Source organism: Serinus canaria, chromosome Z (assembly GCF_022539315.1).
Source record: "Serinus canaria isolate serCan28SL12 chromosome Z, serCan2020, whole genome shotgun sequence".
NCBI lineage: Eukaryota > Metazoa > Chordata > Aves > Passeriformes > Fringillidae > Serinus > Serinus canaria.
In genome coordinates, this window is record NC_066343.1 from 9432333 (window position 1) to 9669656 (window position 237324).

Genomic DNA, 237324 nt, shown 5'->3' on the forward strand with positions numbered 1-237324 from the left:
GTGCCCAGCAGATCCCACCTTCCCTTTAAGGTGCTGGTGTGACAGATGTAATTCATATTTCATATTTAGACACATTTCTCCCAGGACGTGGTGTATTTGTTGTATTTGGTAGTGATCTCCTTTAGGCAGAAGCACAGTGAGAATATCTGGATTTTGTTTATTTTCTGTGAGCTATTATAATAATACCTGTAATATATAAAATATGCAATATATAGAATACAAGATATAATAGATAATAGATAACATCAAATATAAAAATAAAAATATAAATATATGCCAATATATAATAGATAATAGATAGTAGATAATCGATATTCTATATTCTATATATATATAATATATGTTATATATGATATACTATGTTATATTACATATTATATATTATATATTATATATTAGATATTAGATATTATATTAGATCTTATATTAGATATTATATTCGTATTAGATTAGATATTATATACTATATTATATTTTAGATATTAAATATTAGCTATTATATCTAGATATTAGATATTCGAGATTAGCTATTGTATTTTATATTTTCTATATTATGTAATATATATTATCTTTTGTATGTTATATTTTATATATCATATATAATATCTAATTTAACTATATATATTAGATATTAGATTATTATACATTATATATTATACATTATATCTAATATCAAATCATCTACTATATATATCATCTATATATTCTATATTCTATATTCTATATTCTATATTTTAATAAGATATATTCTAGATTCTATATCTATACTATATATTATATATCATATATTATATATTCTATTATATAATGTATATTATATGTTATATATTATGTATTATATATTATATATTACATATGACATGTTATCGATTATATATTATATATTATATTATATATGCTATCATTATATATTATATATTATTATTATCATATTATATCATCTATTATATTCATCTATTCTGATTATCTATTAATATTATATATTATATATTCTATATATTATCTATATATCATGAGTTTCACAGAAGGTGTAAAACCCAGTCTGCCTCTTGTGTAGTGTTCAGATGTTAGTTTTTGCTTGCATTATAAAATAATGAAAGTGCATACATGATATAGAGGTCCTGAATGTCTGGGAAATCATCATGTCCCTTCAAAGTCTCCAGATTTGGGGTTTTTCACAGGTATAAACCAGACTCAGCTGCCTGCAGAAACGTTGTACCCTCTTGCTGGGGAAAAACAAGAGTGAGAGATCAGAAAACGTGGCCACAGTCAGGGTCAGGCTGCAGGAAAGAAAAAATGGGTTTCTATTTCATGTTCCCATGCTTTACTTCCAGCTAGGATATGACAAATTGGGATTTAAGTTAATATTTGTGTTAAAATGCATAGGAAACCTGGCTGTATTTCCCACCTGTGGCTGTTTGGGGTGTTTTACTCCCTGTAGTGTGCATGTGTTTCTGCCAGGAGAAGTGATTTAGAGAAAATGGCAAAGGGTTCTGAGGGTTATTTTGGGCTCTGCTGAAAGACAATATGCAATATTGTGACAAATTCTGCAAACAATGTCTTTCATCAAAGTTCTGGTTAATGTTCTCTTGGGTACTCGTGCTCATGACTTGAATGGGAGTCACAGATTACATAAAGAACTGTGGAATTTTCTCTGAGTCACTGAAAGAGAGTTTAAAAAAAAAAAAAAAGGGTTTAAAAGATAATATTTTTACAATTAGGCTTTTAAAAGTTCTCTGTGAGTTTGTTTGAACTGTGGTCCGTTGCACCCCTGAAATTGAAATGCTGAACTCAACAGAGGCAGGGAGGCAGCTTGCAATCTGGGAAAATATTCCACAGTGAATCAGGGTGAAAAGTCAACTTAAAAGCTTTACCAGGATTCCTCCCCAAAGATGATTTCACATGAAGATTGCTTTTAAGTGATTTTTTTTTCCAAAGGTAGGAGGAAGGATGGTTGTAGTTGATTACACTAACCCAAGGAATTTGATGCTGAAATCAAGACTGGCTGAGCCAGGGTGACCCAACAGGATACTCTGCTGTGATGTGATTGCAGTTAATTTCTTAGAATACATTTAAAATAAGTTTTTAATCTGGTTGTAGTGGAATGAAACCCCAGGATTTAGCTGGTGGGAGGTGCCCCTTGCAGTTTTGAATTAGCTGTTCTTATTGAACCAGTGATTTTAAATGCCAAGAAGTTCTTTTTGCTACTTGATTCCATGTGCTTTGATCCCTCTCCAGGGCTGCAGTAATTTGGATAAATCTGAGTTTGGAGAGAGAGAGGTTTCTGAGCATCCAGCACATGCCAGAGTCTCCCTCATGAAGGGACTCACAATGGTAGAAACAGCAAAGGAAAAAGCTTCATTCTGGTAATTTTATTTCAGAATGCAAAGCAAATAGAGAGAAATCTGTGTAGAAGAGTGCCAGCTTCATAAATTCTTGCAATTGTGCTCTGCAAAGCTGGAAATGGAAACAAAATTGTGGGGTTTGTTCTTTACCGTGTTTCAGTGTTGTTTATAAATTTTATAGCTGAATTTGCAAGTGAACGGGGAGGGGAAAATAAGGTGAAAAATTCCTGTTTGGGCATCTTGGAAAGTCAGCTTGATTCCTGAGCTTCAAGCTGCTTTGGTCAACCCTCATTTGTTACTTCTGAAGTGTCAGGGAAGTTCAATAAGCAAAACAATCCTGCAGTTTAACATAAATTCAAAAGAGTGTTTCTAATTTCAGTGGCTTTGTGCATTGGTAGTCAATAGAGACCAGATTTCCAATTGATACAGAAGTGCTCATAATTTTAGCTGGCTGAGAAAAAAGGATCCTGACTCCTAAATTGTCTGCAATTGCCACATTGCCTGGAGGGAGACAGAGCTTTCCTTCCTGGAGATTTATGGCGTTCAAAAACTCAAGACATCCAAGTCCATGGGAGTTTTGCACGTTTAATAATAATATTGCTTCCAATCAGAGTGAATTGAGATGCATCAGAACAGTGCCCTGCGTTTTCCATGCTACAAAGAAATCTGTTTCTGTTCAGAGAGCTGCTCTGAGGGGTTCTCACTGAGACTCCACAGAATCAGCAACCCAGAAATATGTTCTGTTTGGGAAACTGATTGAAGTAAGTTTTGCATGGGAGACTTCTTGAAATTATTGCAAATAATCGCATTTGTCCAGCAAATAAACTTATTTTTCCAGAGTACTCTGGACAGCCTTAGAAATTCACAGAGCCAGAAGCTGGTTTTGAGGTAGAGATGGTTTCTCTTTTATTCCTAAGGTGTGGCTTTTACTTTGTATTATTGTCTGGCCTTGATTTCTTGTGCTTGCTCTGTTTCCTACATCACCAAAGGAGACTGGAGTTGCCTGTGAACTCCTGTTTGGTCTTTTCTGGGCATCAGGCTGTTGTATTATACACAGTAAATTACTTATAATCTCAGGGGGAAGCTGTTATTTGAATTTTGATTTTGGCCCAAAACTGAGATTTCTTCTTTCACATGGATTTGGAACATTTGTTCACATTTGGAGTTAGCAGGAAAGTGATTTCCCTCTTTGGGACCAAAGCCTTGTCCCAGACAGGGAAGTTTCTAATCTAAGTTTTTGATCTAACAGGGGAAGGTTTTGATCTGAGAGGCTGTACATTCTTAGATCAAATCCTTATAAAGTCAGGGGGCTGGATGCTGAAAAAGAAAGGGGGGAAAAAAAAAAAAAGGTGAGAATGGCTGAATTTATTTTTTTCTTTTTTCACTTCTCATGATTCTTTGCTGCAGAGGCACTTGTGAGGAGTGGTACATTTAGGAACAGGAAAACAGGAGTGCAGCAGCAGGAGCCTTTAGCTAGGCAAGCCTTTCTCACAGCAAAGAGCCACGGAGTGTTGGGCTTGCCAAGAGGCAAATGGGATGGCAGGGGTTTCAGGCTGAGCTTCCAAACCCTGCTGAGGCAAAGGACATGTTACAACATCTCTGCCCTGACAGCTCTTTCTGAGCTCCCTGGTATCAATAGAGACCTCATGCCATAATCCCACCCTGCTCCTCCACTGCTGTGGGGCATCCTCTTGCTTTGCTGTCAGAGGTAAGAGGGGACAGGGCTCTGGATGTGGGGATGTTTTCCCTTTTTTTTTTTTTTTTTTGGAGGTTTTTGGTTTTTTGAGGTTTTTGTTTTTCTTTTTTAATCCCTGTACTGTTTTTACAAAAAGATGGTGCTCCCTTTGTTTGATTTTTGTATGAGCACGACAGGACCTCAGTAAATTAAGCCTAAAAACAACTTGGCCTCGAGAGCTCACCAAAAACTTGCACTCAGCTGATCAAGGGAGGATGCAGGATTGCAGACACAGAGCTCCCCAGCCCTAGATGCTCTCTGAGTAAAACACTGTTTTCAGACAAAGCAAAATGAAACCCGAGCTGCAGCTCACTCAGGAGAGAGCAGATGATATTGCTGAGTTTTTACAGCAGACACAGTTCTTGGTAACTCCTGTGTTTTATTTGCAGCACCCAGAACCTTGACCTGAAAGCATAAAGCAAAATACACAATTAACATTGAAGGAGAGACTGGCTGCAGCACAGTTTAAGGCTTTATTTCCACTTCTTGCAGTTCCCTGCTGCTTTAAACTCTGCTCAGAATTCATCATTTCAGCTTCTGCTTTCCAGGTGAGATGTGTGCCTCGGGCTGACTGTAATGAAGAGGAAAATACCTGCTTGGCTTTTCTTTTTTTCCAAAACCAAGAATGAATAAAACCACACTATTTTGCTCTTGCTGGAAGGAATCCTGGCAGATATTTCTCTGAGAAGTTGCAGCAATCTGAGCACTGGCAGCAAAGTCTCCTTTCATGATGCACGTTTTTTGAAAAGCCTTTATTAATTGTAAGCATTGTGAAGAGATTATTAGTATGACTCTGGAAGTGATGGAGATGCTTTTCCATGCAGGACTTCCATTGGAATTTCGCCTGTAATCTCCTGTACAGCTGGATTTTGGTTAAGCACAAGATAAAATGAGGGGGGGACTCTCCCCTGTGCTTCCTTGGTGTGCTCCAGCACCATGGCAGGGACTGCTGGATGTGGATGTTGATGTCCAAGTGCCAAGAAAAATGTTGATAAGGAGCCCGGGAAGGAGAGGATGGAGGTGGGAAAGGGAAATAGTGAAAGGGAAGTAGGATCTGGAAGTCAGTGGGTAAGAAGGGATTAAGAAAGGAGTGGGAAAAGTGACTCAGCTCCAGGCTGGGCAACAAAAGGCTGGACCTGCCGTGGTGTGGAAGAGGAGAAATGTGGAGGAGAGGGTTAGAGGTAGATGGAAAAAAACTGAATAAATAAAAAATCAGAGCACGGAGATGTGAGAGAAGAGGGGAAATGAGAGGCACCTGTGCTGAGGGCAGGTCAGGAAGAGAAGAGGGAAAGGGGATTGTGCTGAGCCCAGAGCTGACAGCCCAAATGGGAGCAGGGAGCAGCTGCATGTGGAAAGGGAGTCTGGGCACTGGGCAGAGAAGGGAAAAGCTGTGATGCCAAAGAGGGAGGGTGAGCTGCAGGGCAAGGCAGGCAGCTCAGGGGCTCAGAAGGCCCCAGCACAGTGACTCACTGACACAGAGATGGGATGTCATGTTTCCAATTCCCCCCCAGGTCTGAGCCTTATCAGAAGTTCTCCTTGCAGAGTGGGGATAGACTGCTGTTATTAATTATGCTACTGCCTTTAATCAGAGGCTCAGACTGCTTTAATAAACCCTTCTTTTGCCCATCTTTGAGCACACCACCTGGCTGATGTTATTTTACAGCAGGTTTGTGCAAGGCACAGGTGATTTGATACTGCCCAGGCTCTGGTTGTGCAATACCCCTTTAGAAATTCAGTGTAATAAAACCAGAATGCCTTTTCAATCATTTCACGAAGGAAAACACTGGAAAGTCTCTTGTATCTCGAGAGGGAGGGTGTGGAACTGCTGGTTTCAGTGAGGTCCTAACAGGAGCTGGCATTGTGGCAGCACGTAGTCACACACTGGTTATGGATGAAATGTAATCCACTTAAACTGGAATGTAAAATAAATAACTGCAGAGAAGAGAGGAAAGGGATAACGGCAGAGAGGGGCTTGTATAAACAACTTTCTTTATAACCAATTTGTATTATTACATTTCAGCTGAACAACAGATACACGCCAGGTTTTTGTTGGGTTTTTTTTTTTTATTTTCCAGGGTACAGAAACCAGACGTTTTCTAAAGTAAAGCATTAATCGTGCTTATTTACCCCTATGGTGACAGTGCACGTTCAAACAATGCATCTTTGTTTTCCTTTTCCAGAGATTTATTGAGGCAGACAACTGCTAGTGACTCTCAGGAGCCACTCAGGGAGTCAGATTCAGAGCACAGGCTTGATGAGGAAACCAGTGGTCTGTTCTGGTGGTCCCTGGAAAAAGGGGAACAGTTCCAGAGGCCATGGGAGGCATAAGAAAGTGAAATTGTGGCATTTGGTTTTTTTTTCCCCACAAATTAAATTTGCTTCTTTTGTTTCTGGTCCACCATGAGGTGAATTTGTTTTGATTTCAAGCTGTTTTGGTGAGGTTTGGAGGGTTTTTTTTTGTTGTTTTTCCATTTATTTGTGAGAAGTTTGTTACACTCCTCCTCTCCCATCGAGAACATTTTACAGTTTGATGTAATCCCTAATGTCCAGACTGGTAATCCTGTCACCTGACTGCCTATCCCAAATTTTAGCCTGTGTTTGGAGTGCTGAGCACTGGCAGCAGCTGGGGAGGACTGAGAGGAATGGGAGCAAGGCAGGAGGAAGCACAAACAAATTGGGATATTTCAGATAAAGTATCCCAAAATATTGCCCATTTTTTCCTGGGTTTCATCTCTGGGGATAGGAATCTTTTCTGCCCTCTCTCTCCCTTCCTTTCCCTAATAGGTGCACACCCTAATGGGTGTGGGGCTTCCTTTAATATCTTTTATTCTCCTGAGCAGCAGACCAAGGACACAGGTAACAGTGATTTTTCAGGCCAGATTTTCAGATATGGATGGCTTTGGTGACATGGGTGATGAAAAATTCCCAGAGAAACAGATATCTGTCACCAGCATAAGAAACATGCAGGGGGAGGAGTAGGTGAAATGACCAGGTGAGACCCATCTCCATGGCAATGGAGTGGTATTTTCTGCTTCTGCACATGCAGTTTTATCAGTATTTATTTTATTTTATTTTATTTTATTTTATTTTATTTTATTTTATTTTATTTTATTTGTTTGTGTTTGTTTTGTTTTGTTTTGTTTTGTTTTGTGTTATTTATTTTATTTTATTTTATTTTGTTTATTTTATTTTATTTGGTTTTGTTTTGTGTTATTTTATTTTATTTATTGTATTTTGTTTTGTTTTATTATATTTTATATTATTACTTATATTATATGTATATTATATTATATTATATTATCATTATATTATATATATTATATTATCTTATATTATATATATTATCTATCTTATATTATGATTATATTCTATTATATTATTTCTATTCTGTACATTATATTACATTATATTATATTATATTATCTTATGATATATTTTTTTGTATTTCATTTTGTCTTTCATTTTATTGTATTTTATTTATATTTTATTATTGCATTGTATTGTATTGTATTTTATTTTATTTTTAACATTTAATTTAATTTAATTTAATTTTACTTTATTTTATTTTTATTTAATTTAATTTATTTAAATTTAATTTATTGTATCAGTATTATTTATTTAATTTTTATCTGAGTAGCCTGCAGAGGCAACCTCTTCCTGTTGAAGCAGAAAAAAGATAAAACCACAGCAAGAATGAAGCTGGGTGAGCTCGGGTGCGGATCCAGCGCGGAGCCAGCTCGGGGGGGTGGCGGAGATGAGCAGGGGAGGCTCTGCCAGGTGAGTCCCAGGTGAGACCTCTCAGGGAACAGCAAACCCCCCTCTCCCGGCAGGAGCTGCCATGGAGCTGGTCCAGGACACGGCAGGAAATGGCTCGGGGTCAGGGATGAGCTGCGCCTCCCCAGAGCCAGCAGGAAAGTTCCCTCTGCTGACATCACCAGAAAATCCATAGCCCGCAGGACATCCCAAAGCAGATTTTCCATCCTTCCAAGCAGGATATTACTGCTAATACAATAATTGCCTCTGGCTAGCTCCCTTTGAATTCCTTTGTATTTTTTTTTTTTTTTTTTTCAGTCAGACAAGTTAATTATTTCAGCATTTAAATCGTGGAGTGGTAACAAGCTCTCCATGACATGTAAGCCCTTAACTGTAACACACTAATGCATAAATGTGAGCAATGTTTTGTTCTTCTTTCCTGATAAAACCAGGCCTCTCTCTTTGCTACAGTTTTCCATCAGATTAATGGCTTGCTTGGAAATCTCACAGCTCTGATTATCTGCAGCAAGGTTGTGGTTTCACATATTCCTTAACCAGAAAACCAACTTAGGTTGAGTTTTGGAGGCTCTACAGTAATGTACAAAATGCTAGGAGTAACACCAGTGTCTTTAAAGCAACTTCCCACCATCAAAAACCTATTATTTATTCAATAGAATTATTATTATTATTATATTATTATTATTATTATTATTATTATTATTATTATTATTATTATTATTATTATTATTATTATTACTAATAATAATAATATTATAATTTTATTATTAATTTTATTATTATATTTTATTAATTTATTATTTTATTTTTATTTTTATTTTTATTTTTATTTTTTTACTTATTTATTTATTTATTATTATTCCATCGGTTATAAAAGAATATATACCTTACAATATAATGTAATATTATACATAATAATATTAAACACATAATAATAATATTACATACACATAATAATATTATACACATTCATAATATTATACATAAAATTCTTGTATCCTATAATAACAACAGCATAATATGATATCCTATACTATAATATCTTCATCGTATATTTTATCCTGTAAATATTGTTTATGCACAATAATAAATCCAAACAATACATCATAAAAGAGGCCTTTTTCTGGGTGTCTTTGGTATTCAGCATTGGTCTTAATGTGCATTACCTGAAAAGCAACAGGAGAAAAAATTTTGTCCTTCAGGCAACTTTCTGTAGGAAAAACATTGCTAGCAAAGTATGAATAAGTCAATCAAAATATTTAAAATACTTTAATTTCGAATTTTCTCTTTACGAAAAAAATATGTAAATAAACCAATAACTTTTATTTGCTACATTATTCTGTAAAACTGGTGCTGCCTACGGAGAGAATTTGAAATGAATTCCCTTTTCACACAGAACAGCACTCAAAGCCTCGTGTTAACAATGAATTTCATAAGTTTTAAATTCTCCTCAGCTGTGGTGAAATGAGTGACAGACCCTACTGGTGTAACTGCAACCCTGGAAATATTTTATTTTATTTCCTTGTGAATCACATGCAGAGAGGAGTTACCTTCACTCTCTCCCACGTTAGTCCCAATAAACTTTAAGAGTTTCCTGTTCTGATACTGTCTGGGCTTAGTCCTGGGTAATCTTTACCTCTTTTAGAGCTTTTTCTGAAGGCTCCTAAATGCCACATCTGAGGTCCTATTGCATGTATTTAATTTGAAGGTGCTCCCTGGCCCTCAGGAGCCTGACAGGGAAATGTTTAGTCACTCTGAGAGTAATGAGGAATTGTATAATCATTTTAAATTGCTAATGTTTGTGGTCCCTCTTTGTCCATGCCTCTTCCATCTCAGCTCAGGGGCACCCAACAGCTCCCCAGCTTTAATTTGGTTTGGTAGCTTGGCACCAGTGAATTCAAACCAAAATTGAGTTAATTTAGTTTGGTAGCTTGGCATCAGTGAATTCAAACGAAAATTGAATTATTTAGGTTTGGTAGCTTGGCATCAGTGAATTCAAACGAAAATTGAATTATTTAGGTTTGGTAGCTTGGCTAAAAGTGAATTCAAACCAAAATTGAATTAATTTGGTTTGGTAGCTTGGCTGAAAGTGAATTCAAACCAAAATTGAATTAATTTGGTTTGGTAGCCTGCCACCAGTGAATTCAAATGAAAATTGAATTATTTAGGTTTGGTAGCTTGGCTGAAAGTGAATTCAAACCAAAATTGAATTAATTTGGTTTGGTAGCTTGGCTGAAAGTGAATTCAAACCAAAATTGAATTAATTTGGTTTGGTAGCTTGGCTAAAAGTGAATTCAAACCAAAATTGAATTATTTAGATTTGGTAGCTTGGCTGAAAGTGAATTCAAACCAAAATTGAATTAATTTGGTTTGGTAGCTAAGCTGGAAGTGAAAAGGTCCCGAGAAAGTTTCCAAGCATGTTATGTGCGAACAGAATTTGATGTTTAACCTGGAAAGGGAGAGGGCTGGCCCTCCTCTAAGGAATTATGCCTTCTGCTCTGCTGTATTTGGGTTTAAAAGGCACAGTTCTGTGACATTAATGCTGTTTGCATAATTCTGATTTGAGGTATTTTTCATCTGGTGATGAAGGTAAAGACTGATGAAGAGGCAGTGTGCAAGATTTCTGTTTTCACCCTGAGCTGGCCCAGCCCTTGTCAAATGCAGGAATTTCATCCCAGACCAGTGCTAACTTGGGAGAAATTCTCAGCTGGAAGCAGCATGGAAACCTGGGTTTTCCTTTGGGAAAAGCTGATTTATTGTGGAGGTGGGTGAGCCCAAGGAACTCCCAGTCCGGGGGGGCTCAGTGGGGCTGGACAGAGGAGAATTCCTGAGCCCTGGAAAGCTTGGGGTGCTCCTGCTGCAGACTTTGGGTGGTTGGGAGAAAAAAAAGGAAGTAAGTAAAGTAATAAATTAGGTAACTAAAGTATTGTAAGTAAAGTAATGAAAGGAGGTAACAAATAGGAAGAAACAAAAAGGAATGATTGTCTGTGGGGCTGGAGGATCCATGGGATTGGCATGGAATCTGAGGATGCAGTTTGGATCCAGAAGTTCTCCTAAAAAAGCCATTTTGTAGGTCCAGCCATAAATATTTTCACAGGGTTGTAGGTGCTCAGTATAAATTCACTCTCTCTACCTGATTCTTCTGGAGATCTTACAGCTGTTTGTGGGATTTAATCTTCATTGTTTTGTAACCTCTGACAGCAATTTTTACACCTAATTGTTCTGTGGTTATTGTTATAACCAGGGTGCAGGGGGAGGGAAAGCACTCTCAAACCCACATCCAATTCTCCCCCTTGATCTGTGTCTGAATGTTTTCCTGAAGTCCTTAGGACTGAACCTGGTGCCTCTCACGACACCAATTTTGCAAAAGGAATTTGCACTTGTCATTTTAGAGACACACATTTAAGAGGAAGGGTTTTTTTATACATTTACATATATTTTTAATATATGAACGCACTTTGGTTTTTGATAGTCATGATTATTCCCTGCCTCAATCAATAATGAACATACACAGTAAATCAGTGATTTATTTAATGGTTTTATAAACCCTTTAATTAGCTCAGCACAGCACGTGCATGCTTGTGGTGGCTGGAATGGCATAAGGGATAAATTTCACAGTAAAACTAATTTTGTTTTTTTGTCCTAAAGGTAGAATAATCATCAAAATTCTTGGTGCCAAACTGTTTCCTTTGCATAAAGAACTTGAGGATAGTTATTTGCAGATGGACAAAACCCAGTGATGGGTGAAGGAACCTATTTATTCCATAAATATCAGTAAAATTACCCAGTGTCTCATGGGACTGCACCATTTTGGTCACTCTGACTTGCAGGATTCCTGTCCACTGGGCTTAAACTTATTTTAGGTTTGCCAAGGGGAATACATCACAGATGAGGCTGGGGTGTTAAGGGCCAAGCCATCTCCCTCCTGCAAAACATTTTCATTTAAAAATCTGTGGAAAGGACAGAATGTGTACTCACATATTTAAAAAAAACTATTGGGAAAATGGTGAGGGTTTTCTTGGTTTGTTTAATTTGCTTGAGTTTGGCTGCTTTTTTTTTTTTTTTTTTTTGATGGTTGTTGTTTTGTTGTTGCAGTTTGGAGGGTTTTTTCCCCAAACTCTACACTAGAGTGCAATTACTGTAGGAAATGGTTCTAAAGCTCATCCAAAATTATTCTGGAGGGGTTTGGTGCAGGCAGAGCACACTGGCTCACCTGGAACCATCTCACAGGGCAGCAGAGGAGGAACTTTTCCCAAGCAGGGACAGTTCTCACCTGGACACTGATGTTGGAAAGGTTGGGGAGGAGGAGGAGGTGGGTTAGGGCTCCCCGTGCTGCCTCTGCTGTGTGTGGGTGTCAGCTGGGACACCAGGGACAGGCCTGATCTCTGCCAAAAATAAAAAGAAAAAAAAGCAGTTTACTAAGTGTGAGGATAGGAAGGTGCTGGTGGCACTTTACAGACACATCTTTGGGAACCTGCTGGGTCAGGATGAAAGATTTAGCTGGGGGTGTGTGTTTTATTTGTATTTTATTTTTTATTTGTCATCTGTCAGAGCTGGGGCAGTTCTCATCTGTTCATGGGGCAGTTTGTCCTTTATCCCTCCCACAGCCCATCCTCCCTCCAGGAGATCTCTGCTGTCCATGGCCCATCCATCATTAATCACCTTCTGTCCATGGCCACTGAGTGTCCCTGCAGGGCTGATCAAATCCCACCATCCCATGGGAGATGCTCCACCCAGGGCAGGAGCCAAGCATTCCTCCCTGGATCCAATCTGAGCTTTGGGACACCCCAGCAGCCTTTGCCCACTGCATTCCCAGAGGAGCAGCTTTCTGCTGCCCTGCATTCCCAGAGGGAGAGCAGGCCCATCTCCAGCAGCCCTGGAGCTGCAGAGGAAAACTCCCCCCTTGGGCAGGATCCCTGCTCCAGCAGAGCCACAGCTGGCACTGCAGGAGGGCTGAGCCCCCCTGGGATGGGACTGTGCCACCACCCTGAGCCCCCCTGGGATGGGACTGTGCCACCACCCTGAGCCCCCCTGGGATGGGACTGTGCCACCACCCTGAGCCCCCTGGGATGGGACTGTGCCCCCACCCTGAGCCCCCTGGGATGGGACTGTGCCACCACCCTGACCCACAGGGGCTCAGGGCCTGCTCTCACTCTGGCAGGGTTTGTTTTGTGTTACTGCATGTTTTCTTGAATTTATTTCTATTTTTTCCTGGTAAAGAACTGTTATTCCTGCTCCCATCTCTTTGCCTGAGAGCCCCTTCATTTCAAAATTACAATAATTCAGAGGGAGGGGTTTGCATTTTCCATTTCAGGGGAGGCTCCTGCCTTCCTTAGCAGACACCTGGCTTTTCACACCTGCTCAGCTGAGAGCAGCTTAGGACCCAGCCCTGGGTCCCTGCTCTGCTGGAGCTGCCCATAGGTCACCCCATTCCCATTCCCACATCAGGGAATATCTCTGTGGAAAGGCTGCTGCAGACAAGGCACAGATTTGCAGCGTAAATGTTATTTTGAGCAGATACCCTAATTACTTCTGACGGGCTTAGCCCCACCAATCCCTCTAATCCCTCCCAAAACTGCTCCTGCTCTTGGTCTCTGTGACATCCTGTGGCAGGCAGCACCACAAATATAACACCCTGTGACAAAACCAGGACAGACAAAAATCTTGTCATTGTGTTTGTTTTTCTGGGGTTTTTTTTAGCTCTTCTGAGAAGTTTTACATTTTCTTCCCTGACAGATTCCCTAGGTGACCTCTCTAGCAACTTACATTTGTGACATGTCCCTCAGCAAACACTTCTTTCCCGGGGATTTTAAAGCTAAAAAATTACAGCAAATCATTAGATGCTCATCCTTAAATGTCACAGTTTGCTGGTGAGCACGGCAGTGCTGGGTTCACAGTGGTGGACTCAAAGACCTTAGAGGTATTTTCCCACCTTAATAGTTATATCCCTGCTATATTATTATTAAATAATATATTAAGTAATAATTTATGATTATTTAATACATTATTATTAATTATATATATTTAATACATTAACACAAGTCATATTATAATAAACTAAAATTTTATATTTTATATATAAAAATATTACGAAATTAGCATTAATTGTAAGATTAGTAGCAAAATTAGTATTAATTGCTAGATATGCAGCTCATATAGATGATTCTTGGTTTTAATAAAGCTTTTTGCATGATAATTGTTTCTGCAAGGAGCCCTCCATGTCATTGTCGGTTTAAGTAACATTTTGAGGACTTAACACACTTTGGAAGAATCAGTTTGAGCTATCCCTGAATTCATTCTGTAGCTTATACACATTTAATCTTGCTTTCCAGCTCTTCCTGCTCTTGGGAGTTTATTAAAAACAATGAGACATGCCAAGCTTTCCCATTACAAATCAGTAATAAATGTTGTATGACCATCGTTGTCACTCCCAAATAATTCAGTAAAATGGGAAAGAAAATCCCTTTTTTTTGGTGAATTTCACTTTGCAACACTTTGGAGACACTGCTTTTCTAAAAAGAAATGAAACTGGACTAATGACTATAACTGGACTAATAACTATAACCCAAACAAAAAAGAATCAAAACATGAGGAGATGCAATGAAAACTCAAAATTCCAGCCAGGTTTTCCTGTCTGTGATGGTTTTTAGCTCCACAGATCCCTTCCGGTCCAACAGCCTGAGCTTAGGTAAAGCAAATCATCATGATTTGGGCAGAGAAAATGGGAATTTTTTTTGTAAAGCAAAAAAGAAAATGAAAAATTTCTGTCTGTGATGACATCTCATGTTCAAACTTATGGGCACTTTTGCCACAGGAGAGAGGCCTGAAAAACAACTGCAATTCATATTTAGCAAGAGATGGTACCTGGAAATATTCCAGTTCTTTGCTTGCTATCTACTCACTACAGGAGGAGAGTAGAGATTTCCATTTTTCCCCACGTACTAGCAAAAGAAATGTAAAATATACCAGTATTTCCCCTGTGATCTTAAAAACAAATAAATAAATCTGCATGCAAACTTCAAGAAACCCATGCTGGGCTTGTCTTTTGTAAAAAGTGCTCAGATAAAGCCATTTTAGAGTTTTAAGTGATACTCAGTGAATAGACATTTCTAGGTAAAGGTTGGTTTTTGCAATAACAGAAGGGGAAGTTTTCTTTAATGAGGAGAATGAGGAATGCCATCATTTGGTGTTAAAACTTCCAGCATTTCCCTGGAGATTATTTCTTTTCTGTCATTCCCTTTGACAATTTTTCCTTGGGCTGATGTTGCATAACTGTATCACTGGGGGCAAAAACAGCCTCGCAAGCTTTTTAACTTTTGTTTGTTTGTATGTCTTCATTTTTGTTTTGTTGTTGTTGTTGTTTTGGGTTTTTTGTTTCTTTGTTTTTTGGTTTTTTTCTTTTTTTTTTTTTGTTTTTTTAATAGCTGAAATATACTTTAGGGTCGAAAATACACTCTGCTTTTTAGAAAAAGAGGCAAAAAGTACAACAGACAGAAGAATCCATATGTTATTATCTTCCTGATACGTGGGTTTTTAACACTTATTGTAGTGCTGTTTTGGAGACTAAAAATTTAAGTTTTCTGCCATAAGCAGTAAATTGGGAGCTGGGGAAACCTGCCCTCTGATTGCCCTGATTTTGGTTCCATTTTGGGTAAAGATGCTCCCTTTCCTGCTGTGCATAAAAATGTTCCCCTCCAAGAGCTCAGGACCTCTCCTGTGAAGATTTGAGAGCAGCCCCAGAGTGGCTGCATTGTTCATTACCTGAGCCTTGCATTTCAGTGGGAGCTTCAAAGGACACTGATTTTTTTCATGTAGGTTTTAATGTTGGGTTTGGATTTTCCTTTTTGGAGCATCTCTGGGCAGGACTCGGACTGGGAGGCCTGGCTGTGCAAAATCCCACCTGGAAAGGTGATGGGTGAATTAATGCCAAAGACATAAGCAAAGAGTGACAGGAAACATGAGCAAGGTTTCATGTGTGGACCTCGCCAGTACCCCCAAGAAATGAGCTCAAGCTGTGGGTTTGATATGGATTCATATTTCAGCCCTGCAACAGTCCAAAGGTCTTCAGCTCCAGGGATTCCATTTGTGCTGTTTCAAAGGCAGAAGTCAACTGAAAAAAAACCACGTTAGATCTGGGCTAAAGTTTAAATCTAAACAGTCACAGAGTTGAATGGGGCTGGAGTTGGGAGTTGTGGTTGGAGGCAGCGTTCACCTCTAAATGCAAATTCACTTTCAGTACAACACACACACACACACACACACACACACACACAAAGTGAGACACAGCTGAGAAAGAAGCTGCAGCTGAATGAGAAACAGATTTGCAGCTAGCACAAATGAAATTAAGGGGATATGGGTGCAAGCCAGCCAGAGTGTTCTGTTGTGAGACAAAATGTTTAATTTCCCATTTGTGATAACACCGAGGAGCTGAACAGGGCTCTGCCATGAATGTTCCTTCACACAGCACTGATTTCCAGGAGCTGGCAGTGCATGAAGCCTTCCCACTGCGGGCTGCTTCCCCAAAAACCTCCTACCCCTCTGCCCTGACATTGCAACAGCCCTCTTGAAAACTGTCAGGTACGCCTCGAAAAAAGGAGAAAATACTGGGATTTTTGCATTTCTGTGTATTTGGGATGCCAGTCACAACATGTGGGCAATTTGCAGTAAGAGTTCTGCATCCCTTTCAGCAGTGGGTGCCTTGAAGTATCACATCATGAAGGGCAGAAGTAGAAATATTTGTTCTAAATATAAACATAGTTGGACTTTTAAACTGGTAATTTTTAAGTGGTAGAGATTTACCTGCCCCTCATGAAGGAGATAATTAGCTGTATTGCTCTCAAGCCATGACTAAGAACAGAGGCTGATACCTACTTCATTTTCTTACTCCTGTTTTCTACCACTCCCTCCATCTCACTCCAACTATTTTTTTTTCATTTACTTTTTTTAAACCAGTGACTAGGCCAACTGGATTTGATGTTTAAACCACACAGGGTTAAAAGTATAGCTTCCCTTATATTTCTGAACTTTCTTCCATAAAAATCTTGAGGAAGATGATCTCTAATTTCACTTCCTCAGCATGAAAAGCAAAACATCTGGTTGTCTTAGTTTCCCACCCCAGCAGCTGACTTTCAGGACAGCAAGTAAGCAATGACATGCTTGAGATTAAAATACAGAAATCTGCTGTGTTCATGCTGGCATGGGAGAGCAGCAGTGCAGCAGGGGAACAGCACCAAGTTTCTATCACACTCATAATTACAGAGCACAGATAACAGCCTGCAGTTAGCACTTTAATATTCCCTGGCCCCTGCTCTGTTTTTTCTGGCCATTGCCAAGGGGAAGGGGATGGAAGCAGCTGGCTAGGGATTCCCCTGCAGTCAGCAGAGCCCAGCTGCTGCTCAGGGGTTTTTGTGTCCCCCTCCTTCGGACACACACAGACCCCAGACAACTGCCCATGGCAGGGGTGGTCAGGAGGGAGCCACCAGGAGGGGACTTCAGCAGGAATTTGGCCAGAACACTCTGCAAATGAACATTTCCGTGTCCACAGAGCCCCAAAAAACAGGGAGCTTGGGATGAAGCTCCATGTCTTCCATGCCTTCCATGTCTTAGCCAATTCTGGGCCCAGCAGAGGATGTGACTCTAAATTTTCCCCCTTCATTTTCGGTTGCAATTTGTACCTGATGGTCTTGGACGTCTCAATAAATCTATCATTCTTTTCTATTACCTGCTCCACTCACTTGTGCAGTGAAATTTAGCATTTTTCCCATTTTTTATTAATTTTCCACATTCTCTTCAATGGCCAATATTATTATGATGATAGCTATAAGGGGATAATCTTCCTATTTCAAGTTATTTATTTGTAATGCAGTTCAGCCAGGACAGCCCATACTCCACCTGTGTTCAAAACCTTCCAGACAGAAATTAGGGATGGAGGAATGGTACAGCTGTTCCATTTCTTTTGTGCAGTGGCTGTTAATTTTTGAAAAAGTCGAGCTGGGATCCTCTCAGTGATGTCTTCTGATCTATTCCTCACTGACTAAGATCTTGAAATATACTTAAGGTGAGATTTTGCTACACAGAATTTCTGTGCTCCTCCACAGAAAACCTGGCTGCTGCAGGACCTTTGCCTCTGTGGAGAAGCCAATCCTCTGGAGAGGGCTGGACAACTCAGAGAATCATAATTTGCAGGTAAGGGGTGAGCTCTGAGCCAGCCCTGAGGCTCTAACAGCTTTTCCCAGGATTTTGGCAGACAGGTTCCAAGGCTGGAGGTAGCATGGATGCTCCAGAGGGCCCATTCCAGTGTGGGGCTGCATCTGCAGGGAAGGGACTTCTCCTTCTCTCAGCCCCTAGGGGAGGATCAGGAGCCCCAGCAGGGGCTGAGGGAGCTGGGAAGGGGCTCAGCCTGGAGGAAAGGAGGCTCAGGGGGCCCTTGTGGCTCTGCACAGCTCCTGCCAGGAGGGGACAGCCGGGGGTGTCACCGTGATGTTTTCTGAATAATCCCCTCACCAGGATCTCTTCTCCTGGGAAGCTTCAGCCTCTCCTTGTTTTGCTTCTCTGGATGTGATTTGGAGAATTGTTTGCCCAGCAGGTGAATTGTTTTTCATTAATGGCCAATCTCAGCCAGCTGGGTCCGACTCTCTGAGTCAGTCACGGGTTTTCATTATTCATTCTTTTCTGGCTTTCTGATGTCTCCTTTCTCTTTCTTTAGTACAGTTTCAGTATATCATTTTCTTTCAATACAATATCACAATATAATAAATCAGCCTTCTGAGCCCTCGGAGTCCATTCTCCCCTCTCCCCTGGTCCTGGGGACCCTCCCAGCCCCACAGCCGGGGGGTCGGGCTGTGCTCCAGGGAACAGGGACAGGAGCAGAGGGAACGGCTCAGGCTGGGCCAGGGCAGGCTCAGGGTGGGCACAGCAGGAATTTCCCCATGGAAAGGGGGCTCAGGAACTGCCCTGGCACTGCCCAGGGGGGTTTGGAGTGCCCAGCCCTGCAGGTGTCCCCTGGAGGTGGCACTGAGAGCTCTGGGCTGGGGACAAGGTGGGGACAGGGCACAGCTGGGACTCCATGGCTTTGGAAGTCTTTTCCACCCTCAATAATTCTGATCTTGTTGCTTCCCAGAAAGTTCTTCTGTTCTCTTTTGGAGTGGAGACTATTTCTACACTCATGGAGGCCTCTCTCAGTTTCCAAGAGCTCTCAAACACGGCAGAGAGCAGCCTTAGGAGGGCATTGACAAGGATGAATGTGCTGTCACCCATCCCTTCTCCAGCTCCCCCCTTCACCAGTGAAGGGATAACACAGGAATTAATACAGGGAGGGGTTGGTCTCCATTTTCCACAATACAGCCAAAGAGCCTGCACTTATCCATCATAAAACTTTGTGTTTCAAGAGCATCGGATGGCACCAGGAATAAATTTGCCAACCCTGCTCTGGTTTATTTCCTTATCTTGCTTATATGTGTGATAATCCAGCCACTCTGGAATTCTACAGGCTCAAGAAAGTAATTTATTCATTGTTTTGCACTTCCTCCTTCCCCACGTGAATGGCTTCCTAGTCACACAAATGAGACTTGAAGGCTTGTCTGATTTTGCACTGATTTCTTACCCCCACAGCTGATGGTATTAGCAGTGATAATAAGATTTTTACTAATGATTTTGGCAGCTTTAACATTGTGCATACTCCTGGATTTGCCAGTACACACCAGTAGGCTTTGTACTCCATAACTGACCTAGAACGTAGGAAAAATCTATTTTAAACTCAGAGATTTTCTTCTTTATTTGTGTTATTTCCTCTAATGTGATCAAAACCAGAAGCCACCACTGCAATTACCTATGCTAATTTGTAGCTGAATTGGAAAGTTTGGGTTTTTTTCCTTATCATTCCACCATTTTCAATATGCAGGGTGAGTTTGGTGACATAAATATTGTTCCTCTTCAGTCAAATACAAATTCTTGATTTATGCAGCCATGAGGTGGGTTTAACATAATGATGGAATTGTAATAAATCCACAGAATAAATTCTTTGTCATTGCTGTCACATTACCTCTAGCCTTCTTATCCAGAATAAAAATAGACTAATCATGTAAAAAAAGTTGAATTTGATTTTTTTTTTCAGAAATTAAAAGCTGTGGATTTACTATATGCTCACAGGCTTAAACCCTCTGAATTCATGAGTGTTTTGGCTGGGTTTGCCTAGGCAACAAAACTTTCAGTCCTGACCTAAGCCAGCCTTTCCCTCCCATTGTGATTTGCCATCCCTAATGATAATGTGAGTAGACAATCTAGGACAAAACAGGTTTAAATCCTCTTAAGCTGTAAAAAAGAAAGAGAACCCAGGGATGTCTGGGCTGGTTTCTTCATCAGACACAGAAGGTACACACCCATCACACAGCAAAACATCTGGACAGCATCAAACTATCTGGGTGGAGGGGGCAAAAGTCTCTGCCGAAGTCTTTCATGAAAGATTAAATCTCTGCCTGTTTTTTTCAAATACAGTTGTTCAAAGGTGCCTTAATTTCATGTTTCCAATTAGTCTGAAAACTTAAGTTACCCATTTTTAGACATGGCTATAAAACACAGATTTGGTTTGGCAGCAACATAAAGAAGAGGTTTCAATATTTCATTTTCACTTTGAGGAGGAATGAATTCTAATCTTGAATATCATGTTGTAGAAAAGCAGGTCTGCAAAAAACTCATGTCCCCATTGTGATGGCTTCACAGATGGCAAAAACAGAGGTAGAAAGAAATTGAGCAATTTGATTTCTGTCAATGACGAGGGTTTGACCATTATCCTGCTGTCCTCAGATTTACACTTTCTCACATTTCAGCTCCGTGATGGTCTGTATGGGATGTTACAGGTGTGGTTTCCCCTGGGGTGGTTTTATTTGGAGTGATTTGGGCTAGCAAGTGGCTGTGCAGGAGAAGGGGAAGGCTGTGGGGTGAGGGTGACACCCAAGGCACATCCTGGGCTGCCTCCTTCCTTTCCAAGGACATTCCAAGGACTCATCCCAGCCATCCTAACACGCTCTGGCTTTTCCACTGATGGTGAACACCACTGGCAATGTGAGCAATGAGGCAAAATAAACCATCTGTCCAGGTTTAGTGTGCTGAGACCTTGTGATTTTGGCTTTTGACCCAAAGGTGTTTCTGTGCGCCGTAGGGTGCCCTCCACGAATGCCCCAATTTTCCTCAAATAATTGCAGTGTTCCTGCTTCCTGCTGTGTGGGTGTAAGCCCTGACTATCAAAGCTTTTCCCAGCTGTGAGGAGGCTTTGCAGCTCCTCCAGGAGGACCTGGACACAGGAGAAGAAGAGGCCATCCTGGCCGTGCTTCCCGTGTGACCTTGGGTTGGGATGTTTAATCTCAGAGAGTTTCCTCTCTCCGCCATGGCCCTGAAAAAGGGGGATAATAATAGCTGCCCATATCATCAGGGGGTGTGAGGATTAATGAGTTAATGCCTTTAGGGCTCTCTGCTGACAAGGAGCTGCCTGAGTGCCGTGACAGAGCGCAGGACCTCGCAGGGCAGGAGTTGTTCACTCCACAGTGTTGATTAGGGGGGCAAAAAAACATCCAGGGCAGAGCAGACAACAGCCATAAAAGCTGAAGGAGCTGCAGAGGCTGGGCTTCAGGGCCCAGCAAGGCTAGCAAACAGCTTGCTGGCTTTTCTGGCCCACTGGATGAAGAGGTTTGTGTGAAATATTTCATCCTACACTCAAGGGGGAGGTTTCCACAAGCATGTGGCATCCTGCACGGCACAGGAGCAATTCAAGGCAGATCATCCAGGGAAAAGGGTGCAAAAGGGTGGGAGGAAGGGGGATGGAGTAGCAGAAGACAAGGAAAACAGAGCCACCTTCTTCCCCAAGGCTTGTGCCTGTGTGTGCCCAGCCCCTCACAAGGGAATTTGGATGCTGAGAAGGTACCAGGGTCACTTTAGGTCCTGGATTAGGGGCTGTGATTCCTACAGGCAGGACCACGTATCTTTTATTGCCCTACTGTGATTCCCTTTATTTCTTTTGACAATTTACCTGCTTTTTTTTGCTTGAAGTTTTTTTTCCTTCCTGCCTCCTCCCCAGTAATTGATCCTGAAGGGAAAACAAGAACTAAATCCATTAATGATCAGCAGCACGGAATAACAGCTTAAACTTTATGAGAAATTATTTATAGGAAGAATCTCATCTGCCAGAGCATTTGGTGTGAACTTCAGCTTTTGCAGAAGGTTTCTGTTGCTGGATTCTCGCAGTTACTGACACATTATTGTGTCTGTGTGAGCACGGTCAGGACTGGAGGTGAAGTTCTGAGTGGTCTAAAGGGGAAGCTCTCAAATGTCAGCCTAATGAGGGGACAGACTTAGAGATAGACAGAATGGTCTTTCAGCAAATCTTTATGCTGAAAGAAACCTTTCAGAATAAGCTGGCAGTGTGTGCTGGGACCCCAAAGCCTGTGCTGGGCCTGGAGCCCAGAGTCCCGTGCTGGGCCGGGCCCGGAGACCGGAGCCCTGAGCTGGGCCCAGAGCCCTGGGCTGGGCTGAGTTCAGAGCCCAAACCCTGGGCTGGGCTGGGACCCCAAACCCTGGGCTGGGCTGGGACCCCAAACCCTGGGCTGGGCTGGGACCCCAAACCCTGAGCTGGGCTGGGACCCCAAACCCTGGGCTGGGCTGGGACCCCAAACCCTGAGCTGGGCTGGGACCCCAAACCCTGAGCTGGGCCGGGCCCAGAGCCCAGAGCCCCGTGCTGGGCCGTGCCCAGCGTGGGCAGCAGGGCCGGGGGGATTCTGCCCCTCTGCCCCTCGGTCAGAGCCACCTGCAGAGCTGCCCCAGCCCTGGGCCAGCCCAGGAAGGAGCTGGAGCTGCTGCAGCCAGGCCAGAGGAGGCTCCAGGATGGGCAGAGGGATGGATGGAGCAGCTCTGCTGGCAGCCAAGGCTGGCACAGCTGGCACTGCTCCCCCGGGCAGGAGAAGCTTTGGGCTGAGCTCAGGGTGGCCTCGCAGGGCCTGAAGGGGCTGCAGCAAAGAGGGACAGAGACAATTGCCAAGGGCTGCAGGGACAGCCCCAGGGAATGGCTCCCAGGGCCAGAGGGCAGGGCTGGCTGGGACCTTGGCACTGAGCAATTGTTCCCTGGCAGGGTGGGCAGGCCCTGGATCCCTGGCAGTGCCCAAGGCCAGGCTGGACATTGGGACAGTGGGAGGTGTCCCTGCCATTGTAGGAGGGTTTGACAGAGCTGAGCTTTAAGGCCCCTTCCAGCCCCAACCCTTCCATGATTCTTCACTTCCTTTAGATTGCCATTGTTAGCTCCTCCGGGTGTTATTTTCCTGCTCCTTGACAATGTTTTCTGTAACTGCTCTGTAGGATGGTGTCCTACTGCTTTTACTATGCTTAATAAAATCCAGCCTGACCCAGGTGGGACTCACAGGTTTTTACAAAAAACCAAACCAAACAAAAAAACCCCCCAAAAACAAAAAAACTAAAAACCCAAAGAAACAACCAAACAAAAAAAAAAAAGAAAAAAAAAAAGAAAAAAAAAACCACCCAAAAAATGACAACTCCCCCCACCAAACCCCCTCAAAATCCCCCAAAACCAAACCCAAGCAAACCTACCAACCAAATGCAATAACAACCAAAACCAACAAAACAAAAACAGAAAACAACCAAAAAACCCACAAAAAAAAATCCTTGATGAAAACCAAAACAAAGAGAGACAAGTTTTAGCATTTAGCTTTAATGACAAATGAGAATTAGACAATTAGTACACTTCCTCTCTTTCTAGAACCTATCAATTTTTTATTTTAAGGAAAATAAAACACATTTTAAGGAAACTGTCCATGCTTTCCCTGTGTTCTTGGTTTTGAACAGCAACATCACTGTAGAAATGTCTCTGCCTCAAGGCAGGAATTGGCTACATCCATCCTGTTGCAATAAAAAACCCTTGTGACTGCAAGTGGGGCAATACCTCTACTTCACCCAGAAATTCTCATGAGCAAACCAGCTCATTTTATTCTGGAAACAAGGCAGAGCAAGCATTATTTCTTGTAGAACTGCTAAACCTCAGGTGATTCCCCCACTTTTCATGCCTGAGACTTTATGTCACAGCCAGGACCTTTGAAAATGAAATATGTTTGTGCAGAGGATACACATCTTCATGGCAAGTACCACCACCAAGTGTAATTGCCCACTTTTGCAACTTTCTTCATCTGCTTTACAGCCCTGAAATTCATATCTCTGGGGATATGTATACATTGCTTCTATCTCTTAAAAAAAAGGCCATATGCATTTCAGCATTGCTATCTTTTTATTCTGGAGACTTCATAATGCAAATAACTCATCAACAGTTGGGTTCCTTCCTGTGTAAAATGTGATAAGAAATGATTAATTTTTATGCCAGAGTCCTCCTTTACTCACATCACTATTTTACATAAGTTTTGAAACTCATTTCTTTAGCTGAATCAGTACAGGAACTTAAATATAACATATAGACTAAAGATCAGCATTCTACCTTCACAGAGTTAGGGTTGGAAAAGACATTTAAGGTCTCCAAACCAAACCATACACCCCAGTAGTTGCAGGGGGAAATGTCACAAAGCTACAACTTGTTTGGTGGGAATTACTGTCCTTAGAGAGGAAAATATGCTGAGGAGGATCCATCCTAATTCACAATGCACCCCACAGGTGTGTGGGAAACAAAAGCAACAGAAGTTATCTTATCTGCACCCTTCTCAGGGGGCTTGACATGACCATCCCATTGCCCAAAGGTTTTGTGGCAAAAACCTGTGGATTTGTGGATTTTTCCTTTTTGGAGGAAAAATCCCTCACTCTCATTTCTGTGGAGGGGGTTGGGGGTGTCACTTTTGGGGCAGTAGAGCCCCAAATGCAGAGTGGGTGCTGGAAGATGGATCAGCAAAGCTGGGAATAAAATAAAGGAGAAGAGTTGTGACAGGGGAGGAGAGTGGCACCCCTGGTGTGACACAGGACACACTGACCCAGCCAGGAACAAGGTCTGGTGACCTTCTGGCCAGCCTGGAGTTCTCCTGGGTGAAGCCTTTTTTGGGCTCACTTAAAAACAGGGACCACGCAGAATTAAGGGATTAAAAATGGATATATTTAATGAGGGACCTTCAGGTACACTAAGGGCAGACAAAGCCTCCACAAAGTTACACTCAAAAATGGAAAATGGTCACGAGTTTTTCACACAATTATAAATTTGGTCCATTCACATTTTAGGGTTTAATCCTCCAATTCCAGCTTCAGGTAATGAAGTCATTTACCCGCAGGTTGCTTCCCACCAATTCACTTTTTTTTATACTTTCAGGGTCTCAGGCTATAGAGTATCTTTGGACCACAGGCCCAGAGGGATTCTTTTGTCTGTGGAGACAGGAACTAACAGTCTGTATGGAGTTCAGACTTACACCCTAAAGCAGCACAGGATTTGAAAAATATAAGAGCTAAAATCCTAAGGCATCAAGGGGCTGTTGGCAGGCTGGGGGCACCTGTTGGACACAGCAGGGAAAGGAGCCATGGTGGCAACTGCCAGGGGCTGATCCCCAGCACAGAGCATCCCTTGTAACCCTCACACTCTCTGCCCCGTGGAGCATCCAGCCCCTCCAAATTAGCAGGGCTTGGCCACAGGCACGAGTGTCCCAAAACCTGATCCGTGTGAGAGTGGCCGGCCGCTGGCTGGAGGGGTGCCAGCCCTTCCTGGGATGCTGACCCTGGGTCAGGCCGGGTTTGCAGCCACCACCCCAGCCCTCCCATAAATCCCCCCCGGGCCAGCAGAGCCTCCCTGGCAGGGTGACAGCCCTGAAATCCCTCTGCCCATCCCCTAACAGCCGTGGTGAGGTGCTGAAACACGGGAGCCGAAATCCCGGCGTTATTGTTCTCCAGCCTTGAGAGGGAACACGCCTTGGGAACATCTGGTGCTGGGCTGGGAATTAGGAGCAGATAGGGGTTTACAATGACCAGATTATTGCACATGACACCGCTGCCTGCAACAGGGAAATCCTTGTTTTAGCTCCTCCAAAAAACAAAACAAAAAGCACGTTAATTTATTTCTTTATTTTCTTGGCAAATGTGTGCCTTTGTCCGTGTCCCATTCTGGATAAACTGGGGAAAGAATCAATTTTCTGTGATAAGCCTGGAATAAAAATAAATTAGGATTTCCTATATCCTGCAGAAATTACATGGCTATGAATGTCAGTGTAGCAGTTAACATTGGCAGTTCTCCCTCCTTCCAGGGCTGGGTCTCTTTACCACCAACAGCTGGGAATGGGAAAGATGACACACACAGAGCTTTCCTCTATTCTGCTTAATGAGTGAGTCTCTAATGAGAACAATTACTCTAACGAGTTTCAATGCTCCCTCTCAAATAAATAGGGTAACTAGAGAATCTACGTAATACTGATGCGCTCTTCCTAAATGGATTTGCATTTTTAATTTTTTTTTTTTTTTAAGGCAGGAAGATTTCTGAGTATTGGGGAATTTTCTTTTGTGGGGATGAATTTTTAATTTTTTTTTGTTTTTTTGCAGACATCATCAGCCTAGCTCTGCATAAAGACTGAATCTCTAAACTGTTCAGAATTGATGTCCTTTAGGTTCTTGGAGCTTCCCCCTGCCAAGATCTTATCTGATGTTGGGAAAGACTGTCTGACTCTGAACAAGAAATTTTCTTTGGAACAAAGGACCTGATATTTATCCTGGAATATTTTCTGCCTCTGCCTGGTGATTAGCTCATCTACCTCAAAGTTTTTTCCACCTTCTTTCTTGACAGCCTCCCTTGCCCAGCCAGCCTTTCCTGCTCCCAACTCTTCCCAGAACCCCAGGGCTCTGGGAGGGATGGTGTTGGGAAACAGGAGTGAGTTGCCAAGGTAACTTCTTGTCACATTACACGTGTTAGATGTTCCCAGAACTGGGAAATGCATTGGTGCTGAGGAGCTCAGGAGCTGCACTGAGACCCGAAATGAGGTGTCTCCCCTTCAATGACCATCTGGACCTGTGAGAAATTAAGAATTCTCCCCGAATTAAATTAGCTGGGATTTGTCTAGAAGCCTGTGGGGGACACCAGTGTGTGTCTGATACCTGTGGAGGTAATGCCTGTCAAGCCATGAAGGTTTAATGGCAGCAGTGAAATGCTCTGTGGCCAAGCTGAGCCTATATATATGAATAAATATGAATAAAATTATATGATATGTACAATATCAAAACCTCAACCCTTAGAAGAGAAGGGTCAGATGAAAGCTGACTCATTTTTGCTCACTTTTAGTTGCTTTGTTCCAATCATGCTACTATCCCATTTATCCTTGCTTTGCCCAGTCCAAAATTCACGGACAGAGGATTACTGGAAAATAAAATTCCCACTCTCACTGTCAGTAAAACCTGTGCCACCAAGCTTTTCATGCTGACTGAATCAGAACAAAATTCCTTGTGTGTGAACTCAGTGATCACAATTGTCTCACAGCAGGCCCATCTTCCACCAGGGACAGTGAGCTGATGGGAATCCCAGTGGGCAGCTGGAAGGGAGGAAGGAATGCCATAAAAAATTCCAGATACTTCTGAAAAGTATCACACATTTTGGGTGAAACCCTGGTTCTGTCCATGGAAATGCCTCTCCTTCTCCCAGTCTGGGATTTTACACTTCAGGAATAAAAGTGACTTAATTTTTAAATGTTCAAATCAATTTCTGCTCAGGATCAGGTAAAATGGTGAAGAAAAGGGGTGTTGGGGAGGACTACTGTGCATGAGAAAGAAATTTAATTTGTTTATCTTGACTTATGGTGACCATCTACCAGTAAGGGCTTCACCCACTGGGAGTGGCACAGAGCAGAATTTGGATTTTGGATTGTGGCACTGGAAAGAATCTCCACAATCCATGAGTACAATTCCAAAATCAAGGGGGTTTTACAAAAAGCAATTAAATTTCAGAAAAGCTGGGATCAAAGCTGATCTGCTGCACATCATACCTCCTAATTTTTCTGCTGCATTTCAGTGACAAGAAATTGTACAGTACAATTTGATGAGGAGGCAGGGGTTTTCCAAGCACACAATGTCTGTGTGACTGGCACTACTTCCCATAAAATTTCTGTGGGAGTCTTCCAATTCCATCACGATCCTTTATTTTTAACTTTCTGAAACCTGATTTGAAGACACTTTGTAGTGCTCCGCTCTCTTCCAGTACAATACAAAATGGAGATAAAGAAGTTATAATGCAATTTTAGTTTTCTCTCTAGATTTCTTGTCAAGCATTATTATGCTAAGGAAGTAAAAGAAAGCAAAGAAAGAATAAAAAAAAACCCTCAAGAAACTGCCTTTATATGTAATACAACACCTTGATAAAAGATGAAATGAAGTTTCTGTTCAGGGAATAATTTTTAGAAATTACTACTGGGGTATTACATATTGAACAAAATATTGAGAAGCTCACAGGTGAAATATTTCTTGCATGTTTTGGCCCATGTGGAAGAACTTCCTTGAGCAAAGTTGGCTAAAATGGGCAATATGGTCATCTTCTTTGGATTAGGGCAAGTTTAAACTGCCAGAGGGCAGGGCTGGCTGGGAGACTGGGAATGAGGAATTGTTCCCTGGCAGGGTGGGCAGGCCCTGGATCCCTGGCAGTGCCCAAGGCCAGGCTGGACACTGGGGCAGGGGAAGGTGTCCCTGCCATGGCTGGGTGGCTCTGGGGAGGATTTAGGGTCCCTTCCCACCCAAACCAGTCTGGTATTCTGTGATTATTTCATGGCCATAAACTGCTTGAGTTCCCAAAGTGGACTTGTGGGACTTGTTTTGGGGAAAGGAATTTCCTAAATGCAGGAGGCTTGACCTCAGCTGCAAAGTGTGGCTGATCCTGAAGAGAAGGTGATAGTTTTAAGCTTATATTTCTTTTGGCTACGTTGAGATAAAATAGAAGAAGATGCATTAAAATTTTTTCACTGCCTTTTCTGAGATGTACCTATAAATGAAATCTTGAAGACACAGCAGCTTTTGTAACCCTGAATTAAATGCACATAGTGTTTAGATGAAAAACAGGCGTGCTGCAAGCTTCCCGTTTAATTTGTGTAGAGCCTTCACTCCACCAGCTGGGTTTCTTTTCCTGAACATTATAATACTCACTAATGGGAAGGCTGGAGCCAAGAACAGGAAAAATAACTGGCCCAAACAAGCAAGTTATTTAGGCTGAGAAAATGAAGATATAAATACCTTTTACTGCTGGGTGAGAATCAAGTCAGAGCTGCCTGGGATTGTCCAAGTGTACCACGAACTGACTGCCAAAATTTAATTTCTTTTACCACGTGCTTGCTAAAGTTCACCTGTAGGGTTTGGTACCTTTTAGGAGCTCAGGAATGAGGGAAGGACTGGTGATGTGGATGTGTTTCCTGTGGCAAAGGAAGCTCTGGAGGGGCTCAGCCTCCTTTATCTCTGACCTTTCTGGTGAGATCTGCGAGCAGCTCAGGTCATGCCTCCCAGCACACCTTTTACTGCTCGTGCACTTGGTCCTCCTGAACTCTTCTGCAGGCACACCAGTGGCTTTAACTGAGGTAGAGCTGAGGTAAATCAGTGTATTTTATCTCCTGCCTGACTCTGGTAGCACCAGGAGAACTGACCCTGTCAGTCTTTATCGCTGGCGCCTGCGGATGCTCGCGCGTCTCCATCCCTGACCCATGGCCCTGCTGTGCCCTTCCCCTTGTGCCCACGGGGGTCTTATCTGCAGCCTCTTATGAGGGGTCCTGTGAAAGAGCTTCTGACAGTCCAAAAAAAAAAAAAAATCCCAGCTAAAACTTCATTAGGACTTTTCCTGTACACGAGAAAATGAGTTTTGCCTTTAAAGGCGACGATTTTTTCCTTGCTGTTATGTTTGGAATATTGGCATGTTTTAAGGGCTGTTTCAACTTGCTTGCAGCAATAAGGTAAATTCTGTCACAGCATTACCTTATTTCAGACATTTTATTTAAAATCTATGGCTGAGTCATGTTTTTTTAAGCGAGGGAATCCATGCAAGTGCCTGTGCTAGTGTGGCATTGTGGGTGTCGGAGTTAAGAGAACAAATCGTCATAAGATTTTATTTTCCCCTTAAGAGTTTGATTTAAGGGAATGTATTAGGTCTTGCCTAGAAAAAATGTTAGATCTGTATTTAGATTAGACTGACTTAGGGCTGGCATGGTCTTTTCTCAAACCCTCTGATGAGAGCAGGCCCAGGTGATACAATGGCCACAACAATAATGCAAATTGCTGAGACACCCTTCTCTGATCAGGTGCTAAAAATATATATATATCTATTGCTTGGAAAACACTCAGTGAGGAGTTTGGAGCTAATTGTTTCCACTAACACCTTGTCATTAATCAATAAATGCTCAATGCATGACTGAGAATGCTGTGTCACTGCTGAGAAAGCCAAGAATTTTCTCATGAGCCAAAGCCTTAACTCATGCCATAAAACATTTGACTGTAGACCGTAGTAATTTAGGCCAGAAAATTTAAATATATTCTATACATGAAATTCTCCAAAGTATTTTTTCCCATCTCATACTAGCTAAAAATATATTAAAAATCAGTTTATTAACTGATTCAGAGAATCACTGTGCACATGCTAAGGGGTTAAATTGAAAGCAGGCTGCAGAATTGTGATTAAACTCCCTGTCCCTGCTCCCAAATTGCCTTTTAGATGGAGGGGTTATCTGTTTTCTTCACCAGGAAGTATGCTTCATAACAGACAGCCCAAGAACATCATAAAGCAGGTTCAGGCTGCAGATACCTGTGTTTACACCTGATTCTTTGCTTTGTACATTTCTGCCACTTTATTTTTTGAGGCAAACGCTTTAATAAGGCAGATAGAGGCAGCAAGAAAGTAGAGATGGGTTGTAGTTTTAATGAGGGCCTGGAATAAGAACAAAAAAGAACAAAAAGCCATCTTTTGTGGTTTTAAGGGGGATGATGAACTTGACAAGAGTAAAAAAGGTACACGTGGTTTTCCTGATAGTTAGGAGCAACTACGTAGTGAAGTTGAGTGTGTGAATAAAGGTTCATCTACACTGTAAATGGATTTTCAGTGCTGGGATATGAGACTGACACCTCTGTCATCTGATATTACCAATGGCATGAACTTACATTATTTTGGGAAACCTAAAAAAAAAAAAGAAAAGACAAAGAAAAATATATTTTTGGACACATAAACTTCTGGTAATGTGTCCTAATGGTGGCTTCACACAATTCTTCACTTTAACTCATCAGAAAACATCTCCTTAGGCTTTTCCCCAACCAGCAGTTCCGTGGTGGGTTCAATCTAAAGGTCTGTATCCTGAAGCTTGCTATAGTGATTTACACTCCAGAATGCTTTTCCCTGCCTATTGTTTGGAATGGGAGTTACTGTAGGAAAATAATTGAGAAAACAACCCACTGCTATAAAAATGGCCATGAAAATGCTGGCAATAGAACAATCTTAAATTCTACAGTTTGGGATTATCTGAAGGTTTGTTACACAAGGGGGTTTTTTCCAGTCTTGCTGTGTGGATGTCCATAAATCTTTACAACAGGCATCTTATCATGGGAAGTCTGGCTTTAACCAAAAAAAAAAAAAAAAAAAAAGGAAAGGAAAAGAAAGAAAAAAAAGGATGAAGTATTCTGGAATTTTCTTTTTTCTTCCAAGTGCAGTGTGAACCCAATCCTACCTTATTTCCCTGCATGAGAAATGCCTCTGCTGGACACAACAGAATTGAAATTGGAATCAAAGCTGTGGCTTCACACCACAATTATTGGTGTGTTTAGATTTAATATGTCAGCAACTCAGGGCTGAACTTTGGCTGTCCTGTGCCACAATCCCACCATAGTAAAAAACCAAAAACCTGGAAATTTTTTAGTGCAGGTATGGCTCTGATGCTCAATTTCAGTGCTGCTACCTTGCTCAAGCTGGTTCTGCATGGCAGCTTTCATTCCAGGAGCTCAGCTCCCTGGATATCTGGGATTTCCTGCCAGCTCCATGCTGCAGGGAGGAAAGGGGCTGTTAGGCCCTCTTAGGTGGGGAGTCTTTTATGTCAGCAGCATAAATCAGAGCAGCTTTGTTTGTGCTCCTGTATGGATTTGCTGTCCCAAGAAAACCTGGAATTTTACCTGTCACTTTCATTCCTGTTGTTTTCCTTCCCCAGGCACAGGTCTGTGTTTTGCAGCTGGGGCAAAAAGACTGACTTTGATTTTCCTGCAGTCACACAGACTCTCAAATGTGTGAAAGGTGTCTGAGAGTGCCTCATAAATTTTCTGGAAGTTCTTTTAGGCTTCATTATGCACCAAGATAAAGCACAGGTGTGCCTTCCTGCTGTTCCTCTCCTTCTCCGTGGACCTTGTTCCTCACCACATTCCTCATCAAGACACTCTGCCTTGGGTAATCAAGGTGAAACTAAGGTTCAATTTCAGTAGGATTATTTTTCCTGACTGCTACCTCACCAAAACAGAAGTGGCTTTTCCACTAAAATTCTGTTTTCCCAGTGAAACATTGACTCTGGGAGACCCAAAACTGCCAGGTCTTAGGCTTTGTCTGTCTCTTCAGCAACTCAGATTTTTTTTTTTTCAGATTATTCCAATAAACTAACAATTCTATTATAAAAAGGTATCTTTACACTTTTATTATTACTATATTTTCCCAAACTATTTTCTACCTCAGAACAACATATACTTTAGAACACAACTTTTTCCACAGGAAAAGGAAGAAATGTGGTTCTTGTCACCTTAACCATAAATAGTGCATAAATTTATCAGCACCTGCCCTAGTTTGAGACACCTTGTGTGGCTTGTGTTACCCAAATTCCATGTCTTGCCCCAGGTTTATTAAGTGGCAGAGGGATTAACTGCTCCCCTTCCATGGAAACCTCTTCTGCTGAAGATTTTATATCTTTTGCAGTTTATATTGATCTGTGTTTTCTAGCTGGTCTAACTAGCATTTTCTAAAAAATTTTTAACATTTCCACTATCCCATGTTGTTCCGACCCAGCCTTGGGCACTTCCAGGGATGGGAATGTTTCTCTGTGGAATCCAGCATTAGCAATTCTGCTGGAAATGCTTCAGGTTTAAAATATTTCCTAGATACAAAATTTATGCAGGGTTTATGCCAGTTTTGCAGGGTGAGAAACCCTAAAGAAGGGCAGAGTCCAGCTTTTGCTGAGGTCTGTGGTAGTTTGATGAAAACTCCGGGTTTTGTGATTCACAGTTTGCAAAGACATTAATCCAAAGTTTGGGTATAATTGTACCCAGTGAAGACCTAGTGGTTTAAGAACTGTGTACTTTGGAAATCTGCATGAACTCTTATCTCTGAAGATAAGAGATCTTATCTCTCTCATGCTTGTCTTCATGCCCAGACATCCAGAAAAATGCCCATTGTAAGTAAATAGGATATCAATCATAGAACCCAATGGTTTGGGTTGAAAGGACCTTGGAGATCATCCAGTGCCACCCCTGCCATGGGCAGGGACACCTTCCACTGCCCCAGGGTGCTCCAAGCCCTGTCCAACCTGGACTGGAAAATGTCAAGGAATGTTTTAACTCAAAAATGTGAGGATTGAGGCATCTCCAAAAAAGACAATTCGTGTCTTTCCCTGAGGAACAGCTGGGGACTTGCCTTCTGAGCTCTCCATGGGAACAGGTGAGGCTACACCACCATTTGCATGTCCCTCCTTATTCCAGGGGCGGGTGATGGAAGCTTCTGGCACCAAAAGGACAAGGTGGCTTTTGCATGGGTAGCAAATCTAAGATTTCTGTCCTGGTTGTGCACAGTGTGGCAGCCAATTTTCTCTTTGAAAAGAGCCTGGGGCTAGAGAACCAGGGCGAGCCACATTCCCTCTCTCTAAGTGGTGTTAGAGAGCAGCAGAAATGAGGTATTTTTCCTGGGAAAAATATCCTGGCTGTGCCTCTTAACTTTTGCTGTCTTCACTGACAAAAAACTGATTTTTTTTTTTGTCCTGTGCATGGGCAAGGGAGATGTGCAGAGGTGGCACTTGGGGACACAGTTTAGTTCTGGACTTGGCCGTGCTGTGCTCATCCTTGAGCTTGATGACCCTGGGGGTCTTTTCCAGCCCTGATGATTCCATGGCTCTGTGGATCACAGAAGCCCCAGTGAAGGAGGAGCTGCTCTCTCCAGCCAGATGAGTGTGGCCCTGTCAGACCCTGATTAGAGACAAACAGCCTGGTGTTTCTTCCCCTGCGTGATTGAATTTTGACCATCAGCCATAACATTTGTGCAGGTTGGCAGCAGCTTTTCCTGCTTTGATTCATTCCCTACCACTTCCATAATCATAATCAACCAGAGTTTTGTTTTGTGTTTTTTTTTTAAGTGGAGAACTCCTCTTTCATCTCCATTTTCATGCTTGCCTAGAAAAACATACTCTTTTTCAACCAGATGTGGTAGAAAAGAGAAATATCCTCCTGTTTCTAGTCTCTTCACTTTTCTTGCCGTTACGAAACAGACCTACTAAACTTCTGCAGAACTGACTGGTGCTAGATTTAATTAATCCGAGCATTTCAGTCACCCAAGCCTTTAGAAATGTAAACAGCCTGAGGAAGGGAAGAGTTTCATTTACTGCTTTGTGTCACATGCAATGATGCCATTTCATTTCCCTGCTGGCCCCACAGATTCCCTGGAGTCTCCCTCTCCCAGGCTGCTTGTGGAAAGGAGCCACCAAGCAGGAGCCAGAAGAATAAGAGAAAACAGTCAGGAAAAACGAATCCTTGAGAAAACAGAACCAGTGTTTCTTTCCCCAGAGAACCAAAGAGGTTGAGCATCTATCTATTTTGCACATTTCCACAACTGACTGGGGTTTTTTTCTCAGAAAGGGAGGAAAATACTGGGCAAATCACCTGGCAGGTGTGACAAATCCAGGTGAGGTGCTATTTCTGTTGGACTTAGCAGAAATAGTGTCAGGTGAGCTATCCTGCAGGAGCAAATGGGTGAAAAAAAAATCCAAATCCAGTGTCTGAGGAAAAGGGAATTGTCAATGAAACAGAAATTGTGAGGGAAGAGAGGCTTCTAAGCATAAGCACAATGGAAAATTGCTATCACAAAATAGCAGAAATGGGGCTAAATGGGTTCTGGAGGCATCTTTTCCTCACATGAATGATGTTGGGACAATTTTGGATCAGTTGAAATCAACAAAGATATGAGTTAAAACCATTTTTGCCCTGTTTGGATCTTGGTATTATCCACATTTTTTAGATCAGTTCTCAGTGCCAGTACGTCTAATTTATGCACTCACCAATGGATACAGAGAATCACGGAGGAAAACCCAGAATGTTTTAATTCTGTCTGTGTGTTTTACATTGACAGGATCCTTCTCCCCTTCAGCAAACACATCCTCTCCCTCCAGAGTAGGATATTTCTCCCTCTCCCTGGTGCACAGGCTCTTGCTTGCCAGAAAATGTTGCTAAACTGCTTCCATTAGTGATGCTGTAAATCACAAGGACAGCTGAGATTACTCTGCACTTTTGGAACAGGGATAATATCCAGTTGGACACACATCTATTGTCATTCCCTATGAGTATCATCTGGTAGCATCATACACATTAGTGAATAGTAAATTTTGTAGACATTTTGAGGCATTATTCTTTACTTTTACATAGAAATCTTTATTTTCCCTCCAAAACAAGAACATTTTATGTTGAAATGGGGGCTAATAATGTCTTTTCTGAGATAGAAAGTTTTGATAAGGGTCTTATTCCTAAGAATAAAGCTTTCAAGAGAATGAAACAGCAGTCTGCTGGAACAGGGGTTTTTGGAAGTGAAGCTTATGTAGTCATCCCAAGTAACTTTGTTCCAGGTGGGCATGCAATAGAGAAATAAGAGTTTGGAAGGTGGAAATGGCCAAAATCTCTATCAGCAGCACAGCAGACTTGCACAGGCCTGAGAATTTCAGTTATAATTTGTGATAAATTGATGAGACACCTCAGAGATGTTGGAGTTACAGTTATTTATATGACTGAGATCTGGATTACAGTTTAATTCACTTGACTGATTTAAAGTCCGAGTAGGTCCCACTCTTTCTGCCTCTACACACAATTTAGGGAACAGCCTTCACTTTGTTTAGGGATAAGTAATAGTTCATCAATTGTCTTGTTTCTCTCAGAACACAAACTAGGTAAGGTTTTCTTTTCCTGCTCTGAGCTCTTTTTCGTGTGCTGAGTGCTGCTCCTCAAAAAGCTGCTGGGTGTTCTGGAATGGTGGAAGGAGAAAAGGTCAGTGTCCTCATCTAGGACACGTCCACAGCTCCAGTAATGAGCAGCTGAACTGCCCAAATACCTGCAGGCACCAGGGCACAGGTGAGGGGATGCTCTGGCTGGAAGCACAGCAGGTTCCCAGGAAACAGACATGGTCTGGTTGAACTCTGCATGAATTCAGGGCCGCAAAAGAACTCAGGCAACCTCCTAAAATGAGGTAAGATCACACATAACTCGGTGCAGGTTTTTCTCTGATTCCTAAAAGCTTCAAGTAAAGATGCCTCAGGATTCCTAGGGGGGCTGTGGGATTGCTCAACAGCAAACCCATCTGTGGAAAACTCCACTTGCTTTGATGAGGTCTCTAATTGTCTCTCTGTCCATTTCCCCATCCACAGTATGGCATGCTCTAACCAGGAGTGTTTTTAAACTGAATAAATCTGTCTTCAAAATGCTCTGTGTTTCTGTATATCCATTGGTGAGTGCATAAATTAGACTTACTGGCACTGAGAACTAATCTAAAAGAGGGATGTGACAGACTTAGCAGAACTTATCATTATATTTTGACTAAGTCTATTTTTTCCTGGTATTTGTTCCTCATGTTTGAAAGAAATGGTTTGACTATGAATGAACAAAAAAAATTTGGTAAATAGTATGCATAAAATATTTACAGTTCTGTTTTGTATTTTTTAGGTAAATTAGAAAATATCTTCCTTTTTGAGAAGTAAAACCCTGCAATCTGTTTAAACATGTGAGGGACTGCAATAGAAATTGCTCGGACACTTCCAAGGATCAGATGCTCTAATGCAGCTTCTGGAGCTGGATTTGGAGGGATAAAAGGAAAGTCCAGGTATGACTGCTGCTAAGCTCTGGAGCTTGCTGCTGTGTGTCTGTGCTGGTTGAGTGGGTTTCATTCTCCCTGTGGCCAGGGCAGCCTCTCCAGTCCTGGCAGGTGATGCCCTGTGCTGCTGCCTGGCACAGGCACGGTGCTGGAACAGGAATTTCCTCATGTGTCCTGTGCCTCATCCAGTATTAGGGGTGAAACTGTCCCAGGGGAGAATTTGGGTGGAATAGGGATGGCAGCCTGCTGCTTTCCCTGAGGAGACTGGGAGGTATGTAATTAATATGTTACTTCCAGGGCCTGAAGGGAGCCCACAAGCAGGATGGACAGAGACAATTGCCAAGGGCTGCAGGGACAGCCCCAGGGAATGACTCCCAGGGCCAGAGGGCAGGGCTGGCTGGGACCTTGGCACTGAGGAATTGTTCCCTGGCAGGGTGGGCAGGCCCTGGATCCCTGGCAGTGCCCAAGGCCAGCCTGGACACTGGGACAGTGGGAGGTGTCCCTGCCATGGCACTCAATGGGCTCTAAGGTCCCTTCCCACCCAAACCAGTCTGTGATCATAGGAATGTGTAGGTCGTCCATCCAACCAACCCAGCTATGACCTGAAAGCAGCTGGATTTCAAAGGATTTGCTCTTCCTTGTAAGAAGAAGAGGAGGAAACAGTTTTTATTACTTCCAGAAGCCACGGTGAACTCAGAGATGAAAATCTTTTCCATGCCTCCGGTCTGTGCAGGAGGGGTATCATTAAGTGATCAGACTGATGCCAGAATGTGTCCCTGGGCAGGCAGAAGCATGTTTTCTGCAGGGCAGAGGTAGGGGGAGAACTCACTGAGTCTTTGAGTGTGCTCAGAACCACTCTGGAGCAGGGAGCTCCAGCCCCAGGCAGGTCTCCAGTGATGATGATAATTTCAAGTGCCATCTTTGGTATCAGGGTTTTATGTCCTTAGTAAATGACAAACAATTCAAATGTCAAGAATGCCTTATCACTGGGAAGGTTGTTTTTTTTTCTGTCTCCTGGAGTTTTACCAATCCAATGATCCAAGCTGTCTGAATCAATCGTGAGAATTTGGAGGTAATTTGTTCCAAAGAGACAAGGATCAGTGCGTTCCCTTGGCCCTTTATTAGCTGGAAAGGGTGGGGGAAAGAAAATGAGCATGCAGCTTAATAGGAAATCAAAACTGGTCTGTGAATGTGTGTCTGGACTGGCTTATTCATGACTGTGATACACTTGTAAAATATGCTGGTGGTGCTACACAGTCAAAAACACAGCTTGCCAATGCTGTCAAATTACTATTTATTTCCTCTTAATTCCACTGGGTGTGACATTTATACATCCAAATGTCCAAATACATCTATCATTTGGTTGGAGTTTTTGTTAGCTCTACTACAGCTCTGAAAGGTTATTTAAGTTTTTGCATGTGGGAATGACCAGCTGTGGAGGTTTTAGAATTGAAAGGGGTATTTCTATATTTTGACCTGATTTGACTTTTTCTCTTTAAAACAAGCCTTTTGTGTTTTAAAACAAACCCCCACCTTTTTTTTCCCCTGGAATAAATGAAGCCAGATATATAATTTTACCCTTTTAAAACCTCCCAGTCTTCCTTTGGGGGAAAATACAGTATTTTAACCATTAAGTTTGTCAAAGGTAAGTGTTGGTATGTGGAGTGAGTGATGTGACAGGCTCCTCTATGTAAATGGGTGATACAGAGGGTGTCAGTGCAGTGTGTTTAGATGTTGTGTTTGTGTTAATTTTGAAAAAGAAGAGGTTAATTGGGCCTCAGCTGAACCATTCTGCACCAACATGGCCATTTACTGAAATGTTGGGGCAGCTGGGGATGGGCACTGCCTGCTTCCCACTCAGAGCTGGGCTGGAGGGAAAACCTCTTTTCCCGTGGCACAGCTTCCAAAGAACCCCTTTCAAACAACATAAATGATGATGAGATGCTCTCACAGAAAGTTCTGAATGTGACAGAGCAGCAAGGAACTTCCTCAACCCTTAATTAAGTAATTATCTCCCCTACTGATGTCCCAGGAGCTGGCAGCAGCAGCTGTTTCCCTGGAAATGTTTATACCCAGGTCCTTGAGGAAATGTTGGCACTCCCTTCCACATCAGTGGGGATTACACGAGTTAGTGACACTCCTCTCAAGGTCTTTTTCATTCAGATTCAGGAAACCTTGGACAGCCTTCCTGCAGCTACTGATGAAGCAGGAAGAGACAAGGCAGCTGCAGTGCCGAAGGTGGTTTTATTGCTGAGGTCTCAGGCTTGAGCTGGGCTGATGCTCCATCAGAGGAGCCTGGGCTCTGTCTGTCACACAGCCAAAGGGAAGGGTAGGTACCCTGTGAGGAGACACATCATGCTTGAGTCCGTGTGCTACATGAGACAGGGAACAGCTCCTGGAATTTAGGCAAAACCTCTGGACATGGATGGTATCCTGACCGACTGAAAACCACAGTTTTTTCAGTGCCTTTGCCACACGAGCCCTTCAGGTTTGAAATGGAGCCAAAAACTCTACCACAGAGTACAGGTTAGCTGGTCATGTGGGACACTGGTCATGTTTCACCTGGGGAGCATTTTCCCCAGCTATCAGATCCCGCCAAATGACTATTCCTCCACACCTTTTGCCTTATGGCCTACAGGTGCCATGAAAAGAGGTGCTATTTATAAAACAGCCAGGTAAACAATTCAGGCCTCATGCTCCAAGCCTGTTTTTCAGTGTAGACCTCCCATGCCTGGCATGCTGATTACACTGCAGTACAGGAGCTAAGGGAAAACTGCTTCTCCAGACAGCCAAGTGCCATCAAACACATGTGAAGCCTTGTGATGGATGCTGGGAGCACTCCCCAAACGTGTCTGGAATGAGTAATAACACTCAGGTAAAACAAAAGAAAAGGGAGAGAAAAGAAACCTGGCTGGAAAACTTTTCTTTGCTGGGAATGTTTGACCTAGATAATGTAAAGTTGCTGCTTGAGTAGGAGAAGCAGGTTTACATCACACTTTCCTGGCTTCTGGTGGTTCCACCACGTTCAGCATTTTAAATCATTAGGAAGGTGCTGAGTTTTCTTTTCTCTAGAAGATGATTATCAAAGCAAGAAGGGGGGAGGAATCAATCATGGTGAGCCTTCCTAGGCATTACAGAGTGGGCTCTGCCCCAGATACCAGTGGGACAGAACTGGAGACAAACTGAAATAATCAAAGCCTCAAGCACTAACAGAGCATTTATTCCCTCCATCACAGTGCAGCTTCACCTCTGGGTGACACTGTATTTCCACTGCTCACTGCTGTGGTTACGGAGGTAGAAAGGGCATTCACAGAACAGGGACATTGTTCCAAGAACAGGAAATCTTCCTGTCATCCTTGGACTCCACTTTGTCTTTCCTCCTCCACCAGCCACGTCTGCCCAGCTGCTTATCAGTCCCTCCAGAACATCAGACCTTCACTGTGATCCCATCTCTTACTCATGCTTTACTCATTTCCCAACATGGCAATTACTGTTGCTCCATTCAGCCTTCCTAAATCCCTGCTTTGAATTTGAGGCCGTTTAAAGTGCAGATGTGGATGGAAATTAATACAATATTAATCCATACAAAGAACATGCAAGGGTATAAAATACTCTGTGTGTTCCAAGAGCAGCACGTTGTGTTTCAGATGTTTGGGCATCAACAACACCCGTGATACTGTTTAGGAAAAAAGGATGAAGTCCCAATGTGGAAATATCTTCCACAGTAGCAGGCACAACTACAGCTTCAGTCACATTTAATCACTGCTCCTTTTGCACAAGGAAAGGTGTACAGACCTGCCGTGGGTGCAAACTCTTTTGCATGAAGAAAAGAAAGCCAAGAAAGCAAAACAGTTTTAAGATTCTAACCTGGGAAAACAATATTTACTCCATAATTTACTAAAAGACACCAGGTAACAATCTCTTCAAAAAACTTGAAAACCAAAGAACTAGTCCAGAGGCAAACACCTGCCTGAAGCAGCAATTTCAGCACAACTGCAGTTTGCCAGGTTAAAGATCTTGTTTCCAGAGTTTTGTTGAGCAGCCATGCAGCTAGCACCTAATGAACAGCCTGAAAATGTCATTTAGGGGGAAAATTAAAAGAAAATTCCAACCAAGAAGTATCCATCCCCTGCATTTAGGCCAAAAGGATGAGCTGCCATACCACAAATAAAGTTTGAACAACAAGTAACAGCCAGGAAGAGGCCTGTCAGAGCTTCCTGGATGATAAAACCTTCACAGAGAAGGTTTCTGCAGCACAGTTCCTCCAAGTAATTAATTTTCAAACACTCAAAACAAAAAATTTCATGGAGTTCTTTCACTGGTATTCCTACCTGCAGCTAAACCCCAGGGATTATTAAGAATTCATCTGGTAATTAGAACATCTTGGATGACTAGGAAATGTGTGAATATCATGAAAATGCCATTATGTATTAAAAGAAGTAATAACTGGAATACAAATGCTCAACATAAAAAGTTACCAGATGATTCTCTGCATATTTTGAACAGTCAAAACCCAAGACTTTTTAGGAATCTCCCTTGCGCCTGCTGAGGAACAGCTCCTTTGAAATCCAAACCTGAGTTGCTTTGATGCCCTGTTTGGAGCAGCATCCACATTTAAAGTTACAGAGCAGATTCTGCACAACCCACATCCCCTACCCTGTGCCAGGCTTCTGTGTGTGCACAGCATGGCTACAGTCCTACAGCTGTGCACTGCCAGGGGTATTTATTTGGCCCAAATTGGAGAAATCTATTTTTCCTGAGACCAGAATAGAAAAGTTTTGGATGGCTACTTCTGATGGTGATTTAGATTTGCAGGTACACGTGAGACAGCACAAAGGTCATAACTCAAAATCACTTTTTTTTCCTAGTTGCAGGGTAATTTGGATTGATGGAAATAAGGTTTTCAAACAAGAATGACGACAGTTAACATACCTTTAAGAGTGTTTTACTTTTTAGCTTTGTTCATTCTGATCACAAACCTTTCCAGAACAAGAGATACTGGAAACAGACAGCTCTCCCAAATTCAACCAGTATGAAGTCACACAGGTGTCTGATATAACACATCTGTCAGGCATTATTCAAGAAGTCACTACATTACTGAAAGTGTGCAAAATTAAGAAGTAAGTACTAATGGGTGGTATCATTAAAAGTAATCTAATCTTTACTACTGGTGGGCATAATTTAGCTGCTTCAACCTTTGTATTATGACATGCAACTTCCTTATCTGCAGCTAACTGTTCATTCTGATAATTGAGAAATCTTTCCATGCATGCAACAGCAGCAGCAGAGCCTTTTCAATCCTTTTCTCAACATTCTGGAACCTCTAAAAATGAGTAGATGTGGTTTTTTACAGAGAACAATCCAGATGTCTCAGATCCCCCATCTCTGCCTTCTCAGCAGCTAATCAGACATCACGACAATTATGGTCCCTGCCTTTATTTCACATCTTAACAACAAAAATATTGAGAGTTTATTTGAGAAATTACAAGTTTAGAGACAAATAGCTGAGTGTAACTTAGGTCAGAGGTAATATTTTTAGGATGGGAGTGGTGCCATCACTTACAAATCAAGAGAAATTGTTTAGGCAGCAAGAACTAAAAATACTTTGATAAACATCCCCTAGAGTCAAAACACTCTTTATTCTTCAAAGGGTGGTCTTATTGCTGTGGCTAATTTACCATTTCAACGTTTCATTCAACAGGTCTACTGGACAAGAAATTTTAAAGAATAAGAAACAGCAAGCCTTTTCAACTGCATGATGTTTAAAAAAAAACCCAAAAAGAGCTCCCCTGAAGCTCAGACACACACCAGACACCCTTCCAGGAGTTACAGCAGGAGTGTCAGTGCTGACCTGGTTTAACAAGCACATCTCATCTGGGTTACGATCACTAATGCTGGTCCATCTGCAGGGGTGTCCACCAGGAGAGAGCTTCGTGTGAGAGGAGACTTGCTGAGGCTTCCCATCCTTTCTTGACACAGGATCTGCTGTTGGGAACCTGGGGACACTCTCCAGCTGCTACTGCATGAACAGGATGCTGAAGGCCATCACCACACAGCACACGGCCACGTAGGGGCTCTTCCGCTCACCTGGCAGGAGGGGAGAGAACCCAGAACAAACAAAAATTCAGCCATGGCTAAACAGTTAAACAGACCCCCCTGCTCCTAGTCTAGTGTAATTCTGCCACAGCACGTGCAACTTGGATTCACCATTTCTAGCTGGAGAAAGGCAGGCAGAAGTACAGCTGTGTATTCACAAAGAACATGCATGGGCAGTGGGGAAATTGAGATGTAGGACAGGTTATCTGGCTACATAAAAACAGAGCTGGGCTCTTTGCTTTAAGAGAGGAACTTGTAAACATGGCATGGAGTGATGGGACTGTGGGGAATGGCCTCAGGCTGAAGGAGGGCAGGGCTGGCTGGGATCTTGGCAATAAGGAATTGTTCCCTGGCAGGGTGGGCAGGCCCTGGCACAGGGTGCCCAGAGCAGCTGGGGCTGCCCCTGGATCCCTGGCAGTGCCCAAGGCCAGGCTGGACACTGGGGCTGGGAGCAGCCTGGGACAGTGGGAGGTGTCCCTGCCATGGCAGAAGTGGCACTGGCTGATTCTGGGTCTCTGTGACAGGCCCATGTAAGGGCTTCCATCTCACTACAAACCATCTTTTCTGAGGTGCAGTTTTATGTCCTAGTGCCAAAGTCAGGGGGCAGGCAGTGGAAAGTTGCCCAGGACACCCCATTTTTGCTGTTTCTGCCCCTCTGTGGCTGCTCAGGAGCTGTTCTGTGTCAGCTGAGGTGCAGCTGGTGCTGTCTGGTCCCGGTACCTGCCACCTGCAGTGTGAATCCTCTGTGCAGGGTGTCATGCAGCAGCCAGAGCTGTGAGCTCACAGCTGCCCAGACAGAGCCAGATGCCTTTCTTAGCTTTTTTAAGAAGACATAACATTGTTAGCATGTGGAGAGGGTCTGGTCTACAGATTTCCATGATAAAAATGGCCAGCAGATCACAGAAGCTGCACAGACACCTCTATTTTCTGACTCTTTCAAATTGGTGTCACAGTTTCCCAGGGCAAACTGTGGAAGAACGTTAAGTTTACTCCATTAATAGACTTTTATCTGGTGGCAAAAGCAATCGTGAAAGATCTATTCCCACCTATTTGGTCCAGGACAGAACGTTATACAGGTCTGTTTTTCACCAAGAAAAAAAAGATTCTCAGGTGTAAAATTGTAACACAAGCAGGGGAACATCAGTAATGTTAATCTGACCAGTACCAACTTACAAGAGCACTTTCTCCCATTAATTAGCAAGATGTTCTTACACTTAAACTTTATTCTTCGTGATTCCACTGAATTGGAGAGACCTCCAGCCTACAGAGCTGGCAGGGACTGTTAATACTGAAATGTGTCTTTTAAGTGAGAAGATCCCTGTTTTTACACACCCAGGAGTATAAAGACAGAGCTGGAGCTGTTTGCTTTAAGCAAAGTTCAATTTCCCTTTGCTGTGTGAGGTCTTTTGTCTTTACAAACCACCTTATCAGAGAGACAGTTTTCAGAGAAACATTAGAGGAAAAAACCACTAAGGCTCCCAAGTCTAGCATGGTGCAATTTTTAGGAAAAAAAGTATTTTCTTTTACAGCAGGACCTTTAAACACACAGGGAACAAACTTTCCACAGTAAAAGAAAAATAAAATACTTGCAGTGACACCTCCCATACACAGGATTGACTGCCCAGTGACATTACAAGATTCTGTCATGATCTGGCATATATTTAATTAAACTTCAAATAACTGAACGAATTAATGTCTGCAGTTTCACATCTGTTTAAAATAAATTTTGAGGAAGTCCAACTCCTACGGTTCAGGGTATTACAATTTTCATATGGGTTATGTTTTTCTGCTCTTAATTTTCTTAAAAGAGAAATCACCATGTGGCAGGATTAAACATTATTTTGCACAACTTTGTAAATATGTAACCACTTGCCAGTGATTAAGATCTTATGTACATGTGAAAAGGTTGTTTAAACATACCAGGGATGTGAAATGTAAAGGAAGCCAGCAGACATTTTCATTTTTAAAACCTACACTTTCTACTTGCGTTTGTGACTAACACACATAAAATGATAGCAATCATCTCCAAAGCCCATTTCCACTTCTTAGCCTAAAAGAAAGTCAAAGTGGTCCACTCTAGATGCAAGTTGCAAAAGAAACATAGCTAATAGAAAAAAAATATCCTTGCACTTAATTAACTGCAAAGAAGATGGCAAGGTAAGGTGAGGTGCTCTCCTCAGCTTTGAACAAACCCTAATGCAGCTGAATTTTTACATTTGTTTTCCCTGGTACAGCTCAAGATTCATTTCTGACAGCTGCCACCTTCCCAATATCTTTCAATTACAGCCCTAAAACTGGTTCTGCAATGTCTATTATCTAAATAGGACAATATCTGCAATCATTTTAACAACCGCTCTTCACCAAAACCCTGTTTTTTGTGTCAATGCTTTTCTGACATCCTGTAAAATGCTCTGCCTGGGAATGCAGAAAGGGAATCATAAAAGCTTTCTTTAGGTTCAGTGACAAGTAGGAAGCTCTAGAATTACGAGTTCAAAGTTTCTGTTCTGAATTAACAATGCAATTTCAACACTGATGACGGGTTAGTAGTTTTTTTTTTCCTAAATCGTGGATATACCTTAATGTTAAGACTAAACTTCTGTTGCATATTCCAATTTCCTTCTCAAAATAAATTCAGGATAAGGATTAAAATAAATATAAAACCAATGTTATGGGAAAATGTCAAGAATCAGATAGAGCTGATCAGCCTGTGTGCAGATGTCACTTGACATGAACAGCTTTGTGTAATTCAAAAGTGCACAGAAGCTGAACAAAGAAGGGAAAGAGAAAAAACCACATTTATGCTTAAACAGAACTTTAATGCATTATGAACTCCATGTTGTTTTATTACTATAGGGTAAATATCTGGGTTTTTTTAAACAGTCCATTGCAATTTCAAGCAGACTGCAGTTTACAAGAAATAATTGATTTCTTTGCATGTTAGAAATGCACCCTTGGTTGTTTCACCTGGCAAGAAGTGCAAAAGACTTTTGAAAATGTAACACTAGATACATGAACTGACATGAAAGATGCAGGATTTCCAAGATGCTAATCTAAGAAAGCAATATCCTGCCCCCTTATTTCATGGAGGTTAAAACCTGCATTTTTAAGGACAAAGGATGTGTATGGTTTTCATTGCTACATGGCAACATTATCCTAATAAATTATGGTAGAAATAGGAGTGATCTTAAGGATTTTGAAGAAAAGAAATAAAAAAATCCAATTACCAATCCTGGCGCATTTCCAGAATATCCCCAACAGTCTGTAAAGATAAAATAAATTCATTAGGGTCTTGGTTTAATACATCCAAGTCAACTGATTTTCTTTATGTTAAAATAATCTGCACTGACAGTAATTTGTCAACTTGATTCCCTCTGAACACCAGAAAACAGCAGATACCTGCACATAAGGGTACAGAATATGAATAACAGAAGTGGCCAAGTTCTAATTCTAGCAGGGGTCTTTTTGCAAGCAAAAATGCATTTAACTAATTCTGTGTTCCAGATCTAAAGCTTCCATCAGAACCCCGTGTTTATCTACATAAAGGATCCCAGATAGAAAGTTCTGTGAAGAAAAAAAACCTTCCCAATTTTTCTGGTTCTTTCTTACTCTTTTACCAACATTTACCTTGCTCATACCTCTCCTGTGCTGCTTGCCCAGGGCTTTACCTCTCACAAGTGAAACAGCAATGGAGAAAAGCAGAATTCAACACAGGGAACACCCAAAAGGATGTCACAAGCCTACAATTTCTCTGTGTAACTAAAATAATCTCATACTGACAACTCCAGAGGAGCACGGACTGCTTCAGGATCTGAGGAAGACAAGGGGAACAACACTGAGGTATCCTGTGTAAGCAGAGAGATTTCAGCCCTTCAAAGCTTGTCTGCAGGAAGGTTTCCTTCACAGTATGGCACAGAACACTGTGGGGAAGCACTTGCAGAGCTGCCATCAAGCAGGTAGTAAATACAGCCTCACAAATAAGGTTCTGAACTCACACCTACAAAGGTTTGATTGTCTTTGCCCTTTTTTGGGCTCTGAGAGCTGCTTAATTCTAACACATTTAAAAGCAGACAGCTAGGCTTGGGCCACTTGCTCCTGCATGCTCAAGCATCAACATATCTTTTATTTCTCTGCTACTTCTATTTTATGTCCCCTTTTATGGTCTTGGTTTACTTCAGCATCTCTCTGTCCATTTAGCAGCCTCCTCTATTTCTGAGACAAAGGTTCAGTGCTGGGCAGGTGAAGATCAAAGGTGGCAGCAAGTGACTGAGGTGTTCAAACTCAAAGTGAAATGCTTTTTGATTTATGTACCCTTTGCTGACCAGTTCATCATGAACAGTGTTCCATTTCCATTTTCAGAAGACAGGCACTTTCATCTGTGCTTTAGATATATATTTTACCTCAAGCAAAATATATACACACACACATATTTGGGGTTGACTGTATTTCTGTATAGCCAAAGCTCTTTTTGTCCTGCTTTTTTGTAGCTCCACAAGCAGAAGTAATGATCCCTGCATATAGACCACCACTCTTTTCCAGGCCAAGAGGTCATACAATAAAGTAACCTGAAGACATTTAAGCACTTTTTGAAGATGTGTGCAGGTAGGAAGGCATTCATGAGTAAATCTGAAGTGCTCCACTGATAGCACCTCAGGTTCTCGAAATGGTTGTTCACTCTCTGTAAAATTACAATTTACAGATTGCATGCTGCAAAACCAACAGGAAAACTTCCACAGCCCTGCTTCTCATATTGCCCTCTCTCAAAAGCTTGCCCAGGAGCTCAAAGAAATAAAACACTACTATTTTGTTCATATACTTTTGAAGAATCTTGCATGGGAAAAAGAATATTAACCCCTTCAGGCAGCCTAGAAGTCTGCTGAATTTGCCTCACAATCTCAACAAGGGTATTTCTCCATCTTCTTAGGGATTTCTTGACTAATGTGAAGCCACTACTGCACATTTCCCTACAAAGCCCCCTTGGTGAAAACATAAATTTTCCTACCTGATATGCCAGGTACAAAACAGAGAATGGGTTTCACCAGCTGCCCTGAACAACTGCAATTAACAATTTATGAACCTGAAGCATGATGACACCAGAACATCTTAAGAGGCTTTTGTGCTACTGGAACAGCTCATTACCTCTGTTTGTCCACACAACCTGTTGCTCAGCAGCAGACTGAATTCTGGACCTTCTGATAATGTACCCTCTGGAAGAACTGGGGAGCTCCCACTGCAGGAAAAGCCAGCCAGACCTACTGCTCCCCTGGTTTTTCCATTAATGCTCATCCCAGGTCCACAAGAAGAACCTCTTCAAATCAAAACCTGCTTGCTTATTACAGAAGTGATGCTGCCTTGAATAACTCTGCTCCAAAACAATTCCTCCTGCAGCAACTCCATGGTGTAACTGCACTACTCCTTCTCCACCCTTCGTGTTCTGCTTGATCCTTGTTTGGATGCAGGTGAAGGCATGGGTCTGGCTGGGGTCCCTGCTCTTTCTGGCAGCCACAGCCCAAAAGTGCATGTCCTGCTGCAGATTCCTGGCTCTCAGTGCTAAATGCTAAAAGCACTCATGGTGAAAAGCGGATCTGATTACCCGGAGGACAAAAAAACCCAAATAAATGGAACCTCTTAAGCTGGGGAGGAGTTGGTGAAGCCTTAGACAATGACTGCTAAGGCTGGGTGTGCTGCAAAGTGCCATGTGTTCACCAGGAGAAGCCCACTGACACTGTAGGAGGGAGTGTGAGACATCCCCACTGCAATGCTGATGGAAAATCAAAGGGGATCTCTGCTGCACATGAGCTAACACATCTTTCTGGTTAACAGAGAGGAGAGAATTACATTGTGGTCTACATTATCCTCTAGTTAGCATGAAACAGTAAATCTCCACTTGCTTTCCCAGCCTTTAACGCTGTTGCTCAAGACTGAGCACATGGGAACATTCAGGGAAAATGAAGGTTTAAGGTTCTGTCTGGCTTGGTAGGAAAGGACTCCCTCTGGCAGAAATGAGGGGGAGGAAATACAGGGTTATGAGGGTGGGTGACATCACTGTGCAACAGCATCCCTCAACCAACAGAAATATGTTTCTTCACTTATCATCAACAGACCTAAATCCTCAGCAAAGTTACCACTCACTTAGAAATACAGTGAATAACTATCAGCATTCCTCCTCTCCGTCACTTTAGTATCTTATTGCTACTTTTTTATGCCTTTTATTTGGAGCAGGAATGATGAGGTAAGAGCATCTCTGTGGTGAACTGAAATATCACTAGAATTTGTTTCATCCCACATGTCCAGACATTTCCACTGGAGCATGGAGTATGTTAGAAGAGAGGGAAAGGGGTTTAGCACCACATGAGCTCCATGTAAACATCAACCATACAGGAAACAACTTTCATTGCTTCCAGGTCAAGGTTTTATTCTCCAGTAAAAAGTAGTCTACAAATATATATATATTAAAAAAACCAAAATGGCATGTCCTACATCTCCATAAATACAAACCTACACATCAAACGCCCAACTCCTCCACAGTGTCAGCACCCCTTGGAAATGTTTTATGAAGAGAGTTCTATTGTACTCCAGACAGATTTGCCTCAAGAATAAACAGAGTAGCTCCAGATTAAAGGAAATACTCCTTGCCAAGAACAGCACTAAAATTTTAATCAGTAAAATAAACATTCTTACTTCTTACTGTGTATACCTCATTGACTATTGTGTTATCTTCCACCAGCAGACACCCACACTCCCCTTGTCCCCCAACTCCCTGTCCTTCATAAAGTCATCCTTTCTTCCATCTTTACTTCCATCCAAAGAAACCTCTCATGTCTGTGAAAATTTCATGGCCTCATATAAAAGGACACAAGTGTTTTCATGTTGGAACTCCAAATTAAGGGAAAAAAAAAAAGCTGGCGTAATTTGGGTATCTTACACTGCTAAAATTATAAAAACCTGGATAATAAAACAGCAACCCCAGAGGTTAATTACAGCGAAGGTTTTCAGAAGACAAACACTCAGATGTTTGGTGTTCTTGGTCACAACACTATTTACAACTGGACACTTCTGAATTTAAATGCCAAAGTGATGGAAGACACTTAGGGAAGAAGAACATTTTATTTAACAGGAAATGACCTAATGGCAAAAGTGGAGAAGTCAAACACTCACCATCCCAAAGCCTGTCTGTTTTTCCACCTAGAATTACCTCCTGCTTCTACAAATATCATCTCCTTTGCACTAACCTGAGGTGACAGCAGTACTGAAGTTCTGTGGACAGCCCCAGACATTTCTGTGTCACAACTGCCCAATGGTTACTTGAAACCCACCACACCTAAATCGCAGTTCTGCTGATCACAGCTAGCATCCATATGATTAAAAAACATAAAGTTAGGTTTGTAGAAGTTTTCAAAAACTCTTCTAGAAATTCTCTCGCCTTAGAGAATACAAAACCATGATTTGAACAGACCACACAAGAGGACTTTGTTGCTTATTTTGAAAAATATTTTTAGTTTTCTTTTAGTTACATTGCTAAAGCTGTGTTTCAAACTTCTATCTGCAAACACCTATCTTGAAAACAAGCTAAAAGCCAGTTTCTGCTAGTTTCTTACCCACCCTAAGAATCAAAAATAAATCATTGCAACAATAGCCACATGTAGGACAATGTTTTATTTCTGTCTCTCATTTCTATATCTCTAATAAGCATCTAACAATGAAGCTACAAATCTAGGAGATTATTAATGCAGTATTAGCAAGGTTAGCAAGCTAATAAATTCTTGCAATAAAATTGCAACTAAGTGCTTGCCAATACCTTATTGCACTCTATTGTGAGGTACAAAATTAGGATTTTTATCTTTAGAGAGAATATTTTCAAAGCAGGATCTGCATTATCACAGACTTCATCAGGAGATGCTGAAAGGCTGCAGTTGAACCCACACAGCTTGTGGATGTTTGAAATGATCAGGCCACGTACCCGGATTTATTTTTGTCCAGTAAGCTGGGAGCCAAGGATCTGATGTAGGCACAGGTACATATGAGCAGCAGGATCACAGTCAGCAGACTCTGGAAGTTGAAGATGGCAGACTGTGGAAGAGAATCAGGGAAAAAAAAGAATTACATCTTTGCAGTGCAGAACTCCTCTTGAAGTTCTGGAAAAAACAGGTGACCCCTTAGCCGAAAAATGAAACCTACAATGAGCCAGAAAACCTTTCCATCAATGGAATACGGTGGTGGTAGTGAAAGTAGAGGTGAGGACTGACTGGCAAGGAAACCAGTAGTAGCCAAGACAAAAATAACATAAAATGTACAGTAGGTTTGTTAATATACCTACAAGGCTACAGACCAAATTTAACAGATTTGTAGAAAGTTAACCTCACTTAAACTATGATAACTGATTACTTTTATTTTCAAATAATGTTCTGATTGTAAACTGAAAACATCTTTATTATAAATACACTTTCAGAACTGCTAGTTATAAGATAAATCCTGAAGAAATTGATGAAATTGCCTTCGGATTGAGAAGTAAAGTTCTGCTGTTGACAGCAAACCTGGATCAGCCTAGTGGCAGCAACAAAAGGCATTTCTTGAGAAACTGCTGCAATATCTGGCAATTTAATGAAGCATGAAATAACAGTAACAGGCAGAAAGTGCAACCCATAAACCTTTTTTTTAACCTTTTTATTTTTTTTTTTTTACAGTTCTGGGGTTTCTCTTAAGTGTCTCAACTGACATTCTGGTCAGTGTAAGAGCACCAGGAGGTGTAAGAGACAACTGCTTATTTCAAAAAGCTTTATTTTACCTTCACTCTGCTACGCTCGTTTGCAAATCTGATTTAATGTGAGCGCCAAAAAAAACCCTAAAACATAAAATGTCAAGGCAAATGCAATAAATTCACTCTTTGTTCTGGAATTCTGATGAACTTCTGTCTCCTGTGTTCATACTGCTCAACCCAGCTGGCCAAGTAGTGGTATTTAATTAAAGGTAAATATTTAGCACTTAGGAAGGGATAATACATTGGCATTTCCTTTTCCAAGCATATTTTAGGGCACATCAGAGCCTTCATTTCCACACAGCCTGAGGCACATCTCTGTTGATGTGCACATGCTTTCTTCCTATGTCACGAAATTATAATGTTTTGAATCTCTGATGATCAAATCTATCTAGCTAATGAGAATTATAAAAGAAAACCACACTATTCTAGTTCAGTATGGCAGTAACAGGAAATTAGGAGAAAAAAATTACAAGTTCTAGTAGAAGAAAAGTCACTGGAACACACAGAAGTGTTCCAAAACTGAGATCAAAAACCTGGTGACCAAAACCCACCAAAATCAACAGCAAAACACAACAAAATACTTTAGCTTACTTAGAAGTCTCCATGGATCACATGAACCCCAGAACATGCACAGAGCTGCCAGTCTGAATACAGGCTTTAGGCAGGGTTAGCTACCTAAAGTAGTTTCAGTATTTAACTTACTGGGGTCCAGCAGGCCACTCTGTTGAGCAGCATCATCAGAGATGCTCTTACTCTGCACTCTGTATAGGAGAGATTTCAGCATCCCTAAAACCCACCCTTTCTGTGATGAGGGAACAAAGATCCCACATCCAAAGACAGCCCTCCTGTCCCAGCCACAAGGCTGCTTGGCTTCCTCTTGCACCACAGCCTTTCCTAAATCACATGTAATTCAGCATTTTAGCCCAACCAGCAACCCCTTCTGCCCCATCATGTCATAAATAATGGACAGACTCTTCACAAAGGACAGCACGCTGCCATCCACAGCCTCTGGAGCCTCTGTGCTCAGCAGAAGTTTCTGTCAGCTCCAGAAACCAGGGAAGTCTCAATTCCCCTTGGCTCCTGCAGGTCTAGGAACGCGGCGGGGCCGGATCCAGGAGCGGCTGCTCTCAGCACAGCCAGATACTGCCTATCAACTGATTAACTCGATCAGTCCTGCGGGACAGACAGACAGCTGCTCTGACAGCTCACAGCCCTGTGTTCCCATGAATTCCTGCAGCTGCTTCCCGAGGCAGCACCGGGCACTCCGGCACTGCAAAATGGCAGAAGGGCACACTTGCTTCCTCTTAAGCAGGGGCTGTAAATGTATACTCATGAAATGTGCTATCAGTCAGCCAACTGGGGCAGTATATAATTGTATATAATTGTTCTTTGTTGGGGTCTTCACGTGTTTCCCCAGATATGTGTGGCTGTAATCCCATCTGCCCTTCCATGGAACCATGCTCTGAATGACACGTTTATCTGCACAGCCGCTTTGAAAGGGCAGATGTGAGTGTTCCAAAATTTGCCTACAATTTCTGGAAATGAGAATTTAGTCTTGAATTAGATGGCTTTACTCTTCACATCTGAAGTAATTCTCATGGCCCAGCTGAATTCACAGACAGCAGCAACCTACATCTGGCTGCTCCAACTGATGTAATTAAAAGCTGCTGCAAGAGTTATACATTGCTCAGAATCCTTTTAAAAAACTGCATTCACATACCAAGCTACTTGGACAACGTAGATGTGTTGCTGTTCATTTTTTTTGACTTGGTTGCTCTGATGAAAATGTATTAATTTCAATTTTTGACTTGTGTTGACTGGCTTATGGTAGATCCCGTGAGCCTCACTCCCGCCACAAAGAGATCTCAGCACATGGAGAAACTGCTGCTGTCTCTTAGACCGTGTCCCCATGAGGGTGAAATGACAACTAACTTCCTGAGACTTATGCTGCAACGCCAGAAAGAGCCAGCACCGGCATTTTACTCTGGTTTTAGACAGCGCCAATTTAATTCCACAGGCTGAAATTTTCTACATCTGCATTTGGTTCATTTCTGACATAGTGGGAACACCTCAGTTGCTCCATTCTGTCTCATTCCCCCCATGTCCCCTCCTGTGTGGAGCATCACCACATCACCTGCAGCAACAATGAGGTATTGTAGTCCCCTGAACTTGCACAAGACAAGTTTTTACCAATGTCTTTGAAAATTTAAGACTATGGACTTCAGCTTTGAGAGCTACATGACCAAAGGCTGTTTTAAATCCTTCCCAAAACCAGGCCTTTTAAAAAAGCCTCAATACCATTTCCTGATTATAACATATCTCAGTAAAAACTCCACATAATAAACCATTAGTACTCCTGAAAGTTTTATTGTGTTGGGATTAACAGCAGTGGCTTGTATTAAAATAAATACTCATGGGAATATACAGTAGTAGGAAATCAAGTGGAACAGCTAGAGTTGTCTGAATGTACTCTCATCTGAGTATAAACTGAAGTTTAACGTACTTTATTAAGTGTTGATTGAAATGTAAAAGTTACCTATGTGGCTGTGGCAGGGAATCCTGAGAACAATTGCACAGCTCCGGCAAACCTCATCATAGACAATGCTGTCCCTCAGCACTGAATTTACTAAACTTGGGCAGAAGAAGAAAAAAAGCAGCAGCTCAGAGCAGTGGTTTCCAACAGTTCTTGCATTTCACAGGAGTATTTAAGTCAATATGCAGAAATAACCATTAGGAATGCACTAATTCTTAGCACTTTCCTGCACTGACAACACCCGTAGACAAGACACTGTAATTTATCCATCTCTGCAGTTTGCACTCACTCCATTTTACCCCAATATTCTCTGCTTCAGACATATTGTTGCTCCCTGTCCTTGCAGACAGCACCACACTCACAAGCCACCTCCTGATGCAAGCCCTGGGCAGCACAGTAATAAATCACACCCTAGGTTTTGATGAAACTGTCAGTGTCACGAAGGACCTGCTGATTTATCCCTTATCTCACAGACTTTTGTTTGAAATAAACCACCCAGTATCGTGGTTCCAGGGAAAATGAAACATGCAGGAGGAGAACACAAACCCTGTGCTGTTGTCCTTTTGGGTTGGTAGAAAGCCTAACACAAAAGCTCTCTGAGTTTATCTCAGCAGACTTAGCACTGAAACCAAAGCTTAACCTTCCCTAGACTTAAAGTATTTAGAAAATGATTATTTTATCTCTGATTGCAGCGTGACCATGATGATTTCATCCATCTGTGCTATAAAAGCAGAGGCCATTGTAGTGCCAGCAAGTTGCAAAACTTTGCCCTGTGGTTACTATTATAACAACCAATTTATGTGGGCCAACACAGATAAATAACTGGAATATGTTAAAGAAAGTATAATCTCTTGTGTAATACGCTTCAGAATATGCAGTCTTTCTCAAATGGTTTTATTTTTTTTCCTCCCCAGTATAATAAAATTGATGAATAATTATGTTTTCTGTAGTCTAATACGAACACCCATTCATTCAGCTACCTTTCTCACACCGGAATATGACCAAGAGCATACATACTGCAGTTAAACTTAAGTTAAGCATGAGCTGATAAAAATTTAAACACAGATGAGTTAAATCAAGCTATGAATTTTTAACGAAGAGATCCTTACAAAGCAGAAAGAGAAAATGCTTATTATCTACAGTTTCCAACAGGCCCTGCAATTCTTATTTCGTCAGTAAAATCAAATTTTTTGGAATATAATACTGAGGAAAAAAAACAGGATATAAATCATATAGTACTGCTCCCAACCTGAAAGCCAAAGCAACTGCTAAAAAGTAATTAAAACATGCATCTAACTTATTATTTTCCCATCTATTAAAAAAAAATTACTTTTCCCACCGCTGCCAAATGCAATCTGATCCAAACAAATGGAAAACAAGCATTTGCAAAAGAGGCATGCCAATTAGCATCATAAAAAAATTACAAAAAGTGCAAATTAGTGAAGTTTGAAGCAATTACCGCCAAAAGTACACAACAAAACTAAGCAAGGCGTGTTAGTAAATATCCAAACACCAGCCAGATGCAGTTGTTCCAGCATAAATATGGCTTTTTACTCTGGATTTACAGCATGTTCTCCTCAATATTTCATTTCCAAAGAATTTAAGTACTATATTTAATGTTCATTCAGATTTCTGTCTGAAAGATGTATTTTTGCACTCATGGAATGTAAGCTAAGGCTTGATTAGAGAAATAGAGAATTTTTTTCCCAGTCATCTTCTGGAAAAGCACACTGTCAAGTTTAAATGGCAAGTACAACTAACATGTATACTTGCCAGTCAACTGAAGACTAAAACATCTATTTAAACCTATCTCCTCAAACAATTAAACACTTAATTAAACATATGGACACAGATGCCCTCCTGTATAAAAAGCTCATTTGACTTTAGCAGGTTTAGGATTTTTACTGTAATTCAAACCAACAGACCAGCAGTGAAAAGACACCTTCAGGCAATGATGCTGAAATTTTACACTTGCTTGAATTCCTCCCTCTTTGCCCCAATATCTAGTTTGAAAACTGAACTTTTACTGCAAGCAGCTAGCTGATGCAGCATTTCACCAAAATACCTTGCTATGAAAAACAAAGTGACTGTTAAAGTCTTTTACTGGTGTCACTGTAGCACAAAGGTGTGCATGGTAACATATTTACCAAACAATCAAAGAACTACGGTGGATATGTCAGCAAAATCTTGAAAGTATCTCTACCCACAGGTCTTCTCTGTACATTATACAGTTTTAAATTTTACAGAGATATTTTTCCTCTTCTGTCTTCCCCATTAGATAAAAGCAATATTTTAAGTACCCCCTTTTTTTTAAAGTAACTCTATTTTCTGAAGTTGCACATCACACTGTTTAGTTCACCACAAATTTAGTACCTAGAAACTACAAAACAGAACTACAAATATTCTACGTATACTATTTACCAAATTTCTTATTTACTCATTCATAGTCAAACCATCTCTTTCAAACATGAAGAACAAATACCAGGAAAAAAAATGTACTTAGTTAAGAAACAATGACAAGTTCTGCTAAGTCTGTCACATCCCTTGGCCCTGGGGAGGTCCACAGCACCTCTGCAAGTCTCTTGTTTGGCAGAGGTTCAGGTGCATGGTTTGAATATTTAGCATCTGGAAGACAGGTAATATTTTTCACAGCTGTTCCCACCTTGTTTCCACTGTCACCAGGTTGAAAATCAAAAACTTTTGTTGAGTTTGAATGCCTGGCTCTGTGCATTAGCAGAAAAACATATTCAGGGCTGCAGTTGTTACAATGAATGTGTGTGGTGTCTAGCACCGCAGGCAACCAAAAAATTAAATTGTGACATTCACTTTTTTATGGCATTCAGCAAAGAAATGGTTTCTCACAACCTGTGTCATTCTGGGTAAATCTGTTAAAGCAGACTCGCTGCATCCTACTCTTCCAAAAAGAGATCATCTTACCTTGACAGAGTAATTTCCTCAGTTCAATAATCAATAATCAGAAATAAAACACAATGTATTTTCACTTCATCCTCCAAGATGAGAGAACTATCTACACAGAACACTTCAGGTGAAATAAATTCACAATACAAAGACACTTTAAGACTGTTATATGACCTAGAAGATGTTTTTAAAGCTATGTACTGTTAGGTCATGATAAAAACAAAGCTGCTAGCAAATCTGAATGAGGATTGATTAATTCTTGTAATTTTGAATAAGACAAACACAAAAATCTGTACTTGAAGACTCCTGAAAGCTCCTTTTTCAGAGCAGTGTCTTGGGTTCTGGTGTGTTTATATCCGACAGCTTGGTTTGAAATAATATTTACTAATGAATGTTTTTACAATTGGCTCTATGAGCAACTCCCCTTCCTTCTATAAACACCACACTAAGAGAGCAACAAAGACTCTGGCAGAAATGTTTGTCCTCGTGCAAAGTTCCCAAATCAATTTTTGTGCAGTAATGTGGGGCCAGGATCAGCCCAAACCAGAGGGTGACAGGGAAGAAGCCATTTTTGCCAAGTTTTCTGCACTTCTTTTAAATTATCTCCGTCACCAAATTCTGTCTGAGTGTAACCTTACATTTCTGCTACGAAGGAAAGTGAAGACCACCCCTCAGGAGGTGAGAAGCTCTTCATTTTAATGTTACCTTTGGCTTCTTTCCTCCTTCCATCCATGCATGTGGCAAACTTTTCAAGCCCACCAGAAAAACTTCCGTTGAGTTTTCAGATGTAAAATCCCCAAAGCTGGCAGGAAAAGCTGATTTGTGGAAGCCAGCAAACAATACACATCCTGCTCCTAAATAAATGATGGAACTGTGCATCTCTGGTGCATCCCTTCCATTCCCAGCAGGTTTGGAATCTACTCATAAGCTCCTACTGGCTTCCATAGCTGCTTAAAGTTAAAATAGTGAGGGTTTTGCTCTAAGTCAAAATGGTGAGTTTTTTCCCTATCCAATGGCAGTGAAGAGGAAAAAAAAAATTCCCACAATTTCTGCTTTCACATAAAAAAAAAAAATCACAGGTAAAAGTCACCTTACATATACATACATACATATATATATACATATATATACATACATATACATATATATGTGTGTATATATATATATAAAGAAAATAAATAAAATATTAATTTTTTTCCTGTTTGGCAGCAGCTGGCCCTTCACCCAGCACAAGTTCTTATATGCTTAGCAAAGAAGGATGTGGTAAGGAAGCCTGGAAAACAAAGGGATGAAAAGTTTCCAAGGGATAAACTCCTTTGGAAATCACGCTCCAGAATATTACAGAATACAGAACATTCAGAGTGCTGCTAGCTTGCCAGAACTGCAGCTCCTTCTCTATGGACAAGGAGAATAAATTGGAGATGTTGCTCTAATCTCTTCCATTTCATGACACACAGGCAGCAGCTGTTTCCTCTCACAGTCAAATGTGAGCTCAAAAATTATCCATTTTTCCTCCCAAAATGCCTTGACACCAGAGGTGGCATCATGGAGGACCGAAAGTCCTGGAGGGCTGCTGCTGCTCTCTTGAAGAAATTCAAACATCACAGTAAGGTTGTAATAAACTTATTTTCACCTTATTTTCAACATTAAATCATAAGCAACCATCCTAACAGGAGTTTCGTGCTTCAGGGTCCTTGAGGCACATGGAGTAAGGAACAGGGGCAAGTGGAGAAGATAATCCTAAAAGAATCTCATTCACTTGCCATAATCTTCTTAGATTTAAACACTACCTTTGCTTTTAGGTTACTGTTACATATTTCTTACATATCACTACGAAAATATATTAAATATAAATGACATAGGGATATAATATTGAATAATTAGTTGAATTTAATCATGATACTGAGCAACAACAATGCCCCACCAAGGTCTCTTGCTTTTTCCTATCACCTCAAATTCTTTTAAATACAATAAAAAAGAGTGAGGTGCTGCTGTAATTCTCTATATTCACCTTTCCATGGCACTGATTAGAGGTCTCTTGCTTTCTGCACGTGTGTTTTAGATCTCCTCAGATAATCTATGCCTCTCATCACAAGAAATCTCCTTTGTTCTCTGCTTGGAGCCCCAGACTGGATCAGGTTCCTCTGAAAGATCTGCCAAGGAATCCTCAGGTGAGCAACTCCCAGCAATTTCCTGCTGGTGACAAGATCTGAAGCCTGGAAACCCTTTTTTGAACTGAGCCATAAGGAACTTCAAGTGGTATTGATCCTTTCTGTAAATGCACAGGAAATACAGCAATATTCCATTAAACTGCACAGCAACCCTGCAATGATGGATTATCTGTCCATGCTCATGGGAAAGGGGGAACCAGGTGATCTTTAAAAGTCCCTTTCAACCCAAACCACCTTCTTATTATCAGAAAAATGCCAAAAATTCCCATCCTAAAAAAACTTTGTGCTGAAGATATGGACAAACATGTTTCTGAACATGAAAAAACTTATATTAATTCAGTTATTCCTTTGGTTTTCCTTTTAAATTCAAATTCATGTCTGCTCTGCTCATATAAACATTGTTGACATATACACATTTAATGTACAAACCTTGACTAAGAAAAAGTATTTCACTGCTCAGCTTTAACTGTGACAAAAATGCAAACACTTATTTTGTGTTACCTGCACAGAGCCTGGAAAAATGGGGAGGAAACAAAAAAAAACCCCAAAAAAACCAATTTGCCTCTAGACTAACTCTACATAAAGAATGTATGTATTTACACAAATATATTATATCTATATATATGTATATCTATACATATATCTCTAACCACACTCTTGGTTTATAGAAAAAGGTATATTGATAATCTATTATACACAATTATTAAATTATTCAATTATATATTTGCATACACCTATAAATATATATAAGTACCTTTATATCCACATATATTAAGACACATAATAAACTCATATATAGGCATAGATATTCTATTCCAGATGTACTTACCTGTCTTTTATGCATTTACAAAATTAAAAAAAAAAAACTTAAAACTACGTATTCATATGGTAAGTTATACTACATATACTTCTATATTCTTAAAGATTACACGTGAACGTACGAACTTTTAAAAATACAAGAAAAAGGTAATATATATGTATGCATAAATATAATTTTTATATATATACACATATATATAATTATATATATACAAACATCTCTCTCTCCATATATATATATATATATATATACATGTAGAAGTATGTCGTTTTAGATATGATCCAAAGTTTTCATGAGTAAAAGGACCTGGGCGTCTGTGTCTGATGACACTTCTGAAAAACAGCCAACGACACGGCTCAGCCCACTGCTCTGAGCATGACGTCACCTAACACCACCATGACGTCACCCCCCACATAAATGCCGTCAGGAACCCGTAAGAGACATGCACAGCACCTAACTGACCTCGCACCGGCTGCTGATGCCCCGTACAGCCACAAAACGGGTTTTTTTCCCCTGTCACCAAACCCCTGATGTAAACCTGCCCTGCCCCGCGCTACTCCCACCAAAGCCTTGAGGAGGCTCTGCTCCCACGGCCGGCGGCTTATGGCGCAAGCGACCTCTGTGGGCGCCGCCTGAGCCGGGAGACGCCACTGGGGACCGAGCCGGGTCGCGGAGAGGCAGGGGAGCGGGGAGGGCCCGGTCCCGGAGCGGCAGGGCCGGGCAGGCCCTGCGCTTACCATCGCGCCGCGCTCCGCCACATCACCTTCCGGCCGCTGCCACGGGCGGAAGCGCGCACCGCGCGCCCTCAGCGCGCCGGGGCGCGGGCACGGCCGCCATTGGCCGCCGGCGCCGCGGGGCGTCGCGATTGGTCGGCGCTGCCGGCGCGGGGCGGGACGGACGGGCGGACGCGGCGCTGATTGGCTGGCGCGACGCAGGCGGAAGTGGCAGCGCGGGAGGTAGGTCGGGCGGCCCGCCCCGCGCGCGCCGGCACGGGCGGGATTGAGGGGAGCGCGGGGGGGCAGGGGAGGGGCCGTGTCCCGGTGTGGGGATAACCGGGATCGCTGGGATTACCGGGATAGCGGGGATCAGCCGTGCGCTGACCCCCCGTCCCCTACCGGCACTGAGGGGAGCGGGGCAGGGGCCGTGTTCCGGTGATCACCGGGAGAGCCGGGATCAACCCTGCACTGACTCCGCTCCGGCACTGAGGGGACTGCGGGGAGCACCGATCGTGTCTCGGTGTGGGGAGAGCCGGGGTCACCGGGGTCAGTCCTTGACTGCCCGTCAGCGGCTCTGAGGGGAGCGAGGGGAACCCCTTCGATCGTGTGGGGAGAGCCGGGATCGCCGGGATCGATCCTTGAGTGGCCCCGCCCCAGCACTGAGGGGACCTGGGGGACTCGTTCGTGTCCCGGTGTGGGCACAGCCGGGAAAACCAGGATCACCGGGGTCAGCCCTTCACTGACCCTGTACCGGGCCATGGGGGCCGCGTGTCTTTGGTGAGACACAAAAAAGAAAAAAACAACCCCACAAAATACCAAACCAGAACCAAAAAGCAAAACAACAAAAAAACCGGAAAAAAACAAAAAACGAGAAAAGTCCCCACAAACAAACAAAAACATACAAAGCCCTCCACAAGAATTGGTCCTTTTGGTGTGTTTTTTGGTTGATTTTTTTCAGTTCTTTGTTATTCGGCTCCCAGCGCTGCTGCCTCGTCCCTGAAGTGTGGGCCACTGGGTACTGAACGCTTAATAATACAAAAACCGCTTTAATAACATAATGAATGCCTTAATGAGGCCATTTCTTAATTAGGGCTCTCTTACTGTTATTTCTGTTGTTGTATAGGGAGAACCAGATTGTCTTCCCCTGGTCTATTGTATTTTGGCTCCTGTGCTACGTTGTGTCTCTTGGAGATTTTCATCATCTTTTCTGTAGCTGCACCTGCCCAAGAATTTCCAACTTTTTTTTTTCCTCCAGGAGGTTTTTTTTGTTGTTGTTGTTTATTTTGTTTTGGGGTTTTTTGTGTGTTTGTTTTTTACAGAATAACCTTTGATGCTGTGAGAGCTCAGTAAAATGAAGACAGTCATCACTGTAGAACTTCACAGTGATGACTTTGTGTTTAGGTGCCCGAGTGTTGCTGTCAGAATAAACACCTGAATGTTAGGAGAAATCTCTTCCTCAAAAATGTGGTTTTAAAGGCATCACCCCTTCACAAGGTGATGGCTTGGTTTTGGGGCCTGTGTCATTCTGTGTGTTTCAGCACCCAATTCGTGCCCTCTGCTGAGTGTGCAGACTTCCTTTGGTGAGGGTAAACAGATTTTTTTCTCTCCAAAATGACATTTTCAGGTAACATTTGACAGGCCTTGTGCAGCTGCTGTGGGATGCCGGGGGTTGATGTACATGTATGAAATGCATTTATCCCATGGAATTAAATTTACTGAAGCAGAGGACTTTAAGCTGAGTGAGACCTATACAGCCCACTTAAACTGGTGTTTATGTCTTCTACAGAGCAGCTTCCTTAGCAGTGGTAGATTTGGTCACTGCAAATTGACAGAACTCTGTGAAATCGTGGTTTCAGATTCATAATCACCAAAATTTACCAAAATTTACTGGGATGTTACCAGCATGAGCAGGTTTAGAGTTTGAGATGGGTTCTCTTGTGTGACTTTTTTCTGTCCTGTGGACTTCAGGCACTGTGTTGATTCTGGATTTGCTCTGATTCTTTTCTAGATTGTTAGTGGCTATAAAGGTTCTTTCAATCGCAGATTTATCCATCTGTCTAGCAGGTAGTCAGCATCTTGCTGTGTGCTTATTTTCTCACATGTTTTCTCACATCTTACTCCTGCTACTGAATTAAATTCACGGGATTGGTTTCTTTCCATCATGTGTCAAGGTTTTGGATTTAAAAAAAAAAAATTATTAAGTGCTTAAAGACAATTCTAAACATAGCCTTATTACCTGGGATTGCTTCACTTTGAAATGTTTGAATGATGTTACATTGAAGTATGATTGTAAAGAGAAATAAGTAGTTAGTATAATCACTGACTGGTTCAGCCTCGGATGGTCAACGTGACTGAAGACTTTAAAGGCAGTAATACTTTTGAACTTTTTTTTTAAGCATGACAGATATAGAAAGCAAAAACTGGGTTGTTTTGCCTGCTTGGACTCACTTTTGGATGCTCAATGCGAATTAGAAACTCAAATTGAAAATATTCTGTAAGGTCCAGGCAGACTCCAGCTGTCAGTCCTTGTTCACACCATAGCCAAGCCTGCTTTCAGGTGGTCATCTAGCTTCCTGTAGTGTACTTTTGTATGCAAACATGCCCTTTCATGATAGAGATTTATTAAAATTTTTCTGCTTTGATGGTTTATTGTGAGCTGCCACCTGAAACCCATTGCAGATTTTTGCAAAAAATGCTCTTTTTTTACCCCACGCATTTAATTTCCAAGTGAGGTTTCCAACAGTCTCAGCTATTCAAAAGGGAATTTTTACTGACCATGTATTAAAATGATTTCAGGTGAACAATTTGCTGTGGTGGGAAAAATGCCATTTAAAGATTTTGTGGGACCCTTGGTGGCATAATTGAAAATATTGGTGCACCTAGCCTGGAAGTGTCTTCTGGGATACTGTGTGATAGGCATGGGATATTGACTGGATTATCAGCTTTCAAATGGTTTTGTTCCAGTTTCCCTTGTCCTTTTTTCCCCTCCCAATTAATACCTTGTCATGGAAAAGGAGCTCCAAGGAGCTGGGACAGCTTGGTTGGTGTTGTCTACTGGAATGGGCTGGGTAGCACACTTGTCTGGTGAAAATCAAAAAAATAAATCACAAGTTTAAACAACTACATTGACCTACATAGCAATATTCAGATATTTACAAAAAAGTTTAACATGAATACCGTTGTTTTTGTTGCTGTTAGGTCCCTTAAGAGCAGTGTTCATGGTTGTGGCTGTGTTTCCTGGTGTTGAGAAATATTTTAGGGGTGAAAGGTTTTCCTACTGCTCAGTGGAGTAAAGCACACCAAGGAATTTGTGTCTACAATGAAAGGTAAAAAACGTTTAACCCCCAGGCTGTTCCCAGATGCAGGAAGAATTACCACAAAACAATGACAATTGCACATGGAAGCCTTGGTTTTTATCTTCTGTTTTACCTTTTATGAGGAGAAGGATTGGAGGAAATGGTTTTGAAAATATCACAGGTGGGTGACTGACATGACAGGTACATCCATATAAATAAGTTTTTGTGCTTAACACATCCATGCGTGTATATGAGGTGGAAAAAACATTTGAAAATAAGCTATAAATGCAGTCAGTTGGGGTTTTTTTGGAGAAATGCTGGGTTGAGTGGCTGGCAAAAACTGATAGTGCTTTGCTTTTCTTTGGCTTCTACGTGGTGCCCACATCTGTTATTCCCAGGATCTTCAAACACAGGCATGAATGCTTATAAACTTATTTGCATTTTTGCTACTGCTATAAATTTGCTCTGCTCTCAGTCTGGAGTGGAGGTGGAACACGAGGGGTGTGCATTTTGCAGGCAAACCTGTTGTGGGTAGGTGGTGTTCTGTGTGCTGGCAGTGGTATTTTGTTTGCTAACACCATTTTGAAGGGAAAAAAAAACCAGAAAACAAACCCAACAACAACCAAAAAACAAACCCCCCATCTACATTTGGGTTTGGCTCCTCTTTCTCTTCACTTCTCTGCCTCTCCCCCGCCAGAAGTGCCCATGGTATTTGTTCAGTGTGGTAGGATGGATCACAATAGCTGTGAAATGCTTGGAGTTTGCAATTGTTCTGAGCAGGAATGAACCTCAGTCGTCATGTCAAGTGTGGTATTTTAACTATACATTTAACAGAAAGTTACTCCACAGGGTGATGTGTGGTGGGGAGTGCTCCTACTGGTGTGGGAATTCCTGCACCTTAAAATTTCTGCTTCTTGTGGCAGATTTCGTGCATATACAACTGATGGTCTGATGCAAAGGGTACACCATCACTTAGCAAGGGACTCCAGATTGTAAAAACACTCGAGGTGAGGTGGCCTTGCTGCAGAAATAGTGATGCTGTGCCTGACACAGGTGACCTCACTGCCTTTCTGACAGAGACAATCCCTGCTGTTGGTGTGCAGCAACAGAGGATGGCTTGCAGTGCTCTGTTTTGACCAAAACCCACCCATTTCTGTGCAGATGAGATAATTTAGGTGGTTTTCTATGCTGCATGTTGGCTCCATTAAAGCAGTATAGCAAATATTTGTGCTCTGTGCTTGTGGGTGTGCTGTGGGCCTTGCCAGGGTCACTTGCTGTTTTGTCTCAATGCCTGTTTCTGATGTGCTCGTTATCTTCCAGTGCCACTTGAGGATGAGAAATTTTAATCCCTAACTCTTGTCACCTAGGGCTTAGCAGGAGGTGGAGAATGTTTTTCAGGGGTTATGTTAGAGCTCAGGAGCCCCAGATGAAAAAAAAGCACACGTCCTTGAGTGAGTGGAACCACCCAGAGCTGAGGGTCACGTTTTCAAGGACTCAAAAACCATTAGCTGATTCTTCAGGGTTAGTAGGATGCAGCTGTGATTTCTTCACTGCTACATTTGGCAGAAATGAAATGTAGTGCTTGCTGATGTTGTGGGGAATGCATGAAATCGTGCATAAATTCTGAACCCACATCACTAAATTACCAAGACTCCAATTTAGACAGCTGTTGTAAAATAGCATTAAATGGTTCTTGAAGTCACTTATTTTTCACTCATACCAAAATGAGTATTTTCTCTAGTTGCATCCCTGACTTGAGCTGTGTCCCTTTCCCGGGTTAGGAAACAATGGCCTTCATCTCCTGCTCTTTGTAATCAATGTCTTGTGGATCTCAGTGTTCCCCACATCCTTCCCCTCTGTTTATGAGATGGAAAAAAGGGAAAGGTGGCAAAAACTTCCTATGAATTTGAATATTTTTCACAGAACATAGTAACAGATAGAGTAAATGGTAAGGACTGCTGTCCAAGATATGTCAGGGTACAAAAGACTCACTGAATTATGTATGGTGTCTTGTTGACACAAACTAAAGTGAAATTTAGGAGATAATTACTAAACAAATTACTGTTGTTTGCTAATCTAACACAGTCAAATCTGATCAACACAAAAGAACATGTCTTACAGGAAAAGTTCCAATTGGAAAATAATAATTCATTAAGTGTGTGCCTTAAGCAAGGGCCTCTGCTGCTACTGCTTTCTAAGGTGTACTGGTGATTGCACAAAACATTTTTAAATTAAATTGTCCAAATTTACAAAGTTTGGAAAAGCCTTGGAATATTTCTGCATATGCTCTGCAGACTGTTGGGTGGCTTTTCCGGGAAGGGATGTCCTCCAGCAGAGCAGGCAGCTAGAGCACAGATTGTAAAATAAACAGAGAAAAAGGGAGACTGATCAGATGTGACTTTCAAGAGTGCAGAGACTGAGAACTTTTGTGCCCTTGATCTAGACATCAGCCAAATTGCTTGCTATCTTGGGACAGAAAAATTAATGGAACTAGAGGAAGACTGAGGCTATATATCCTATCACAGGCTGCATTTGTTGTTTCTTTTGTGTGTGTGTGTGTGTGGATTTTTTTTTTTTTTAATAAATGATTCAAATAATTATGAAAGGGATTATTTGTTTACAGGTCTACAAAGGGGTCTTAGAGGCCATCCTTTTCAGTACAAAAGCTGGACAGGATAGAGAGAGCCTGGGGCTTTCCAAACGCTGTCAGCTGTGTCAGGCTTGGGGTGAAACCTCACAAAATCCTGGGGTGAGATTTGTGCTGGCTGAGCCAAGCAGGGAAGCATCAGACTCTGGTGTGGAGGCTTATATTAAATTATTCCAGCTGAGAAAATTAACCTAATTTTCAGAGTCCAGCACAAAGCAGGCACAGACTGGGAGATGGGGCAGAAATGTTAATTTCTCTGAAAGCTGACATGGAGGATAATTGTTATAGGAAGCAAGAGTCAGGGAACTAGCATTCTTGTGTGTCTTGGAAATGCAGTACTTGAGTAATGATTTGTGATCTCTGAAGGCAATATTAGAGGAAGGTTTTTTTTCCCTCTGCCTTGATCAGAGAAGTCTATAGATTGAAAATGTGCCTTATACGTTACAATTTTTTACTCTTGTCTGTTGCAGGGATTTGTTTTATTAGCCTTGACTGTGCTAAAACCAGATTTTTTTTCCTTTTCTTGAAGTAAAGAGGTAGAGGAGTAATTTTTTTAGTATGTTGTCTTCATTTGAGGTTAATGTTTTGAGTTTGATACTTTTGAGGGTGCAGAATAAATAAGGGCATTTGTAGCATTGAAAGAGAGGGAGATGCAGTGGCAGGTTCTTTATCTAAAACTGAACTTGAACGGGTTGTTGGAGCTGTGGAGAGGTGGCTCCTGTGTTCAAAGGCTGGGTTTTTTTATGCTCATGTACCTGCATTATTTCAGGGCCATTGTGTTTGCTCACTGTTGTGTTTCAGGTACTGATGTGCAGCTGCAGTTGGGAGCCAGAAACACAAAGGTGAAGTGCCCCCCAACAGAAACTGAGACCTGTTTTTAAAATATTTATCCCTTCTGTGCTGTTTCTGTGCCCCACTCCCTATGTTTTATGTTGTCATTAACTTACCTGGGAAAGCAACAATTTACCCTGAAACCTCTGTGGTGCTTCACGTCTCTGCTTTGTTGTAATTTGAGTGTTAAGATCTCCAGCTTGTGTCTGACTGGTTCGGTGCCAAAGCAGTTTTGTGCTGTATTTTACTAATGAGTTCTTAATGGCCCTCTCAGCTCAGTCCCAGTGGCATTTTTGCACTGGTGTGCCCCTGCTGTGCCCTCATCTCAGCCTGCAGGTTTCTTTTCACGCCTGTGCAAGCATTCTTTAGGAGCTGTAAGGGAACACTACTACTGAAAAGCTGCTTTCCTAGAGTAGACCCCCTGCTTGGCATCAAGTGTCTTGGGTAAGGGTTAAATTTTCCAGTTGGGTTTTGTTCTGGGTTTTTTTTTCCAGTCCACAGCAAGAGCGAAAACCAAAACAAACCAAAAAAAAAAAAAAAAAAACCCAAAAAACCAACCAACCAAACAAACAAAAAACAAAAACAAACAAAAAAAAAACAACCAAAAAAAAAAAAAAAGAAAAAACCCATCAAAAAAAAAAACCCAGAAAACCACACATGAAAAGAGTCATGAAAATTGCTTAGAAAAGCATTGAGCTGACGAGTCTTGAGAGGTTTTATTTTTTTTTTAATGTCGAAAACTTGTGATGCTGAAAGTAAAAGCAACTCCTGTGAAGCTCTTTGTGCCCTTTTCCCTTTCCAAATGTGGTTTGTAGCACAAACCAATAGATTTGTAAGTGCTGGCTGAGGGTCTGTAGTGAGAGGCTGCTGAATTTTGGGTAGAACTGTGTCCTTATGTATTTTATCTGGTTTTTTTTTTTTCTTTTTTTTAAACAAATCTACTTGTTTGCTCAGAGCTTGGTGAGGTTGTGAGATTTGTGTCCCATGTCCCCTCCTTGTTAAAATCTTGGCACATACCATGATAGGGAATGGTGCTTCTGCCCTGCTTTGATTTGTCAGATGTGGATTATCACAAAGCCTGAGCTAAACCCATGCTGAACCTCTGCCCATGTGTGGAAACAGCTGAAATTGGTGCTCAATGTATGTCTTTTTGCCTTATCTTCAAACTCAGCCTAAGCCATCAGCAGAGTAATTAATGTTCAATGCCAAGTAATAAACATAGCTGGATAAAGAGCTGCAAAATTGAAATTTAGCTGCATTGAATGTCTCAGTTCCTTGTGAATTGTTCTTGTCTTGTGAATTATTTTTCTGTGAGGGTCAGGCGAAGCAAAATTAATTGCAATTTTTCAAGTAGTAAATTTAAGCCTTGTGAGCTCTTTGTTTTCAGAGAGTTCAGTGTTGCATTTTGTAATAGATAAATAGCAGATGGAAAGAAAAAACATAATAAAGCTTCGGTTAAGTGAAGACTGGGTAATGCAGGAATTTTCTTCAAAGAAAATGCCTGAGGAAACTGTTTAGTAAGATAAAGCAATTTGGAGCCTGGGCCTATTTTTTATTATTAATTTGACAGGGACGGGAAATTAAAATAATCCATCTCTTTGAAAAATCTTGGGTGTAGAGGTGGGAGGAGAGAAAGATACGTATGCCTTCATATTTATACCTGCCCTTGTCCCAGTGAAGTGGCAACATTTGGTGAAACTTGTTTTTCCAGGTTACTGGGCTCAATTTTTCAAAACTCCTCAGAAAATCCTACCTACAGAATTACATCCATCCGTATCTACCTGACACTGATTTCTTTGTTTCATTTACCTTTGTGTCAGACTGGGTGCTCTTGCCTGGGGATCTCTTGTGGATTTGACAGTACTGGATTTATTTGACTTTAAAAAGAAGAAAAAAGGAGAAAAAGAGCAAAAAAAAAAAATTAGTGGAATCTGTTGCTCAGTGATCTTAAGTCCGATGTTTAGAGAAACACATCAGACTGAGTGGAATTGTATAGGTCTGCGTGGGGACTGAAAAATAGAAAACAAAGGAAATCTGTGCGACAGATTTGTATTGAATATCCTGATAATATTTAATCCTGAAGAAGGCAGTGTTTTGGAAAACAGATGATACCTCAGCTAGACTACGTTGTTATCCAAATATACATCAAAAACACATATGTATTGGGGTAGTTTTGGATGGACAAAGGGTAATTAAAACATGCTGCTTTTTTTGATTTTTCCTCCCCCAAAAAATTTTCTCAACGTTACTATCCTCAAATGGATGATACTGAGGTACTGAAAACTGCAGAGATGCTTTTAAAAATATGACTAAGAGACTTGGAATTCCCAAATCTTTGTTCTTACTGACTGTATACATTGGGCTCAAAGGTTGTGTCTGGCACAACTTCCTTTTTCTGTTTTTTATCTGCAAAACATACAGCAATTTTACTGCTGCCTTTTCAGAGAAATTATGTGGAAAAGGATATATATTTGGAATGTGTGCCCTTTTTTAAAAAAATTTTTTTGAGGAGGAAGCGAATTATTTTTCTTAATAAGTATCTTGTGGTTTTCAAGTGAAGGCACTGTGCCACCACTGGCTTTGGTAGGACCTTGGAAAGCCAGGGTGTCCTGCTGCCAAGTTAGAATTATAAAGTATCCGTTGGGACTTGCATCTTCCAGAAGCAGCAGAGAAAGGGAGTCTGGGTCTCTGAGACACGCCTTGCTGACTTTTCATCCCAGTTCTATCCTCTGCAGGCTGAGCTGGTTGTTGCCTTTGATCTTTGCTGCCTTCCACATGCACTTTTTAGTAAAACTTCACTACTAAAATTCACATTTTCAACAGGAAACATGACAATATTTTTATTTTTATTTTATTTTTTTGCAGGTTTGTAACGTTCAGTTAGTGTAAGCTGGCTTATCTGTGCATCTTGGAAAGGGAGGATTTGCTGTTACTTTTGGGAAGAATTATTACAAAAAGGGTGAGAAAAAAAGGGACTGCCCCTTTTATAAATCTGTCTGCATACTCTCTTACTTGCTAGTATATACTAGTATAATTGCCCACTTTGGTGTTTATTTTAATACACTGAAGGCCTTTTTTTTTTTTAAACCTTATTTTAACTTAATGTAGATGGTTGTAAGTGAGCTTGGCAAGGCTGGATGCCTGCAGTGGGTAGTGGGTTAGGCCTGAGACTTCAAGGGGATGAAAGACACCAGGGTGGGCTTTGCCTCCAGGCTACAATTAAGATCAAGGCTTGTTAGTAAGATTCCTACTATAAAGGTTGTTGACTGTCTGCTTCCTTCTGTTTCTCCTCATTTTTCAGCTGGTGACTGTAGTAAATAAGCCTGACAAGGGTTGTTCCTTATCGTGGATTCCAGATCTTCTGTGGCAAATCTTCCATATCCTATTGTCCCCATGGAGTCTGACAAGCTCAGAACTAATTTGTTTTTGGTTTTTTGGTTTGGGGTTTCTCCTTTTTCTGGGGGGGACACACAATTGCACAAAAAGCATGTGCATGTTTCCAATCGTTCCGTGGCTGCCATGAAGCAGTGGGAAGGCAGCAGTGCAAATGTGAGCCATGTGAGCCTCGACTCTGCAGTTGGGCCCATGATCTCCTGATCAAATATTGTCATGGAGCACTGAATTTCTTAAATGGCCCACTTACCCCTCTGCACAAAGTTAGAAAATCACTGAGTCTCTTCCTCCTATCCAAGTGCTGATTTTTGGTTCATTTATCTCCAAGACAAAGTTGCATTATTGGCGAAATTTTAACCCGTGTGCTTTTAATACAGAGTAAAGTTAAACAAAAGAGCAACTAAATATTACTTAGGGTGCATGTAATACAAAAATGTCTTAGCCCCCTAAATTGCATTAGGGAACAAAGCTCTTTCTAATTTTTTTTCTTCTTTGGCTTTCAGATTTTCTTTAAGTTTTACATAAAGGTTATTATTGAATCATTCCTCAATGTCAAACAAGTATTGTGGCCAGAGGAGTGGGAGGATTATTGTGAGATGGGACAGGAAAGATGCTGTGTTATTTGTCTTCATGTTTGTTGGCCAAATTGTGTACCTCCAAAAAGAAATGAGAAAAGAGGAAGTCTCTCTTGGATCAGTAGTAGTTCTGTGTGATTAATGGAGTGAGAGTTGAGGTTTTTGTCGGGTATTTTAATGTTCTTACTCCTGAAGTATTGGAGTTAATGGAATTTTAAATTAACACGAGAGAATATCAATTTGTATGAAATATATCACTGGAAATATGCATAAATATAGGCATTATCTTATTTCCTTCTGTTAGAAAATGTGGTAATAGCAAGTTTTAATCTTTAAAAGCAATCTTGAGCTTTTCTTGACTGGTTTAAATCTCTAATTATCTACTTATGAGTACATGTAGCATCTCTTGAATAGTACCTCTTCTCTGATTATGAATTTGCTGTTAACTTTCTTCTGATTATTAGATTATGATCTGTATTTTGGGCAGTGTCAGATGGAGCCAAACTGCAGACTTTAATAGCAGTGTGTGGTCTTCTATTCTGAACTCCCTGTGGATAGCTCCCATTTTTCCTCAGCGAGAAAGCACTTAGGTTAATTGCTCCATTTCAAAGACATAGTAGCTCTTTCTGGTCTGTAAGTAGCCTTCCAAGCGTAGCTGCTGAGTTTTGGAACACCTGCAGCCCGACCAATTTGGGGAAAAAAAAAAAAAAGCCATTAGTCTGCATGGGGAAAAAAAGAAAAAAATGAAGTGCTGAAGTTCAGAATATTATCAATGATGCTGTGTTGGAGCAGCCTGAAAGATTTGGCTTTTGGTCTATGCCTGGTGCTATCCAAAACAACATATAAAATTCTTTGTGGGCCCATTTTAAGAGTGTCTTGTTCATTCAGAAGGGCCTGTGTGCACTGTTTGTTCCGAGGGCAGAGGCACCAGCCAACAGCTGATTCCTCCTCAGAGGGAAACATTGCCTAATGGTGATCACAGGAGCCAAAGACCACGGGGACAAAGTGCTAAAGATAAACAGCTCAATCCCCGACTGTTCAAAGGCCTCAATAAAGCCTCTGATTTACACATTTGGGGTGGGACCCCGCTGTCCCCACCTGCAGGCTGGCCCTGGGGGCCTGGCATGGAGAGGGGGCTGGTGCTGTGCCCCCCAGGGATGGAGCCCTGCCTTTCTGTGGCCCCAGCCCTAAAACTTCTCTGCAGCTTGGCTTTGTCATAACCAGGGAAGGAAGAAAGAGCAGACTGCTCTTATTTTGTGGAGATGGTGAATGGGAAGAACCCACAGGGGCTGGATGCTGAATGGCACTTGAGGGTGCTCCTCTGGTCTGATGGACTGAGGGGCTTTTTAGGCTGCCATAATGAGACTCTGGTTCCAGTAATTTGGGTAGCAATAAAACTACAGTCTATTTCAACGGGATGATTATATTTTACTTTGTTGTAACAAGCTTCATCAACAGCTGGACTGTTAAATTGTGACACTCCAGAAATTCAGGGGGCTGTTTTAACCTTTCTGAGCAGAAATACAGTTCTTGCCTTTCCACCCCAAAGATGTGAAAGTGGAAATAAGTCTCAAGGTTTCACGTCTCCTTTATATTTTTGTATTTCATAATGAAACTTTTACAGAAGTATTTGAACTGTGAAAGGTCACATAAGGTCAACACATTGGAAGCTGATGGGGTGATGAATTTAGTGAGTGAGTGGGTGGGGCAGGTTAGTTTGAGGAGATCGTTTTATTTCATCTCTTGAAATACAGAGCAATGCATCTTTTATTGGAAATACAGTGCTGTGCATCTGTTATTAAGATTTGCATTTAGAATGAATAAAGTGCATGCAGTCACCTTATAGTGAATGAATAAGGAATATGTCCTCATTTATTGTCTGTATTTTTAATTTCTTTAGTGTTAACTGGTAGTTGTTAAATAAGTAGGGAACTCCTTTGGTCTTCCTTGCTGTATTCGTGCTTTTTCTGTGTGTGGTTTATCCATTTACTGAACACTGCAGTCAACTCACTGTTCTCAGGACATTAAAGGGATAAGGGGAAAAGGGATTTGGATTTTTAGTTTGTTGTTGTAATTGTTTTGCTTTCACAAAAGCAGTAAGGTACAATATTACTGTTTGCAGTGATTTTTTTTTGTGCTGTGTAGGTCAGACTAATTTTCATGAAGGTGGCTTTCCCCTCCTGTTGAAGAGGAATATATAATAGGCATTGTATACAGCCCGGAGTCCTTGAGCTTTTGCTGATGGGTTGGAAGGGCTGAGTGCTCAGGAGTCTGCCTGAGCTCTGCTTACAGAGGCAGATCCTAAATGTGGAGTAATAAGTAATATGCTCCTTTCAAAAGGACACTGAGTACTGTGGGGGAGATGAAAGCTGGGAGAAAAAGCATCTTCATTTTATGCATTCTTGGAGAATCCTTTTTTCCAGAGCTGCACAATAAAATGTGGAAAAGCAGGAAAACTGTATTTTCCATTTGTTTTGATGTTCAGGGTGTTATTCTTGGTTGTGTCTTCTCGTTCTGTTGAGGTTGTGTTTTACCACAGGGGTACCAATAGTGTTGTCTAAACAGAACTTTCATTTTTAGCTGTGCTACATCACTGTAATGAAATACTGATGTGTGCATGGGAAACCAGTATCACTCTATCAAATTAATTTAGTCTCTGGCCTCAGAGACCTTGTTAGTGCATCTTTAAATAAATAAACAGGCTTCTTTCCTCTGCTGCTCTTGACCTCACTTTTTCTGACTCACACTTCATTCACTTTATCGTTACATAAATAGAAAATGTAATTCTCTTGCTTTGTTTCTTGTTATAAAAAGTCTGGGTTGATAAGAAAGCCTCTAGTGCAGGTATTTTTCACTGAATGCTGCTCCACTTTCTGATAAAAATCACTTAAAATAAGCAAAACCTTCCTGTTGAACTACACATATGCATCAGTACCTTTTATGCTGTCTGTTTGGGTTGTCTGCTACTGCTTTACAGTCTTTAATTGAAATATTTTTAAAAACATTGTCTTTTAGAGGAGGATTTCTGTGAAAATATTTCAGGAAAGACTTTATTTTTCTCTAATTAACAAGAAGCAAAAGGGAATCTGGCAGGCAGAGGAGAGTGCCTGCATGTATGCTTGAGCATGCGTTGCTTGTGTTTCCTGCCGTGTGCTCATTACTGACCCATGGCCAGGCAGTTAGTGCCCCACAAGTATTTAAAATGCCTTAATTTCTGGAGTCATTAATTGCAAAGGTGTTGTTCCACCCCCAAATATTTCATTTTTTTGTTCTTGCTTACAGGTGCACAGACACACTGTAGATTTTCAGAAATGGCCAGCTGGTTGGTGATGGAACTAGAAAACTTTTTTTTCCTTTTTTTTTTTTTTAAACTGAGATTAATTTTTCTATGTATGTTTTGGTAACATTTTAGTTTCTGTTGAATTTTCAGGGAATAGAAAGGTGGAGTATGACATCTGTAATAGTAAATGCCATATGCCATTGTGGTTTAGAGATGTAAATCCTAAAGCTTTATGCTTGAAAACCAATGCTTAAATTCATGTATTTTGCTGCTTTTGAATGCTATCCACTTGTCTGGGCAAGGGAGAGGCATTTTGAAATGTTACTGGGTGCAGAGTTGGGCAAGGGTTAGGGACAGTTCAGTCAACTGCAGTTACAGCTGCTCCTCCTAACCTGAAAATGCCAAATTTTGAGGAAGCCAAGGTAGTTAAATCTGCACCTAGATTTATTTCTCAATGTCCAGCAGCAAAGAAAAAGCTTCCTTCTGCTCCTGCTTGGAGAGCAGAGTCCCTTCAGGGCCTGAAATGATCCTGGTCATGATTATTTACTGCTTCACTTCAGATGGAAACCTCCATAGAGCATTTAATCCCTGCCCAAGCACCATTGTACTCAGTGCATGTAGTTTAAATTTAAATGCCCCATCTGGGTTTTTCTTCCTTTTACATGGTGTTTTTAGTCTGTGAGTGACCATGTAGCCTTTTCTCAGTCACTTCACTTAGGTTGTGTATAAATACATGGGATTCTTGAGAAGATTTGAAGTCAAGCACAGGTTGCCAAGTTGCTTTGCCATAGAGCAAAAATATTCCCTGTCACATCATATACTTTATTCTCTGCAGAATCCAGTGCTTAAGATACTTTCTTTGGGTTGCTGGCATTTGCTGTGAAGCTTAGTAGCAGCTTTCACGTGGCAGTCTTCCAGATGAATATTGATTATTTTGAATTATGTTAAATATTCTGTACTTTGGGTGATAGCAGGCAGTGAGTTAAAAGCAGAGCCATGGGGAAGAGCTTGTGTGTAGTAATTTCCTGTCCCCCAGCTTCCTGACAGCTTCTTAATTTGAGGCTATTCAAATATGTTTAATTGTTGGCGCTGAAACCTTATTTATTATAATCCAGTTTCCTGTTTGCACGTATCACCAGTTATCTGACAAAGTGAATTTGGGAAGGAAAGTAAAATAAAATTACAAGCATACTTGTGTTTGTATATTCCCCACCCATACAACCCCCAAGCTAGGCATGTAAAGCTGTTGGTTAAAACAAGATTATCTTGCTTTTTAAACAGGTAGGAGAAGAAGATGGAGAAGACTTTGAACAGAATCCATCCAGTTTCTGATCCAGAAGCAACCTATTTTCTACAGGTGTCATGGGAAAAGGATTTAGGCACTGGCTTTGGTTTACTTCTTAGTGATTGTCAGTGTGCCTGGACTGGGACAGGTAATGGAAAGAAAAATGCATTAATTTAAATCATTACTGCTCTTAATTGCTCCTTTAAAAACACTTTCTAGGCCGTGTCCCACAGCTTGTGTGGAAATTCCATGGGCGTTGTGTCCCCAGTGGTGGAAGAGGTGAGGTTCATGATCTGATGGGATGTGGCCAGAGAAATCTGGAGAGATTGTGTGTCAAAGCTAAAACTAACTCATTCAGCACATGGATATGCAATGTTTTGTTCTTTCTCAAGAATGTATAATTTCTTGGAGTGTTGCTGAAGTAACACTTCTCTGTCTTCTCCAGATTCTCAAGCAAATGTGTATGCAAGTTCCATTTGCAAATTGGAGTCCATAAAGCCTGTAATTGCAAATGTTTTTAAAATATTTTCATGGAGTTTAAATAGGCAAAGGTAGCTGTATTTCATGGTGAAGTGCTTTTTGGTTTTTTTTTGTTTGTTTGTTTGGTTTTTTTTTTTTTTTTTTTTTTTTTTTTTGTTTGTTTGGTTTTTTTTTTTTTTTTGGTTTTTTTTTTTTTTTTTTTTTTTGGGGTTTTTTTGGGGAAGGAAAAGGGACAATAAATTATCAGTAGGAAAAACTTAGCCTGTAGAATTTTTCCCCCTCTCTGAAACCTCGGTAAGAGGATGGCTCTTTGCATATGTGCATGATTCTCTCATTCATGCCCAGAGGAAAAAGTCCTTGAGAAATGTCAAATACTTGATCAAAAGCCCTTCTCTCAGTAACAAAAGTATTTTGAGGGAGGAGAGAATTATTTATTTTGAGCAAATTGTAGGCAAAACCATTTTCTGGACTGTCTGAATCATAAGAAGTATCTTTGTAGTTCCTTTCTTCCTTCCTTCTCCTTACCCAGTGGATGTTGTTCCTCCTCAGTTCGTACACAAGCCAAGCTTTCATATAGGTCTGAGATTAGATAAATGTAAATTAAAATCAACACATAAATTAAATCTGCTCTTCCATATTCCTTTTAACATTTTGAACAATCTATTGATCAGGGCAAATACATGTATTCCAATCCTGATTCCTGGTAATGAAAGGTTTTTCTTTCCTGGCTTGACAGGAGTAAAGTCAAGTTATTTTGAAAATTTAAAAAAAGGGTGTTAACACTGACAAATACTGTTTTTCCAGAGCTGAGCTCTGTCATAGTTCTCCATCCCATGTGGGACTAATGAGAAGATTCTTCTCGTTCTTAGGTGACTTCAAATCCCCAGTTTAGAATTCACAAAAAAATGATTCTTACTTCTGCAAGTGAAGGCTGTGCCACTATAGCTGGGAGTGAATAGAAAAAATAGGTAAACACAGTTCTCATTTTGTTGAGTCCCTGCATCTGGTAGAATGGAGGATAATGATTTCCCTAAACAGAGGGGCAGTGAAAGCAGGATGACCTCACTCTATTAACAAGGAAAGAAAGAAACCCACAATAGTTCTGCTGTGAGCATTGGCTGCTCATCCCAAGTAAGGTCTTTTTCTCTTCTGGAAGAATCTGATCCCTTTCTAAGAAATTGTTACTGAATTTCTATTTCTATTCTTACTGAATTTCTTCTATTCAGTCCCTTGAATAATTTCATTGGGGGTTGATGTTGTTGTGCATGAGGCTTTCCTACCGTACTGATCTGTGCTTTCATTCAGCAAAACATTTTGGTCACTTTCTAAAGTTGTTACATCATTTTTGAGACTGCTTCCATTTTAAATTCAAAACCTGGAGGGAGGGAAAGCAATGGTTAGAGTATTCTTGCTGTGGGAAATCCCTTTTGGGTTTCTCATGCTGTGGATTATTTTCCTTGGCAAGACCTACCAGGGAGAGAGTGAAAGCTGCTGATGGAGTTGTCTTTTATGGGTTTTGTATGTTTAATGTGATGATGAAATGTGTTAGGAGTCCTGCTTAAGGAGAGAGGTAAAACAGTGAATATTGGAGGGGAGGAGAAGCACACAAAAATGCAATGTAATCTAGTGTTTTACCTTGGTATTGGGTTAAAGAAATACATCTGTGAGGATTTTTGCATATCATATTTCCCTAATGATTGATCAGTTCTGCTGGTTTTAAATCATAAAGGAACATGTAGCATGTACAGAAAAAAAACCTCCAAAAACCAACAAACCTGCAGTGCTCTATTGCAGTATTTTAGTGTCTTTCTTTTTATGACTTTCTTACTGTTATTAAAAGTTTATCTTCTCAGTATTGAAATCACTGTTCCAGACAAGCACTTCTTCTCTAAATATTTCAAACTTACCTTTTTCTACTCCTTTTTGCCTCACGCTGCAAGGGATTCCACATTTCACTCTGTACTGTTGTGGATGACTTTAGGCAACTGGATTGTGGATCAGTAGCAATAAGGAAATAATTTTCAGATGGGGGAAAAAAGGGGACAGGACTCCTGAAAACCCCAGAATTCTTGCTACAGTTCCACCAGTGGAAATGACGCACCAGTGTGTGTTCAAAGGAAGAATAATCTCCTACTATTTCATTGAATCACAGAATTACAGAATGCCTTGGGTTGAAGGGACCTTAAAGGTCATCTAGTCAGTGTGTGTCTGTATATCATATATTTTTTTAATAAATTATAAATATAAATATATATACTTTGATATATATATAGTAAATATATATACAATATGTGCACTATATATATAGAAAATATATAGATACAATATTTTTATATATATGAATGTATATTAATAGATGCTTTGTATGTAATGTATAGTGCACATACTTGTTTCCACACATATGGGTATTTATTCCTCACATGTCTTTTTCTGGTAGTGTCTGAATCAGACATTTCTAGGGAGGCTGCTGACATAGAAATGGACAGAGAAAAATATGTGGAAGAGCTGAGGAAAGCACTGATAGCTGGAGAAGAGTTAGCTGGCAAATACAACTTCGTGATTTCAAGAGATGAGCAGAATAACGCCTGTCACTTCTCCTATGAAAGGAACCTGAAAGATGGCTCTGTAAGTAAATAAATGTTTGAATTTGACTGTTAAACCATGAGAATGAAATACATTTTTGTATTTTATTATGGTCTTCAAAATTAGATGTGTGATATTCACTTCAGATTGAATGAGTGTTGTGAGCTCTTGCATGGGCCAAGCTAAAAAGAAAGTGGGTGGCTTGGGGTGGATGCTGCCCTTTTCAAACTGTAGCCTCCTGTGCATTTTAGTTTTCCTTGTTCCTTTATCCTCTCTCTGTACTACTCACCTAAATTAGAAAAAAAAAAAAAAGTAAAATTCAGGCAAGATTATTTTCAAAAGCTAAAACGTAGTTTTAAAATTAACTTTTCAACTACTTTAGATATTTTGGAAGTTAAAGCTGAAATTGTTGCATGAAATTGCAAATGGGAAAGTGGTTCCATGCTGCTTGCTTGGCTGCAAAGGGAAGGACTCTCTTAAAACAGGAAAGAAACCAGTATTATCTGTATCTTTAGACATTTCTGGATGTTTCAGGTTGTGCTTTGCTGTATTAAAACTTTTCTGAAGAAGAAGCTGACTTTTAAGATGAATATCCCAGTTTTTACTTCTTTTTTTTTAAATTCTTTTACATGTCCTTTTTCTTGTGCAGTATAGGAAATTTCAGGTAAGTTTGGCTCTTGAGGAGCCAAAAGTTAGGGCATGTAAGTCTACCTGTCTGCATAATAAGTATTTCTGTGAATTTACCCAAGGCCATACTGACCCTAAACCTTTTGAGCTGTTTGTACTCAGAAATTGAGAGCTGTAAGGTTAAGAATCCTTTTTTTTTTTTTTTTGGTTTCTGCTCTATGTCACACATGTTCTAAATGCAGGCCAGATTAAATACATTCTGTATTTTTATTAAGTGAAAACATCCTCGAGTTTGTGGGGTCACCTAATACATGTTTCCATCAATTAAGGCTTATGAGAAATTTAACTTGTATGAAAACAACTTTATGTCAATTTGGGAAAATAATAATCTGGCCAAAGAAGCTGAAAATACAAAGAACCTTGATTCCTATGTATGCTTTAAATTTGGGTGTTGAAAGCATGTTTTTAGATAAGATAGGGTTTCTTGGTTGAAAATGCACCCTTTTTTTTTTCCTTCTGTACTGAACTAATGCCTACAAATAAAATTGCCAAAGCAGTTATATAGAATTAAATAATGGAATTGGGTGTTAGAAATAGCTTTCAGGTGGGTAATAGAATATGTTCCAAATGTTTTGCAAACTCTCTGTGGAAGTATTTGTGATCTCTCTCTTTCAGCACCGCATTAGGAAATTGGTCTTCCTGGGCTCTGTACATCCAGAGAGTTGATATTCAGCTACATGTAAATTTAGTGCAGAGGAAGCCTAGAGAAACTACTCTGCAGCTTAAACATGACTTAAACTCCGTGCTTCTCTATTATCAGTTTAATGATTAACAGTTTTTAGTAAAAAAATGCAAGAACTTCTGAAATTCATTATTACACTTTGAGCTATAAAGTGCTTATTAATCCATGTAAGTAAAATCTTATATGGGTATATGGGTGTCTGAGAATAAATTTTGTAGTCTTAGAAAATCAATAACATGCCTTGCCTTATTTTTTAGAAATTTATGCATGCTTATATACACAAATTTGATTATTTTAATTAGTCTTAATGGGACCTGCCTGGAACATGATGCTGATCACCAGCACACACCTGTGCCCAGTAACTTCCAGAGCTGAGCTCTGTCATAGTTCTCCATCCCACGTGGGACTAATGACTGGCAAATCTAATGACACTAAATCTCTGATATATTGTTTTCATGGCCATACCAAACTGTGATATTTGAAATAAGTTTTACATTCTTTGTCGCATCTTGCTAAAGCTTTGCTTCCAGAACGTCTAATTATGTGCCAAAATTGTGTTGGGAGGTCTGTAGGAGTGCAAATAAAAATAGTGGGGTGATGTTAAGCAAAGGAAAACAGGCATATTACTGGGAAATGTTTTCTGATATGGAAATTTGTTTTACTGCCCAGATGTTTTCTGGAGGATGTGGTGACAGCCCCATTGCTTTGAAAGGGACTGGAATGAAAAATGCATTATAATTATCTGTATTGCCAGTGTAGTACATTTGATGACTTAACAAGGTGTTTGATTCACCTGTTGTTAATGAGCAAATAGTTTCCTTCCATGAACTGTAAAAGGATGTTACATCTACTCCTGCACTGCTTTGATGGAATGAAAACAAACCTGTATCTTAATATAATTTAAAAAGTGTTTATAATCATCAGTATATAATAATGATGTGTATGTAAGGTTTATGTAAGGGATGAGTGCTGATGTTTTGGGTTTTGAATGGATGGAAAACTTCCCCAAGTCGTGAAGAATTCCTGTCTTATTTAGAGGGAGCACAGTGTAACATGTTTGTTTTGTAATGTCCTGGCTGACTGTAATTCTTAGAAGTAACAGAATAAGAAAAATAATTTATCTTCAGGAGTGTTCATAAGGGTTTTACTACTTAATTATCTTGAAGTGTTGGTTGGGACAGATAATGGTGTCTGAGCTTTAGAAACAGTGGTTCTGGCTGTGCCTCAGGATGTGCAGCTGAGCCTAAGAAGGTGTGCCTTTAAAAATCCCCCGCCTCTGGTGAAAATCCCGATGGGTTCAGTGAAAATCCCGATGTGTTTTTGTGAGAATTCCAACGCATTTGGTAAAAAGCCCGGCGTGTTTGTGATTTACCTCCCTCAGGACAGGTGGCTCTGCCTTTGGGAGCCATGTCTGGGGTGCCTGGGGTGTCGGGAAGGACCCTGGAATAACAATGTCTGTGGAGCACAGTGGGAATTGTGTGCGGATCCAGCTGCAGCCCCGGACGGGCCACACACACGGAGACCCCAGCGAGGGGCCGGGGAGGCTGGTCCAGCTCAACTGCTGCCACCTAAACAAACACCAGCCACAGAGGCAGTGATTTAGTGCTTGATCTAAGTAGGTGACCACTGGGAAGTAAATCTTTCCAAGTGCTTCAGCGAGTCACTCCACATATAATAAATAATGGAAATCCGGCAAGCTCTTTCTTTTTTTTCTTTTCTTTGGGGCTGGCAATTAAATAGACTAAATAGCCTTTGATAAACAGTTATTTGAGTGCTAGCAGTCTCTTTTTTTACAGTAATGTGACAGGCTCTGGCATTTTTTTTTCCTTGCCTTTTGCTTAAGTTTGTAAACAGGGAGGGTAAGAGCTTAACAAATTCCACCTTAGATGCAGCACTGTTGCTAATTAGGATGATGGAAGCGATGCTGTTATTTGTCTCCCCCATTTCCTGTGGCTGCTTTTCCCTGGTCGGGCCAGTGAGTTCATTATAAGTTTACTAAAAGTTGGGAAAAAAAGCTGGAGAAGCTTGTGCTAACCAAAACTTTTCACAGCATGCTGTCTGAGAGAAATGCAGTTGGTAGAGCTCTTTGTGCTGTCCAAACTATAGTGGTTCAAGGTCTGAGTAGTTACTTTGCTCCAAACCACTGAGGATGTGTTGTTTGGTTAGCAAAGGTCACTGGGAGTTCAGGTTGTTTCCCAGGCAATTCCACCAGCTGAGGAGAGAGGAAGATGAAATGATTAATCTTTAGGTCAGTGTGAAAGTAATGACACTTATATCACTTAAAGTCTGTACTTCAGGACCTGAGAGTGAACACTTGAATGGATTTCTTGGAAGCTCATTTTAGAAATAGCTGGCTTCTAATGTGCCTTATGTAATAGAAACATTAAGTGTTATCTTGTAAGTAATCTCAGAATTCTGAGTGCCACATGATTTTCCCCATCTCACCTCTGGTGTACCTTCAGGTATTTCAGGTACATTGGAAATGCAGTGCATCACTTCTGTAGCCTTGAGGTGAGAAAAACCATTTCTGGTGGAAAGTGATTCCCTGCCATGTACAATTCACCTACAAGGTGTGTCTGTACAAAGTGTGAGAAGTCCTGGGGAATCAATTAAACTCTGCTATTTTCCTTGCTAAGCTATTAGATTATGTATGTGATTGCTGCTTCTGATAAGCAGTAGTTTGGAGAAATTAATTTAAAATACTGGCAATTTATGCCTTAAAAACTGGTATTGTTGAAAGAGGAGGGATCAAACACTGTGATGAATAAATTCTCCTCATTTTTTTCTCAACCTGTTAGGATCTGTGTATTTCACCAGACCTATCCAATTGGACAAAAATCGTAGTTTAGGGGCTTTAAGGTGTACTGTAAGTTACACTCATTGTCCTTCTTGAGTACAATGAGAATCTAAACATATTTCAAGCATACTTAACGTGTTCATAAAATAACAGATTTGGATTTGTACAAGAAAAATTGTCAGTTTTTCTTTCTCCCTCTTGGTGTTATTGTGTTGTCTCCCCTCCCTTCCTCTCCTCTCAATTTTTTTTAGATTTTCCTTTCTGGAATACCTGCTGAGCAATTCAAATCCCTGTGTGGACATCAAGGCTTGCTTTCATTTGCAAATGCTTTCCTTTTAGGAGGAAGACATCTTTAAATCATGGCATATTGTCAAGCTTTAGTTTCCCAAACACAAAATCCAGGGGACAGTAGGTGCTCTGGAAAAGAGATTACTGTGTGTGGGCTCTAAACCTTCACTGCCAGACCCCAGTCCTGTATTTTCTGTGAGGATGAGCAGCAGCCAGGGCCTGTAAACCCACAAGAATCTCACCAGTGGTTCTTCAGAAACTCTCTCACCTCTCACAGCTCCAGAGGAAGCATTCATCTTTCTACCTGCAAAGGCATAGGAGAGCTCTCAACCTCATGTTAACTCTTAGGTTCACTGAAACAGCACCTTTTCCAGTATAAAATATTGAATGGATATGTTTAAACCCTCTCAGAGCAACTTCAACACCTCTAGTACTTCTGCTGCAGTTACAGAAGATGTCTTGAAATGTAAGAGAAGGGCAAACTCAGGATGTCCAGCATTTTTTAAAAAGTGACAAATATGGAAATATCGTGGGGTGATGGGATGAAGAAATAAGGGAGCTGCAGAATGTGCAGTGAGGAAAGTGTTACACTTCCTGTTGATTTCTTGCCTTATGCTGCAGTGATTTAAAATTTAATTTTAAAATACTAAATATCTTAATATGTAAGATAAAACATATCTTTGGTTTTCCACTCTGAATTCCGTCTGTATTAGTAGACACAGATAAAAAGGAATTTTTCTTTTAAAAGTGAAGACACGTCCCTAATTTCTGTGTCTAGTGAGGAGAGCAAGATCAGCTCTTTTTCTGGTGGTGGAATGGCACTACCATAAGTTTGCTGGTTCCCTAAAAACCCTGTGAGGTGTTGTGGCTGCCCATAGGATTTGACAGAATGTTAATTACTGCCTGTTACATGTCAATATGTGGAATGAGTGTTTTTTATCATGAGGACAAAGGCTAAGCATCTTTGAGTTTTAAAATTTAAACGCCAGATTGCACATGGATTTGGAGCTGGTGAGTAGAAGATTCAATTAGAGTTGTTCTGAAATATTTTAGTCCCACTGGAAAATGTGGTTCTCTTGCAAAAAATACGTTTCTGAGAAAGGCAGGTACATCACACAATTTCAAGAGTAGGTTTCTGGGTAGTATCATTCCAGGAAAAAGCTTTTCCATAGAAGATTATTTGTTTCATCCTCTTTTCTTCTTGTTCCTCTCAGGTACCTCTGCAAATAATGCTTGATATTTCATTAAAAATTAGATGTTAGCTGCTTTGTTAGGTACAAAGCGTAACTGTTTTTTTTTCTTATTTTCGGAACCCAAATCCTAGTCATTCTGCATGTGTTTTTCTCAGATAAGTCTTAAGCTTTGGGGTTTTTTAACAGTTTGAGGTACTGTTTTTTGTTCCCTTCATAAAAGCACATTGTCTTTTCAGTGTGTGAATAATACCTGTAGGTTATTAGCTTAACACAGATGTATAACAGAACATTGTCAATACTCTTAGGGGCTGCAGAGGTGCCAAAAACTGGGATTTGGAAGCAGTCAAGTTTTTTTAATACTAGTTCTTTGCTCATTTAATTGATGGCTGTACATCTTACAAAACAATGGGAGATTTATTTCCATTAATTCACACTGAACTTGTTGCCTTGCAGTTGTGTTTAGTATGTGTTCAATTCCAGCTGAAATGAGAAATTTTTGTTCTGTATAGATAATTCATCCCAGCGACATCAGGGATGAATTTTGCTATTTAGTTGGAATAAACCTGACTCTACTCTTTCAGTCTATCCTGAGTCTGTACTCTTCTCCTCTCAGCTGAATCACACTATCACTCTCAGGGAAAAAAAAAAAAAAGAAAAAAAAAGAAAAGAAAAGGCTTTATCTAATGTAGCTTTTAGAGACTAACTTGAGCTACTGATTAGCAAGTTCTGATATAGGTGAGAGGTCTAAGCCTGAGGTGATGTGGGGAAGATGCATAGTTAGGAAAAAATGTGAACTTGTCTAGCCTTCCAAGCACTGTTTTATTTCCAATTTTGGTGAGGGTTTTTTTTGCTAGTAATTGAAAGCAGAAGAATTCACTGTCATCTTTTACTTCCCTGGGCTCACAAAGGAGTTAAAATTGTAGTCCTGTGACCTGCTGGGATTTTCTAAATCAGCCGTTCACCACTGCAGTTTTGGTTTTGCCTGTGTTACTGATTTGGTGGACTGAAATACATTGAGCAATGTAGTTTTCATCTCATTTAATACTAGTGAGACATTGCCTAGGACATGGCAAAAATGAGGACTGCATTAATATATACAGTTTTTATTTTGGTTTTATATGCACTGATTTGTATGCAAGGAAACTGTTAGGTTTCTGGGACCACCTGAAGGTTTTGTTAGCTGTGATGAGGGGCAAAGCCCATGTTTTCCTTGACTGTAAATAACAAAATATAAGTTGCCTGTGTTCAAGAGATCAGAGAAGTAACCAGCCTGCTCTTATGTGGGTGTGCTAGCTTGAAAAGCCTGTAAACTACATAACTAAGATGTTTTGTTCCCAAAAATCCTTGCAGGCTATGGGTAAATCACTAAAGATGTTGGGAAAGGATCCTTATGTGGACATGTGGTAGTAAAAATGCTGTGCTAACCAGTGGAAAGGGGGCTGTTATCTCTGTTAGTTACCTGACATAATTACAGTTTAGCAGATCTTTTTTCAGTGATGTAATCTGGGGATAAAACCAGCATGACTGCAAAAGGGACATTCTTTCTGAGGAAAAGAACATGCAGATACCAGTCCCTTAATTTTTCCTTTTTGAATGTGGTCCTCCAGAACTTTTTAAAATAATTTTTTTTAAAACAACTATTTTCTTTGTTGAATGCCAAGACTTAAACTTACAGAGGATAAGACTCACCTTATCCACTATCACTGAGGGTCTTCATTTGTGGGAAATAATCAGGGCAGATTAAATGTGGAGAGAATAAGAGTAGTATTTTTTTGGATCAGGGTCTAGTAAAAACTGAGCACTCCCTCACTGATAAACCCAAACACAAGATGAAGGACACCAGATACTTAACTGATTTTAGGTTTAACTTCTGTGGGACAGGCTAATACCTAGAACTGAGGAGCATGACATCTGTTTACACACCTTTATTACCAACTGTTTTTAGGCCTGGGAGTGGGGAGCTGCTGCCTTTGCCCCTCGTGGCTGAGCTGTGTGTTTTATCTCAAGTTTGTCAGGCAAGGCTTGCAGAACACAAGCTGAGGCTCTGCCAGGGCTGCATGTGCTCATCAAACATTGTTTAGTCACTGCAGCATGTTTATGCCATCTGCAAATGCATGTGCTCCCCTTCCTGAACAATGCTCTTTAATCAAGACCACTATTGTGGAGAGGCTAGCAGGAGCAGTATACATAATCAGCTGGATGCCAGAATTAGAGTTACACGTGCATTCTGCCTAACCCCATCACGTCAGCTCGTGGTAACAAGCTTCCAGAGGGTGCCACTTCTCTGGAATTAGTACCTTTATCCATAATCTCTCATACTTCTGTGTATATTATTCAGAGTCCAAGTTGTTTAAAGAGCTTTGTGGTAATAATAACAAATCAAGAGTCGTTGTGGAGAATTGTTAAGCCTGTAGGAATTGCCTGCTATCTTTTATTTGTTAGGAGACTCCATTTTCCAGGTCTGTCTAAACAGAAACATCCACTAAACCATTTCACATCTGTTGTGCTCCTTTCTTCGTGTTACAAAAGCATGAGCTTTTTGTTCCACATATTTTTCTGAACAATTTCTTCATTGTTTTAAAGCTCCCATAACTTCTTGCTGGTTCTTTTTGCTGGGTACTCAAAGAGCTGTTAGAGAATGGAAATGTGTTTGAGATGGTGTTAATTCCCCTGGTAAGAGCCAGGAGATGAAGTGTGCCAGGCAGTGTTCTGAGAATGTGTGTGTTTCAGAGATGATGGTCATGATATTTGAATGATTAACGTATAAATCATGTGTGTATAATGATATATATTCATAAATGTACACTCAATTTTATCTTTTCTATTTCTTGCAAAATAATAGAATAATAAGGGCTGGTATGGACCTTAAAGACAACTTCTGTTAACTTCTTGTAAATTTTTAATGGCAGTTATTAAAGGTGTTTTGCTTTAACAATAGCTTGTCTTCTCTTGACAGCTTAATATTTTGTTGTGGGTTTGTTTGTGGTTTCTTTTTCCTATGAAAGTCAGTAGTGTGGTAGAGGAAATGTTTCTTTTCTGACAGTGCTGCAGTGTCTGACAAAGCTGAGCTAGTTAATCTCAGTATCCCTAGAGCTGCTGAGACAACCACCCTGGACCTTTCTCCCTTCTCAAACCAATTTTTTTCTTATAAAAGATTTTTATATTTTAAATTTAATCTTTAAATTTTTCTTAATTGCAATTTTAAGGATTTAAACTAGATTTGGACAAAATCTATCTGTCTAAACTCAGTTTCTCATACTGCTCCTTCAGGAATGTTAGTTTCCTTATTGAAAAAGGGCAGCTTAAAACTGAGTCAGTGACGTGTCTGTCTGTCTTTACTAGGTTAAAATTTCATGACACCATCATTTTGTAGTGGAGGCTCACTGTGTGATTGCACAGAGGTCAACAAAATTCTGCAACTGCTTATGGTTTAATTTACCACACCTGACATACTTGATATTGATTCATCAAAACTGGGTGCAGTGCATTTCTCAATTATCTGCCAGTCTTGGATTTTAGTCAATTAATTTTTAGTTCTCTGTTGCTTTTACCTGAAGAAACTCTTGTATTTCATGGTGTGTGAGTGACTCTGCAGGTTCTGCTCGGTGACAGTTACAAAACTGGGTATTTTATGTACATGAGCATGGAAAATGATGTCATTCAACAAATGGCAGCTACTTTAATTAAAAAAGAAATTAAAGTCCCTACATGTCAGGTCACATGGTTTAGGAAAATAACATCAATTCCATGACACAGGAGTGTTTTCCTTTCAGCTGCAACTTTAAACCTGATCCAGACCGTGACACTGGAAAGAAATATATTTCCATATGGTAAAAGAAATGTAGTAATTTTTATTGAAAAATTCATGTGGGTTTCTCCATAAAGCTGTTAATGCTTCAATAGTCTGGTGGGTGACCAAAAAACCTCTATGCCTTATTGTTTTAGTGCTTTTGAAGAGAAAATGGCAATCGGGGGAGAGTGGTCTTTATCATAGGAACTCTTTTTAAAATTAGATGTGAAATATTGCAACTTACTGGTATATGATGGCAAATTCAGGTTCTCCAGGCTATATTGAGCTCTCTGTAGCCTTAGATCAGGGGGGTGTGCATTGATTTGAGAAGGAAATCTGTATTTTGCTCCCAGGCTAAATCAGCAGCTAAGTCAAAAAATTGGTTTTTGAGCACTGGGATATGCTGTGGGATATGCAGGGGAAAATGTGGGAAAGCATTTTTTGGTGTGTTTCTTAGAATTCAAAAAAGTCAATTTACAGTGCAGAGGTAACATTTATGTGGTGTCAGTCTGTGATATTTGTTTGAATCCATCATGAGTGTTGTGTAATTATTGTTTTCTGAGGACTGTGTGACAAGATGGAGACTGTGTTCTTAAAGCTTTTGTACTCAGAAACACCTTGCTGACAAATAGCACAGATTGCCTGCTGCTAACAGCCAAGCTACAGAATTTTGGTAGTTTAGGAGCTAACTCTGTCTCTTACATTAACACAGCTTGGATTGCACAATGACCTTATTAGCTGAAATGTTCTGGTGTTTCTACAGAAACCCCACTGGAAACTTACAGCAAGTTTTGAAAAAGTACATTTAACCTGTTGATTGACTTACGTGGCCTTTTTTGAAGGAACATGCCTTTTGAGAAGTGAACATGCATTTTTACTTTAGAAAAAGAAGGTGCCAATAAAACCTGAAGTTGTAGCTAAGACATGCTTGAGCCCTGTAGGGCTTTTTTTCTTTTTTTTTTTTTTTTCCCAGTAATTAAGGATTTCCCAAATGATATCTGAATGGACCCTTGGTTTGCCCTGAAGTTGGGCATTTAATTGGGAGCTCATCCTGTTACAGGTCCCAGCTGCTCTCCTTAGTGAAGAAGAGTGAGTATTCATAGCCATGGGCTAAGGAGAGTTGTTTGAGAGATAGGATCTTGTTTCCTTCAGTGTTTGTTTTCCAAGGATTATCTTTTGCTTGCAGTAGATGCCCAGCTGTTTAGCAGGTCCTAAATTTTCCATTCATTATCAACTTGACACCTATGGAAGATAGGCAAGATCTTGAGTTTCCATCAGGTCTTTCCCATGGGTATGGAAGCTAATTTTAAAACATTCTGTAGATAAAGCCTTCAAATGATTGTTTCAGAGCATTTTAGGTCATAAGATTCTTTTCTTTTACTGCTTGCACTATTGTAATTGGTGGGCATGAGAGCAGTTGCAGGCAATGGAATGGACACTAGGTAGTTTTATAGAAGTGCTGTTTGAGGTATTTCAGTTTGGACACTTCTGTCCGAAAAAACCCCAACTTTTTGCTGAAGTTTCCACTGGGATTAACACTATGAAAATACTGGTTTTTTTCCTGAAATCAGTTTTTCATAGTCTTTTCTCTGTGGTGACTTTAAAAGCTGATCTATCTGCCTGCTGGCCTTCTCATGCTTTGGGAGGTTTTGTGTACGTATTCTCTGAAGAATTTCAGCCTTTTTTGTTGCTTTACCTTTTCCAAGTGTTACATGAGGAAGTTCTCACTGCTGAGAGAGAGTGATGTGCAGCACTTAAGTCAGCAGTACAGCAGACAGCCAAGAAAAAGAACCTGGAACTTTTAACTTATTTGTCAAACACAATTACAAGTGAGTTTGGGCTTCAGAAATACTATTTATTGTTCAGTCCATTAGCTGGATCCTGTTGGAGCAAACAATCAAACACAGCTGAAGCAGCAGCTTTTCAGTTTGAAGCTTCTAAATTTTGATCATTTCAGCTATGTGGTGTCCTCATAAGTTGAAAATTATTTCTCAGTGTAACTTAGAAATTTCATTTGTTGAAAGGGGAAGTGTGAGATGTCAAGGGAGGGCTCACTTCTCATATTTGTGCTAAGCCTTAAAAACTGGCTACTAGGTCAGCCAATTTATGTCTCAATAGCTTTGGACTTGTACAGCAGTCATTCTTTGCTGTGCCTTCACAGTGACTCAGCCCAGGCAGATTTCCATCCCCCTTTTCCACCCCACTCCCCTGGATTAGTCATATGCAATTTAGGAGTATTAGAGGAGCTGTTTCTGGGCTCTCTCTGCAGACAGTTCTTGATTATCAAACGACAAAAGGACTTAATTCACAGATAGCTTGTAACTTGGAGACCTCATTCTGAACAGAAGTGAAAGCCTGTTCCTTTCCTTAAAAGAAAAAGTTGCTGAAATAAAATCAATGTCTGGATTTGTAAAGAAAAACATAATTACTTTTTTGCACTAAATTCTGTTAGCACGAAAAATTAGCTAAAAAAAAAAATCTCGAAACTGATTCTGGCTCTCATGGTCTGTTTGTAGCATTCATCTTTTTTGCAAGGTTTTCACTTTAATTTTCTGTCACCTTGCTTTTTTGAGTCCCTTCCCTGAAGCTTATTGCTGAGCACAGCTATAAAATTATCAAGATGAAGATTAAAACTGCTAAAAGACTGAGTTGGGTGCATGTTACACCTTGGAACTGCACAAGTACATTACAAGCAAAGAATTTCCATGGCTCCCCTTCAGCATCACGGTCTCAGCTGCTCATATGGCATCCATCTGTGGTCTTTTGGCAGCAGCCTGGGCTGCTGCATGGGAGTTTTGGAGTTCAGAGCTAACCTCATATCTGTCTTCCCATCACTCTGGAAGTTATGAAAATTCTTCATGGCTGCCCTGAAGTGAGGTATTAAAATATTACAGAAACATGAGATGGAATTAATAATGCTGTGAGTTAATAATGGGAATGTAGGCTTGGGGTTTGGTTGGTTTTGTTTTTTTTTTTTTAAATAACAAAGCAAATATCTTTGATTTAGTTTCTTTAGCTGTGTGTTCTCTATGTGCAGATTATGGTGGATTTCCTATACACAGATATAAAGTGTGATTGATTCTTGTTTGATTAATTTGCTTTATGCTGCCTTGCCTCTAGAAAAGGTAATAAAGACCATACAGATGGTTGAATCAAGTACATAGATCTATATCAACAAGATTTAAAGCATTTAAAGGATCAAAAGTCTCACTGTTTCTTGCTTAAGAAAGCAGGTTTAAGTGAGGCTTTTCCTGCTTAAGTGGGAGTGTCAAAGTACAAAAGACTAGATAGAAAAAAATGAGTTTACAGAAGATAATCAGAATAATATAATGAAAAAAACCTGCAACTGCTAGAATTAAGAGAATAAATGCTTTCTTTGTGAAAAATATTCTGTGAATTGTGCTAGGCTTATATCCTTGTTGGGCTTATTGGGTTTCTGAATAATGCTCAAAAAGTTGCCATCACTTCAGAGCAGACCAAGATGTTCCATTAGTATTTCTCCTCTGAACCTGAGAAGCAAAAATATTTGTGTGTCACAAAGACAATCCATTAGTTACTAGGGAAGATATTACATAGATGAAAACATTTAAGTTACCATTCTCCTCAAATAAATGGTGTCCAAGAGAGCAGAAAGAATTGGCTGAACTGATTTCTGGCTTGCTCAAGTCTGGTTTTAATGCTAAATCCATGGGAAGTTATAGAAGACTTGAAAATGTGCTACTGTTCTGTCAGCATGCAGTGGGTATCCTATCCCACTTTTTAGTGTTGAAATCTGAAGCTGCCTGTGCTGTAGTCAGTCTGGAATTAAAGTAATAGGCAAGTCTGCTAAAATACTAAAGGGATTACAGAATGAAAATGTAATTCTGGCTGGTAAATTTCCTTTACAAAAAAAATCCCTCTGCAGGACAGGATGAAGGCTTACATCCCTATAGTTACTCATGTCCAAAGAAGAGAATGTCAGAATCACTTAGACTGACCTAAAAGTGAAAAAAAAAATAAAAGATTGCTAAGGAAGTCTGTGGATAAAGAATATCACAGTAGATTTTTTTGAGGTAGTGTTGCAGAGGTTTCCATATTCTACACAAAAGCTGGATTTAATTATTTCTATTGAAATGTCTGAGGATTTGAGACTCAGTGAAATAAGTAATGGCTGTGGTTCTTACATCTGTACTTGTTGTTCAAGCCTAAAATATATGTGGTATGTTTCATGTCTACTGTAGATAGTCTCCATGAAATGTGAGGATTTCATCCCTGCAGGTTGTGTCCTTGAGGTATCCACTGCTGTGTTTTCATGTGTTCAGAGAATAAAATGTCAGTGAACTCCCACACTAGTTTTTTATATCTTGTGTTACCCTTTGTCTTGATCCTTACATTGCTTTGAAATAAGAATCTGCCATGCAAGTTCTGCATTTCATTGCTCTGTTTTGGTGAGTTAGGTAAGGCAGAATAAAATCCAGGAATGAAAGTTGTATCAGAAAGCAAAGGTTTTCAGAAGTGCTAGGGCAGTGGTGTGGCTCTTGACTCCTATATCTGTGTTTGGGCTTATCATCTGCAGAGTGAAGAAATGAGGTGTCACTTTGAGATGGAGAGCAAAAAAAAGTGTCTGAGCGCATTTTCCAAGGGGTGGAAATGGTTATCATGAGGAAACTAGGCCGTTTCTTGATTTTTGTAATAAAAGTGAGCTGAAAGATGTGATCTCCTCAAACCAAAACATGAGAGCAACCTCAGAACCTTAGAATTTAGCAGAAAGAGTTGTTGGAAATTGGAGAAATATTTTAAAATGTCTTCAGAGGAGCCCTCTTGAAAGGGTTTGAGGGGAGTTTGGGCTTGCAGCTTTTGCCATCAGTTTTCTGTATTGGAGAGGATTGAGCAAAGGTCAAAACTTAGACACTGGAAGTGAAATGGGTATATTTAATGTCTTGAATTTGGTGCTTTTTGAGACTGGGAAAAACAAATTACTGTTTCCCCCCTGTAAACTCTTGGTGGTGGCAGTTCTGTGAATGAATAAGAATAGTTATGGGGTTGTAAAATTGTGTGAAGCATTGTTTTTTTGTGAAGTGGTTTGTGCCTGTTTGGAGGCTGGAGATGGAGGTGAGAAAAGGAGGATGCAAAGCAGGAAACCTCTGGGTGAGATAAATACATTTGGTGAGATGAACTGTCACAGGGTCATCAGCCTCTCTCAGAGGGACATGGAGAGAAGGAGTGGGTTAAGCTGGGCAGTACATGTCTTCATTTAATCAGAACAGCTGTAGCTTGACATTTTGGTGCTCTAAAACCGGGATTGGCCAAAGTTCATTTTGGATCCTTTTGGGTTTTGTGCTTTCGGAGTCCTGCGTCTCCTTTGGCCCGAGACCATCAGTGCACGTACAGTATAAAGCTGAGAAAAGAGTGCCTTGAACAAATGTGCTCTCCGTGTCATGGTCAAAACAAACAGGCGGTGTATTGCTGTGGAAACCAGACAATAAACAAGTGAAAAAAGAGACATTCTCCCTTAAAATTCACAGTGTGTGAGCTGTTAGTTCATTTAACAAGATTATCTTCTGCAGCGTATGATCACCACGCTGTAGCAACACTGAGTATCTGTAGAAGTTGTCTGATGTTTCTCAGCCTGCTTTTTATCCCTACAAGTTTATATTTCAATAAAGCTAAGAAATATTGTGTGAATATTTAGGATGATTGCATAATTAAAGAAAAACCCAGCACGAGGTTGGCTCTGATGGTCTTAGGAATCAAACAGAGATTGGTGTCTCGCTTCATTTTTGTTCATTTATTTCCCCCCCCCCCCCCCCAGACATCAATTCAGGTTCACAAGCAAGCAAACAAAAGGAGTTAAGCTCAGTCTTTAGTCCCTGCCTATGTACCTTAGCAGTGGATTTTGGAGCTGCTGTGAAGCCTGAGCTGGCAGGCTGGGAGGCAGTGCTGGTCCAGGACAGGGTGGTTCCTGCTGGTTACTCACCCACTGGACAATATGCTGGAAAAGCTTGCAGCACTGCTCTTGTCACCAAGTTCCTGAGTTATGAAGGGCTTCTGTTCAGCCCTGGTTGCAGGCCATCACTTTTATTGTATCTCATTTGTTTTTGGAAGTGTCTTTCAGAACTCTCATTGGTGGGTTGCAGTTACTGTAGTGGTCAAATGCAGACTGCTTTGGAAATATTCTGTGCCAATCTTTAAAATAATTTCCTCAGTATTTTTAAGTCTTCTAGCAAATCTTTAGACAGCTGAGACTGATCCATTTCCTCTTCTGAATCTGAAAAGCAAAAATATTTGTATCACGAAGACAGTCCATTAGTTACTAAGGAAGATATTACATAGATGAGCACACTTAAGTTTGTAACTTGTTGAAGGTTATCACGGAATCAAGGCTATTATAGATCAATATAATTTGATGATAATTTTGTTGGCATCTTGTTTTATAAAGTAAAAATTACATTCACTTCTCGAAATGAGAAGAGAATGTGTGTATTCACTTCACTTCTCTTTTTGTTCCTTCAAGAAAGGCTGCAGAAGTTGATTAAAAGGTTAAATATAACTTTTTAAAATTGCTTACAAATTGGGAATATCCTTGCTATGTTCATTAACCTTCATGGTTCTGTTCCTGCTGATCTGGGTAACGAAGAGAAAAACTTTGAGTGCTCCTTTGGTCGTATCTGCACCAGCTTTCTTTATTTGTGAATAAAAACACAGCCAGACCTGTGACAGCCCTGTGCTGCAGGTGTCAGATGTTTCCTCAGCACTCCCAGGCACAGGGTTGGAGTGCTGGGGCTGTCCTCTGCAGGGGCAGAACCTGGACTTGGAAGGGATCCATCAGGATCATCAATCTCAGGATATTCATGATTCTAATAACATCTCAGATGTGGTAGCCCTGCTGGGCCCCTTGCTGTAAGCATGCAGTTAATTTAGGAGTATTGGGCCACTGAATTAATTAAAAAGTGGTCTCAGCTCCATACCCAGACTGTTTTCTCTCTCCTCAATTGCATGACAAGTGCACAATCTTATGACCTGTGGGAAGGCAACTGTTTTAAATATTAAAAATCTTTATGTAGTTGGTCCAGACTGGAATTGCTTTAAGGCCTTGCCCTCCAGCTATTTCAGTTTCAGGTTGGCAGTCTGAGTGAATAAAACTTCCAATCTTCCCTTGAAAGAAGTTTCTTTTGACTCTGGTACTAAGGCTCATATAAACTTACATTTTATTTCTTTCTTGGCTCGACTGGAGAACCACAGAGACCCGACTGTGCTCTGAGCCTCAGTGGGGCTGAAATGGGGTGTAACTCCTGAAACCTGACTGCTGTAAATAACAGCTCCAACATAAAGCAATTGCTAGTTGTGAGCGAACAAAGGAAGTATTGTGTATTTACATCAATTTTTAAACTGCAACCAAAACCCCACACAGGAGCACCATTTTGGTAAGGAGAAACATCAAAGTGATGGCTTGCTAAGAGGAATGCACATCCCCTGAGCTCACTTTAGGTGTGCTGGTTGAGATTGAAAAGTTGATGGTTTTTTCACAGGTACCTGGAATTTTAGGTTAACAATTGTTTTCCAGCCCAGCCTTGCAAGGAGAGCAATCTCAGTATCTGTAGGCAAACGGAAAGGTGAGGTAAAAATAACAGATGCCTTCTGAAGAATTACAAGTCTGGGCTTGCTGAGGCTTCTTCCACAGCCCGACTGGGCAGGAGATAATTTCTGAGAAGAGTGACTCTGTCTGTCAGGGAGGAGCTGACTGACTGGGAGGGGCAGAAAAAGCTGAGGGGAAGGTCTCAGCTGCATCATAAAAGTTCCACTTTTACAAATCCTGTGATTCACTGGTGCTGCCTGGTGACCTGAGTCAGAGCTGGAGCAGGTGGTGACAGGAGCCAGCCCCATAAAAGGCCATTAATTAGCTAATTGCTACTAAAAAGAAAGCTGTTAATAGCTCTCACTTTTCATTCAACCCTACTGAATGCAGAGAATAATGCAGGCTGAGCAGGAATATTGAGGAAAATTTTTTTTTTTTTTTTTTGCCAATGTTATTTACAAATTGGATTGAAGCTGCTCACTGCCACCATATTGTGATGGAAAGGCAATTAATGGACTTAGGACGAGCTTTCTGATGTTGGTAACTGGATTAGAATACATGAAAAACAGATTTCAGGCTGTCCTAAGGAGTGAAGGGATGAATTTAGCTTTAGTGGGCTAGCATATGATTTTTGGTGGAGAATATTGTTCTGGAATTAAATGCTGCAGAGGAGAAAACTGTGAAAAATAATGCTAATTGTAGGGCTTCACTTCCTTAAGGTTATAGTCTACTTCCTGTATGTGTTCATCAAATATAATTTTAATTATGTTTCACATTTTGCATGGACTTTCTGTATATATCAGTGGGATCTAGACCCCTTTTAGGTCATGTCTTAAAGAAAAAGAAGTACGGGTATGGGAAACATCCAAACTAAACAGTAATATACAAGGTTTTCAGGCTAAATGGATGCATTTTACTGATTTTTAAAAAATTATTATTTATTTGATACCTACCACAGTTGCATAGCTGAGTCAGAATTTTAGCTTTCACTCAAATTTTGTCAGTCCCCATTGTGAACATTAGGGGAAAAGCTTAAAAATGCATGGTTTAAAAGCTTAAAAACATCAAAACCCCTATGGAACAAAAGATAAGAGTTAATATATTTTAACCCTATATTATGATTTTGGGACAATGAAAAATCTTAATTTTTTTTTTGGATGAGTCATTAGAGTTGGAGTTTAACTTGACAAAAGCAATCAAGTATTTGTTCTCCTAGTGCCATTGCTGACCCCTTCCTTCTTTCTGAATGACAACAATTTGAAATGTTTAAATTGAAAAGGACAAATCTTAATGACAAATCCTGAAGAAAAGAGGTTGAGGACTTTGGAGTCCAACCTGTGGAGGACGTGAGTAAAAGCTGGAGAAGTGCTCATTAGCCAAAGGCAAGGAGAAGTGGATGCTGTGCTTTGTTAATAGCCCTTTTCAGCAGTGGCTGAGATTGTCTAATCCAATTTGCGTCATTGGAGGAAAATTTGAAGGTGTGTGAATCGTGGGCCATCTGCACTCAGGAGATTTCGCTTTTAAGTTAAATAATCATTATTTCTCTACACATATTTATCATGATTTATATACACATATTTCTAGAAAGGAAATGATGTAAATAACTGATTTGTCACTCAGCTGTATACTTCAAAAAATGTTTAGCTTCAGGTTGAAATAGATTTGTTCTTGTGTATTGTCACTTTTTAAATGCAGGTGTTAGAAAAGAACAAACAGAAATTGAGAACTACACTTTGTTTTTTATTAAATTCAGTTTCTCTGTTCATTTTTCTTAAAAAATAGTGAAGTGGCTTCAGTTTGAACAATGCTTCAAACAAGTAGTCTGAGTTAAAAGAACTACTCTCAACATTGGACATTCATTTGTACTCATAAAAAAACGGATGAAAAATGGATGGAAGGGAAATAGTCTGTGGCAAAAGGGGTTGAGTTTTGAAGGAAAGGAGGAAAACAGTGGAATAGTGGAAAGAAAAGCAGAAGACAAACTCATTTTTGTGTCTCAGTTCACAGTAAAAGTGATTTGTAGCAAAAAGGCAAAATGAAGCTCACACTTGCAGAAGGATATTTGAGTTTTCTAATGTTTTGTGAGGCCTAAGAAATAGCTGAAGAATGAGAGGTTTATCTATTACAAGATAATTAAACCCATTGAAATTGTGATTAAATTTGTCATTTTCCATTTTATGTTTTCTTTTTGCTGAAGACAGAGTTGGCAGCTCAGAATACAAGAGGAAAAGGTTTTGGGGATAGGTGTGGTGATGCTGAAAATGAAGTATTTCAACAGGCAGACAAAATGCATTTGTAATGCTCTGACATTAATTTCTACTCTGTCATGTTACCACTTAACACCCTAATAGCTGAAACAGTGTAAGAAAACACAATAACAACTGTCAGTGTGTGACCAGACCATTGTCTGGTGACAAATTCAGGGACACAAAGACAAAACAGTGAAAAGCTAAAATTTCCCCAGACTAGATGTGAATCTGTAGGCAGTGGTTCTGCTTTTTCAAAGCATTGGCCAATACAGACATTAGACTATTCAGAGAAAAGAAAAGGTAAAATGCAGAACAGTTTTTACATTTGCTTTCTATTTCCATTTTCAGAGGATACACTCTAATCAAATTTCCGGTGTTCATCTTTATCAAAATTCTCCTCATGCTACTAATTTCCCCGACCTTTCAATTAACATAGGCAGATGCATCATTTTTCATCTGTCTCTTCACAGTCTTTTTTGTTGGACAATATGCAAGTGAAAAGGGAAATCACATTTTTTGTTTGTATTTAAGAAATTGTCACGTTACAGTCAAAAATAGAAACCATGACCTGAAGTGGAAAACCACCTTGACATAATTAGAGATCAGTACTATTTAGTCTCTTGAGTATTGTGTCATTGCTGTTAATTTTTCTTTAACTTCACAAGTTTATTTTTTATTTTTCATTAACAGGAAATATGCGAAAACAGCACTGTTAATGAGAAAGAAAAATCAAGGTAAAATTCTGGTTTGCACAGGTAGTTTTGCTGTATTTGAAAGGTCCTGTAAGCTTACATGAATGATTAAAAGGAGAGCCCACAGGACTTGAGTGTTTGCTGGTACTTTAAGTTGTCTGTGAATTGGAGTAGTGCTTGAATAGTATTCCTTTATTTTCTGTCCATGGTAACCATGACAAATTAACCCAAAACATTCACTGTCACTAGAGAACATAAATCTTTCTTTTCTAACATTTTTTCTGTATGCAATTAAAATAAACAGTTTTATTTCCTGTAAGCCCTTGTGAAATAGTCATTATGAATCAAACATTGAGAGTTTCACTCTCAAGCATGAAAGTCTCTGAACAATGTATATTTTGGTACATATTGAACATTTTCTGTAAGCTCCCATAAATAAATCCAGGAAATGTCGGTCCCTTGAGTACTACCTTCATTAAATCTGGAGCAGCTGTTGTTGAACTTCCACCCAAACATATAATGGAGTCCTTGACATCAAAAACTCTTCCATGGCTGGCATATTATTGTAAGTCTTTGTAAACACGCATTTGTTCTGAAAGAGGGCTGACTCTATCAAAACTACAACCTGATTCATGCTGTGGAAAATGGAACTCTAAACCCACTATGCCCTGGAAGATTATTAATGGTAAACAAACTTGCATTGATTGTTTATTTGTGGTTTTGCTTGTTTGTTTGGGGGGGTTGGGTTGTTTTGTTTTTTTTTTTTGTTTTGGGGTTTTTTTTTGGTATGTGGGGGTTTTTGTGTGATGGTTATTTTTTTGTGTGTGAGTTTTTTGTTTGTGTGTGTGTGTTTGTTTGTTTGTTTGATATGAGTTCATTTCTGTTGGTTTTGGGGTGGAAGGGTTTGTTGTCTCAGCACTCTCTAAGATGAGAGAGTGGCAGAGAACCTTGGTGTGATAATGGAATAATTGTCACATAGTGTTGTAAGAGTTGTAAGACACCTTTCCTGAAATCACAGGTGTTGCCGTGGCTGAAATATTAGTGCCAGAGGATTGTAATCCCCTTACATTCTTACAAGTTGAGTAGGACCAGAATATGTTAATGTTTCATCACTCTGGGGGATTAAATTTCTCTTGAGATTTTTGTGTCATTGGTTTTCTACAGTTTTTACTACTTGATTGAATCACTTTAAAGTCATGAAATTGTGGAATGGTTTTGGCTGGAAGGGACCCTAAAGCTCACTCTAAAATGCCACCCCAGCCATGGCAGGGACACCTCCCACTGCCCCAGTGTCCAGCCTGGCCTTGGGCACTGCCAGGGATCCAGGGGCAGCCCCAGCTGCTCTGAGCACCCTGTGCCAGGGCCTGCCCACCCTGCCAGGGAACAATTCCTCAGTGCCCAGATCCCAGCCAGCCCTGCCCTCTGGCACTGGGAGCCATTCCCTGGGTCCTGTCCCTCCATCCCTTGTCCCCAGTCTCTCTCCAGCTCTCCTGGAGCCCCTTCAGGCCCTGGCAGGGGCTTTGAGCTCTCCCTGGAGCCTTCCCTTCCTGGGAAACACCCCCAGCTCTCCCAGCTTTGCTCCAGTGCAGAGGACCTCCAACCCTGGAGCAGCTCCGTGGGTTCCTCTGGGTCTGCTCCAGCAGCTCCTTGTTTGTCTTGTGCTGAGCTCTCCAGACCTCCCCAATCCATCCAACATCTGATTTCACCCCAAAGGGTGCACAGAAGGAGCCCTCTCTGTTCAGAACAGAGTGAACTGCTGCTGATGACCTGGTGAGATTCCACCTTTCAGCTCTCCAGGCAGCACCACGTCCAAGTGTCCTTTGTTTGAAATGTATCAGCCCAGTTTAGAATTGCAGAGGTAGAAAGTCTTCCCCTGAACTCAGAAGTGTTTTATTTTTCACTAGGCAGAAGTTCTCATGCTAGGAAGGATTGTTTCATCTACTCCTCCAACATTGCAACTTCCCAACTTTTCTGCCAGGAAGGGGCTGCTTGCTGGACAAGTCAGCCATCACAGTTGATTTGTGTTATTGCTTGTTTTACTGACAGCTTATTTAAATATAATGTTATATTTAAATGTTGCTCCCAATTTATCAAGGAGAAAAGTGAGAGGAGTCATCCTGTTTGGATTTTGCTTTTCAGTTGCTATTTTTTAACTTGAGAACCAGTGGAAAGGAAAAGGAAGCTTGTACATAAGACTTATGTTACTGGTTTAGAGAAGAGAGGCAATAATCATGGCATGATAGACAACTTATATTTATAAATAAATCCATCCTTAGCTACAACTAAGGAACTGAATAGAGGAGCACTAAGTATCCTGACCTCTTGCACAATGGGCTCCTCCCAGTGGGTTTTGAAATACAGTATTTGTTTTCATAGTAGTTAGGATTCCTCCTCATTTTGACGTGAATTATCTTGCAGCTCTGCGGAGAGCTGTCTTTCCTCTTGGGAAGGGTATGACAAAAGTGTTTTGTTCTCCATTGATGAGATCTGCCTCACTATGTGTGGGGGGGAGAGAATAATGTCCCTAAAAACAGTTTTGCAATTGCACAGTTTCAGTCATATTATTTGTATAGAATGCAATCCTAAATTACTAATCTGTGAAATTTACATGAAAGTAAGATATCGGGTAATTATTGTTGCAGAATACTGCCCTAAATTATAAATCTATGAAATTTGTATGAAGGTAAGATATCAGTTCATTCATGAGACTTTATGAAGATGAAAACAGAAGCTCGATTTCCTGGACATTTCTTATATTCTGTAATCTCTAGAGCCACAGAGGATTTATTCGCTTGATGGCACATCTTCTTTTCTGGAAGGAGCTCTCTGAATCTCATTCAGACATGACGCAGGTGGTCATGACTGTAATATTTTGTGGTAAGCTACCTTTAACTTCAGGTTTAAGAAAGATAAATCATGATTGCTGCAAGCTGTAGCTACTTAATTTTGCACACAGTAGATGATTCTATGCATACCAGTGTTGGTTCTTGAGATATCTGATAGGATACCTCCTATCTCATCATATTCTGCTCAAATTTATTTAGAGGGAGGTGAAATAGATTCATGTGCTGGTTTTTGTCTTGTTTTTCCTTATGATTTCCCAAATATAAGTGCTCATATGTGTGAGATAGAACCTTTTTGCTAAGAGTGTGAAAACTTGGAGAGGCAATGTCCATTTTCTAGTAACTTTTTAACACCCTTCTCCATTCCATGTGTTTTGAAAGTAGCTGATCTGTAGTTCCTGGTTTTGCATTTTTGGGTTAGTCCACTCACTATCTCTGAGGAACCCCAACTTGCTTGAAGGTGGGTTGGGCAAATAGTGGATGAATTACACGTATTTTTAAAGTTAAACTTCTGGATTTTGAAGACCCAAGTATTTCCAATGTATTTTTAAAGGCTTAACTGTGGAGGTTCCTGCATCTGCTGTGGAAGGCTGTGTTTCTGGTAGATTTCAACACATAAAGGTGATGAAAATATTATCAGATCTCTTTTGCTTCTTGGAAATTACATCCCCACATTCATTTAGTATGGCCTCATTTTTGTTTTAATTTCCAGCATATTTGAATTGCTACACTCCAGAGGATAAAAGCAAAATGTAGAGACAATAAACATGCTGCTTTTGCAAGTTTCAGTGTGCTCTGACATAATTAATGTTAACAGAAATTTGCATAGCAGTTACCTATTTTCTCTTGTTCCTTGGCACTTTTTTCAAGCAACATTTGCTGTGATTACCATCACCACTTTGCAATGGCTCTAAGTAAGGGGAAAGAAATTATTTAGCAGTGTTGAGCATCCTTACTTAACTTTTATTTATTTTAACGATTGTTTAAATGTAAACATGCCAAAAAAATCCAGTTAGCTCTGAGGTTGGTCTGAGTGGTGTTGGCTGCTGGCTGCAGGACTCTGGTCTTGCAAAACATGAAATAATATTCTTAATTCTGCAAGTCAGGCACAGCACAGGGATATCTCCTGTTGTTTTTTTTTTTTTTTAATGAGTTCCTATACTTTGGGGTTTTGGCAGCAAAGAGCCTGTTCCAGTGTGCTGTGCTGCTGCTCTGGTTCATCTCTAGCTCCTGTTTGTGTGGGCTGGTGTAGTCACTCACACAGTTCTGCTTCCCAGCCTGGGCTGTTTCACACTGCCAGTGTCATTGCAGTTCAGCTGCGTGGGGCTTGAAAGCACCACTTTCCCCCAGCTTACATCCCAGGATAAATAATCACATCTCATGTGTTTAAACCAGCTGTCCTGGAGCGTGGAATGGCTTCTTTTCAAAAGCCTCCTCATGTATTTCCATGTGCTTTGTGTGCACAGGGTGGGATTTGCTCACAGGAGCATTTTCCTTGTACATCCCTAAGGAAACCCTGATGTTGCTCTGGTGGGAAGCAAGTTCAGCCATCAGTTTTGTAGTTCCAGAAATGGTGGTGGGTCTCTCCTGTTTCCTCAGGCTTGGATAGCTTTAGATGTTATTTGGGGCAAGGTTTTTGCAGGTCTGTGGCTGAGCATGCCGTGCAGGAGGCTGCTGAGAACCCCAGTGAAGTTATATTTAGCAAAATGCAGATAACTGCTTGCCTGAGGACAGCTCAGACCATGCAAGTACTTGTTTTATCCTCGTCAAAAAAGAACCTACATTGAACATGTCAGGCCTGTTAAGCTCTGGACATGCCATTGTCTCACCAAGCACTGTCTGTTTGACAGTGAAACACTGATATAAAATCAGAAAAATGGTAAAATTAAACTTCTTACCACTCTGTCTCTGTGCACAGGGCTCTGTGTAGGGTGGTCTTGCAGTCAGGTATTGCATCAGAGCTTCCTGGGCAGGACTATCCAAGTCACCAGAACCAGACCCTGCCCTTCAAAATTGGTTCCTGACAGACACATCCCTTTAGATCTTATTTTGCCCATAATTTTAGAATTGTCATCTTTTTTTTTTTTTTTTTTTTAATGCTGATAACTGATGGTTGATGTTTGGCACTGAGATGTTTTGTGCTTTAAAGGAAAAGTTACCTCTCTGTCTTCAGCTTGCATTTCCTGCTGTGTATCTTCTTTTCCAGCTTGTTGCTGAAATACATGTTTATTGAGTTTTGCCTTTGTTATCACTTCAGTGTATGCATTTTTGTCTGGTTGTTGGTTCTTTGGTGTGTTTTTTTGTCTGTATGTTGGGTTGTTTGTTTGTTTTTTGGGTGGTTTTTTTTGGTTGGTGGGTGGGTTTTTTCTTCTTACGGATTGTGTTAAACAGCACTAGCTCAGCCAGATGTTCTTTAAGGTGATCAAACTGCTAAGTATTTCATTACTCTGTAGTAAATAAGACAGCAATATTAGTATCTTAATATTATATTATTATCCTAATAAGATAATATGAATGTTTAAGAATTGAACAAGCACAAAGCAAAAACCAAAGCCAAACCAAACCACAGAATCCCAGGATTTTCTGGTTCATAAGAAACCTTTACTTCTACCACATATTCTCCCTTTTGGGCTGGTTTGCTGGCAAGTAAAAATTAAGAAAATAAACCACAACAGACCCGAGCAATGATGTTCACCCTCCCTCCACTGAAATTACTGCAAAGATGAAATTAAATTCTGAGGTTCTCTGCCACGTTGAGCTATTTCTGTGATAAGTGTTCTGCTCTTGGCCTCTGACAAACTCCTGGGGCCATCCAGAGGGAGCCTGTCCCTGCCTCTGGGCTGGGAGACTACAAAATTAAGGAGACTTCACTATTTTCACTTGATTCCTTGGAAATTTTTGCCTCTGTTTTCTTCTGCAAATAAAATGCCCTGATGTGGCTTTTTGGTGCCTCATCTGAGACCTCATGTTCTAAAACATGGTCCCATGAAGTCTCCAGTTGTGCTCCATAGGATCCTGATGGTGAAGGAAAAAAAATGCTTTCCCTCATCCAGGGTTGGCTTGGCTTAAGAAAACATTAATTCTCTAAATACTTCGTCACAAAAACTTTTGAAAACGGTATTATGCAGAAAAGAAAGTAAATGTTTTGTTTGTGTTGCTAGCAACCAGTTTAGTCTAACTTTTTTATCTATGAACTATATTTCTTTTGCAGATGAGAATTTATAAGATTTCAGGGAATAATATTTTCTAATTGAATCCATTCCAGCTTTTCATCTGAGTAGAAACTTCCATTGTAAAAAGACGTATTATAATTGTGTGCATTTTAAGCATTAGGTAAGAAATTTAAGACAGGGAATTTTTTTGTCTTCAGATAGATACAGGTGATTTGAATTTTCTGAAAATCTATTTTTATTAGAAATATTATTAGAACTTAATATGGGTTTCTTGAATGAAAAGATTTTGATGCCTTTTATCATTATAATAGTTCATATAGAAAAATTTCTTGCTGGAGTTGAATTTGTAGTGCCCATGGATGGATCTGACATAGAACTTAATAATATTATTCAGGATGAAGTGACATTTGATCACTCAGACTGACCTATGATCAGTTAATGCTCTGAAATGGCCTTTACCTATGGAACAAAAATGTCATAATTTAAGTATTCTTTTGTGATAGAACACGTAGTTCTGACTGGAGTCACATAATGGTTCCTCCAGACATTTTTGGGGAAATGGCCCCATGGACTATCAGTTTAGAGCTCCAGATGTTCTTCTGCTCCTGCTGAACCTGGGAATGGCTCTAGTTTGAGCTGCCCCCCCGTGTCATTAATTCCATGTGAGAGCTGGGTTTGCCTCGTGGCTCCATGTTGGGACCACTGTGGTCACAAACACTTCACTGTTCTTGAAGGAGTTATTCTTGTGAGAAGGGGAAAAATGCATCCCTCCACCCACCTCCAACCAAGTGAGAATCTCTGTTAGCTGTAAAAATATCCTTCCTGCTATTACCAGAGTGTGTAGTCTAGAACAAATGTTTGTTTTCAAATTTCTACCTCTCTGACAGTAAAACAAAGAGAACTACTCCTTGATTTTTAAAAATACTCCTTTCATTCCTATTTTTCTTAAAGCTTACTTAAAAAGTCCCCTAAGGGGTGCGGGAGATCTTTTCCTGCTGGTGAAATTAAACAATAAAAATAGGGATCTAACTGTAGGGAGAGAGAAATTGGTAAAGTTTTTTTCACCTGCATTGCATTCCTGAACCTGAACTTGCACTGATTTCTTTCTATGAAAATAAGAAAATAATGAAAATAAGATTTGATTTTTCTATGAAAATAAGGGTTTGGCCTTTTTTTTTCTATCTTTGTTGATTTCTTTAGGCTCTTGGATGGAAAGAAATGTTCTGTTCATGTCTTGACAATTTATAGAAGTCTTCATGTCCTTCTGTGAACTCAGTGCTGCTTTACTGGAAATTTTTCATACTTAGTACATATATCTCATGATGCATTGAGTTATTTCCACGTTTGTGGGTGGGTCACAGCACACACAGATGTTCAGATTGCTCAGATTAGGTGCACAATGTTCAATCTATTGCCTTTTTGGGTTTGGTTGTGTTTTGTTTTTTTTGAATGGGATAGAATAACTCCATTCAATAAAGTTTTTATTAAATAGTTAGGTGTTTGGATATTAAAGCTTCAGCAAGTGGCTGTCAACATTCTGAAGGGGCTTTTTTTTTTTTTTTTTCAAACAAAGGGTAAAATACCATCCTGAAAATAGTCAATGGTTGTTCTAAATGAGTGCGGTGTTATTACTCACACTGGAAAATTGGTTGCAGTGCTTAGCTGGGAACACTTTTATATTTTGCCTCGGTCTAGGCATTATCTCATGCTTATTCACGTGGTTATACATTTACTTTCCAAAGAGGGGGGGAGAAAGAAAAAAAAGTCATGTGCAATCCTGGAGCTGTTTACTGGCAGCATATTCGGGGGGAATCAGACCCAGATTACTGCAGAACGTTGGCACGTCAGCTCCAAGGGTGTATTCACCCAGCACTTTATACTTTCCATTACTTCCCAAAGCCTAAAGGTCAAGTGTTTGAAGGGAAGCAGCTCCCAAGACAAGTTGTCTTCATATCTGACAGTTATTACTCCAGACATTTCAGTTGTGTTTTATTATATTTTTCTGAAGGAAAGCTGCAGTCTGGGCTTCACATGTAGGAATAGGATCAGTTGACAGGTAGAATTAAAATACTCCTATTATGCAGCACGTAATGTGGAGGTGTTTTTTTTAATCTTGGAAGTATTAATCATTTATATTTTGTTACCTTGGAACCTTTACTGACAGTAATATCACCAGCACTCCTGCAAGTCTTGCTTTTATTTTGGAGATTTTTGGCTGAAAGCACATTTGTATGGGTCTACCTTTCACAATGTTTGTCGAAACTTTTCTGGAGGTTTTAAAAGGCTTGCATGGTGATTTTTTTCAGTGTTTTATGTTCATGCTACATATGCTTTGTGATTGTTCAGAAAAAGAACTTCACTCTGCTCCTGTATGCATTTTACTTAAATAAATTGCGGGTTTTTTTCTGGAATAATTTTTGAATTGGAAACCTGAATATAAATGAAGAAAATAAATTTTAAAAAGACCAAACAAAAAGCCATCAGGTTAAATTAAAAATCCTTGGCAGGTCTCCTTTCATACTTTCAGGGAGTCTCAAGCCTCAAACTCAAGGAAGGTGCTGTGTGATAAGTTTGTGTGGCAGTTGTTTAATGGGAATGGGCCCATGTTCTGTTCTTAGCCTCTAGGAAATAAATTCTGATTTAAGCAACCTATCTCATAGGGCTTTCCCTCTGAAATCTAAATTAACACAGTTGGGAACTGTTCATGCATTTAAGTCCTGAGACCTGAATCCAGATGTTATATCTAGAGTCTATTGTATTATTGCCACACTATAAATAACATGAAAAAAAAGGAAGAAAACAAGTTTAGATCTCTAAGTAAAGCTGATTTCCTAATTCATTTAGGGCAGGGTTTAAAAATAACAAAAGGTGCAAGTGTTTTACCCTGCTTCCTAAGGAAACAAAGCTTATGTGGTCATGCTGTGTGCCTCTGCTGACTGCCAGCCTCTTACCTCCTCCCTTTCCCCCCAATAACTTCTGAAACTCCTGGACAATTTCAAACAGATTTGACAGGAGTAAAGGTCTCAGAGATATCAGGTTCCTACTAGTTTCATGGAAATAGGTGCCTGGATGGAGAAAAAGAGACCCTATTCATGTGCCTGCTTTGGAAAAAGCTGTGGAATGAGATCAACTGTATTATTAGACACTAGCAAATCCTCCTGGGAGAGAGGAGTTATGAATTCATTAAATAAGGGAAAAGCTTTGACTGGATTTCTCACCTTTTTAGACATTAGGGGATCCAGCACAAGAGTCATAGCCATAGGAAACCAGCCTTCAGTAGTTCCATTGCTCACAGACATTGCTCCTGCTCTGCGAGGTGGGAACACATCTGATCCTCCCTGGAGCCACGGAATTAATGAGGGAAAAGGTGGAAAAAAAATAGAAAAAATAAAGGTCCTTTAAGGGTGTCCTGCTTCACTCCTCTTTGTTAGCTCCCTTCAGAGGCAGAGGGGTAGCAGGGTGGTGAATGTACAATATTGCCTGAAGTACAGCAGGGAATGATAAACAGAGGGGAAGCATACAAGAGGAATAAAGCATTTGGGGTGCATGCATAAAGTGCAAACCTGCTAGGTTTTGTGTGATGAAATAGTAATTTCATACCAAATCCAACAAAGTGCTTGAATTGTTGGTTCTTCACAATAATCATGTTGTCACTGTTCGTAGAATTATAAGGTATAGTTGCCTGTTCCATATTTATTGTTCTAAAAAGTAATTAATGCACCCGATTTTTATAGGTTTTTGCCTTTGGCTTTTTTGCTTCAATTGCTTTGATTTTTTTTTTTCCCCATTGATGAAGTAAAAAAATTTATGTGATTACCATTAGGGAAAAAAGTGGAAGAAAAATCTGATGTTACAAGTGCTGAATATTACCACTGCAGTTCATTTCAGTATTCAGTCTATTTCTGAGTTTAAGGGATTTAGTTGCACAGTGGTCAAAAGAATGGGGGGATGGGGTGGGGGGAAATTAGTGGCAGCTTTCTGTGGCTCAGCACCCTGAGAGATGAGCATTTCTGTGGTGCAAATGCTCTGCAACTTTATTCAGTTCATGCCTTTTTTGGAAATGCATCTCACTTTTTACAAAGATATTAGTCGGGTCTCGCATGTATTTATATCTATATATCTATATCTATATATTTATAAATATATATATATATATCTGTGTGTGTTAGTTAGGAGGAAGTGCTCTTTTGAGCAATATTTTTTAGAGTAAGGCTGAAAAAATGGTTACAGAGCACTCTGAGGCAGTGGAATCACAGCCTGGGTAGATCCTGACCAGACCATGCCACAGCTGTCAAAATTCGGTAGCTAAAGACCCTTTCAGCCTGGGTGGGATTAAGCTTCACAGAAGTAGCTGATGGTATAGATATGTGAAATATGGTGTTTCTGAGGAGTGTAGAGATTAAACAAGGAAGTTTTCCAAAGGCTTGAAAGAAAGACATATAGATATAATGCCTTATGTAAAAGAAATCCAGTAGTTATTGCCCAGTAGGTGTTTTTGGTACTCTATCCCATGTACATGGCTTTCTTTTTTCTCGGAGGGGGGTATTTTAGAATTATCTGATGTTCTTACTATTTACATTTACCATTTTGAATTCCAAAACTATCTGGAGAACCAGGCATCCTAAAATGTAGATGATTCCTGTATCCTGGTGATTCTTACACAGGATACATGTGACAGGGTTAAAGGAAAGAAATGAAACATGCAAATAGATTTATGTGACATTTGAACGCTATCAGTATTAAAGTCTGTGTCTGTTTTCTGTGAATTTTCACTGTCTACTTCAACATGGTTTATATTTGAAATTAAATGTACAGTTCTAATCATTCACAGTCAAGAAATGCAAGCTGAAATTGAGAGGAAGGTTGTGTGGTATGAGGGATAGAGAAAGTAACATGTATGTAGCCAAAGCTACGTGGAGCTTTAGTCCAACAGAAAAAAGTACTGGCTGAGAAATTTATTTATCTATAAATTATGGAGTCTGAACATGACAGAGGGAATACTCTACGCCAGGGAACAGAGTGTGTGCTAGAACAAATGGATACAAATTGTGTGTATGTGTGTGTTTAGGAGACAAATTAGGAACAAATAACTGAGCTACACTAAAGAGATGAAGAAAATCTTGTGAAAAGTTAATTCCTGTATAAGGGGGTTTATGTGACACTGTTTCTTGTGATTGCACAGAGCTGCAGGTCCCACAGAAATGATGTTCACACCCCCAGAGCTCCTTCCCAGTCAGTAACTCCATCAAGAGCTTTCAGGATCAGAGCCTGCTGGCCAGGCTGAGCGTGGGCTGGAAGGAGCTACAGGGCCTTCCTTGTCCTCGTGGGGATGGGTGTCAGTGTGTTCTAGCACCTGGCGATGTTCCCAATTTCTCTCTGGTTTCCCTCCTTGCACCCCAATCCTTACAGGGCCTGCAGTGCCATGAATGTGTGGGGTTGAGACTGATGAACAGTGGAGCACTCCCCCAAAAATACTTGGGAGCTACTTCCAGGCAAAACAGTGAATCCAGAATGAATTTAATTTCCAGTGGACATGTGGCTAATAGGATGGCAACTCTGAATGTTTCTGCAGTGTGTGGTAACAACCTGAGAGAAATCTCAGTCACGGGGGAAGTTTGTTGCAGGCAAGGTTTTTGTGTTAAACTTGTTTTTTGGAGTTGATGATCATGTATTTACACCGTCTGATGTAACCTGACAGATTTCTTGGCTTCCATGGTGCTGTGTAATTTTTTCTAGCTTCCTAGAGTCTGCTGTTACAAAAGTAACTTCTGCTTTCACATTGTCATCACTGTATTGTGCAAGTCTAGTGTACTGGTTTTATTACCACACCCAGGGATGTCATAGTTACTGCTGAATGATTTCCCTCGAGATAATAGTGGCACAGCTTTAAAAAATCAAGACCACTCACTGATTGACTTAAGAAATAAAAATGGTATAATGCTTTCCAGATTCAAGCTTGTAACAATACTTTCTTTGTGTAAGTGTCAGCATCATTCATTTGTAGGTCATATTCTTTAACCCTGTACATGAATTTTCATTAACATGTTTCTCTTTTAAAATCCTAGGTATTTTCATAGTGAAAGCTTATTTTTATCCAAGTGTTGATTCTGTCTTATTTCAGAGTCTGTGGAGTAGGAGAGGTAGCTGATATTTAACAGGGAATCACAGCCTGTCTGTCTTGCAAGAGCTCCAGTTCTCAACTGAGAAAAAGAAAGTTGCTGTATCTCACATGCAAGGCACAACTTCCTATTGTAACAATTTCTCTGGGGTTCAAATAATTCCAGTTTAATTAGTTTTAATTATGACATTCAGACTCTGTAGTAAAGACTTTGCTTTCAGCACCAGCAGTAGACAAAGGCATGGGTAGGGGACTTCAGGGTAGCTCACCTGTACAGCTTTTAACAGCTTCTCCTAGCAGGATTTTTCTAGGTGGCCACGGAGCTGGTAAGGAGGACTGGGGCACCTCTGCTACAGAAACAGGCTGAGAAATTTGGGGTTGTTCACCCTGTGAAGGAGCAGGTTGTGTGGAGACCTGAGAGCTCCTTCCAGGATGTGAAGGGGCTGCAGGGAAAGGACTCTGCATCAGGAGCTGGGGGGACAGGACATGGGTAGAAATTTAAAGAGGGGAAATTTAGGTGAGATATTAGGAAGAAATTCTTCCTTAGGAGGATGGACAGGCCCTAGTACAGGTTCCCAGAGAAGCTGTAGCTGTCTCTGGATCCCTGGAAGTGCCCAAGGCCAGGGTGGATGGGGCTTGGAGCAGCCTGGGACAGTGGGAGGTGTCCCTGCCATGGCAGGGGTGGCACTGGATGGGTTTTAAGGTCCGTTCCAACCCTTCACATTCTGTGATTCTGTGCTCAGAACAGGGCAGTGACAAAAGGATTTGTTGTTGTGTGGATCTGCAGGGCTTTCCTGCTCCAGCACAGGGGTCACAGCTGCTTTCACAGACTCCAAGAAGCCAGACAGGGACTGCACAGCTGCTCCGTGCTGGTGGGCTGCTCTGGAATTCATTTTTTTTCCCCCACAAATTCTTCTTTGATATTTCCCTGGGGAAAGGACATTGCTTGGGCAATACCTTGCAGGAGGCAGCATCTGTCTGTGAGGATGTAGGTGTTTGTGGGTGTGCTAGCTCAGTCTGAAATGCTGTTTTAGGGGCAGAGCACAGGGATCTCTATGTCTCACTCAGGGAGACATAGAGAAGTGGAAGCTGAGTTAGAGCTAGTAACAGGCTGTGCAAGGTTGATTTGTGTGATTAAACCTCTGTCATTCAGTTCACATGCTGGGAATATTTTAATTTCAAAATTAGACCTAAGTATCTGTGAAGTGTGCTCTCTCCAAAAGTTATTTGTTAATTAGTTTTCAAAACAGAGAGGGGAAAATTGCAATACTGTGGGTTAAGATTTAATAGGAGAGAGGCTCACAAATACACACAACATTTATATCTATAAATACATGTATATCTAAACATCTATATATCTATATATGTGCTATACCCTGCCAGGACAACAAAGGACAGAATCTATCTAATTTCATGGCAGTATGAAATTCCTTAAATATATTGTGGGTAAAAAATATCGTTAGAAAGGGTTGTTAGAATTTTACTAATACAGAGAGAAATCACAACCTGCAAAGCAGATGTAATGACAGTTTCCAGCATGATTTCTTTTTTCTTATAGACACAGTGAAAAATTGCTGTTATTTCCTCACTATTAGTGTTTAGCTTCAGGTTCTGACTCAGAAGAGAGGCATTGCTGTGTGAATGTCTCATTTCACTGCATAACCTCTGATAATTATTGCCTCAGGTGTGATAACTCTCATATTTAGTGAAGTAATCCAAAGATTAAATAGCAGATATGTGTTACTTAATGCAACATTAAAATTCGCTGTCTCTATACAGTACAGTAGCTTTCAGTTTTGGAATCTTGTGTGAAAAATGTGTTGTATAATTTTTTAATATCTGTTATTTTCTTATGTGAAGCACATCTTCCCATAAGCGTCTAGAAGAACACCTGAGAAACTTTTCAGTTATTTCTGAAATATTTTGTGTCTTATCATTAAGATCACTTCTTTCTTCATCCTTAAAAGACAAACAGTGGGCAGGGTGAGAGGTCAGGGGAAAATGACATTTTTGTCCTAAGCTTCTAATTCTTGGTTTTTATTTTTTAAGCTCAAAATACAGACCTGGTGGATACATGATGGATTAAGGGATCACAGTTTTCTAAATGCTTCTGTGTTCATTTTCCTGCACCTTTAAAAAAATTAAAATTGGAAAAAATAAAATCCCAGCAAACAGTAAAACAGATATTGAAGGGCAGCAGTCTATCAGTCACAGTCAGTCTGTTGTCCCCTGGGACCTCTTCCAGGTCTGCTCCCTCTCTGTATAAATGAAGTGTTTAGTGCTTCAGTGTTTTACATAATGTTTTCTTGAATGATCTGAAAGGGGAAGTAGAAAGCACATTAGTTACATCTGCAGATGATGCAGAGCCAGAGAGCTGCAGCAGCTGTAAGGATGGTGAGAAATTTAAATTCATCTGGGGAGCAGCAAACTGCAGGAATTTACAAAGCGAACAATTTTTTTTTTTTTTTTTTTTAATTCACCGTAACAAATTTACAAAATCACCTCGGAAAAGTGATCCAAACCAAAGACGTGTTGCTTGTCAAATTAGCTTAGTGAGGTGTTAATGATGTTTTCTTTCACTCCTGCAGTAAGCAAGAGCTGTTTATCTTGATATCCCACCCGGTTAACAGTTTGTTGTGGTATCCTGATCTTTAACCACTTCCACCGCATCTCCCTGGAACTGTTTGCAGTTTCCCTAATGTGTCTTAGGCGATGAAGGACAAATAACTGGACTGTTTCTTGCTTTGGTTGCAAGGAAAATCTTAGCAGTGTGTGGGGAAAACTAACATCTCCTTTTTAATGATACACTTTTTCCCCTGCAACACTTGATTTTAATAGAATTATGTCCGCAATTTGCATGCCTGTCCCCAGTTCAGAATCCTTGGAAGTAAAATTGTGTTATTTTGTCATTTTCTCCTCTACCAGTCCACTTTCCAATTCGGGATGCCAGCAGGACTCCAGAGCAGAACTGCCTTGAGATTTCTTTTTTCTTTACGTTGTTTTAGTCCTGCTTTGGGAATTCAGGGGGCCTTTTTGGCTTATCAGCCTCTCAGCACCGGGCTCCTGGTGGGGCAAACACCACTCGGCTGTAATTTGCCGAGATAGCAGCGTTGCTATTGTTAGTGCTGACGTCTCTGCCTGTTAAATAGGTGGTGTAAAACAATTCCCTGCTGGAGGAACAGCCTCAGGGAAGGGGATTTTGGTGCACTTTGTGTAGATCTGTGCTGTGTGAGGGAGGCAGAGCACAACCACACAATCGGGGATCACAGAATCAGTGGGTGCTTTGGGATGGAAGACACCTTAAAGCCCATCTCATTCCACTCCTTCCCATGGGCAGGGACACCTTCCACTATTCCAGGCTGTCACATTAGTTTTGTTTTAATTAGGACTGTATCTAAACATTCAGTGTTTTCCTGGATAATGTGCTCCCCACAGCTATCCTAAATTAAGATTAGATGGCTGCTGGAGGAGGAGAGATAGAGAAGAATACGTTTTGCAGAAAACCTTACTATTGTTTTCCTTTTATAGCTGATTTGTCAGCACCTGCATGATAAATTTCAGCCTCCTGGTGATGGGCTTGCTCTGCTCACCTTTGTGGTCCTCATGGAAATGGTCCAGAGGTCTCAGTGTCCCAGACACAGAAGCATGACAGTGAATTTTATTGTGAGAAAGTACGAAATAGTTGCTTCACATAAAGCCTGAACTAAAGGCTAAATTGAAGATTTAAAAGTCAAAGTCAAATAAAAGTCAGTGTTAGACTTCAACACCTGCAAAGATAGACACATGTTCTGTGTCCCTGTAGCAGTGTTGGTTTTTTTTAATAATTACAATTGCGTTTGGAGTGTTTGATATGTGTCTGGCATGATTTTGGTTGTGCAGTGGTACCAGGCTTTCAGAATAATTTTACTGCTACTCATTTTAACTTGTTTCAGGATTTTGGATTTTTTTACTTTTTTTATGCAGTAAAAACTGTAATTTGTTTGTCCTGATTAAATATATTTGCCCATACCTGGTCTCAGTTGAATGCATTAAGGCAGGAAACAAAGATGATGTGCTCTCCTTGCTATTTCCTTCACGGTAAAAGGTTGTGATGCTATTTATCTGTGCTACTGTGCCTCTCTATCTCTGTGAATTCTTTATCCAAATAGCATGGTGGTAGCTTGCAAGTGATGAAAAACAGTTTCCTTTACACAAACGTCCATCTTTGTTACTGCTGTCAGACAGCAAGTGTGATATTCAGGGGGTGCACGCCAATCTGTGGGCTACTGATAGTGTAATCTAATTTCCAAAAATAAATTAAAAGCATCTTTTCATCTGTGGCCATCAGATGCACGCCTGCTAAAGACAACAATGCTTTAGAGACAGCACATGTGAATTTGGTGGCTAATTGGAAATTAAACCTTTGGGTTTTCCACATTTTCTGATAGACTGACCTTGCTGAAGGAGGTCAGGGTGGTATCATGTGTTGGGGCAGAGACTTCCACAGATAAAAGGTCCACGTGGAAGGACTGTTCCTTGTTTCAAGCAGTGTCTTTGATAGCTTTGTGAGCAGTTCTTACCGAACCTTTTCCAGCCAAAACTTATGCGTGGCATTAGTGAAACTTGCATTTTTAAAAGGTAACAAACAATAGGCATTTTTTAATAGCTGTCTTTTATGTAATTTTCCATGCCCTTCCAAGTAAAATGGGGGGAAAACCCAAATCAAACTGCATTTCTGTTTTTAATAGGTGAGGTGCCACAACACAGAGTGAACACTTCCCTAGTGTGTATCACATAATTTAATGCCTTTTTTAAAGATGTTATAGCTGTGTATGCAAGTTGGAAAGGTGGGTAGTACCTCCCTCCATAGGGAAATACCACAAAATTTATGTCAGTCTTTTTGAAGATCACAAGATGAGAGAGACAACCCTTTCTCCTTCTTCCACTCCCTCAAACTGTTGTGTTGGATATTAATGTGTCTTCACCCAGGCTTGCATGGTTATAGCACAGCTGGCACTGGTTTGTATGCATGGCTGAGCTATTCCTCCTTTAACATGACAAAAACAACAGTTCTCTCTTGTTTATCCCAGACCGGGCCAAACAAATGTGTTCAGACCTCCTGTATATCCTGTTCAATATCCCCACTGCTGAAGGAACTCAGTGGTTCATTACAGATCCTTTAACCTCACTGGCTTGATGAGGCTGTCTATTTAACTGGAGGAGTCCTTTTAAGATTAAGAACTTGCTGTCTGAACCCTGGAGGTCACAACTTGCTGGCTGGATCTTTCATATGGACTGCATAAATTACAGAATCATAGCATCCCAGGATATGTGGGGTAGGAAGGGATGTCTGGAGATCACCTGGTCCATCCCCTGCCCAGGCAGGGAGCCCTGGTCAGGGGCACAGGAAGGTGTCCAGCTGGGCTGGGGTGTCTCCAGCCAGGGACACTCCAGGCCCTCCCTGGGCAGCTGTTCCAGGGCTCTGCCCCTCCAGGGACACAAGTTCTTCCTCCTGCTGCCCTGCACCTTGCTGCCCTTGGTTTGATGGGCACTGCTGCTGCTGCTGGCACTGGCAGCACTGGGCAGAGCCCGGCCCGTGCTCTGGCAGCCCCTGGGGATGTTTGGGTGGAGGGATGGATGGATGGATGGATGGATGGATGGATGGATGGATGGGGGGTGGGTGGTGGATGGATGGATGGATGGATGGAGGAGGGAGGGAGGGGAGGGACGGGAGGGAGGGAGGAGGGAGGGAGGGAGGGATGGATGGATGGAGGGATGGAGGGAGGGAGGGAGGGATGGATGGATGGATGGAGGGAGGGAGGGAGGGCGGGATGGATGGATGGATGGAGGGAGGGAGGGAGGGCGGGAGGGAGGCGCGGGAGGATGGGTGGGTGGGGTGGATGGATGCTGGATGTGGATGGATGGATGGCCGGACAGGGATGGATGGATGATGGATGGATGGATGGATGGATGATGGATGGATGGATGGATGGATGGATGGATGGATGGATGGATGGATGGATGATGGATGGATGGATGGATGGACGGACAGGGGATGGATGGATGGATGATGGATGGATGGATGGATGGATGGATGGATGGATGGATGGATGGATGGATGGAGGGATGGATGAGGGATGGATGGATGGATGAGGGATGTAGGGATGGATGGAGGGAGGGATGGACGGACGGACGGATGGAGGGATGGATGGATGGATGGATCCCCTGGCAGTGCTCCCTCCTGCAGCCTGCCCAGCCCAGCTCCCCCAGGCTCTGCCCAGCACACAGATGCTGCAGAGTCCTTCTCAACATTGTGGTCCTCTGGAAATAATTACCCAGTAGATTATTCCACATATTCCTCCATTCTCTGCATGACAAAATTATTATCTCCCTTTAAACTGGAGAACTGTAAGGTATTTCCTATGCTTATTAAAGATGTATTCAAGTTTACTAAGGCAAAGACTCAGTGAAGTTTCTTGTGCAGTTGAAATAAGTCATTCTTTCCTTGTGTCTCAGTTCAGACTTGGATCTCTGAGGCTGCAGGAAGTCCCAAACCCAGCAGAGGTGATCAAGGAACTCATTGGTTACTGCCTGGACAGCCTGGGGAAGCTGCAGGCCAAAACTGAGCGTCTGCAGAGGGAAAATGAAAGGCTTTTCAACAACTGGAGCGACGTGGAGAAGAGGTGAGTTCCCAGATGTATTCACAGGTGACACCTGAGAAGCTTAGCAGCAGTGAACATAAATTTTTATTCATTTGAGACATGTTTTGAGCTTAGTTAACCACAGCCCATTTGGTTGTAAAGCTCCTCCCTTTAATAAAGATGCAACTGATACTAAAATTTTGCAGTTAAAGGTGGTTTTAACTTATGAATTAGGAAAAAGCCCCAAACACCTCAAAATCTGTGGAATTAGCTTCACTTTCTTTAGGAAGCCTTTTCATTAATATTATTTCCTATGATACTTAGGACCAGCACTGTAGATTATTTACATTTTTGAGTGGGGAATAAATTACTGTTTCTTTCAACTGTTTACTTTGTTGAAGAAGCCAGAATTGAAAAATGAGTGCAGAATTATAGGAAAAAGTACCATTATTTTTCAAGAGATTTTCGTAATTGCTGTTGCATTTACAATCTGAGTTGTCTATCATTATGTAGCGAAATAATCTGTGCTTGTTTCAATAAGCATAGAACTCTTAGCACTGAGCAGTCAGGGATTTATCTTGCTTTTCTGTAGCTTTACCTGAAAAAACACACAGTCCAGGAAGATTGATGAAAGAATGCAGCTAATTTGCATTAATTTACCTTGAAAAAGAGAGCCAGCTTTTGGGAGGAGTTAGTTTTGTTTCCCTCTCATTAAAATGAGTAACAGTTTCTCCTGACAGTCTCTCTGACAAGCAAAGGGCCTCCCTAAGTAGTGTTTTACTGCTTAACAGTGTAATTGAACAATAGTGTATTGTATAACCCGTGTTCTGTGCTGCATTACACGCTGATATGTAAGAGGCATTAGTGCTTGTATCAATTTCCATGGTGGGGTGGCACTTTTACAGAGGAACCCCAAAGAAAAGGAGGAAAAAGGAAAAAAAAAAAAACCCAAGAGTTGTGTGACTGTTCTCAGTGCAAGCTGGTGGATTTCTTTAGCATGTTTATAGTTTTGAGTAGATGAAAAATGATTTTTCAGAAGATACACTGAAGGTTTTATGGTCGCCAGTCTTTGGCCATGTCTGTTAAATGCAAAATAAAAATAATTTTAAAAAAATTTTCATTCAAGAAGGACTGGGCTATTTTGGTTTTGTTTTTTGGGGGAGATTTTAGGGATGGTTTTATGTCTTGTTTGGGAGATTTTTGGGGTTTTTTTTGGTTTTGTTTTTTGAATATTTTTTCCTTTTTTTTTTGTTTGTTTGGTTTGTGTTATTTTGTTTTGTTTTGTTTTTAAATTTTCGGTAGGGTGTTTTTTTTTTTAATTCTTTTTGGCACAGCCCAGTTCTACCCTGCTGCCTCCCTTTGCTGTTTTGGCTCCAAACACTGTGAGTTGCCCCGAGCTGAACAAAGCTGTGCCTGTCTTTGTTCAGGAGGCAGGAATTCAGGATTTACATCCTGCACCACTCACGGTGCTGAGTGCTGGAACATCAAATACAGAGCACGTGGTGTGCAGAATTGCAGCCAGGGCACACCAGCCCCCAGCCCCTGCAGCTCCCTCTGCTCACAGCCTCTCTTCTCAGTACTTGATTAGAATTAAAACATAGCAGGCAGGCTTCTGAGAGCTGCTTTTGTGCCCCTTATTCGTGGGGCACTGGGTGGAATAATTCAATAATCCCATTTCCATCTCCCTGTTTCAATTCTCTTGACCATCACAGAAGTTTTGGTGAGCAAGTGGCTGCCTGGGCGTGAGTGTGTGTGTCTGTGTGTGCACACCTCAGGGATGGATGAGTTAAAATAGCAGAGCAGAATAGCTGTTTTCTTTATTTCATATAGAAAATTCAAGGCCACTTAGTTCCAGGCCAGGTTGGACATTGGGGCTTGGAGCAGCCTGGGACAGTGGAAGGTGTCCTTGCCATGGCAGGAGTGGCACTGGCTGGGCTTTAAGGCCTCTCCAACCCAAACCATTCTGTGGCAAATTTTAAGTAACAGTAACCTGCAGCAAAATAATTCCTTGAACAATAAAAATCCAATTTCTGGTTTGGGCGTGGGTTGTGTGTTTTGTTATCGGGCGTCTAAAATTTGCATAGACAAGCCAAATTTAAAATAGCTGCCAATTTATGTTGTGGTCATCTGCAGTGACAGTATATTTAAACCACAAGCAGATTATAAAAATGCAAGCTAGGAGCTTTGGGCTTGAAACTAAGTCTTCAGCATTAGCTCATCAGCATTCCATACCATTGCCAATTCTGGGGGAAGGGTGAATCTGAAATGCAAGGGAGCAGTGCCATGGGATCCAGGAATTATTTTACAGCACTGGTAACAAGGATGAATACCAGAGGTGCTGAATTGTTTCCTTCATAGTGTTGGATTGTGAAGGTTGCCACTAATAATTAAAGAAAAAACATTAGGTTTCATAGCTCACGTTCACCTCTGTGGAGCACGTGTGATTGCTCTGTGATGGGTCAGCACCTGAAATCTTGTTTTTTGTAATTAATTTCTCAGTTTATTGTTTGTCATAGTCCCTAGCAGTGTCTGGTTTCAGTGGGCTGTGCAGGATTTTTGATGCCTGTCACCTTGGGTGCATTTTGGCACGTGGGAAAGCATTGCAGAGAGACCTGAGGACGCACGAATTGGGAGGCACCACTCCAATAATCAATCCCCATTTGGGTTCATCATGCTGGGAGCTGTCTGTGGGATGAGCAGCACCTCCATTTGGTCTGAGGAGATGGTGCTTGAGGGGCACAGGGCACACTCAGGCAGCACCACGTGAGGAATGGCAATTAAAGTTTGTGTTTGCAGCCACTGAGGTATTGGAATGAAACCCATCCAGCTCTGCTCTGTGCTCAGGTGGTGAATGCCTCAGTGAATCCAGAAGGGTCCACAGAGCCACCCCACCTGCACAATTACTGCATCTGTCCCCAAGACCACTGCCTTTTACCAGTCTCTGCTGAACTATCAGATATGCCACATAACAGTGTATTTTAAAGGCTCATAAGTTGCATAAGCATTAATGTAATGCTTTTGTGCTATTCAGTGTTCTGCCAAATCAATGCCATTCTGTGTCTGGAGAATGTATTTGGATGTGGACAGCTTTGAATAATGGGGAAAAAATTAAAAAAAGGTGTTCATGTAAATGAAAACAATCATATAAGATTAACTGATGGCATACTACTAATTGGTTCTGCCCAGAGGGAAAAGTTAATATTCTAATTTTAATATTCAAGATGCTAATTTTTTTCTCCAGAGACTAAAGAAATTGGCTAGTCTTGCAGTTGGTTTCTCCACTGTACTACTCACAGTCCAGGCAGCATCAGCCTCACTTCACTGGAAGTTTCCATTTCTGTGGGTTTTCATCAGGGGATGTCCTTGCAGCACTCAGGGGTCTCACTGAAGTTATCTTAAAAGGCTCTTTTTTGGCCAAGTCAGCCACATTTCTCAATATTTCAACCAGCCTCAACTGCTCCAACATAAACCAGTGCCTTGTCAAAGTAAAGGCAGAGAGCAGCCACTTTCCCTGGTTTATGTGTGGGAGAGGGGATTATTCTACAGGATTTGATACAGACAAGATTAGCATATTTTAGACAAAATCCTTTCCCCCCCCATTTTTACGAAAACAGAAATAATTAGTATCAAGCATGTCCAGGCTCTTCTGGGCCCTGCATTAGGGTTTATGGTTCTTTATGAATTGTCTATTTATTCCCCACTAAACAGTTAACTTCCCCTTTGTAGGTGGGGAGTCTCCTGGTAGTTGATTAGTAGCTATGATCTTTCATTTAGGAATTATTGAACTGATCTGTATGGTAATGATGTTCTGCTATTTGCATTTAAATTAGATGAATTATTTATCAACTATCAAGCATATCCCTGAAGCATTGAACAGTAGGCTTAATACTTCATGAGATTTCACACATTTCACCACAACATAAAAATTGTGAGGGTTTTTTTTTTTCCTATTGTCTTGCTGCCTACATCATATATGGTTTTGATCTGTGAACAAAATAATTAGTTTTTATATAGGAAGTCTGTTGAAATCTCTTGTCTTATAAATTAATATTTTTAAAGTCTGTTACATGTCTGGGTTTAATAGCATAATAAGCCTTCTAAACTTTTTTACAGCCTTGCACAGGCTGGTGAAAAATATGTTTTTAACTTATGACTATTTACTCTACTTACCATGATCAGTAATATTATTGAGATGTTTATTTGCTTCTTGTGTATGCAGCTAATAAAATGTTTGTGGTTCAACCCAAGGACTGAAAGGTTATGAAATATAAGAATTAAATACTGAATTACATTGGCCATAAATCACTTGATTTGTTGTGCTCAGGTTTCCTTGTGTTCCAGTTTTCCTTATGAGACTTTATACACCTATATTCCTAATTTAATACTCCCATTGTGCTTCCTTTTATTGACATTCATCTACCCACATAGATCAACAGTAAAATTTTTTAAAAACCTGAAGTATATTTTCCTCTGAAGATATTAAGAGCTTCTAAGCATTTTTATGTTTTGGAATTTTCTTTCCTCTTCAAATATATTTCACACCAATGTGTGGTACAGATTTGAAACTTGTCTAGGTGTATCATATCTGTTTATAATCTCATTATGTGTATCCTCCTAAGGTATGCCCACTGTTGTGATTCAGCATTGAAAATAAAGAACATTTGCCTGTTTAAATTTTAGTTGTCTCGGGTGGAGGTGTGCAAGAACCTACCAAAAAAAAAAAAAAACCCAAAAAGACATGAAAAGAAAGGTTCACATCTGGGAACTTTCCCCTTTTGGAAGCAGAGTTCATTGCACTTCTCTGTGGAAAAACAACAAAAAAAGCTTATTCTGGCCTGTTTCAAACACAAGGGGTTGGTTCAGTTGTTCGTGGTTTGGAGTGGGGATTCCTGGCTGGCCTCAGGACAGAATTGTCTTCTAGGAAACAGAATGATTGGTGTAACAGTTAATTTTGTGCTGCAGGCTGGAAAAATGCGTGGAAGCTAAAGAGGTGCTGGAGGCAGACCTTTACAGCAGGTTTGTTTTGGTGCTGAATGAAAAGAAGGCAAAGATAAGAAACTTGCAGAAGTTGTTGAGTGAAGCTAAAGAATCCGCAGTGGACGCCAAGTGTGAAAGGTATTTCATTTCCCTGGGTTTCTTGGTGTGGAGCACATTTGAGTTTAGCTTAGTTCAGTTGCCATCTCCTTGGCCCTGACAGTGAGTGACAGTTCTTCCTGGCTGAGTGCTGGGTTATCCAAACCAATCCTGGAAGTCAGGGAAGAGGAGGATTCTTTCTGGCATCCCTGCAGGCAGCAGCATGTTACAGTGGGTGCTGTAGCCAAGAAGTGAGTGTTTGATGGATCTGTCCTGCTTTCTGCTGGGCTGCAGTTGATTTTCCAATAAGATCATGTCCCTGCTCTTTCCATAGGTGGTGATTTCATACATATTCTCCCTGAATTATTTAATTCCTTTGAGAAACAAAAATACCTTATTTCTTTCCCTTTCTTTTGATGTTTTTAGGGATAGTATAGCTACTACTCAGGTGGTTGTAAAGAGAGAAAACAACTATGATGCCAGCACTGATGAGGAAAGTGAAAATCCAGCACGGGCCTCGTTGCCATCAGGTAAGACAGAAAGCATTGTCTTTGTGTTATATCACAGACAGGCTTTGTGTGAATAAACCTTAAGGAAGGCAAAATACTACCTGACAGATTGCTCTGTGACAAGCCAGCCAGCAAGACTTAAAAATACCTCTCCTGGAGCAGAGTACAATACTGGCATTTTCAAATTAGAGAGGGGAGGTTTAAAAGCATGTTGTACGAGTGAAGGCACTGTCATTTCTTGCAAAGTGACAAATTACACACTTTGCAGAACTAATGACAGTCTAACAGTATCTGAACCGTCAACAATTCCATTTTAAATTCTAGGAATCATGATGTGCGTGCCATGATTGATAAAGTGTAAAAGGTAGCTCCTGACAGTTTCATTAGTGTTTAAAAAGGGAAAAGAGGGGAGTTTTAACAGCTATAAAAAGAGCTGTGTGCATAAATGGAATGAAAGTGTATTTATAGCAGAATCCACTTTAATTTGTCAGAGAATTTTTGGCCTTGTGAAGATGCTCATGAAACTTAATCTGATGAATTTTTCCAGGACTAGAGCCTTGTAAAGTGTGTGGGATGCAGTGATGGCCCATTATACAGTACAAAATATTTAACTGTGAATCAGAATTTTGGCATGTTTGTGATAAACTAGTGGGAATATCCGGGGCAAATGCTATCAAAGTTTCAGAACTGGAATGGTAGTTGTAATATGGTCTATATATGTATAGATATATACACATATGTGTATAAAAATAGATACATAAACTTCCCTTCAGGTCTGCAAAAGTTGCTATGGGTTCTCTCACTGAAGCTTTTTTATTTCTACCACAGGTAAAGGTAATCCAGACAACAATGTTTTCCTGTAAAACAGCAATTTTCTCTGCATATTGGGAGCTGGAAGTGGTCAGGACCCTGGTGCCAGTGGCCAACAGCTGGTTACTCATGTGGGCCTGCTTGCAGAGGAATTTCTGCCTTTATATAAAGTAGGCAGAGCTTCAGACAAGTGGAGGAAATTGTGATCACAGAAAGAAATAATTTAGTGCTTCACTGTTTCTCCAGAAGTCTTTGCTGTCAGGGGTAATTGTTCAGTTCAGGTAACATGATGAGGAATTTTTTTTGTGAAAAGGCAAGGAAAAGTGGAAGGTGTGGAGTCTTCTTCTAAATTCAGTGGGGCCTAAGTAGCTCAGTGAGAGTTTTGAGACAGAGATATGTATTTAATAATGAAAACAACACCCACTGCCCTGCTCAGGCAACCACGAAGGACTGGACTGGAAAATACACCAGCTGTATTTCTGTTTTAGGTGCAAACAAAAAATGTACTTTCTTTAGTCTTTGAGGGATGCAGTCCTCAGGGTTTTGGTCCTGCCTGGAAGAGTTCAGATGCAAAAGCTGCAGATAACATGAAGACCATAAAGTTAATGCTCTGGGTAACACAGTTGAGCTTTTCAAGGCAATGGCACTGCTGAGCCCTCACAATGAATATCCCTGAGGCCAGTTGGTGCTCCTCCTGTGTGCACAGCTTTCTCTCTCAGTCAACAATGGGAAAGCACAGCTGGGTGCTGGGTATCTGAAGTCTGTCCTAGAATCTCCACACTCAAAAAGAGGCAAACCATGTCTTTATGGAGAAAACAGTGATTCAGGGATGAGTGGAATGAGTGGATGATGAAGCTCAAAGCTAAATGAAGCATCAAGGACTGTAAGACATAAAAGATAAGACAGATAATATTTGGGGTTTTTTTCTGTTTATCCTAGTTTTCCTATATTCTAGTTCATCATTGTATTTCCCCTTAGGACTCAAAATGTCATTGCAGGAGTCAGTGAGAATTAGAAGATCATTGAGGTAGTTTTAGTAGATATTGGTGAAACCCACAATCAAGAGAGAAGATCATAATTAAAAAACTTCTTTGAAGGAAAGTGAAGGCAGGTGTGTGTATGCACACACAGATGCACAGTAAAAGTGCATTTGTATATGTGCCTGTCCAAATAATTCACTATTAATTGAAAAGGCAGCAGTGCTCAGCAGGTGATTTGGTTTGTGTTGGGAGGGGAGAATTATCTTGTGATGGAACACCACAACTTGTGGTGGTTCCATCACAAGATAATTCTGTTCTAGCACCTCATGGGGATGTTACACAGAGGCTATGGAATCCAGACAAAATAATTTTCAAAATCATCATCATTTGCAAAATCAGAAAAAAAAAGCCCCAAAAGTCAGGATTTGTTGAGCTGCAGAATTTAAAACTCTGTCTGAAGGTTTTTCTTAATCATTAATAATTGTTCTTCTCCCTGAATTTTTGGGGCACTCAAATGTCAGGATATTTCAGTGGATATGGAAGAAAAACCAGCTGATGTTTATTAAAGAAAATTTAATGACTAATTTAGTTATCAGTCTGGTGTTGATCTAATGGAAATATTTTAACAAGAGCCAATGAAGGAAAATATTAAGGAAATGAGTAAGAAATCATTGCAATCTTTCTAAAGGGGCAGAATCTGGAGCCTAAAAGTTCACCTAAAATTTCTTGGCTTTTTGGCATTTCCAGTGCTATTTGTAGGTTTGATTGATGGTTTGCTTTCTCACAACAGTTTCTGCATCATAGCTTAAAGCAAAAATCAACTGAAACATGGTAGTTTTTGTCTTGCCTACACACTGATGTAGTTAACGCTTTATACTGTAAAGGGAGAAATTAAAATTGAATTAGTAAGTGTTCTAAAGCACTCAGAAAAACAGCTGATGAGAATTGCACCCCTTAGAAATAGTACAATGTTTATAAATAATTATACATTTAGAAATGATGTTGTGTGTGATTCTACACAGGAGCTTTGCCTGCCATGCCATGAGCATGGGAGGAATATATTTAAAATCTTGTTTGGGGCTGTGAATGTGAGGTTGAGAAAGGCACAGAGCTCCAGCTCTCACTGCAGATTAATAAAGTCTGAAGCAGCAGCTACAGATGATGTGTCAGTTCCTTGAAATGCCTGTGAGCTCCTGCTTGAGAGAGGAGGGAAGAGATGAAGGAAATCCTGCTGCTGTTCCTCATGGATGGAGTGTCAGGAATGTTTCTTGGGAGCAGGACAGGGCTGGTTTTACTTTGGCTTGTTGAGGTTTTGCTCCAGGGTTGGTGAGATTCTCAGAGTTACCAAACGCAGGTGTAGTTGTTATTTTCTCTACTGGTGCTTCAACAAAGTTTCCCCATCTGGAGCAGAGCTGCAAATGCACTCAGAGGGTGTGGAGTGGGGTAAGGCTGTGGTTCCCTTCCTGTGCTGGTGCCAGCTGGACCCAGTTGTTCCTTAAGGGGGAAAAACCAAACCACAAACCCCAGCAATCACCAGCCTGTGCTCCTCTTAGCCCACAGGAGTGAGTGTGTGACTCAGCATGATGCCACCACACTCTGATGCAAGATGGTTTTGTCATTTTAGGATACAGAAACACTTATTCTGGTTAAGGACAACCCAGTTGTTACAGATTCCTCTTTCTTCCCCTCTGCTCTGAATTGTCCTGGTTTTGTTTACTGAGCTCTTCCTCCTGAAAATGGATCAGGGATCCTGAAATGACAATAGCAGTTTGATAAATCATAACTTGATATCAGTGGTTGGAAATAATGGCTTTGTCCTGCAAAACAACTCCTTTTACTAACTGAAACCTCTTTTAGTGGTCCAGGTTGCAGGAGGCTTTTAAAACATGAGCAAGGATGGGATAACTGTTCCCCCTCTCTGCTGCCTTCCCAGGAGCTTGAAAGGGAGATGGAGGGTAACAGTTTACTCTTCACAGTGCCTGGAAAGTGACCAGGAAATAGAATATTAATCCTCCACCCAGGTATTTGATAAAACTGCAGGGAAAGATTTAATTATTGCAATCTATTATAGATATGAAGGATGACATAGCAGGTGGGATGTAGGCAATGGAAGAAATTCTTTTGTGATTTATTGTTGTTATTTTCATTTATAAATGCTATTATATGTGACTGCCTCAGGACAGAACAAGGCTGCTGTGCCCCAATTTACAGTCAGCCTGCATCCTGTTTTATTTTCTCTTGTCCCTGAATTCTTTAGTTATATTTCACATTATAATTGGTAGAAGTTACTTCTCCTTAGGGTAAGAAGGGATGTCATGATCTGCCCTGTTGGAGCAAATAAAATTTTATGATCTGTGTTTCTTGCCAAGGTGTGTGGAAATATTCCATATTTCCCCAGACATTCAGTGGCCACACTTTTCTGCAAGTTTGATGATGAGGGCAGGTTCAGAATTGGTTGTACTAAAATCTCAGCAGAGCTCACAGTAAATAAGAGCAAGCACCTTGCCATCTCCCACTGCCTCACCATGCAAATGTTCTCACCCCCTCCATTCAGTCTCCTGCTCTGGGGATTGTGTGTTATGCCCTCAGGACTTTGTGGCACTTTAAATTTAATTAGCTCTCCTGTGTAGTCCAATCCACTGATGGCTTGGTGCTGCTGGTTAATAAGCTTTGATCAAAGTTAATAACAATAAAAGAAGCCTTTTGTAACAGCACCCGGCTGTGCTGTGCAGTTAAAGTTCCATCTGTGAAGGCTTCTCTTTGAAAGTCTGTTTTTAAGGAGTTTTAGTACTTAGCCATCTTAATTTACCTTGGGTTTAGATTATTTCTCTTTTTGTCAAGCTGTAATTAGAAATGGTTCATCCTAAGGAATAATCTCCTTTCCCTTTCCCTTAAAGCTGTAGATACCTTTTCTTTTCTTCTCCCTGAAACTTGATACTGATTGTTCCCCCCACAACCTGATGGTTTTATGCCTCTGAAATACTTGTGGTGGCCAGACTGGTTTCCCCCTGTGTTACACCAGGTGTCATGGTCAAAATACATTTACAGTACAAGATGTTCCTTGCCCCTTTAAAAATCCTGTTGTGAGTGTTGCACTAAGAGGGATTTACAACATATTACCCTGACATTTTTCCATGAAAATTATCAAAATTGCTTATATCTCTGCATATTCTCCACACACCTTCTTTCTGTTCCTGCTTCAGCATTTAAAGTGATGCAGCTGGATGTGGTTTCCCCAAAATGAGTCATTATTCAATGAATTTCTATAACTGACAGAGTCAGATTTATGCTTTGGTAAGGCTGTTGAAAGTCTGGTGATTGATCAAAAAAAGTAGAGAAACCAATGATCACACTGCACAGTTAGGTGCAACAATGTGGATTAATGTAAAATTTAAAAATGTTTGTTGCTGTATTATCCACATACTGCTAGATATTACACATGAAAGAACTTTTATTTCCTTGGTAAGTTGTAAAATGTTTTCAGGTGCTTTTTAATTTCTGCATAAATCATCACATTAACTGCCTTTAGTATATTTAAGTTAAATTGTAAGACCCTTCTTTTAGAATCCTTTCCAGACCAAGCTGCTGATTACAAGTTAGATGCACACCCATGAATCCAGTGTTGGTTTTTTTTTTTTCCTCTTCTCCTCAACTGAAAATCCAGGTTAATTTCAACAGTTCAGCAATGTGCACTTTGAACAGATGTAAAATTATTTCATTTTTGCGGGGAGGGGGTTAATATGGTCATGCAAAGGAGAGTAAGTGACATGAAGTTCTTAAGTAAATAAGTCAAAATTAAATCCATTAATGAGGCAGTGCCTTATCTCCTTCCCTGAATAATGGAAGCATTTCCCAAGCCTATTTTGACACCTGTTGGTAGAGAATTTAACTCCCCAGTGGTGAAACTGGGACATCAGTGGTGCTGGAGCTGTGCCCTGCTCTGCCTCATCCTCCTCCAATCCACAGCTGGAGAGCCACTGCTTATCAGGTGAGCAGGAAACTCCTGCCAGGCATCAGCAGCCTGCCAGGGGCAATCCCCATTCCAGCTTCTGTTTCTGCTGTAATCCACAGTCCCTGCATTTGTTTAGCACCCAGGGTAATGGTCCTTTTGGGATCTGGTGCAATTAAAGGACCTGGCAGGGATTATTTTTATTACACCAAATTATTCTTCAATACTTGTATTATGGACCTCAGGAGTGACTGAATTCAGTGCACAGTGAAATGCAAGCCTGCCCAGGAAACCTCTGTCACACAATTTAGTCCTGAACTTTATCCTCCCACTGTCCCAGCCTGGCCTTGGACATTTCCAGGGATCCAGGGGCAGCCACAGCTTCTCTGGGAATTCCATCCCAGTCCTTCCCCACCCTCACAGGGAACAATTCCTTCCCAATATCCCATCTGACCCTGCCCTGTGCCACTCGTAATGCAGACAGGAAGAAACAGCATCAAAAATATTTACGTATATTTCACGATATACTGAAAACAAGATAACTGACATGCAGAAAACACAGTGCACTTCCATTCAGTTTTTGAGACCACATCTGTACTTCAGAAGAGCTGACATTTGGTTTAGCACTGTTGGCTCTTGGGGAAGGATCCTTTCAGCAAGGAGAAGTAATGGTTCTTGAGGAAGGAAGGTTGCTGAAAGGGTGGTGATCCTGAACACTGGGGTAAAAACCCTTCTTTTCAGCTAGGGAATGGGCTGCCCATCAGTGCCAGCCAGCAAAGCCCTGGATGCTGCAGGTGCTGGCACACCAGGGAGCAGCACATTCCAGCACAGTTTGCTGTCACCTGTGGCTGTTCCAAGTTCTAGAACAGCTCTTCTGATGCAGAGTTGAGTATTTTGCAGGCTGCCTTCTCAAACTGCACATTTCATGGCAGTGGGCAGTTCCCCAGTGCTGGGTGCACACACCAGTTTATTTTTTATTTGGACTGTGGGGGCATTTCCTCTGGCCACCTGTGCAACACTCACTGCCATAATTATCTTAATGACTTCCCAGCTGCATTACAGTGTCTCATCCCAGCAAACAGCCTGTGTTGATTAAAAGTTGGGTTGCTCAAGACTGTACTAAGCCCTGTGGTTGTTCCCTTGATTTATTGCTTTTCCAGGTTAAAGCACACATCCCTGTTTTTAACTGGAAGTTTTCTCAGCCAGGCTGTACCTTGTGAGTCTGGTGGGTCTTGGCTGGATTTGAGAGTTGGTTTCCCTGTTTGGCTCTTCATTGTGCCTTTAAGCCCAGTGGAAGCTTGATGGGAAACAGATTTTACACCTAAGGAAATGTCAAAGTCATCACTCTATCTAAAACAGGAATAGAAAAAAAGTTTTATTTTAGTGCTTTAAAACCTTTGAGTAAGAAGAAGGAAATCTCATTGCTTCATCCAAAAATCATGAATGTAATACTCCTCTGAACTTTTTTTTAACTTATTCCCTCCTCGTCTTCTCTACTGTCCTGCCTATTTTACTGGATATTAGTGTTATTTATGTCCATCTCAGGTAAAAGGTACTCTCTTAGTACTCTAAAATCACCTTCCTACCTTAAACTTTTATTTTTAAGGTGGCACATAGATCAATCTAAAAGACAGGCACTGAGAGTGAGGTGATAAAATTGCACTAGAAAAATTTGCTTTACTCAGTGGAAACCATAAATGACGGCACTAAACTCATACACAAATTCCACATAAATCACTTGGCATGTTGCCATACTTCCTGGAAAGCAGCTTTTTGGGGTTTTGGGTTTTTTTTTTTTTTTTTTTTTTTTTGGTTTTGTTTTTTGGTCAGTTTACTGAAAGGCTGAGAAGTTCCTTTTCATCTTTAGGATGAAAGGCTCTTCTCAAGGACCCTTCTCCTCAATATCCATGACGCTGCATGCATCATGTGCATGGATTTAATGCAGAATATTATGAATTTGTGAAACTTGGAAGGGGGAAAATGGCTTCAAGATAATCCAGGCACAATAGGCAAATGCCATCTGTAGTCATTATTCCAGATTTTGTCGTGCATTTTGCTGCATTCTGCTTGGTTCTGAAGGTTCACCTGAACTCGCTGGTTTATGTACAGCAGGCCAGGTGACCTCGTAAAGGAGCTCTCAGTTACACACCCTGTGTCCAGGAAGGTCAAACACCAAATTTCACACTCTGAGAGAGAACTTTCCCATGTGGGATCAGATAGAGGGGAGATGTTTTCACATCTGGAGCTGTCAGCAGCATCTAATTATCTTGTTTTATTTATTTTTTTTTTTTACTTACTATATAAATTAAAAGTAATAAAGGAAATAATGCCAAAGCAAAAGTAATGTAAACTCTGAGTTTTGGGTTTTTTTTTTTTAATTAGGTGCAGAGAGAACCCAGTATACATGAAGCACAGAGAATGTGCATTTCCTCAGACGTACAAATACCTCATTTATTCACCTTTTTTTTTTCTTTTTAATATCTGCTGAGTTTTACTCTGTTAGGACACACAAAACATCACACTTGCTAACCTTACAGAGAGAGCAAAATCCATGAGGTTCACAGATTTTTATTTAAAAAAACAGGTCCAAAACCCACTGTGTGCATCCTGACTATGACACCCCTATTTTAGAAACAAAATATCTAATTTTTGTTTAAATAAAAAGAAGCTCACAGATGGATTCATCTTCCTGCAGTTTTCATCTCCATTTTACAAGTCTTAACCTAGCTTTGCTCCTGTCCCTGTGAGTTAATAGGTGTGATTGTGATCACCTGGGACCAATCACACTGAAATCATTGGGCCCTCTTTTAAATTCTTCCCAAATTTAAGCCCAGTAAATTACTTTTCTAGAGAAGGTATCCCTGTAGTCAAGCTGCAGACCTCTTCTTCCCTTGTAGCCTATAAAAATGTCAGTAATAACTCATTTATAACTCATTACCAATTCTGACATTGTGTAAAAAGACACAATATCACTCTTGATGCAAACAGAAATTTGGATGCTCTTTGAGCAGTTCAGAACATACTGTTCTGGAAATCTGGATATCTAAATGTAAATTAAAATGAGTGACCATCATTATTTCTTTGTTTTTTTCACAGATTGTGGGGTAAAATTTTAACCTTATTGTGTAGATATCAATTGTGTCCAAATTCAGGGTAATTAAAATGAAACAAAAAAGGTACATTACCACACATTTGTGTGTACCAGTATTTCTAAATATACTGATAATAGAATGAGAACTAAAAATTGGCATTGATTCCTTGACAGCTTAGCCTCTCTCAACCAAGTAACTGCCTCAATCATTTGAAAGCCACAATGAAAATAGTGTTCAGTGTTGATGTGCAGGGCAGAAACCAGTTTCCTATGCCTATGTGAAATGACTTCCAGGGGATTCCTTTGTCCAGTTTGAGAGCAGAGTTTTTGGAGGTTTTTTATTTAATGAGGATATGAAACTTCCTCAACAAAAAAGCGAATAGGCAGCTCTTTGGTGATAGCTAAAAATCTCAGCTTTCACGAGTACCAAAGTAATTTTCATGATTAAATGGGTTAATCCATCTGTAGCTTAGAAAGATATTGGATGTAACCAGTTCAGGCAAGAACAAAAGTCCTAATTTTTGTCTCTGTAATGAACCTGGATGTTTCAGGTGGAGAAATAAACTCAGCTTGTAGGAGAAGACCTTGGAGCAGGGTTTTGTCTCAGCTGAGACTGGGTCTTGCAGGTGTGCTCACCTGGCTGCAGTGTTTTCCCAGCTTACACAGCCCCCAGATTTCCCTCTGCTGATCCTGCAACTGTCTCCAATTCCACAGAGGAAAAGCAGGGTTTATTTGGGATTAGCCATACTGCGAGCTGTTGTCTCAGTCAGGAGAAAAACAGCTCTTTAATCTATAGCCAGGTGTTGGATTCTCACAAGGATATTCATTACCTGGGTTCCTGGGAGAGGAGGGTCAGGTCAGGAGTATCTAATTGCCAGCAATTTCCTTGAGACCTTTCCTGGTTAACCTGTCTGTAATCCCCAGGGGTTCTTTCAGGGCTGATGTTGGCATTCTGGCACTCTCAGTGGGTTATTTGAATTTTGTCCCACCATCTCCACGTGGCGTGAATGCACTTCATCTGCTCTAAGCTTCAAAGTGATTTAAAAAAAAAATTCTAAATATAAAATAAAGTTGTTGTGTACTCCCTACTCGATTGTTTACTTCATTACACCTCAACAAATATTAACTTCTCTAGTTAGGCATGAAATTTGGTCTACTTTGGGATCAGTATCATTAACTAAATGGATCACTAGCATAGCTTGTTGCTACTTCAGGAAGCATCAAAGCACTTTGGGTGCAATCTCTGAATTCTAGCAAGGCTTGGAAAATTTTAATGGAGACGAAATTTTCTTTTGTTGTTTTTGTGGCTTTGATTTTTGTTTTGTTTTGTTCTAGAGGTGAGGAGTAGAAAGCAAAAACCATTTTCACTCCATGGAGCTGCCCTGTGGCCCAAGGGAATGTGATAGGATTTGGGAGACATCTCAGTGAAGGGAGGCATGGCTTCTGTCTTGCACCATTGATCAGTGTGTGAGTGAGGGGAATGAGGATGAAGCAGGTGCCAAAATGTGTGTGTTTGTGGTGGAAACAGCACACAGGGTGTGACCTGACAGAGCCCCTAACATGTGCATGGGGTGCACTAAGCAACCTTGGGGAAATCTCCTGGAAATGCTGATTTTTCCAAAGCAGTTGCATGCTGTGAACCCGTGAAAATCCCTTATTAGGTAAGACACTTTGTGCTTAGTTACCAGTGACTCCTGGTTTCCATGTGTGGAAGACTCACAGTATTTTTTGGTTGGGATTTGCAGGAACACCCGTCTGTTGTGGGAAGGAAAAGATATATAAGATATGCAAAATGACAGGGACATCTGGTATATAATTTTTGTAGCCAGTCTATAAAAGTTCCACAGAATCCATGAGACAGGGTTGTGTGTAGATCACACAGGCTGGTTTGTGTTGGAAGGTACCTTGAGGATTACCCAGTGCCATGGCAGGGACACCTCCCACTGTTCCAGGCTGCTCCAAGCCCCAGTGTCCAGCCTGGCCTTGGGCACTGCCAGGGATCCAGGGGCAGCCACAGCTGCTCTGGGCACCCTGTGCCAGGGCCTGCCCACCCTGCCAGCACCCGTGGCTTTCACCTGGCTGCTTTTATTAGTGTGAATTTCCTCATAGCATGTAACAAGCAGTTAATTTTTGTTTAGTCCTTGTGCTGAACAGAGCCTTTTCTTAGATCAGAATCAACTCCTCTCCATTTGCTGTGAGACACTGCTTGCTCCCAGCTTCTATCTGTGTCCAGAGGTGAAGCCTCATCCTTACTCCAGCCCTGCTCCTGGGTTTAATTAGCCCTAAGAGCACTGGGCTCATACCTGTCCTTCACAAAGTCTGTGCCTTGCTCAGCCCTGGCTCCACCCAGCACTGTTTGCAGCCTGCCTGAAGACAGAGTTCCCCGATTCTCTCACTTGACAACAACAAATCTGAGTCACAATTCCCAGCCATGTCTCTAGGTGTGCTGAACAAACATCCCCACAGAACACTGCTGCCTGTTTGTGTGGCTGCTGCCTGCAAAACGAGCCTTTGTGCAGCAGGTTCAAAACATGTTGATGCTCCAGTGGAAGCTGCTTGTAAATTGCACCTGGTTTGATTTCAGTTCTGTTGAGCAAACAGGTCAATTCCAATATCATTACCTACCTTGACTGGTAAAGGAAAAGGAAATTTGGGGATTGATGTAAAATGCAGATGGACTTTTAGGTTAAATGGATTTTCAATCGTTTCACTATACCATCATTCATTTTTGATGTGATGTGCTCTATTTTTACTTCACCTTGCTATTTTTTCTGTCCCTCCCATGTCTAAAACTATTTCATTAACCAGTGAAATTTAGGAACATGTTCTGCCAAGTTTCTTTAACTTTTGAGGACATTAACAAATCACTAACCAAGCACAAAATGCCATCAAGATACAGAAGAAATTTAAAAACACCTCCTCTCTGCGTGCCCAGGAGGGATAGGTTCCTATTGTGCTCTTACCTTAACTTTTCATCAAAGTGGAGAACAGAGAACTATTTTCTTTCTGGAAATTGTAGTTTAAACTTCCCAGAAATGATTGAGTCTTATAGCTTTTAGGGAAATGTAAAAAGTGCTTCTGCCCACCAAGGACTTCATAAAGATTTTTGGCACTTGTGACATGAATGCATCTGTCTTTTTCTAGTGATCAGAAACGGAGGCTGACTGTGAATGATGGAAATGGAATCTTCAATTCCCCACTTCCCTCTGCCTAACTGTTTTTTCTTTTTCTTTTTTTTTTTTTTTTTTCTTTGAGAGAGAGAATGAAAGGTGTTGTACAGGTAGCCATCAGACTGAGCAGCTGCCCTTAATTATTGCAGGCTGATGACACTGACCACTTCACACCAAGGGTAAAATCAGATCTCTGCCATGAGTCCCAACATCTTGGGAGCCTTCCCCATGAAGGAGGGCAGGAATTAGAAGATTCCCAACAGAGGATTTTTGAGGGCTATGAGTGCTTTCAAGCTATCCTTAAAGATATCTGAATCATAGGATTGATGCCAGTCATTTTCAGAAAGCATCATCAGCAAGCTCCAAACTGTGATTAGCCTTTGGTTTGCGAGTGAATTATGTCTCTTTCTAGGCGACCAAGCTGCTTCCAGATGCTTTATTCTTTACTTGGTTGCAACACTTGGTTTAAGAGCTGCCAAATGAAAAAATCTACTCTCTTTCTAGGCATATGAACATCTTAAAGCTGTTTCAGTGTCTGAGAACCTCCCAGTTAGCTTCACAGCACAGCTGAATATTGATAATTTGAGGAAATAATAGGTGGAAAATCACTGGAAACAGGCATCATTCTCACTCCACACTGAGAGAAGGAGGGTCTTGTCCACCTCATAGAAACATGGAATTGCAGATTCACAGATTCACTAAGATTGGGTGAAACATTAAAGATCATGGAGTCAGATGGTGACGCCAGCCCTGCCATGTCCCTAAAACACCACATCCACACATTTATTGAATGTTTTCAAGGATGATTCCACCACTGCCCCAGGCAGCCCATCCAGCACTTGAAAACCCTTTGTGTGAAGAAATTATTCCTAATACCCAAACTAATCCTCCCCTGGCGCAACCTGAGGCCATTTCCTCTTGTCCTGTCTCTTGTCCAGGGGCAGGAGAGACCAACCCTATTGCTGGACCTCTGAGTTTTGGAGAGCCAAGGAGAGAAGATGATTTATTTTGGGTAAACTAAGGATGGAAGACATGCAGCCATCCCATTGTAGGCACCTTTATGGGCACTGGAGGTATTTTATGTGCAGGGGAGAGCCAGCTGTGCCACTGAAGTGTCATTGACACTGGAGAGCTGCACAGAGCATCCAGATAAGCCAGCACTTTCAGGAGATACTTATGCGTTATGGCTGAAAGACATTAAATGGTTTCTTGAAGCCCCAGCCCCATTAATGATGTGTCTCTAGCCTACTGAGGAGAATTTTTACTGTATGAATGATGGAAAGTTGCCTTAAAATAAATCACTGGTGAGTTTCCCCTGTTGAGCTGGAGGGGAAGGAATGGGCCCAGGAGATGAGCCTCAGTGGGGCAAGAGGATATAATCCACAGCTCCTGTCTTCTGGTGGGAGAAAAGCTGCTAAATTCAGGGTACAGATTAGGGATTTTGCAGCTCTAAGGTGGGAAAAATGTCTGTTTCACTCTGTGCTTCTCCATCCTACTGCAGCAATGAGTAGTAGCACTAAAGGACAGAACAAGATGCATTTTCTTTTTTTTTTTTTTCTTTATTTTTTGAAAAATGGGACATCAGACAGGAAGAAGTGGCACTGCATTTTGGTGAGATTAGGCTTTTTCCCAGTTCATTCTCCTCACTGTGGCTTGCTGAAATTACTGCAGGAGAGATGTGAAATCTACTAACAGCAGCCAGTGGCTCAGTCAGTGGTTAGCCTATCCTGGCAGCAGTGAATTAACCCTGCTGTGTATCCATGTTCCTTTGTCTGGGATAGGAAACTGGAAGGGAAAACAGTCCCCAAATCCTTCCTTGCAGCAGCCTGGTGTCTCAGAGCTGAGCTTCTCCCAGTGTCTCAGGCTGCTGTCCCCATTCAGGACAACACTGACATTTTAAATTCACGGCTGTTTCTCAGAACAAACCAGCCCCTTGTTGCTCATGGGCCTGAGGAACTTTAAAATCCCTGTCTGGCAGACAGGAGGTGGTTTTATTTTCCTTAGATATCCTTGGATAACTAGATCAACACAGTTCTTGTTATCAGCTGGAATAGTTGTTATTAGTGAAAACAGTGTTAGAGGAAATAACAGGTATTTTTGGAGTGATGGTTCCTGTGGGTAATTGGTGAAGGCACAGAGCATTTTCCTTTTTTAAACCACCAAAACAAGAGGCTCTGATGTGTGAGCATGCAGGCTAGCAGCAGTTCAGGGGCCAGCAAACCGCATGGACTGGGAGCTCACTACAGCTTTAGGGAATGTCCTCCCAAAACTGCCCTGGCCACACAGCTCCCTTCAGCTTTTCCAAGGCTGGGAAAGACTTGTTGTATCAAAAAGAATTTCATATCCCAGGATAGGTTTGGTGTGTTAGCAGTTTAAAAATGGATGTTTTAGTCGTGGTAGTGCTTTTTTCCTGCTACTTCAGGGGGAAAAAAGCAGCAATGGACCTCAAGCTCTTTCATGTAATTTAACAAAAAAGAACAAAGCTGCTATGTGCAGGTTTTGCGGGAGAGGGAATGGTCAAGAGGGATGCTAGGTGTTTCTCAGGTAATGATATTACTCAGCTGCCCTTTCAGGAAATACAATTTGATGCGACTGCGTTCATGCCCAGCATGCAATTAGCCTTTTGCTTTGTTCTGTGCATTTCACCAGCAAGCTCTATCCCAGAATAATACTCTGAATTCTCAATTGGTGTAATTCATTATGGTCCCATTAACTTCCAGAGAGGCTGCTCTGGCTTATTCTGGCCCTAAGTGTTCAGTTCTGAACATGTAATAAAAGTGTTACTCATCTGAGCAGCCGCTATTCACATCAGCACTCTGTGCGCAGTCCTGGAGGTTTTAATGTGTTTTTTGTTGGTCAACAAAGAGGGTGTTGTGTGCATGGGCAAAGATTAGATGTATCTTTCTCTGCTTTTGAGCTCTGCTCCGACATTTCTCACTCCTCTGCACAGTGTTCTCCTCCATGAGGAGTCAGACCAGACTGGCCTTCCTGGGAGGCAGGGTGCCAAAATAACACCCAGTACCAGCAACCGTGGGACTGAGGGCAGCACTGTGGAGCCTTCCCAGCTCCAACTGGAGCGCACAAGGGAAATATTTTTTTTAAATGTCTGATTTGGAACTCTGTGTGATTTCTTTTTTTATCTCTCTCCCTTTTTATTTTTTTTTTTTTAATTTAGGTATACCAATATAATAATGATTAATCCATTCCATAAAAGAAAATTGCAGGTTCTCGAACGTCTTTTTAGACAAGTATTACGACAGTTAGAAACAAAGTTAGTAAAAAGCAAAAATTCTGGCTTTAAAATTAATATCAACATTGTTTCTTTCCCAAGGATCGGCCTGTCAAATACAGCACTGCTCAGGACAGCTGGAGTGCTTCTAAGATGGAACCTTTAATTTGAAGAAATGTGATATCAAGATTCTCTGTTGTACATTTCTTCTTTTTTTCCTGGAAAGAGTAAAAAAAAAAAAAATCAAATTATATAATATTTTCTGCTTGGAGAACGTTGTTATGGCTTTATGCCATCCTACACATCACCTGCCTAACCTAGTGACTTTAATCTGATTTTACTGCTAGCGAGCCTCATGTTTTATGTCCTTGTAGCCTGCAACCCCTTTTATTCTCTTGGTTCTCTAGAGAAAGTCATAAAGTCATTCATACTTTCCAACATCTTCAGCAAATTTCTCTGGAAATAACCCACTGACATTCTTCCTTTGACGACATTGTGTTTGTACAGTATTTCATCACTAGGGTTTAGCATGTGGTTTATATCACAGTGATCATCCCTTGATATTTTTTCTGAAGCAAGGTGCCAGAGGAAAAACTCTTTTCAGTCTAAGCCAGTCTGTTTTGTTGTGGTGGGAAAAGGAGTGTGTGTTTACACATCCTTTGTATTTAAATCCCATTTTCTCTAAGCTTTATTTAGTTAGAGGGAGACTGTATTACTTTTTGTAATCAAACCTTACCATTACAGTAACTGTTGTTTTGGAGAAATGTCAGGAAGTGTTTAAAATTTCCACAGGACCTTAATAATTTAAATGAATTTTTGATGGTAAAGGGGCATGAGAATTTCCCAGTGTAATGAAATTACAAAAATACATTAAATATGGAAAAGCATTTTCTTCTTGCGTAAAGATATTTTGAGCTTGCATGAAATATTAAGCAACCATAAATTATCCCTATATATAGATATTTTTTTTTTTTTAGAATCACAGCACGTTGATGGAGGGGTAGAGGAATTGCATCAAGCTTTGCCAGCCCAGGCTGTGTTTCAGCCTTCAGTAATCCCTCAGGCAGCTGATACTCTGCAAATATCAGCCAAACTTAGTAGGGAGACTCTTTATCAGAAGAAAATAGCATGTTTCCTAGGCTTGGATATCTGGGGCTTGCGTTTCCAAGTGGTTTTGGAGGTTTGGGTGATCAAGCCCCAGTCCTTCCCATTTTAATAAACAATTTCCCTGGTGCCTCCTGGCCCTGGTGGCTCGCAGGGATGTTGGCTGGGGGAGGATCTGTGGAACATGAGCACAGCCCAGGGCGTGATCCTGTTTTTTTCTCACTGAGGGCTGCAGCTTTTGCCACATGGAAAGACTATCCCAGAGTTAGTGGTTCCCAGGGGAGCAGGGTCAGTCCTGTAAGGAGTCTGGCCATCACACACACTGACCTCACCCTGCATCCTGGCTCTGCATCCCTGCTGTCTGACTGACTTGTTTGCCATGGTCTTCTGCCATTCATCTCCACCACTGCCCTCTAAAAAATCCCTGAGGATGTCCCAGCTTGTCCATTCCCTGTGTGCCACGGGTGCTTTTGTGGTGTGGGTTACAACTCCTGAAGCTGAGCTCCTTCCTGACTGTGCCCTCTCAGTGCTGGGCTTTGCTGGTAGTCACAGCCCTGCTAGACCAGGAGAGCCCTGCAGATGTCCAAGGAGCTGGTGAAGAAAAACAGCCCAGGTCAGGGTGGAAACACAGCTCTGGGCTCCTGTCACAGGTGTCACAGTCCATTCACAATGAATAATAAATGGTGGCTGAAAATCGTGCTGTGGATATGTCTGAGTGTTTAAGAGCATCTAAATAGAAGTTGTTATAGTTTAAACCAACTTCTCCATTCTGATTGAGACCTGATAATGATTGATAATTTTCTGTTCATCGTGTATCAACGCCCGGGCTTCACGTTCATTTTTCAGTAAGTGTTGTAATGAATATTAATGTGTTGCTGCTCTCAAAGTACTTACTGAGATCTTTAAAATTCTTTAAATATGCCCTCAAAGCCTCTTAGGGCAACCAGAATTACCTGTGGCATTTTCCAAAGCAAAATTATCCCCTGATGTTGATTGAGATTGTGCCAGTGCATCTGCCATAAAAACATTAATGTCATGTCTGACTGAGGCACCTTCCATGTTCATAATTTCTGAATCCATTTACAAAGACCTTAATGGCAGCTGTATATAAAGACATGCCATAATGACATCTTAAATGCTGTCTTTAAATTCCCAGCATGAAAAGCCTTTTAGGAATACAGTATGACAAAAAAAAAAAAAAAAAGGCAGAGAGCTGACAGCAATTTGTAGATAATACTCATTGTATGTCTTTTATTTAGTGGAGGTTTTATATTGATTTCAAGAGAAATAAATGGGTCCAGAAAGGTAATAGTGTAAATAGAACTTTTTTCCTAGTGAATGACATGTGAGACTTCAGTTCAGCTTGCTCATTTCACAGGAAATACAGGAAAATGCATAGCAGAGTCTGAAACTGTATCAGCTGGTTTTACAAAATTAAAAAAAATTAAAAATACACAGTAGAAATAAAAGATCTAGAGCTTGTTAAATTTGGGGGGAAAAGAATGTCTATACATACAAAAAGCACAATATAAATATACCAAAAATCACTTCTGCAGCAAAGGTTATTTGGCAAGGGCATGAGCTTCTCATGGGACAGTCTTTGAGAAGGAAGGGGTTTGAAGTAATTCTGTCACTTTCTGGGCAATGATCTGCTTTTGCCAGTCACCACAGTCTCCTCAGTTTGTCTCAAAGGTTGCTAAAGGCAGGGGGAAAAAAGGAGAATGAATATAAAAGAAGGCAGTACAAAATCTCACAGGATTCACCCCAAATTTTGGATGATCGTCACTGAAGAGTGGAGGATGCTGGGGCAAAGCTTGGCTTTCCTGAGGTTGTCATGTTGAACTTCATGATTTTTCACTTCATTTTTCAAGACATTGAATACTTTGGGCAGTGGTTTAATCTTTAAAATACTTCAAATAAGAATTTTAAAAAGGCCTTTTTTAATTAGTTCACAATGTCAATGTCACCTTTGGTCCTGTCAGAAGCTCTGTTTGGGGCATTAATTAGGCTTTTCACTCTTCATCACCATTGACTGAGGGATTATGAACACACTTTATAATCTGTTGCAAGCTGAAAAATCATGTTGGCCATCAGAGTGGCTCGTGGGCTATTAGATCCCAGATTTTCTTGGGTGTGAGCCTTGCTCAACTGGCCTTCTCCTCGTGCCTGCCCACCCCAGGAATCACCACTTCCCTTTTACTCATCTTGACCTTTTGTCCACTGACAATGACATTTTGAGTGATTTTCATTAATTCTGTGTGTTCACATGTAAAGACAGTTTTAAAGTGGCTGGTTTGTGTTCCAGGGTTAAAGCTGTATGCTGTTATGGAGGGGGCACAGATCTTGTGTCACTGACTGATTTTAAAATGGGTCACTTTAAAGCTTTAAATCTGTCTATTTCTCTAAAAGATGTACTGCCACATATTTATGTTGCTGTATAAACAAGTAGCAAAATCCCTTCTGTTCTGAATGCAGTATTTGTTTAAATGTTTTTGTGCTTCCTTACAAATATAGAGTGAAATACAGGCAACCAAAGTTCCTGTTTAAATAGGTTTTATTTTACATTTTTCCACCTGAAATATTTTCTCTACCTAAAATAGAAATACATACAATGCAAAAAACTGGAACATGTAATACAAGTGAAAAAATCTTAGGCTTTTAGGTACAACATGATCAAGTTATTGGTAGAGGTTACAAATGTACCCACCAAAAAATGCCATTATTTTGATGGCATTTTGTTATGAAATGGCGTTTTGTTATGAAAACATACATTTTCCAGAGTTATGGCCTCCCTTGAGTTGTATTGATTTTCTCAAAAGTTGTTTAATGGGGAAAGAAATCATTCTTGTGGCAGAGGAGTCTGAGCTCTAGGGCACTGCGGGGGATGTCCCAAGTGCAGCTCACACGTGGTTTTCAAAGCTGCCTTTGGTACACAGGGGAAAAATCTCTGAGTCTATTCCCTAGGAATCCCATGGGTTTCCTAGGGAATGGACCGTGTGTCAGGATGGTGATCCTCCAAACCAGCTGTAATCAGGGAGACCAGGTAGTGCAAAGACTGCTCAAACACCAGGGCGACCCAGTGCTTTATCCCAAGGAATAAGAAAATAAATGTAACAAATGGTGGAATAACAGAATTATTTATTCAGGTTGGAAAGTCCCTCCCAGCTCATGGAGTCCCAGCTGTGCCCAGTCCCCACCTTGTCCCCAGCCCAGAGCTCTCAGTGCCACCTCCAGGGGACACCTGCAGGGCTGGGCACTCCAAACCCCCCTGGGCAGTGCCAAGGCAGTTCCTGAGCCCCCTTTCCATGGGGAAATTCCTGCTGTGCCCACCCTGAGCCTGCCCTGGCCCAGCCTGAGCCGTTCCCTCTGCTCCTGTCCCTGTTCCCTGGAGCACAGCCCGACCCCCCGGCTGTGGGGCTGGGAGGGTCCCCAGGACCAGGGGAGAGGGGAGAATGGACTCCGAGGGCTCAGAAGGCTGATTTATTATATTGTGATATTGAAATAAAAGTAAATGATACACTAAAACTGTACTAAAGAAAGAGAAAGGAGACATCAGAAAGCCAGAAAAGAATGAATAATGAAAACCCGTGACTGACTCAGAGAGTCCGACCCAGCTGGCTGAGATTGGCCATTAATGAAAAACAATTCACCTGCTGGGGAAACAATTCTCCAAATCACATCCAGAGAAGCAAAACAAGGAGAGGCTGAAGCTTCTGAGGAGAAGAGATCCTGGTGCGGGGATTATTCAGAAAACATCACGGTGACACCCCCGGCTGTCCCCTCCTGGCAGGAGCTGTGCAGAGCCACAAGGGCCCCCTGAGCCTCCTTTTCTCCAGGCTGAGCCCCTTCCCAGCTCCCTCAGCCCCTGCTGGGGCTCCATTCCCTTCCCAGCTCCGTTCCCTGCCCCGGCCCCGCTGCAGCCCCTCCATTCCCCGTGTGAGGGCCCGGAGGTGCCGCAGCCCTCGAGGTGCGGCCTCAGCAGGGCCGGCACAGGGCCGGGCCCTGCCCCGCTCCTGCTGCCGCCCGCGGCGGGCACAGCCCAGGGGCCATCGGCCTTCTGGGCACACTGCTGGCTCAGAAAGTCATAATAAAGCTAAATAAAATGAAGAGGCTTTATTGCCTATAGATCTTGCAGTGGCTGTTGTGTATTTCTCCATCCAGGTCACACTGTGTGAAGAATCGCAGGAGTAGCAGCAGCTCTCACTACATTCATGAGGGGTTTGAGACTTACAGGTAGTATTAATTCAGAAGCTGTTTCTTAAATAGTGGTCATGACCAAATATGTTATCTTCGCATTCCAAATAGCAGCACAGGTGACTGTTACCTGCAGAGGTTGTGGAGTCCCCAAAAGGATCCCAGATGTGTCCCAGGCCATGTTGGACGGGGCTTGGAACACCCTGGGGCAGTGGAAGGTGTCCCTGCCCATGGCAGGGGTGGGACTGGATGAGCTTTCAGATCCCTTCCAACCCAAACCATTCCACAATTCTGTGGTTTTATGACTACATAAAGGTTAACAAAATAATCACTTACTGGCTTGAAATCGGTAAATAATGTTGATTATTCACGTTCTTCTTTTAGGATTGACTTTCAGACCTTGGGCTCCCCATCCACACACAGGGATTAGGGATAATACCGATTTCTGACATGTGGGGTAACTTTAGGGGTGATCATTGGAAGCCCCACCACTGCCGGTGCCAGGGCTTGGATCTGCTGGGTGGGCTGAGCCACATCAGCTCAGACACCAGAAAATCCAAGCCGAGCAAAAAATGATGGAATTCCAGGCACGGGGTTTATGCTTTACGAGCCTGGTGAGAAATCACTCTGGGCTCCACTACCTCACGTTGAGTTGAGACATCACAGCCCAGAAATCTTTCCCAAAGTGGCCTGATGATTTCAGCCCTTGTGTCTGCCTGCTTTGTTGTTTTGTTTACTCGACCTGCGTGGTGCTTCATGCCTCCTGGGAGTTATGTCCAGAAGCCTCCTACCTCCACCCTGGGTGGTACAGATGATCCAAACGGGACATCCCGGGAGCCCAGAGGATGACTCCAGCAAACAGTCACACCCGGGACTCTGAGCTCATCCAAACCTCTTCAAACCACGACCTTTCTGGTGCTGATGCCTGAGTTTGGATGTGCTTGTGTGCTGGATGACTGCATCCAGCCATGGTGCACAGAAAATTAGCCTTAATTCAGAGGTTTGAGGAGATTGGAGGGCCAGAGAGGGAGAAAAAGTTGGTGCAGTAAATCAGGAATTGCACTGGATTGTTGAAAAACTGTTGCTGAGCAGCCTAAAACTTGTCCCCAAACAGCCCCTGGGCAAGCCTAAAAGCACCACAGCATCTGAGCCTCCAGCTTTGGTGCTGCTTCTGTCAAGCACCCATGGAAAATAAAGCAGGGAAAACATTTTTAGGAGATTTTTGTTAGGAGATTTTAGACTGGTAGGAGATTTTTAGGTGTCAAAATTGAAATTGCAAAATGTTGCCTGCCTGATACACACCAGGGAAGATCCCAAAGCACATCCCAAAGATCTGAGCACATCCCAAAGCTTTCTCTTTGTGCTCTGAGGGAGGTACTAACTTCCAGAGGCTACAGACACTATAAATTTGTAGTGTTTTCCAGCCAAATAATAACCTTTAGCAATGCTTGCCAGCAGGGACTTTTTTAGAATTATAATACTACTGCATTATTTTTGGCAAAACACATGGATGTGGATTATTGAAAATTAATATCTCTCCTCTGATTATGTGGGTCATTGAAATTTCCCTTCTCAAGGTATTTTGTAAAAGAGGAACTTCTATTAGAGATCATGCTTTGGATGATTAAAATTAGTGAGCTCCCTCAGAGTCTCTTGGATGTATGTAAAATGCATTCTTTTTTTCATCCTCATGTATTTTGATAGATAGAAAGAGACTTTGTCATGCTTCATGACCAAACTTATTATTTGTGTGTCAAATTTACCCAATTTTTTTTTCCAATGTAGTTTCAGGACAATGTGAGATGGCAACAGATGAGCACCTGAGTTATCCCCAATAAATAAGCATTGAGAAGGAAACCTTGTGGCAAACAGATTTTACCATAACTGGATTAGTTTCCCTGCAGGTTTGAAATGGGGGTGTTTTGCGTGGGATTTCTGTTTGGTTTGTTCTTTGTTTTTATTTTTTTAAATAAAACTGTTGTTTTTTAAAAGACTTTAAAAAAGGGTGATGTCAGGAAAAGAATAGACTTTGCAGATAGAAAACTCAGTGGTAATACAGTCTAGAAGGGTGAAATGTAAACTTCCTTACTGAGCTGAATACAATTTATAAATTTGTATAGCTGGAACTACACTTCTTGCTGGAGTTGTTTTAAAATGTATCTTCATAAACACTTCCTGTGGAGATATTCTATGTAAAAATAAACGTTAATAACCAGCTGACAGAGAATTTATGGAACCTTGGTCTCAACTGCCTCTTGGTCCCACGGGGTTATGGTACAGTAAACCCAAATTTATACAAAGAATTAAATATACAGTTGGGAATGCCTTTCACTATTTTCCTAAAATTAATATAGTGAAATATTCCTGTTGCTTTCACTGCAGCAGAGGCATGGACTGTAAATACCAGTGTTTAAGATCTCTGAGTGATCTAAATAAATCAATCCCATGAAAAATGTCAGGATCTGTGCACACAGGGTAACTCCAGAGTAGGTTGGAATGGTGTTTCCTCAACTGCCTGTCAGGAATGACTTAATCCTGCTCTGCATCCCTGGGATGTGTTAATTTCCATACCCAGTCATTTGGAAGGCTCTGCTGAGACTGTCAAAGAGATGCTAATTATCATCAGACACGGTGATCCCTGGGGAATTATGCTGGGATTGAGAAACCAGGGAATGGCTGGAGTTACAGTCAGGGATTAAAGTGATGAGTTCTGCTCCTTCTCTGCTTTTTCCTTTCTCTGGCAGCTTGGGGGACAGCTCTCACAGGCAGTCCTGGTGCTCTCCAGGTGCCTCTCAGCCCACTTTGTCTAATATTGGTGCTGATTTTAGGGTAAATCAGCATCTCTATTAAGGAGCAGAACGTGGAAGTCCATGGTTAATTAATTGATTAATTCCATGGAGCAGCACATGCTGCCTGGAGTTAGGCAGAATTCAGCCAGGGAGATCTGCTCTGCTAACAGGAGGGCTCTGGGAGGAATTTAGGGGAGTTACAGTAGTGTTAATATCTGAAAAACTGAACAAATTCTCCTAAGTCTGATGAAAAAGCTGAATTTTCATTCAGAAGAAGAATAAAAATTGTCAGAATTCTGTGCTGCTGTTGATGAAATCTCCAGGATAGGAGATAATTTTAAATGAAGGCTTTTCTTCAGGATAAATGCCTGTCCTTTAAAAATATTTCCTATTCTATAGCAATCTGGAAAAGCCCTTTATTTTTTTTTTACTTTTTTTTTTCTTATTTTTTTCTTTTAATAACTGCAAGTTCTTTATTGTCATCAAACTAAGTAATTTCATTTAGTGGTACAGGCTGAAAATATGAATGTTCTTTGAATGCATTTAATCATTTGTTATATCTTGACTATATAACAGCAAGGTGAGGAGAAGTAATGTCTGTGATTGAGTTTCCTGTAGGTAAAAATCAGATGAATTGCAGGTTTTTTTCTTGCTTGTGGTCCATCACTCATAATTTGGACATCAGGGCTGTGTATTCTGTCTGTGTGAAGTTAGGTCATTGTAGGCAAACAAATTCCTGAATTTTGGAAAACTTCTGCTTGGTTTTTGCTTGCTTTGGTCCCTGTTTATATTTTTTATGGCAAAACTAAGCTTTTGGTGCTTGTTTTAGCCCTTTATTGCTGTAATGAGAGGATCTGGATTCTGTTTTCTCAGTGACACTCTCCTGAATAATTAGGCAAGGCAAAGCTATTGGATTTTTTGTTAGAGGTGGTGGTGTACACAAATGAAGATGCACAGAGTTGTTGCTTTTTTCACACTGAAAGGTGGATATGACAGATTGGATGGTATTTTTTTAAACAATTTACTTCTGTATATAAAAATAAAGTAATGCAAAAGTGTATTGTAGAATGTAACAGGACTGCCTGCCTATAACTAGGCTGCTGAAGTTAATTTCTGTAGTTTTCAGAGATCCTTATGCTGTATTTCTAAATGTCTTGAGGATGAGTCCTGATATTTTCCTGCATTAAAGGCATCTTCTGTTTCCAGGTCCCCAGCATTGTGGGGCTGCACTGATTTAATTTCATCCTGGCTCTTCCAAACCAATGACAGCTATTTTCAGTTTCCAGTCATTTTCTGGAATACTCCCTTGGAAAACTCCTTCAACCACCAAATAATATCACTTCTCAAAATTACATAAAAAGAACCCCCAAAACAACATCAAACCCTCCAACCAGGAAGAGTTTTTATTTAAAGCCTTTTATCTCTTGGGCACAAATATTCTTCTGGTACTGGAACCATGATCCCCTTCTTGCTCTCTTATCAATCTTATTTATTGCAGTTACTCACCTGCAGGAAGTATGTTATCTATTGGGAATATTTTCCTTTCTTAATCAATGTTTGGTGTAGGAGGTTTAATTACTGTTTTTCATCCAGCTGTACTCTTGTCTGTGTCTAAATTGCTACCATTCCTCTCAGAGGTATAGCAATCATTCATATTGAATTACATAATATAAAAGTAAGAAAATTAATTTCATGAGGAGTCAAGGCACTTTCCTTCCTTAAAACGTTGCTTAAATTTGGACAGAAAATATTTTCAGGATGAAAAGCTAGGCTTGTGCCTAAGACTGTCTCTCATTTTTCCAAAAGATTTTTACATTGAGCAATGAATAATATTTTGCTGAAGCTTTCTTTGGCTTTAAGTCAAGTGCTATAAATGAATTCATTAATGGGAATTATTTTTGGGCAGCAGTAGTGGGTGTGTGTTTAAAGTCCAGTGGTGATGCATGGTACTGTGAGAGTCAAGTGTATTCCATCTTTTCTTCAGAAATTCTGAGAGTTTTAGCTTAGAGGAAAGAAACAAACACAACAAAAATCCCAAGCCTGTGATGATCAACCCTCACCCATGAGCCAATCTGCTGCTCTTTGTGGGATTGAATTCTGGAATACCTGAATTCAATCTTTAAGCTTTTCTTTTGGTATAATTAAAATAAACTAATTTTTTTTAGAAACAGAAGAAAATAAAGTATTTTAAAAATTAATTTTAGACTCAAAAGAATTGCTGTGTGTAAATGGCAAAAAAACTGCTGAGCACGAGGGCTGTGCTCACCAGTGCACATTGCACAGGTGAAAACCCAGAGACATTTGTTTATTGTGTTGGGAATATTTAGGTTCTGTATATGAGGTTCACCTCTGCATCTCCTTTTTGACCAAAATAGAGGGTGTAGGAGGAGAACAGCAAAAAGGAAAGATAGGAATTATGATAGTAAATTTATTCCAGTTTGTTGGGTTCTGGACAGCAAACTGTTCTGTGTGTACTCATTATGAAGAGGCCAACTTTGAATAATGATGTTGAAATATATAAAATAGTGTTTGTGCAAATGTTGGACACACTGCTCCAGACAGGTAAAGAGTAACTATCATAAATATATTTTCAGCATTTAACACTGGAAAAGCATCCATATCTGGTTAAAGTGTAGTGTGGAGACTTAGGATGTCATTTAACCCTTCTCAGCATTTATTATAGGAATGTGTCTTTTCTGTGCTGGACTTTGGAGCTTGATAATTACTTTGTGCCTTGGAAATATGTCAGCTAATACCTGTTGTCACCCTGCAAGTATCTGCAAGTCTGTGATGTAGTGTAGTGCATGGTGGTGAATAATTAATACTATTAAATGTTAAGCTTGTGCTTCACTGAGGGCAGAGGCTCTGGGGAGCCTGTGATTAATTTATCAGTGTACTTGGCCAGAAACACATGTTTCTTTGAGAAATGGTGAAAATGCCACCTGTGGGCTGTGTGTTCCCTCCCTGCTTCATTTTCAGTACATGTGGATGACAATTGTGAAAGGAATGGGGCAACAGGACTCATTGTTTACTTCCTGTGGAAAACGTTTGTGTTGAATCTCAAATTATGGCATCTCTCATCCACATGAGGATTAAACCACCCTAAAATGCACAGAAATGTAATAATAAACAGGGAAGTTACCCTAACATCTTCAGCCTCAGTCACCACATTGTTATTGAATATATTCCAGCTGAAATTTGTGCTGTTCTGGATATTGTTGTCTTGAAAATTATAGGTAATTTACGATTTCATTTTGAAAGCAGGCATACCAAATGAAAATATACTGCAGGATGCTGATAGCTGGAATTAAAATGTCTACGTAACTTCTGAATGCATTTAATAGGGATTTTTTTTTTTTTTTGCTTGTTTTGTGGAGGATTTTAGCTTAAGGTTTGTCTTGACATTTGAGTTTTGAGTAGGCAGCTGTCAAAGTGGAGAGGGGTTTGTTGTTTAAGCGTAGATAAAGCATAATTTATGAATTTACATGGTAATTTAAATAGGTAGATGAAGCTGAACCTAGATGAGCCTGCTTCACTCAGCTTCAGCAAAGGAGGCCGTGGAAGTCCAGACAGATTGGGTAATTTAAGATTGGTGGTCTTTCTCTCCCCTGGTTACAAAGAGGTAGTGAGGGAAGATTATCTTTCTAGTCTGGATTCAGTCTTTTAGAACTTGCCTTTATGTCACAAACTTCTCCCAGTTCTGAGGCCATTCTGGGACTACAGAGATTTCCATAAGAAAGGCCCAGAAAAGTAAATACTTTAAGAGTTGTCTTGAAACAGTTCAAATGTCAGATTTCTATTGACCTTGGTTGTTTTTCCTCTTGGCAGCTCCAGAACGAAGGGATTCCTCCCTGCTGGGCAGCCCAGACATTGTGGACCCAGCTCCCAGGAGAAAACGAAGGCAAAGGACAGCAAAGCCTGCAGGGACAGGAGCTAAGGTGGCTACTTACGAGGCAGAGCAGCCAGCCCAGGAAAAGTAAGCAGTTTTTAAATGTATTGGAATGTTTTTATGTTCACAGATCTCACTGGGGTCAGAGGATTCCAAACCCAGCTAGGCATGGACAACCTCTGGTTGAGGAGGTTCCAAACTCACCACCCTGAGATTCTGCCTTTGGGATTCCAGGGCAAAGAAATTACTTGCCAAATCCATCTTTAATAGATTTTTTTTTCTGAACATAGAGTCTCCAGGCAAAAAAAAAAAAAAAAAGGTCACTCGTAAAACACCAAAGGGGTCAGGATTTGTAACACTTAGAAGTAATTTTGGTATGTCCATTTCAACTTCTGGAAATCTTTCCAGGTGTTCTGGAAGGTGCCTATAGCTATGCATGGACTTGCCTCAGAGTTCTGATGGGATTGGTAGCATTTTCTTCCAAAACCTGGGGTTTTTCCTAAATTATATGGCAAATAACATTTGAAAATACATATTTTTAATTTTTATCTGTAATATTCCATGGATTGTAAACTCTCTAAACAGCCATGGACAGAAATAGATTACAAAGACATTTCCCATGATTAGCAAAGATTTCTGTTTAAATCAGCAGAAGAATTATCTCATTTTGACGTAAAAGTTGTGGTTTGAATTCCTGGTTAGGAATGTTTGAATTTACAGTCCTGTTTCATTAGTTAAAAAATTGCATTTTTTTAGGATGGTGTAGAAATACATCAGAGCTTGTTTTTTTGTTCTTTTGCATCCCAGTCCATTGCAATGGAAAATGCCCTTTCCCCGTTGTATTTGGTCTGTTTGGTTTTGACAGCCTGCCTGTGCTTGCCTGAAACTCAGGTTCATTTTATTTAATAGTGGTTGTTGAAGGAAAACCTATGGAGGCAAAGTATTGCAAATATACAGAAGCCTTGGCCTGAGTAACTGTGTCTTTATGAATATCTTAGTCCTGTGTGTAGGGGGACAACTAAGAAGATAATGATATTTTTGTTTTAATTCTTTGAAAAAAGGCAAATTTTAGTAGAAACAGAGCAGCATTATGATTTTAATATGTGCAAAGAATTTCTGCTCTGCTTACAGATTGAGTCAGGGGTGAATCTAAAGAGTGGCTCTTCTCATTGGCTACAACATAATTAGTTATATTTGAGACTGGGCATATGGAACATCCATTCTGTCAGTCTCTATCTCCATTTTTCTTTCTTGCACTTCATGAGGCAGTGGCAATTCTTGGATTAGATAGGAAGACAGGAAATATCCCTGTTTACCTGAAACATTACAAAAGCTGAACTGAAATAATTTCCTCTTTGCTGGTTATTTTTCTCAACGTCACTGAAGTTTTTGAGCTTCACCTGAAGTGAAGCTCAGCTGCTAATCAAGTTTTCAGTCAATTTGCTTGGCTAATAATTTTCAGTTCTCTTCAGCCTGTCAAAAGTGGGGAGATGGAGAATTAGCAGCATGATCCAGTTCACAAATATAGGTGTTCTTTTAGTGGAGTAATTTGTAATTACTCCAGTAATTTGTGCTGATGGAATGCCAGATCCTTGGTGCTGCAAAGGGCTTTATCTTAAGCTGACAGCACACTGGGGTCCTGCCCAAAATGTTTTCCAGTATTGTGTCATTGAGCAAAAAGGAAAAAAATAAAATTAAAACTTATTTATCCAAGAAAAGGGGTGGCAGTGGGGGAAGTTAACTTGGAAATTCCTTCACCTCTGGAAGTGCTCCATCACAAACAGGGAGATAGGAGCCTATTCTGGGATCAAGTGCCAGATTTGATCTGATTTTGTGATCACGTCTGCAAATGCACCAAGGAGTCCTCCCTCCTTCCTGGGCTCTCTTGCTCAGACCTGCAGCCAGGGCTGGCTCCTTCATGTAAATACAAAAATCTAAATGCTCCGAGGCCAAGTCACACAAAAAAACCCTTCTCCCACAGTTTTTTCTTTATCAAATAGAGCTTGTTTAGGGTTATTTCCCATGTGGAATTTCTGGTGACATCACCAGCGCTCTCCAGGCAAAGAAGGCGCTGCCACAAACCCAACACCTCCAGCCTGATGCTGCCCTAAAGCTGCTGCATCCTGAGTTCCTTGGTGCAAGATCCTAAAAAAAAAGACTTAAAAATACCTTTTTAGCAAAGGAAAGCACCCAAAGTTTTATTCTCCCTTTGCCTTTCAGATTGTTTTTTGATAATAAAAGGTTTTTCAGTGTTTTCACATAAGAAAAGTTGTGTCTGAACTTCTAAGAAAAGTTGTGTCTTAACTTTCATATATTTTTCATACGACTTTACATTATGCTAAGAAAGTAGCATTTATCCTAAACTCAAGTGCATCTACAGTAAATATTAAGTCATCCAAACCTAAAGGATTCTATTTCTGCAAATATTTTAGATTTATGGATGTCGAGGCTAGTTGTGTGGCAATTCTCTGCTCCTTGGAATGAAAATATATTCTTGGATATGGCCAGAAATACTCAGAAGAATGCAAATAAATATCTGCTTGACACAGAAATTAGAGCAAAAGGAGTGCTGCCTTTCTCATGCTTTGTGTGTGGGTGCAGTGGCAGGAAAAGGAGTTGAATTGTATTTATCCATGTAGACATCTAGTATTACTGTGGCAATTTATTCAAGGGCTAAATCAACATTTTTAATGAAACTTGGCAATGTGCTTTGGATAATATTAAGCTTAGTGAAAGTAGCCACGAGAACAGCAAGGAACTGAACTAGGATTTGTGGAACAACGTCTCTAAATGATCTGTTTAATTATTTGCTGAAATAAAGATGTACTTTAGGATAAAGTAGAAAGTTAGAATAATTAGTGGGTTAGCCAACTGCCAAGAATGAGGTTTATCCAGCTCTCTAGGAGGTTGTTCTTAAATCAGAGATATCCAGTGGAAGGAAATGCTTCTTTTGGCAGACAGATGGTTACTTTCAGTTAATGACAGCTGACCTATGGCTCTTAATTTACACATTATAAAAATATGTAAAGACAAAAAGTAGATCTTACTTTTTAAAATACAATTGAGCCAGGAAGTAAAATAAAATTATTCTGATTCCAGTACACTGTGCTGGTCTTGGTGCAGCTTTAACTGTAACTTAATATCTGGCAATTTCCTAAGGTGCAAGGCAGAGATAATATATAAGTCAAGTTAAGATGCAAATTCTGCTTTTCACAATTCGCATTTCGTAATTGGAGGAGAAAAAAAAATTAATAAGAGCATTCCCAATCCAGAGTTAGAAGTTATGGTTATTGAGGCATTACCCAAATCTCTTTGGGGGCTGCATATGAATGGCACTATTAGCTGTGTGGAATATGCATTCAGTAGAGAGGCTTAGCTCTATGGCCTGTCAGCCTGAATCCTGTAAATAACTGGATGTTTTTATATTTTCACTTTAAAACCTGGAACCTACTTGAGAGCAGATAGTACCTACTGAAGAAGGCAAAACTTCCAAAAAAATTTCAAAAATGGAGTGTAGTCATTGAATAAAACCTGCAGTCACAGACTACAGTGGAACAGAGATGGAGTCTCTGTAATTGAAATGAAAATAAATCAGAAAAAGGCTTCCATTTCTACTGCAACTTACATCTTTCCATTTTGATTTATCAAAATTGAGAGTTTTATTTTAATGACTTAAGAGAAACAAAACCTTTTTCTTTCTGTCTTTAATTTTTTGCTAATAAAGGATCTTTTATAGTCCTCATTCACACATGTGTTTCCTAGGAGAGTGGTTTTGCTGCATAAGGCTCAAAATATCTATAACTTATTCTGTATATTTCAAAATATAATCCATTCCTGCTGCTCGAGGGTATTCATAATTTCTGTGCTATTTAATGCATGCCTGCTGTTGAGTGGATGTACAATTACAGAAGTGGTTTGGGGAAAGGCATCTTAAATACAGGAAAAACATTATTGTGGATGCAAATATGCTGGATTCTCCTGAGACTAAGACTAGAAAAATAATTTTAAGAAAAGCTCTTACAGAGGAAATGTTCCATAATTCTGAGAAGTAAGTGTTAAGAGATACTCTTAATTCAGCTGATTGAGAAGTAACATGTATTTTTTCCTGGTCTTTTTTTCTTTAATGAGGAATTCCCTGTTTACACCAGGCACTGTGACTCTGACTTATTAGCAGTTCTGTGTGCCAAAAATTTCAGTTTCATAAGTCTTGCTCAGTACATTTGATGTCACTATCACTGCCTTTGTTTTTTTTTTAATTGAAATTTGACTTTTGCTGCTTTGTATCTGTTGCTTGAGTGATAAGATGGAGTGACTGTCAGAGTCAGGCCTCAATATAAATTGAAGGAAAGAAATATGTTATCTCACTCTGTTTGACTTCGCTGAAATTTCAATGTGCAGGTCAGTTTGATGGGACCTTTGCCACCACTAATTAAATTATTTCTTTTTTTTTGCACATACACCCTGCTTCTTCAGAGAGCTCTCAGAAACACCCAAGCAAACCAGAGAAACGTAATCAGGTTTCTGAGACTGTGTTTGAAGGTCCCAGGAGTTGCCAGGGGGAGGCTTGTGCCACCTGCCTTGCCATCCCTTGCTCCATCAGAGGCCAAGCAGGGAATGTAATTTTTACTTTAAACACGATTGTTACGGTGCTCACTCTCCCTGTTTGTTCCTGACTTCAGGGCCTGATTAAACTTAGTCATGTGTGTAATTGTGGGTAGAATGAGCTGCTGCATGGTTTTTACTTGTTAATGATAAATGTGGATTTTTTTTTTTGCCCATTCTTCATGCTCTCCTCCCTTCAAAAGGTTTTTTTTCAAGTCTTTACAGGTATGTGTAATTTATTTGGAAAGAGATCCTTTAGCATTGTATCCCAATACTGTAATAAGCTGGACTTGTCTTTTCTTTTGATAAACTTCCACCCCTTTAAAAGCACTTGGAGCCTGTGGTGAGCCCAGGGCTCCCTGGGGATCCTCTCTCTGCATTTGTTTAATTCATTGCTCGCGGTTCACATTTCTGGAGCTCTAATGCAGAGTTTATTTAAAGTGTGGTCTGCCACCACCAGTGACTCAGGTAGGAGAAACCACAGATCTGTCCTGGAATCTGGCATTCTCAGAGCGTGACAAACCAGACTTTGGGTTTTCTGTCTCACACAACAACTCTTTCTTCTCATAAAAGTTCAACTAGGCAAAAATTGTCATTTTCCTGCTGAAAATGACACCAGGACCTTTCAGAGGGAGTATGAAGCTCAAACCACAGTTATCCCTTTTTAGGGAAAGATGTATTTAAGAGCTCATGATGACCTGTCACTTTTGTATTCTCCTAAGTGCATTTATTTAATACAATAGCAGAGAACTTTCCTGGATTGGCAAACACTGTGATCACTGTGATCTTTCAGTCAGTCGGTGCAGTGAATGTGTACAGAAGTGAGAAGCTCATTCCTGCCATCATAAATTTATGGAAGGCAATGTTTAGGAAGGTTTTGATGATTACTTGTTCAGGCTGAAATGTAAACAAGTTAAGAAATGTCTTAGAAGTGGATGGTTGGGTTGTATGAGCCTTTAATGTGAGTATTACACCAAAAAAAAAATTTAAATAGCGAGTTAAGGCATCTTTGTGATTCATGCATGCTTAGTATATCTGTGATCCTTTCTGTCTTTCTTTCTTTCTTAGTCCTATTTCTTTATCTTTCTTCTTCTTTCATCTTTATTTCTTTATTTCTTTCATTTATTTCTTTATTTCTTTCTTTCTTCTTTTCTTTCTTTATTTCTTTCTTTCTTTCTTGTCTTTCTTTCTTTCTTTTTTGCTTCTCTTCTTTCTTTCTTTCTTTCTTTCTTTCTTCTTTCTTTTCTTTCTTTCTTCTTTCTTTCTTTCTTTCTTTCTTTCCTTCCTTCCTTTCCTTCTTCCTTTCTTTTCCTCTCTTTCTTTCCTCTCTCTTCTTTCTTTTCCTTTCCCCTAGCTGCCCTGAATTCCTCTTCCCTTCCTCCTTTTTCCAACTATTTTTCCTCCTCTCTCCCCTCCTTTGCTGTGACAGTGGCAGCAGCAGTGTGCCCTCACTCACACCAGACAGTTTTTCCCCACCTGAGCCAACATCAGAAGTGTCTCAGCACCTCTGAGTGCCCAGGGGGAGTTTTGATAAGTGACCCTCATCCCCTGAACACTCACCTGCCACTGTTCCAGGCTGGGCTGGGAAGGAGAGCTGTGCTGTGTGACCTGTGCAAAAAAGGGGAGGCTGCCAGAGGGGAAAAAAAGGCATTTAAAAAAACCCCAAAGATAGCGAGAGCGAGAGCGAGATCGAGAGAGACGAGAGCGAGAGCGAGATCGAGACGATAGCGAGCTAGAGCGAGCGAGAGCGATAGCGAGAGCGAGAGCGAGAGCGATAGCGAGAGAGCGAGATCGAGAGCAGAGCTAGACGAGAGCGATGAGCGAGAGCGAGAGGAAGCGAGAGCGAGATCGAGAGCATATCGATAGCGAGAGCGATATCTAGATCGATATCTATATCTATATCGTAGATCATATCTATAGCTATATCTATATCTATATCTGATATCTATATCTAGATCTATATCTATATCTATATCTATATCTATATCTATATCTATATCTATATCTATCTATATCTATCTATATCTATATCTATATTTATGATTAAATTGCAGAAACTGTATAAGACATCATTGGGGGGAAAAAAGTGGTACCAAAAAAATCTAGAGTAATTTTTCATTCAGCTTGAATGAATAAGGCAGAAATAAAAGCAACAGAGCACAGCTGCTTTTCTCCTGGTGGTGTTACCTGTGCAGTGTCTTTTTTTAAGTGAGCAGTAGATAATTAGGCTTCCACCATCCCTGGTGGGAATCACCCCATGGGAAGTGGAAGGAATTGGGACCCAGCATTTCTCCCAGCTCTCCAGGGAAGGGTGGGATAATGTAACGGCTGAAGGTCCAGGGCAGGAAAAAAATGAGCATTTTCTGCTGACCAGAAATCTCCCGGGAAAAGTCTCTCAGCTCTCCAGTTTGGAGCACATCTCACAGGTTTTTGTCACTGGTAATAGCCCAATAATTGACTGCTGATGGAGGAGTTATTACTCACTAAGACTGACAGGACTCTACCCTCTGCTGTCTCAGGGCATGTTCTTTAGGTCAGGGTTTTATTGCTGTGACAAATCTGGTGAGATACGTGTCTCCAATGATTCATCTATAATGCATTTCACTGAAACACTTCCAGAAAATTTATTTCATTTTTCAGGCTGTGAGATTACGAGAGAAAAGCTTAAAAAATGGAAATAACCTTCTTCCTCCATTACCTTTCTGGTAAACTTTTTTTGATGCTTTTCCCTTGCCTTTTCAACAAAGGTTTTTACTGGATTTGTGTTTTACCTGAGCTTTTTAAGCCCCTCTTAGGCAGGTTGTAGGTTGGAGTAGTTTAATTCATTGCACTATGCATTAGTTTTGTTAAATACTGAGAACCTCAATGGGCTGTTTTAATGTGGGAGGCCAAAGAATTTCTCCTCAGAGGTAAATTACACTAAGAAGGAGGGAAGGCTGTGTGTGGTTGAGGTAACCAGCAGTGCTGGAACCCTTGTTGGCTTTTGAAGTAGACCATGCTCCAACATCTTCAGCCTTTGAGGGTAAAGGGTGGGAGGCTAAAAAAGGAGGACTGTGTTAAAAGCAACAAAGAAGGCAATATTTGAAATTCCATGTGCATCCTTGTGATCAGCGTGCCAGAGCAAATGTGCACTTTCTGTGTGAGCCCTTCTGCAAAGGGCTCTTGATGGTGCCATTAAACCTCAAATTTCCCAAGGCAGCTTTTCAGGCAGAATTATTTTCACATTATTTGTAATTGGAAGGAGCAGGTTATGTAGGGGCCTGAGATTTTGATCAGGTGCTGGCAGGAGATTGAGATTAGGCTGAGGGAAAGCCCAAGTAGCCTGCTTGGCACCTCAGCCCTGGTGTCAAAAATAGCATGGCAGAGAATAAGAGGAAAGCTTGGCTCGATTAATGACATTAAGCTGCCTCAAAATACTTGTTTCTGTTGTTCTTTGGACTGACCATGAAGTTAAGTCTTCTTTACTGCATTGAATTGGAGTATTCTCTATAGCAGAACTGTCTTGGAAGGCCAGTAATCCCTTAAATCATAATGAACCCCAGGAAGCCTGCTGGAGGAAAACCCTGTGTACAGAAATACACCAAAACTCATGGTCAGGGAAAGGATTTCACAAACTCTTGCAAATGCTGCTTCCTCTCCTGAGGTGGTTGCTCAGTTCAGTGCACTTTTCAAAATTCAGATTTGCCTCATGAAGCTATTAATCTTTCTATTTTTATTTCTCCTCATCCTTTTTTCTTTACTTAGCTTTTTACCATTTTTTTTTCCTCCCAGAAATGTCCCACCTCAGCAAAGCAGGGCTTAAAAAGCTACAATTTAGATTTAACACGACTTTCTTGAATTTCTTAATGCTATAAAAAGTGCTTAATCCTCTCCTTAAAATCCGCAGAACTAAATGCATGGAAATTATGTTTCCAGAGGTGAATTCACTCCTCAAGTAGTGATGGCTGTGTCTGTTTTTCTTCAGCTGCCTAATTTCACTGATTACTGTTGATTGTGAAGACCTAGGTCCAGCCAATGAGAAATATTTTATCAGGTTTGGGTGTCCTTCTAGATCTCTTGTGTGTGATGCATAAGGATGCTGCAGACACTGAAAAGGATACAGATTTTCTGTTCCAGAATGCTTGAAATGTGGTGCAAAAACAGAGGAAAAGGGAGAAAAAGGACTTGTACTGAATTTATTTTAATCCTGTTCCTGCCTCAGAATGGCTTGGAGAAGGAGCAGGAGAAGGTCTGGAGCACAGAAAAGGGTGAGGGGTGGCACTGGACGTGTCTGGGAGCAGAGACACGAGAGGGAGTGTGGTGAAGGCACTGGTGGTGCAATTGTTTTCCCATTTACCATATAGCTATGTCTCCCCAAAAGCAGTAAATCAAGCCCTTGACGTCCATGGCAATGCATTTCTGATGATATTTAGAGCATCCCCAGATCTGGTCAGAGGGGATAAATATTCATAAATTTATACACTGTGACTAATACATATGGCCTGAGCAAATGCACTTTCATGGTTGGGTGAGGGGACTCATCTGTTTCTGTCAGCCTGTGTCAGAATTCCTGTGGCATTAATCAGGACCCCTTCCTGATGAGTTCTGTCATCTGTGGCAGGGCACGGAGCACATACTCATGCATCAGTCCAAAAACTTTGAGAATTAGAGACAGAGCTGCACAAATCGGGTCTCTCAAAATTATTTGACTACCTTTCACTCTCCTTGAGCATAAATAAAAATGCCCTTATTAGAAGCTGCAGGAGGTGCAGAATTAGATTAATATGAGCCTTGTTAACTCAGAATATTGCTGACACACTCCCTTGATTGCTTAACAACACTTAAAATAATTCCTTACTTTATTCATCTGTCAAGCCATTCATAACAATTGTCGTGGAGCTGTTGCATCACTCAAGCTTGAACGTACAACCAGCAATTTGGAAGCTAATTGCATGCTTGTGTTTTCCTCAGATGGTTTTCTGCATATCAGCTGTTATAAGTGGACTGGGTGTCAAACTGAGGGAAAATGGTCAATATTCAAAAATTATCAGCAGCAGAGTCAATGTTGAAATGAATCCTAAATAGCAGTAGTGAGATCAAATGAAAGGCTCTTTTCTAAATTGTTTTGATGATTCAAAGTACTGAGGTGAATTAAAATCTAACAGTGGTGTAGCCATTGGCATCAGTGTTTCATCCTGTACATTTAGAATGAGCAGAGTAAGACTGACTAAAACTGAGGAAATGGCACAAATGTGCAAGAAAACTCCACTGTTTGGTGAGGGTGAGTTTCATTCTAGGTCTCATGCCAGAAAGAGATGAGATCTCATATGTGCTTCTTTAAAAGGTGTCAATTATTCAAGAGCATAGAAATAAATATTTTATGTCCCACTTATACAGATCCCCCAAGGAGTATTTGACATCAAAGTAAGAGACCTGTCTGTTAAGTTAAAAATGGTACCTCTGGCCTTGTGTTTATCTAAAAAGATAAAGAAGGTATTTAACTTGAGAAAATAATTTATGAGAGGGTTGTTGAAAAAGGTGCTAATTGTAGAAAAAGGTTGAAAGGAGTTTGTTTTATGTTGTAGAAGCTCACAGAGATGTGATTTTCTAAAGACATCACAGAACACAGATAATGTTCACTGAATTTAGCAGGAGTCTGAAAAATTGGGTTTTTGTTTGTTTTGGTTTTTGGTTTTTTTTTTTACATATTGAGAAGTTCTCCACATAGTAATTAAAATCAGCAGGTTCTGAACTATTATTTGGCCACAGGAATAAACTTTGATCAACATCTAGTCTGTATTGTGATCTTCCCCACTCCCCAGATTCCTGAGCAACTCTATAAAACATTTTCACTGGGGTTCTTTTTTGTTCACAGAGGAAAATGCTTCATTACTCACCACTTCAGTGTTCTGCCACAACTGGCTAAAGCTTGAGGTTGCACAAGTGTAAAACAAGGAGTAAAGTGGTGATAAATGATTTGGTTTCTGCTGGGGATGTGAACCATCCAAAGAGTTTCTGCTTTATTCCCTCTGGAGCTGATCCTTGGGTAACTGCTGAACTACCTGAACAAAATTCTACTTTTATTAAGCTATCCTGTAAAAATACATACTTTTATAAAGAAAACCTTAAATCCTTTAGGCTAAAACTCACCCCTGAATAGGAAACCATTTCTCCAAGGAGTGAACCTCCTGGATTCACTGTATGTCACAAATACAAAATTATTTTTCTGTTCAAATGCTGTGTGTCAGTGTCAAACTGTTCTGGAACAGCAGGTTAGGAAGGAATATCTTGGTATTAAAACTCCTCTCTAGTTGTATATCTGTGTAGCTACAGCATTGACTAAAAATGTTAAATGAAAATAAACCCACCCAGATTGTACCCAGTTGTGTTAATAAAACTGCTCAGAACCTGAGCAAGTGTTTCAGTTGAAGTAAAAACAGATTTGAAGACAAAGCAGAGGATGTCCAGATAAAAATAAAACATTGTCAGGACGTGTTGAGTTGCCTGTTGACTCTTTAAGTGATTCAAAATACTTTGTGAGCTCCAAAGTTTTAAAAAGAGACAAAACCATGAAATTTTTATCAATGATACTGAGAGCCATCCTGCAGCAAAATGCGTAAGCAAAATGTGCAAGCAAAATGTCCAAACCAGTATCCCCAGCCAGTGATGGTGGCGAGGGAGAGAAGCAAGGGGAAAAACAGGAGGGTAGGAGAGCAAAGCTTTTTTATTACAGATACAGGAGGTTTGTGCAACTTCCCTTTGGGGTGAGTGTTGTCCTTCCCAAACCTGAGAACACCTGGGGTCGTTTGGGACAACCAGCTCTGCCCATGGCAGAGCTAAACATAGGGAAGAACACAGCAGGAGATTTGGGAAAATCATGTCATGGCACTGGAAGGAGTAGGGATGGGATTGTAAGGGCTGGAGGGTTTGGGGTGTTGTCAAATTCAGTTTTAGAGGGATGTGGTGCTGCCCAAGTGAGTCTGTCCCGGCTTTGGTGTGAGATCTTTCAGCCTCCTGTTTGCCTTGCCACTTTCTGCCCTCCAGCAGAACGCTTGAGAGGCACAGAGCTGATGGCCCCCTGCATGCCTGGTATGCATTTACACCTTTTCTGCTCTAACTGACACCAAATCAGCCATCACATCTGAGGGCAGGGGGAGGAAGGCTCCTCGGGCTGTTTTCGCAGCATGACAGGGTGCAGGATCCTGCCAGAGACCACAATCCTGGCTTCACAGCTTTCTCTCGTGCAATGATTTGCAAGGTCCTAATGCTGTTACAACCTTTCCTTGAGCTGGGTTTACAGAAAAGAAAGCCAGTTTTTCGTGTTACCCTGAGGCAGTGTTAGCCAGACACTCCCCTTCTTCATGGTTTTGTTCACACCACTCCCAGCTCTGCACCAACTCCTCTTTCTTGACGTGTTCTCATTTTGCCAAGCTAAAAATACAGATTCTTTACTTCTGACTTTTCTGTTCCTGAGGTCCCTTTGCAAATCCAGCCTAGAATTGGGTAGATCACATTGAATATGGTGACACATGTAATTTTCAGACATCACTGGAGTTTCATGATGCATCAACCAAAAAACGTATTTCTGTTCCACAGAGAAATATGCAAGTGAAAGAAAAAAGTAATCATTTGGGGGAAGTCTATACTAGTAAAGTTCATTACTGAGATGACAGATAGTAAACAGGCTTGGATGTTGTTGGGCAGCTGAGTATGCATGTCCTATCCAAGCCTTTCACATTGTTTGAATCACCCTGATTCTAAGCTGGGTATTCATATTTTTATTTCTCATCTTCACTTTTTTTTTTTTTTTTTTAAATCAGGCATCTCTGTCTTCAGTAGTATTTAGTGCTTATTTTTCAGCATTTGCTTGATATTTATTTAAAGGCCATTACCTTGACATCAGAAAGTTGAGTCTCTTTTAGGTCTTCCAAATCATTAACCTCAGAACTTCTGTCACACCAGAAATTGCTGTTCCCTAGCAGGGCACCAACATTCCAAATGTAATTGAGTTCTCTGCTTTTACATATATTTCTTGGCTGGGTCATGTTGACAAGTGCTTTTCATCTTGAAAACCTTCCAGTTGTTAAGGCTTAGCCAATTTGAGATGGAATTCAGAAAATGAATGCAGGTAGAGCCCTGTGCTACCTACATAAAGGTGCACCTGTGTGGAGGTTCACCTGCCATCCCCTGACATCTCCAAATATTATTCTTCCATTGTATGTTCTCACAAAAGTAGTTTTCTCATGTAACAATGTCTCCATTGTCCCCTGAGCCAAACATTACTGCCTTAATGTAAGTGAAGAAAAGAGAAAGAAAAGAGAAATCAGATTGTTTCTCCTGAGCAATTTCACCTAAACATTTAGCTGATGGAAACAGAAACATAGGGTCCACAGCTGTAGGGTTTTTTTTTTTTCCTTGTGGCATGGCAGTAACATCCTGGAATGGGTTTTGGAATCCTTGTGTGGTGTCTAATCCAGGTAATTCCCTCACCCCAGGGTCTGCCAGAGGTACTGACCTCAGGTGCTGCAGGACACAACAATTTCAGTTATTAATTCATGGGTTATTGGCTCCAGTGCTGGTTGTGTCAAAACAGCACTGAACTACAAAATTCCAAGTGAATAGTGGGGACTATTTGTAAACTATGGCAAGATCTATAGTCTTGAAAGCCTGGTGCTCTGCCTGCTTAAAGACTCTGTAGAATAGAAGTTAATTAAGAACAAGAGAGTGACAGGACATAATCAGGGTCCTCAGTCTTTAATAATTTCTTGCAGACATTATTAACCTGTCAGTTCCTCATTTGTGTTTTGGTGGATCTGTAAATGGAGAAGGGTTGGGAAGTCTTAGATGAGAAGGTAGGGAGTGGGGTTTTGTTTTGCTTTGTTTTGTTTTGATGGGGTTTGTTTTCCAAAGGCAGTTTTGCACCATGCAAAATTAATTTTCAGTGAGCCAAGGAAGTAATCAGTGCTGCAGGACAGGATATTACAGGGATATAATTGAAAAATTAAACTTTTATTATAAATGTGCAAGCAAGACACCTCCGTAGACTTCTGTCTTGTTCTTCTCAGCAGCAGGAAAATTTTATTGTATACTGTTTTTTGTCTTTCCTTATTCTGCCTTATTTTCAATGTGGTGCTATATATATTGTCTCATTTTCCATCTTTCAGGAAAATGAATTTTCCTTCCACTAACCAAGCTGTCAGATAAATGATAATAAAATTTATTTATTAACCTGAAAAATAAACCAAAGGAGTAATCCATATTAAAGCAGACAGTAGCAATTCCATATTCCATCTGTATAGGAAGCTTACATGAGAATTCCTTGATAATGCCAACTCTGAAGCTACTGTTTTTTATTTGGCACTCCTTGATTTCACAAGCATTTTGTTGTGGATAATATTACACACAAAATAAATGAAATAGTACAAGGCTTCTCCACTGGGTACGTACTGAAGAAAAAAAATGTAATATGTTGACAATAAATACCTTTTAATTAGATAAATAAGACAAGCTCGTGGATGAATGATGACTGATAGGTGATAAAGCTTTCTGGTGTTTAATTATAGATGAACTGACACCATGAGGATAGAGCAGCTGTGTGAGAAGGGCTTAGGCAGCAGCCTCAGTTTTATTAAAAAGCACTTCAGAAGAAAACTTAATTATACACAGGCAGTGGATGGATATAGACAGGGGACAGAAAAATTCCTGGTCTGTTGAGAGATGGCATTAAGCAAAGTGGCAGGAGGAAAAAGGTTTGGATCCTGACGGTTTTCTGCTCCTTTCCTGGAGCTCAGGATGGAGCTCTCCATCCCTCTATTCCCACCAGTTCCTGGCACACCTTCCAAAACAAGGCTGTCAAATGTTCCACCTCACTGGGAGGTTTCCAAAGTCACAAAACTATTGTGATTTGTTTTTGTGACAAAATTTGAGAGGTGTCCACCTTGTGCAACCTCATGCTTTCTGGTGCTGTGAAGAGAGTGGGAATATCAGCCCAGTCCCCTTTTCCCAGGAGAATTACTTCTTCTTCTCCATGGCTGTTTCAGGCAGTACAAATTTTATTTTTATATATATATATATATATATAAATATTCTGTATGTGCTGTAGGCTGTCCTCTGGAGTTCTGTGCAGGGCAGGATGATGAGATTTGTCTGGTTGAAAGAAAGCAAGGAATGAGGACTGAGCTGAGCTGAGCTGTGGCTCGACCTTCTCTCTGCTTGCCAGACCAACTCGAGCTTGGATGATTTTGGGGATCAGTGGCAACTGTGGGCTGAGAAGGTTGAGGCTGTTCAGCCTGGAGAAGACAAATTTGTGTGGAGACCTCACTGCCCCTTCCAGGACCTGGAGGAGATGCAGGGAAGATGGAGAGGGGACTTTTCATCTTGGACTGGAGTACACGACCAGGGAGAATGGGTTCAAACTGCCAGAGGGCAGGGCTGGCTGGGATCTTGGCAATAAGGAATTGTTCCCTGGCAGGGTGGGCAGGCCCGGGATCCCTGGCAGTGCCCAAGGCCAGGCTGGACACTGGGGCAGTGGGAGGTGTCCCTGCCTGTGGAACACGTGTCCCAGCAGGAACTGCACAGGTTTTAGGGTCATTTCCTACCCAGACCATTCTGGGAGTCTGTGAAATAATCTACTCCATCTTTACCTTTATCAAACTCGCCATCCATCCAACTGAAAATGAAGAAGTCTGCTAGAGTACTTCTTAATTCCGAATTAAACTTTATTTTTAAACTGTGAGGCTGTCACTGGAATATTTATGCATTTTCCTTTTTGGCTCATAATCCAATAATTAACAGTGTGCACTTTGAAATAGACACTTTTTTCTTGATTTTCTATTTTAATCCTTATCTCTTCTTCCTCATACCTCCAGCCTGCTGAGTACGCCCACTGCTTCCCCCTGAAGCTAATGTGAGAATTTAAATTTCAAATTACTGACAGAAGTGGATTGCTGTTCAAACAAGGCATCTCAATGTTCTCAAACACCTTGATGAATTATGCATTCAGAGGGCGTTTGATCAATAAAATCTTTAGTGTGTTTTTATTTAGAGTCCCTTTCCTATCAGTGGAGTTGTCTTCTGCTTAATCTCTGAAGCCCAGTCTGACAATTGCTGTGGTGTTGCAGGTATTTTATGCACTCTGAAATACAAAGAACAGATTAATAAATATTGCATGATGGTGGTCCCTGGACTTATTAATCAGCATGGAAGGTTAACTGCTTGCATTCAGAAAAACACAGATATTTTCCCTGATAGGCACTGAAGATATCTTAGATTTTATTGTACCATCTATTCAAATACTCTGTACAGCTAATCATGATATTAAATGATGGAAAGCTGTTTTAAAGGTGTCTTTATAGCTTTAACCAAAAATATAGATTTCCTATATGTCCCTTTGATGTTTTAGTAATTAAAAAAACCCCACATTCACTATCTCAATAAAATATATACTTAGCAGAGTTCTAAGCATAAGAGAATGAGTCTGTAGAAAGGGGATCAGTTGCGTTGGGGAAAAAGTTCTTTTTAATGGACACATAATCAATATAGTGATGAAATGGATGAGTATAGATATCTACTGAGTGTAAATAAATATTTTCAGATGTATGGGCCCAGCCTCCAGACTTAGTCTCATCAATTGCAAAAATCATTTGGAAGTGGGATACTTTCTTAGCCTTTCCATGGTTTCTTTATACACCCATCAGTCAGGAGCTACTGCAGTGGCCTCACCTGCCAGAGTCCTTCCACAGGGCCTCCAATGTCCTTTTTTAATCACCCTGTGTGTGCCTTTTCTCATCACGTCGTGTGTGTGCCTTCCTGAGGATTTCAGTCAGAAAGCAGGTGAGCCTAAAAACAGTAATTGTGGCAGACTAAATTCCCTGATGTTTCAGAAGGCAGCTCTGATGTTGGGCAGCACCTTAGGTACATGGAGCTGCTGTGTTTTCACTTTTGTGGGTTGAAATTTGATTTTTCCTATTGTACATTCCTCAGGGCTTACTTTTGGCAGGTGGCTGTGCTGTGTAAGAAAACATCCGACCAACACTGTAAATTTGCAGGTCTTGGATAACCTGCAGGGTTTTTGTAGAGATCTTCTTTGGTTAGGAATCACAGAATATCCTGAGCTGGAAGGGACCCATCAGGATCATCCAGTCCAACCCCTGCCCCTGCACAGACCTCCCAAAAATCCCACCTTGTGCCTGAGAGCATTGTCCAAACTCTCCTGGAGCTCTGGCAGCCTTTGCCCTGTTCAAATTCTTAGCAAAATTGCATCTGTATGTCTTTTTCGTAGCACGAAATTTTTTGTTTGGGAAATAAAAAAAGGCATTTTGGTCTCCAGCATGAAAGAATAAGGATGGAAAATGGAATTACTGATCTTCCTTCCTGTGGTCACAGCAATGATCAGGGCTTGCATCAGAAGATAACTTTGTAAAAAGGCAGTCTGCAAAAGCTTAAAGCCAACCCAAAAGGCAGTGGCAACAACATAAATTCATCCTAATCTGGAATTTTGCCCATGGCATCCCTTCAGGTGGGTGGGAACAAGGGAGGATGGGAGGTCCCTGTAGTCCCAGGGATGGTGCAGGTTCTGTTTCTGAACAGTTGTCTCCCCTTCTCAGAAGGCTGGTCTGAGCAGGAACATGTCTCCTTTCCAAAGGAAAGGATTTTATGGCAAAATATTGAGACACAGGCTGGGTTTTTGGTGTGGGTGGGACCAGTTGTGATGACATCCAGGGCAGGAGGATGGGATGGTGCACGGTGAGGACAGCAGCACCCCTGTGATGCCCTGCTGGACTCACCAGCTGGAACTAAACTGGGTTTAAATATTTGCATTGCTGCCTTGGGTTAGTGGAAGCAGTGGATACAACAAGCAATGCACAAAACATGCTGCTGACAGGCAGACAATGCTTGTGGTGCAGCTGTGAGGAAGCACTGAGTTCTCAAATATGGATTATCCTTGAATTTGTGCTCACTGGTAATCCACTGTAATTGCCATTAAACAAGCATTGTGAGCAGCCTATTGTTTCTAGAGGAGTTAAATGAGGGTCTTAATGAATTAAAAATGTACCACATTCATCTGTGGAGGAAAAGCTTTCATCCTCACTCCCTCAGGTCCCAGTGCCCTCTTGGGGAGAATGGTCACCTGCTGAATTGACCAGAATAAAGTGCTGAAAATTGCTTAATAGGAGGAGAGGCAATTTTTCACTAATCTGTTTCAGGCTTGCCAGAGGTGATTTCTCAATCTGAGCTGTGGCTGCTGGAGCTCAGAGGAATGGCAAGCAGAAATGGGCAGGTAGAATTATTCAGCACAAAACCTGCTTGCCAGGAGCTGCCTTCCTAGCAGGGGGCTTCTGGAGGGCAAAAGTGCTGTTCAGGCTTGTATCTCCCCTTGGCTGTCAGTGGAAGGAAGATGTGTAATCACCCATGACTGGCAATTTTTTTTTTAAAAAAACCCTCTTCCTTCACCTTCCGAACAAACTGTCGGAATAGGAAGTTTGAATTTCAGCAGAGTGAATATAATGAGGTCAGGGCAGCTGCAGAGCACTAATCATTCTTCAGAAAAAGGCCACTCTGTGCTCTCAGTGTGAAACATTTCCCGTCCTCAGACATGCATTTTATCCCCTTTTTGTCTGGCTTTTGCAAGTGGACGGCTTAGTCACCCTGGTATTAACAGTTCTTGTATTCTAGGCCTTGCTATAAGCTTGATTACATAGGCAAATTTTTGCAAAATAAGCTGTTTGTTTAATCAGTGAATTTAAAGGGCAGTGGTGTTGCACAAGTTCCTGAATTACACTCGGACTCCACAATTATCCCTTTTTCTGCTCCAGCTCTCCCCAGCTCCAGAGGAGGCAAACCCAGACCTTGTGGATGCTCCCTTAGCACAGGAGTCTCCATCCTGTTGCTCTTCCTGTGTGTTTGTACAATGGAGAAGTCCTGACTGTCTCAAGACCTTAGAAAAATGTTATTTTATCCAGTACATGTCCTGCTCTGTTACCTTTCCAATACTGTTAATTTCTGGGGGGTTGTTCAGCCTGATCAGCTTTGAGAAAAATTGCCTCTGGAGCAGAGGAACTTGATAATTGTTCTTGTTGGGAGCCAAAGTAATCTGATTCCAACTTTGCTTTGTTTCAGAGGCTGGGTAACATTAGTAAATTCATCTGTGCGTAAACTGTTAGTATGTTTGGATTTGGCCATCTGATTCTGTCCTTTTTAATATTTCTGCAGCTTAGCCCCCAGGATTGCAGCAGCAGCTGAAAGTGAGCAGCGTTACAGGGCAGGATTTGTGGTGCTGCTCAGCCCGAGTGCAGCACAGCTGGAAAATAATGCGAAAAGTATTGAAATTATTATGGAAAACATGAAGAGCTCTTATGAGAACTGCAGGCTCCTGAAGCTCAAGAAACTGTACCATATGTGAGGCTGGCAGAGAGAGGTTTTTGGGGGGAATATAGTCCTTGGAGGAGCTAGTCCTGACAGTTTATCAAAGGCATAAAGCAAGACAATCTGGGAAAAATAAACAGAGCGACAGAGCCGCCTTTGTCAGGACAGGTTTGGGATACAATGGCTCGTGTTGTTGTTGCTTCCTGAGTGATCCTGCCCCATCCCTGCCAGCCAAGAGCTTTTAGTGTGCCTGATTACCCCTCTTTCATCTCACTGCCCCTCTCCTCAGGTGGAGCATGAAGTAACAGAGTCCCACCTGGAGCCGAGGCTGCTGCGCTGAAAGCTTTTCCATAAATTGCCCATTTTCTGTGTTTGTCCCACAGATGTGCCAGAATTCTGGTCAGGACTAGTAAAGCAGGAGGTTCACCAGCCCCTTAAGACTGGGTTTTAATGGTCTTTTATTCCTGTGGATGCAAGGAGATATTTTCTGGGATAGCTGAGTGTGCCTTGGCTCGCGAGCTCCCGGGGGGACGATTTGCTGTGCTCACTCAGCCTAGAAGGAAAGAAATAAACCTGTAACATCTGCAGAGTCGTAAACATCTTGAATTAAAAAAAAAAAAATGTGTTGCTAAGTATCAGGAGTGGAGGTTTTCTTCACTCCTGTAGGCCTCATCTCACACAGAAATGGCTATAAAGCCTTACATGCCCCCAGAAATGTGCCTGTGGCCGTTTTCAGCCTCTGCACACACATTCTGTAATGGTATCCATTATTAAAAATATTCTGTTCTCAATATAGGAAAGTCCTTAAAAAGACAGAATAGAGAAAATTTAGATAGGAGGAAAAAAGGCAGCATACATTACATATCATTTACAGATCATCTGGAACATCTTTGCTCTCCCCGGCAGGAGTCAAGAAATTTTCTTCCAAAATAATTTTGCTGTTGTAAGAATTCTTTCAGGCCATAAAAACCTTGAAGAGCTGCTTGTTCCTATTCTGCCTGCAGGCAAATTACAAAACTTGCTTCTCTGAAGAGAAAGAGCACCTGACACTTTTATACTTTCATGGCTTTGGTAATGGATTGTGCGTGGGGGATGCAAGGAGGATAAAAGAAAGAGGTGCATTTCCATATTTTCTTGTACAGTTGAAGAGTTGAAGGCAAAAAATCTAACATTCTGAGGGTCTGCAAGGCAGAAACAGAATTTAAATTTTCTTTATATTATTGATTTACTTTATTACAAGCTGCAAGAGAGGCACTGGAATTGTGGCAAATTCAAAATTCACAAAAAAAGCTTGTGCCAAGATGCTCTGCTAGGAGATCAGGGAGTGGAAGCACTCAAAACCTGTAACCTTTATCTTCTCTGTGGAAAGGTGCTTTGTTTTAGTTGTTGGTTTGTTTGGATTTTTGATTGTTTGTTTTTTAATCTATTGGGCGGAACGTTACCAGCTACTTCTAATTAGAAATTCATATATACAAATGCAGTAAATTGAGTATAACCAGAAAGTGCAGCTCTGGAGGGAGGACCAACCAAGCAGCAACAGCCACAAAACCGAGGTGGGTGATGCTCCAGAGCCCTGTTCCTGTTTCCTGGCAGGACAAGTGGAGGCTGGGAGCTGCCTGCTGCTCCTTTCCTTCCCTAAAGTGCAGCAGCGAGCTGTAAAACCGATCCAATGAAAGCCCTTAAGGTCTAGTGGGCAATCACCAAAACAAAAGGTGCACTTTTCTTTCAGCCCAGCCAGCACAACGTTTCTTTGATTAGACAGCTGAACGCCCGAGTAAATAAAGGAAGAAGATCATCACTTGCTCTTACTTTGGGAGCAATTAATAGTCCTTTGATAACAGACTATTTCCTTTTTTCCGGCTTTTGCATTGCCCTTCCTTTCCTTCTGCTGCTTAAGCACTCTCAATAGAGTTTCATCTGAAATTGTGGGCAGTTGAAGTCCTGATGGTTTTTATCTTTTCCAGGTGATTAATTTTGTTTAGTTTACTTGGTTTTTTTTTTTTCCCCTTTTGGTTTTGGGTTTTTTTGTTGGTTTGGTTTTTTTTTGTGCATGTGGGACACAAAGGTTACCTTTCTAAAACAAAAAAAATATGACAGGTTTCCTCACAGTATTTTTTAGTTTCCTCCCTGACTAACAAAATTAGGCTGAAATGTCTTGTATACACCGGATGGAATATTCAGTAATTTCATTTTCTTCCATTAAGGATTTATTTTCATTTCTTTTGACTGTTAGAAAGTTCCTGTGTATCTAGTTTATTAAGAAAAAAGAAGGGAGGAGGTGAAGGAAGAGAAAATTCCAACTGGATACGTTTCCGGAATCAAGAATCATGCTGGAAACTACATGGGTTTTTTTTCCAACTGAATGATATTTTTTTTGTTCAATTTGTGCTTAATATCATGCGTTAAAGATTTTCATAATTGCAACCACCATAAAATTAGATAAATTGTTGTTCTCCTTGTTACTGGTGATGATACTACTTTAGCAACAAAATTGATAGTTAGCAATCATGCATAATTAAATTTGTAAGTTTCACTCTGCAGCTGTGCATTTGTTTCCAGTCTTCCTGTCCCATTTAGATACTCATTCCAGGACTCTTTTTTCTCCTTGAAAACATGGGATTTTTGGGGTTTTTTTCAATGTTTCAAATAACTCTAGAACTGACAAGGTTCTAATCCATTTGCATACAGTTTAAATTGACTCGTGTGATTTAGCCCTGGCATAAGGGCTATTTTCCTCTCATGGTAATGGTGTAGAGTTATAAGCATTTAATTTATTTATTTGTTTCAGTGTTTTCCTAACCTTTTGTATTATTTTTTTTTAAAGGCAGATAGCTCCATGTAGGATATATGTATAATCTGTAAAGTCTTTTTGTTATGCCTTGAGAGCGAACCATGGAGCAGCCATACACTAAATCCCTGTCAGGTTTGTGTCTATGTTGGAACAACGTCAGAAGTGGCAGCTTGTTATTGGTGAGAGGGAAATGCAAGTAAACAAGGCTCTTCAGAGGCAAATTAAACTGTGCTCCTGCCAAAATCCTGAAATTATGCACAGCAGAGCAGCCTTTGGGCTGCAAATGGGCATTTTGTAACCATTTTTGCTCCATTGTGCTGTCTTTTTCCTGAGAATTGTGAATTTCTGGCCATTGTCTCAGTGAGCTGTGCTCCAGGGGTGGAATATGGTTCCCCCACCACCCTCCTGCAGGTCTTACCTTGTCTGAAGACATGAAGTCACAGGAGCAGTCTGATATTTCACATCAGTAAATATCCAGGCTGCAGTGCCATGGCTTGTCACCCAGTGGTCTGGAACTGGTACCAGGACGCAGCTGATGATGCTGAATTTAGCACAAAGTGTGGGGTTTGAGGTCTGGTGTGGCCAGACCAGGCTGACAGGTGATCCAGGTGTGGCTCAAGGCCTGTGCTCAGGTTTGGAGGTGTTCCCTGCCCACAGTTTTTGTGTGCAGGGACCAAGCAGTCTTTTGAAAAGGTTCATGTCATGCCAGACCATCCGCATTGTTCCTCCTTTGCTCATTTATATGTATATTTATTTATTTTATTTCTGTTTCTTTGGCTCTCTGTCTTTATGGCACAGAGTTTTTAATGTTCCACGGGTTTATTGCCATGGGATGAGTAATGCTGGAGCAGTGCAGGGACCAGATCACCCACTTTGAGGGTAAAACAGAAGGTGCCTCTCAATTCCCCCTGAGCCGGCGTGACGGGGCTTTGAGTCACCCTGACTCATCCTTCACCCCCTCAGAAAGCCCAGACCTACAGCACAGGAGAGGCAGAATTCCTCATTTGTTTCTGGTTGAATTTTCTTATTTGTTTTATTTCTTCATTACTTATCAGGCCGAGAATTACTGGTCCCATAAAAGTAATAATTATAAACAGATTTGTTCCTTCCCGCAGTGAGTACAGCAACCCCTGCTGCTGCTGCCTTCACCTTGTGGCAGGGATTTAAAACAAAAATCAACCCTGAATCCTTCTGTTTGGAGGGGTGACTCCCACCCTGGCTCCTTCTTTCACTATAACAGAACACAAGCTCTTGCTGATAGCCTTTATGAACTCCTGGAAGCCTTTCCAAGCAGCTTGCCTTTTTTTTTTCCTTTTTTCTCCTTTTTTTTCCCCCCTTTTTCTTGTTTGTTTTTCTTCTTTTTTTTTTTCTCTTCTTTTTTTTCCCTTTTTTTTTTTTTTTTTGTATTTTGTGTGTATGTGTGTGTTGGTTTTGCTGTTTCCTGGATTAAACCTCAGCCAGCAGCTTTTAACTAAAGCCCTGCTTCCCAAACACCATAATTCACCAGCTCGTTGCAGTGACACTGACTTTGTCCTGTGTTTTTAATATTTCTTCTCTGAAACAAGGCTCAGTTCTTGTCTCTGTTCCTGACAGGTAACATCTGATACCTTTAGGGAATGAAATGATTCCCTTAATCAAGTGGAAGGAACATTTTTTTAACCGCTGCCACAAAAACCGGGTCTTTAAAAGGATTGAATGCTTCAGGGAAATGCTGGAGCTGAAGGCATATATTTGAATGCCTGATGATATTGAGTTACTGCTGGATGTTATAAATAGCATTTGTTTCAGTGGCCCAAGGTGTTACCCCGGCAGCACTTTTGGGGAGGAAAATTACTGTTTCTTTTAAACACTGAGTATTTATGAAGTAACTCGCAAAGATCAATGTTGGAGAATTAATTAATTGCAAAGTTTTACAACTCAAAAGGCTGGCAAGGAGTTGACTGTGTGTGTTAATAAGGACCTGGGGGTGTTAATTCATATTTCTCAATTTAGGCAAACTTAGGTTTTGCTGTTCCTGTTGTGTTTTGATACTTTCCAGAAAAGACACAACCTGTAAAGATAAGGACTATTCCTGGGTTCCCAAATTTTGTGACATAAATACAGCACCCTGAGAAAAACCTATCTTAGCAACTGAGGGGACGTGTTCTACTTGAGGTATTCTTGTTCTTCATGGTGGTATCAATAAAATCACCATAAAACCTCTCTATTAATATTATATTATCTTTATATGAGTACTTTTCTCTCAATTCTGTGGATTGTTCGCCAGTTCCACATTCAAAAGTTATGAAAAACTTTCCTAGTCCATAAAAAGGGCAAAGGACACCCAAAATTTTGGTTTGTTTTGGTTTTTTGTTTACTTATCAGGAAATCAGTAGGACTTAGTCCAATCTAAGACTTTAAAAAAAAAAACCAACAATAAAACTTGTATTGATCTGGTGGATCTGTTAGAGGGTGAGCTTTCTGCACATTCACTGTGTAATTAACAATTAATAAGGCTGTCTGTAAAATTTAAATTACAGCATGTAATGTATCTATAATCAGCATTGCAGACCTCTAAATGTAGCTTATTTTTGTGAATGTTTGGTTCTTGCTCAGCACTTTCTATTTCACTTTTCAGCAGGCAAGAAATTTCCCTCTTCTGTTTTTCCTGGGAAGGGACTCATCACAGCTCCAGCCCTTCCACTTATCAAATGTAATATCAACATCAGGGAATGTATTCCCATCAATATTAGGAGCTTTATCAGCAGCTTGTAGTTCTCCTTTTGTCATCATTGATATCTTCTTTTTCCTCACAGCTTTTATTAGTGGAAAAGTCTGAAAAAGTAGGTCACTCCTTAGTTTCACAATAAAAAAAGTTTTCATGAGTGTGTAAGAATTTAAAATAGCCTTGCACTTTTCTAACAATGCCTTTACATGTTAAGGATTAGTGTAACAGTGGTGGTTCATGCCTGTGTTTTGTATTTTTGTGCTGAAAGATGAGAAGTGTGGAGTGCCTTAAAAGGTGAAAGGAAGGTGTTAACAATATTCATGTCAGTCTGCACAGGTAATTGGATTTTCAGAGTTGCCATGTTGGTAATTCGGGACATTTTGACTTAAATATATTTTTTTAAAGTCTGTTTTATTTCTATGTCCTCATTGGATCTGATACTTCAGCTTATGTTAATGAGTGGAGCTGACAAGTATATTAATTGGTATCAACTGCATGTCCTAACCTGAATCTTCAAATGACTGAAAAAAAAAAATAGACTAATGAGGCAAGCACATAACACAACTTCCAGGCCATTTTAATTTCTTTTTTAACATCTCCAGTACAACTATGGCAAATGGAGACCCTCATGGCAGGGCCTTGGACTGAATAACCTGAATAAAACTCCATTCCAACACAAACCATTCCCTAAATCTATGATAAGTTATTTACAATATTGCACACCTGGCAGCCAGTTCAGTTATTTTCACCAACAGAACAGGTACAATTCCCTCTCTTTTTCTGCTGGGCTGTTTTATTTCTTCAGTCATCACCCTGCAAAACATTATTGAAATTGTATTTCTTCCATTTGTGTGTCCAATATCTGTGATAAAACTTGGTTTATTGGTGACTTTCCATCAGTGAGGCAGCTCAGAAGCACACTGAATTTTGGGGCAGTGCACCGAAATTTGTAGATTATCCCCATCTTTGGGGATAATATAGAGGGAAAATGAAGCTTAAACTTCAAGTGAGCAGTATGGTCAGTGGCTGTGACTGACAACTGAAATTTCTCTGTTTTTTCATAAGAGTGGAAAGACAATCAGGTGACATTATGTATTATAAGGAATTATTACCTTGTGATCTTCATTGTCTCAGGGTAATGCCATTTACTGTCTGCAGATGTTTTTGAGCATCACTGTCATCCCTCTGAGACCAAAATGTCTGTTTCAGTGTGAGCAAAGCCCATAGCCAATATAAAAATGCTGTTTAAGGAGAAATTGCCAGTGGTGTTGGTTTTGGTTGTTTAGGTTTGTTTTTTTTTCTTTAACTTCAATTACTGTTGTGCATTTAATTTACATTTTTGTAGCATGGAAATATTCAACAATGCTTTCTAGGGTCATTAAGCTTGTATTTAGCAGGAGCACCTCTGGGGTTGGGATGAGTGACAGCTCATAAAATTCAGAGACACTGGAGACCTCTGTGTATGATTGACATGAAAAGCATTGAATTGGTTGATTTTTAGGAGTGTTTTTAGAGGCCCAAGGCATGAGGCTATGCATTTTTAAACTGGGTTCTCTGATACACTGTGTGAAATACTCTTATTTTCATTTTGCTTTACATCAGAATCATCTGCAGCCCTTAAAAAAACTAATGGAAAGGATAAGAGGGGTGTAGACTGCACATATTTCCAGGGGGAGGGGAGGGGGAAAAAAAGAAGGGAAAGAAACTCCCTTGTGGAAGGTGTTTTTTTTTTTTTTTTTCATTATTTTGAAGTGAATAATTGTTTTATTACCAGAATGCTGCAGCTTCTGTGCTTTGCTGGGTTTTTTTCCCTGGGAGTGCAGGGGGGTTGTGACACCTGAGGGGCCTCTGTCGCCCCAGCCATGGCACAGCCTTGGGGAGAAAGAGGTGTTGATGCTTTGGGATTTTAGCTTTTATAATTTTATATTCTCCATGTATTTGTGACCCTGCAGTTCTTTAGTGTGTAACTCCAAACCCCACACCCAGTGTCAGCTGCTGCTGTCCCATTCTGGGCAGACACAGCAATTCCTCTCCAGGCCTGGCAGCCAAGGACACCTCACTGCCCCAGGGCCAGAGATGCCAACAAAAGGGACTTGGGGGCAAACTGGGGGTCAATGACTTCATTACCTGCAGCTGGAATTGTTAGATTAACCCCAACATGCAAATGGATCAAACTTATAAAAGTGTGCAAACCTTTGGTCCATTTTTGGGTGTAGCCCCTGGGGGGCTTTTGCTGCCCAAAATGTACCTGAAGGTCTTTAATAAATATATTCAATCACTTTTTATTCCCTTAATTTCGTCTGGCCTCTGTTTTTAGGTAATCCCAAAAAGGCATCACTGTCTGTGTGGGGATCCTTGGCTGCCTCTGAGCACCCACCATGCCCAAACCTTCCTCCTCCACCTCTTCCTGCAGGACTTTGGGGTGATTCTTCCTTCTTTTCCCCCAAAATGTGTTCCCACCCTGCTGTTGGTTTCCTGACTATCACAGTGAGCAGTGAGTGTCGTGGAAGATGTGCTGCTAAAATGATGATCTCCGTGCTGAGGAGTCATGGCCAGCTGCTTAAAAACGTCAGCACTCGTAAACAAACCCCTGTTTTATGGAGTTTGTCATCCCCTGAAATGTCAACAGCAGTAATTCTCAATAGAGACCATCATGACAGAGACCTGGAAATGTGGGTTTGAGTTTTTTTACTGTCAAGGGGCTGTTTTTGGGTAGTCTGGGTTTATTGCAGATGCTAGGAGCTTGAAATGAATCCCATGTATTTTCTCACCCAGCCATCTGAAATCTGAGCTGCAGGACACTGCAAAGCTGGCTGTTCATGAAGCCTCTGCCTTAAAATCCTGTGGGAATATCCCCCTTTATCCATGGGTGTCCTCAGAAATGTCGTGTTTATTCTAAATACTAATATGACAGCAGCTGAATAAGTAACAGATCTGTGTTACAGAGCACGTCAGCAGTGGAATTAGTGGGAAAGCTGCAACATTTATTTATGTTTGACTCTCCAGAGCTGAGATTTGTGAAGGGGGCTGGTGCATTTTGAACCAGCACTGAATTTGCCTCTCTTGGTTGATAAAATCCACTGCCACTGCTGGTCAGGACAGTGCAGCCCCAACGTGAGCATCAGACTCTTTTTGCATTCATTGTGCAGCACCCTCTGAACACTCTGCCTGCATTCCTCAGCCAGCACTGCTCTCCTGGGATTCTCCTTTTTACATCTCCTCAGCCTGCACTGGAGCTGCTTGGGGTAGTGCTACACCTGGGAGTGAGCATTTGCCAAACTGGGACTGGAACAGGGTGCATGGCGAGAGGTGCAGACCACAGCACAGGAAAGAGAAGGGTGAGGGAAGTCACACTGCCCTTTTTAAAACTGTGCTTTTTCGTTTCAAGTCACTTCCCATCTCAAAAAGTTAGGTGGTAGGATAAGGGAGGAATTTCATTACATGCTGAAAAGGCTGGTTTGGGTTTTGATGGGTTTTTAGCTTCATGTAATACAGGAAATTATGCCTTCTGGAATTTGAAATGGTTGATGATCTATCCTGCCAAGTTACTTTACAGAAAGATACCACCCTAACTCAGTGTAGATATCTCAATTATTCATGTTCTGGACTTCACAAATCCACCATCTGTTACCTTAACATTAATGCTACTTTCCCAGTAGGTGTAAGCAAAATATAAAATGTGTTCCTACAGCTTTTGTGCTTATCAAAAAACAAATAACAAGAAAATGCATTGTTCCTTTATGCTAGAAACTCACAGTTTTGTCTAGTTGCTGTGCAGTAAACATGCTGCAATAAATTTATGAGGGTAAAAGGAGAATTGAGGTGAGAATAACAACTTCTGTGGCTACCACACATTCATCCTCCACTTTGGTGAAGCCTTGCCTTCCTGGCCACAGAGGTGTTGCAACTAAATCTGGTTTATTTGATATGAAAGTAAAACAAGTGGAAGAGCCAGAGGTGGGAGAGAAATTAAAGATGCATTTACGTGTCCATGGCAAAAAGTATTTATAACAAAAGAGAAATTCACCCCCAGGCAGACACCCCATCAATCTTTCTGTATTCCATGCAGTTTCCCATTTTCACATCCCAGTATCACTGCAGTCCTGTGGGGAAAATTCAACTCATTGTGGCACCCCAGCAAACTCCAGCTCCATAAAAACACTTTCAATTCAAGGCATTCATCTTTCAAGCATGTTCCATGTCATCTCAGGTATTTTCAAAAGAAAACAAAAGTGAATTAGACCTGCCTGGATGTGGCAATAATTTTGGCGTTTGGGGTTTTTTTGTTTGTTTGTTTGTTGGGTTTGGCTTGTTTTTTTCCTGTTTTGTGTTTTTATCACTTAGCTAACAAAAAGGAGCTGTTGAAGAGGAGTTTGCAGGTTGCATCGGGCACCAAAAGACTTTTTGCTGTGAAATTCTGAAATCACTGTCAAGCCCAAAGACAGGCAAACAATTCTGCACAGGTTTTACTGCATTAATACAATCCAGCTGATCCACAAACATGGAAATCTATTTGCTCTTCAAACCATGGCATAAAAAATATCAATTTCCATGACTCTCACCAATTGCCAAACATGATTATGCTCCTGCATCTATTATTTCAATTTGTCTGTAGAGGGAAAAAGAGGAATTTGAAGCAAGCTGTAAATAATAAATCAGAGTGGTGTAACACTTTTGTTTGCAGTGCAGGGAACTGGAGATAAATGTCTCAGCTTTTTGCTGAATATTCCTGCTGCTCTCCTGTTGCTTTCAGGGTTAGCATGGATAAACCTTGCTGGTGCACTCTGACAGGCCTAAATCAGGTAAAATAATGTTCTATATCACGTGATTCCACCAGTATAAAAGTTTTTATTTTTTGCCCCAGCACTGTGCACCCAGATCATTTTAGGGCACGAGGGAAAGGAGACCAGTGACTTTAAATAAATAATGAATCAATTACTTCATTCAGGGTGAAATTAAGATGTTAGTGCTTCCTATTTGCATGAAAATTACTCAGCCATGAAGGCCACAACATTAATGAGATACAAGGCTGTGACTAATGGTGTCACTGGAATTTATTGTGCTTCCCTTTGTCCAAACTCTCTGATTTTATCCTCATTCTTGTTCTGCTGTGCCTGGAGCAGGGTCAGAGGCAACCTTCTCCCACCTGTCCATGGTTCAAATCCCAGCTCACAAATGAACTATCATTTATCATTAATTTTATTTGTTATTCTCATTTATCGTTTATTGTTTACTTTATGAACTATCATTTGTTATTTATCAAACCCTTTGCTGTTTCTGAACTGTGTGAGTTCAGAAAATAAAGGGATTTCTTCCTCACTGCTTTTCTGCACTAACCTCTTGTTTTCACATCATCTGAGGAAGATACTGATACAGTCACATCTGGTATCAACCGTGTGGGGTTCAAAAGAGACAAAAAACATCAACCAAAAATGTCTAGAAATGTCCTACTTGGATTATTTTTTTTTTCCAAATGATGATTACATGTTATTAGCTTTGCTCCTGTGTAATCTGATTTTGGAGGGACAGATTGGAGTTTTTAAATAGTCAATGGATGAGGCTGCTTCACAATCTCACCATCAGTATCTTTTATTCGATTTCAAAAATTACGTTTTTACCTTTTTAAAAAACTTTACATTTGCAATTTACATTTTTACCTTTTACATTTTTAAAAGATTCTTTAGCACTGGCTGTCAGATGTTCAGAGGTTGTTTCTCTCTTACTCTGGGCAGTGTTTGGGTAGGAAGGATCCCCCTGGACTGGTACAAATAAAGGAGAACTGTCCCAAGTCCAGTCTCCCTTGCTGAAGTGTCTCTGAGAAGCCCTTTGTGACACAGGAGGCAGAAATCAGATGGGTCAGAGGCACAGCCCAGTGGAAATGAGGTTTTTTATAACTTGTGGGGACTTTCTTTGCAAAGATGGCAGAATAAGATGGTTGGATTACTCCTGGAGCTGCCTTAGGAGAGATCAATATGTGAGCACTGCTCCCACGACGACTGCAAGGAGAAATCTTGTAATTAATAATAAAAAAAATTGATTTTTCTGATGGTGGTGGTTTAAAACCACAGCTCTCAGGCAACCCTGTAGGAATAGAGCACTGCAGTGTTTGGTGAGAAAGTCCAGTATTGATTCAGTTTGATCAAATATTTCTCTTTATCTTTTGAGAAGCCTTGCTACATGGATGCTATGAGTGAAAGTTTGGTATTTCCAACACCTCCAGGGTCCCAAGAGACACAGTTCTTTTTTGTTACAGAAACTGTATTCTCCCTCTGTCTCCTTTGGAGTTGGACAATGTGTGTGAACACAGAACTGCACACAGAGGCAGAGAAGTGTAATTCCGTGTTTTTCTGAGGCTCGGGCTGCTGAATAGGTATCATTGTATCCGTGTCTCTTGAGGGGGGGAAAAAAACACTGCAAAAACTTCTTGGAGCTTTTTTTTGGTTGGGTTTTTTTTTTTTTTTTTTTTTTTTTTCTGGTGTGCAGCCTCCTTCTGACAGCTGCAGAGAGAAATGTCTTGTGGCTTTTCATCCCTTCCTGTGGCTCTGTGCTTTTCCTATCAACTGCCCCATAAATATTTTGCTGTAACTGGCACGGGGGATGCTCCTGGCGCGGGACCTCGGTAGAGTGAGGCACAGAACTCGGTGCCTTTGAGGCAGCTGGGGGCTGGGGCTGAATACCAAATCCTCCTGCTGAATTTAGGGACTTCACAGTCCCTCCTGTGCTCAGGTTTCAGCCATGTGCTCACTGATTCATGACCAGTTCATGTGCAGTGCCAGAGTTCATTCTCTGTTGTCAACAGTTTGTATTTATCCCTGCTCCACACCACGGGTTCCCTTCCTGTCTGTTCCCCTCCTTCCAGACCATCCTGCGCCTCTCTCTGTCTCATATTCTGCACCAGAAATCACTGATGTGCTAAATAAAACCCTTCAGGTTTCCAGTTTGGGCTTCAGATTGCTAGGAGACTTCTCCTTTCACAAGGAAAGAGGAAATTCCCTGTGATGGGTGATTAGATTGGATTGGATGGCCACAAAAAGAAAATCTCACTTCTTGCTGAAATCATCCTGATTGACAAACCAGGGAACAAATCCATGTGTGTTCCATGTTCACGTTGGTTCCTTTGCATTTGAAATGATTATTTGGGATATTTCACAATAAAATTGAAATAGGTTTCTCTTGTTGTAGGTAGGTGGGGGAGGTAGTGATACAAGGAATTACAATTTCCCATGAACAAACAAACAAACAAAAACAAGAAAACCAAACCAAACCAAAAAAAACTTAACAAAAAAACCCTAGAGAGATCTCCTGTAATGCATGTGAAGAGATGCTGGCACGTGTGGTCTGGAATTGAAATAATGTGTTTGGGGTTTTGGAAACAGAACCAATTTAGCCAATAAGACACCAAACTGCAATGGTATTTTTGGACTATGTTGTCTGAGTTATGGAGACTGATGAAAAAAATCTCCTTGGTGTGTGACAGCAAAGATTAGCATGAAAATCACAGATCTGTTTTTATTATCAATGGCAGGATAATATTGGTTTCATCTTAGGGATATTTAGCCCTGTACTTTGGTTCTTGCAGGGAACATTGTTACAGTTGGGTTTTTTTGTTTTTTTTTTTAAGGAAAAGCATAACTTGGTTATGGGTGGATGTTTAAGTGTTATACAATATGGCTTTAAACTTTTCCTGCAATTAAAGCCTAATCCAAAACACTGAGGCACATTATTAATTTTATGCTTAACTGGAGCATTTTTTTCAACAGGCCTATTCATCTACTTAAAACTAAGCACATGCTTAAGTGCATTGTTGAACTGGGGCCAGAGTTGTTATGCTGAAGCAAAAGAGAGAAAAAAAGAAAAAATAAAACCAACAAACCACATCATAAAAAAAAAAGAAAAAATTATGCCTAACAGATAATATTGGTATTCCTGGGATTAAAATGTTCATTTGCAGAAAAGAAAGAGCTCCAGTTATCTGCAGGCACAGGTGAGGCAGGCAGCTCTGGGCTGCTGTTGCAGGGATGAGATTGATGCTGCCAGGAGCAGCAGCCACTGCTGGGCACCACGTGAGGCTTCCTCAGACCAAAACAGGCTCTGGGTCCTGAGGAGGGAGCACAGAGTCCCACACCCCATCTCCCCACAGACCACGTTTGTCTGAAGAGAAAACTAAAAACTGAAATTGCCACTTAAACCTTCTCACAGACATTTTTATTTATTTTTTTGTATATTAAGTTCGGCCATGTTGGTTAAAATTTCTGATTTTAAGGGTTTTGTGTTGTTGTTGTTGTGGACAGGTAGTGACACCAGCAGCAGCAAGAGCACCATGGTGGTAAATTATTCATGGAATTCCTCGCTGGTTTGGGTTGGGAAGGACCTTAAGGCTCATCCCATTCCACCTGCCCCTTTTCCACTGCCCCAGGTTGCTCCAAGCCCTGTCCAGCCTGGCCTTGGTGGTGACAGATGTAGAGTAAAACATTGGTCACCAGTATTTGTAGGAGCTGAGTGCAGCCCTGAGCAGAGTCTGCCTCAGGAGGAGCAGGATTCCTGCAGGAAACACTGAAATCAAACCTTTTATTATAATCAAAGGACAGTCTGGGAAAGGAGGGCCACCCCAAGCAAACAGATGTTGCATTTTTTTTACTTTTTCTTCTGTGTTCTCTTCCCTTTTTGTCCCTGAATTGAGCAGAGCACCCACACTGGTCCCCAGCACTGCTGTAGGGGTCCCCCAGCTTTAAAGCTGGGTAGGTGTAAAAGTGGTTTGTAACATCAGGGAGCCTGGGCAAGAAGAGGAAGAGGCTATTGTGTTGTAAACAGTGTAGTTGCTATGGAAACTGGAGAAAAACGGAGAGAGGGGAGGGGAGAAGATAGAATTGTTGTTTTTTTTTCTTTTCCTTAGTATTGAAATCATATCTGTGATTACTGACCATGCTTCCTGTATTTGTTTAGGTAACGTAGTGGGCAAATATAATTGTTTGGGAAGTGCCAGGAGTCCCTGTGTGTTGTTGCATGCCTTGTCTGTGAGGCAAGGATGCTTGTACTTAACAATTATCTACTGAAAACAGTTGACCTCATGCTCGTGTATCCTGAGCTATTCTGCAGATTGCCACGGTTCTCATACAGAGCAATGTATGTTGTCTAATGATTTGTTAACTTTTCACTTCTTGGCCCAGGTTTGGGCTGTAAAACCACAGTCCTGCTAATTACAAAGAATCCATGTCTGTGTTTTCTTTACGTGGCCGTGCAGGGGAGTAAAAAAAATTAAATGTTAGGGAGAGGAGTTAGGGTTTTTCAATTTTTTTTTTTTTTCATATAAAATGTTAAGTGACCTGTGGCAATTTCCAGAGTATTTCAGTGTGTTCTCTGATGTTTAAATTAAACTTTACATCATTTGTTATAGTGACACCTGCTGCCCTTGTAATGGTTAAGTGTATGTGAGTACACAGAACCCACTTTTCAAAAAAATTTATAACTCCACTGTAAAGATTTTATTCTGTGCTGAAACTTGGCACACAGGCTTTTTGACTAGGAACAAATTATTCTTTTAAAAAATGTGTTGGGGAGAAGTTGGTCATTCACAAGAGCTTACTGTGCAGTAAAGGCAAGCTGATTTTACTGACACATTTATCTGTTTGTGCCTCTGTAACTTGGAATATGAGGTTGAAATAGTGCATTTGTCCAGTTTTTCTGTCTTTAAATCTCAATTCAGGCAACTGCTTAGATCCCTGGTGGAAATAGACCTGATTTTTTTTTTTCCTTAGTTCACTTCTTAATGTTTCTCTCTGTCGCAGACAATTTGATTAAAGATTGCTCAGCAAGGAGCCCAGATGGTTTTCAGCCAGAGAAGAGGCATTCCTGGATGAAATCCTGGAAAATTCCTTCAAGGCTGTCCCAGTTTCTAGGTCTTTCAAACCTGCTGCTTGTGGAAACAGCAACAGGTGATGTTCTTTCATGTTAAGGCTGGATTTTTGGGTTTTTTTGATAACTATTTCCCCCAGTACTGAAACACCTGGGCAGGTAATCACTGCTGATAGGTATGTTTGTTTTATGTGGCATTTTCACCTTTCTAAAATGGCTGTGAGCTTTCCAGCCTGTTTGCTGGAGTCTCCTCCAACATGCCTTTGACAAAAATCCCTTGCACACCAACCTCGTTGTCTTTCTGGTTGTGTTTTACTGGGAATAGTAAAATGAATAAAAACTGGATTTTTTTTTTGTTTGGGTAATCATGTGAATACAGGAAACATTTCTTTCCCAAGCACCACTGAATTAGTTTATCTGCATAGAGCCAGGAAACAAAACCTGAAGCAAGCACATGGAGGGTAATAGTCAACGACAAGCACTGTATCAGTCTGTAGAAAATGAAGCAAATTGAATTTGTGCAATCAAGGCAATTGAGTGGAACTACGACAAAGTGCACTGCACTCCTGAAACAGGCTGCCTGCATCTAGTAAAATGTGCCCTTTCCCTTTACATTTTGTGGGTTCATCTAAGGTTCCCTTGTTTCTGGGAAGAAAATCAGGAATTCTGTCCTGAATTCTTGCCTTTGTGTCCTGCTGCTGAAGAGGTTGGTGTTAAAAACCACAGATAAAATAGCAATAGTGACAGAGGCATTGCAAACCCTCCCTGTGCTCCAGCTGCACCTCTAGAGGTGAGAAATGCCCAAAGGAGTCTGTGCTGAGCATCACCTGCAGGTGGGGTGTGAGGGTGGAGTGGGGACTGTGGCTGCATCCTCGGGGCTACCATGCGGATTATCCCAGGGCAAAGATTATCCCAGGAATTATCTCAGACCTGTTCCTCATCCCTGAGCATGGCTGGCATCAACCTACAGCTCTGTCCCCGTGGTAACTCAGTAACCAGCAGCAGCACCAGCACTGGTGACTGTTTATCCAGAGTCTAGACATTTTATATGAGGTTAAGGGCTCTGTTCTCTGTTTTATAAGGGAGCAAACACAAGTTTTTTCTTATTTTTTCTTTTTTTTTTTTTTTTTATCCTGGTCTTGTGGTAGCATGACGGGTGCTTTGGCTGTGTGCTGTGCTGCCCAAACAATCTCCAAAGTCAACAACCTGCTGGCTTTTTGGTTTGGGAAACCTGCAGAGTGTGCCCTCCTCCAGCTGCAGAAGGGGAGAGTGGAAACTCACCTTGCACCAGGAGCTCAGCATCACCACTGAGAGCCCAGCAAATGCAGCTGCCATGCAGGAGCCTCAGGTGGTTGGGTGGAATGGCTTTTTTAAGGTCTTTAGGAGAATATTTTCCTGCTTTGGTCTGATGTTTGTAGAGGGACTGTAGTTCTGATAAAGAGGGAATATGGTAAAATGCCTCATAGTAAACAGGCTTGTTGGAAAACAGGTGGAGGTGAAGATCTGCCATCCCCATTGCTCTTGGGCAATGCTGGCAGAAAATGTGTCACAGAATTTCCTGAGTCAAAATATTGGTAAATGAAAAAAAAAAAAAAAAAAAACAAACTGAGTTAAGTGGTAGGTGCATCCTAGTAGATGCTGATTGTGCTGATCACAACAAAAAACAAATATGTAAACACAGAGATTTAACTCCCATATCTCTGCATAACACCTCAGAGTTCTGTGGTGAGTGATTCATTGGACCAGATCCAAGAATGCAGCCTTTTGGAAGAATAAACCTTGCCAACCTATTTCATGCCTGCTTTAACAAATTATCTGGGTTGGTTTCCTTCCTTTGTGTGCCCTGTGCTCATCATCCCCTCGGGCTGGTGCTCTGTGACATGAACCCACCAGCCACGAGCTGAGTCCCCACGGGCCCCGTGCTGGCAGTGGAGGATGCACACCATCATCTGCCCTGCTTCCAAGGCGCTAAAGTGTGCAGAAAAATGTTCCACTCCTTTGTGGAACCGAGCATTGGAAATGACACCCATTAAAGTCAAACGTAGGAAATGCTAGGCAGTGGAAACACAAAGCCTTTTCTGTTAGTTTTGTTTTTCTGGATGATTAATAGCCAAGCTGCCTGTAGTCACCAAACTTCATTTCACTCAGTATTGAACAATCCCCCTGCACCAAGCCTTGCTGGGCAGCCAATAACTCAGTGAGACAGTGTTTATACAGCAAAAATCGGTGTAAAATACACAGGCAGAGCTGCAAACTGTTCTGAGTTTCTGTTTACATTCAATGCATAAACAGCAGAGTGGCTCGGGCCGTGTTTTGTGTGTGCAGCACTCACATTGCAGAGCCCAGCTCTTGTGTGTACACAGCCCACACATAAATATTTCCCATTATTGTGTCCAGTCGGCAGGGCTTTGTCGGAAATCAAGTGCCCGTGACCAAGGGCTGTGCACAGAGTGTGTTGATGCGAAGTTTATGTGACAACAGTAATGGGGCACATTTCCCCATCACAGATAAGGACACTTAATATTTGTACGGCGCTTTCCACTTTAAAAACATTTTGGAAACATTAATTAGCACCGGCCTATCAAGGGAAAAATAATCTGAGCCATGGATTCCTGAGGGTGAGGGGAACCTTGGAAAGCAGCAGTGCCAAAAGGGACTTAAAAAGTAGTAACTGACAGCAAATTAGGCATGACTTTGGAATACTGATTTGACAGCAATAAAGACCAATTCAATTTCAGCCCAAGAAGCAGAGGTCTCCTGTCGCTGGGGATGCTGAGGTCTCGTTAGCAGGGAGGTACTGACAGCTGGAGGGATGGAGGGAAGAACTCCGTGCACAGGAAAGGAATTTGGAGCCCGGATTTGTGAGGGATGGGTTTAGGTTAAATACATACAGGCTGGCTACAGGACAACAAAGGAAACATTTGATAAGGCTTGAAGAGTTTCAGCGCAGAGCAGAGAATGTAATATGAGAAATGGGATTAGGGAAGATGACTTGAAATGAGAAAGAGCTTTTGGGCAATGTATTAAGAAATTGTCAGTTATATTTATTGGCTCGCAAAATAGTGTTTCCAGAGGAAAAAATGGAGCAGCATCTCTGGCTGAATTTAACAGTGTGCTGCAGAAATACTAATAATGAGGAAGAGTTCTGGGGGAAATAGATCAGTTTTAAGAACTCCACAGAGCTTGTTTCTCTTCACAATCCTTTATAGGGTAAATAAGGGCCCCTCATCTAATTCTGTACTCTGGAAAACTGGTGTAAAAGGAGAAATTAATTATTTTGTGCATGCAGGAATGCCAGTGCAGCCCTAGATCTGTGCACAGATAGATGTGCACTGCATTCTGGCAAATTGCTCTTTGTTGTCAGGGCATCCTGACTCCTCGTTGAGCACCTTGTTTTCTCAGGAGTTATTTCTATGGATAAAAGGCATGTTTTCCACTGGCATCACCTCATTTTCCCCGTGCCTCTTGCAATCAGGCTTTAATGTTCTGAGATGAGCTGAACATGCTGGAAGTTGGGATTTCATTAAGGGTACCAAGGCAACCAGGTCAAGGGATAGTTGTTTTGCTGAGTGATGTCCCCAGCCACACTAAGGAGCAGTTTCAGCTGGAGTGACCTGCTCTGGTGGGAGAGCTCATCTTTGGGCTGTGCAGAGGAGCCCTGCAGTGTTCCCAGTGTTCCCAGCTCCTATGCAGGGAGGGTTTGTGCTACAGGACTTTCCCAGTTTCAACCACAGCATCTCTGTAGGAGAGCACAGCGCAGTGTATTTTGCAAAGCAGGCTGCTTATTTCTTTGAATTTGAGCATTCTGTTTAATTGAATATTCAGGTTTTTAGCCATATCTGAGGCTGTGACCTGCTGGGGGGTCAGATTTCCAGCTCCTGGGTGCTGTGTAAGAGGATTTGGGCTCTGCAGCATCTGTGTTCTGGGCAGAGCCTGGGGGAGCTGGGCTGGGCAGGCTGCAGGAGGGAGCACTGCCAGGGGATCCATCCATCCATCCATCCCTCCATCCATCCATCCATCCATCCATCCATCCATCCATCCATCCCCCATCCATCCATCATCCATCCATCCATCCATCCATCCATCCATCCATCCATCCCCCATCCATCCATCCATCCATCCATCCATCCATCCATCCATCCATCCATCCATCCATCCATCCATCCATCCATCCATCCACCCACCCAACATCCCCAGGGCTGCCCGAGCACGGGCCGGGCTCTGCCCAGTGCTGCCAGTGCCAGCAGCAGCAGCAGTGCCCATCAAACCAAGGGCAGCAAGGTGCAGGGCAGCAGGAGGAAGAACTTGTGTCCCTGGAGGGGCAGAGCCCTGGAACAGCTGCCCAGGGAGGGCCTGGAGTGTCCCTGGCTGGAGACAGCCCAGCCCAGCTGGACACCTTCCTGTGCCCCTGACCAGGGCTCCCTGCCTGGGCAGGGGATGGACCAGGTGATCTCCAGACATCCCTTCCTACCCCAAATATTCCATGATTTGCAGCTCTTTATGGTATTACACCCACTGCTTTTACATCTTTGAACCTACAGGTTCCTGCTACCAGGAGTGCTTCTTTCTGCAGGATTATGGTAGTCAAGTCAGGACTAGCAGAATGAGATTCCAACCAAAGTATTTTTTTTTTTTTATTTCTTTTTCAATGCACAAGATCCTGTTTTGCAGAATTACTGGGAAAAAGTCTTGACTTGAAGGGAGTGCTGTATAAAAGGCTCAAAAGTTGGAGACCTATTAGTGTGAGGGACCCCACTGACAAAACACAAGAGTAATAAAGTAATTAAAAGAGAAGAAAAAGAGGAAAAGATTTTGTCTTTCCATGACAGAAAAAAACAGGAAAAAAAAAAAAAAAACAGAACAAAACAAAGACACATAGAAGCCAAAGGAAAAAACCCAGCTGGGTTGCTGCTGATTCACATTCTGTTTTGGTTTCCTCAGAACAGGTATTTTTCCATCCCTCCCTCCTGCAACAGGGCAGGAGCATTGCTTGTTGAGATGCTGGAGGGCACAGCCTTGTCAGAATTACCAGGGGAAGCTGCTCTACTGCCGTGGCTTGGTCCTGCCTAAGTTCCTCCTGAGACTCAGCTTTGCTGGAAAGCACCCAAAGATTCTTTGCTTTCTGAAGTGCCTTCCATGAAAGAAAAAAAAAAAAAAAAAAAAAAAAAAAGCTGTGTCTGATGGCAGCAGCAAAATTCCATAAATTCATCCATTCCAGCATTCCAGCATCAGTCCTGCCAAGGCAGGCACGAGTTTGTGCCTTTCCTGCTTCCAGGGCCTTTAACAATGCACCAACAGGATGCAGGGTGGAAAACAGCCATGAAAACCACGAGGCTTGCAGAGCCTCGTGTGCATTGTGCCACATGCAGCCCCTTAGCTGATTTATTGCCCTCACGTTTCCCTCTTGAATTAAATTAAGTCATTCTCTTCCGAGGGAGGGGGGGTTCTTCCAGTGTGAAATGTTGTTTCTCCTCTAATGCCTTGTGGGTAAATGCACAAGAAGTTTAATGGTGGGTTTGACGTAGCAGTGAATTCCTTGCAGTGGTTTGACAATCCCTAACAGCTCCTGCAGCAGCTTTCATTCGTTTAATTGTAAAATCCATTGCAAATACTTTTCATTATCTAGGAAAATGTATGCCCTATGGTTGATTTCCATAGCTTAAGGCTTTGGGGATGGGAGTTAAATTTTCAAAACTTTTCCTAATTTTTTCTCGTTTTTTTTCCTAATACCCTAAAGAAAATGCTTTGTCTTATTACTTGGCTAATTTCCCTGAAATGTGGAATTGTGGAATGAGGTCTTGTTTAAACAGCTTCAGACTATGCATTGTGTTAATGCGGAAGATTTTAGGAGGAATAAACTCTGTTCCAGTAAAAACACAGCAATAAAATTTGCAACCTACGACTCCTCTTTGATCACTTAGATTCTTTGGGATTTGATTCCCAGCATTGCAGATTGGGTCAGTAATTGATAGTTCATTGTGCTGCCATATAATTCATGGGGTTTTGGTGGAGTTTTTTATTTTTTTGGTTTTTTGGGGCTTTTTTTTTTGCAAAACCACAGCAGAGGCATGACTGCCTCCTGGCCAGGGTGAAAGGACTGATTAGGCAACAGGAACTTGGATCCCTGAACTGCTTCTTCATGCTGGGCTCTCACACTCTTGGCAGAGTCTGGAGTTTGTAATCGTGGCTCAGCTGTTTGTGTGCAGACAGAGCAGGGCTGTGATGTGGAAAGCAGCATCAAAGGGGAGGACAGTGGGGGAAGGCAGGAGTGCAGGGCTGTCTGTGGGCAGGAATTGGGTAAAAAAACCAAATTTTTCACCTAAGAAATAAAACCATCACAATGCCTTTATGGAAAATTAACTAATCCAACCAAGCTACAAGGGCAATCTGTCTTTATTTCAGTGATAGTTCCCTCAATTAAAAGCAGGCATTGATGGCCAATTGTTTGGTGGTTTTATCTTCTTTGGGGTTTTTGGGGTTTTTTGGTTTTTGGGGTTTTTTTTGTGTTTTTTATTTGGTTGGTAGGTTGGTTTTTGTTTTTGGGGGGATTTTTTTGGGTTTTTTTGGGGGGGGGGAGGAAATCTGCCACAGTATCATTAAATTATTATTCCACAGAGCTGTAGACAAAGAAATATCTTATGGTTCAGATCAAACCTGGTAAATCCCAACCTGGAATTACTCATCATTAGCTGTGTTAGTGAGAGTCGTTTTCCAAAATCAATTCTGTCATTTTGGATTATTTTCTGTGCGGTGTATGTCACAAGTGTTTATCTTGACAGAAGGCAAGATACACTCCCCTCTGTTCTAAAATTAACTGTTAGAGTTGAAAAATAGCTTGTAAGCATGAATTGCTATGATAAACATATGGGAAGTTATTTTTCCACGTCTTTTGTTGTAGACCTGTTGGAAATTTCCATTAAACTTGAAGCCATGGCTGTCCAGATCAGAGGATTTGCCTGAATTAATATTCATTAAATACCCCTTTGACACCCAAGTATAGAGAGAAAGGCATGTTTAATCATTTGGTTGCAAGGGATTCTTTTAGTGAGTTTCTGTCAGCACAGAAATTCTAAGTGATCAATGTACAGAAATGATTATCTTACAGGAAAAGGATTACCTGAGAAAATGCTTTTTTTTCACCTAGCTGTTACTGGTTTAATATTTACCCCTAGACTGTTTTTAGTGTATTCACCCAGAAACAGGAGTTCAGCTGTGGGACACAAACTGGAAAAGCTGGAAATAAACACTGTCCTGTCCCAGGACTCTTCTGTTCCCCTCTCTGGCAAAAAATCTTCAAAACCAAATTTAAATTGGTGCTCAGTACCTGTCTACTTTGCCTGGCAAACATACAGACTAAATGCCTGTCTTTCCATCAAGTGTTAGACAAACCCCAGATCCCAGCTGTATATCTGGTGTGGCTTAAAAGGGAAATATAAATACATTTTCCTGTGATGGGGAGGACACCTTTAGAAACTCAGGTGTGAAGGGGAGTGTAATCTGCATTTCAGGTGGAGTGTGTTGCAATATATGAATCTATGAATATTCATTAATATATGAATATTCATTCCTACTGGATGTAAGCCTTATGCTGGACATACCATTCCATTTTGCAAGCCTTTTTTTTATGTTTTTTTCACATCTCTGCCCAAAACTGTGTGACTGAAGTTGGAGGGAGACCCAGTGGCTCTGTGGTTTTGTCTGTGAAACAGTCACATCTAAGGCAGACCAGAGCAGCCCTGGTGACAGGAACATTGCACAACACATTTCAGGAAGGGCAGTGGGAATTGCTGAGCATTTTATCTGCTGGGAGTAGGAAAAATGCTGTATGTGGATGAGTGTAATTAGGTCATTGCTGTATGTGCCCAAAGCCCCAGTTTCCCAATGTTTCTTGGAATTAAGGAGGATGTATATTTAAATGTGTGCCTTTGATTTGGCTGAAAAGCATAGCCAGGCAATCCCCCTGATGCCTGTACATAATTGCATGTATATATTTATGTGCAGAGCTTCACAGACAGAGATTATTCCAAGGAGGATTGGCAAGAACATCTCCTCAATCGCCTCCAATTTCAGATAAATACAAATTGCCAGGCTCTGGAGCATCTCTGGTGCTACACAACTCCATGAATATCTGTCATTTAAGGGACAAGTTCAGGGGCTCTGTGGGCCACAGTCATTTCCTTGGATTTCTTGTGGAGGTGGGATACTCCAGGATGTGATGAGTGCCTGAGCCCAAAGGCTGCAAGGGAGCCTTTTGGGTTTGTTTGGTGGTTTCATCTTCTTTGGGGTTGGGGGGGTTTTGGGGGTTTGTTTGTTTTTTTTTTTTTGGCCAGACAGCCACTTAGCAAACTGAATTTAAGATGTGCTGGGGAAAAAAATCTGGATTTGGATATTTCCCAATCCCTTGTTTAAGGCTGCTTCATTTTCCCTTGCACGGTAGGGTTGCAATCTGGCCTTGCCAAACAGCCACCAGCACGGCATGCTTTACTTCCTTGTGCTTTTTGCTTTAACAGCAGCCTCACCAGTGCTCTCTGTGTGACTCTGCTTGGTGCTGGCACCTCTGGGATGGCAGATGAGGGGGTGAAGAACCTGTGCAGCTGCAGCTGGGGAGGGGGACAGCCCTGCAGCCCCCAGGTCAGGGGGGCTCAGATCCCAGGGCAGGATCCCTCTGTGGGGCAGGGGCTCCCTGGAGGAGGCTGTGACCCCAGGCTGGAGCTGGGAGAGGAAGAAGCCCAGGCTGGAGCAGGTTTGGTGGGGATGTTGTGAGCTGGAGTGGGACCCTTACTGGGGGAATTCCTGAAGGACTGAGCTCGTGGAGAAAGGATCCACACTGGGGCAGGGAAGGAATGTGAGAGTCCAAGCCCTGAAGAAGAAGGAGCTGAGCCCACCTGTGACATTCTTGCCCTCCTCAGCTGAGGATTGGGGACAGGGCAGCTTTGATGGGCACTTGGTATCCAGCCAGGATCAACCCACAGCATTCCTACTTCCACATTGAATTTCTTTCCTTTTCTTTCCTTTTTTTGTCCTCTTCCACAGAGGATGCTCTTCATTTCCTGTTGCACACAGAAGCACTTGTGAACACACCAACTCAGCAAAGCCCTCAGTGACTCTGGAGCTCACTTCTCCACTTAGGGAGTTCACCTTTGGACAGGGCAGCAATACATCCCCCACTGGAGGTTCTGCTGGAGTGTGGTGTACTGAACCTCCCAAAAAACCCCTTCCTGACCCAAAAGCTGCCTGTGCTGCCCCTCTCCCAGTTTGGACCCACACTGGGTCCTGCCAGGGAGGTGCTGTGCTGCTCTTCCTGTCCCTGCAGGGTTTGGGGTTTGCCACCAAGACGTGTCAGGCAGTGAGGGTGGGACAATGAATGGGGTTCAGTAGGAGATTGGGTGTTTTGGGCACAGCTTTGGGACAGGCAGCCCAGGCACACCTGGGGCAGTGTGACCAAGGCCAGGAAGAGCTTTGGGAGGTGTGGTGCGACCCCTGCTCACCCTTCCCCAGACACCACCTTCACCCTGCCAGGAACAGCCTCTCCAGGAATGGGGTTTTTGTCCAAACTTGGGTTGCTCTGCGTGGTCCCCAGGAGTCCCATGCCTTCCTCTCCTACACCCAGCTTTGTAAACTTCAATTTTTGATCCTTCTGCTGGTATTTAATCATCAATAAGGCATTTTCAGCAGCACAGTGGCCCCTTAGCTTCAAGCTGTGTGGAGAACAGGTGAGGCAGGACAGTGTCTGTGAGGGAATTTGAATCATCTGGGCTTTCTGCTTTGAGGAGAAGTGTCTTCAGGTTCATTATTCCCTTTATTGATTTAATTCCAGCTGCTCGCCTCCTATCGATCTGGACTGGTCACCAGAGACACTTTCACTGGAGGTTTTTGTCTTTTCAGGCAACTGTTGGAAGGAAAATCCCCACTCCTTTGAAATAAGCATCATCTGGGAAGGTTTTCTAGGAATGTCTGGTTTTATCACTCTCCTGCTGCCTAATTTGTGATTGCTGACAGTAATGGACACACAGAAGTGCTCAAGATGAATGACTCAATGTGATAAAGCAGCAACTTCCCTTCCCCTGCCCCTGCCCCCAAGGCTTCATTCCTTTTTGGTTTTTTTGGGTTTTTTTTTTTGATCCAAACTTCAAAAGGATTGTCCTGGATGTTTATGCTATCCCATTTTTCATCCCCCTGTGCAAGAGGGGGACGGGTGTTTTCATCCCCTCTCGTTTTTGAAAGCAGCAATAGAGAAATCTTACAGGAGGTATTTCCCTTTCATGATTTTCTGCTGCTTAAAGCCATGGGGAGAACTGTGTGGTTTTGATAAGCCCCCAGTCCACTTCCAAACATTCTGAATCTGCTGGTTTTTGTAATGCTGGGATCAGCTCTAGGATGCTTAGAGGAAGAGAAGCACCTCACTACACAAATTGTGCCTGGGAGCACGAGCATTGCTTGCTGCTGTGGTTTTGTACAGCTGTAGCAATCAAATAAGAGGGTTGTTCCCCTTTTTATCTTGTCTGCCAGCTCTTTCTCCTGCCTGTTGAGCTCTTGCTGTTATCAAGAGTCAGTTGAATGCACCTGATCTTCAAGCTGTTGTGAGGGAAGGGCAGGAGCAGTTTAGGTTTGAGCAGCCTCCTTTCTGTAAATACAGAAATCAGAAAGAGCACCACTGCAATTTCCCTCACCCCGCCAAGAGCCTCGAGGTCCTTGCAGTATTTTTTCACCAGTAATAGCAAACTTATTCTTCTCATTTATAATTTTATTGGTGGTTTATGGAGTGTTCTGCAGTTAAAATGTTCTGCAGTTAAAATCTGTTTCCTTGCATTCCCATCAGAAAACAGCTTATTCTCCTCCTTCTAGGACAGGGAAAGTGGAGGCTCCCAAGAATTAGGCTTGAAACTTGACATTTTGGCAGCACCAAACCCTGGCTGTAATGGCTCCTGCTGGGTCCCACCAGGTTTAGAATGAGATTCTGTTACTCTTGCCTGAATATTTTATTACAGTTAGCAATACTGAGGATGGAAATGTAGGAAGGGTTGGAAACCCGGCTGGTAAATTGTCTTAAAAGTGATGTTGGTTATTTAACAAGTTAAGCTAAGCTCAAACTGAAAACCTGTGCTTCAGACTAAATTGTGGATTCCTCCCCCCACCCAATGATACCAGGAATGTCTTTGGTCTGCCAGATTTATTGGGAAACTATTCATTTTTATTTATAATAATGCTTTAAAATGAATTCTAAAAAGGCTCTTTGAACAACTAGTTTTTTTCTTTTTTTTTGCATCACTCTGTACTATCTGAGCTGCCTATTCTGAACATGAGACTTTATCCCATATTTCCATTTTATTTTATTTTGTGATCTGCTCTTTTAGACGGGAATTCCTGTGTCTTGCTCTTTCAGCTTCCTCTCCCCTCTCTCCTTTGCACAGATACCCATTTCAGACAGAATCAGGATTCAGATGCTCAGTCTGTCACAATCCCAATTGACAGCAGACAGTGTCTTCCCTGTGCTTGTGGGCCGTGGGCTGACTATTGAACCTAATTTCTTTTCCTCTGGAAAGAAAACAATTGAGACATGAGGTGAGGAGGTGCACTTGAAAAATATGCATTATTCTTCCCCTTTTTCCCAGTAGCACAGGGTGGGTAAAAACCACATGGGTTCCCACTGAGAGGAGCTGTTCCCAGAGCCCCAAGATCCAGCTGCAGCTCCAATTTCAGTGCTATTTCTGGGTTGTTTTACCAGGCAGCAGCACCTATTGAATATGTGAGCCATGATTATTCTCCCCTGATTGACACCTGCCTTCTCTTAATAAAGTCCCAGTTGCATGGTGTTCCCTTTTCTCTTCATGCTTTTAATGTGAGATGAGAAATTCCTGTACAGCACTGTGCTGAAACTCAACAGAAAGGCAAACTACCTAAAGTTTTCAGTGGTGGTGCAGCACTGGGATCATTTTCAAGGCTCTCTGGGGATTAAAACTGTAATGTTTGTGGTTTGGATGCTGCTTTGAACCAGAGCAGCACCAGAAAATTTTCTGGGCATGCTTTGGGGTTGTACTAATATGTCAGAGCTGAAGGTAAGAATGTGGCTTGGGCTGGAGTTGGGGCAGCTGTGTATAGAAAATTACTGTACACTGGTATCTAATCACTTTTGTCACATTTTCACTGCATTCTATGTTTTCTGCTGCGGTGTTCCTGTTCCTGTGCATTGTGTGTGGGGTGTCTTCAAGACTCTGGGAAGTTTCCCTGGCCTTGAGAGGACACAGGGCCATGAAAGAGAAATCCACTGGAGAAGTTGCTGAACACACCAAAAGCAACCTGGGCAGAGTTGAGTTGACCCAAGGACAGCTGTTCCCACATTGTGGAGAGCTGGTGGGTCATCCCTTAATTTCCTTTTTTCCTACCCTGACACAGCCTCTTTCCTCCTCACAGGAAGGTGCTGATTCCATCCCAACACGACCCAGAACTGCTGAGTGTTTCCTTTTCAGGTAACACCACGTGGAAATGGAACCTGCAGGTGTGTCCATGCAGGTGCTGAGCAGGCTGGAAGGGCACAGTGGCTGTGGGACACCAGTGTCACACCTTCCTGTGTGGGCTGGTGCTCCTGAGGAGCCTCACAGTTCACCCTCAAATGCCTGAATTTTATCCCAAACCTGTCCTTACTGTCCTGATTCAGTGTCTCTGAAAACCTGGAGCCTCAGAAGGAGCATCTGGTAGAGGGGGCATGAGGTGCACGGGCTCCCTGAAGCTGTGCCTTGATCTTTGGAGAGGTGGAAATCAGAAATTCCTGTTTAAAATGTCACTTTTCCAGTTTGTGTCTCGTAGCTCCATGGGTTGTCTTGGTTCCTTTCCCAGAAGGACATGGGTGGCTGGCTGATGCAGAGCCTGGTGGCCCTTCTGGGCTCCTCTCCTCTCCACCTTTGGGGCTGATTGCCATCCCAGCTGGGCTGTGATTTTGGCCTTTTACAGGAGTAAAAAGCAGAGTGGCTCATGAAGAAGAAGGCCCCTCATTTTATGGCAATTTTCACAAAGGAAATGCACAGGGCCATCCTCTGGTTTAGCTGGGGTTTTGTTGTTTATTTGGAGATGGTGCAACCTTTTTTAAAAATCTCATTCCGCAGACTCTTTTGCAGCATTTACCCAACAAGTAATGAACTTGTGTGCTTGGTCTGAATATACTCTGTCCCCTTCTTTTTTCTTTTTGTTTTAATTTTTCCCTTCCTGTGTGTTTGAACAGGTTTCAGCTCTCACAGGTGTCACTGTAGGCGATTGTTTGATCTTAATTATCAAAGCTTTGATCTCATTTCAGAAAAGTATGGATGAATTCAAACCTGTGGCTGGGGAGGGGTCAGCAGGAACACAGGGAGAGGTTGAATGGGAGTTAAGAGGCAGCAGAGAGGAGAGCACAGTTCTGAGTTCTAAAAGCAATTTCATATTCAACAGAGACCTGTTAGAGGGGGAAAAACCTTGCTGTACTTCATCTGCTCGACCTTGGGCTGTGAATTGGATCCTGCTCCCAGATTTATTGAGAGCTCAGTGCTGCCCTGTGTTTCTGAGTGCTTCTTGTCCTTAGTAAACACCGACAGGAGTGGCACATCCACATGCTCCACTGATCTAAAGTGCTTTCTGCAGCCAGCTGATTGAAGGGAGCAGATCTGTGGATAATGGGAAATCTGGGCAGGAGTGGGCTCCTGATGGTGCCCAGGTGTGTGTGCACAAATTGTTCAGCAGGGAGGAGGAATGTGCTTAATTCAGGTGTAGGAGTTTTTTAAAGAGTCCGTGGATTCTCCTTGTACTGGTTTTGGTTTGGGAATTTAGGACTTCTTTAATTTAAAAATTTTCCAAAACAAGACCAACCACACAACACTCCCTCTTTTACCTAATAATCAATAAGAGAACCAACAAACACCCCAGGAAAAATGAAACAAAACAAAAAAAACCCCAATTTTTTTTCCATCTTTAACATATATCTTTCACAAAAACACGTCCAATTCCTTAACAATTCCACAAACCAATATTTATACAAAAACCTTTGATATTACTTCCCCAAATTCCACCCGTGTCAAACCACAACACTCCTCGATCAGAGTGCCCCAGCCTGGTTCTGAGAGGGGAAATTCTCATCATGCAGATGCTGGGCTGGTCCATTTTCTCCTGTCAGAATGCTTTAAATGTTGTTGATTTGTGCAGGGGTGGTTTAATCCTTCAGCAGGCAGTGCAGAGGGTGGGCCCCAGAGAGCTGCAGGCTGAGTCTGTGGTTCAGGAGGCTCTGCAAGCTCAGACTTAACTTTAAACCAGCTCCTGGATTTTTTTCTCCAGTTAAAGGCTCTTTTGTTCTTTGTTTCTGCATGGCTTTCAGTTGTAGCTGCCCTGTGCAGTCACCAGATTTTGGGGTGGAAAACCCCATCCCTCCACACCCCACCTCCACCCCCTCTGGGATGCAGGCAGAGGAACACCAGGACACAAGAAATCAAACCAGGGGTTTTTTTATTTGCCCTCTGAGGTCTCTGTGGTCACCCCGAGGGGTGGGAAAGGGTTATGGACACCCTGCATTCCCAGGATCTGGCAGCCTGGAGCAGGATGATGGCACAGTTTAGGCAGTTTTGGTGTTAGATAAATGTAGATGTGATATAAATAGTGCTTAATGGTTGTGAGAAATGTCTCCCAGCATCTGCCACTAGATTTGCAATGCACTGGATTTATGAAAGGCCTTGACAAAATTCTTAAACAAACCAAGTTTTTCCCTTTACTCAGTGCTTTTGTAGCTGTGATTAAGAGGTTTGTGTTTTTCCCCCACTGAAGGCAGTGGTGCTGGTGTGTTCCTCAAAGTGCATGTGGTGTAGTTTATTTAAGCAGGAAGGAGTTTAAGTGGAAATGAGCCACAGAAATGTGTGGCACTTGTCTAAAACAAACATGGTTTAGGCTTTTTCCTTGTAAGTGACATCTATTATTACATTTTTAAGTAGATCTTTGTTAGAGAGCATCTGTAAGCGTGTTTGATCATATGGAAAGATCCAAGGCTGTATTTATATTGCTAAGCCAGAATCTTCTCCTGACATAAGGACCTGCACCAATGCCAGCTGAAGTTAATTGGGAATTTGCAACTCAAAGGATAGAAGTTTCCCTAAAATAGTTTCTGCTTTGTAGGACTAAATAAATGCGGTGGATAAATATGAAAGTTGAGAACTGATCTAGACCAATTAGTGGAAATTGGATCAGATATTAAAAGTAATGTCATTGAGAGATAACTATGAGCATCTTTTCAATATATAGATATATATTTGTTTGCTCTTGCTGTAAGCAGTGTGGATATATAGGATATTTGATGGATTCCAAGTTCACTTTCCTCCCCCTGGAGGATTCCAAGGATGTGTGAACTAAAAAAACCCCCCCACAACTTGTACAAGCATCAAACAAAATCCTCCCACCTTTGATGGTTTCTAGTCCCAGAGGAGGAAGAGTGTCATTCACAGGAGCTGAAGACAAAATTTAAAGTTATCCTGGGTTTTAAAGTTTGGCTTTAAGTTGTGTTTCACTGAGGGAATTCCAGGCTTGCCCTGCACTGCAGAGGTGGTGATGGGTGCAGGTGTAGCTTGGCCTGCAGCCAGAGGGGGAAGCTCATGAAGGAACATTTGATTCCCTGCTTGAACACTAACTTTGTGGTTGCTGCAGTGAAAATATTCTTCATTAACTGTAAAATTGAACAAGATATTTATTTTTTATTTTATTTTATTTATTTTATTTTATTTTATTTTATTTTATTTATTTTATTTTATTTTATTTTATTTTATTTTATTTTATTTTATTTTTATTGGTGGTGTTGTCATTGTCTGTCTGGTGACCTCAGTGGAGACTGCACTTGCTCGACACACTGAGCTTAGGGGAATGCCAGGCATGGATGTCTCAGGAATTGTTCTATTCAGCTATTTTCTCAGTATTTTTCTCTGCTTTCTATGATTTTTTCTTTGGGGCCAGGCATGGATTAGGCTCTGATGATCTCTGACACCACTGCTCTCTTCAGATCACACAAAAAAAATGTCAGTTTGTTCACTAAATTAGGGAAAAGTCCCTCAACTCTCATTTCAAGTCATGAAGTTGAATGTACCCAGCAAGTTCTTCAGGACTTGGTGGGATTTACATTTTGCAGAATTATTTAGAAGTGTATGGGCCTGCTTTCATATAATTTCTAGGAATAAATGCCAGCAAAAGCTATGTCTGGAAGCTGGATGCTCTTGCTATTGCCAAAATTTAAAACATTTTATTTTCTTTTTCCATTGTACATTGAATATAAAAGAAAAATGCCTCTATAATTTACCTTATAGTGACTCTGGCATATCTCTGAGAGGGAATACCATCATATTTTTAATCACATCTGGCTCCCACTTAGCATACCCACATTTTTAATATTCCATTTTAAAAATCTCCCTCTACATGGGGTGTTCTCAGTGCATCCCTTCCTGTCAGAGGCTTCCCCCCCTCCTCCATGACACCATTGCTTTTTCTTTTTATGCTTAACTTCCCTCTTCTTGCCCAGCAACCACCAGCAGACAGGATTTCTCTGAGCACCATGGAGCATTGGCTATTCCAGGCCAAGATCTCAGCTGCAGCCAAGAGCTTTTGTGGGGGCCTCAAAAATTTGAGGTATCTGAGTTAATGTTGTAATAATTCTCTGCCTACATGCTGCTGCTGGACCTATTCTGGTGATACTGGAGAAAGTGTGTCTCAGATTTTATCCTCTTTATCATCTACTCGTGGTGTTAAGACTTAATTAAGATTCATGTCCAAATGAAGCAGGGAACCATTAAACCAAGCTGGGGAAGGATGAACACACTGAGAAACTCAGATGGTGGGAGCTGAGATCCCCTCTCTTGGTAAAATGCCAGCTCAGGGTTGGAAGCAATTATTTTAATTACTTAAGAAATTAGAGAAATAATGCAGTGTTTGAAGGGCACAATCCTGGATTACTCAAGTTTCTTAGGAAACCTTTCCATCCACGTTGTTGTTGCGAGGGTTCTTCTCTCTCCAGATCCCGTGAGAGTTGCTCAAGGACAAAAGTTTGGGTGGAGTCCTACCCACAGTGTGCTGGGCTGGCTCTGGAGGCAAAGCAAAGTGCAAGGGCACTTCTCATTCCAGAAAACAAAGAAGTTTTTGGTGCAGCTTGTGCAGAGCTCTGAGCTGCTGTTAGGAGAGCCTTGCGTGTCTCCTGCTCCTCAGGACCCCTGCTCTGCTCTGGAAGGAAATATCAAGTCATGTAACCACTTTCTTCCAGACTTGGGGCCAGCATCTCAGCTGGTGTAAGTCAGCAGAGCTGCAGTGACATTATTAGTGCTGCAGTGATTCACACCAGCTGTGGGTCTGGTCTTCTGTCTTAATTTATGAACTAAATGTCAGGAAATATGAAATGATCTCTTATAGTCAGCAGTTCTCCAGATGTGTTAATGGAGTTTAAGTTTACCAAAAGGCAGGACTTCAAAAAGAGATCCAGCAGAAGAATAAACTTTGAGGAAGAATGGCTTTCTTACAGGATTCTTGGCAAGAGAGGGCTGTGCAACTCACTACAGTTTACAGAAATTAACTCAGTGATGTGTCAGGATATGGTAGTACAGCCTCCCTGAGAAATCTAAAATAATTCCACAGCACAAAGCAGGCTGCTGGCATTCCGTGAGCAGCTGCCATGCCAGTGGGAATCGCCAAGTCCCACAACCAGGACTGAGTTTCTGCTGGGCTTTGTGTGAGGAGCCCAATGCCTGCCCTCTGCAAGGGGGTTGGGTTTAGTCAGAGGCAGCTTTTTGGAGATTAAATGAGGACCATGTTGTTAAAAGGGCACAGAAGCTTAATAGTTCTCACTGTGCAGTGTGAAAACCCAACAGTGGCTTGGCTCACAGTTGTGCTCTCATGGATGGTGTTGAAAACTGTTATTCTAGCCCGTGAGGATGGAATGGTTGTTGACGTTGCTTAAGCCCTGTCAGGCTTCCTTGTCCAAATCAGAAAACTCTGGAACTGCTGAAACCTCACAGCCAACAAATGTGGGGTCTCCGAGGCCTTTTAATTCTTTTATGCCTGAATAATAGATGAGCATATGCTCCAAAAAATAATAAAACAACAAACAAACCGTACCTGAAAAACCCCGTGGTGGCACAAAGGCCTCCACAGCCTAATTTATTTGCTAATGAGACCTTTCAGAATTAATTTAAATGATCCACACTGTGTGCTTCACTGGAGATGGACCCACAGAGGTAAAAGGACAGCAGACCTTCAGTGATTGCACCTGAAAACCCTCTGTGGGGGCTTGCTGCCCCTACTTTATTTTTAAATAAATTGATTTCTAGCCACCAGAGCAGCGTGGGATGCTCTGAGGTCACTGGTGAAGGGTCCAGGTCTGTTTCACAGCTAATCCCAGTGCCCATTTGGCGAGGCAAATATCTGTTTAGGTGTCACTGCATGCCAAAAGGAATATAAAAGATGCTTGGCACAATTTATTCCTGCCTGAAGAAGAGTGTTTTGGAAGAGTTCTCAGAGAAAGCTCGTTAGACTTTCAGAGAAAGTCATTACCATGCTCTGAATATAGCAGTATATTGAATTTAGAGGGGTTTGCAGAGCTGGAGTGGCAGAGAAGAGAGTGGTGAGGAAACCCTTGTGGATTCTGGAGAGCTCTCAGGAAGTGGCAGCATCCAAAACTCAGCATTTACAGGGCTTCTGCTGATTGTCCTGGAGCAGAGCAGGGATGGAATGGAGCTCATTCCCCATCCCCAGGAAAACTCAGGGTGTTCAGAGCTCTGAGCCTCCAAGGGCCTGAGCAGCTGGAAGTGGGAGCCACGCAGTGCCTGGGGTCTTAGAGAGCTCATTCCCCCTGAAATTGCCATTTTTTAATGGCAATTTAATCCCTAGAGATCCCTAGGTAGGAGTTACGGAAACATTTGGTTCTGAAAATTGAGAAGTTCATTAATTTGACCAACAGTACTGGCTTTAGCACACAGAGCAGTTGAAGGCAGATTGAATCAGTCTGAAAATTGAAATTTCATTGTGTGTTTCATTTCACTGAGTCCTCACAGGGCAGCCCTGGAGGGTAGAACTCTCCACCACTTCCCTCCAGCTCTTCCCATCCTGGACAATACAAGATTTTTTCACCTTATTTGTCAGCACTCAGCTGTGCAATAAACCTGGGCATGACCCCCTGTGAGGCTGCAGCCAGGTCCTGAGCCAGGCTTAGGAGAGCACATCCTGTTTTCCAGGCAGTGACTGATGCTGGAATTCCAGTGAGCGATGCTGTTCCCTGGAATTCCTTGAGACTGGAAAGTCACATCCCTGTGATTGATAAATCCCCTCTAAACTCACATGAAAAAAAGTTTTCTCTGCAGGATTCAGTTGGGGTTTTTTGGTGGATTCAGCCTATGTAAGTGTAATTTCCTGTTGGAAATGCCATTTTTTGGGGTTTTTTTGGAAACACAGGATACATCACCTTCCCAAGGCACAAGGGCAGAGCTTGGAAGCATGGCCTGGAGAGAGAGCAGGAATAGGGAGCATGGTCTCTTAGCATGATTCCTGCATCCCTGCTGCTCTTCCCAGCTCTCCAGGTGGAAATTGTGGGTGAAATGGTCACTCTCAGGGTGTTTGAAAAACTCTAGCAGGGAATTTATAAACTCTTTTTAAATATAAATTTTTAGATAATTATAAAATAATAAATATAAATATGGTATGTATATATATTATATATATAGTTATTTCTATATATTTTTGTAGAAAAATATATTATTTATATTTTTGTATAAAATATAAACATAAACTATATTAATAAATAAACTATATTTTCTAAATATAAATATATTATAAATACTTCTATTTTATAAATATAAAGCTATAAACTCTTTTAATAAAATTCTATATAAATCTGAAACCATAAATATAAATCCATTTTATTTTAATATAATATTAATTTATATACAAATATAAATTATTTATATATCTATATAAAATATAAAGTATAATAATGAAGATAAATATAAATGTATACTAAATATAAATTTATAAACTCTATAAATATAAATATAAATATAAATATAAATATAAATATGTATGAATATAAATATGAATATAAATATAATCTTTCTATATTTACATGTAAATGTATAAATATAAATTATTTATATAAAACATTAAAAATATATTAATAAATACTTTAAATATAAAAATTTAAACTTTTAATATTAATTCAATATAAGATAAACCTCTAATTACATTCTATTTATTTATTTATTTATAGATATATGAAAAAATACATTATGTATGTGTTTGTATAAAATATAAATATAAATATAAATACAATTAAAATATTACTACAATTATAAATAAAATATAAATATATATTTTGCATATATATAAATGTCTAAACTCTTTTTAATATAAAATTTTATATAAATATATACATTATAAATTTATCAAATTATACAATTTACAAACTGAATTTCCTCTGCCTGCTTTGCCACTGCCACCCCAGCGAGTGGCTGGGTCTCACAGAAACCCCTTTCCCCTTAGGAAGCCCCCAGAATTACTGGGGTAATTACTGATATTTGTTCATTACGTTGGAATTACTGATTTTTGTTTCCAGACTTGTCTCACACCCCTCTGTTTGTTCCAGGGCTGGCCCGGCCTCGCCGGGGCAGCGCTGCCCGGACTGGGATCTGGAAACCCTGGAAAACTCCTGCGAGCCAGAGGAGCTCTTGGAGGACATGTAGCCCCCGGAGGGCTGGGCACAGGGACACGGCTGCTCCAGGGGGGATCAGTGAGGAACCAAAAGGGTTTTTTAGAGGGCAAAGCCCAAACCCTTGCTGGGGCTCTGCCCCCTCCTGCACCGCGCTCCTTGCAGACCCTGCTCCTGCTGCTCCTCACTGCCAGCTGGGTTTGGGCTCTGCGTGGGCTCGGATCACCTGCCCGGGGTGGGAGGGCACTGGGGCTGTGTGTTTGCATCCTCACAGCCTCTGGTTGTGCCCAGGATCAGCCTTTCCCAGGCACCAGGCGTGAGGTGGTGCCAGACCCTCTCTGAGCTCAGCCTTTCCCAGTGATCCTTTCTCCTGTCCATCCAAGCCCGGGCTCAGATGGATGCATCAGCTTTATTTGAGGTGCAGGTGAGACTTTAGAATGGTCTGTTCTGAGTCAAAGCAAAATGTCCTTTCACTTGTGGCACTGGGCATTGTAAGGTATTCCAGCTTTTAGGAATAAAGTGCTACTAAAGCTGATATTGACTCTATTTTAACTTTCTGTAGAAACCCACAGCGTTTGCAATTGTGATTTTTGATACTTCAGCTTTTTCCTTACATCAATTTCTTAAATAAAAAAAAAAGAAGAAAAATAAAATGCATTTGAAAAAAAAAAATCGAATTTGTCTTTATTTGTTAGACATTGTGAATAAAGGTAGTAGTTACCAAAGTGTGTTAATGCCTGAGCTTGTTTTGCCCCAAACTGATGCATTAATTTAGATTTAAATCTTCACCAAAAAGAAAAAGTTAACATGCATTTACCTTGCAGTGGCCAAAATGAAGAGCTCAACGTGGACCTCAGGATTCTGCTTGGCATTTTCAGGACCTGAATCCATCCTTGCCTAAGATTGAAGGATCCAGTTCTTTCTGCAGAAGGAATCCCACTGAAGTCGGTCCTTGAAATCTTTTGTGCTCTGTGGCTTGCAAAGCTCTTTGGTGAAATACTTGATATTTTTGAAGTGGCTCTGATTCTGCCAGAATTCCATCCTATACCCCATTAAAAGCATCCCTGTCAGTATTTGCAGGCTTCATACAAGAAGATGAGGATCTGGGAATATGATATTTAACCATTCCTCTCTGAAAAAAAGCACAGTCACAACGCCTTAAACTCACAAAGGGCTTTGGGACAGTGTCATAAATCACACAGCAAAAATAAGAATGGCCAAAATATTTTGCTTGCTCCAAAGGCTTTGTGCCTGGGAAGTGGCAGGGCCACAAAAGAGCCATTCATGCACCCATTCATAGGCACAGCCTGATTTAAAATCCTCCAGTGCTGATCTGACAATGCCTTCAGCAGAAGCTTGTCTGTGGTTTCAGTTTTAAAGTGAAAATGTTCCATGACTTAACCTGGAGTGCCAGAGCTTGGCTTGATGGTGCCAGCAGCAGAAAATGGAGCTGGGCATCCCACAAAACTCCCCCCTTCCAGGAAGCTGTTGGGTGTATAATAGGAAAATGTTGTTGTTGCAAATAGGAAATGTTACACGCTGTTGGCACATGTAATGAAGTCCATTAGGGTGTTCTGTTCTGTTCCCTTTTTTTTGTGTTGGGTTCTTTTTGATGTTTTTTGGGGTTTTAGGGTTTTTTCTTTGTTTGCTTTGGGGGTTTTTTGTTTGTGGGGTTTCGGTTGTTTTTATTTTTTGTTGTTCTGATTTTTATGTGTTTTGGTGGGTTTTTTGTTTTTTTTTTTTTATTTTTATTTTTGGTTTTTTGGGACTTTTTTGTTTGGGTTTTTGACCTTTTTTTGTGGTTTTTTTTGTTCTTCATTTTTTGGCTTTTTTGTTAGTTTTGTTTTTGTTTTTTGTGTAGGGTTTTCTTTGCGTTTTTTGTTGGTTTTGAGTTTTGTTGGTTTTGGGGGGTTTTTAGTGGTTTTTCTGTTCAGTTTTTTGTGGGGTTTTTTTTTGGTTTTGTTGTTTTGGGGTTTTTTATTTTTGTTTTTGTGGGGGTTTTTTGTTTTTTTTTTGTTTGTTTGTTTGTTTGTTTTTTGTTTTTTGTTTGGGTTTGTTTTGTTTTGTTTTGTTTTTGTTTTTGAGGTTGCAGAGTCAGGCCAGGAGCTGAGCAGAAGATTCCATGGTGGGGGATGCAGATGCAGCCCTTGGTGTGTGAGAGCTCAGTTGTGCTGCCCGGGGAGGGCAGAGCCCTTTCCCACCCAGCTGGGGCTGTTTGCACACCCAGACACCTCTTCTCCCCTCCTGGCAGTGGCAGTGTCCTCAGCCTGGTGAAATCATCCTTTCTGAAGATTTATTTAAGAAATTTTTTTTTTTTTTAACTAAGTTTCCATTTCCCAGTCAACTTTGACTGGGAAAAATCCACCAATCTCTAAATCAGTTCAGATCTGTGTAGGTCTTCCTTTGTGTGAGAGCAGAGGTGGAATTGCAAAAACTTCAGGAAATCAGTGAAAATTGTATTTGTCTGTGAGAGAAGTGGGGATCTCTGCTATATCTTCAAACTAATTCCTCCCTGTGCATGGAGATGTGGCCCAAATCACCCAGACAGGTGAAATCTATTTCACATTAAAAATCTATTTCACATTAACTCGTGTTCTGTGGGAAGGAAACTCTGTGGCAATGCCTCATAAAATGACTTTTTAAAAGCTTACTAAAGTAATACTTGGCGTTGCTTGGTTGTCTCTGAGAAAAGCCAAGGTTTTTGCCATCCCTGCTTGAGCAGTTCTGGATTTCATCCTGACTCCACTCACCCTCCTCTTTAGCAGATTTACCAGACTTAGACTTGTTTTGTTTTGTGGGCAGGGTTCTCTCACTCACTGTTTTTGAGACCAGTTTTTCCAGGTGTGCCACTGAGATGTCACATCACTCGATTGCTTCTCCCCTGCCCAAAATTACAGGAGACAAAATAGAGAAAAATGCCCAGAAATGGGTTTTTCAAGGCAGGAACTTAACCAAAGTTAGGAATGACAGATCAAATTCCAAAGATTCTTTGTTAACATTTATCCTTGATATTGATCTGGAAATCAATACATATCAATTTCCAAGGTGATTTTTTTTTTTTCCACCAGTTTAAAACTGTATTCTGGGGGAAGATAAAACAAGGAGTTGTTTTGCAGAAGGAAAAACCATGTTTTCATTAAAGACTCATCTAGAGTTTTATACCTTTAATGTAACTGCTTGAACAGAATGTGTATTGTCATGTAAAACAATTTGCTATTTGAGGTCTGAGTTCCTCCAGCAAATTTCAAAAAGCAATCCTCAAAAATATTTCTGGACCAAAAAACCCCAAAAAACTTCATCAGTTCTTGAGGAAGTGCTGCATAAAGTGTTGCCTTTGGCGTGATAATGCCAGTTTGGTTTTGAGATAATGTTTTGACAATCTTTATCACTATTTTAACTCCCTTCTCACTATTATTCCCCAAAGCAGACACTCGTGTGTGTGTGTCTGTCTGTGCAGCTGATTCTCCCTCCTTTTGTGCCTGTGATTTGTAAATGACTGTGTGGATAAATGTGATTCTCTGGAAATATTTAAATATTTAATATTTAGTATTAGTATTTAGAGCTGTCTCTGACAGCTCCTGCAGTTTGATCCATCAGCCTGGAGGTGCTTGAGGAAGAAAAACTCTTTACACTTGGGGATCCAGGTGCTGATAAATGTTTAAGGCAAAGCTGGTTTTGGTTTTTTTTTCTTGTTTTTCTGGGGAAAATAAAATATGGGAATGGTGAAGTCAGAATGGAAGCAAAAGTAGGCAATAAAAGCATGTCCAGGGTGCTTAGAGACAGAAGGTGACACATCTGAACTTCTGAGCAATCCTAAGTGAGGAAAATGCCCAGGATTTGGTTTCCCCACTGAGAGAGGATCAACCATCAATCCTCTCAGCCAGGGCTAGTACCACTGTCCTACTAAATATTTTCCTGCTCTAATTTTATTCTAATTCCCTTCACAAAGTCTGCCTGCTCATAAAATCTTTCTCCAAAAGTTCCTTTTGTTGATCTCTCATCCTCCAGCTCATCTGTTTTTTTTCCTTGAAATGTTGGTCAAATCTGAATTTTCATCCTTTGCTGACCATTAAATGATATAATTATGCTCCAGAATTAATTTAACTCATGCACGTCCTCAGGATTAATCTGCTACTGTTAGAAAAATGAAACTATATTTTTAAAGACCAACATTTTTAAGAACATTGAGCTGGAGCAAGGTTGTTTCTGGAGATCCTTAGGGATGAGTCTTGGGGTCAATCTCATTGAGCATTTTCACCAGTGGCATTGGAATAAAAAGTAAGAATTGCAGTGAAACCTCTGGAAGATGTGGATCTGGGAATTTTGGCACAATCTGATCTTGAATGACATGCTGTCCCACTGGGCAGATGTGACATCAGCAACCAGAAATTACCTTTTTCTTTCTTTATTCCCTTTTTTTTTTTTTTTTTTCTTTTTTCCTGAATTCTAATACCATCCAAGCTGAGTTAGGAATCTAAAGGATGACCATTCCACTTTAGGGTTCCTTCTTGGGAAGGAAACAAAGTTCAGTTTTGGAGATTTTTTTTATTTTCCTACTGCAGAAATATTTAACCAAGGAAAATTTTGCACCCTCACAGAGTCACTGGACAGGTGATTTTGGAAAGAGGCTGTGAGAATAATCTCTGTAAATGTTTTCTTGTGAGCCTCAGCTTTTTGGGAATCCAACCAGTGGCTCCTTGCTGGAATACCCTTCCTGGGAAGGGAACAAACAGATGAACTGCAAAATGCTGTCCTCATTATCTTCCTCACACAGACAGAGCTGCTGTTCATGGGAGGGAGTCTGAGAGGAATATTTGATGGTAAAATTCATGTCCAGAGGTGGACATCCCCCCTGTGAAAGGCATGAAGCCATGAAATGTTTAAATATCTGGTTTTATGCAGCTATTACTGTAGAATTCATTTAGCAATTGTCAGTACAGCATGTAGCACCCATGTTGCTCTGGGTAAATGATGTAAAACCAAATTGTCCTTCTTTTCCTGCCTAATTAACTGTGACCTTGAAGCCCTGCATCTCATTTCTAGTGCATGGTTCTGATTCCTGTTGGTTGGGAGACCAGGGTTCAGCTCTGGGTTTAATCAGTTTAATCACCTACCTCAATATCCTCTTGTAGCTCTTTCCTTCTGAGATGTTGCCAGGTCCTGCTTGGCTCCCAAGGTAGTTGAAAGATGATGTTAAAACTCAATTTTAACCAAAAAGCCAGAGCTCTAGGCAGAAAAGGCTGGAGAAAAGTCTGTCCTCCAGACTCACACCCACGTAAAAACAGAGAAAGGCAATAAAATATATTTACAGGACTATTCACAAGCCTGCTCAACTCAAGTTTATAAAGACACTGGGAGAGCTTTTTATGCAGCAAAGAAATGAGGAGATGGAAGAACACAGCAGTTTTTACATTAATAGGGACTGAGAATTTATCAAAATGTGGAATACTGTGCTCAAGGATTTTCATTCTGGCTGTCTTGGGAAGGCAGGTATTGACAATACTCTCTGACAGCGTTTCCTCACAGTGAGCATATGGTTAATTTCCCTTTCTGGGGAGGGGAGAAAATTATCTTCACCCTTCCTGGTACCTGGCAGGCCCTGCTGAGGCAGCAACCATCACCTGATATCCCTGAGGATGAATGAATTAATTATTTACATTAATTAGCCATTAATTATTCACGTGAGAGTGGAGAAAGCTCAGCAGCAGCAGCCTGGCTTGGGCCAGCTCCTCTGCCCAGGAAATTGCGGTGGGGTGATTCTGAACCAGGAGAAGTAAAAGCTGAAGTTCATCTCGGTGTGGATCCTTTCTGCCTGTGAGCTGGAGGCATCCCTGCACTCTGTTTTCCTCAGCCTGTCTTAGCTCAGCTTTGATTCAGCTGGTGATGTTCCAGGCTTGCCTGGCTAACCACATTAATTTCAATTTATTTTATTTCACAGGCTGTGGGGAAAGAGCAGCCCAGGGTCTGGTCCTGAGCAGCTCCTCGTGCTGGAGGAGACAAAACCCCGAGTGCTGCTCCCTGTGTCTGCCTTCTTTCAGCCCCATGACTCCATCCTTCCCTCCCCAGAGCCAAAACCCAGAGAGATGGGAAATGAAATCAGCTGTCTACGAGCTGCACCAATAAATATCCATAAAAAACAAGAGCGTCCTCCCCAGAACAAAAGAGCAATTGAGACGTTTTAACCCAAAACTCTGCAATAAATTAATCAGAGCTGATTTAGGGCGAGAAATATTTTTTGCTGCAGAGGCATGGAGGAAGTGAAATAATTTCTGCCTAGCACTTGGCCTCTTGCAGCTTGTCCAGTTCCTGCTCATGCAAGCCTTGGAAAGATGGGACAGGGCTCCTCGTGACAGCTCCCAGGAATGTTGTGTCTCCCACTTTGGCTTCATCTGAGCTCCAGGGCCAAACTGGATGATGATTTATGGCAACTGCTCCACAGTGAGCTGCTGTGAGCACAGAATAAGCTGTTGTTTTGCAATACTGGGTTTTTTTTTTTTTTTCTTCTTTTGCTTCTTAAACCTTGATTTTGCTTTCAGTTTTGCGTGCAGGAACAAGCTGGTGATTTTCTCCAAGTGGAGCTGCTGCACCAGCCTGTTCCTGTTGCTGTCACCAGCCTCAATGGATGGTTCAGCTGCCCTCAGGTCAGGTTTCTTCATCCTTCAGGAGATGTGTTTGCTCAGTCAAGCCTAACCAGAGGTGGACATGGACCTGTGTTCCTCCTGATCCTCACCATGGAACCTTCAGACTTGCTCAGGACTGCTGAGGAGGGAAACTTCTCAAGTCAAACTCCCCAAATTAGAGGGCCCAAACCAAAGTTTGGTGCACAGAAACCACTGGCAAGGTCTGAAAACAGTGAGAAGTTTGAGGCTGATTTTATCACTCCAGTTCAAGACGTTACAATGAGAAATTTAACTTAAACGGCACAAGAGGATGCACAAACCAAAAAAAAAATACCAAACAACAACAACAAAAATATATGTAGGTCCACACCACAACAGGTTCTTCATATCCTTCCCTTTCTACTCTGTACAGAAGTGATCTGGAGGGAAATTTTTAAAAACCAGGCTGGGCACATTCTGGCCAGCTTCTTACTGTGTCGTACTGATCTCTGTTTTCCAGCTCAGGGGAAAAATTTCAAATTGATGTTCACACCTCACAGGCCTGGCCCAGTCCCTTTGTTCCCCTGTTGCCTGTGACTGTGGCACCCTCACCCTGCCCCTCACCAGGACTGAGTTGCCAAATAAATTCCTCCACACCCAGGCCTGAAATTACAATTTGAATAGAAAACGGTCACGAAATGAAATCCCTTTGAGGCCCTCAAAAAATGTCTCTATAAATTCTACTGACAGGGGTGGTTTTTTTCTTTATTTGCCTGGCTATATTTTTGCTGTAGCCCTTTTGTAATGAATTGCTTCCCATTGTGGCTCAAAATTACTTGAGAGAGTTTTGCTGGGAAGGGGGATGAGTGAGTCAAGTCCTCACCACACTGCAGCCAACCCCAAACACCATGCAAGGGGAACAAGGATGTGAGCTGTGCTTAAAAATAAAAAAGGCACTTTTAAAGTGCATAACACTGGCCAAAGTGGCAGGTTAGGGTGGTTGGGTGATGACCAGGTAGCCACTGCTGTCATGGCTGGAGGGCAGTGAAGTGGTTCACCTGTATAAAGACACTGGGAGAGCTTTTGTGCAGCAAAGAAATGGGGAGACAGAGAAGCACAGGAGTTCTTATGTTAAATAGTCATTAAAAATATATCAAAATGTGAAATCCTGCGCTCAAGGTTTTGCTTTCCTGCTCTATTAGGAAGGCAAGTGCCCAGAGGGGCTCTGGGGACAGGAGGGCTCTGATGTTTAGGGTGATGTGTGAAAAGGGATCTCCCTTGGCTGTGCTCTGGAGGATTGGGGTGATCCTTGAAAAACAGGAGGTTGATGTTTTTATTTATGGGAGGGAAGAGCCCAGGCTGCAGCCTGTGGTACCACTGGTGGTCCCAGCCCTTGAGAGGGACACAGTTCAGGAGATCCTCCCTCCCTGTTGGAGCTCTGAAGGCTGAAATCTTGGAGCTTTCTGAATTTTAGGGTGCCAACCCTCCAGTAAACACCTGGTTTGAGTTGAGACCTTGGAAAAGGCTTCAAAAATTGAGTGATAGCACAGAAACACTGCTATCCAAACAGTGTGGGGTTTGGATAGTATTGTGTGATCTCACAGGGTGAAAAAACTTGGATTTGGGGTTTTAGTCTTTGGTGATAGATGGGAGCCAAGACGGAGAATTTTGGGTGGGGGCTCGGTGTCTTTTTGGCACCTTCTTCTTCCTTCTTCCTTCTTCACAGATCTGTGTGATTTTCTCTGGTTGGGTGAGAGATGTCTGCATTGTGGATTTGGGGTGATCATAATTGGGTTAGAAATATATATAAATAATATAGATGTCAACTGTTTATTGGGTAATTGGGACTTAAATAGCCTTGACCAGACACCATTTTGGGGCACTTTCTCACCTTGTTAGGGAGAGCTCACATCTTGTGAGTTTGTAACAGATAAGGATAATAAACCTCAGAATGAGACTTCAAAAACAACCTTTCCTGAGAATTATTCACCCTGGCCTTGGAGCAAGAAAGAGCCTGGTATTCCAACACTCCTGGCATTCCAACACCTCCCCTCCTGATCTCACTGCTGAGGGATGCTCTGCCTTACCCAGGTGTGGCAAACACAGGCCTGGGCTGAGCCCACCTCTCAGCCTCATTGAATTTAATTTAATGTGGGGTTGGCTGAAGACCTACACATCGTCCCACCAAAAACTCCCTCTGCCCCAAGACATTGGATGGGTCATTTTGTGACCTGCAAAATCACAAAATCACAAGCAGCAGAAAATCTGGGCCCCATTTTGGTACCCCCAGGTGTCTGCCATCCACAGGGGGTGTGTGAGTGAGGGGGCTGTGGTGTGGACAGAGGGGGTTTGCAAGGCAGGAAAAGGCAGTGGGAATGCTTCAAGCAGAGCTGCAGGGGAAGAAACAAACAAACAAACCCACAGGGTGGGTGCTGAGAGCCAGCACAGCTCCCCCAGGAATGGGCCCAGGGCTCTGGAAAAGGGCCACCAAGTGATGGCCTGGCAGGTCCCCCTGGCTGGCAGTGTCTGGGGGCTGGGAGAGCACTGGGGGAGAAGTATTTATATTAATATTTATATTGATTGGCCTTTTCCTGTTGTGCACGGGTGTGAGCTGGCAATGTCCCTGTGGGTACAGATCACTGGCAGGTGGATTTAGGGATTTATGGGTGGTTATCTCCTCCCTGCCCTTCCCTAACCTGTGTAGCCCTCTCTGGGCCATACAGCAGCACTGAATGTGGTCCTTGTGTCCTTCCATCGAGGTCAGAGCTGGGGCTGGACCTGCACCAAATCATCTCCTCTTCAGCCCCCAGAGGGTAAAGTACTGCTCTGACAAGGGATTTGACACAACAAAGTGAGTTGTGTCCCAGCCAGAGCCAGAAAGCTTCATATTCTGATATTTAAATGTGATATTTTTAGGAGACCTTATCATCCCTTTCAAAATAATGTGTGTGTATTTCCCACCACAGCAGCAGAAAAGCCTTTGCTGTACAAGTGAACACCTGGGCAGCTGCTGCATGGGCAGGTTTCAGCCCAAAAAGGGTGATTACAGGCACAGGTGCAGGTTCAGAGAGCATCCTTGGGCTTCTTGCTGGTCAGCAGAAGGAAAATATGGTTTTTATTCCAAGAGCTGCAACCTTACAGCTGGACAAGGTCTAACTTGTGCTACAGCCTCTTGTCTAATAATGTGTCTTGTAAAACATCTTGGTCTCCCCTTACCTGTTTACACCTTTGCATCACATTGTCTGGTGCAAAAACCATTTCTTGTGTTTCAGCCTGAGAGACACATTTCACTATTTGTGTTTGGTTTGTGTAACATTCACATTCCCTGAAAAATCCCTTCACCCAGGGTTTCTCTCCTGGGAAGCTGAGGAGCCTCAGAGAAAAGGAAAACAATTCTGATCTCATTTGCTTCTCCTGTGCTGTGCTGATGTGGAATGTGTTTGGGGATTGGTCACCCACAGGTGATTGTTCCACTGGACTCTGCTGGGAGCTGTTTTCACTCTTTGGGCAGTCAGGGCCAGGCTGTGTCAGGGCTCTGGGGAGAGTCAGGAGTTTTCATTATTATCTTTTTAGCCCTCGGTAAGCATTCTTTCTGTATTCTTTAGTATAGTTAGTATTCTTCAATATAATACAGTATCATAAAATAATAGATTACCCTTCTGAGAGCATGGAGTCAGATTCATCATTCCTGCCTTCAGTGGGGCACCCCACAGATACAGTACTTTTGGACTGCAGTGCAGTGTTCTTGAGACTTTGTTATTTTGGCTGTTGATTTAATCAGATGGGTAATAACAAGTCTGGTCCCAGGGAATCAGCCTCAGTAGCTGCTGGCTCCCTCAGAATCCCAGAATCCCAGGATCACTGAGGCTGGAAAATCCCTCTCAGCCCAAGGAGTCCCAGCTGTGTCCCATCCCCACCTTGTCCCCAGCCCAGAGCTCTCAGTGCCACCTCCAGGGGACACCTGCAGGGCTGGGCACTCCAAACCCCCCTGGGCAGTGCCAGGGCAGTTCCTGAGCCCCCTTTCCATGGGGAAATTCCTGCTGTGCCCACCCTGAGCCTGCCCTGGCCCAGCCTGAGCCGTTCCCTCTGCTCCTGTCCCTGTTCCCTGGAGCACAGCCCGACCCCCCGGCTGTGGGGCTGGGAGGGTCCCCAGGACCAGGGGAGAGGGGAGAATGGACTCCAAGGGCTCAGAAGGCTGATTTATTATATTGTGATATTGTATTGAAAGAAAATTATACACTAAAACTGTACTAAAGAAAGAGAAAGGAGACATCAGAAAGCCAGAAAAGAATGAATAATGAAAACCTGTGACTGACTCAGAGAGTCCGACCCAGCTGGCTGAGATTGGCCATTAATGAAAAACAATTCACCTGCTGGGGAAACAATTCTCCAAATCACATCCAGAGAAGCAAAACAAGGAGAGGCTGAAGCTTCTGAGGAGAAGAGATCCTGGTGAGGGGATTGTTCAGAAAACATCACGGTGATACCCCCGGCTGACCCCTCCTGGCAGGAGCTGTGCAGAGCCACCAGGGCCCCTTGAGCCTCCTTTTCTCCAGGCTGAGCCCCTTCCCAGCTCCCTCAGCCCCTGCTGGGGCTCCATTCCCTTCCCAGCTCCGTTCCCTGCCCCGGCCCCGCTGCAGCCCCTCCATTCCCCGTCTGAGGGCCCGGAGGTGTCCCCAGGATCTGAGGTGCTCTCTCAGCACAGGGTTCAGTCACTGCCCTGCTCCTGCTGCCGCCCCATTCCTGACACTCCCCGTGCTCTCCCTGTTGTCCCATCAGTGGTGAAGGTGTTTGCAGTGCAGCTGCTTTCTGGCTCCACTGACATTCCAGAGCCAGCAGCTCAGGGAGGAGGATTGGTCACGGTGCCTTGCTCTCCTCTTCGTATCTCACACGAGTTCATTAAAACTATGAACATGTTGTGAAATGAAAATAAATATAATTCCGGTTTATCTGGTGTGAAACTAGCTTAGTCATGCTGAGATAGGGTCTGTCTGCATCTGTTAATTACACCCTGACAGGCCTCAGCTTGAGACTCCTAAGACATCACAGGGTTTTCTGAGATCCCTTGATAGAAACTTTTCTCCCAAGGTGCAGGAGCGAGGGGCAGGAGGATTTTTCTTTGTTCTTTAGCACAAATGAAATTGTTGTTGGGTTTGTCAGTCAGTGGGTGAGCTACACCTGACCACTGGTTTCTGTGCCAGACAAGTCACAGACCTTCGTGCAACCCAAAGTCCTAACTCTGAGGGCAGTTTTCATTGCAGAAACTCTGGGAAATAATATTATAATTTACTGCTTTTTTGCTGTTTTGATTTCGAAAATGCTGTAGAGAGTCCAACAAGTGTTAAACCTTCTGTGAGAGACACATATGGGAGAGGAGTTGCAAAGCACAAGCCAATGCTGGATACCTAAAGCCCAGAGAGAGAACAGATGTTTTACCACCTGCCCACTCTTTCCTACCAGAAAATAATTCAGATTTGGATGCTCCACACTGAATGACTTTTCATTTCTTATTTTTTCTTTTATTTTTTTAACTGACTTACCATCTCCTTCTACTTAAAATGTAAGCAGAGGGGGTGAAAAAAAGACATTAGTTTTATGCCCCAGGTTTGCACAGTGCGTACAGGAAAATGTTAAAATGAAGTTTGGGTCTCCTAGGGTTAATAATGTATGGTTAGTGCAGGGTTGTTATGAAAAGAACATAGTTACAGTGAGAGCGTATGGCCAAATAAAAGAAGGAATCCAGCCTTTCGGAGATGCTGTTCTCATGGAGAAGGGAAAGGCATGGAAATGCTGTAAGCTGCTTCTTTTCCTCACTGAATATTAGGGTTCTACTTCAATTGTGGGTTTTGGTGGGGTGCAGTATTTCAGCCACAGGTTTTAGGGAGAGACCTGAGGGATGTGGAAGCGGTGAAAGACAAAATCCCTGATTGCTACAGGAGTGAGGAGCAATTTAGGCTGGGGTGAAATCACATGAGTCTGCTCTGGGGGGCAGGAAGTGATGGAGATGGTTCCAGGGGAATTCTTCTCTGTGTGCTGGTGGAACAGAGCTCAGGAGAGTGGCAGGAAAGCCAGACTCAGAGAGACTGAATGAAGGGATGTGTTAAATTTATCAGGGCGCGATCTGTGTGCATCAGTCTGGGTGAAGGAGCAAAATTAAATTTAAATTTCCACACACCCACACAATGATCCAGGTGGGAAGGATCCTTAAAGGTCACCTGGTCCAGCCCCTTGGCGTGGTCAGGGACACCTTCCTGCCTGGCTCAGGACATCCAACCTCTGCCTCACGGGGCACAGAGCTGCAGAATTCTCCCACTCCCAAACCACCAGAAGAGAGTTCACTTTACTGACAGAGATGAGCAGAGGGAGGCAGCTGTTGGAAGAATTCCATTGATCTGAAAACTTGTAGCTTTCCCTAAAAATGCTGGCAGGACACATAGAACATCTAGATTCTGTGAAAATCCTTTAATAGTCGTTAATTTTGGGGGATTGGTGTTAGGGGGATGTGTGGGATGGGGAAAGAGTCCCTGGATTTCCAGGGTGAGCCACCACACTTTCCAATATTATTGTAAGGACAACTTAATTTTCTCAAACGAGCCCAGAGCAGATGCCCTGACTGCTGCTGACTGTTCAAGGACTTCCTAAAGACAATTTCTAACTCTGGCTTCACAAAACAAGCCCAGACCACACAGAGTAGGAAGCTCCCATTTCAATGCCTTCAATAATTTAAAGTCTTAGTGGCCCAGCAGTAGTCTGGAAATACTGAAAAATGCATGTAAGAAAACCTAACACGGAACTAATCCCGATTCTATTGATTTTTTTTGGGGGGGTTAAGGTTTTTTCTAGCTTGATTTAGATCAGTTTGATATATACTTAAGACAATTGTGTGGGAGGCTGTGTAAGTGGTTGGTCTTGTAGTCAATTCTGGTTTTCACCTGTAGAGACCAGAAATTAACTTAGTGATGCCTGCAGTTAATATTTATGAAATTCAAATCACTGATAAAATTAAGTTGATCCATACCTTTACAGCTAATAAAAATAGTGGTTTTTTTTTAAATTTCAATCCTCCACACCTTCTCAGCAACAAGCGCCTGAATTCAAAGCAAGTTCTTTTTTGGTTATTAGGCTGATAAATGGCAAATATCTTGGGCATTGGAGAAGATGCTGCCCTACAATCAAACAGGGAAATTGCTTTTATTTCTCCTTCCAGCTGCTGGGTCCATTATTAATGGGAAATAACCCCTTTCTGAGCTGTGTTTACTATAGCTGCCCACAGGCCATGAATTAGTTGGTTACAACTGGCTACAAACTTTTTCTAAAACACGGAGATGTGGTGACATTGAAGCATTGTCGAAACTCAAATTTAATTTTTGCCAAGTCATTTGTCTTATTAAAAAAAAAAAAAAAAAAAAAAAAAAGAAGAAAAAAAAATTCCCAGAAAGTCCAGGAAAAGCTGGAAACAGGAAAAAAATGGAAATCCAAGCATTACTTCAGATTATTTTGGGGATTTCCATTTAGGCAGGATTTTTGTTCCACATTTCCTTTAAGTTAGGAGTCTGAATCCAAAGCAAAGTCATCTTTTAGGAATGAGAACATATTGCTTAATCCCAAAGTAATTTTTGAGTTGACTATCAACGCCAGAATTTGGATCAGCCTGAAATGAAGGTTTTTTGCTATTGTTGTTGTTTTCTTTTGATTGTTTTTTAATTTGTCCTTTTATTTGTTTCAATCTACCAGTTAAAACCCAAGGATCTGCTCTCTCTTCAGCTCTGGTGGCAGGTGGGAAGTGCCACTGGAGGTGCTGGGATTTACCCAAAAGGAGAAGTGAGGAGAGGCTGATTTTTCCCCAGCCTCCCCAGCCACCCTGACTCTCCTGCCCCTGGGGACTTCTGAATGTGTTTAGGAAAGGTGAAGCACAAAAACTGCTGGAGAGGTGAGGTCATCCTTGAGGAGGAGTTGCCTTAAAAGCTACATCTTTCACCTCCAGCTTTAATAAGTTTTTTCACAGTAAATTTCTATTTTATTATTTGTGTCTTTGAAACAGGTTTGGTTTTTGGATTTTTTCCCCCAAATATCCTGAAGTGTACCTTGCATTGACTAACACCCACTGATGGATATGCCATGCTTGTTGCACCAGGCAAAATGTGACCTTCCTGGTGGCAAAACATCAGATTTTTGGAACTTGACCTCTGTTTGGTTTGGCTTACCAAGGACCCCTTTGGGACATTTCATTACCTTTCTTTAACTGAGCACAGCTATAGAACTCTTGCTGGCACCGCCTATACCTTTTCCACTGGAGAAAAAAAATATGTCATGATGAAAATTAAAAATAAAAATAAAAAAAAAAATAATTCCAATGCTACCATATAATCCAGAGGCGTTTTTGTTACTTCTTAGTTAGCTGGGTTTGCTTGGAGTTCCTTGGGGTGGGTTTTTTTTTTTGGTTTTTTTTTTTTTTTTCATAATAATTCAGTCCCAAACTGGCTGATGAATAGTACAGTTGCTTTTCAAACATGGAACAAATGGATTCTACAAACATCGGCCAACAGCTACACTCTGGTATTTGTTTTAAATGCAAGAGACAAGTGTGAGCTGAGAAATTAAAGCCCATAAATCTACCCTGTTCACATTGCCAGTTTATTTAAGTGATACACTGTTATGTTAGTTGAAGTGATCATAGGAGAGTGCTAATAGCAAGTGATTAGTTGCCCAGGCGTATTTATTTAAGAAATATAATGGATTAAAAGTCTTCTGGTCAGAGTAGATACTCCATCATCTTTAAAGTAAAATAATTCCTGCAATTTATGGCTCCTTTTGTCATAATTCAGGCTTTAAACCCATGAATCACGACTGAATTGCTGTTGACTGGGCTGTAGGCAGAGAAATTTCTAACGACGATAAAAAGAAAAGGGAAATTTATGATTCCTGAGCCTGTTTTCCTCTGCAGGTTTGAAAAGAGAACACTGAAATGTTCATTTCTAATGTCCCCCCGCCAGGCTCTGACATTTTCAAATTTAAAATGACTCTTCACCAACCGAAAGTGCTACAGCACTTTATGTAATAAAACCATTTGCTTTGCATTTTCTAGTAACTCAGTGGAAAATGATACACATTAAAGAGGCAGCAGCACCATTTCTGTGAGCACTGTGCATTAAACTCTTTTTTTGTTGTATTGACATTCTACTTGAAGGTTGTGAAGGCAGTTCTTGACCATAAAGTGGTGTGTATGAGGCTAATTATAATGGCAGAGCATAAAAGGAAAGAGAAAAGAAATTGCAGGTACTGTGTGCTGGTGTTTCAGCACCCAAAGCCTGCAGAAATGGGGTAAATAAGGGATGGTTTTGGTCATCAGTATTTCAGCTATTTCCCTCATGTGTCTCATGACAGCCTTTTTTACTTCTTTGGCAGGACATGCTGTGGGGATGGCATCTCCACAAGGTTTAATATTTAATGTAGTTCTCACCGGACATGGAGCTCCATCAACCTCCAAATGCTGCTGTTTGAAAAGTGATAATTGTGGAATCGTGGAGTGGTTTGGGCTGGACAGGATCTTAGAGCCCATTGAGTGCCGTGGCAGGCACACCTCCCACTGTCCCAGTGTCCAGCCTGGCCTTGGGCACTGCCAGGGATCCAGGCCCTGCCCACCCTGCCAGGGAACAATTGCTCAGTGCCAAGGTCCCAGCCAGCCCTGCCCTCTGGCCCTGGGAGCCATTCCCTGGGGCTGTCCCTGCAGCCCTTGGCAATTGTCTCTGTCCCTCTTTGCTGCAGCCCCTTCAGGCCCTGCGAGGCCACCCTGAGCTCAGCCCAAAGCTTCTCCTGCCCGGGGGAGCAGTGCCAGCTGTGCCAGCCTTGGCTGCCAGCAGAGCTGCTCCATCCATCCCTCTGCCCATCCTGGAGCCTCCTCTGGCCTGGCTGCAGCAGCTCCAGCTCCTTCCTGGGCTGGCCCAGGGCTGGGGCAGCTCTGCAGGTGGCTCTGACCGAGGGGCAGAGGGGCAGAATCCCCCCTGCCCTGCTGCCCACGCTGGGCCCGGCCCAGCACGGGGCTCTGGGCTCTGGGCCCGGCCCAGCTCAGGGTTTGGGGTCCCAGCCCAGCTCAGGGTTTGGGGTCCCAGCCTAGCTCAGGGCTTGGGGTCCCAGCCCAGCTCAGGGCTTGGGGTCCCAGCCCAGCTCAGGGTTTGGGGTCCCAGCCTAGCTCAGGGTTTGGGGTCCCAGCCCAGCCCCACAGCTCCCCCAGAGCTCCTTCTGGGATCAGTGGATCCCAGGAAGGAGAGGAGGAGGAGGAGGAACCTTCCCCGCCCTCGGCCCACACTGGTTTGGTGGAGGCCGGGATGTTTTGGGCCTTCTGGGCACATGAGCACATGCTGTCGTCTCAAATCCGGCTTTTCACTCACAGGAACCCCCAAATCCCTCTCTGTCCTCACTGAATTCTTTCCCCAGGCTGTGCTCGTGTGTGGGATTGCCCCAGCCCCTGGCCTGGTTCCACCTCCTGAGACCCCCATGGGTCACTTCTGGAGCGTGTCCTGGTCCCTCTGGATGCCACCCTGTCCCTCAGGGCTGTCACTGCACCCTCAGCTCGGTGTCACCTGCAAACTTCTGGGGGTGTGCTCCATTCATCTCCTTTGGTGCAGGTGTTGAGTGCCAAGACAGAGCCCTGAGGACTCCCCTGGACACAGAACCTTTGGTGAAGCCACCCTGGCTGTCTCAAAGGAAATCTCAAATCACCTTCTTCTCTTGCATGTACCCTCACATTGCTTCCATGGGGATGTTTCCATGTCCTCCCCAGGCACAGAGGAGAGGCTCACTGCTCTGGAGCTCCCCAGGTCTTCCTTTTCCCCCTTTTCAGAAGCAGGAATGATGTTTCACATTTTCCAGTCACTGGGGGCTTTGCCTGAGTGCTGTGACTTTTCAGATATGATGGTGATGCCTTGTGCAGGCTGCCCTGGAGCAGAGGCTGGACAGAGTTCCAGAATAGAGCAGGGATTGATTCCAAGGATCTCCTCCATGGATGCACCAGGGGCAGCAGCAGAACCCAGCCAGGGCTGCACCCAAGATGAACCAAAACGGTCCCAAAATGCATGAGCACTCCCAGGGTCTCTCCCTGTGATCAGCTCTGCTCCATTCCCACCTTGCAGTTCATTGTCTAATTATAGCTTTAGGTTATGAAGTCCCATCCTTCTTGTTTTTCTTTCTTCAATCCATGTTGTTTGTGCTCTTGGGCCTGAGATTTGGATCATTTGTTCCCCAGCTGGAGCAGGAATTGTTTTGTCTCCCTGCTCTGTGCACAGTGTTCACCATCCCCTAACATGAAGCTCAGACCCACACACTAAGGCAGCACAGAATCTGAAAAATAGAAAAGCTACACCTGAGGCAACCATGGAAGGCGGGTTGGCAACACCAGCCAGCTCCCTCAGGGTGCTGGGGCGCATCTCACCAGGCCACAGAGATGTTGTCACTGCTCATTTCACCAAGTGATGCCCAAATTCTGCCCTGACAGAATCTCACCTTGTTACTCTTCCTTGCCAAATCCTGTTCCACCTGTGCCTGGGCTCTCCTGACCCCATTCCTACACACCTGAGCCATGCCCCTGTTTTCTTCCCCATCTCCCTGCTCCATTGGCTCTGCATTTCATTCTCACTCCTCAGTCTGAGGAGTTTACAGAAATGAAATTGCAGTTGTTGTGGTCTTGATTTCTTTGTGTTGGAGTGGTGAGGTGTGTTTTGTACCACATCCACCTCTGTGTTTCCACAAGATACTGAATATTTTCCACTTATGTTTTGTCCCTGGAGATGGGTCACCCTTTCAGTGCCAGTGTGGGTGTAGGTTAGGGGTGGGTAACTGGAAAGGCTTTTAGGAATGAATGATAAGATTGATTGGACGATGCCTCAAGCCAGGAAATGGCTGCAATATTAAAATATCTCCTCTTTTTTCCTTTGTCTGGCTGCTGATAGAGTGTCTGTTGCTCTGAAAAAAGGGCTGGATGTACAAGTTTTAATCTGAATAGGTCATTGTGTGAGTCCCCCTCTGTAAGAGCTTTCATTTGCTATCTGGGACCCAGTAATGGAAGTGCTCTGTGTGTGGGAGCACTTCTGGAAGTCAGGAGTATGAAAAACATTCTTGTCTGCCTTGCTGCACAGCGGTGCAAATGTTAATATACGGGCAATATGTGAGCAGAAGGTCTCTAATATCAAATCCTCCTGGATCTGTGGTGGAACTAAAGCTCCTTTATGCTGAGCACCAGCAGGAGATGTGGTCACAGCTTCTCAATTTTGATCCCACCCGTGTCAGGCCTTTGCTGGAGTCTGTGGAAACCTCTGGTATCTCCAGATGACAATGCCCAGCCCCATCTCCCAACGTGAAGATTTCAGTCCAAAACTGAACATTTTCCTGAGGCAGCCATCAGCAAAATGCCCACAAAACTGCACTCCTGCTAGCTTCCCTCCATAAATCCTCCACTCAAAAAACATCTGTACACAAAAGAGTGTGTTCGTAGGGTTACCTACAACTACCCTAACCACAAAAACTTGTTGGGATTATCAAGGAATTCTTAAATAGGGCTGTGTATTCTTGTGTGTTTAAAATAGTGCCTATTTTTCCTGTCACAGGGACAAAAAAAAAAAAAAAAAAAAAAAAAAAAAAAAAAAAAAACAAACAAAAAAAAAAAAATCAGATTTTGTAGAAGCAGCAAAGGCACCTCCTGCTCATTCTGACAGGCTATTGTACACAAGCTATTAACACATTGATTTGTGGCCCGATAGGATGAATGCCCAGGTGGTCTCTGGCCTCCCAAAGGAGCTCCAGCTCCCTCCCTTCAGGCAAAAAGAACCACTCACTTAGATTAATGCTGCCTTATCTCGGCCTCCTTCAAAGCCAGCCCGAGTCAGAGCAGGGCTCAGCTTTCAGTGGCAAACCCGGAGCTGTGAGCTGAGCCCCCGGACTGGATGTTAATGCAGTTTTTTGGGTTTTTTCCGAGGGTAATGTCACGGTGTGTGGTGAACACCAGCGTGGGCACGGGTGCATGAACTCACACAAACCCCCTGTCCTAGCTGAGCCCTGTTAAATTAATTGTGACATTAAACGAGGAGCTTATTGCTGGCTTCTGGGGAGGCTTAAACGTCTGGCCTTGGAAACAGGCGTTGCAGAAAGATAGCATTTTTCTATTTTAAATGCTTTCAGGTTTCCTTTTATAGAAGCCCGGGCAGAGTCAACATATTCCTTTTGTCTGACCTTTTTGCAGAGCATAAAGCTCTTCAAAGTCAGTGGAAGATTCCTGAGAAAATTCAAAAGGCTTCGGATTAAGAGCTAGATATATGTTCTAAAAAGAAAAAAGAGATAAAAATACCTCCAAGGTTTTCTTCTTTTGAAGAATTAGGCTGTTCTAATACTAAAGTTTAATACTAAAGTCTAATAATAACCAATATGGCAGCAATGAAAACAATGAAAATGTGGTAAAAGTGTAAGTTCTAACTGTGTGGTTACATATACACACCCCACAAGCAAAAAATTGCAAATTAAATCTTAGGAATCCCTTTGGCATCTTAGGAAATGAGAAAAACTGAAGTTAAGACTTTGATGGCTCCTTGGCAGTAGTAGAGGGAGCACCCTCCTATGAACGAATGAATACTGAAGAATGTATGAAATAATCAATCCTTTTTTCTTGATTTAAAACTTTGCTGTTTAAAACTCTTCTGCAAAAATTCTGTCAAAATGTTTCAGAAAAACCTTTAGAAATACCTTTCTGTCCCTGTTATGAAGGTTGTCTTATCAGTCCTAAAAGTCAATGAATATCTTTGTAGTTTTTCAGCACCCAAGAATTCCCTGGATAAGGAATATATTCCAACAGCAGGACAGGAGCTCCCATGGATGACATTTATATATCCCACAGGCATCTTAATTGTGACCCAAACTACAGTGAACAGCTTATTATTACTTTATATCTTAGGGGGAATTTTTAAGCTATCTCCTAAATTTATCTTTATTATCTGTGCAACAGTTTAAAGACTTCCTCAACCTTCCTACCTAAGAAAAGAGCTTTATTGTGCTCAGCTTCCTTTGCTGAGGCAGAATTAGCCCCGTTTCGCGTCAAAGCAAACATTTTTAGCACAAAGCAATGAAAGTGTAAATCTCTCCTTCCTCTGTTTGCCCTGCCCAACCCTCCTCTCACAGTTGCTAAATTCAACTGGGGGAGCAAGGGCTGTGGAGCAGACACCAGCAGGGGTTTTAGCACCCATGAGTCAGTGCCCCTCGTGCTGATGGAAGCAATTATGATCCCAGAGGCAGGATCAGTGCTGCTGAGTGCCCCTCAGACACAATCAGTCCCTGGGGAATTTGGGGAACCCCTCTGTGAGAGCAGATGTTAACAAGACCTCAGGTCCTGCTCTCCATCAGCACCCAGAGGTACCACAGGGGTTGGTGTGTGTGGGACCTCAAACTCTGCCCAAAAGCCAGGGTTTTCTCAGCTTTTGAGTCAAAATAGGAGGAGTGTTTGCCCAAGAGAGGGAGAGGCCCTGGCAGGAAGCAGGGGTGTTGCACAGTCAAGAAAGACGGGTATGAACAGAAGGGGCTGGGCAAACTCTGCAAGGATAAGCAAAGCTCCATGGAAGGGTTTCTACAGCTGCTGCTGACAAGGGCAGCAGGTTTTCCAGGCACTGACTTCACTGGCCCCAAAGCACCTCTCCAGAGGGTCTGCTGATGCAGTTCTGCCTCCCTACAGCCCTCTCAGGCATCCAGCATCCCACTGCCTGCCCAGGGAACAATCCACTACCACAAACAAATCCAAGTCTTCAGACCCAGAACCCTTCCCAGGGACCTCACCAGTGTTAGAGCCCTTGGTTTAAGCCCATATTCACAATCTGGAACTCGCTTTTTCTCCCCAGCTTTCAAGTATTGTAGGGTATAAAAGCGCCCTCACCTTTTATCCACTCAGCATTTTGCACCAAGCTTTTATTCCTTTTTTATTTCTCGCACACCTGGGTTGCATATAAGGCTATTATGGCAGAGTGTGGCTGCCGTGACATAATTAGAGTTTGCTAATAAGGCGCAGGACCTGCAGTACAAAGTGGCGCAGTGAAAGTCCTCAGTGAGATGCTGAAAGCAGCAGAATGGGCTGGAATATGTTAGGAAGTTTTAACAGGCATTAATCCTGGGGGATACTCGGGGGCAGGAACAATCCAAGCTTCTGTGAATCGGAGTGAAATGATTGCAAGGGAGCAGAGGTTACACTGCGTGGAGGGTTTTGCTAGAAACCACTCAGACTTTCAGAGCATGGAAAACAAAATTGCAGCAAAATGAGCAAAACCTGAGAGGAATTTTTCAAGCCTCTCTTTGTGTTGCTTTAAGCCTGTGAGAATTTATTAAATGGTTCCACAAGTGGGAAATTATCGCGTTCCATTTTTTTATTAAAAAAACACACAAACATCTCTGTGGCACTGAGCATCTCAAGGCACTCAACAGAAAATCATGCAGACCCTGCTCTGAAAACAAAGGTCTCAATCCTCACGAGACAGCACAAGAATATCTAACACAGCTAAACACAGAGGAAAAGGGCTGGGCACAAAAAAGCATGCAAGACTTGGCAAATTCAAGTGTTGCAAAGTCGAAAGCTTCAATTTCACCAGAAAAAAGAAAAATATTGGGGCGAGCAATTTTTGAAAGAAAGAAAAAATTTGGGGCAAGTGAAAGGGACAACGGGAGTGTGCAGGTAGGAGTGGATATCTGGTTGCATCACAGATGATAAAGTATAAACACAGTGGTGCACACTTAAAAGAAAAAAAAAAGGGAAAAAGAAGTAAAAATCCCCTCTCATGCCCTTTTCCCATTTGCATCCCACATGCTTCCGCTGAGCCACTCGGGGCTGTGTAAAAGAGCCCACTGTTCACCAGCAACTGGGGAGCCAGGGGCGGCTCCTGGGCCTCGAAAAAGCCACATTTCACTTATCTTTCCTCCCCTCCTCGCGCCCAGATGCTTTGCAAAACAAACAAACTACATATCTACATATCATAGCCAAAACTGCGTATCAGACTACATCCACTGAAAGCCTCACTGTCTGGGGCCCTGGGGTTCAGCAAACCTTGGCTGGGCTGTCCTCTGAGCCTGCTGCTTGATTTATGTTTTCAGATGGAAACTATATGAAGCTCTTAGTTATGCCTGGTTTTCTGCCAAAAAATCAGTTTGACCTAAACTGGGCTTTACAGAAACGTAAAGTGCAAGGTGAAGTGTCACATAATCCACAGTAAAACCTGGGTCTATTTACTTTTTTTTTTTTTTTAATAAAGAAAGCGTACATTTTCTTAGACTGAACTGTGAAGTTTTCACTCATTTTTAGACTTTCTCTGTGGCTGCTGTGAGAGGAGTAGCTGGAAGACCCAAATTGGCTTTCCTGTCTTGTCCTTTTTTTTGTGTCACATTGGTGGAGTCTGATACCAAGGCAACAAAGAGGGAATGAACTGGGACCAAAAATCGTCTGTTTTCAGTAACAAGCACTATCTCTAGAGGGAAGGACCCAACTTCACACATGTGTAGGAGGCTAAGGAATTCTGACAGAAGCAAAGTAATCACTGTGAGGCTCAGAGCATCTTAGGAAAAAAAAAAAAAAAAAGAAGAAAAGCGGGGGGAGAAGATGAGAAATAAGAAGCTGAGACAGAGAATATTCACCAGTCAGTCGCGCCTTTAAAAAAATATATTTTGCATCACGTTCCGTGCCCTGTGGCCGATCAAACAGAGCGGGCGATGCTCATTAGCGGCGGCAGACGTGCGTTAATTACTGTAATTTGTAGGATGGGAAGTGCCACCTAGTGGCAAGGAGCGCGCCGCCGCGGGAGCACATCCCGCTCCCCGCATCCCGCACCCCGCATCCCGAATCCCACATCCCTCATTCTACATCCCACATCCCACATCCCGCATCTTGCATTCCACATCCCGTATCCCGCATCCCGCATCTCGCATCCCACACCCTGCATTCCATATCTCACATCCCACACCCTGCATCCCTCATCCTGCTCGCCACATCCCGCATCCCGCACCCTGCATCCCATATCTCACATCCCACACCCTGCATCTCTCATCCCCCATCCCGCATCCAGCACCCTGCATCCCATATCCCACATCCTGCACCTCACATCCCGCATCCTGCACTCCACATCCCACATCCCTCATCCCCCATCCCGCATCCCACACCTTGCATCCCATATCCCGCACCCTGCATCCTGCACCCCAAATCCCACATCCCGCACCCCGCGTCCCACATCCCACACCTGGTATCCCGCACCCACACTGCCAGGGGTGTCCCAAATGTGCCAAGGCCTCCCAACTAACGCAGCCTGTTAATGGTTTATCAAGTGCCAGTGGGAATCCCAGCTCCAGGCAAACACAAGAGGCCTCCTAGCCTAATTTAGCTGGGACAATGGGTCCCAGAGACCCAAGATGGATATCCCCCGTGCAGATGCATTCCTTTTAATTCTGTTTGGTTTACCAAATAGGAATTCCTCCAGGAAACCTCAACAAAGAAGTGGATTAATGAGAACCCTAGCAGAGAGTGTTTGCTGTATAAGCAATTCCGAGCCTAAGTAAAGCAAGGGGCAAAGTCTGATCAGCGTTCAGTACCAAACTCAAATAAATTCTGACAGAAGTGGGTGAAAAATGTGCCAGCTGCAGGTCAGCAAGAAATGCTAACAACCCTCAAACACTCGCCTGCCTACTTTCATTAAAAAGCAAACAGGGAGAAAAATAAACACTTATTTTCCCCCTGCCTTTTGTTGCTCAGTGGAGTTTGTTTTGACACTCGTCCTCCCTCAGCTGTAGTGTCTCCTGGTTTCCCTTGTTCTCATGGCATCTGGCTAGTCCTCAACCCCCTTTTCCTCTGCCAGGTCCATTCCCTGTTTCTGCTGTTCCAAAGGCTCCTCAAATTCCCTGTTTTGTTTTCATGCACAGAAGAAGGAAGACCCTCCCATCCCAAGCTGCTTCCCTGGACTGTGGCAGGGAGATCCTCTCTCTTCTTGGACTGTCCTGGGTCTGCAGCGCTAAAACTCGCTCTATGGAAAGATGGAGGTTGGTGTGTTTCAGAGAGCTTTGTTGTAGCAGCTTGGTCATAACCATCTTGAAATGGGAAAGCTGATGGTTCACTGGACACAAAAGAAATTGAGATATTCTGTGGTGCTGGTGGGGCTGAAGCTGTGAAAGGGGAAACTGGGCACCATTACTACTGGTTCCAGTAGAAACATTTCAACCCCGCAGCTTCCCCCATCCCTCGTACCTTTGAACCAGAGGAAGAAGAAGATAAGAGGGTAATCAAACAGCTTCTTCCTGTGGTGGGGGAAAGGAGGTAGCCTGTGCAAGGAGGTAGCCAAGGCCAACAACATGAAAAAGAAATACATCACCTCCCCATCTGAGCAGACCTGGACCCCTTCTCACCCTTCAAAATCAAACACCAGGCAGGTGGATATATGCATATCCATATCTATGGTTTCTTGGCTCATAGGACCATTGGGAAGGACCAGCAGCCATGACAAAACTTCCATATGGCAGAAGCTTTTGCAGAGTCTCGGGGAGACCTCGTGCCCCCAGCGTGAGAGCCCCTTATCTGCTCCTCACCAGCCCCCTTTGCTGATTCACCACCCCAAAGAGATATCAGAGGCTGCTCTCTGAGCACTTGTGGACATGGAAATGTCCAAAGCTTCTGGATACAGTGCTGAAGGGTTGTGCTCAGCCAGGTGATGGGAGAACCCCTCCGTTGCACTCACAGCAAGAGTAGGTTCACTTGCATTAGTATGGAAAAATCTCACAAAGTTTATGGCATTTCTGTCTGCTTTTATGCTAAAAAGGGCATCTTTTAGCTCCTACAGCCAATGCAATGAATGCTAACATTGTTCCCATTCTCCCTCATCCTGGGAGACCCAACTTGCTGCAACAGAGAAAACCTTTCACTGAATGTCTGGATACCAGAAACACTTCTTTTTATCCTTCCTTTAGCAGATAGAGGATAAAAATGGCACGTGTCTCACCAAATCTTGGTGAGAAACCCTTGACGGCAGCCAAGACTGAGTTATAGCAGAGACCTCGGAATGCTGTGGGGAGAACAAGGAGCTTGAAGCTCTTGGAGTACATCACAAATCAGTTCTCACTCATTAACAGTACTGGGCTTCCCAAAGCACCAGGCACCTCTTCGTCACAAACAGTATGATTATTGGTCCAATCTTTTTTTTTTTTTTCTTTTCTGTCTCTGATTATTTTTATTTGGTGTTTAGGTCTTCAGGACAAAGTTACTTCATCTTTCCAAACTTTTCTCTGCTCCCACCACTATTCATGCTCTGTGTAAAACTCAAACGAGGTTCAAGAATGTTACATTTCCTTAGCTGAGTCCTTCAAAAAACTAAAAAAAAAAAAATCATTAAAAATTAGAGAATATTCAACAAAGTAGGGTAGTTTTCAACAGAGACAGACTGAATTTTTCTCTCTGCTTTCATACCCATTATTTTCCCACTGAACAAAAAAAGCTACCATTTCTCGCATCTGAAGTGCTAAGTTCTTTTGAGGGGCAAATGTTTACAGCTACCCCAAGAGTCTTATAAATTGTTCCAAGACATATTTGCAGACATCCCCAGCCCCTTTTTTTCTGTTGTTGTTGTTTATATATTATTTTGTTTGTTTGTTTTAAATGGTATTATGACAGGCATTATCTTGGACATGTCTGAGAGCCGATCAAAAGCTGGGAGATGCCAGGGCAGGATCAGATCTTTCAACCCAAATTTACTCTGTTTTACTTAAGGTGGGCTGTGACTCTTCCTGTAGACATGGATGCTTTCATCCTTCCCTGCCTGCTAACAGCTACCAAGATTTCCACCTTTTAATTTCAATCAACAAAAAGGAGTCCTCAAAGAAAAGCAGAGATTTTCCTGAATGGGGGGCGGGGAAGGAAAAAGTTTAAACTCCCTCTTTCCTCCACTTTTTAGGATGTTCCTGATCTATTTAATTACTTTGCTTCTCCTTCACACACAGCTAAGGAGGAGAAACTGTTGACTGACACTTGTGGAGTTAGCAGGATCTTTCCAGTGACTTCAGTAGGTTTTGGATTAATCACACTGTGAATGTTTGTTATTGCTTTAGCCAAGGATGAGAAGGCCCAGGAAGAGAAGATTAGTTAAGAAAATCTCTCTTAATCCATTTCAAGAGTTTGCCCTATCAGTGTGGAACCAGACCCAGCGAGTTTATTCTTTGCACAATGGTAGTACCTTCATATCATAAAGAAAAAAAGCGAAAAACAAAAATAAAGAGTATGAAAGACTCATTTCTTTTGGTAACAGCAAGAGAACAAACACATTTGATTATTCAGGATTACTTCTGCACTCAAGTTTATGATGCAGGCACAGAGTTATCAAAACAAAAATAATGCATGCCCAGGATGGAGTTTTATCAGAGGAAGCCCAGGACAGCACGGATTAGCACAACACTTGACTATGGCTCAGGCCACCCTGTACTGATAAGTTTCTCTCCCCCTTTCTTGCCTTGTGCTGAGTTTGGTCCTCACCAGGGATCAGCTCTGAGAAGGATCTTGGTGGTGACCTGCCCACACTGACCACTCCTCCCCAAAATCACAAAGCAGCCATTCTCTGAGGAGCCAGACCCAGCTGTGGGAAGCAGGCTGCTCTTTCAGCCTGACCTGGAGACACAGCCTGACACTTACACCAGCCAGAACCAAAAACCACCAGCTTCCTGACACAGCTTTTGGGGGGATTAGCTGTGGAAACATCCCAGTCTGGCCCCTTGTCCTTGGAGTCAAGGCAGAAACACTGAGTCAGAACAGAAGGCAGCATCAGAACACAGGAGGAAAACATCATTGCCTTTGCCATCATCGTCCAGTGCTGCTGAAAGCCTGGACCTTCTCCTGATAAATCCTGTCCTGGAAACCGACTATCTCAGTGCAGATAGTGCCGTGTCTGCATCATTACATTTAATGCAGAACTAATACCTAACCATCAATTGTGGCTTGTTCTGCTACCAAATGAAACACTCTATTCATGGTTCTTCATAGCTGAGTGCTCTCCCCTCTGCTGAAGAAATATGGAGTAAAAATAGGTGGAGAAGGGTTTTGCCACAAAAGAAACATTGACATAAGCCATCAAGTGTTTTGTTTGAGAAAGCGGTTGTGTACACTATGGTTACCACTGCTGCTAAGCCTGACTCCTTTGGAGAGTTTTAATTTGCCTCTGAAAACATATTTCACTCGAAGCGTAGGAAAGAGAAGTACTGGGGGAAAAAAAAGCTTTTCTGAAACGTGGAATCTGAGAACTTGCAAAAAGTTCTATTGTTTCGGGAGATTCTGTGGTTTCTTGAAAGCACATTGGGGTTTAGATAACTGAATCACTGCAGAATAGGGAAGCAGCCTACATATCTGTACCTCTGAGAGGCAAACTGGGGCAATGGACTCATTTTCAGCGCAGCTGCCATGGCACAGCCCTTTGCAAGTAGATGGGAGTGGGAGGCTGGACCCTCAGAGCCACTGGCCAGGTGGAATAACTTTGAAAGGATCTTTGATTTCTCTCAAACTGACCTTAGTGCTGTTGACATCTAAATTACATGAATTATTTCATTTACTTTAAAAAAAAAAAAAAAAGGTTTTTTTTTTTTTCACACAGAGCAGCTCAGGAGGAAAAAAAAAACATAGAAGAGACAAAGAAAAGGTGATTGTGAAGCCACTAAAGATGGCTTAAGAGAACCTATGCCAGACAAATTAGATTTTCCTTGAGAGACTGTGTTTCAGACCCACAATATTCTTTCAAGTGATGGGAAGTGCTTTTTTTCCCACAGATGTTCAGTTTGATATTTGCACACTGACTGTAGCCATGGTCTAATTAATTTCAGATATTTGAAAACAATGGTTTCTCATAAAGAACCATTTAGGGCCAGTGTTTCACATTTAAAATGATAATCATTGTTGAGTCAGTAACATAAAACCTGTGCTTAAGAAGTGTGTAATGAAAATAGTATTTTTCTTCATCTCTGGACTACAACGTAGCTGGGAGGATTATTTTTTTTTCTCGAGTGATATTGCTTTAGGATGGAGACAAAGCCTAAACATTTTCCCTTTTGTTGGGTTTTCTCACACAAATCCGAACATCTGAAAACAATGATTTGTTATGGGAGACTTTGGCAGCCTGAGCAAAGATTTTACTGTTTCTACTTTGCCTAAAATATTTACAAAGAAAAGTATCTGACATTCACAGTAAATCAGACAACATTTCAGGCCCCTGACATAACCCATGGAGGCAGTTTGCGTGGTCTCCAAGAGGAGGAAAGGAGATCCCCTTTCTGGACAGTTTCTTGGTTCAGAGCAGAGAGCTTGGCTCCCGGAGAAGGTGGGGAGGGTTAAATAAAATGAGATGAAAACACCGAGGGGTTGCAGCCGTCTGTTTTTCCAGCTTGATCAGCTCCTCACTTTCCCCAGTCATCCCGAAAAGCCCCGAGGGTCTCCAGTGTAACACACCCTCCTTCCTCCGGGGTTTTCTCTCCCTGGCGGGCTGGGGATGCCCAGGAGGAGTTCCTCATCCCTCCCTTCCCAGCCCCGCAGGAGCCCTGCGCCCACCCCCGCCCGTGCCTTTGTCTGGCCAGCCCCAAACCTCCCCCGTGCCCAGAAACCTCCATCCCACCGCGGGAAGGGCAGGGGGAGCGCGGAGCCCCCCGCCCGCCTCCTCTCCTTGTGGCCCCGCCGCCGGGAGCGTGAGGAAGGGGAGGCTCCGCTCCTCCAGCCCCGGGGCCCCGAGGCTCCGCGGGGGCTCCGGGAGCTCCGCGCCGGGCGGAGAGGAGGAAGAGGAGGAGGAGGAGCAGGAGGAAGGCGGGGAGGGGGCTAGGGAGGAGGGGGAAGGGGGTGGGGGTTCTGCATCCTCCGCTTTCTTCCCAGCTCCGAGACGGAGCGGCTTCGGCCGGCCGGTTCCCATCAGAGCTCCGGCAGCCGGGCGGTGGGAAAGGGAAGGGGAGGGAGAAAGGAAAGGGGAGGGGGGAAGGGGTCTTTTCTCTTTAAAGAAATAATCTATTTGCTTTCCCATCGTGAAAAAGAAAAAAGAGGTGCCAGCAGCGAGGCGACCCGAGGCTGGTTAGCCCCGGGCTATTACTACTGGTTGCTTCTTGCTGGTGCTTGTAGGGAAGAGAGCTGCGCTACCCCCCGGCCCTACCCCCGGCCCTACTCCCTGTTCAGGATTCTGGTCAGACTCAGGATCTCCCCATCCCCTGGAGGGGTGGCCAGTGCTTCAGCTGGACACCAGCAGAGCACAGTGGAGCAGAAACCTGCAGCTTCCCCTCGTGGAGCTGTGCTGCTGCAGCCACAGCTGCGAGAGGATGCTCCGCAGCATTCACCCTCTTCCCACCCTTTGCCAGGAGCAGTTGTTCAGTCTCCAGTGGACAAGGGTCACGCGGTGATGAAGAAGCAAGCTCAGGGCTGCAGAAGTGGCTCCTGCTCTGCTAAATGTCACCTCTCCTGCCTGAAGCCAAGGCAGGGAGCAGAGTAGGAACAGGTGAAGCTGGGAAGTTGGGGCCACTCAAGGCTAGAGGGGCATTTTGACTGTGGTGCCTGGTCATTTAGAAGTTCCTAGCTTGTCCTGGAGGGTGGCCTGGATAAAGGGATCCCCCATCACCCAATGCCATAGGGGATGTCCTGCTCTCCTTTCCAGAGGCTGGGATGGCAGCAGGATGGTCTCCCACCTCTTCACCTAGAAAAAGGAGTGAGCCAGAGAGATTCCTGCCTTACAACTATGTCTTCAGAGGGTTTGTCTGCAGCCTGGGAAGGCTGAGATTGTGTGGGGAGAGGGAACAGTGCCCTCACCATGGGTCTCACCCTAACCCCTTATGTTTGGGAGGGCAGAAGAGGCTTGTTTGAACCAGTGTGGGAGAGATTCACGTCAGTGTCCTCCTTTCATCACAACACTGTGCAGAGGAAGTGTGCACTGCCTCAGCAGTGACACTGGCGAGGCAGGCAAGGCTACCAAAAACAGGAACTGTGTGAATTTGCATCAAACACCCTCAAAAAAACGTGCCCACAACTGTTTGTAGTGCCTGTTTGAAAAGAGAGTGTTGTCAGCTCTTCTGACGCACGATTTCAAGGATTTCAAGGATTCAGGAAGTTTCAAGGACTGAGAAACCTTGTCCTATAGTGGGGCAGGTCCAGTGTGTTGAGGTGTGGTAGTGCCCAGGAGGAACGTGCACCATGCAGGCTTGACCCAGGCACGAGGAACTGGGAGGACTGGTGCTGCTGAGAGGTGGCACTGGTGGGAGAGAAGCCTCTCTTCAACATCCCAAGTAAGCAACTGTGTATTTACTCCGTGTAAGGAGGGAAAACAAAGAAGCTCTGCAAGCTGAGATAAGGTTTTCAGCCAGCGCTCCAGCTCCGCTCACCCAGGCCACAGCTCACACGAAGCTGATCTGGCTTAAGCCTCCAGGTCTCCATTTCTCCCTGCTTGGCTGTCATCTCTTCCACCTCCCACCCCTCCAACTTGGCACCGAGGTCTGTCTTTGGAAACAAGGGCTTTGGGCTTGTCTGAAATCCTCTACCAGTGTAACTCTGGGGACACAGCAGCTGGAACAGTAACAGCGAGAGGAGCTGAAGGAAAACTCCTTCTGCCTCTTCCTAGTGTTCCTACCTGGGGCTGCCAAAAACGTGCCCAGAGCAGTGCAATCAGACACACCTATTTCTCCAGGCTTTTCTTTTCTGGCTCCAGCTTTACACCTTCCTGGAGGAGGGGGACTTCTGGCATCTGCTTCTCTGAGAGGGAGCACGCCAGAGGAGCTGCTCCTGCCAGCGTTTTGTGCTTGGTGAGGGTGCCTTAAATGTCTCCCACATTCTGAGATAGCTACATTTTGGGATGGGGGCTGCCTGGAGAGCACATCAGACCCTTTATGAACCGGTGAACATCCCTTGTAAAAGGACGGTTTAGAGTTCCACTTATGACTTCATCTCTGAGAGGTTTGGACAGCAAATGCAGAGTCTAATCTTAAAAAAAAAAAAAAAAAAAAGGAAAAAAAAGAAAAAGAAAGTGGCTGGAGATGCATGGGTGGAGAAGCTTGGCTCG

At 41.7% G+C, this 237324-nt stretch overlaps 2 protein-coding genes across 6 annotated transcripts; one reads left to right on the forward strand and one right to left on the reverse strand.

The window, feature by feature from the left end:
• Window positions 1–42154: 42154 nt before the first annotated feature.
• Window positions 42155–60956, reverse strand: TMEM167A (transmembrane protein 167A). The gene is made up of 4 exons (XM_030236935.2): window positions 60885–60956; window positions 50907–51016; window positions 46174–46208; window positions 42155–42940 (listed from the first exon to the last, which is right to left on the reverse strand). Exons 1-4 carry the CDS (start codon window positions 60885–60887, stop codon window positions 42870–42872), a joined length of 219 nt encoding a protein of 72 aa, XP_030092795.1. The 5' UTR covers window positions 60888–60956; the 3' UTR covers window positions 42155–42869.
• An 85-nt stretch (window positions 60957–61041) lies between these two features.
• On the forward strand, window positions 61042–206320 carry XRCC4 (X-ray repair cross complementing 4). Of its 5 annotated transcripts, none has more exons than XM_050986994.1 (9): window positions 61088–61103; window positions 70503–70596; window positions 76167–76318; window positions 79088–79275; window positions 117796–117962; window positions 122883–123035; window positions 123420–123523; window positions 150647–150794; window positions 205617–206320. In XM_050986994.1, exons 3-9 carry the CDS (start codon window positions 76180–76182, stop codon window positions 205711–205713), a joined length of 996 nt encoding a protein of 331 aa, XP_050842951.1. In that variant the 5' UTR covers window positions 61088–61103; window positions 70503–70596; window positions 76167–76179; the 3' UTR covers window positions 205714–206320. The 5 variants fall into 5 exon arrangements, with proteins under 5 accessions (XP_050842950.1, XP_050842951.1, XP_050842948.1 ...); XM_050986991.1 differs by lacking the exon at window positions 205617–206320 and adding an exon at window positions 197414–197534; XM_050986993.1 differs by lacking the exons at window positions 70503–70596; window positions 205617–206320 and adding an exon at window positions 197414–197534 and having other exon boundaries at window positions 61042–61103.
• Window positions 206321–237324: the final 31004 nt, after the last annotated feature.

Coding starts and splice junctions, on each gene's coding strand:
- TMEM167A (XM_030236935.2), bottom strand. Junction 46,209..50,906: donor CTGGACAAAAATAAATCCGG/GTACGTGGCCTG, acceptor TTATCTTTACAG/ACTGTTGGGGATATTCTGGA. Junction 42,941..46,173: donor CTGGAAATGCGCCAGGATTG/GTAATTGGATTT, acceptor CCCTCCTGCCAG/GTGAGCGGAAGAGCCCCTAC.
- XRCC4 (XM_050986993.1), top strand. CDS start 76,180: ATGGAGAAGACTTTGAACAGAATCCATCCAGTTTCTGATCCAGAAGCA. Junction 79,276..117,795: donor GGAACCTGAAAGATGGCTCT/GTAAGTAAATAA, acceptor CTTGTGTCTCAG/TTCAGACTTGGATCTCTGAG. Junction 123,524..150,646: donor ACGGGCCTCGTTGCCATCAG/GTAAGACAGAAA, acceptor TCCTCTTGGCAG/CTCCAGAACGAAGGGATTCC.